The sequence below is a fragment of the Chiloscyllium plagiosum genome, unplaced genomic scaffold (genome assembly GCF_037043375.1).
Source record: "Chiloscyllium plagiosum isolate Xiang-an unplaced genomic scaffold, Cpla_swu_hap1 HiC_scaffold_15, whole genome shotgun sequence".
Taxonomy (NCBI): domain Eukaryota; kingdom Metazoa; phylum Chordata; class Chondrichthyes; order Orectolobiformes; family Hemiscylliidae; genus Chiloscyllium; species Chiloscyllium plagiosum.
The window spans coordinates 43524392-43790151 of NW_028270153.1; the positions used below are offsets into that span (position 1 = coordinate 43524392).

The window sequence follows — 265760 nt, forward strand, 5'->3', positions numbered from 1 at the left end:
TTTAGCTATTATCTTTGAAAAGTTATTGATTTTTACTCCATGGATTAATATATTAATGCAATTTATGAATATGGTAAATCTAATGCAAAAATGGATTTGGTATTCCAGATGATAGGTTGAGATTAACCTTGTTCTGTAATATAGTGTATTGTTCAACTTCCTGAAAACTCTTCTATTCCTTTGTTCAACTTTTCAGTGATAACATATTTCAACCTTTCTTTGCTAATCTTTATTAAGAAGTATTAATTATTTAAGGGCTTTTTGTGGATTTCTCCATGGTAATCATCAAAAAACATTATCTGGTGACAGTAACTGGGCCTTCCTTCTAACCTGAGTGTCATTTTTAAAAGATTTTATTTACTCTGATTAATAAAGGAATTAGTTTTAATATAACGATTCCACACTGTCATATTACTTGGAAAAAAAAGACAATTTAACAAACAAGCTCCCAGAAATAAAAAAACAGAAATTGTTGTAACATTTGGCAGCAACTGTGGAGAGAAAGCATAGTTACCATTTTGGAGAAAATGAGGACTGCAGATGCTGGAGATCAGAGCTGAAAAATGTATTGCTGGAAAAGCGCAGCAGGTCAGGCAGCAGCCAAGGAGCAGGAGAATCAACGTTTCAGGCATAAGCCCTTCTTCAGGCTTATGCCTGAAATGTCGCTTCTCCTACTCCTTGGATGCTGCCTGACCTGCTACGCTTTTCCAGCAACACATTTTTCAGTTACCATTTTGGGTCTAATAAGCCTTTTTCAGAACTTTAGCACAAGATGCTGCCAGACTTGCTGAGTTTTTCCAGCAATTTCTGTTTTTGTTTCTGATTTCCAGCATCTGCTGTTTGTTTTTTTTTGTTAAGCTAGCTCCCAGTTGGTTTCTGGTTTTGATTTTTACCTCCAGGCTACTTCTTGTAATCTGTGCATCCAACTGCACATGATAGTGCTCTGAGCCTCAAGAGAACAACATGACAAAGAGACATCCCTTGGAACCTACCAAAGAAACATTTAAAGTTTATACATATTAAATTTAACCTAGCATTGCTGTCAGAGATTTTTTCAACAAATTGACGTGTGAATTACTGTCTATTAATGTACCTTGCAATGAAAATTACGTATTAGAAGCTTTGGAATCTCATTTCAACAGGTTTCAAATTTTGTTGGATATTTTACTCAGATGAAGAGGCTTTCCTACATCTAGTGACTATAGTGGAAGTTCCATAGTATATTTTATTATCATTTTTGCAGTTTGGATATTTTTAAAAATAGAAGCCGGAGGATTTTATTAATCCTGTGAATGGCAATGTAAACATCAGAAAGTCAACTTGGACAGTGACTGAAATACATCAGTCCCAAGAAGGCATGTGATTGCAGTCGAGTGCCTGGTAGAGAGCCTGTGGTGTTAACAGATAAAATGCTTAAAAGGTTGGGTTTAATACAGTTAAAAATCAGACAACATCGGATTATAGTTCAACAGTTTTTTTTTGGAAGGGCTAGCTTTCAGAGCACTGTTTCTTCATCAGGTAACTGAAGTAGGATCATAAGGCACAGAATTTATAGCAAAAGATCACAGTGTCATGCTACTGATATGATATATTGAACAAACCTAGAGTGACTCATACCCCCCAGCACACACACACCCACATAAGTTTGTGGGTTGAATTTGTACTTGCAGAATTACATTTTATTTCGCTCAAAAACTGCATGAATCCATGTAAGATTCTGTAAATCCCTTTTTTAGATTCGAATCAGTCTGACCATTGGGAGGCAGACAGCCTCACACGGGGCAGCTCACACCTTCAATGCATTATTTGGGCCAACATGGCACCACTGCTAAAGTTCACTTGACAATATAACTTTAAAAAGTTCTAGAATTTACGCATGAAAGAATTGAAATCAACATGCCCAATCTAAAAGTTGAGAGACTTAACAAACAATCCAGGTCTATAATTTCAGTTACATCACACTGTAAACTTTTGCTATGAATTCTGTGTCCTATGATCTTATACTTCACAACCATCTGATGAAAGAGCAGTGCTTCAAAAGCTGGTTTTTCCAAATAAGCCTGTTGGACTATAAGCTTGTGTTGTGTGAGTTCCAATCTTAAATGTGCACAATCTCCATGAATCATGGATGCATGGAAATTGTCCCTCCTCATGTCTCCACATGAAAATGGAGGGTGCTGAATTTGGGATCAGAGCTTCCAAAATCAGAGCTCCAATGCAATTTTGGCTGAGGAGTGGGGTTTTTTTCTGGCTGCATGATAATTCAGACCAATAACAATGTCATACAGACATACTTAATAACAAGTAATGTAGAGGGGCATGGATAGGATAAATAGGCAAAGTCTTTTCCCTGGGGTTGAGGAGTCCAGAACTAGAGGGCATAGGTTTAGGGTGAGGGAGAAAGATATAAAAGAGACCTAAGGGGCACCTTTTTCACGCAGAGGGTGGTACATGTATGGAATGAGCGGAAGTAGTGGAGGCTGGTACAATTGCAATATTTAAGAGGCATTTGGATGTGTATATGAATAGGAAGGGTTTGGAGAGATATGGGCTGGGTGCTGGCAGGTGGGACTAGATTGGGTTGGGATATCTGGTCAGCATGGACTGGTTGGACCGAAGGGTCTGTTTCCATGCTGTACATCTCTATGACTCTATGACTCTAGTTGTTATCAAAATACATGACATAAAATTATTTTATTATTCTGTATTACAATTTATTGTTATAAGAGGATATGGGAGGGTTTATTTAGTACTCCATATCTAATCAAAGGCATAATCTTAAAAGTATATAAATAAATTTCTTCATCTACTGAATGTAACGTTCTTGTTTGTGCTTCAATAAGCATTCTCTCAAATGTTTGAAAATTGAACTATGAATAGTGAAACAAAACTATTGGAACACCTTGTACTTTGAAAAATATGTAAATAAGCATCACAGTTTTTTGAAGAAGTGTCGGATGACAGTGGTGCTTGAAAAGCACAACAGGTCAGGCAGCATCCAGGAAGAAGAATGAGGGGCTCATTCCTGATGAAGGGTTTTTGCCCGAAACATCAATTTTCCTTCTTCCCAGATGCTGCCTGACCTACTGTGCTTTACCAGCACCACCCTAATCTTGGCGCTGATCTCCAGCATCTGCAGTACTTATTTCTGCTTTCTGGAGAAGTGTGTCTATTTTCTACCATTTTTATGTCATAAAGTTAAACAAGACTTAAAGGCCAAATCTTATGTTTTTGTTGGCCAAGTCCAAGTTGCGAGTTTTCTGGAGGGATTTCTGCCACAAGACATAACTAATTTTCTCACCATAATTTACCAAACTTGTCTCATTAGTTACTTACTCTGCCTCTGTGACATCCGTCATGACCAATTCTTATCCCATCTTGCCATGTGCTGTTCCTAGAACAACTCAACATTAAGCAGAATTCATTGTCATTCCTTATGTTCACACCAGCCTTAAAAGTCCATGTGCAGCCAGACAATGCTGTCAATACAGAGCAGCCTGCATGGTTCCTGACCTTTGCCTTGCAATCAGAAAGAAATCAGCACTTTGCTTTGTGGGCAGGGGCCTGCAGATTTTGTTGGACAAGTGGTTGCAGAAGATGCCTTTTCTATCTCCCACAACCAGCAGTGGAAACCAAGACACCAAACCATGCCAGCCTGGTCTGGAGTTGCCACGTCGGTTAAAACAGTCTCAGCTGTCTGATGCTATGGTCTTACAGTTAATGGCCTAAATTTCTCTTATAGGCAATGTTTGTTATGCTTCAATCTGTAGACCTACACCGCTCTAGTTTCTCTTTCTCCAGAGAATGATAGAATGTATAAGACTAATGTTTGACCCCTTCCTTCAATACCATGTGATACGAATTACCTGTCTATGTCAAATTGCTCAACATTACCTTGTGTATATCATAATCTGAAACAAATGTATTTTTCTGTACTGTTGCATTCATGGTTACTAAATGTTTGACATGTGTCCGTATTACATTCTAGTTCTATGGTCTAGTTCTATGTTCATAATATGTGTACAAATATTTGTGGATCTTGTGGAAATAATATAGTGTGATTTTGCATGGTTTAACTTTTAAAATATGCATTTCAGTTGAATAACATTCACTTCTTTCAGTTCATTATGTGAACACCACAATTATTCAAAGGGAAAAAAATTGGTCTACTTGCTTCACTGAAATGAACCCTTTATGAAGAGACTGACAAAGGATAGACATTTCTTGAAAAGATTCTGTCATTTCACAAAGGAGGTCATTTGAGTGAAATTAATGTAAACTTAATTGCTTTTTTTCTGTTACCCCCTCCTTCTTCTTTAACAGAAAATCTTCAATTCATGTTCTTATTATTGGAGGGCAATAAAGCATAAAATACTCCAAATGTGAATTGATTTTAATCAAGCAATTGTACACATATCTTGAACAAAAAGATCAATCAAAAATCATTTTACAAGGCCTAACATATGTTTATTTTTAGATTATCTATAGAAAGTAGAATTAATTGTATTGAAACAATGTAGCTGATTTTTATTTTCAATTTGCTCATGCCAGTTTTATGCCAAAGGAAAATTGAGCATATTATGAGACTCAGACCTAGCAAAGAATAAGGGACTGCATAATATCGCTGTCTGTTGATGCAATGTCTTTGTCATTTCCAGAAGAACAATTAGTTATGTACATTTTACAGCTGTATCTACAGAAGGACATCTCGTAAAACTGGCAAATGAGACATACTGGTCCAACACATCTTGTATACTTTCTGTAACCAGTCTGTTCTTTTCCAAGCATCATCTTATTTTCCTCGATGTTCCAGACAGTGCGGTTTCAGCTGCAAAAATAGGATTTGCACTCAGAAAATTAGAGGAAAAGTTTCATGAGCCAAAAAAGGCCTCTAAGCCATTTTTGTAGCCATGACCAAAGCAGTCAACAGTAAGTGGAGATAGAATTTCAAAAAACTTGAATGTCTACCCAGCTTTGACCCTTGTGAAGCAGCTTCATCAAGTCACACACATTAATGACTTTTCAAAACCCTTCTGAATCTCCAGTGACAGGATACAGCATGACCTTAAGCACTATCTTCTTCAACCTGATACTGCCACAGTCTGATGCTACACCTTCAGGCTCACAAAAAAGATGTAGGAAAATCACGTCATGGGATCACTGATAACTGTACTCTCCAGGCCCGCTATGTATAAGGTCACATTTTTCAGAGAGGGCAGTGCTGTTCAGACTGAAAATCAGTTTAAAGTGAAACAAAGCCCTACACCAGCCTGAACCCCAAGAAGAATGGCATCCACCAAAAATTGGCACCATGGGAATGAGTTGAAAGCCATCAAGCAACTTTACCTATTTAGAGTAGCATCATCTCAATTGATGCCACCATAGACAAGAAAATAGCCCATAGACTTTCAAAAGCAAAACAAAGCATTTGGCTGTCTCTATAAATGAGTGTGGAGTATTCATAGTCTCAGAATACATGTAAGGAATGTACTTTTTTTTATTTCTGAGTCTTCAAAAACTGGAGATCAAGGAGAAAGAACATTTTGTTAGGAAAAGACTTACTAAGATTACTGCAAAATTTCATGGCAAAGAATTCAACAGCTATTGTGAACTGTTTTCTTTGTGGCTAGAAGTTCCTGCAATGTATAGACAATCAGGAGCTGAGGAGTTGTTTAGAAGGGAAATTGATTAGTTCTCAGCTACAGCAAGTTGGAGCTAGAAACAAATTGCGGAGATACAGACATCTTACATCTCAACTTGAGCCAGCTTGCTGCCTGGTCAAATTTCAGTTGATGGGTTGCTGCTGAACTATTCTCAGTGATAGACATCATTGTGCCCCACCTAAAGGCACCCTCTGCCTTTGCTACCCTCAATTTTCTGTGGAAATGGTATCCAATAAGTAGGAATATGATCCATCAACTAAGGGATGGGGTTTGTGGTAATCAGGAGAAGATGTCCTTACCATTATTTAATGTGATTCCATGAGAACTCTCCGAGGGGAACTCTCTGCTCACTATCTACTACTGTGCTGACATCTCACATTGGTCTATCCTGCCATTGGGACACGATACAGAGAAGGATGATGATGGTGATGGTAATGGTGATGAATAAATAATGGTGATGAATCTAGGCTGTTGACTACAAGATAGAACTCTGTGACTTTGACTTTCTTATGTTGCTGCTTCACTAGACTGTGGAACAACTGTCTCAAATTTAATATAAGTTTCCAGATGTTAGGAAGGAAGATTTTGTAGAATTGACTTGGTTGGGTATGTCATTGTTGTACTGCCTAGGGTGATACAAGGTAAGTCGTTCCAGTTTCATTCTTATTGTAACTGTACTTCACCTTTGATTTATTCAGCCAATTCAGAAGAAAGTTTCAGTTAACTGTTGGATTGGGATAGCAGATTTGTTTTCTTTCTAAAGTGTATTAGATGGTCATTGTTACTTAAAGTAGCTTTTAATTTCAAGTTAATTATTTAAGTTTAAATAGCCTCAGTTGTTGTGAATGGAATTGAATTCATGTCTATAGCATTAACCTGGGCCTCTGCATTGATCCCATAAGTAATATTATGACTATGCCACTGTTCTCAGGACCATTACCTCCTTACTGCATACTGCTGAGCCTTCGATTCTGGTATCAATATTTGATCTTTTGATTTACTACTCCCAATAGATGTGGATCAGCAAATATGTGGTAGCAACATCAGCTATTTTATTCCCTATTGTTTCCAATGTTGGATAGTGCCGCAAAGAATTTCAATTCTGATCAAACAAGTGTGTGGGAAGGGATATATTTTTGCACTTTTAAAAAAACTATTTGCTTGTGACAGTTTTGCTGAATTTCTGTTTAAAGATTTTTTTAAACCAAATTATTAAACATGTTAAGTACAAATGTAAATCTCAGCATTGAGGTCAGATTAGGTTACTGGTAACTTCAGTTAATCACTGGCTACAATTAGCTTCCACATTGCTCAATGTTAAATAGTATCTCAGGACATGATTCAAGTGCTCTGTCCATATGCACCCCTCAACCACAGATATCAAGGTCTGATAACTGCCAACTTTCCAGGGTCCTTATGGCACATCACCAATCTGTTTGCAGAATAGTTAGGAAGCGCAATCTGCACTGCAGGGTGCACTAGTGACTAGCATTAAGAGTCTGCTACAAGGACAAGAGTGTGGTGCTGGAAAAGAACAGTAGTTCAGACAGCATCCGAGGAGCAGGAGAATTGATGTTTCAGGCATAAGCCCTTCATCAGGAATTCCAGCACCACACTCTCGACTCTGATTGCCAGCATCTGCAGTCCTCACTTCCTCCTCTGCTACAAGGAAGCTTTGTACACAGGATAAGACGCCTGTTCATGGGCTGGACGAGGCTGCATCTCAGGACTGCTTGCTTGCTTGCAGAGTGCTCACTCACTTGGTGTCTGCTGCATACTTTCCTTGCTGTATCATGCCTGTTGGTGTTTGTTATGTTATCCAGACCCTAAATGCTATCAGTACCGCTATTTTGAAGTGCTCTTTTGTGCAGAGATACAGACAATCTACAGATTGCTTTTTTAAAGTTGATCAGAAGTTTGAAATGAAAACCTTCCTCGGGTCTATGCATTGGTCATTGAGGATAGTGCAAGGAGAAGCTATAGGGCAAAAGAAACATCACTTCCAAAAGGGGTGAAGCAGTCAAGGCTATATATAAAAGGATGTGTTGAACTGGGAACAAGGGCAGAGGAAGAACTCAAGGCATAAGGGGGTATAAGCTATAATGTATTAGGCACAGTGGGCTACAGGAGTGGGTTATTGGCAGTGACCACTATTGCAGTCTCCATAGGAAAAACTTAGAGGACAGCAGTTAGCGTGATCAAAGTGTAATGTCAGGGCTCAGGGAACATGGAGGACAGCTGAAGGATGTGAAAGAAACTGGTTGTGACTGACTAAAAGCAGTGGAGTAATGTGATGTTGTTAAAAGGCTGATGGTGTTTTCTCATAATGGGATGGCTTAATTTATTGGGAAAATATAGTTAAAACTGTAACACCATGCAGTCTAATTTGTTAATTGCGGATTTAGATTGTGGAATGTGAGGTAGTGATATCTGTGATGAGGAACTACAGACAGATGTCAGAGACTATTACAATTTCAAGCACGCATGAACAGTTACACCCCTGCAGAAGATTATAACTGTCAACACCACAAGATACACAAATAGCAGACAATGCCAGAGTTATCTGGTCAATCAATGAAAATATGAAAATATCTTATTCAGTGGACCAGCTACCTGAGAACAATCTCTTGTCATGTGGAGTTACAAACTATCATTATGGAAATGTATCTGCAGTTTAGTAGGACAAAAATAAACTACCTTGTGAGATAGTAGGGCAAAATACAACAAAGTTTGAAATAACCCAGAGAAGATGGGTGACTGGATTACAAGTGTCCATAAGATGAATATGATTCAATGTTAAGTACCCTGCTTTCATATCTGTACTGTATAATTTCTCTGCAAAATTTGTGTCATAGTTTATTTATATGTTAATATATGTTGATGAGATGTAAGCACCCAGCACTTATTGTCCCTCTCTAATTGCCCTGGATTTGGTGGTGATGAACTGCCTTCTTGAACTGTTACATTCCTTGGGGTGCAGGAACACCCATAATGTTGTTAGTGAGAAGTTCCAAGATTTTGTGACAGTGAAAGAACAGCGATGTAGTTCCAAGTCAAGCTGATACATGGCTTGGAGTGAACTTGCAGGTGGTACTGCTCCCATTCAACTCCTACCTTTGTCCTTCTGGGAGTAGAGGTTGCTATTTTGGAAGGATGAAAGAAGACATCTTACTGATATTCCTGCTGTACACACTGAATGTTGTGATTTGTTTTCCTTCTGATGTTAGGAAGTTCTAACTGGTGAAAATTTGCAAGTGAATAAAAAGTGAATTAAAATTGGAACAAAGTTAGCAATATGTGCGATGTCAGAACAGAAATTTGACAATGATAAAGAACTAAAAGCAACATTATTTACAGTGCGAGTAATTAGGATCTGGAATGCACTTCTTGAGACTGTACTGAAGGCTGATTCAATGATGGCTTTCAAAAGGGAATTGGAGAAGCACCTAAAGAAAACAGTAATTGCAGGAATACAGAGAAAGGGCTGAGGAGCGGGACTAGCATTAACATGTACACAATGGACCAAGTTGATCTTTTCTGTGCTGTAACAGTTGTAATTCTAATGGTACTATCTCTTATTGCAGAAATAAGTTAAATGTTCTTTAACCTGTGAAAGTGTCCTCGGGTGCCACTTCATCTGGGCAGTGGGAAGCCAGATTTCCCAGTCAATTGACTCCAAGTAAACTTACTTGCACTAAAATGTATTTGACTATTGTAACCAGGTATTACATGGATGCACTACATGAAATGCTATAACCTTAATGGTTGTAGGAATTATGCTACAGCATTCTATGCACAAACTCTTCCTATATTTATCAGATGGGGATTTAGAGTGATGTTAACATAAAAAGACGAATATTTCTACATTAAATGATTGTTGTGTGGATATTTATACAGAAGTTAAACTTCATGCCATCAATTGACTTTGAGATTTATATTAATTACAGATAAAGCATTGGACATTCAGTACCATTTCCCCGAATCTTATCGTTTAAACTAAATCTGCATGGATTTTGTTTTGCTCTACATAGTCCTCCCAACAAGTATTTTTTTTACAACTTTCATCTTATGCAAAAGTAAGGTAATATTTGCCATGTCATGTAAATATTGGAATTTGATGAGAATATTTTCTTTCTATAACATATGTTTATTTCTGGATATATAACCTATATTATTTGCCACTCCCTCAAATTTATGGATTTCTGTGAACTTAATAGTCAAACTTAATGTTGAATATTTAGGGAACAGCAACAAGACTTGGGAAATAACGAACTGAAATATACAAGCCTGTTGCTTTATAATTGGGCAGATGAATAAGCAGCATCCACCTGTAATTCTGGTCAAAACCAGCTTCAGAAATGTCACTGACTACTAAAGAAAAAAAAGTAATGCACAAGAACAGACTGTCATTCCAACCTTCACTTAGGAGTTGGAGATTAAGAACTAGTATCAAAACGATAATAGAGAGCCAACATTAATGGGTTAGCAGATGGGACGTGAAAAAGCCAGATCTCTGGAAATGACCATTGGCAAATTCTAGCTGGGGAATGGCAGGTAAAATTCCTACTTTCCAAATTATGCTCTGATGTTGAAAGAGAAGCATGTTGGTGCAGAAATCTCAGGTTGCTATGAGAATTAGGGTGGAGATAGCAGATGAGGTTACCATATTTTCCCACCTTACTTAGGTACAGGGGACATACCAGAGAAAAGGCAAGTGATAAATATGACGTACAGGTTTGAAAATGTATGGGGACCTTCTACAGGCTGGACAGTTTGGCATAAGTACTGGGAAAGGTTTTGGAAAGAATGCTCAGTAAAGTGATTAATATGCACTTGGAAAGACTGGAGTAAACTGAGGACAACAAACATGGATTTGTTAAAGGTGGATAATGTTTGACTAATCAAATTGGAGTTTTTGATGATATAGTAGAGAAGTTTAATGAAAGGAATGCTTGGAATTTGGCTAAATTGATTTTTCAAAAAATGGCCTAAAAGATTGGTCATAACCGAGCCTCATGGAAAGGTGGTCTCTGGCAATGTCAAAAAATGATAGCAAATAGAAAATCATGGTAGATCGTCGCTTTTCAAACTAGAGAATGGTAAACAGTGATGTTCCCCAAGGGTCAGTGGCATAGAAACTTTTTGTTATAGCTAAATGATTTGACTGTTGAAATACAAAATAAAGTATTAAAGTTTGGCAATTGTACATATTTGGAAGAGGGACAAACAGTGAGGACGATACCAATTTGCTGCAAAAGGACATGGATGAGTTTTCTGAATATGGGGAGAGAACTGATAGATGGAATTGAATGTAGAGAAATCTGAGGTGATGCCAAAAAGGACACAGAAGCAACAAAGACTTAATGGCACAGATCTAAAGAGTGAGCTGGGACAGTGGGATCTGCTAGTTAATGTATATAAATCTTTGAAGGTGGCAGGCCACATAGAGAGAATAGTTGGCAAAGCATATGGGATTTTAGGGTTCAAAGCTAGATATGTTGAAGACAAAAGCAGGAAATCTTTTATAAAGTTATGGTTAGGACCCAACCAGGATAATGCATCCATTTCTTGCCAGTACACTTTGGGGAGAATGTGAAAAGGTTTAACAAGTTGGCCATACATCCATTGCGTCTGTAACCTTCATGAATTGGTTTCCTGGAATGGAATACCTTAACATAAACTCATGATATTTCCAGTTGCTGACATGCAACAGTGCAGATGGTACAAGGCAACTTATCGACTTGGCTAATCACTTCGGCATTGCAATCAAGTCGTATCTTCATTATTTTCCATGCACAAGATCACAGCAAGAGTAACTGTCTTTTGAACCTTTTGAACAAGTGACTATGTATTGGTGTAATTCTGATCTAGAGGTTAGGAGACCATTCATGTGCATCGCAGCTTATACTCACAAAGAAGGGATTGGAATCACATGAAGGAGCATTTTCAAAAATGAAGCACATATGGCTAAACTAAACTAGTTTTCTCAAATGTAATTTCTTTGTTGGATTCCTTTTTCTGAATACCATAACAATAAGATTAAAATTCATCACTAAACACTCCATACAACTGTCTGAAACTGTAAGCTGTTTCACAGGTATTAAAACACATGCTCAAATTTTCCTGTGAAATCAAAAGTAGTTTGATATATTAAATTCTGTGAACTGCAGGGGCATTATGTGGAGCTCTTAGAACTCAACAACATAATTGATAACTGTTAAATGTCAAATATTAATTTCCTATATTCACAACTCTTGTGGATCAAAGGTGCTTTCGGTTAGTGATCAGAAAAAGCAACAATGCATCTGATATCCTCTGGATCATTTTGAAATAATAGTTTTGATGGAAAGCTCTAACTGAGGTGAAGAATAGAATTAGGTTTCTGAAAGGTATAAGACCTCGATTTTCCGTAATCCATTTGATGAACAGCGGAAGATCAGGGAGTGGCTGGCTGTGGTTCTTCAGTTCAGTAACTTGCACCACAATAAATAATCAGTCTCAGCCTGAGTCTGAGGCTGTCAGTGATTTGAGAGTAATTAAAGGTTTCATTGTAGCAAATGAGCATGTGAAAAGTAAGCAACCATTTTTAAGCATAGTTTTACCGTGTGAATTAATGTAAAGAGGTAAGCCTATGTTGCTTTTGGCATAAATGACAGAAAATTGTATATATTACTGTAAATGTAATAATCCTGAAAATCTATAAATCCACTTTATTTCCATAACCACAGCACAGTAGGAAGGTGTCTATTATTTCTGTATGAGTATATACAGGTGGTTGGTAATAATTGGGGTTTCACTGCAGCACATAAAGAGAGACAAACTGAAATTCTGATGTGTGGTGCTTGTTATGTTTCCCTCTGTAAATAATTGTGAGACTGAGTAAAGATTGGCTGCAGCATCATCCTTCACTAAATCGACTTCCAGAACAGAATCCTATAAATAATACTCATGATCTGGCCAGAGTATTTGGAGCTACAATGGGATCTTGCTACATAATTAATTCCACAATGTTCCTGCATCTGGCACAACGTCTTTCTATTAAAGAAAAATAATCAACCCACAGTAAAAAAAAAATCAGGTTGTGTGTCCTTATGTGGTGCACATTTGCTGATGGCTAAAGTGGCAATGCTTGAGAGGCAGTTTCTGCTAGATGTGCCAAAGATGAAGTGACCAAGTGTCATTGTGGGCCATTGTTTTTCTCATTAGTGTGTGCTATGAAGCCCCTGTAGACTCAGCCAACAGGAAGTAGCAGCTTTTCCATGTTACCAAACACGTGACTCCCAATTGATGTCAAGGTCTTTCATTTCGTGCTTGGAGGCATGTATCAAGTGGAATTTTAGGAATCTTGACTCATCATTTGCTCTATTAACTTCACCTTACAGAAAGTCCTTTGGTCGTCCAGCTGACTTGCCTGAGTAAGGAGAATTTGATGAGTGCTAACAGACCTGGGAGCTTTACTTATGCATTTTGCATTTGTGTTTTTTATTGCTAACAGCATATAGTCAGTAAACACAATAGCTAGGAAAAATAGAGATTGTTGGGCTTCTTTTCTGATAGCTGTAAGTCATCTATTTTTCACAGCCATACATAGTTGCATCAGTTTGGGTACATCTCCGGTGACACCAAGAGTGGGCTAAATGAAAGATATAAAATGCAATACATGGATACTGCATTGGCATAAACCCACAAGCTTGGTGCATTGGGTACTCATTGCACGTTTTCTGATTCCGATGCAAGTATGATAGGTCTATAAATCCTTCTGAGGCCCACTTTCCTAATCTTTTGACATTGATGTTTTGCTGTTTTCCAGTGTATTTAGTACAAAAAAAGATGGAGGCAGTGTCATTGCAGCACAGCACAGCCGAGTTAGCCCATTAAATTATGCTGGCTCTATGTGAATCAATTCAGTTATTCGATTTCCCAAAATATCCATGCAGCCCTGAAAATTTGCTTCTGTCAAATTCTGCCCACTCAGTTTCTTTTGAAGTGTTTTTCTTATCTCAACTTCCATCATACTTGTGGGTGGCATGTTCCAGATCATTGCCACTTGCTGTGTGTAAAAGTTCATTTTCACAATCCTTCTTTATGTCTCCCCTCACAACCTTAAATCTGTGCTGTATGGTCCTGGAGCAACTGCTAATGGGAGCAGTTTTTCTTTATCTGCCTTATCTAAACCTGTCAAATTCTTGTACACCACTTCCAGATCTTCTCTCAAGCTCCTTTGTTCCTGACAGACCAACCTTAATTTTTTTTATTTCAACTTGTAGCCAAACCTCCTTGTCCCTGGAACTATTCTGATAAATCTCCTCTGCATCCTCTTAAAGACATAGAAGCATTGGATTTAAGAGAATCAGTAGAGTATTTGATATTCCAAATCTGTTCTATTCAAATAAGATCAAGGCTGATTGGGTTGTGGTCTCAGCTACTCTTTGCCTTTTGCACTCCATAAGCATTGACTCATTTCCTTATCAAAAATCTATTTTATTCAAACCTTGAGCAAATCTTAAATCACACTCTTCTCTTCAGGGGAGGAGAATTCCACATTCAAATGACTCTGAGAGAAAAGAATTCTCCTAATCCTTGTCTAAAAAGCGAGTTCCCTCAATCTTAAACTGTCCTCTCGTATTAATCTCCCTCACAGGTGGAAACATCCTCTCGGTATTCATGCTACCCAGTCCATGAAGAGTGAAATCCATTTCAATAAGATCACCTCTCATTCTTCTAAACTTCAATGGATGTATGGCCAACTTGTTCAACCTTTTCACATTCTCCCCAAAGTGTACTGGCAAGAAATGGATGCAATATCCTAGTTGGTAAAAAACATTTCAGACCTGGTAAGAGATGAGCTGCATGAACTAAAAACTTCACATATCTGGAATAATAGTCACATCTAGGTGGTTACAGATTATATCAGGAGCCAATAGTCTGTACAAACATTCCCAGATCAAGATTCAGCCAGACAACAAATGGTTATTGGAAGATCTGTGAGAAAAGCCTAAATCCCTGGTTGGCAATGGAAAAAGATTTTTTAAAAGGACTCAATCCTCTATGAGAATGCTAGAAATAAGCAAAGTTTTATTGCTTTCAGATTTAGTATCACTACATAGTGAATGGACATGTTAAAGCATAGTTACAGTAAGAAACATTTAGGGTTTCAAAAGTAATTTCAAACAAGGTTTCAGATCAAGAATGTTGCAAAGCCAGAATTAAAGTTGTAAAGTCAAATTAGAAGCAAAATCAGACAAAGTCTAATGGAAGAAAGTTTTGAGGTTACTAAAAGTTGGTTGCTCCATTACTTAAAACCGTAGTAAAAGTTGGAAGAATTTATTTAAACTGCAGACAGTGAGATTCATTCAGAAAAAGATCAGAAAAGGGGACTATTAGTAGCACCTCAGGTAGCACAAATTATTTAGGGAAAGTAATTAAAGGAATGGTATTCATTGAACAGAGCCTTGAAGAGAGGAATTCATTCAGTAAGGTGATTAAGAGAATGATAATTGTTTACTAAAGCCACAGGCAACAGGATTCATTCATTGACATTGTTACAACAACATTTATTAATGATGCAAATAATGGCATTTATCTAGAAAAAAACTGGGAATCATCCATTTTTACTTGCAAAAGATAGAAATCCTCAATTTTTGCTGCAGGAAGTGGGTGTCTTCCATTTTGACTGCAAAAGCATAAGTAAACCTGAAAATGTAGCATTGCTATTCCACAGTATTAAAACTGTTTTAAGCAAGGAGAATAATTATTTACATTAGAAAGTAATGTCTGGAAAAATAATATGATCATGATGATTTATTTATTTTATAGAACACAGAATGTGGCATCTTGAAGAAAACAATTCTTAAGATTCAGATTTGCTTCCAAATCAGCAGCAGAGCAAAGAAATACACTTTTGTGTTTAACTTGAAATATAAATGACAATGTTTAAGATATTAAAAAAAGCAAGAGATAATTTTGATCAACTTCTGTGAAGTTTTGACCATCACTTTAACCTCAGAAGAAATTAACTTCCTGAAAGAGCAAGATTTAATAGAAGAGTTCAACATGTAGGAGAATCCATAGATAATTCAATTAGTAACCTCCAGAGATTAGTGATGACTTTTAACTCTTAAAATCAGAATTCTTAAGACACAGAATATTGTAGCAATTTCTTTTAATAGAATCCCGACAGTGTGGAAACAGGCCCTTCAGCCCAACACTGACCCATCAAGATCCACTCCCCTACCCTATTATTCTATATTTACCCCTGACTTATGCACCTAACCTTCATATCCCTGAACATTATGGGCAATTTATGCACATCTTTGGACTGTAGGAAGAAACCGAAGCACCCAGAGGAAACCCACATAGACAAGGGGAGAATGTGTAAATTCCACACAGACAGTTGCCCAAGGGTGGAATTGAATCCAGGTCCCTTGCACTGTGAGGCAGCAGTGCTAACCATACTGCCACCCCCCCCCCCCCCCCCCCCCCCCTCCCCTGCCCCATGAGTCTTTGTTCGATTTATTACAGTCAAAAGATAATTTGACTAGAGAGAAAAGCTTTCAAATGGTGATTGAAGCAATAGTTTAAAAATAACAGAGGTCAACCCAAAGAAGAGAAGATTAACAGGAAATGAGCAGAATTCATTCAATTTTTAAAGTACAAAAACTCTAAAGACCAATGTGAGAAACCAGGGTGAAGAGTAAGCCAGATAGCAAATAGAGAGAGACAGTGTCAGATCTATGGAGCGAGGAAGCCTCATAGGTGCAAGCAATGCCCAGTTATTAAAAAGAAGTGATTTATTGAGAAAATAATTGGTAATGTTTCAAATAGATAGCAAAGTAGGACATAGTCACATAGCAGCAAGAAATCAAATAGCTAATCAGATAAAGAAGGTAATGATGTTGAGCAGGCTTCTCTTCAATAGAAGAGGGGAAATAGGTTACCCACGACTAGCTTCTTTATATTATTGGACATCTTGATAATTTTAATCCTGATACAGAGCAGGTGTCATTACGTTATCAGATAGTATTTAATGAATGAAGGAAGTCTAGAACATCGATCAAGAGGTACACTACTTAAGGTAGAAGTAGGGCATATGCAACTCTGCATCTCAAGCAGCATCAACTCACATATATGCTGCTTTCTGCTGGAACCATAATGATACCGTGGGTGGATTCACTACTATCATTTTGTCTTGTTGGCATTAGTGCAACTCGTGATAGCATTTGAGGAAGGATACCCACGAGACATCAATCTTTACAAAAGGTAAATAGGTTTGTAACATATTTATTAATATCCATTTACATTACATCTAAGATTTTTTTTGTTAGACATTATGTTCAACTTACGAGTAAAGCTCACATAGTAGCTATTAAAACACTCTCATACAGCTTGGTAAAAAGCACAGAACTCTTTAGAAACTCTAATTACCTCCTCCATGAATAATCCTTTATATTCAGTTGGGCAGAACCTATATCTTGATTTTAGTTTTGACTTTCAGGTCCTAACTGCCTTGTACAACATGCGACGGTGGAGAACATGTGTGTACTTCACCATCAAGAACTCTCACTCTTCAAATGAATTCCTGTCTTGACCTCATTAAAACCAAGGCACAATTGGTTGAACAGCCAGTCATGAAATTATAGGTCAAAGACATTTCAGTTAAGGAACAGCTGGTCAAGGTACACCCAAAAGAAGATTTCATAGGACATCTGGGACTCATAGAAGAATCCAAACAGAAGGTAAAATCCATTGCAATGAACTTCATTGGCATTAAATAATTATTTCATACTGACAACAGGCAAGAAAGCAGCAGCTATGTAGAGTCAGCAGTAATGTTTTCTACCTTAATCATCCCAGTGAAAGGTCAGAAGAATCAGCAGGGTTTGAAGGAAATACAAAAGCTGAGAGGGTTAATGAGCAATACATCTCAAGTTAATTTATTGAAGAATCTTCAACTGATGTAATTCAGAATGAAATACACCTTGTGAACAGATTGCAATGTAAGCTTCAAGTCTGGTTTCGGATGCTGAGAGAATGCAAGTTCAAGCAGAATGTTTTTTTTCTTAATTCCCAAGGGGGAATCAACAGTTCCATTGACAGATATCATGCGAAGACACAAGTAATTCTCATGTATATGACTGAGGAAATGAAAATGCTACTTTCACTAACACTACTATCACTGAGAGCAAATGAAAGTGTCCACACTATCCAATAATTTGAAGTAAAGAGTCTTTAGTACAGATTTATTGGCAGATTGAAAATAAAAAACCTCCTGACACAAATTGAAGGTATAGTGCATGCAGCTCCTTGGAAGCTACCAGCTAGATGGGATGACTAATGTCCCCAGATTTAGGACATGGTTAAAATGAAATTAACTGGTCCAGAGATTCAGGAAAATGGAAAAAAAAGAATCAGCTTCAACAGATGGCCATCCTCTGCAAGGTAAACTTATGACATTAAGACAGGTCCTTCAGAGATTGTAATGTAGCAATGTTCAGCAGGAAAGGCATCCTTACTGAAGAAACTTTAAGGGATAACATTGTCCTCCAGATTAAAAGAACTGACTGACCTCACACTGTCAAGAACAGAATCAACGTTAACAGCCTTCAAATCAGAGGCCTACCAGTCTGCCAGATCCAAAGAGATTGCAATCTTGCAGAACAGTGAAATGTTCAGAGTGCCTGGAGTTTTAAATTCAGAGATCCAGGGTACAGATAACAGTAAATGCAATTCTATACACAAATATAGAAAGTAAATAATGGAATTCAACCATTGCAGGGAGGGGGAGTAATGAATAAGAGAATATGAGTCTGAAAGGGTTAATGCTAAAGAGTTTATTAATTGCTGCTTTCACATTATGCTGTCAGATGGGCTTGGGGTGGGAGAATAACTGCACCTCAAAGGGAATAAAATATAACATTGAAATTCCCCTATAGTAACAACAACAGTCTTGTAGCAATATTTGTTACATTGTATCACAATGTAACTAGTGCATAGTTGCTATCATGCAATAAATCACATTTGTTTAAGGTAAGCATTTCTTCTCCATTAGGCTAGCTATTCTCCTCTATTACATTAAACTAATCAGGCTTTGTAAATCTCTACCAGAAAAGACAATGATAGCAACGCATCATTCAGATATCCCTTTTATCAAGTTGAGCTGTGGTGAGGGTCCATCATCTATAAATGTTTATGAGTTGTCACTGGAAGGCTCGTTGTATTCAAGGTAGAATCCATATTAACTGTATACTCTTCCGAGGTGGTCAAAGCACCCACTAGAATTTGGCAGAAACCTTGTGAAGACATGTATCCATTTGCTGTGACAGATTATGATGCTGAATCTATTTTAACACAAAGCTGAGGGAATCACACCCATTACAAAAACCTGCCAAGGTTTGGATTATCAGAGCAATTTTAAAAGACACTCATCTTCAGGTAAGTGGATTGTCGGGAGGAATTTTATCAGGGTCTCAGAAGACCCAGGCAACAGCAAAATGTATGGGAGAATTGGGCAAGATATTTGGCAAGGCACAACCCAATGTTGAAATCCTCTCACTGTATCTTATATACTTTTCTTATGTGGTAAAATTCTCACCACGCAGCAGTGAGTTCCCAATCGACACTCAATATTGTTTCTTGGTAACAGTTTGTTAACAGTTCAACTCACCACAGGTTGCAAACTTACCAAACTTGACAGACAAACTAGTCAACACAAAAGCTCTTAATGGTGGGTTCTGGGTGCTGCTTGTTCCAAAAGATCTCAATGTTGGACACTGGGCACCAATATCTTGGGCACAATCCAAGGGAATTGATGGACTATAGTAGGAACGGTTCTGAGGAAGTTTCACCGGACCCGAAACATTAACTTTGATTTCTCTTTATAGATGCTGTCATACCTGCTGAGCTTTTCCAGCAACTTCTGTTTTTGTTTCTGAGTTACAGCATCCACTGTTCTTTCGGCAATAGTAGTTTGTTCCATGTTCCAATTTATTTCACTTGGACCTCCAGCAAGGCAACAGAAAACCAGAGGACAGTCCCAGGCTCATTAGTCTTATGTAAATTTATTTTGGAATACATGTCTAAAAGCAGTGAATAAAATCTTATTTTAAGAAGTCCATTCCTAATTTAATTGAACCTCAGGAGATTTTCCAGACATTGCATAGAAAAAGAAAGAGCTACTGTTTATTTCCCAAAAAATGATCATGAAAGCAACATTGACAAACATATTACAATGAGGACTTAAAATGAATTAGGTTAGCCTGTGCGATGTTGAAGGATTCTATATATTTTATTATGAATTTGATAATAATCATAGGAAAGAGACGATTCAGGCCATAGCTTTCAAGTGTGTCAAGACTTTCATTGTTTCAAAGAAAACATAAATAGAGTTGATGCCAATAAATGGAAAGTAAAATAACATAGATCAGCAGGGTTACATGAAGGTCTTTGGTCATTGTCCAGGATGTTTTGGGTAAGAATCGTATGTGTCAACAGAATAAGTCCATTTTCATAAGCTAAATACTGAGTAACTAAGAAACAGTGATGACAATTGCACAGATAATAAACAAATGAGATCCTTCAATGTTTATATCACTTAAAGTGATCAAACACTGTATTCTGAAAATATTTTCAGAAGAAACACTTTTGACTTTTCAGACAAGATGACTGAGGAGAGATGATTTGAAGGTGCCAGTGTTGGACTGGGATGTACAAAGTTGAAAATCACATAACACCAGGTTATAGTTCCAACAGGTTTATTTGGAAACACTAGCTTTCGGAGTGCTGCTTCCTTAGCAGGTGGTTGATACTCCACCTGATAAGCTAGGTGGCTAATGCTCCACAATTACCTGATGAAGTAACAGTGATCCGAAAGCCAGTGCTTCCAAATAAACCTGTTGGACTATAACCTGATGTTGTGTGATTTTTAATGGAGGAGAGAAATCCCCTTGTCTCCCAGGATAAAGAAAGTAGTACATATTTGGTCCTGAATTATGCTCACTGGAAAAAGTAATTTAGTAAAATGTTAAACAACAACAAAAAAAAACTGCAGATGCTGGAAATCAGAACCAAAAATAGAAATTGTTGGAAAAACTCAGCCAATCTGACAGCATCCCTGGAGAGAAAGCAGAGCTAATGTTTCAGGTCCAGTACCCTTTCTTCAGAATGCTTCAGTGTGGGGGAAATAGAGAGGGGTAGAATATTATTGGCCTTGTTTGGTAGTGTGGACTGCTGTGAGAGTAAAATGTATGACAACTGAAATGGTTCATTCTATTCTGTAAGGTCCTGTGTAGGGACGCAGTTTAGAAGATGTTGAAAAACGTTATCCACCCCTTCACAGACCACATGTATAGCATAAAACAAGGTTGTTAATAAATCCTAATAAGGAAGGGAATTCAGCAATACTGTATCAAAGAAAAAATAAAATGAAGCTTTTATCATACTAAAACAATACTGTCTGGTGATATATCATACTAGAATATTTAAGATGTTTTGGACAAGGCATATTTCTAATAGGAGTGAACTTGTAATATTTCACTATAAGTCAGGAGAAAGCGTGTTTGGAGACTATTAACAACAAGAGAATAGACATATTATCTGGCCCAGTTTCCTCTTTTCCATGATCTGGTTTGGACTAACCTTGCTTCAACATTTTTCTTTCTGACACTTTTATTATGCTGCAGTTATACTACAGATGCTGGTCTCAGATTAGAAGGAAAGTATTTTGTGCAGTTGGCACATCCAAACTATTTTGCCAACTGGTCATGTTGTGTGCTTGCCAACAATGGATGGTTGGTGGATAATGTTCAATTTTGAGAGACCATTGGTTGCAGTATCAGATTTCTACTTTCAAAGTAAAATAGAATGATAAATGTCTCATTATCTCTAAGAGGTTCTGTGGCCGCCTGAAGTCAATATCGAAATTTCAATAACAATTATCACATTTTTCTTCGAGGAACCCTGAATGATCTAGTCTGAAAATTGACATTGTTCACTTTGGACTTTAACCAGCCAATCATTTTCATACCTGTCTTCTGTTTAATTCCTGACCCCCAGCACTTTTATCTCTTGCTGCCTCCTATTTTCTTGTCTATTTATTCATCCTGTATTTCATTGATGTCTGAATCAACCACATTCTACTTCAGCATGTACAGTGTTTGTCATTAGTTAGACTTGCCTTTGGACCCTTCAGCTAAAAATAATGCTTTGTATGTAAAGTTTCTGAAAGTACTAGCTGATAATAATGCAGTGAAGTAAGCAAAATATCTCAAACTGAAATGAACAACCAACAGGATATTTCCTTAATCTATATGATTTACAAAATGGGAAATAAACAGTAAAGAGACTGCAAGAGGTTTGAAATAAAGGGTGAGTTATTTTCAAATGTGTACAGAATGACAAATAAAGCAGGACTATAAATATTTAATTGAAAGAGCTAGAAAATGAGCAGAAAATGTAATAGAAAGTGTTTATTTTAAATTTTCAATATCAATTCAAAATCTGAAGGAATGTCACTCTACACCTGCACAATAGTTTATCTTTGGTGCCAGAAGGTTGAGTGGCAGTCAGCAATGCATGTAACATTGTTAACATGACCCTGATACTTATAATTAGGTGGTCATGCAATTCACTGTGTAAGTATAGCAACCTCACAACATTCAATGAGCGCCCTGGGTGAGAATGAGAGGGAAATGAAGTTTTGTTTTATGATGTGAATGGGAGAATGGAGTCACAAGAAGTGTGTGAATATTCACATACAACTGGACATTTGTCCAATGCCCAGAGTTTCTGTATCAGTATGTGTAAATAATGACAACATCATTAGACACACTATTAGTTCAACAACAATATCTCAATCAAGACATCAGCACCATAAATATGTGGTTTTAATATGACATAATTTGCGAAGAAAGCGAATCTGTCCTTAAACAGACATAAAGAGATTTTCAGAAGTCACATGACAACCCTTATGGCTGGGGCTGATATTGGAACCAAATGTTGCTTCTCTCAAGCAGAAATCATAATAAGCCTTTTGAAAGACTGAAACACCTTATCCATTGATCTAGAGTTGTGAATACCTCTCAGGAGTGTGGTGCTGGAAAAGCACAGCAGGTCAGGCAGCATCTGAGGAGCAGGAGAACTGATGTTTCGGGTATAAGCCCCTCATCAGGAATGAGGATGATTCCTGATGAAGGACTTATGCCGGAAATGTCGATTCTCCTGTTCCTGGGATGCTGCCTGACCTGCTGTGCTTTTCCAGCGCCACACTCTCGACTCTAATCTGCAGCATCTGCAGTTCTCACTTTCTCCTTGTGAATAATTCTGTCTATCTTAGCAAACCCTGACAGAATGAGAACCATCCAAGCTAACAGATAAGATATTTAAAATGGTACTTCTCTTAAATAAAAGACAAAGGATGGATATGACTCCCAGAGCTAGGCAAGGCCAAACCTTTATATGGACACATGATTCAATAGTTTTGGATAGCAGTCATTTTAAATTTTGCCCTGTGTAAAATTCTGGTTGTGAGAAGCTGGGACTTGAGCAAAACATGTCGATGCACTCACTTTTTGTCAACAGGGAGGCAACTAGGCCTATTATAGTGAACCAGACATTGCTCCTTTTGGGAAGCCTCCACATGTTCAGTGCCAATCAGTTATTTCAGTGATCAGCAGTGGTTGTTTCCCAGAATCAAGGATATCCAAGGGGAATATCCAAGAAGGTAGAATTCTCACCAAACCCTCCGACCCTGAAAGCTGTGGTGTCTGTGCTTTGGATACTTTGTCCAGTCTATGTATTAAAGGCTCTCTACCCAAATGCTCTTGTTGGTGAGGCAGATAAAGGGATACAGAATTCTGTTTATGGTTCAACTCAATTTTATTAACAAAATATTCCTTTTTAAAGCACAATGGGAGCTCTCCTAAATTTCCACAATATTTACTATCTATCTAGCTCTATCTGTCTGGAGAAAGGATATTACCTCCAAGGATCCATGTAATTGAACTGGGCAGATGGAATCTCCTTCCTGTCTGACATAGGGCTGGCTCTCTTCCACAAAGTTGGGTCTCTCAGGGGTCATGGCAGGTTTTCTCCTCAGTCTTCTTGGGTTGCCGCACAATCTTCTGGCATGAGTCTCGCTGCAAAATTTCGTGCAAGTCTTTGCTGAGACTTCACTGGGTCTTCACTGAGGGGGTGGAGTACCTTCTAATGCCCAATTGCTGGCGTCATGAGCTGAGTTTAAATTTCCAATGGGATCATGGCAAAACCTTTCACTGGTTGCATGTGGAGAGATGAAACATACTCAGACTGTCAAGATGCCAGAAAATCTGATCAATGCTTCTCCAATACATAACCCTCAGGTGTATTTTGACTGGTCCCCCAAACTTGTGTAACCTCTTTGATGTTGGTTTCCACTGTTCTCTCTAAGTTGCCGATAGCTGCAGATTGCTGTTTAAATTAGCTTGGCCAATTTCCTATCAGGCCTGATTTCTCTGGCTGTGGGTCCACATTTTGGGTCTGTGGTCACTTGATCACAGCTGCTAGTCACTCAGAGGCTAGTTGCTTTTTATTTCAAATGGCAGCACCAGGGAACCAGTGGTAAAGCATCCTTCAGAGGTCCAGGATCATTGAGCGAGCTAATAGACAATCAGTGCAGTATTGGATCATTTCGCCCTTCAAGCCAGCACCACCATTTATTATGATCATGGCTGATCATCCACAATCAGTATCCTGTTCCTGCCTTATCCCCATAACCCTTGATTCCACTATCTTTAAGAGCTCTATCCGTCTCTATCTTGAAAGTATCCAGAGACTTGGCCTCCACTGCCTTCTGAGGCAGAGCATTCCAAATATCCATCACTCCCTGGGTGAAGAAGTTTCTTCTCAACTCTGTTCTAAATGGCCTACCCCTTATTTTTTAATTGTGTCCTCTGGTTCTGGACTCACTCATCAGCGGAAACATGCTTCCTGCCTCCAGAGTGTCCGATTCTTTAATAATCTTATACGTCTCAATCATAACCCCTCTCATTCTTCTAAACTCAAGGGTATACAAGCCCAGTCGCTCCAATCTTCCAACATACGATAGTCCCGCCATTCCGGGAATTGACCTTGTGAACCTACGCTGCACTCCCTCAATAGCCAGAATGTCCTTCCTCAAATTTGGAGACAAAACTGCACACAATACTCCATGTGCGGTCTCACCAGGGCCCTACGCAGCTGCAGAAGGACCTCTTTGCTCCTATACTCAATTCCTCTTATTATGAAGGCCAGCATGCCATTAGCTTTCTTCACTACCTGCTATACCTACATGCTTGCTTTTATTAACTGATGTACAAGAGCACCTAGACCTCATTGTACTTCCCTTTTACATAACTTGATTCCATTTAGATAACAATCTGACTTCCTGTTATTGCCAAAGTGAATAACCACACATTTATCCACATTAAACTGCATCTGCCATGCATCCGTCTACTCACCTAGCCTGTCCAAGACACCCTGTATTCTCCTCACACCCTCCTCACATTTCACCCTGCCACCCAGCTTTATGTCATCAACAAATTTGCTAATATTACTTTTAATCCTACTTCATCGATAATTACTTCATTGATATCATTAATGTATATTGTAAACTGCTGCGATTCCAGCACCGAACCATGTGGTACCCCACTGGTCACCGCCTGCCATTCAGAAAGGGACGTGTCTATCACACTCTTTGCTTCCTGTCAGCCAGTCAATTTTCAATTCAAGTCAATATTTTGCCCCCAATACCATGTGCCCTAATGTTGCTCGCTAATTTCCTATGTGAGACTTTATCAAAGGCTTTCTGAAAGTCCAAATACATTACATCCACTGGTTTTCCCTCGTCCATCTTCATAGTTAAAACCTGAAAAAGTTCCAGAAGATTAGTCAAGCACGATTTCCCCTTCGTAAATCTATGCTGACTCTGACCTATCCTGTTACTGCTATCCAAATGAGTCGTAATTTCATCTTTTATGATTGGCTCCAGCATCTTTCCCACCACTGACGTCAGGTTAACCGGTCTATGATTAGATTAGATTAGATTACTTACAGTGTGGAAACAAGCCCTTCGGCCCAACAAGTCCACACCAACCCTCCGAAGATCAACCCACCCAGGCCCATTCCCCTACATTTACCCCTTCACCTAACATTACGGGCAATTTAGCATGGCCAATTCACCTAAACATCTTTGGACTGTGGGAGGAAACCGGAGCACCCGGAGGAAACCCATGCAGACACGGAGAGAATGTGCAAACTCCACAAGACAGTTGCCTGAGATGGGAATTGAATCCGGGTCCTTGGCTCTGTGAAGCAGCAGTAATAACCACTGTGCCACCGTGCTATTATTCCCTGTTTTCTCTCTCCCTCCTTTCTTGAAAAGTGGGACAGCATTAGCCACCCTCCAATCTGCAGGAACGGATGCTGATTCTATAGAACGTTGGAAAATGATTACCAAATCGTCCACAATTTCTAGAGCCACCTCCTTAAGTATCCTGGGATACAGACCATCAGTCCCAGGGACTTAGCAGCCTTCAGACTATCCAACAACATTTCCTGCCTAATATTAATTCCCTTCAGTTCATTCATTACCCTAGGTCCTTCAGTCACTATTATATCTGGGTGATTGCTTGTGTCTTCCCCAATGAAGACAGGTCCAAAGTACCTATTCAACTCTTCTGCCATTTCCTTGTTCCCCATAATAAATTCACCCGTTTTTGTCTTCAAGGGGCCAATTTTAGTCTTAACCATTTTTTTTCTTTTCACATACCTAAAAAAGCTTTACTATCCTCCTTTATATTTTTGGCCAGTTTGCCTCATAACTCATTTTTTCTTTCTCCGTGTATTGCTTTTTTAGTTATCCCCTGTTGTTCTTTAAAAATTTCCCAGTCCTCCAGTTTCCCAATCATCTTTGTTATGTTATACTTCTTCTCTTTTATTTTTATTTAGTCCTTAACTTCCCTCATCAGCCACAGCCGCCCCTGCCTCCCCTTAGGATCTTTCTTCCTCTTTGGAATGAACTGGTCTTGCACCTTCTGCATTATATCCAAAAATATCTGCCATTGTTGTTTCACTGCCATCCCTGCTAGGGCTTTGAACCATTGAACTTTGGTCAGCTCCTCCCTCATAGCTCCGTAGTTCCCTTTGTTCAACTGCAATACTGATACTTCCGATTCTCCCTTCTCCCTCTCAAATTGCAGATTAAAACTTATCATATTATGGTCACTACCTCCTAATGGCTCCTTATGGCTCCAGTGAGAGTGGGTTGAGGGTCACAGGGTGAAGGTCACAGAAGAAGTGAGGGTCAGAGGCAAGGACAGGATGATGGTTCTCAGCAGGCTAGTGTTTGCTTTTCGAGTTCTCCACATCATGATGTTGGTTGAATACTGCAGAAAAAGAATGAGGCCCTCAGTTGGGCATTATAGCCATTGCTTCCAGAATTTATTCAGAACAGAATTCAAAAGGAAACAGATACTCTCTGATTTAACTTAGTACCCCCATCTTCACGCTTAACTCAAGGGAGAAAACTAAATTCCGATCCGTTAACTGAATCTTACTCCTTTTGGCTGGGCACAAATTGTGTGAAGTTTTTTTGAGGGGTTTTCACTCTGAGGCCGAACACGTTTTCTTGTTGTGTCTTATCCTTTGCCTCATTGATGGCCTCTCTCATCCCTATGATGCCCCTTATGTCTGATTCCAGCCTCATCCATGCCAATCATGGAAGAACTCTCCACTGCTAGGATGTCTTGGAATCAAACTGTACCCCTGGTGCTGACAGCATCTTTAAAAAGCTGTTGCGCACTCAGACAAGCACAGTCTGAAGCTGCCCTGCACAGTTCCTGATATTTGCCCCAATGTAGCTGACAGGGGAAATTGGTGCCATACTTTTTGCACAGGATGCTGGAAGTCCTATTGGATGATGTGTTGCATACATGGGATTGTATCTACTCCCCAGGACTAGCAATGGATGCCAGAAAACTAGAACAGGACAGTCTGATCCAAGGGTTAATGTAGTCTCAGCCATTTGGTGGAAAGCTTTCTCCACGACACCAACATCTTCTCTCTAATATCTCACCATATCCTGAGGGAAGGAAACTGCCATCCTTATCCAGTCTGGCCTGTATGTTACTCCAAACCCAAGCAATGGGATTGACTCTTAACTGCCCTCTGGGATGGGCAATAAATGCTAGGCTTGGTATTCAATACCCTCATCCCTTGAATTTTTTTAAAAAATTGATTAAAATTAAAATTACCTATTTCTCTGCTACTATGCCCATGTCCCACCAAGGCTCATGCTCTGCCACTTTCACGATTGCCCACAACATCTTCTCTCATTTGTTGTCAACCATTCCAAACCCCGGAATCACTAACAATACATGCCCTCTGTACTGCCTTCTCACTCGCTTGGAACAACTCCCCATCAACTCTGAGATGTCGGTGACCAGTGACCAACATGAAAGTCCTTCTGAGCAAATATGAACTGACGTTACCAGGTACCTGTTCTGATTTCCTCATCCACATCTCTCTTGTTTAGCATCTTTGTAAGATAAAAAGCTGAATATTAATGAGGTGAATTGTGTAGTTAACCAGGTGTTTAACAAGCAATAATCTCCTTAATTGGCAGATCACCGCTGCCTCGTGAGAAATTCACTTTGCAACTTGTCAAAAGCATAAAAGATGGAGCAAGATGCTCCTGATGTCAAGATAGGCATTGCTGCATTCTCACCCAAATATGCCACAAATATTGCCTTAGCTCATGTCACTCAAACTCCACAAAGGTATGGAACGATATGCTTTGTTTTGATATTCTTTTCTCTCTCTCTCTTTCTACTTGGATTAAAATTCCTGTCTGTCTCTTCTGTTTCAGTTCTGAAGAGTAGTCTAGTTCAGCTTAAACATGTGTTGCTCGAAAGATACTGTCTGACCTGCCATGTATTCCAAGTATGTTTCGACAGTGTAGCATAAAACAAAATCACTAGCAAGGTTCAAGCTACTGAGGATGAACATTAAAGCAGGATACTGTGAATTCAGGTAATTGAAACAAACCACAAAATGCTTGAAATAATTAGAAAGGTTAGTATCTATAGAGGGAGAAAACCAAAGTTGGCAGGCACAATGTCAATTCTTATAGTGGGTGGGTATGTGTACAGATAGGGAGGGGGAGATAAAGTCCTGAAAAACCAGTTAGATCCCACCTACCTTTGCTTCTTCCAATGTGGTCCCTTGTAGGGCAGTTGAATCAGGCATTTTAGCCTTTAAATAATCAATGAATTATTGTCATAGTCATAGAGATGTACAGCACAGAAACAGACCCTTCGGTCCAACCTGTCCATGCTGACCAGATATCCCAACCCAATCTAGCCTGCCAGCACCCGGCCCATATCCCTCCAAACCCTTCCTATTCATATACCCATCCAAAGGTCTTTTAAATGTTGCAATTGAACCAGCCTCCACCACTTCCTCTTTGAGTTTTAATAGCCATTGCATGAGTTGGTAAAGATCTGGAACTTGTCAGAGTGAACAAGGTGGAAGCACAGAGGGGAATCATTAAACAATGAAACTGACAATTTTAAAAGTTTAAATACTGAAACTAAACAGTTCATAGTCTACTTATGGGCAATGCTTCTGCACTTGGTCTGGCAGTCTGAGTTTACTGTTTCACTGGTGATTTCTAATTTCTTGAAGTAATTTTATGTACCTTAGATTTTGACTCCCAAAATCTAAACTTTCCTGCTGCCGGCTTTCACTGCAGCATTGGAGCAGCTTCTGCGAGTGTAGCATGGATGAGAAGAGCAAGAGCAACCATAAACCCATACCAACTATACAAGGAGCAGCTACAACAGCAACTGTCTTCTCCGTACGCCTGCAACTCAGAAGGGATGGACACAGAGTTCCAGCTTGATCAATTTCCTTGATATGGCATAGCAACATTGAGTCCCTCCCCAACTTAATTTCAAAGACGGGTGACGTGTGATCAGGCAGGGGAATGAAAAATGGGAACTGACCCCCTTCTATCTTCCCAGTTCCCTCAGTCAAAATCTAGGCAGCAAGAGATTCTGCTGAAAGGCTGATTGAGACAATTAAATGGCCATTTAAGAAGCTTATTCTACCACCACTTGCAGTCAATCATCAGCAGGGAGGGTCTTCACATCCTGAGAGGCTGCCTGTGCCTTACTGGAATGGGTGTCTCATTTATAGACAATATATATCCAGAAGGAGAGGTGGGATCACAAAATGAAGGGGAGGGTGGCTGTTACCCATGAAAGCCTTTGTTTTCAATCTCTTTCCACCTCCTTGACAGTGCCCCCTCCCTGAATTCCCCCATCAGGTTTTCACTCATTCTACCTAGCGATCCTTTCTTAACCCCTCTGCAGATTTGAGTGTAATACTGGTGGTTACTGCTTGCAGTGATATTGCTGGTATTGGGTGGTTTACTGGCAGCTCTAGGGCAGGAATAATTGAATGGGCAACCAGACACTGCCCAGCTAAATGTCTCACTATCTGATAATTACATCTGGCTTCCTACAAAGAAACAACAGATAGCTCCCACCAGTTCTCCACATGAGTTGGAGAGTTCTATTAAATGCCACCCTGAGCTGTCAAGCTGGATTTCTGTGTCTATTCAAGCTGCCCTGTAAAGAGACCAGCAGTTAAGCTGTTGCTAGAGATACTGGCAGTGATACAGCCCTGGGTTATTGACCCTCAACATATGTGAAAAGTAGAGCTGTTTAGCTGCTTCCAAACTGTTGTGAAGGCTGGCATTAGGGGACTGACTAAAGTACTGGCCAAGAACTACCTACCAAGAATTTGGCAATGACCTATCAAGCAATAAATGCAATCTCCGCAAGAATAGCAATCTCTCAGTTGCCATGGTTAGAGCTTTACAGTGAAAACTGATCAGAGCCTTCACAGTTTGTCAGTTTAATCAAAACAGAAGATGTGCTGGAATGTGCAAGAGGGACTATAGAAAGGAGATTATGAGAGTTAAAAGTGAACATGATATGATATTGGCAGATAAAATAAAGGAAGATCCCAAACTTTTTTGCAGGTACATTAAAGGTAAAAGCATAGTAAGAGAAAGCTAGATAGAAAGTAAACATTGAAGAAATTTGAGAAGTGCTTACATTTTTAATAAGGAATAATTTGTTGATAAAATTAAATTCTCTGTCCATTTGTCCATCTCATCAGCAATAACACTTTGATTAAATATTTTTAATACATAAAGTATTCAAAGTATGGACAATATTCCTGTGAAACTGTTGCATTTGCTCATTAGTTTCCCTTTTAACCTATCACAAAATAAAATTGAGTACTTCACAGAATAAGTATCTTACTAACAGTGGAAATATGGCTGTTAGAAGGGATTCAGTAATTAGGGGATAGAAATCAGCCTTTATAAGCAGAATCAAAGTTCACATTATACGTTGACTATCTCATGCCAGGAAATCTCAAACTGATTTGAAAGGTTATTGAGCAGAATGGAATGCAGTATGTTCCATGTTGGGACTAAAAGGATGAGATGGGCAAGAGATCCTTAATGGAGCTTAGCAGAAACTCAGAGCTAAAGAAGAGGATTTTAAAGGCTGTATTCTCAGCATTATAAACCAAGCGCTGTTGAAATTAGTATGTGAATATTCAGATCATAGAATATGTAGATAAGGGAAGAGGAGGATTAAGGGGTCGAATGAAATGTTCCATCTCATGGGATAGAGGTAGCAATACTGGTACAGGAAAGAGCTGTACTCTTAGGAAAAATTGCATCGGAAACAAAATACAACAAGGTTCATAACAGAAAAGATGAAAAGAGTGGTCAACGCTGATAAATAGGTGTGGCAATATTTACTTTGAGCACTCGACCCCAAAGGTGTTTTCAGCGTGAAAACAACATATAATTGGACTGTGAACTAAAATGGGAGAAGATGTTGCTTTAACCCAGTGAAACTATATGAGAAGATGATGATAGCTATAAAAAGCAAATTACTCGAGCACATTCAGTCATATTTACAATGTTGCCTATTCAACCAGGGAGGGAGAATTCCAGACAAATTGACACTGCTTCAGTGTACAAGACCATTTTGCCGAGAAACAGTCTTTTATAGAGTCATAGGGTCATAGAGGTGCACAGCTCAGAACAGACCCTTTGGTCTAATTTGTCGATGCCAACTAGATATCCCAACCCAATCTAGTCCCACCTGCCAGCACCCAGCCCATATGCCTCCAAACCCTTCCTATTCATATACCCATCCAGATGCCTTTTAAATGTTGCAATTGTACTAGCCTCTACCACTTCCTCTGGCAGCCCATTCCACACACACACGCACCACCCTCTGCATGAAAAAGTTGTCCCTTAGGTCTCTTATATCTTTCCCCTCAGGTCTCTTTTATATCTAGTTCTGGACTCCCCCACCCGGGGGGGGGACTTTGTCCATTTATCCTATCCATGGCCCTCATGATTTTATAAATCACTATAAGGTCACCCAACTGACTTTTCAATTGCCACCAGTTGTTATGAGTTCAGGAAGGCTCAGCATTATAGCAGCCACTTAATGATTCCTGGATAGGTGTTATAACCCTGTATAAGGACAGCAGAAAAACACTCAGCCTGTGAGGAGAAAAATGGAATCTCTCTTTCTACCCTTGTTTGGGGAAATAAAACAAAATCCCCAATAGCTGGCTACTCTCCTTCACCTTTCTCTGTAAGCTGCTCTCTCTGCAAATCCCCTCTTAAACGAAAAAGGGAAAACCCACCTTCGGATGCACTAAAAGGGTAAATCCTCAAGCAGTGAATGAAAGACTGAGAATCAGAACGTTCACAATTTTGTGTCACCAGCAAAAATTCAAAAGCAATCTAAAAAAAAGGAAATAACTCATCAATATCTGTGATACAGACTAGTGCCAGAACTGTGTTTCTATGACATTTTTCCTTCTGCATACATAATATTTGTTTGTTGTCATCTCTTTTTCTGTCTGTATGTGAATGGGAAATTTAAGAAGGGACAACATTTTAAATTATGGAATTTAGGTTAGTAATTTAACTGGTCTACATTTTGCCATGGTTAAAAACAGTTTGATTCCAATAAATAGTCATTTTCCTGTTAATGATAAGATCTGCTGTACACATTTTTTTTACCCTGAATTAGATTGTCAATTAAAATTGGACAATTTGGTGGTTTAATATAATTCTTATGCCATCTGCAAATTTAGCTATAAGTCATTAAGATATATTGTAAACAGCACTGACTCAGTGTTACAATAGGACAGACAAAGACATATAGAAGGCAGGCACTAAGGAATGTATAAAACAATTTAGTTTAAATTTGTATGAAATAGATTTGGTTTGATTGTAAATCTAGGCATTCTTTTGCCTTACCAACAAGAACTTTTCCCCACGTGATGTCAAGCTTATGCAGCATGTATCACATTACCTCAAATTTTCATACACACTCTGTGGAGTTTTGCACAGCTCTTCCAGAGTGATCCAGCCAGCAAAAGCATTATTTATATACCACAATGGTCTCCTCTCAGTTTGAGAGATATGACAGATGGGTTTTGTTACATGCTTGCTGCCAATGTGTTATTGGCAGAGTCCTGAGTCTTGTTATCTAATGAAAGCTCTATTTTCTCATTGTTACCTCTAGTTTGTCTTGGTGGTCCAAATATAGAAAGTTTTAATTATAACAACCTGCCTTTATGAGGTATCTTCATAAAATCATAGAATGACAGCACACAGAAGTAGGCCATTTGGTCCATCAAATCTGTGTTTTTTGGTAAAGCTGATCAATTGATCAACTGTTCTACTCTTTCTCTCCAACCTTACAAATGTTTTCCATTTTTTTTAAAGAGTTATTCTTGAACCTACTTGCACCATCTTTCAAACAATTCATTACAGGCTGTAAATCAGTGTGCAAAATGCTTCCTCATGTTGTTTCTGCTTCCTTCAACAATTACTTAAAAGTAGGTCATCAACATAGAAAAGGATTCTTAATCTTAGTATAGAAAATGTCCCAACTGATTCACAAAGTTATAATCAAACAAAGGGTGTTTGGACAGAAAGAAAGCATTAGAGCTTTTTATTTACTATTTTTCTAAGCAACCTTTAAGACTACTAAATGCTATGAAAGCAAGTAACCTAACACTACAGGCAATTCCCCATACCTGCACACCTTTGGACTGTGGGAGAAAACCCACACAGACAGTGGCCCGAGGCTGGAATTGATCCCAAGTCCCTAATGCTGTGAGGCAGCAGTGCTAACCACTGAGCCACCATGCCACCCTTTGTTCAGAGATGTTATGACACACATCTGGAGCAGGTGGGATGTGAACTCAAGCTTCCCAGTCTAGGGGGTAGGGATATTACCACTGCACCACAAGCAGTTCCAAGAAGATATTAGGGAGAGGTGACCAAAAATCATCCACAAATGTGTTTTTTAAGGAGAACCAAAAAGCAGGTGGAGATTATTCAGATTGTCAAAGATTCCAGAGAGGTGGAGGAAGACAAGGAGGTACTTGGAGGAATTTAGTTTCCATTATCTGTTATTACCTGAATTATCTCTGCACAGTGTTACTGCATGGAACATTAGCAGTGATTAAAGTATCAGAGGAAGTGTGACCCAAACCAGAAGTAAATATATTAACTATGATAAACTCTGCTGATGTTTCAGGGCAAAGTGTTTGCAGTAATAGGTTACTGGTGAACCTTTCTTTAATTCCTCTTGAATTGCGATTGGTTGTACAGCAAGATGATTAAACAGTTGCTATGGGAACCATCTGGCAGATGAATTCCTTTCAGTTTCAGCTTGTCTGGATGACACTTTTAAGTAGTTGACTTGGTTGAGAATAAGCTTAATTATATATTTTGACAAATGATTTTAATCCTTTGGTTAATCATAAATGACATGTCAGGTAACATCAGATTTAAAAAGGGAGAAATACATTCAGGAGTTGAGAGATTAAACATTGCTGTAAAGAAATAATGAACATTTAGCAAATGGAGTAATGAAGTTATATTCCTTTATTAACTGTGAAGCAAAACTACTCTTCATCAAAATTTCACTTTAAACAAACGGTTAATTGTAACTTAATTTGCAGATCAGAAAATAAGGCGAAAATGAGGACTGCAAATGCTGGAGATTAGAGTCGAGAGTGTGGTGCTGGAAAAGCACAGCAGATCAGGCAGCATCCGAAAAGCAGGACAGTCAACATTTCAGGCAAAAGCGAGATCAGAAAATAAGGCAATCAGATCAACTGCCCATCTCACATACTGCCTGCCTGATTTTAGATTTGGATGAGGTATGAAATGAGCATACAATCTTGCGTCTCCCATTTTATTAAGATGAAATCAATTCTTTATTTTATTTTCAAAAACTGAACTCCCTGTTCATAAACATTAAAAAAAACACAGTTATGAAGCAAGTTAGGTGACTGATAAATGGGATGAATTCTTTATTTATGACAACAATTTCACAACAGAGACTTCCTCTGAGATGGGATATAAAACCCAGCATTACTGCAGTGATTACCCATAATTAAAAGTATTTTGTTGTCTATGAAGATCTCTGAAATGTCCAAAAGTTCATTCTTTCTTCATTTGAATAATGACACAAAGGAACAGTGGTTCTAATTTCTTATGAAAAGTTCATAACTCAATACGTTGAACTCTGCCAGTCATGGAAAGATGGAGATTCCAAACAATGGCAGTGCTATTAGATGGATCCAGTGTCCTTGGTTAACAGGGATTATGGCTGTATATAGATGCTGCTTGCATGATGTTTATTGTTAGTATTATTGGCAATTTCTGTGTCTATAAGGCAGGTCACATTAAAATGGTGGCAGAGTAGAATTCTCCAGCCAGAACTCACTCGTTCTGCCCCACTTCTTCTTCTTTTCCTTCTCCTTTTCTTCCTCTTAATGCTTTTTCTTTCTCCTTCGCCTTTTTTTTTCTTTTTGACTTCCATCCTCCAGCAATGATTCCTGGCTTCCGGGAGCGACTCCTGCCCTCTGACAATGATTCCTGGCCTGGTGCAGTGCCCTCCTCCTGTAGGGGCCTCCTGCCGTAGCATCCTCCTGTCTTGGCACAGTGACCTCCTGGCATGGCATATTGCTGGTGCAGTGTAGAGCCAGGGCCTGACACAGACTGGAAGCTGGGTACCAGCATGGTCTGTTATACTGAACTTCTATTTCTGTAATGCTGGACATTTTATTTCTCTATTGTCTAAGAACTTGTAATTTAAAAAGACTGTGCATAAGTTCTTTTGTATATAAATTGGTGCTATAATTGGTGACGTGTAAATTTTTCACTATACTCATTGAATATATGTGACAATAAAGGCTATTCTAATTTAATTATCAGATATCAAGCATGCCAGCCTCTGTTTGCACCTATCAGTGCCTTCCAAACTAATCTGTTAGGAAAACAATTAGGCATTTGATCAGGGAATTGATTTTCTTGGATCTGTAATCCTAGGTTGTAGTTGAGGAACAAAGCTTTTTGAGCTTGCTATGATTGTTTTGGCTCCTGAGGATAGAACCTTCAAAATAATTATGTTGCAGTATGTTCCTTGTCATAGGAATGTTGTTTTCTTTCCAGAATCATTAAAAATAGTTATATATTGAAAATAATAAACCTGGATTTTACTGTATGTGGTGAAATGATGACTTTTCAGCATTTACCTGATATACAGTTTCCTATACATTTATTGCATTGTTGTTGGCTCAAATTCTATGACTGCGGTTTTAAACCAAATGTTCTGAAGAGTCTATGAGCAGGAAACACAACTGCAAAACACTTTACTCAATGATTATAGGATCATCCCTGACATCCTTATTCAAAGCAAGGAAATCTGGAAATATAAATGACATGTAAATCACAGAACAGCAAGCCATTAAAACTTGGCTAGACGTCTGGAATGAAAAGAAAGCCACAGTCAGTGAACGTGAAATGGTAACTTTGTTTTCTGTCCACAGATGCTGCCAGACCTGTTGAATTTCACCAGTAATTTCTGTTTTTGTTTCAGACCTTCACCGTCCACTATTCTTTGTTTTATTGTATACATAACTCTGCAGCATTAATTTTCCTTAAAATTAGAGTACACATTTTCGTTATGATTTTTCAGAACTAGACGTTGTTAATCTGTAATTATTGATGATTGTACAGATAAAATCATACTTACTTGTTAGTTATACTTAGCCATATTTAGTCTCACTAACTCTAACCTCTTTAGTCTATCTTTAGTTGGAGACTGTTAGTAAATAAATAATCATAGGTTCATGCCATTGCAGTGATTTCTGTGCAGATTCCATTAGCAAAAGCTGCAAGAGCACACTGTGTTGGAATAGACTATTACTTATGTAGTTAAATCTGGAAATCTAGGTGTTGATAGATATGTAGAGGCCAGAAGTTGCTGTCAGTTTTGCCTTGCAATAACAACAAACACTGACAGGCTTGCTCTGATGAACATAACAAAATCAAGATCTGTGACGTATTTTTGCACTAGATGTTACACTAGAAATTAAGTGGTTGAACTGCATGATGTATATCTTGAAGGTCAACATCGCATGTTAGTTAATCGATAGATATACACCAATACTTTGTAATGAAACCATTACAATTTACAATAGAAGGAACTTTTATGTAGCACCTTGCCATGTTCTGAGGATGCCCCAAAATGTTTCATACCGAATGAAGTACAACCACTAACATTGTGATTGCATCAGTCTGAAGGGTTAAATATTTCTTGGCAAAATGATATGCTTAGATATCACTTCAATTAATATTGTTTCTCTTGATTAACATATATGTTCACATGCTTATCTTTTTGACATTACCACCAAGCCAATTTCAGAATTTAAAAACCATCTGTTTTAAAGTACCATCACTGACTGTAATTCCACATACAACATATTGAAAATACCGCTGGAATAAAGCACATCATTGAGCATCCTGCTTATACAGCATTGAGAGAGGAAGTCATTTATTATGTATACACTGCCCATGGGTACAGGCATCGGTGAATGTGCTTAGCACATTCAGAAGTAGAACCTGAGAACTGTAATGTTGTTGGAAATGTAAAGCCATCTGTTGTCAGGTTAACAATGTTAGCAAGAATGTTTATAGCTGAACTATATCATCATTTTGATAGGACCAAGGACTAAAAATATAAAGTACAATTCTGTCCCCTCAGTTCAAAGACTCAATTTTATTGGAGGGATCCTTCAGAAGTTAAATTGAACTCAGTAGCACCCATGTTAAATGTCCAGTAAGTCGTCTTCAGGTCCAAAATGATGTCTTCAGCACATAATTTGGTATGGGAGTAAAATGGTATTGTTACTGGACATACCCAGAGGACTGTGTTATAGCTAAGAGGAAAGAGCCAAACTGAATTATTTTGTCTTTCTTCTCTCTCTCCTTAATTTCATTCCATTTGGAAGTGTGCTGTGGTATGTTTCTCCAAAACCCTCTGTTTGTGAAGTCCAATATCAAAAACAGCTCACAGAATATGTTGTAGAGCTACAAGAAGTATGCTTTATTCATGCATGCAAGTTTGAGGATAACTGTTGCAACACAAAGATACAAAAACGTACAAGGATGAAAGGAAAAAAGGAGGAAAGGAATGAGGTTACAATTTAATAATAACTTTAAAATATTTAGGATGTGACATTAATTTATGTGATTTTTTTTTGGCAGAGTTGAGAAGATCATTGTCCAATGAACGCTCCTGCAGTAGGCTGAACTTGCAGAATCTATTTTTGCAATGTTGAGGACATAACAATATAAGGTTCATTTAAGATTTATGTTAGAAACTAAGTTTCCAAGTCTTGAGGTTGTTTTAGCTCATCTGGCTGTGGTGTTAGTAGGTGGTAGGGTCTTAGCAGAGTCATGTTAACAGTAAAATAAGATTCTTAGCAGAAGGAAGTATAGAGTTGAGAAAATGTATAATTCAACAAATGTTTTCAAAAAAGGGAGGAATTTTGATTGTCTGACAGTTTCCAGATGAATCCATTTTGACTCAGCAAAGTAGTTTCTATATGGCAATTGATTTTGATCTCTCTGACCAGAACCATTGTTTGTTTTGTGATATGAATACTGAGCTGTTAGTGCCACTTCAGGCACTGTGAATTTCAACAGTTACCTTTTGCTCAGAATTGAATGGGGATATATCTTGTCTGCTGGTCTATTTGACTGCAAGTTTCACACAATGCAAGGGAGGATGATGTCTAAATTCTGATCTGGTCACTGATGGTTGGAATATTTTCAGAAATTGTGATCAAGCTGCATCATGTGAATTGTGACAGCCATGCTTTAATCTAGCAAGGTTGATTTTAAACAAGGAAGTATAATTTTCTAACAATTCATGCTCTCTCTTCAGGCCTTACGGACATGACTCCTGAATGAATGCTTCAGAAATAAGTGTTCTAATTTCACAATGGCAGTTCAATTCCATAAATATGAAGTGCTAATCTCATTGATAATGATTGTGAACCTCCAAATGGCCAGTTAAACACTTATGGTTCACACATGTCCTTCAGGCTAGAAAATCTACCATCCTTACCCAGTATGAATTACATATGACTTCAGATCCACTGCAATTTTTTGACTCTTAACAGGTTTTTTGAAGTGACCATACAAGTCTCTCAGTCATATGTATCTCACCACCTGATGCTCCATGCCAATAATGGATGGATAATAAATGCTGATCCTACCACTAATGCTCACAACCCAACAATATATCAAAACAAAATGTACAGTTTTGACATCTTGATAAATTGTTTAATGCACATAAACTTGTCGAGATTATTAAGGAAACTGAACCAATTTATTTAATCTGCTTTACTTTTTGTTAACATGAGGAAATATGACCATCCAGAGCAGGAAAATCTGTTGGAAGAGGAGTAGTAATCAACCCAGGGTATTAAAGGACAAAATAACCAACTTGTTTGAATTGCTGCACATCACTAAATAAGACTGTCACAAAGTTTAAACTGAAACTGCTGCAGCCAGAACTCCAATTTCAGCACACTGAAAAGGTTATTTTGCTAGCAAGTGTGAAGGTGACCAGCTATGAAATAGAAACAACTCCCCACTTCCTGCACAGTGATAGAGATATTAGCTATTGAGTTATATGCCAAATCTTCAAGGCACATATTCGTTATATCACCATAGCATACGTCCTGAGAGTATGAAGGTCTCATGCACCTTCAATGGGGTCACTTGAAACATAACACACAGATGAAAGTAGCTTATTGTTTGTAACCAAATAGCTCACCTTTAGCCCAAATATTAGCACAATGAAATGCCCGTGATTGCAATATTTGTATGTACTAGAAGCTGTATTAAATGTCTGTTGAATCTTTTAGTAACATACACCCAAATCTGAATATTATGTACGAGAGCCAACAACCATTTCTATTTCCAACCATTTCCCGGTACAAAAACCCTGGTGGAGGCAAAGCCCCCACAATGGTGGCAGTCATTAATGGTATTTTGTGATTTGGAGTCTAGTATTATACTGTTTAAACAATTCATTGTGTTCACTTCTTTTTCAGAATGTAACAATTAGTGTTTAAGGACTTTTAAGGTTTTTCAAGGTTTCCCATGTGCAGGATGCCACTGACTGTACCATATTTCTTTTTCTGTATTCTATTCTGAAACAATGTGCCATGTGTGACCATAGACAATGAATTATGTCAGAAAAGATATTGGCAGTGGCCATGATCCCTTCATGTGGGAATGGCTACTTAATGACAAGACGATTCTTGACTTCAGTTCACAACCTAGCAACCCATGCATGTGTGCATGGAAATCATGCTGCCAAAGGAAATATAATATAGTAAACCATTGTCATGCTTAAGTAAAAACAGGAATCCTGCTTGGATTTCTCTGCAAGAGTCCTGATTAACTAATAAACATTGTTATTAGCCCTGGCCACAGATAACAACCATACATAATAAGCAAGCAGCACAAAAGTGGCATGATGCTTTCATCGCATTGAATGAAAGTGTAGTATTGGCAAATCTGTTTTCAGGGACTATCCAATTTATCCTCCTTTTATAAAAAGAGGGCTCTTTTTGTGCTGTGGTAGTGTCCCTAATTCTGAGCCAGAGACCAAAGTTCAAATCTTATCTGCTGTAGAAATGTACTTTAATATCTCTGAATGAGGTTAATTAGAAAATAACAATAAATTAGTTCGGAATGTCAGATACAGCAAAGAGCACTTTGACTACATGAATCAAATAATTGCAAAAGAATATAGACTTCTGTTTTTTGGTATGCAACATTCCAGCAGTTTTAACTAGCATTGAGTAACTCAAGGGATGGACCCTCCAACAAAGAAGTTAATATTCAGGAACAAACAGAAAAACAGCATTATTATTCTTAATTGTGCAGAAACCTAGTCAAAGCGGTGGCAGAGAGCCTGCTTTAAATCAAAAGACAGCAAAGAGTTCTATTTAACAGGTGGCAGATCCAGTTCAAAGATAATTATTCTAACTAATCTTTTACTAAATATGTGGCCGGGGGGTACTTTAAAGATCAATTCCTAGCTATGTTTAAGGAGCCTAGTTATTTGCTAAGGGGAATTGTGTGTTCTACTGAATTGCTGACTGCTAAATGTTATAAATGAAAGTATCAATACAATTATCAATGTCTCTTAATTGTCCTTGGGTACTCTCAGTCTGTGTCTAACATTTTATCATGCAGTGGAAGTCTTGCTGTTGTGACAGCATGTAACTCCACTTTACTGATATTATAGACTATGAATACTTCTCAGAATATTTTTTGTTATGTTTGCACTGAATTGAATTGTGGATCCCCAAATTATTTTATTTAGGATCTTTTATCATCAATTCAAGTGATAAGATCTTCAGTTATTTATTTGGCATGGTGTTGAACAGAAATCCTAAATTAAAAATTATATTTGACTTCACTGTAATATTTAATCTTCTGATGTTTAAAGTCTCTATACAGCTGTCATATAAAATAAATTCTTCATAAGGAGCTCATTGCCTTGGGTTGCTTAATTGTTGCCACTTAAGTTACCTTGGAATAACTTATTTTCATTTTTTATTATCTATGATGACCCCAAAGACAAAACTTATCTTATGAGCTTCAGATCCAAACCTTTCCATGGATTTTCACCTTGCTGTGCTGAAGAGGCTTGAGCATTCCATTGATCTCGAGAGTGATGCTGTCAGGAATTCTCAATTCCTGGCATGGATAACCGTAATGACCCAGAAAACAGGAGGTCTCTCCCTTCATTGGGAAGAAATCCTCCCAAATGTGGAATGTTTCCGCTGCCTGGCAAGGCACCTCTCATCTAAGGTTGGTATCAACATAGAGATCCAACACTGCACCAATCCAATAGTGTTACTATTTATGCCTAAGGGTGAGAGTCTTTGATGACTGCCATATCTGCACTGATCCAAACATCCTTATGTATAATGCAGCCATGCTTCCAACTCTTCTATATGGCTCAGAAAATAGAAGCAACGTCAAGGCCCTGAAGATGTACCATCAATGCTATTTGAGATGAATTCTCTACATCAGCTGGGAGGACAGAAGTACTAACAACAGCATCCTTGAAGAAGCTATCAGCACCAGCATCAAGGTCATGATCATTCAAATCAACTTCATTGGGCCCACCATGTGCTTAGGATACAAATCTTCTTCACTCATGTAAAGGAAGACGCATGAATGAAAGGATGATTAAGGAAGCACTTTAAAGACTTCTTGAAAGCTTACCTCAAGAAATGTAATGTAGATGTAAATGCCTGAGACACTCCCACTCAGAAGAAACCAACTTGGAACAACCTCTAGTCTGAGGTGCACAATTCTTTGAGAAAACTCATTGGCAAGAGGAGGTATGGAAAGGAAGGAATATGAGCGATCAATACTTCGCAAAATAGTATATACATGAACCACTGCTAATTAACTGTTCCAGTATAGTAACATCCCATAAACACACCCTCGGCAAAGGCAAATACAGTAAAGCAGGTTGTCCGTCTCACATGCAATTCTAGCAACAGGAAGCGAGCCCCAGCTTTTAGCTGTAGCAGAGAGAGGGATAAGACCTTCCATATCCAGTATCAAGACCCCAACAACTGTAGAATGCTAAAACTAAAAGTCCTAGTTCAGCGGGAGCTTGATCCCACCCATTCAGGCTACTTCTATTCTTCCAACTTTTAAAACAAAAGCACCAAGGTCTGACAAGCTGTTTACTTTATGGCTTTAAGCAGACTGCTTGCTATCTCTGTCTCAACCTTTCCTTAGAAAATAAAATCAGGATAAAATACGCCTCTTAAAGCCATAGTATTATCACAACAGACACCTTCATCGTGATTTACCTCAAATTATATAACGGATTGCTAGAGCAGAAAATGTCATCAATTATGAATGATGGTCAGGCTCTAGAAGTTGGGGATGAAGTAAACCCAGTAGCATTGAAAAGTAGGAGATGATGTTTTCATGTAAGAGTCAGACTGTGTGTGCATGTACATGTGTGTGCGCGTGCGCATGTGCCTGTGTGTGTGTGTGAGAAAGACCCAAGGTGGAAGCACCTTAACTCCAACTTTATTAACTTTAACTTCTTCACTGGGAGGTCTGAAGAGAGGGCCTCAAATTGAGTCTTGAGTGCCTTTCAGTAAGCTTCAGGGATGGCCTTCAGGCAGTCACCCGCTCCTCCACACCTTCAGGGTCTGGATGTTGACTGGAAAATTCCACTTGGCTTCTGACAATAGAATTTAATTGGCTTTTACATGTGGCTTGCTGTCCCCATTCTGCCTCCAGAAAAGTGGCCTGGAGCAAGATGATTCTACACAATAAGTGGCTGATTTTCTGGATTTTAATATTGTCTACAAAGTAGTGGCAATGGTTCTCTATATTCAGTACCAAGAGGTGAACCACCACAAAGTGAAACAGCCACCCTGACCTGTACTTCAGAGAATTACAGCATTATTAAGTTGCAAGATGTCCATCATGCTGCTTCAGTTCCCTGAAGTATCAGCTCACTTTCTTATCACTATTCTCCTGTTTTCTGTGACCTTGCATATTTTTGTTTTTCAGATAACTGTTTAATTTCTTTTTGAATGCTTTGATTAAACCTCTCGGGCAGCACAATCCAGTGCCTAGCAATTTGCTGCATAAGGAACATATTCCTCCTGTCACTTCTGTTTCTTTTACCAATTGCTTCAAATCTGTCTCTTCTCATTCTCAATGTTTTCATGAGCGGGAACAGCTTCTCTCTGTCTCGAGCTTCATAATTTTGAATTCCTCTATCAGATCTTGCACCCTTACCTTCTTTAAAGAAAACAATCCTAACTTGACCAATCTATCTTCATAACTGAAGTTCCTAATTGCTGGAATCATTCAAGTGATTTTTTTTTGGCACTCTCTGCAATCTTGCCTCAGCCTCATCTTTAACTACTGTCATAAACTGAGGACATTTGTGCAGCTTATCCAAGTCTAATTCAGCTATGGCAACTCCCTCTTATCATTGTGATGTGTATAGTTTAGACAAATTCATTTTGACAGGCAATAGTTCATAGTTGATCTTTAACCAAAAAAACATACTGTTCCTGTTTTAAAGGGTCACTGTATCATTGCCAGTGATCTCTAGGAAATGTAATACTTTAAATATTCACATTGTTGTGATGCATTTTGTCACATTACTAAGACACTATGTGGCAATGATTTTGCTGTGCTCAAAGGCATGATGACAAGATGCAACTGAAGCAGATTAATAGTAATTTGCTGTACAATAAAACAATTAGAGGGTCCATATTACTACTTCAAGAAGCAATGTATGATCCACAACTGCCATCTGCTGGATGAGGTTTGTTACAGATTCACTACTGCTCATGTTAGTTAGGTTCAAGAGTTCATATGGATGCATTGTAAATTGGTTTCTCATTTGGTGAAGTCAGCTATCCTATAGAGAAAATCCTATGCACTGCATGTGTTCAAAAGGGTAACAGGAAGAACTAGCAATTGTATGTCATTTGTGATTATTTATATGCAGGTGAACAATGTTAACAGGGGCTGTACTCACACATACTTACTGAAATTGTGGTGTGGTTGAATTAGTATGCATATGCTTGTAATGTATGACTCTGGCCTCAGTTCTAATCTTCACCAACTGGAAATGAGATAATATATGGTGACAGAAAATTGTCAGTTTGCAATTGCGGATGGAAGCATAGGAAAATATCAGGCAGAAAGCGACATTCCTGATTCCTGATAATAAATGATGAAAGTAAACAAATTATTTGATTTTAATTGCTCTCTGATAATGTTGGAGGCTGAATATTATCATCGGTAAAAGAATGAAGTGCGTATGTGGAAGGTGAGCTATGTCGCTACCAAAGAGGCACCATAGGATGGCCTAAATTGACATTGTCACAGTCAGAAGTGAAATCAGAAAGAAAGGCCCAGATCTCCTGGTCTCCAATTGGTTACCCAGGAAGATGCCATCGGGCCCATGAATGGAAGGACTTTGTGGGAATTACGCAGCAAATTTGAACTACCATTAGGCAGTTCCCCTAATCACTAGGATCCTGTGAAAACACCTCTAACTCTGAGTTACATTTGGAAGCTGACAGTTTTGCTTACTTACATGGATAGTTAACTGGCAAATATTCAATAAAATAAGTCATAATCTAACTCTGATAAAATAAAAATGTTAAAACTCATCTAACCCACTACTTTGAACACCCCCAACCCAGGCTCCTGACCATTTCCCTAATTTCCCCCAAATAAAACCCTTAATGTCCACAACCACTCCCAACTATCCTGACTATCGCTGAACCCATTCCAATCTGAAGTTCCAAGCCAAATATTTTGTCATGTATTTTGCTGGACCATGACATCTGGCTTTTCACCCTCCTCTTCGAGAGGGTTCAACAGCTGCTTGTTGATTTCCTTAATACTGGCGCAAGGGAGGCAATGTAATATTCTAGAATCATATTGGTTATCAGAGAAACCCCAGTATGTTGCCTTAGATATGGAATCATCTATAGCCAACATATCTCTTGATCTTTTACCTCTCTCTCAGCACAGCTGAACAATTCATCGTGCAATAATTCTTGGTTCTGTCTGCAGCAAAGGAACTGTCTCCCCCATCGTTCTTCAGAACCAAAACACTAATTAGACAGCAAGATGCTCTCAGGAGTCTTCTGAACTACCTGCCTTGGTTAGTGTTTTCTGTTAATTGTGCATATCTTTTGTTTTGCAGAATTTAGCTGGTTTAGTTCATTTTCTTAAAAAAAATTACAGAAGATCCAAAAGGTATTCAACCAGATGAAACAAACTACTTCAAAAAATTCAATAAAATACAATCTCCCTGGATGCCATTAAACATGCTTCATTAGAATATGTATTTGCAATTATATAATTTCCATTTACATGGAACATAATTTAACTAGCCCACCATCTGGAAGCTGATAGCATCAATCTTGATCAATGTGTGACAAATAGTATTTGGGCTTTATTTTGGCTGACACTTGACCATGATCAGCAACTAAAATTTGTCATTTAATTGCTCCCCATGAATATACATAACTCATAAAGAACAATATTGTAATAATATTCAAAACTAGATGGAAATGTTATTGTAGTGAAAGTATTAGGTAAAATCATTTAAAAGCAAAATTTGTGCAAGGACTTTGTATACTACCTCATGCCAGCATTGAAATAGCCCATATAAAAGATTAGTCCACCACCTGTTTCTAAAGGCATTCCATTGATTTGCCATTTTACAGAAATTATTGCCATGGATCTAAAGATTTGAAAGAACAACAGAAATATTTTTGTTCTACAGTTTGTTGAGCTGACAACCACCTTTATTCTTTTTACATTGTTCTTTTCATCTCTATATCTCATAGAGATGAAAAGAACAATGATACAAAAGAGTGTAAAAATGGGATTAAGCTTCCTCCGAGAAAGAGCAAAACTTCCACAAGGGTGTTTCTGCACCCTGAACCTACCCCAGGGTGGGTTGAGACAGTTACCCTTTGACATTTTGACTGAGGAATTCTCTTCCTTTCCATGCAGATATGTCTGCTACCTAATGAAAGGCAGCAAGTGGAATATTGTAGCCAGGGAGTCAATCCAGTTTCAATAGCCCTCTACAGTTGATATAGAGATGTAGAGGAACAGACAGCTGAAATAAATGGCAGATAACTGGGAGGGTGATTCAAAATGAAAGTGCCCACTTAGTGACTTTTTAAAAAAAAAAGATTACAAAATTAGAGCAGACCATCACAGCTATTTGTTATATTGGTATCCAAACAGATTAGGTGATCTTAGGCTTGCGTGGAATATTGGCACCTAGAATTAATGCTGAGTACCTACCCCAGGCAATGGAACTACCCCTCCCCCCACTGTGACCCCTACCCCTATTGTAAAGAGAACTATAGCCAGCCTCCGTTATGAGTCCTGAGCAATCTTCAATATATGTCAGGCGTGTTCCCGACAACAGTGGCACCTGAAATTACTGCCAATGGATAGGGACCAGATTTGAGACATCAGTTTGTCTGATACCGGAGAGTAGTTTGCCAATGCCAAGTTCAGACATGTGTGATAATGTGAACATTATGCTCATGAATACCACAGTTGAAAGTCCTTTCAATGGTAATTGATTAAATGCTGCATAAACCTTTAACTGATCAACCAAACAGCACAGTGAACCAGCCTCGAATGGCTGATTTATGTGAATACTTCACTTCTGATGGCTCAGAGTACAGTCATATCAATTAGTCCATGGGAAAAATTCATGGCCCAACTTGGTCAGAGTCCTCTATGTCCCACTTTTTGGATGATTGTGCTAAACCATCATTTGTAAGTGATGCGAATGCTGTTTCCCCAAATTCCACAAATGGACAAGTCACCTGTGATTTTGCAAACCACATCCTCGAAGTCTACATTAGCTGGCCAGCAAACTGCCATGATGCCTATATTCTTGATTTCAATGTTCCTGCTTCAATTCAAAGTCTCATACTTTAAAAGGATGGTTACAAGAAGGCAATGACTACCCTCTTTAAGCTTGGCTAATGATTCATTGTACAACCACCTGATTAAGGCTGATCATTATATAATATGGACCATTTTCAACCAGGACCATCATGGAGCAAATAATGGACCTACTTACCTCAGATTACAACAGGATCTGGACCAGATGGGCCAATGGGCTGAGAAGTGGCAGATAGAGTTTAATTCAGATAAATGCGAGGTGCTGCATTTTGGGAAAGCAAATCTTAGCAGGACTTATACACTTAATGGTAAGGTCCTAGGGAGTGTTACTGAACAAAGAGACCTTGGAGTGCAGATTCATAGGTCCTTGAAAGTGGAGTCGCAGGTAGATAGGATAGTGAAGAAGGCTTTTGGAATGCTTTCCTTTATTGGTCAGAGTATTGAGTACAGGAGTTGGGATGTCATGTTGCGGCTATACAGGACATTGGTTAGACCACTGTTGGAATATTGCATGCAATTCTGGTCTCCTTCCTATTGGAAAGATGTTGTGAAACTTGAAAGGGTTCAGAAAATATTTACAAGGATGCTGCCAGGATTGGAGGATCTGAGCTACAGGGAGAGGTTGAACAAGCTGGGGCTGTTTTCCCTGGAGCGTCAGATTCACGCAGAGGGTGGTACGTGTATGGAATGAGCTGCCAGAGGATGTGGTGGAGGCTGGTACAATTGCAACATTTAAGAGGCATTTGGATGGGTATATGAATAGGAGGGATATGGGCCGGGTGCTGGTAGGTTGGACTAGATTGGGTTGGGATATCTGGTCGGCATGGATAGGTTGGACCGAAGGGTCTGTTTCCATGCTGTACATCTCTATGACTCTACTGAAGAGAAGTTGCCAGTGCTTGGATCAGTCTGGGTGGTGCCCTGAAGTATAGCCCAGGCAGTTGATGCCACATAATGCTGTAATTGTTCTTTGTGTAAATAAAGATGCCAAAAGAGGGGAATTGATGGGTGCTGAAGAGTTTGAAGGGCAGCAGTAGACTTTCAAAAATGAAGATGAGACTATAATGCAGAAAGAACATTGCCTTCTGACAGGACAGAATGAAGCAGCATTGGGCACAACATGCCAGGCAGGATTTAATTGATATCCAGTCCAATAGATGTGAGCTGGGTGTGATGATCTTTCAGTCTTTCATTCTAAATCTATTGCTACTCAAAAGAAAAGTGATCCCTGTTGGTTCCCTGAGGAAAATGCAGCAGTTAATTTGTTTTCTTTTCCTGTTGTTTAATAAAAGATAACATTTTCATCTCTTTGAAGGCTTTGTGATGAGGAATACCTCACATTGTTTATTCACGTGATCTTATGCTATGTTGGGCATTAAGGAAAGAGTAGGACTCCCTGAGACAGGGATCTAAGGTGACATGGTGTGAAGTACTAATAACCTGTGTAGTTTGATTCTTGTAACTGCAATTGCATAAAATTCGATCAGATAGGTAATGCTGTAAAGAGGCAATAGGTTTATGAAAGTAAGGATGAATTTCAAATGAGGTATCACCCATGCCAACCTTTACTCTTAGAAGCCTTTTTCTTTTGTTTCCCTTCTACTACATGCACTGTGAAGGGCTATTCATGCTCTTTGACCTGGTGTGATTTAAAGATGGCACCAGAAATCCTGGAATATCCCAGCCTTGGCAAAAATTCCCACCACTGCTGACTGTATGATAGAATGAGTGCTATGCTATAGAGGCGTGGTGCGTACATAATGTGATTGGTGTAAAATTATATGAGTGCACTTGTTGAACTCCTCTAAACCCCTGGAAACTCCTCAAACTTGACCTCTTTTGGTAAACGTTAGCACCATGAGTCCCTGTTGTAGGCTCCCATTTCAGACAGAGATAAGGAGAAATTTATTTTCACAGAGGGCTATGAGTCTTTCCATCTCTCTTTCTCAAAAGATGGTACAAACGGAATCTTTAATGTTTTTTTAGGCAGAGGTAGATATACTCTTGATGAGTTAAGGAGAGAAAGGTTATCCAGTCTTAGAACATGAAGTAATGAGTTTAGCCGTGATCTCATTGAGAAGCCTCAAACGATAAGCAGCTGCAAGCACTTGAACAAATAAGCAGTCAGCAGAAACTCACATAAGGACAAATCAGGGAGAAATAGGACTCCATGACAAAGTTTTTAATTCCGACCTGGTGAGAAGCACAGCAGAAGTAGTAAGTACACAATATGTTCTAATCACTTGTTCAGAGATGTTATTATACGCCTCTGGAGCAGAATGAGACTTGAACCCAGGCATCCCAATTCAAAACTAGGGACATTACCACTGCACCACAAGAGCCCTAGTCTGGTTTTAAGAGCTTAAAAGAGCTTAAAGACCTAGTTACACTTGACAGTTATAGATTTCCTTATAGCATGGCATGGTGACTCAGTGGTTAGCACTGCTTCCTCCCAGGACTAGGGACCCAGGTTCAATCCCAGCCTTGGGTAACTGTATGTATGCAGTTTGCACATTCTCCCTGCTTCTACGTGGGTTTTCTTCGGGTACTCAGGTTTCTTCCCAGAATCCAAAGATGTGCAGTTTGGGTGAACTGGTCATGCTATATTGCCCCATAGTGTCCAGGGATGTGCAGGTTAGGTGGATTAGCTATGGGGAACACAGGGTTACATGGATAGGGTAGGGGGTGGGTTTGGGTTGAGTGCCCTTTGGAGGGTTGGTTTGGTCTCAATGGTCTGAATGGCCTGCTTCCACACTGTAGGGATTCCATGATTTGTCACGTATCAGGGTCTATAGGAGAATTTTGGGAAGCAAACATAATGAAGCTTATTGAATTGTTATGAAGCAGTTGTTGTTCATAACATGTGATGGCTATTTGGCCCATCATATTTGCACTGACTCTCCAAATGAGCTTTCTTACGTAGCACTATTCTGCTGCATTGTTCTAGTAACCCTGCACAATTTTACTATTCAAATACTTGTCTAATGTCCTCTTCGATGCCTCAATTGAACCTGCCTTCACCATAATTCAATGTAGTACATTTCAGACCTAAACTAAAAAACAGTGAAGTTGTCATAGTCTTGCCAGACCATGGGGCTGCCTTTTCATTAAAGAGAGATGACAGGTGGTAGTTTAACTTGAGGATCATCATGCCTCAGGTTCGGGGAGAGGTTGAGAAGGAACCTCAGCTAGTGTGGGAATTGAAGCCACTATCACTGCGCATTGTAAACCAGTTATCCAGCCATCAGAGCCTAACCAACCCCAAATCGAAACAAATTGCTGTTTGAAAGGGGTTTTTTTCTCTCTCATGACATTTGCTTCAAAAATAATCTGTGCCCTTTCATTCTCAATCCTCTTATGAGCTCTGAGAATACAGTTAAAAATTGCTGTTAGACAAGGAGAGAAACTTTAAATTAATGATACAAAGTAAAGACTGAGAATGCCAGAATGTAATAAAAAGGATGATGCACAATGAACATTGACTCAGGGTACAGACACCTCAAGGATGACTACAGCAAGAAAATCAAGGGCCATAGACAGATATTATACAAAAGTCCCAGCACTGAACATGTCACAAAAAAATTACGTGACAGTTTACAGACCACGTAAGTTTAGGATCAGATTCATGGTCAATGTAAAAGACTAACAATGTTCCAAGTCTTAAGATAATTGTGAAATCTCGAGACTACCTGGATTTTGGATGGTAAATGTAACCATAGATGTGAATGGACAAACATTAACTGTGTTAAAATTAGAGGAGGGAGGGGAAATATTCCAGATGGTAATGATTTTGAAATATTAATTCTTGTATTATGACATGAATTCCAGGCCAGATTGGTCTGTATCTTTAAAACAACTGACATGACATTACAACATGTAACACAGAGGTAAAAGGACACCCACTGTCATAATAATGCCTGTGGCATCTGTACATGTGTGTAACATACAATATCAGTTAAATACAGGATCCGAGCTATTTGTGTAAGTCTGTCATATTGGGCTGTATCTTATATCTTCTTTTGGCTAAGTTCCACCTATGTTGAGTTTCTTTTAATTCTCGGCATGAAGCCCAGCAAGATTTCTCACCATATCTTAGTGAACATTTCTCATTAACTACAGTTCTGATGAAGGGTCGCCAGATCCAAAACATTAACTGTAATTTCTGTGCACAGATGCTGCCAGATCTGCTGAGCTTTTCCAGCAACTTCTGTTTTTGTTTCTGATTTACAGCATCTGCAGTTCTTTCAGTTTTTATTTTGTATTCAACTAAAGCAAATGCTGTAGTGTTTTATTGGTCTCATGGAAAACTTTCAAGCGCCTTCATGGTGCAAGCTGATAATTTCTTAAGGAGTGGTTCTGCAGAAATTGAGAAGTCTTATTTTTAAAATGAGACTTAAAATTGGAGTCAGCCTTGAGGAGTTTTAAAATATTGTTTTGGAAGTAAACAGAGTTGAATTCACCAAATCAACAATCCAATTTCAAGAATGTTACTGCCATCCTGGCTAATCATGTTACTTAGTCACAGAAAGATGATGTTATATCTAAAGAACACATGGGGCAATTTTAATGCATATTCAGTTGAATTAGGCACACAGTGTCGGCCAATTCTAGTTTTCGGATGTTGGAGTAAAATACAATGATAAAAAATACAAAGCTGCAAATTGTTTTAAGGGCAAACAACAGATTTTTAAAAATCTGTTGACATGTGTTTTACAGTTCTGATTCACAGGTGACACTTTGGGCATAAATATTTATATTTATGAACAATCACTCTAGTAATCCTCTGTGATCCCTTCTAAACCAATTATGCCTTTCTGTTAATAAAATATTTGAAATGTAGGCTCAACCATGCTTTGTATAACTGAAGCATAACGTTCTTACTTTTATCTTGAATTCATTTTGTAATAAAGGGTAACATTTTATTAGCCTTCCAAAATACTCGATGTACCTGTAAACTCACGTTTTGTGATTTATGTACTCAAATACCCAAATACCTCTGCACTTCGGAATTGTGTAGCCATTCTGCATTTAATAATACTTATCAGCCAAAGTGATAAGTATTCACATCTTTCCACTTTGTATTCCATCTTCATCACTCACTCAGCCTATCTATATCATATATCATTAGCAAGTTTGTTTTTCTTCACAATGTACTTTCCTAGCTGTCTTAGTGTCAGCTGCAAATTTAGCTGTCATGCCTTCTTTCCCCTTGCCCAAATCATTGATAGAGTTAAATTGGCAGAAATTGAGACACCACACAAATCTCTGCAAAATTCTGCTTATCACATCCTGCCAATCAGCAACACTCCCAATTATGCATACTTTCTGTTTTCGGTCAGACAGCCAATCTTCTTTCCATGCTAATATGTGACCACAAGTTCCTATTTCATACCTTTTATATGGAACCTTGTTAAATGTCTTCTAGAAATCCAAGACTGCAGGTTCCACTTTATCAACGTCACATGTTACTTCTTCAAAGAACTCTTCTAACTTGGATAAACATGATTTCCTTTCATAAATCATGCTGACTCTTCCCAGATATCTTGAGTTATTCTAATTACAAACAGGTCTATATTTTGCTTTTATCTGCATGCTTCCTTTCTTTGAATCATATTTGTTACTGGCCAATCTGACAGAGCCTTTCTAAAATCTGGCGAGTTTTGGAAAATTAACACAAATAACTTTACTACTTCATTATCAACCGCTTTTAAGATCCTAGGATGAAGTCCATAAGGACCAAGGAACTTGTCAGCCCACAACTTCAGTTTGCTCAGCACTGCTGCTCTTCCACCTCCAGGTTTACATCTATTTCAGAATTTTTTTTGTATCCTCTACACTGAAGACAAAACAGTTGCTTATTTCATCTGATATTTCCTTGACATCCACCATTAAGTCCCCACTCTAATTACCTAAAAGACCAACACTTACTTTCCATGCACTTTCCTTTTTAAGTATCTGTATCATTCCTTGCTATCTAGGAGTAGGCTATTCAGCCTCTCAAGCCTACGCTGCCATTCAATAAAATCATGGCTGATCCAACTGTACCCTCAAATCAACATTACCCCTGGTAACCTTTCACCTCCTTGATTCCTTAGAATCTATTCACCTCTGCCTTAAAGATATTCATGTGTTGTGATTTTACCTCTTTTGAGGAAGTGTGTTCCAAAGACTGAAGATCTTCAGAAAAAAAAATGTTCAATTCCTGTACTGGCTGAGGTCACCATGAATGACTTACCTCCTCAACTGTGCATCCTGCCTGAGGTGTGGTAACCCTCAGGTTAAACTCACTATCAATTGTCTTTCTAATGGCAGAGCAACTTTATGGTTCTCTCAGAATATGGTGACTTTGATAGATTGCATTAATCACACCACATCATTAACAATCTGAGCTTTGGATCTATCACTTTTGGTCCCATATTAATGTAGCTCATGAAATAGCACTGACTATTAAATGATATAAAACTTCCTAGACCATCTCCTGTCAATTCAGGATGTGAGAAGTGTCATAATATATTCTTGACATTGGAAATGATGGTTGTGAGATGATAGGCAAATGCATTACAATGACATGGAAGTCGAAGAAATAAGTCAAATATAATCTTCATTTTCCGTTTTCGGAATATCTGTGAATCCATTGCATTCAATATTAGTAGGGCTTTGGGGAATTTGTACAAGGCAATACCATTTTTAAAGTATTCGTCTGCAAGCAACACGTTGCAATGTAATTAATACCCACTTCCACATGAAGATTGGCAAGTTAAAATGTGTAAATTAGTCTTATCTAGGGATTGTAGAGAGTTTCAGGATCATTTACCAAGGATGAGCATAACAGTATTTTGAAATAATGTTCAATAATATTCTGAAATAAATATCATGTGCCTCAACTCATGGCCCTTCACTGTTGTTGGGCCAAATTCCTGGAGATTCTTTCCCAATAGCCTTGTGGTTTACCCACAACACATGGACTGCACTGGTTCAAGAAGGCAACTCACCAACACCTTCTCAAGGGCAACTAGGGATGGGCAATAACTGCTGGCCCAGCTAGAGATGCTCATATCCCAAGAGTGAATCTTTAAAAAAAAACTAATAAGTGCAAACCATAGCTAGAGTTGATGTTTGTGCTGAATAATACTAAATTATAGATGTGAATTCATTTTGATTTATTTTTTCATGGAACATCAGTGTTGCTGGTTGGGCCAGCATTTATTGCCCATCCCTAACTGCCTTGTGAAAGTGGTGCCTTTTGAATCACTGCACTCCACATGGCCTTGATGCATTCATTGTTTTGTTAGGAAGGGATCTCAACTGATTGGCAGTGCAGGAATGGCGATATAGTTCTATGTCAGGTTAGTGAGTGGTTTGAAACAGATCTTGCAGGAGATTGTGTCCCCATATATCTGCTCCCTTGTCCTTTTAAGTGGTGGAGGTCATGGCTTTGAAAGGGGTGTGATGTCAAAGAAGAGTTGATGAGTTCTGAAAAATAAGCAGCATGGTGCTGATGGTACACATTGCTGCCATTGAGAGTTGGTGGTGGGGAAAGTGAATGTTAAATGTGGTAGATGGTTGTTAATCAAGTACGCTACTTCGTTTTGAATTGGGTTGAGCTCTTTGAGTGTTGTTAGAGATGTATTCTTCCAGATAAGAGGAGAGTATTCTATGACTCTCCTGACGTGTGCCTTTTAGATGATGGACAGTGTTTGCAAAGTTTGGAAGTGAGTTACTTGATGCAGTATTCCCAGCCTCCAATGTAATTGGTTCAGTTTAGTTTCTGGTCAACATGCCCATCCCCTCCCCGCACCTCCCTACACTAGGATGTTCATTGTGGGGAATTGCAGGTGATCTGGGAAAATCAGGTTGGTAGCAGATCTCAAGAAAAGGAATTTGTGAAATGCATATAAGATTTTTTTGGAGCAGCCTATGGTAGGGCCCATGAGGGAACAGGCAATTATGGATTTGGCACTGTGTAATGAGACAGACTTGAAGGTGAAGGAAGCCTTAGGAGATAATGACCATAATATGAGAGAATTTACCCTGCAGTTTGAGTGGGAGAAGCTGAGAATTAGATGTAATGGTATTACAATTGAGTATTGGTAATACAATGATATAGGGAGGAGCTGACCAGAGTTGCTTAGAAAGGGAGCCTTGCTGGCAGGCGTTCCTGAGAGTAATTCAGGAGGCAGAGCAGAAATTTACCTCAAGGAAGAAGAAACATATTAAGGGGAGGATGAGGCAACCATCGTTGACAAGGAACATCAAGGACAGCATAAAAACAAAAGAAAAAGAATAGAATGTGGTGAAGATGAATGGGAAGCCAAAGGATTGGGAAGACTTTAAAAACCAGCAGAGGATAACTAAAGTAAACAAGGGGGGTGAAGACAAAATATAAGGGTAAGCTAGCTAGTAATAAAAAGGAAAATTGCAAGAGGTGTTTGTTAGATATATTAAAAGTAAGAGAGAGGCAAGAGTGGACATTGGACTGCTGGAGAAGTAATAATGGGGAACAAAACAATGATGGAGGAGCTGAATAGGTACTTTGTGTCAGTTTTTACAGTGGAAGACACTAGCAGCATACCAGAACTTCAAGAAAGTCATGGGACAGAAGTGACCATCACTCAGGAGAAGAGGCTGGGGAAGCTGAAAGATCTGAAGGTGGATAAAACACACATACCAGATTATTACACACCAGAGTTCTGAAGGACGTAGCTAAGGAGATTGTAGAGGCATTGGTGGTGATCTTTTATATATCACTGGAGTCAGGGACGGTCCCAGAGGAGAGGAAAATGGCTACCTTAACACCCCTATTTCAAAAGGGCAGGAGTCAGAAGACAGGAAACTATAGGCCGGTTAGCCTGACCTCGGTCTTTGGTAAGATTTTCGAGTCCACTATTAAGAATGAGATTGTGGAACACTTTGAAGTGCATGGTAAAATAGGGTTGAGTCAGCATGGCATCATCAAAGGGAGGTCATGTCTGACCAATCTGTTAAATTATTTGAGGAGGAAATGAACAAATAGATCTCTTTTGATTTCCAGAAGACCTTTGACAAGGTGCTGCACAGGAGGCTGCTAAATAAGGTAACAGCCCATGGTCACAGGGTTAGGGTTAGGGTTAGAGTTTGGGTTATCAACGAGAATGTTATTGAATGTCAAGAGGAGATGGTTAGATTTCTTTTTATGGAGATGGTCATTTTTGTTAAATTAGCCAGGGTTGGAGGATTTGAGCTATAGGGAGAGGCTGAAGAGACTGGGGCTGGTTTCCATGGAGCATCGGAGGCTGAGGGGTGACCTTATAGAGGTTTACAAAATTATGAGGGGCATAGATAGGATAAATAGGCAAAGTCTTTTCCCTGGGGTTGGGGAGTCCAGAACTAGAGGGCATAGATTTAGGGTGAGAGGGGAAAGATATAAAAGAGACCTAAGGGGCAACTTTTTCATGCAGAGGGTGGCACGTATGGAATGAGCTGCCAGAGGATGTGGTGGAGGCTGGTACAATTGCAGCATTTAAGACGCATTTGGATGGGTATATTAATAGGAAGGGTTTCGAGGGATATGGGCTGGATGCTGGCAGGTGGTACTAGATTGGGTTGGGATATCTTGTCGGCATGGATAGGTTGGACTGAAGTGTTTGTTTCCATGCTGTACATCTCAATGACTCTATGACTCTAGTGTAACTTGCTGCTTATTTTTTTCACTGATATTCTGGGCAGCTCATCATTAAAGATTCAGTAATTTGTGCAGCCTCATATTCCTTCAATTAATTATTTAATTGTTCACCACCATTCACAAATCTCCCAAATTTCAACCATACAAGACCAGAGCATGTTGCTGCATATGAAGTATCACCAGATAACCACTTCAACCCATTCATGAGTAAAAACATGCAATTCTTTCAAAGCTGGAAAATAAAACTAACACTCAAAATAAATGATGTCTTCCTGAGCACAAATTCTCAAATATGATAAAAGTGATGAAATGTTTTAATTTTCTTAGTAAATGTATCTTTTATCTATGTAAAGTAAATGGTTAAAGTCAGTTTAGTCCTACCAGACCATAGGGCTGCTCTCTCATCAAAAAGAGACAGCTGGTGGTGGTTTAACTTTAGCGTCATCACACCTCAGGCAAGGGGAGAGGTTGGGAATGTGTCCTTCATAGTAACTTTAATCAGCGTAGGAATTGAACCACTTTGTTAACATCACTCCGCTTCTCAATTCAGACATCCCTTTTATGTATAAATCATGATTTTCCATTCTTCTGCTTTATTCAGGAACATTAATGGCACTTAGAGCTGGATAAGATTTATTAAATTTGTTAATTTAGTTACGTTTGGGACCTCCCTGTTTCTGCTACTGAATTGCACAGTGAAACTTAGATAGCCTTTGGAAGAGCCTGGCTAATGTCCAGTTCTGAATCTTAAACTGCAAAATGAAGTAATTTGGTCAATTGAGCCTTTGCTGATTCTTTGAAGGAGATTCGAAAATCATGCAACTTTCCTCCTCTTTCCATATTGACTTGCAATTTCTCCCTTTCAAAAATTAAAGGAATTCCCTTTGAAAGTTGCTTTTAAATTTGCTTCCACTACTATCTCAGATAGTATTCCAAATCATGATTAATTTGCTGCTTCAAAGTAATTCTCATCTCTCATATTTAGCAATTACTATAAACCTGTATCATCTAGTTCTGAACAGATACTCGAATAATTTTCGAAACTATTATGACAGCTGCTTAATTACAGTTGGTATTTGACATTTCCTTTGCAGTTTAGAATATTCTTAACAGTGATCAGTTGTTTAATCATTTCCTGTCATGAGTATTATTGATGAGAACTCTACAGTAATTATGGTGCTTTCATTCAGGTTTTAAGAAGTCAGTTTATAAGAATTTTATTTTTGTAGATAAATAAACAAATTATTTACCATGAACAAAAAAATGTAGTCACCAGGGTCTTATACGACCATAGGGCTGCTCTCTTGTTAAAGAGAGAAATAACCTGAGGTTGACAAGGAGCGTCCTTCACGATAACCTCAGCTGATCTAGGAATTAAACCTATGCTGTTGGCATCACTCTGCAATTGCAAACCAGTTGTCCAGCCAACTGAGCTAGCCAACCACCACAGTGAAGAATAACAAAGGACCACGTGAAACACTATCTTTACCTCATCCCACATTTTTTTGAAAGAATAAGATAGAAAGCCGTGATTTAATTGTTGAGGTGTCTGTCAGCTACTTTTACGTCAGTTATAGAAAACAAAAAAAATGACAAAAGTCATATATGCAAAAATAATGGACTGTTTGTTTTCTGTGAGTGTGAAATAGCCTACAACAGTGGGACGTACCAAAACTAAAACCTGGTATGCCTTTGCTGGGCTGTAATTGCATTTGCTCAAAGTGAGAGGGGGAAAAAAAGCTTCATTAGCAATTGTAATTGCGTCTTCTTATCTCAAAAATGTCTGTCAGAATTATTTTTCACAAGGCTAGTACTATTTCACACGAAGTCTTCTAAGTTGATAATAAATCTGTCATTTTAACCAGTGCATTCAAATAATGCCTTGAAGGTCCAGCTGACAATGATGAATAGTAGTGCAACATTTGTTGCCTATTCCAGCTATTTTATGCAAATATTGCCTTTTTCAGTTCAGTCCTGATAAACATGTTCCTGGTTTTGCAAAGCAGTTCAATCTTGCACCATGACTTCTGAAATTTGTAGATAAGCACACTTTATTTGTGAATTCTTGCATTCCAGCTCACTTAATCCTCCATTCAACATTTCAATCTAATCAAACATTGCAACAAATTTGAAAAAAGGAACACAAATTTTAAACAATGGTGACTTCTGAAATATGCTGCTGTTCCTGTATCAGATGTGTTACATACAGTTACTTAGAATTTACAGCATAAGAAACAGTCCAACTCTATTCTATCATGCTGTTTATGCTCTACATGAACTTCTTCCCACTTTCCTTCATCATCGTATTAGCATACTCTTCCCTGTTAAGTGTGGCTTCAAAAATTAACTTGCAAATTCCATCAAAAATATAATACTTACACCTCCCAAACTGTAGGCATTTCCAGCTATTTTGTGAATTTATTGCACAGTTGACTTTCTTTTCAATATGGCAAATCTCCAGCTTAGTATTCACGTGAGTGATAGAAGACACTGCCTGTGACCTTGAACTTGCCCCCAATTCTTAACATTCTCTCATGTTGTGGTGGCCCGTGGCTCCGATAACCTTTCAGCCTCCTCCCATTTTGATTGAGCTTCAATACATAACCAGTAGTGTGCCTGCTTTATCTCCAGAGCCTATCACTTTGGAGGTTATCTATATCCTTGATGACCCTCTGCTCATTCCATGTGGAGGTCAGCATAACCATGACCTGCAAACCCCCCCATTTCAAGTGCTCCCAGCAGTCTTTCATTAACTATCAAGGCCAACCCTACTATCTCCAATTGGCTTCTATAAATATTACTATTTTCTCAGTGCAATAAGGCCGATACCAATAAGATCATGAACTTCCTCCTGATAAGCCCCCTGGATAGTAGCAACAAATCCAAATGTGAATTTTGCCTCCAGAGGCAATGCTTATGTTATCCCTTGTAATATCCAATAGACATTTATTACAATGAGACATCTATCTGACATGTTGGCAATGATTGCAAGTGTAAAAAAAGAAAACATTCAGGTGGCATAGTAGCACGGTGGTGCTGGAAAAACACAGCAGGTGAGGCAGCATCTGAGGAGCAGGAAAATTGACGTTTCAAGCAAAAGCCCTTCATCAGGAACCAGCCTGATGAAGAGCTTTTGCCTGAAATGTCGATTTTCCTGCTCCTCGGATGATGCCTGACCTGCTGTGCTTTTCCAGCACCACTCAAATCTTGACTCTGATCTCCAGCATCTACAGTCCTCACTTTTGCACAGTAGCACAGTGGTTCACACTGTTGTTTCATAGCACCAAAGACCCAGGTTCAATTCCAGCCCTAGGTGATTGGTGTTTACAGATTCTCCACTGTGACTGTGGGTTTCCACTGGGTGTTCTGGTTTCTTTCCACGGTCCAAAGATGTGCACGTTAGGTGAATTGGTCATGTTAAATTGCCCCATAGGCAAGGCGGATCATCCTTGGAAAATGCAGGGTTACAGGGTTAGGCTGGGAAGCTGGGTCTGTGTGCAATGCTCTTTGAAGGGTTGGTACAGACTCAATAGGCTGAATGGCCTGATTGCAATGTAGAGATTATATGTAATTTTGAGGTTGGTGGCCTTTGTTTTAATGTTTTATATGCGTCCTCCTGGGATTTTGGCATTCACTTTGCAGACCAGGAGCAGCTTCAATCTGTCCTGACACAATCAAAATACTCCAACATCTGACCCATCACTCACTCCCATCCTAAACACCAGGAATCGTGAATCATCTATTTTTCATAATTGCAACCCCTCAATTTCATCCATTAGGATTGGAAAACCACACTAAGATTGGATCTTTTGGATTGAACATTGAGTCATGGATTGGACCCCACCAAATAAGGTGGTCAGTTGGGTCATCCAGTTTTCCTTGCTATCTGACTAGAAGCCACACCTGTCCATTAGCCTGACGTCCAGAATCCATAGAGCTAAATCTCCACAAGGTGCAAAGAAACTTGATTCCAGGCTTCATTCTGAAATACCAGCTCTGTTTTGTTTTCACCTGTCCTTGTTAATATCCAGGCCATTGTTTGTTTATTTTGAAAATCTAATGCTATTTAACATACAGTATACAGCAAACAGTTGGTAAATATAAAATTTAAAACCTGGATATGAGGCTTGCCTGAATAGAAAGCATCAAAAGTAAAGCGAGAATAATGGTCACTAGCTCCATTCATGACAATGAAGTGATAAAGTACAATGCGGAGATTTGCACAGCAGCTTGCATTTTATTGACACTGGCACTGCTTTAATCCCAAGAGAATGCAGTGAAAATCCATTGGAAATGTTTCAAAATAATGTCAGTTGATTTCTGCTGTACTCTGCCAGAACTGAGGTGGTAACAATGTCAGTTATCAAAGCTGGATGCTATTGAATTATTGATACCTGGTTGTACAGGACACATGCAATTATAATGTACTTTTTGGATAACAAATATAATTCTATTCAAGTTAAACCCATTGCCCTTGATATTCTTCAGTTGGAAGTCTCAGCATTTATTGCCAGAATGGCATTTTCAGAAGTTTGTGGCGACAGTAAAAGAGCTTGTCAATGACATTGACAGGTAACTGCAAGTATGACTAGATCTATCCTTTGGGCCAATTTGCCTACATTAGTTAGAAACTCTGATTCCTGCCCACCATTGGAGCTGACAAAGTCAGTCATTTGAGCATGATTATTATCGCTATGCGGAGGAGTTTAAAACTACCAAATAATTTTTTTCCTGCTCTTTGGGGGATAAAAGCTGTTTGCCTTGAATCCCACTGGTCGTGCCCATGACTGCCCTTATCACTCTTCTACCCAAATGATATAAATTGGAACGTTTGTTCAATATATAAAAATCTGAGGAAGAGTTTGTTTAATTGCCATAAACAAAGCCAAAAGAAAACTCTCAGCAAAAGAAGAGCAATAAAAAAACGGGAGGGAGAGAACTAACAAATATGCCAAAGAAAAAGTGATTAGCAGACAGATGATACAAAACATGTTCAGTGAGATAATGCAAAAGCACAAAAGGGCAAAGAACGTGCAAGAAGAGTTATGCTGCAATCAGGACCATTGTAGACTATCACGGCTGCAATACTAATGCTTAAAGGAACTTGTAATATCTCACTGCAGTCCAGAAACCTGTATACCTCCAGACAACAAATATTTTTATTTATTCTTCTAATGGGTGTTGCTGGCAGATTTTGCTCAACCCTTATTGCCCTTGTAGCTTGATAGCCATTTCAGAGGGCACTCACGTCAATCACACTTCAGTGGCTCTGGAGTCAAATATAGTCAAGGTAATGTAAGAATGGCAGATTTCCTTTCCATTGCAAATAGACATTAATGAAAGTCCAAAATGAGTGCCAATCACTATGTGATGCCCAAACCTTCTGTCCTCTCTGAGGGATGACACATCCCTATTCACTGCTGCCTCTCCTTCAGTGCTCTGCTGTTGTCTATTAGCCAGGTCAGCAAAACTATTAATGCCTATGTCAAGGTGCTGCAATGCAAAGCCAGGCCCTTATGGCCCAAAACTACTTGATGCCATCTTGGCAAGACATCAGCAGCACACTGAAATCCACCAGCTTTCCACTAGCAATGTTGCAGCCTCTGAGATAGCAGCATTTTGGAATACCAGGCCAGACACAGGCACGTAGAATGCAGGAGTGCGCAAAGGTAATTATTTGATTATTGCAGATGGTATTGGACATTGGATAAAATGCAGCATGAATTTTTTTTTTTGCTGTCTTTTATTTCAGGGTGCGCACGGACAACCAACTGAAAACGACAATATCCTGGTAGTTTGTATTTTCACTTCACAGAAGCCAAGTAGCCTGTTACATATTTCTAGCAATATCTGTTTAAATTATATAAGTAACTAGTTAATTTCCTTTGATTGAGAAATACGTTGGTCAGTTAGCCCACTAAAATACATCTGATTTATATGCTGAGTTTAAATAGAATTATGTCACTAAATTAATTTTTGAAGCATCAACAAAGCTTCAGTAGCAGAAGCTCCAATAATTTTAATTTGGACCATAAATACAATATGTGGACCAAGGTGTGCAAGGAACTCACATTGGTGTCACCATAAGACATTATTATTCCCAGGTCATTCATGTTGGAGTACCAATTCCTGTTCAATCTCAGAGACGGTCATGATATAGCCATTGGGCATGAGCAGCATTTCACATGTGAGAGAGAAGGGGTGATATGTCATGCGCCCCTTTGACTTCCCTCGCCCCATAATAGTCAAAAGTCTGAATTTACAGATTAGTCTTGCCTATTCTCTTTGCACTGCTGCTTGCTGACAGCTTGACTGGCAGGTGGGTCACTGTGTATAATTTGCATGATCTGGGATTAAATTGATGTTGGGTTTTTAGTTGTCACATGGGTTATGAATAAGGCTCAACCTATGAGTGGCAGGTGACTTTCTTGACATTAAAATGAGTGCTATTAAAATATCAGCTGGTATGAACACTTTGAAAACACAATGGGAAGGACTTGGCAACCATATACCTGATCTGATCCCCCAGAAGGGCAGAACTGAAAGTGACCACATCTAAGAGTATTTATTGATTCAAAATTCATTTAATCAATCATGTATCATTCATTAAGCAAACTCAGTATTATTTGAAGACTCCAAAGGAGCAAAACTTCTAAATCTTTCTTGAACACATGTATCACTTGTTTTGGTCTGTTATGAGAGTGGGCCTACAGAAATTATGCAAAGGCGACAATGGTTCATTCCTACTTAATATAGTCCAGGGACTCAATATCTTGCAGTAGATATGGTGCACCCGTCAATTATCTTCTAAGTATTGATATTTCATTCACTATATGGTTAAAACAATATTAAACTTCGATTTTGGAGCTAATAATACTTCCAGCAGGGATTTTGTTAATCACTTATTGCAACATTATTAGATTAGATTCCCTAGAGTGTGGAAACAGGCCATTCAGTCAAAAGTCCACCCAACCCTCCAAAGAGTAACCCACCCAGACCCATTTTCCTCTGACTAATGCATCTAACACTATGGATAATTTAGCATGGCCAATTCACCTAACCTGCACATCTTTGGATTGTGGGAGGAAACCAGAGCACCCAGAGGAAACCCACACAGACACAGGAAGATGTGCAAACTCCACACAGACAGTCACCTGAGGCAGGATTCAAAGCCAGATCCCTGGCACTGTGAGGCAGCAGTGCTAATCACTGAGCCACCGTACCACCCCCTTAGATCCTTAATAAATATTTTGTATTGCTATCCAAGATGCTGTGTTAATAAATTACATTTTGTAGTGAATATCCTATTATCAAATGATTGGATTCAATATTGATGGCTGACCCAAAAAGCCATGTTAAATATTTTTGTACAAATTTTTACTTGCTGTAGTTGAAACAGATGAAGCTGTCTCATTCCATTACTTTATTGCTATTCACCACTGTTTCATTATCTCAGATCAGAGTTATGAAATAAATCAATGATGATTTTGATCATTAATATTGTTCAATGATATTTATAAGTCTGAAGTAATTCATTTATATTAATGACAGACCTTTACAACAAATATTCTGACTTAATTTCTGAGCTTTGACAATTTTTCAAAGGTGATGAATTTATTATTTCAGAATTTAATATTTTTGCAAACAACTTCTAGTTTTATTTCAACCCCATTATTTTGATAGCTTTGAAAGAACATATTTAGGAAGTTATATTAGTTTTAGTATGTCAACTTGAGGCTAAACTTTATCACAGATTATGTGATGGAGCTCATTAAAAAAACTTGTTGCAGTGATAATTATTCTTATGATAGAAACATAACTGTATTGTTGAAAGCAGAGTCCCATGTTGAGACCATAATTAAACTTTTAAGATCTTTAATCAATAAAACAATAGAGAGAAAACCTTCTTGTGATTGCTAGCTTCTCAATATTTAGTCATATTCTGGCCACTCATCCAAAGCAAACAAAAAACTAATATAAATGTTATTTCCAAAAAGTAAAAGTTTATTTTGAAAAGGTACTCCATCACGGCAAAATCTCATTCTCAGACACAACAGTACTCTACAGTACTGATCTTTTATGATTGTTATGTAGATTTTAATTTTAATCAAATTATTGGTTAGTTTCATTTGAGAAAGTTCAGAGAATGGCTGTTTCTGCTGATTGATCATCTCTCTGCACTTTGTGTTCTATATCTCATAACTTGGATAGCTGCTCAAATGCAACAAAGAAAATGGCTCCAATATGCTAACTATGCTTTGCTAAAGCTAATGGTTATTGGACTCTTACAAATGTTGTCAATTATATTGCACTGTATACTGGATTGTATTAGGTAGGAAGGAACCAGTGCTCTCTCTGCACTTTATTTGTAGGCTTACCCTCATAGCAGTCCAAAACAGCATTATACCTATTAAAGTTTCACAATTTTGTTCTTTTGGAGTGTGCAGATAATATTTCATTTGTACATAATTATTTGTCACCTTATGAAGTATTGTTTCAATATGTCAGTACAATACTATCTGCTTCTTTTTCATTGTTCTCTTACCAGTAAAAGCATGGATATCAGTTGTGTGATCTCCCTTTCCTACACATCCAAATCTAATGAAATTAATCCTGAAGACTCTGGTACAACCTCACAGATATCTAGCACTTTGCCCATTACAATTCTTAGATGTTAGAGAGGTACAGTAGTCTATTATACTGCAAAGGTCAGTGTAAACATTCACTGAACAACATTGGATGATGCAATGAACAATGCACATTTAATATTGTGTAAATAAAAAGTTAGATGTTTAACTTTGTTTTAGATTCAATGCTCATAAATTTGAGCAGGGTAACGCAACATTCTGTAGCATACCATTTTGTAGTTTAAATTAGTTGTACACTGCCATGAAACCACAACCTGTGAAAAATAAACTTTATGAACCAGATTATTTTCACTTTCCAAATTACTTCTCCTTCAGCCTTCTCCTGCCCTGTTGAATTTCTATCAATGAAGGAGAACTTGAAAGTTTTGCATAAGACAGTTAGTATCTTAAAAGGTTAACCGTCATCACAAGGTAAGTTTTGCTTATCAGAATATAAAGAATAGTTCCTCAGAGGGGCTAACTAGTGTTTGAAAATAATATTCCAGTAACTATCTTAGTGCTTAGTTCCATGTACTTAACAGTAACATATATATTACTCTTAAGTTTGGTCTAACGTCTCACAAGAGACTATTGAGTAATTCAGATGTCATACAAGTAGCCACTAAGTAACATGTAATAAACCTATTTTGTTTATCAAGATCAAACCTCCCTTCATTTGGACATCTTTCATTGCTTGGCATCAGTAACTTAATCTAATACAACTAATTGAAGGATTGGTGGCAATGCATCTACTCAAGGAATTCCAGAAAGATCCAGTGATACATCCAGAAATATATGCCATGCAAAGGTGGTGCAGATTTCGACATATATATGTAAACTCTATTTTCAACAGAGGGGCACCATTGTCTCATACAATATGCTATCCTTGATGACCTTCTGAGCAAATCTTCATTTCTATAACACTGTAGCCATTTGGAGGAAATGAAGATAAAATTCCAATCTGAAAAGTGTATCTTTAAATATTTAGTAGCTAAAAGCACACAGGGCCAATCAGTGTCTATGAAACCAACAGCCAGCAGATTAAAAAGGCAGTGAAGCAGTGGTCGTAAGCCAGTCTCTGAAAGTTCAAAACAATTGGAGATAATGAAGAAATATTGAAAGATCTTGTGAAGACCACACAGAGTCTCACCAGGTCCAAGAGGAAAATTTGAATCAAAAACCTATGATATAGTGGTTGATATTTGATATCTTCTCTTGTTAGAACCTTAATATTATGGAAAATTACAAACTAAGTAGCTAAAAAAGGTTTGAATGAATATAATTAGCAATGAGTGTCATTGTAGTCATTTAAAATTACTTGGAAAACCTGCAAAAACAAAATTGAGCAAAAGGATAATCATTAGGAAAATTGTTAACTATATAATTCAACTAATTCGAGAATAAGAATTAATGGCAGAATTAAACTTCATTAAAAATCACCTTTTGTTGAGTTATTTTATGCAACTGAAAGTAGTTTTAAAGATAGGCAAAGAGCACAAAGCCATTTTTCTAAGTTTATGAACTGTCTTTTCCTCCATCTTAGAAATTTAAAAATCAGTTTCTTAATTTTAAAGCATTTTAACAAAGTTTTAATGCACTTTTTTTTATTCATAGAAGACATTTCAATAGTTTTTCAATTTGGACAGAAATTTAAGAACATTACTGAAAAGGTAAATCAGAAGACAGAAACATAGAAGATAGGAGCAGGAGTAGGTCATTTGACCCCTCAAGCCTGCTACACCATTCCCTGTGATCATAGCTGACCAGCAAGCTCAATCCACTAATCTTGACCTCTTCCATATTGCCTGATCCCGTGAGCCAAAAGAATTATAACTACCTCCTGGAAGAATAGAAGAAATCCTTCAGCAAAAAATCCTTTTAATTATAACATTTCATTGGCAATTCTTCATTATCCAATAATTACAAAGTATAATAGTTAAAAAAGGTTAGCTGAATATTCAACAATTAATAAAATTTAAGTGACTGTGTATAATTTAAAATTCCGAGCAGCAGGACCAACTCCAGAGTAATTTTTTTTAAAATTCTGCAACGACGTTCAAATAAATCATTTATATCACAGATAAAACAGTAGTTAAATACAGTGATAATGGAGAAAGATATTATAACTCAAAGCAGATTTAAGATCACATAAATGGCAGACAGGGAATTGAATTGTCGACAAAAGACAATTCATGAGGTATATAGAATTGCTTCAGAACTACAAAAGAATCCCAGAGAAAAGCAAATCTATACACTTCATTACTTTGGATCAAAAGCAGGACATGTTTTAAAATAACAGAATGTAAGAGAAAAGGCAGAAACTTTTGATAACATTTTTAGAACATTTAGCAATTACTTTATATTAAACTCCAATCATAGGATGTTGTGAAACTTGAAAGAGTTCAGAAAAGATCTACAAGGATGTTGTGTGGGTTGGAGGATTTGAGCTATAGGGAGAGGTTGAATAGGCTTGGGGCTGTTTTCCCTGGAGCGCGGAGGCTGAGGGGTGACCTTATAGAAGTTTATAAAATCATGAAGGGCATGGATAGGATAAATGGACAAAGTATCTTCCCTGGTGTGGGGGAATCCAGAACTACAGGGCATAGGTTTAGGGTGAGAGGGGAAAGATATAAAAGAGACTTAAAGGGCAACTTTTTCACACAGAAGCTGGTACGTGAATGGAATGAGCTGCCAGAGGAAGTGGTGAAGGTTAGTACAATTGCAGCATTTAAAAGGCATCTGGATGGGTATATGAATAGGAAGGGTTTGGAAGGGTATGGGCCAGGTGCTTGCAGGTGGGACTAGATTAGACAAGTTGGACCAAAGGGTCTGTTTCTGTACTGTAGAATCCAGCTTTCAGGAGAAGCTGTTGACAAATTATTAATCAATATGAGACCAAGTTTTGATGATTTTATACAGTTTATGACTGTTATCATTTCAACCATACTCATTGTGACATAATTCTCACTAGAATTTTTGTTACATTTCTTTCAGAATTTCACAATCAAATGAGCTTTTCATTCTGGAAGGAGTCTTCCAAATAGTAGTAGAAGCTACAATCCAAAAACAAGGGAATATTAGGACCAGAAGTTCAATTATCTCAAGAAGATCAGATTTCTGTCAACTTTCTAAGTTGCAAAAATATCAAAACATCACATGAAAGACCAAAATAACAAAATCAAAATCTTTGTTGCTAAAGCTCACTGTTCTAATGTAGAGTTAATAATACCTCATTTACAGTAATACCTAGCTTTATCACACCACTGTAACTCTTGTAAGAAACTGAACATTTCCAGAGAATGTGTGAGGGTCAAAAACAACCTTTGAGTTAAAGAACTAATAATGCCTATGTATACAGAACAACAAAGGTAATACTTTACAGCAAGTGTAGTTGGCTGAAACCACAAACTACCAAGACATACCTTCATTAAAAAATAAATAATTATATGATTATGTACCACTATTTGAAAATGTGAATTAGCCATTCATTGGGGTAATATATGACTCATCTGAATCAGATATGTCATAGATCATACTTTCATCTAACCAATTTCAGTACTGACATTATAACAACCTATATTCCCAAGTCCCATTTTCAGCACTGGTACTGCAGAGGTCAGCTCTCTGAGGCAAACTTTCAACCAAGTAAAGAGCTGTTGTCTCCAGTTAATTTAACTGACTGACTAAATACAATACACTGAAACAATTACAGAGAGAAAGTGACTCAAAGTGAATTAATTGCCTTTATACTGAATATAACTTGTTTTGATATCATATGATTGTCATTGAGGTACTAGCCTGCCCTGGTCAAAAATCTAGAATTGGCTATAATACAATGACTATATTTGCTGACACAATCAGAACATGCATGGTAGCAGTGAAATATCTGAATTAAATTGAAATAGAGTGGTAGAAAAATTTTAAAAACTCTAAAAAATGTAAAAAAATGAAGATGTAGATTGGTGAAGAGAAACAAACTTAAACAAAGTAGATTATTAAAAGAAAACTATTGTCTTTATATTGTGCATGCACACAGGCTATCTGAAATAAACCAGAGGTTAGCATGCACAGATTGCGCTTATCATTGTAGTGTTGGTTTTAGACACTTCATAATATAACACTCTGGTAAGGCCAGCCTCAGGGAAATGGCCTTTAAGTGATCTATAAGTGTCCTCGTAAAATCCTGACTTGTGTGACAGCAGGCAGGAGAAGCAAAGCCTTGGAAAACCCTGGAAAATTGCAAATAGATAAGGGACAGGTGAAGAGATGGTGGGAGGACCACCCTGCAAATTTACAAGCTCCCTTACTGTAAACCTGCTGGTGGGAGACCATTATATCTCCCCTTGGTCTCCTCACACACGTATCATGTACTTCCCATCTCTAAGATAATGTCTGTAATGAATCATTTCTGACTCCAAAGAAGAGTGGAAGCCAAAGTCAATGAGTACAATGAAGACAGAGATCAATAGATATTTGATAATAAGAGAATTAAGGGATGGAGAGACAGTGAAGGAAGGTGTTTATCTTGATCTGGTTCTATTTCAATCTCTTGTAATTGATGGTTCCTGTATGGTATGTTTCAATATTGTATAATGCACATTACTAATGTTTTTATAAGATTGCTGATTGTTAATACAACATTAATAAGATGTATTTTCTGTTAAACAGACCCCTATTTTTAAATTACTTAATGTAGATAGAAATATTGTAGCACTAGTTCATTTAATAAATTACTGTTTATGAACTGTTAGAAGTACAAAATGCATAAAACAAATATTGTAAATATAGCAATGTAGAATTGATGTCATATCAGCTAAGTATCTTATTTTGGTATGACACATGCATCATAATGTGATGCAACATACTATTGTTTGTCTCTCCTCATTGTTCCCACGAGATCACTAGATTTACTATTTTAGTGTTAGTCAGTGGAACTCTAGTCAGGTCTACATTGAACTATTCCTGACAACAATTTATTTTAATTGTTAGAATTAATCTCCATAAATGGAATTGAAAAGTCACATGATGCAAAATGAGAAACATAATATATCTATCTGCAGTATATTAAAATTAATGAAAGGAACTTTGGTCCAAATATTTCTACTGCAGAAAATGTAATTAACCATTTAAAATGCAACAAATATTTAGTCCACATATTTAATAGATTAAAAAAAAGTTTATTACAATCTAGCTTTATACATTAGGAAGCAAACATGATACAACAAGTCAGAATCTAACTATCTCTTGATATTCTATGGCAGTAGCATTACTCAATCCTCCACTATCAACAAACTGGAGGTTACAATTAAACAGAAAAATTGAACGATCATTTAAATACTATATGAGTATTTGCTACAAAATCAAGGACTGGAAATTCTGTTAGAAGGATTCATTTTCTGCCTTTCCAAAGCAAGTCTACATCAGTATAGCATAAGTCAGGAGTGTGATGGAATACTCTCAATTTGCCTGAATGAGGGTAGCACTAACAACACTCAAGAAGTTCAACAGCATCCAGGAAAAAGTTGCCAACATGTTTAGCATCCCATCCACAACATTCAGTCCCTCCACCATTGTGTAACATCGTGTAACTTCAGCAACTCATTAAGGTTCCTTTAAGACCATATTTCAAATGCATGAACTTTACCACTCAGAAGCATAAGAACATGGGAAATTAAGCCTATTGAAGTAGCCTCAGCATTATAGATCATTGCCAAACATTTCCTCAATGATATTTTTCTGCCTTAATTCCTTTGATATCATTACTCTCCACAAAACCACTTTGAAGGATGAGGACATCAGAAGCATGGGGACACCACCACATTCAAGTTCCCCTCCAACCCACTCACCATCCTGATTCAAAACTATATTGTCTTTGCTTCATGTTATTTTTTAACTTGAAAATATAACTTTAGTCTTCTAAAATAAAAGAAAAACGTATGAGGTGAAAGGTGGAGATTAGTTCAGTTGAATTCATTTGTTTAAGACCTACCTTATATTGTAGGTAATCGATTTTCCACAATTTATTCAAGCTTCATAAGAAGTTGGTCCCAGCGAGGATCAGCGTATAATTCAGCACAGCTAAGGGTCTTGTCGTACAGTGGTAGTATCCCTGTCTCTGAGTTAGGAAGTCTTGTTTCAAGTTTGACCTGCCTTTGCAGTGTACCACAGCATGTCTGAACAGATTGATTAAAAATGTTGATAAATCAGAGTTGATAAAATGTAGCGCTGGAAAAAGCACAGCAGGCCAGGCAGCATCCGAGGAGCAGAAGAGTCAATATTTTGGGCAGGCCATTGAAGAAGATCCTGTCTGAAACATCGACTCTCTTGCTCCTCAGAGGCTGCCTGACCTATGGTGCTTTTTCCAGTTGCACGTTTTATCAACTCTGACTCTCTAGCATCTGCAGTCCTCACTTTCTTCTCTCTATAAATCAGGAAATATTAGGGATGTGCTTAGGATTTTCTTTGTTTATAATAGCTCAAAATTATGTCACATAGTGCATTTAACATTGGGAAGCCTGCAATTAGTTTACAGTAATTTCTCTTGCAATCAGGGAATGCATAACCTTTCCATAGAATGGTAAAGGTCATAGAATAAAATCACAGAATGATACAGTGCAGAATGAAGTTACTCAGACTTTTATTACAATGACAGTTCATTCCCCATAACTCTGTAAATGTTTTTCCTTCAATACTTATCCAATTCACTTTAGAACATTATGACTAAATCTGCTTCCACTATGCTCTCATGCAGTGTTCGAGATTGCAAAAACTTGTTACTTGAAGAAAGTGTTTTCTCATGTCATGTTTGCACTTTTTCCATTTCTAATGAATACACATTTTCCATATAGCTTGTACTAGAAACCAAAAGTTGTTCATACAATTTAATTCTTAATTCCATCACATTTAGATCCTGCTGTAATCGATTGTTCAATGTGTTTTTTTTTAATTGTTAAAAACTGACATCTCTAAAATATATTCCTGTCAAGTTGATATTGTAATGAGTTAACTTAATTAGTAGAGCATTAAAATAAAGGCGTTTGACAAGGTTCCCCATAGGAGACTGGTTAGCAAGGTTAACTCTCACGCAATACAGGGAGAACTAGCCATGTGGACACAAAACTGGCTCAAAGGTAGAAGACAGAGGGTGGTGGTGGAGGGTTGTTTTTCAGACTGGAGGCCTGTGACCAGCGGAGTGCCACAAGGATTGGTGCTGGGTCCACTACTTTTGTCATTTATATAAAATGAATGGGTTGTGAGCATAACAGGTACAGTTAGTAAGTTTGCAGATTACACCAAAATTGGAGGTGCAGTGGACAGCGAAGAAGGTTACTTCAGATTACAACAGGATCTGGACCAGATGGGTCAATGGGCTGAGAAGTGGCAGATGGAGTTTAATTCAGATAAATGCAAGGTGCTGCATTTTTGGAAAGCAAATCTTAGCAGGACTTATACACGTAATGGTAAGGTCCTAGGGAGTGTTGCTGAACAAAGAGACCTTAGAGTGCAGGTTCATAGCTCCTTATAAGTGGAGTCACAGGTAGATAGGATAGTGAAGAAGGCGTTTGATATGCTTTCTTTTATTGGTCAAAGTATTGAGTACAGGAGTTGGGAGGTCATGTTGCGGCCGTACAGGACATTGGTTAGGCCACTGTTGGAATATTGCGTGCAATTCTGGACTTCTTCCTATTGGAAAGATGTTGTGAAACTTGAAAGGGTTCAGAAAAGATTTACAAGGATGTTGCCAGGTTTGGAGGATTTGAGCTATAGGGAGAGGCTGAACAGACTGGGCTGTTTTCCCTGGAGCGTCGGAGGCTGAGGGGTGACCTTATAGAGGTTTACAAAATTGAGGGGCATGGATAGGATAAATAGACAAAGACTTTTCCCTGGGGTGGTGGAGTCCAGAACTAGAGGGCATTGGTTTAGGGTGAGAGGGGAAAGATATAAAAGAGACCTAAGGGGTAACCTTGTCACGCAGAGGATGGTACTTGTATGGATTGAGCCGCCAGAGGCAGTGGTGGAAGCTGGTACAATTGCAACATTTAAAAGGCATTTGGATGGGTAGAACATAGAACATAGAACAATACAGCGCAGAACAGGCCCTTCGGCCCTTGATGTTGCACCAACCTGTGAACTATTCTCAGCTTGTCCCCCTACACTATCCCAAAATCATCCATGTGCTTACCTAAGGATTGTTTAAATCTCCCTAATGTGGCTGAGTTGACTACGTTAGCAGGTAGGGCATTTCACGCCCTTACCACTCTCTGCATAAAGAACCTGCCTCTGACATCAATCTTAGATCTATTACCCCTCAATTTGTAGTTACGCCCTCTCGTACAAGCTGATGTCATCATCCTAGGAAAATGTCGTTCTCTGTCTGCCCTATCTAATCCTCTGATCATCTTGTATGTCTCTATTAAATCCCCCCTTAGCCTTCTTCTTTCCAATGAAAAAAGACCCAAATCTCTCAGCCTTTCCTCATAAGACCTTCCCTCCTGACCAGGCAACATCCTGGTAAATCTCCTCTGCACCTTTTCCAATGCTTCCACATCCTTTCTGTAATGGGGCGACCAGAACTGTACACACCAGCGTTTTGTACACACCAGCAGTTGCAGCATGATATTGCGGTTCCGGAACTCAATCCCTCTACCGATGAAACCTAACACACCGTATGCCTTCTTAACAGCACTGTCCACCTGGGTGGCAACTTTCAGAGACCTATACACATGGACTCCAAGATCCCTCTGCACATCCACACTACCAAGAATCTTTCCATTGACCAAATACTCTGCCATCCTGTTATTCTTCCCAAAGTGCATCACCTTCACATTTAGTTGCATTGAACTCCAGTTGCCACCTCTCAGCCCAATTCTGCAGTTTATCCAAGTCCCCCTGCAACCTGTAACATTCTTCCAAACTGTCCACTGCTCCACCGACTTTAGTGTCGTCTGCAAATTTACTAATCCATCCACCTATGCCTGCGTCTAAGTCATTTATAAAAATGACAAACAGCAGTGGTCCCAAAACAGATCCTTGTGGAACACCACTAATAAATGGACTCCAGACTGAATATTTTCCATCAACCACCACTCGCTGCTTTCTTCCAGAAAGCCAGTTTCTAATCCAAACTGCTAAATCACCCTCAATTCCATGCCTCTGCATTTTCTCCATCAGCTTACCATGTGGAACCTTATCAAAGGCTTTACTGAAGTCCAAGTATACCACGTCAACTGCCCTACCCTCATCTACATGCTTGGTCACCTTCTCAAAAAACTCAATGAGGTTTGTGAGTCACGACCTGCCCTTGACGAAACCATGTTGACTATCTGAAATCAAATTGTTGCTTGAGAGATGATTATAAATCTTATCTCTCATAATCCTTTCCAAAACCTTTGCTACAACAGAAGTAAGGCTCACTGGTCTGTAATTACCTGGGTCATCTCTGCTGCCCTTCTTGAACAAGGGCACAACATTTGCAATCCTCCAGTCCTCAGGTACTAAACCCGTAGACAATGATGACTCAAATATCAAAGCCAAAGGCTCTGCTATCTCCTCCCTTGCTTCCGAAAGAATCCTTGGATAAATCCCATCCGGCCCAGGGGACTTGTCTACTTTCCCTCCTTCTAGAATTGATAACACCTGTGCGTAACTAACTTTGATCCTTTCTAGTCTAATATCTCGTCCTTCATTCTTCTCCTCTCCAATATTCTCCTTTTCCTGAGTGAACACCAATGAGAAATGTTCATTTAGCACCTCTCCGATCTCTACAGGGTCCACACTCAACTTCCCACTTCTGTCTTTGACTAGCCCTATTCCTACCCTAATCATCCTTTTATTCCTCACATACCTATAGAAAGCTTTAGGGTTCTCCTTTATTTGCTAAAGACTTCTCATGTCCTCTCTTTGCTCTTCTTAACTCTCTCTTTAAATCCTTCCTCGCTGATCTGTAACTCTCCATCGCCTCATCTGTACCATCTTGCCTCATCAACACATAAGCCTCCTCCTTCTTCTTAACAAGAGATGCAATTTCTGTAGTAAACCACAGTTCCCTTACCTTATCCCTTCCTCCCGGCCTGTCAGGGACATACCTATCAAGGACACGCAATGTCTGTTCCTTAAACCAGCTCCACATTTCCATTGTCTGCATCCCCTGCATTTTGCTACCCCATTCTATGCATCCTAATTCTTGCCTAATCGCATTATAATTGCCCTTGCCACATCGATAACTCTTGACATGTGGCATGTACCGATCCCTTTCCATCGCTAAACAAAATGTAACTGAATTATGGTCACTCTCTCCAAAGTGCTCACCTACAACTAAATCAAACACCTGGCCTGGATTATTATCAAGCACCAGATCCAGTGTGGCCTCCCCTCTTGTCGGCCCTTTGACATACTGTGTCAGGAAACCCTCTTGTACACATTGGACAAAAACTGATCCATCCGACGTACTAGAGCTATAACATTTCCAATCAATGTTGGGGAAGTTAAAGTCCCCCATAATGACCACCCTGTTCCTTTCACTCCTACCCAGGATAATGTTACTAATCCTTTCTTCCACCTCCCTGGAACTTTGCAGAGGCCTATAAAAAATTCCAAGAAGTGTGACCTCTCCTCTCCTCTTTCTAACCTCAGCCCACACTACCTCAGTAGACGAGTCCTCATCAAAAGTTCTCTCAGCCACCGTTATACTATCTTTAACTAACAAGGCCACACCTCCCCCTCTTTTACCGCCTTGCCTGTTTTTAATGAAAGATCTAAGCCCTGGAACCTGCAACATCCATTCCTCACCCGGCTCTATCCATGTCTCCGAAACGGCCACAACATCGAAGTCCCAGGTACCTATCCATGCTGCAAACTCACTTTCTTTATTTCAGATACTTCTGGCGTTGAAGTGGACACAGTTCAAACCAATTCGCTGTCTGCCAGCACATTCCTGTGATCCTGAAATCCTGTCCCTGTCCTTCCTACTCTCATCCTCCTGTGCACTGCAGCTACACTTCCAGTTCTCAACCCCCTGCTGAGCTAGTTTAAACCCACCCAAACAGCACCAGCAAATTTCCCACCCAGGATATTAGTACCCCTCTGGTTCAAGTGAAGACCGTCCTGTTTGTACAAATCTCACCTTCCCCAGAATGAGCCCAAATTATCCAAAAACCTGAAACCCTTCCTCCTGCACCATCCTTGCAGCCACATGTTTAGCTGATATCTCTCCCTATTCCTTGCCTCGCTATCACGTGGCATGGTTAACAATCCAGAGATAACAACTCTGTTTGTTTTAGCTCTCAGCTTCCACCCTAGCTCCCTGAAATCCTGCCTTACATCCTTATTCATCTTTCTACCTATGTCGTTGGTACCCACATGGACAACGACTTGAGGCTGGTCACCCTCTCCCTTCAGGACCCCAAAGATACGATCCGAGACATCACGGACGCAGGCACCTGGGAGGCATCACACCAACCGTGAGTCTCGTTTGTTCCCAACAAACCTTCTATCTGAGCCTCTAACTATTGAGTCCACAAAGACTAACACTCTCCTCCTTTCCATCCTTCCCTTCTGTGCAACATGGACAGAGCCTGTGCCAGAGATCTAGGCCCCACTGCTTGCCCCTGGTAAGCCGTCCCCCTCAATAGTATCCAAAATGGTATACATATTTTTCAGGGGAACGACCACAGGGGATCCCTCCACTGACTATTTTTTCCCCTTTTGAACAGTCATCCAGCTTTCTTCTTGCTTAGAAGTAACTACTTCCCTGTAACTCCTATCTATCACAACCTCTGCCTCCTAATGATCCGAAGTTCATCCAGCTCCTGCTCCAGTTCCCTAACACGGTCTTGGAGGAGCGAGAGTTGGGTGCACTACCTGCAGATGTACTTGGGTGATACCCTATTGGCGTCCCTGACCTCAAACATCATGCAGGAGGAACTTTGCTCTCCCTGCATTGCCATCCCTGCTAGTCCTCTAGTCACAAAGTAAAAAAGAGATGCTTACCTGATATGTCCCCGGTCTTTAAGGTTATAGGACGTGGTTGGGTGGAAGGCCCTACAAAGGTAGGGTCTTGAGTTGAGAAGACACTGACTTATATAGCAGGACGGAAATAAAAATAAGAAGTCCTTCCTTTCCCAGACACCACTGCTCTCTGACTTCAAATTTAAAGGCTCAAATCAGTGACTTACGCTCCCAGCAGGCCCCTGGTGCAAGCTCCGGCCCTTCGAGTTGCTGCTGCCGCTGCAGTTTAAAAACAGAAAATGAATATATGAATAGGAAGGCTTTGGAGGGATATGGGCCGGGTGCTGGCAGGTGGGACTAGATTGGGTTGGGACATCTAGTCAACATGGACGGATTGGACCAAAGGCTCTATTTCCATGCGGTACATCTCTATGATTCTATGACTCTATGAACAGCTAATTAGGAATCATTTTAAGTACAAATAAGAGTTCTGTATTAAATGCTGAGCTTCAATCAGGTAACTTTATGATTAGATTATATTCCCTACAGTGTGGAAACAGGCTCTTCGGCCCAACTAGTCCACACCGACCCTCCGAAGAGTAACCCACCCAGACCCATTTCCCTCTGACTGGTGCACCTAACACTATGGGCAATTTAGCATGGCCAATTCACCTGACCTGCATATCTTTGGATGGCGGGAGAAAACTGGAGCACCCGGAGGAAACCCACACAGACACAGGGAGAATGTGCAAACTCCACACACACAGTCACCCAAGGCTGTAATAGAACCTGGGACCCTGGTGCAGTGAGGCAGAAGTGCTAACCACTGAGCCACCTCGCCACTCTGTGGACGAAAACACAATGCTTAAGCTTTTCTGCCCTGATCTCATCTATTAAAAGGTTAACTTTATTGTGAGTTATCTGTTTGTATGATCAATTAAGAGTTTAATTTGTACAAATGTCGGGGTCTAATGTGGAAATAATGGCCAACACGTATTTCAAATGAAAATAGGAGAGCTATTTAATGATATCTCATCACTAAATTGATTTTGACATGAACTTTTGAACTGGAAATTACCCAGGACTGATTAGGCAAAGCTCAGCAATAAGTTCTTGACAATAGGATTCTCAGTAAATGGTTTGCACTCAGTTTTAGCCCGATTGCCTTCAAAGAAATATCACCAGCTGTTACAAAAGGGGAAAATGTAGAGCTATTTTAAAAGTTACCAATTTTCCCACGAATTCAGAACCTTTCCATATATTCTGTATTAATCATAGTGATGTTGTTGTTAGGTTATTAATTGTACCACATTTTAGCTGCCAAAGTAAATAGAGGTATGTTACCAAAGGGTATACACTGCAAGAAAGAAAATAAGATATTCTCATCTGTCTGCCACTTTGCAAATATGTAGTGTATAGGGAAAGATGAGTTTTCTTTATTCTTTCACGGGATGTGGACTTCTTTTGCATGGCCAGAATTTGTTACCCATCTGTAATTTCTCTTGAACTCAGTGGCTTACCTAGTCATTTCAAAGAATAACTAAGAGTCAGCCACATTGCTGTAGCTCTGGAATTACATGGAGGCCATAACCAGTGCAGATGGCAGATATCTTTCCAACTAGGTAGGTTTTTACAACAATCAGTTAGAGTTGTCAACATCATTGAGACTAGTTGTATCATCCAGACTTATTAACTGAAGTTCTAAATGTTTTGATTTGAACCCAGACAACTGCCTGGACTTCTGTGTTATTTATCCAGTGACTTTACCATTACATCATCAGGAGTTGATGTGGCTTTATTTTTGAAGCCTGAAGGAACATAACTATTCCTTCTGGACCTAGTAAAAAAAAGATTCAGACTTATCATAAACAATCTTGTCTTCAGAACATCTGCAGATTGGCTTCTCCTCGTGGGAAAACCCTAATGTCTTCCTCATTCAGGCTCCAATTAAAACTGCATCCAGATAATTTTGACAAGATTAATATCTGTATATTTCTGAGATCTGCTTTAGTCAAGCATACTCACTCAACTCCAAAATCCTACAGGTTGGAAATAGTCAGAATCAAAGGGATGTTGCAATTCTTTAACTGTTCATACATCCATTGGGCAGGCAAGGTTATACTGAAACTCTTGATTGTTGTTGGAAACATACGATTTTGTGAAACATTTAACAAAGTTGAGCAGATGTAGTACATTTATCGAGTCTCAAATCTAAATGGATTCCCTAAGTTCAACAACTTAGCAACACTTCCAGCAACACATTTTTCAGCTCTGATCTCCAGCATCTACAGTCCTCACTTTTTCTCTAAGTTCAACAACAAGGTAACTGATGGGGAGGATCACAATTGCTAAAGAATGATTCTTGTGTCATATATATTGTGTTCATGGGAGTTAGTATGATGAGACTCAGGGACAGAAAAATCTATGACAATCATTGATTCAGTCACATAGCCACATTTTAATCACAAACCAATTGCACTAACACAGTTAACAGAGTAGGTTTCCAGCCACAGAAACTGGAATAGTCCCAGGATTTGTTTAAGATAGTGGTTGAATAAATCTCAGCTAAACAAAAAACACAGGGCTTGATTTTTCTTACAGCAACACTGGTCTCCCTTGCTGAGTGGTAAACAATCTAGAAACCTCTATTACCTCTAAAAGGCCAGATGAAATTGAGTAGGAGAAAGTGAGGACTGCAGATGATGGAGATCAGAGTCGAAGAGTGGGGGACTGGAAAAGCACAGCCAGTCAGGCAGCATCCAAGGTGCAGGAGAATTGACATTTTGAGCATAAGCCCTTCATCAGCAATGAGGTTTGTGGCCCATAGGGGCTGAGAGATAAATGGGAGAAGGGGTGGGGGGAATGCTGGGGAAGGTAGCTGGAATGCATGAAGTAGATAAAGGTGGGGGAAAAGGTGATAGGTCAGAGGTGAAATTGAGTACCAATCAAGCACTTCATTGACCATGCAGAGGCCTTCTACCTGATTAAGGACCCTAAAGGGTAGACGTTCCACCACCAAGAGCTGCTAACAGTCAGATGACATCAGCTCTCCAACGCGGACAATGCCACTGGGAGCAGTGGCTGTGGTTGGCATTATGCAGAGGCCAAGCACTAGGTTTATCACTGGGTATTAGGTGAATATTAGCTGAATTGGGATCAGCAAGAAATTGCCTGTGTAGAAAAAATGGCAAGTCCCACCCCTTTGCAATGTCTGCTCTTGAGATTGTGTATAAAGTGTCTATCAACAGGGAATCCACCAGGAGATTTATGGAGTCTTGGATGTAGGTTTGCTCGCTGAGCTGGAAGGTTCATTTCCAGATGTTTCATCACCCTACTAGGTAATATCTTCAGTGGGCCTCAGGCTAGGCACTGCTGATAATTCCTGCTTTCTATTTATATGTTTGGGTTTCTTTGGGTTGGTGATGTAATTTCCTGTCACACCACAGGAAATGACATCACCAACCCAAAGAAACCCAAATATATAAATAGAAAGCAGGAATTATCAGCAGTGCTTAATCTGATATGAGCCTTCCAGCTCAGCGAGCAAACCTACATCCAAAACCTCAATCTGAGCTACAAATCTTCTCAAAACTCGCTAATTTATGGAGTCATTACCAATAATGATGAATTTTAATGATGAAGAAAAATTGGATGATCTGGTGATGTCCTTTGGAACAGATGTAAAATTTAATTGAGCTTGATGAAATTATAACCAAAGTAGGAATAGAATAGAAAGGTTCTGGATTAGTGGTGCTGGAAGAGCACAGCAGTTCAGGCAGCATCCGAGGAGCAGTAAAATCGACGTTTTGGGCAAAAGCCCTTTATCAGGAATAAAGGCAGAGAGCCTGAAGCGTGGAGAGATAAGCTAGAGGAGGTTGGGGGTGGGGAGAAAGTAGCATAGAGTTGCAGTGGGAGAGGGACTCCCTGAGATTCTTGTAGAGAGAGGAGGAAAACGTCTTCAAGGCAGGCATCCTTGCAGGAGGATTCGCAGTAGGGTTAAAATCAACTAGGTAAAAACAATGAATGCAGCACCACTAATCCAGAATCTGGTTTCCCGCATGTGCAGTCATTGCTTTTACCTTTTACATAGAATAGAAAGGACCCATTACCCGTAGAACCGTCAATTACCAAAAGGGCTTATATTTAAAACAATTGGCAGCAAGTTTAAAGGGAAGTTAAAAGGGAAACTCAATATCAGAATGTGAAAATACTTAAGGGGTACTTAAATATGTACGGAATTTGTCATAACTTACAGGACTTCAAGCCAATTACAGGCTAGAAAGTTGAATTAGGCTGGATAGTTATATTTCAGATAACAATCGATGTAAAGAGACAAATGCCTCCTTCGGTTCTGTACATTCTCTAAGGGCTAATTTCATGGAATCTACCAGATCAAATATAGTGATTATGAGAGCTGACATAATCAGCAGATTATCAGCATAAGATTCCTACTGTAGGCCAGAACTGTCCCTCATTTAGTTGGAAGGATCTGAGATGAGATTCTGGTCCATCTCTGACAAGAAGGCAATCGAGCAGAAGCAGCATGCAATAAACAGGGCTAAGCAATCCCACATCCAATGAATCAAATCTAAGCTATGCACTCTTGCAAATTACAGTTTTGAATGGTATGGTCTATTAAAAAGAGGAAGAACCTCCACAATATCCCTATCTACAGTAAGGCACAGCCCAGCTCACCAGTACAAATGTCAATGATGAAACTTTGTGCATTCATCTTCAGCCAGAGGGGTTAAGAAGATGAACCATTTCTGTCTTCTCCTGAGGTCCCCATTATCACAGATATCAACCTTGATTCATTCCAAATGACACTGAGGAATGGCTCGGTTAGCGGCACTGGATACTACAAAATCTTTAAGTCCTGGCAACATTCGCTCAATAGTACTGAAGCTCTTTTTTTCTCCAGATTTAGCCATGTTCCCAGCTAAGCCGTTCCAGTCAAAACACTGTCATCTACCTGACAATAGGAAAAATTTACCTAGTATGTCCTTTCCACAGAAAGTTGAACAATTTAACTTAATCAATTATTATTGTATCATTCTTCACTTGACCATCAGCACAGTTATGGAAGGGGTCATGACAATGGCACTCACAAACAACTGACATGCTCACTGCTGCTTGATTTGGATTCTGCCAAGGCAAATCATTTCCTTAATACAGATTTGACCCAAATATAGACAAAGAGCTCAATTCCAAAGTTGAGGTGAGCGTGATCGCTTGAGTTACTTAGTGATGCATCAAGTAGCCCCAGCAAAACTGCGATCAATGGCATTCAGTGGAAAACATCCTACTTTTTGGAGTTATACTTGGCACAAAAAAGGATGGCTCTGGTTATTCCAGTTCAAATATCTAAGATTCAGTATGTCGCTTAAGCAGTAGGACTCCTCACGGTTGTCATTAGTCATGTCCTCTAAGCAGCTATCTGCTAGTTCTACATGGGAATGTGAACATTTGTCAAAGATGTTATTGGTGAAAGATGAAAGCATGACACCAACTCCTTTGCACAGATATGCAATGTATTCTCTTACTGATTGTATACTAGTTGAACATTGATAGAATGAAATTCCTTTTGCTCATATGATGATCTTGCTTGCTGCATAAAAGCAGTCTATAATTAATGCAGGACTAGAACATTTGAGCACCTTCTCCTTCTCACTGGCCTCATCACTAGTCAAGTGCACATGCCAATAATAATTTGGGACTTGAACTTTCAGACAGCAGATTGTGAGATTGTACAATTATTTTCTTCAGATCACAGTTAGGAACTGGAAGCATCGCACTAAGCGTTGTCATGACAGTGACCACCAAAGACAATACATGTCCACCTAGTCCACTTCACAGGTCTTTTTCCAGAAGGTTGAAAATATTTTCAATTATCTAACTGAAATGCCTAAATTTCCTGAGGCATTTTTTAAAAGTGAGCCATTTGGCTGTATAGTCATATTGGTTACTATAAACTCAAGCTCTGTGTTCATGCCATGTCACCTGCAGATGAGTGAGGAGAAAGTTGCTTCTTCTCACGAAAATGTCAAAATTAGAGGTTCAGTTTTGGCTCTTGGGTTGCTCTGTTACCTACAAATATAGTTTACTCAAAAGTGACAGAAATCATCTCCCAAGTTTTGAGAACAGTCTCATGGCAATAACCACAGAAAGTCCTACATGCAGAATATTTTCACTGAAGGAAGGAACAGCTGCTTTATCTCAGTACCTAAAGGCTTTCTGGCCTGTCAAATGTTTGGCATTATCAATTCCTGCTGTCCTTTCACCTTGATCAAGCTGGCAAGCTTCAAGAAATCCAGGAACCCATGTGCTCAGCATTAAAGACAGGCTCCAGGATTGTAACTGCAGTTAATAACCATTTAGAACATATAAATGTTAGCTCTTCAGTGCCATGGGGATTACCAATATGCTGACAAACATTCTCAGTCTAAATGTGAATGTCAGCATGTAGCTTCTGGTCTTCCTGGCATGCCAGCATGTCAGAGTATCAACTCACTGCCCACACATGAACCAACCATCCTGGTTGATTCTATTATTAAAGGCAGGAAAACTTTCACATCTGAGAGGACAGCAACAGTGTGACTGATTTTCATACCTGCCCTCCATCCCCTTGGTGGAGGTGAAGCAGTGGCACGATGTAAATGGCAGTTCAGCATTTGCCATCAGTTCTGTGTATGTTTGGAATACTATCAGGTGGGATAATTGAAATGGATGACCCAGGTATGGTACCTGCTGGGAACTGACAAGCATATACACAAAAATATCATTTCAATAAAATCATAGTTGTGAATTTCATTAAATCATGCAAAGTTCAAATGATAGATATAATATCATTTTTATTTATAGGATTATAATTCAATTTTGAAATACCAGTGAGGAGCACATTGTATTCACTAGTACTTCGAACACAGAAACCTAACCAGCACCCAGGAATAAGACCAGAAGACATAGGAGCCGAAATTAGGTCATTCAGCCCATCAAGTCTGCTCCACAATTCAATCGTGGCTGATAAGTTTCTCAACTTCATTCTCCTGCTTTTTCCCCATGACCCTTGATCCCCTTGGTACTCAAGAATCTATCTCAGTCTTAAATATACTCAATGACCTGGCCTCAACAGCCTTCTGTGGCAATGAATTCCATAGATTCACCATTCTCTAGCTGAAGAAGTTTCTCCTTATCTTCTTTCTAAAAGGCCTTCCGTTTACTCTAAGGCCCTCGAGTCCGAGTCTCTCCTACCAATGGAAACATCATCCCAAAATCCACTCTGTCCAGGACATTCAATATTCTGTATGTTTCAACTGGATCCCCCCTCATCCTTCTCAACTCCATCTAGTATAGACCCAGAATACTATCTGTTAAGCCTTTCATTCCTGGGACCATTCTCGTGAACCTCCTTTGAACACGCTTCAAGGCCAGTACATCCTTCCTGAGACAAGGATGGTCCCAGGAAAACTGCACAAATTCTCCAAATGTGGTCTAGAACCTTGTAGAGCCTCAGAAGTATATCCCTGCTTTTATATTCAACTCCTCACAAAATAAATACCATCATTGCATTTGCCTTCCTGTGGGTTTACCTTGAGAGAATCCTGGATTAAAACTCCCAAGAATCTTTGCACTTCAGACTTCTGAATTTTATCCCTATTTAGCAAGTAGTTCATGCCTTTATTTTTCCTATCAAAGTGCATTACCCTCACACTTTCCCACATTGTACTCCATCTGCCACTTATTTGCCCACTTTCCTAACCTGTCTGACCACCTCCTCAATAGAACCTGCCCCTCTACCTATTTTTGCATCAGCTGCAAACTTAGCCAGAATGCCCTCAGTTCCTTCATCTAGATTGTTAATGTACAAAAGTGAAAAAATGTGGTCTCAAAACTAAACCTTGCGGAAGACCACTTGTCACCGGCTGCCCTCCTGAGAAGGACCCTATTATTTCCATTCTCTGCTTTCTGCCAGATAGCCAAGCTTCTATCCATGCTAGTACCTTGCTTCTAACACCAGAGGGGCTTATCTTACTCAGTAGCCTCCTGTGTTGCAACTTGTCAAAGGCCTTCTTGAAGTCCAGGTGGATAACATCCATTGGCTCTCTTTGGTCTAACCTGCTTGTTACTTCCTCAGTGAATTATAGCAGAAATGTCAGTCATGACCTCCCCTTGATGAAACCATGCTGACTTTGCCCTATTTTACCATATGATCCCAAGTATTCAGAAATCTCATCCTACACAATGGATTCCAGGATTTTACCCATGAGCGAGGTTAGGCTAATCAGTGTGTAATTTTCCACCTTTTGCCCTACTCTCTTTTTAAACAAGGGTGTTACATTAGTGATTTTCCAGTCCTCTGGGACTCCCCCTGATACTAGCGATTCCTGAAAGATAATCACTTACACCTCTGCTATCTCTTCAGCTAACTCCCTTAGAACTCTAGAATAAACAACTGTAGACTGTCCCAAAATCATTCTAATTTTTTTTGAAAAAAAAACCATTCACCCGTGCTCATTTCTCCATTGCCTTCTCCCACGATAGCTTCCCCACTCCAATTTTACTTTACATGAATTGTGCAGTTCTATAATGGATCTATCTTCCTGCAAGCGAGGAGCCGCAGCACCAATATGAACAATTCACTGATGGAGTTGAAATGAGGTCTGAGTTTTGCCCTGTGAAAACTGTCATTTCAAAATTGACTGCCTCATGACTGAGTTTTTTTCTTGTCAGGGAAACTAGAGGCAGCTTCATTTAATTATACCATTCAAACCTGAATCATCAGGTGACTACATAGTGAAATTATTCAATGAACTATCGAGAAATCTGTCCATTTCTTATTTGTCTTTATGGGGATAACTTTAATCTAAGCTGTCCAGCAGGAAACTGATGAGATTAGATCCACCATCAATTTAGATACCACCTGACGTTACTTGAAATAGAAATGAGGTAAGAATCTAAGAAAGGCAAATAGGATTCAAAGCGGATACATTCCAGGGACAAATATTTTATTTTCGATTGTTGAGACATAATAGAGATTTCTGAAGTACTGATAATCATGGGGAGTTAATATACAGGAAAACCAGAAGGATTTTAAAATAGTACCCACAATCAAAAATGGTCACAAAATACCCAAGACAACTCCAGATCGATTCTTTGGATTTGAGTGGGATAATCCATAAGATATAAACTTGAGAAGTACTGCCATAATAATAACTTGGCAAAGTACAGTCAATATAGGCTAACAAAAATGAAAGCAAAATATTGTAATTGCTGGGAACCTGAAACAAACAGAGAACGCTGAAGAAACTCAGCAGATCTGGCACATTGGCGGAAAGACAAACAGTTAATATTTTGAGTCCAGTATAACTCTACTCAAGAGTATCATTCAGTTGATTCACATTCACAATTGCTTAGCTCTGTAACTTACTGCTTACACTAAACTACATTAAACTTTTGTAGCTTCACCAGGTTGCCATGTCATTGTTAGATATGCCTAATGCTGCTCCCAGCATGCTCTCTTGCACTCTGCATTGAGCCAGGGTTGATTCCCTGGCTTGATGATAACATTGGCATGGGGAATACGCTAGGACATGAGGTTGCAAATTGTGTTGGAATACAATCCTGCTGCTGTTGATGACCCACAGCACATCATGGATGCACAATCTTGAGTTGTTAGATCTTTTTCAAGTCTATTCTGTTTACAATGTGACAGCTCACACAACACGATATAGGATATTCTCAAAGTGAAGATGAAACTTTGTTTCCACAAGGACTGTGAGATAGTCATCCTTACCAATACTGTAATGGACAGATACAACTGTGGCAAATGGATTGGTGAGGATGACATCCGGTATATTTTTGCTTCTTGTTGGTTCCTACACCTCATTCTGAACTCCCATTCGAGCAGCAACGTCCTTTCAGCTCAGTTTGTGTCGTGCTGTTGTGCCACTCTTGGTGATGAATATTGAAGACCCTGCCTAGAGTAGATTCAGTGCCCTTGCCACTCTCAGTGCTTCCTCCAAGTACTGTTCAAAATGGCTGAACACTAACTCATCAATAGAGGGGGCACAGTATCAACAGGAGGTTTCTTTGCCCATGTCTGACCTGATGCCAGGAAACCTCATGGGGTCTATTGTTAATGTTGAGAATTCCAAGAGCAACTCGCTTCCAACTGTATAGCACTGTGTTGCTGTCTGTCTTGAGTCTGTCTTGCCAGTGGGGCAGCACACACTGAGATGATGCTGCTGATGATGGTGATGTCTGAGACACTGTGTATAATGTTCAGTTCTGTATAGTACAGTGTGACTATATCAGACTGTTAGTTGACTAATTTATGAGACAGCTGTCTCAATCTGAGCACTCGTGCCCAGACATGATGAAGGTGGACTCAGCAGGATTGCAGGGATCTGTTTGCTATTGTTGTTTCCAATACCTTAGTTGACACAAGGGGGATCTGTCCATTGTCATTTTTTTTCAGCAGTTAATACAAATGAGTAGCTGGGTTAGCCATTTTAGAGAGCAGTTAAGAGTCAACCACATTACAGTGGATCTGGAGTCATATATAAGCCAAATCAGGTATGCACTGCTGTTCTCCTTCCCTAAAGGGAAGCAGACTTTTTTATATGACAATCAGCAATAGTTTCATGCTCATTGTTAGGCTATTCATTTCAGGCAGCATCCGACGAGCAGCAAAATCTCATCGGATGCTGCCTGAAATGCTGTGCTCTTCCAGCACCACTAATCCAGAATCTGGTTTCCAGCATCTGCAGTTATTGTTTTTACCTAATTCATTTCAGATATCTATTGAATTCGCCAGGTTGGATAGAATTATTTTTACGTTGCAGACACAGAGAACGTTGGAGAAATTCAGCAGGTCAGGTCACACAGAAAAGAAAGAATGAACAATGAATGGATCAGATTTACAATTGTGCCACAAACAGTTGTGAATGGTGATGAACAATTAAACAACTCACTGGAGGAGGAGACTCTGGAAAGACTCAATAATGGAAAAGCCCAGCAGATTGGTGTGAAATGTAAAACTGAAGGAACATTCTTCAGCTAGCAGTGCTGAGTGGATGGCCATCTCAGCATCCTCCAGTCATCCCCAGCATTAAAAATGCCAATATCCAGCTAATTCAATTCACTCCACATGACATCAGAAAATGGCTGGAGGCACGGTACACTGCAAAGGCTATGGACCCTACCAGCAATAGTACCGAAGACTTGTGCTCCAGAACTTGCCACACCCCAGTACAGCTTTAATATGGGCCTCTACCTCCCACGTGGTTGAAGATGCCCTCCAACGCATCTCATCCATGTCGCGCACCTCCATCTTCAAACCCCACCCCTCCAACCGCAACAAGGACAGAGCTCCCTGGTCCACACCTTCCACCCCACCAACCTCTGCATAAATCACATCATCTGCCGACATTTTCTCCAGCTTCAAACGGATCCCACCACCAGGGATATATTTCACTCCCCACCCTTATCTGCATTCCGCAAAGATTGTTCCCACCACGACTACCTGGTCAGGTCCACGCCCCCTAACAAGCCACCCTCCCCAGCTGGCATTTCCCCTGCCGCCACAGGAATTGCAAAACCTGCACCCATACCTCCCCCTTCACCTCCGTCCAAGGCACCAAAGGAGCCTTCTACATCCATCGTTTCACCTGCACTTCACACATCACTTATTGTATTCATTGCCCTTGATGTGGTCTCCTCTACATTGGGGACACTGGACGCCTTCTCACAGAGTGCTTTAGAGAACATCTCTGGGACACCCGCACCAATCAACCCCACCACCCTGTGGCCAAACATTTCAAATCCCCCTCCCACTCTGCCGAGGACATGCAGGTCCTGGGCCTCCTCCACCGCCGCTCCCTCACCACCCGACTCCTGGAGGAAGAACGCCTCATCTTCCGCCTCACGACCCTTCAACCCCACGGCATCATTGTGGACTTCACCAGTTTCCTCATTTCCCCTCCCCCCACCTTACCTCAGTTCCAACCTTCCAGCTCAGCACCGTCCTCATGACCTGTCCTACCTGTCAATCTTCCTTCCTAACTATCCGCTCCACCCTCCTCTCCGACCTATCATCTTTATCCCCACCTCCATCCACCTATTGCACTCTTTGCTACTTTCTCCCCAGCTCCGTCCTGCTTCCATTTATCTCTCCACCCCTGAGGCGCCCAGCCTCATTCCTGATGAAGGGCTCCAGCCCGAAACACTGATTTTCCTGCTCCTCGGATGCTGCCTGAGCTACTGTGCTTTTCCAGCACCACACTCTTGACTCTAATCTCCAGCACTTGCAGACCTTACTTTCTCTAAAGTAGAAAATTGCCTACGAATATCCTGTACAGAAAAAAAATCAGGGCAAATCCAAACTGGCAAATTACCACCCTAACACTGCTTGGATCACCAGTAAAGTGATGGAAAGTGTCATGAGGCAGCGCTTGCTTATCAATAACCTGTTTACTGAGACACCTGTTTTGATTATACCAGCACAACTCAGCTTCTGACTTCATTACAGCCTTGGTTCAAATATAGACAAATGCGCTGAATTCCAGGGGGGATGTGAGAGTGACTGGTCTTGGCATCAAGGCCACTTCTGATTTGGAGTCCAAGCAAAACTAATGTCTTTGGGAATCGGGGGGAAGTGCTCTGCTGGTTGGAGTCATATCTGACACATGGGAGGATGGTTGTGGATGTTGGAGGTCAGAAGGACCTCCTTGGAGGTCAGCTCCAAGGAGTTCCTTAGGGTAGTGTCCTCAGCTCAACCATCTTCAGCCGATTTATCAATGCCCTTCCCTCCATCATAAGATAAGAAATGGAATTGTTCGCACAATGTTCAGCAGCATTTACGACTCCTTGGATACTGAAGCAGTCCATGTTCAAAAGAAGCTGGACTTTAATTGTCTGTCTGATTGACCCTTTTTAATGGTAGTAGGAAAACATTTTTTTCTAAAAGGTCTATAAATGGGTGTTTGTTTTAAACAGGTCACTATATTGCCATTGCTACTGTATGACTCAAAGTTTTGCACAAAGTATGTATTGGGTGAAATATTCACAAGTTGCCATGATGGACATGAGGAGGGTTGGAAGTTTGGTGGGAGAGGTAAGTTGGCATGGAGTCCATACAAGGACATGAGTTGGCACTGCAATGGATTGGAGGAGCCAGGGGATGCATAATACGGGCACGAGATCAATTTACTTTTCAAAAGGTTCCCATATACTGATGGTGGTTTGTGACTTGGCTGAGAGGCTGTGAACCACAGTCGTCCAAAACTTTGCCTTTATTCCTGATGAAGGGCTTTTGCCCGAACCGTCGATTTTACTGCTCCTCGGATGCTGCCTGAACTGCTGTGCTCTTCCAGCACCACTAGATTAGATTACATTACAGTGTGGAAACAGGCCCTTCGGCCCAACAAGTCCATACCGACCCGACCTCATTCTGAACTCCCATTCGAGCAGCAACGTCCTTTCAGCTCAGTTTGTGTCGTGCTGTTGTGCCACTCTTGGTGATGAATATTGAAGACCCTGCCTAGAGTAGATTCAGTGCCCTTGCCACTCTCAGTGCTTCCTCCAAGTACTGTTCAAAATGGCTGAACACTAACTCATCAATAGAGGGGGCACAGTATCAACAGGAGGTTTCTTTGCCCATGTCTGACCTGATGCCAGGAAACCTCATGGGGTCTATTGTTAATGTTGAGAATTCCAAGAGCAACTCGCTTCCAACTGTATAGCACTGTGTTGCTGTCTGTCTTGAGTCTGTCTTGCCAGTGGGGCAGCACACACTGAGATGATGCTGCTGATGATGGTGATGTCTGAGACACTGTGTATAATGTTCAGTTCTGTATAGTACAGTGTGACTATATCAGACTGTTAGTTGACTAATTTATGAGACAGCTGTCTCAATCTGAGCACTCGTGCCCAGACATGATGAAGGTGGACTCAGCAGGATTGCAGGGATCTGTTTGCTATTGTTGTTTCCAATACCTTAGTTGACACAAGGGGGATCTGTCCATTGTCATTTTTTTTCAGCAGTTAATACAAATGAGTAGCTGGGTTAGCCATTTTAGAGAGCAGTTAAGAGTCAACCACATTACAGTGGATCTGGAGTCATATATAAGCCAAATCAGGTATGCACTGCTGTTCTCCTTCCCTAAAGGGAAGCAGACTTTTTTATATGACAATCAGCAATAGTTTCATGCTCATTGTTAGGCTATTCATTTCAGGCAGCATCCGACGAGCAGCAAAATCTCATCGGATGCTGCCTGAAATGCTGTGCTCTTCCAGCACCACTAATCCAGAATCTGGTTTCCAGCATCTGCAGTTATTGTTTTTACCTAATTCATTTCAGATATCTATTGAATTCGCCAGGTTGGATAGAATTATTTTTACGTTGCAGACACAGAGAACGTTGGAGAAATTCAGCAGGTCAGGTCACACAGAAAAGAAAGAATGAACAATGAATGGATCAGATTTACAATTGTGCCACAAACAGTTGTGAATGGTGATGAACAATTAAACAACTCACTGGAGGAGGAGACTCTGGAAAGACTCAATAATGGAAAAGCCCAGCAGATTGGTGTGAAATGTAAAACTGAAGGAACATTCTTCAGCTAGCAGTGCTGAGTGGATGGCCATCTCAGCATCCTCCAGTCATCCCCAGCATTAAAAATGCCAATATCCAGCTAATTCAATTCACTCCACATGACATCAGAAAATGGCTGGAGGCACGGTACACTGCAAAGGCTATGGACCCTACCAGCAATAGTACCGAAGACTTGTGCTCCAGAACTTGCCACACCCCAGTACAGCTTTAATATGGGCCTCTACCTCCCACGTGGTTGAAGATGCCCTCCAACGCATCTCATCCATGTCGCGCACCTCCATCTTCAAACCCCACCCCTCCAACCGCAACAAGGACAGAGCTCCCTGGTCCACACCTTCCACCCCACCAACCTCTGCATAAATCACATCATCTGCCGACATTTTCTCCAGCTTCAAACGGATCCCACCACCAGGGATATATTTCACTCCCCACCCTTATCTGCATTCCGCAAAGATTGTTCCCACCACGACTACCTGGTCAGGTCCACGCCCCCTAACAAGCCACCCTCCCCAGCTGGCATTTCCCCTGCCGCCACAGGAATTGCAAAACCTGCACCCATACCTCCCCCTTCACCTCCGTCCAAGGCACCAAAGGAGCCTTCTACATCCATCGTTTCACCTGCACTTCACACATCACTTATTGTATTCATTGCCCTTGATGTGGTCTCCTCTACATTGGGGACACTGGACGCCTTCTCACAGAGTGCTTTAGAGAACATCTCTGGGACACCCGCACCAATCAACCCCACCACCCTGTGGCCAAACATTTCAAATCCCCCTCCCACTCTGCCGAGGACATGCAGGTCCTGGGCCTCCTCCACCGCCGCTCCCTCACCACCCGACTCCTGGAGGAAGAACGCCTCATCTTCCGCCTCACGACCCTTCAACCCCACGGCATCATTGTGGACTTCACCAGTTTCCTCATTTCCCCTCCCCCCACCTTACCTCAGTTCCAACCTTCCAGCTCAGCACCGTCCTCATGACCTGTCCTACCTGTCAATCTTCCTTCCTAACTATCCGCTCCACCCTCCTCTCCGACCTATCATCTTTATCCCCACCTCCATCCACCTATTGCACTCTTTGCTACTTTCTCCCCAGCTCCGTCCTGCTTCCATTTATCTCTCCACCCCTGAGGCGCCCAGCCTCATTCCTGATGAAGGGCTCCAGCCCGAAACACTGATTTTCCTGCTCCTCGGATGCTGCCTGAGCTACTGTGCTTTTCCAGCACCACACTCTTGACTCTAATCTCCAGCACTTGCAGACCTTACTTTCTCTAAAGTAGAAAATTGCCTACGAATATCCTGTACAGAAAAAAAATCAGGGCAAATCCAAACTGGCAAATTACCACCCTAACACTGCTTGGATCACCAGTAAAGTGATGGAAAGTGTCATGAGGCAGCGCTTGCTTATCAATAACCTGTTTACTGAGACACCTGTTTTGATTATACCAGCACAACTCAGCTTCTGACTTCATTACAGCCTTGGTTCAAATATAGACAAATGCGCTGAATTCCAGGGGGGATGTGAGAGTGACTGGTCTTGGCATCAAGGCCACTTCTGATTTGGAGTCCAAGCAAAACTAATGTCTTTGGGAATCGGGGGGAAGTGCTCTGCTGGTTGGAGTCATATCTGACACATGGGAGGATGGTTGTGGATGTTGGAGGTCAGAAGGACCTCCTTGGAGGTCAGCTCCAAGGAGTTCCTTAGGGTAGTGTCCTCAGCTCAACCATCTTCAGCCGATTTATCAATGCCCTTCCCTCCATCATAAGATAAGAAATGGAATTGTTCGCACAATGTTCAGCAGCATTTACGACTCCTTGGATACTGAAGCAGTCCATGTTCAAAAGAAGCTGGACTTTAATTGTCTGTCTGATTGACCCTTTTTAATGGTAGTAGGAAAACATTTTTTTCTAAAAGGTCTATAAATGGGTGTTTGTTTTAAACAGGTCACTATATTGCCATTGCTACTGTATGACTCAAAGTTTTGCACAAAGTATGTATTGGGTGAAATATTCACAAGTTGCCATGATGGACATGAGGAGGGTTGGAAGTTTGGTGGGAGAGGTAAGTTGGCATGGAGTCCATACAAGGACATGAGTTGGCACTGCAATGGATTGGAGGAGCCAGGGGATGCATAATACGGGCACGAGATCAATTTACTTTTCAAAAGGTTCCCATATACTGATGGTGGTTTGTGACTTGGCTGAGAGGCTGTGAACCACAGTCGTCCAAAACTTTGCCTTTATTCCTGATGAAGGGCTTTTGCCCGAACCGTCGATTTTACTGCTCCTCGGATGCTGCCTGAACTGCTGTGCTCTTCCAGCACCACTAGATTAGATTACATTACAGTGTGGAAACAGGCCCTTCGGCCCAACAAGTCCATACCGACCCGCCGAAGCGCATTCCCCTACATTTACCCCTTACCTAACACTACGGGCAATTTAGCATGGCCAATTCACCGTACCTGCACATCTTTGGACTGTGGGAGGAAACCCACGCAGACACGGGGAGAACGTGCAAACTCCACACAGTCAGTCGCCTGAGGCGGGAATTGAACCCGGGTCTCTGGCGCTGTGAAGCAGCAGTGCTAACCACCGTGCCACCGTGCCGCCCATGTGGAAACAGGCCCTTCGGCCTAACAAGTCCACACCGCCCCGCCGAAGCGCAACCCACCCATACCCCTACATCTACCCCTTAACTAACACTACGGGCAATTTATCATGGCCAATTCACCTGACCTGCACATCTTTAGGACTGTGGGAGGAAACCGGAGCACCCGGAGGAAACCCACGCAGACTCAGGGAGAACGTGCAAACTCCACACAGTCAGTCGCCTGAGGCGGGAATTGAACCTGGGTCTCTGGCGCTGTGAGGCAGCAGTGCTAACCACTGTGCCACCGTGCCACTTAAGAGGCAGCACTGCTAACCACTGAGCCACTGTGCTGGCCCTGTCTACACCGACCCTCCAAAGAGCAACCCATCCAGACCCATTCCCCTCACCTAACACTACGGGCAATTTAGCACAGCCAATTCACCGTACCTGCACATCTTTGGACTGTGGGAGGAAACCGGAGCACCCGGAGGAAACCCACGCAGACACGGGGAGAACGTGCAAACTCCACACAGACAGTTGCCTGAGACGGGAATTGAACCTGGGTCTCTGGCACTGTGAGGCAGCAGTGCTACCCACTGTGCCACTGTGCTGGCCCTGTCTACACCGACCCTCCAAAGAGCAACCCATCCAGACCCATTCCCCTCACCTAACACTACGGGCAATTTAGCACAGCCAATTCACCTAACCTGCACATCTTTGGACTGTGGGAGGAAACCGGAGCACCCGGAGGAAACCCACGCAGACACGGGGAGAACGTGCAAACTCCACACAGACAGTTGCCTGAGACGGGAATTGAACCTGGGTCTCTGGCACTGTGAGGCAGCAGTGCTTGCCACTGTGTGCCACTAATCCAGAAGACAATTGTCAGAGACTATTACATAGACTGAAATTCGACCATAACTGCTGAGGAGACCCACTGCAGAACTCCTTTCTCCATTCGGATAGATTAGAGCACAACTTTATCCCAAAAGAGTGCAACAAAAACATGCTCTCCTTTTCGGCCCAAGTTGTCAATTTGCCTTGGCTGATTTGGCAAATATTCATTGTAACTTCTTACCTCTTTCTGCATTATTTCCCCACCCGATTTCCTCCGATCTTTGTAATCTGCGATGCTCCACAATGAGCTGGGCGGGATCGGAGTCAGTTAAGGGGCAAAAGAAAGAGCAGAGGAGAGAGCACTGGATAGGAAAGGAAGCGAATAAACACGACAACAAAAATACAAGCACATCAAACACTATAGGGGCAAGTCTTTATTCCTCGACTTGACTGGAAAGAGAATTAGACTGTGTGCAGTAACAAACTTTATATGTGACTTTATATAACAATGACTTTAGAACTATGAATACATAAAATAGTAACAAAAGGATGTTTTAATATTTATCTTTAAATGCTGGATAAAACTGAAAATGGACAACTTCAGCTGGCGGTTTAAATAATCTAAAAATGCTGCTGACGTAGCAGTTAAACGGCTGTTTGACCGAACGCGTTGTGACAACAGAGGAAGCTGCCGACCTCTGCTCACACAATTTCACCTTCCCCTATCAGATTTAGGCTTTCGTTCGAGTTCTGTAAGTTTGAAAGTTGGACTGTACCCCAAGCTTAACCCCTTCTCCAAATCTCTATTCGTTCAGGAAAAGCCTCCTCAGGGAAACTCATTCCACCGCCCAGTTTAACCTGAGCACTGGGAAACCTCCCACTGAAACATCAAGACAATGTTCGAGAAGTTGTTCTCAATTATTTCACGCCGCATGCGGTTGATATATCCAGAAAATGGAGTATGTATTTTTTTTTATTTCAAAACCTTAAGGAATCGTGGATGCTCATAAATACGACCCGGTTAGCTGATGCTGAAATTAGTATTCCGAGTAATTACAGATTATTATTCAGAATTAAGACCATCAATCTGAAACGGTTACTGTGTTTCATCCATGTTTAGATGCTGTCTGAGTGTTTTCAGCACTTTCTGTTTTCTTTTAGTTTTACATATATCAGGATGTGGTTAGTTTGATTTTTTTAGTGTCCGGAAGAGGACAGTACCTTTTATTGTCCTTGTGCGCCAGCAATCCTCTTGCGTGGTTTGCAATGTGGAGCACTGGAACTGAGTGAGATTTTTTGTTAGGAGTATTGAAGTCAGAAATTTATTGTAAATGCAAATTCGTGAAAGAGAGTTTTTTTTAATTCTCTTTTGTCTCCAGTAAACTTTAAACATCCTAGTTATTAAATTAGTAACTTAAACCTGTATTTTTTTAGTTGGTTTGTTACTAAATTTTATGATCGTAGTGAAAGCGGACTACCAATATTCAACTTGCATTACTCAATTAACGCGTCCTGGAGAAACACAGCAGGTCTGGCAGCATCAGTGGAGAGAGAAACAAGGTTAATGTTTTGAGCTCTGTTAATTCTGCTTCTCTCTCCACGGAAGCTGCTAGAACTCAGTTAATCCAGTCTTATCTGTCGTTTTATAAAAGGATTCATTTGATTTTGTAACTGAGACTTTCACGGACTAAAGCAGTATTTTTAAAATACACTACTGCCCTTAAAGTGTCTGCTGTGATTACCTGGCAAGCCCAGGCAACTCACATGGAATATGTGCCCTTTATATGAACACATGTGACTAGTTCTATTGGATGTGCGCGGGAAGAGGAAGAAAGCCAATCAGCATGTAGACACATTAACTTCCAGCACTGAAAGTAACTTTTGCACAAAAACCTTGGAAGTCCGCGCTGCAATGGGGAAAAATAGAGGAATGTAGGTCATGGCTGACCGGCTACTTCAATGCCTTTTCCCCCACACTATCCTCATATCATAGAATCCTGACAGTGCAGACAGAAGTCATTTGGCCCATTTAGTCTGCACTGATTATTCAAAGAGTATTTCATCCCTAACCAACTCCCCCAACCTATCCCATATTTACCATGATTAATCCACCCACCCTAATCTTTGGACAGTGGAAGGAAACTGGAGCCCACACAGACATGGGGAGAACATGCAAACTCCACGTGAATAGTCATAGAGTCAGACAGCATGGACATAGACCCTTCAGCCCAACTTGTCTGCATCCTGTTCATATACCCATCCAGATGCTTCTAAATGTAGTAATTGTACCAGCCTCCACCACTTCCTCTGGTGGCTTGTTCCCTACACCTCTGCAGGGAAATGTTAACCATCAAGTCCTTTTTAAATCTTTCCCCTCTCACCTTAAACCTATGTCCACTACTTTTGCACTCCCCAACCTACTCACCCTATCCAGGTCCCTCATGATTTTATAGACCTCTAAAAGGTCATGCCTCAGCCTCTGACACTCCAGTGAAAAAAGTCCCAGCCTATTCATTCCCTTCCTAGAACCCAAATTCTCCAGTCCTGGCAATATCCTTGTAAATTTTGGCTGAGCTCTCACAATTTGAACAACATCATTTCTATTGAGAGGTGACCAGAGTTGTTCACCGTATTGTAAAAGTGCCCTCACCAATGTCCTGTACAACTGCAATATGACCTCGCAATTCCTATACTCAGTATGCTGATCAATGAAGGCAAGTGTGCCAGACTCTGTTGGGCTGAGGTTATACTGAAATATAGACAGCTTGTACACTGTGGAATGTAATTGAGGATACCCATGTCAAGGAAATCCTTAAAGTGCTCCTTCCAACAAACACTAACCAATTCTCTGTCCCATAATGGCTACCATCACCAAAAAATGTGGCACAAACTGAGATTAAACTTGCAACATTCTTTGTTTGTCAACTCAGCAAACCAGCAAGTCACTGGGAGAATCACTCAAGTAGTTAAAAGATGGCACTTGTCTATAGGCAAGAAAGATATTATTTTGGAAATTATTGAGGTCATCGTGTTTAAACTCAAGTATGACTTGTTAAAACATCCAAACGGTCTGTCTCTGGATTGATAATCAAGGAGAATTGAGTCATTATCTTGATGGTGCTTTGGGTACTAATGTAGTGCTACATCATGCAGCTGATATCACAATAGAAGTCCTGTTCCCAATTTTGACTAAACTAGCTGATCTTAGCCATTGTAGCAAATGATGGGTGGTGCAATTGGCTGCAGCAATATTGGTTTGAAAGAAGCAGATTAAAGTATAGGCAGGACTCCAGCTTCTATCTAACCACCATTATTTGATTCAGTACTTTATAGGCTTCCAGATTCAACACTGCTCTCAACAATTTTATATTAACCACTGCCCTACTTTACTTTGAACAGAAGTTGTTGATAATTTTATTATTCCCATCTCTTGTAGATCCCATTTATTTTCTCTACTTGTACCACTGTCATATCTTTCTGCCTCACACTGTTGTCTTTTCTGTAGGTTTAGAAACTGAACTGTAATCTTTTAACTTGTATCATTTTTAGGACCAACATCTCATTTCTAGTCTGTGTGTATGTGTGTGGTGTTATTATTTCTTCTCAACATGGCATGGTGGCAAAATGGGGAGTTCAATTCCCGCCTCAGGCGACTGACTGACTATGTGGAGTTTACACATTCTCCCTGTGTCTATGTGGGTTTCCTCCGGGTGCTCCGGTTTCCTGCCACAGTCTAAAAATGTGCAGGTTAGGTGAATTGGCCATGCTAAATTGCCCGTAGTGTTAGGTGAAGGGGTAAATGTAGGGGAATGGGTCTGGGTGGGTTGCGCTTCAGCAGGTCGGTGTGGACTTGTTGGGCCGAAGGGCCTGTTTCCACACTGTAAGTAATCTAATTAGTAACTAGTAAACCCACTATTTTGTTTACATAAGACAGCCTGTTTAAATTGCCTACTTTTAAAACATAGGAGAAAGTGAGGACTGCAGATGCTGGAGATCAGAGCTGAAAATGTGTTGCTGGAAAAGCGCAGCAGGTCAGGCAGCATCCAAGAAGCAGGAAAATCGACGTTTCGGGCATGAGCCCTTCTTCAGGAAGCCCTACTTTTAAAAATAAACTTATATGTTCTGGGAGGAAGGTATTTCAAGGGAATGGATCCTTTATAAATTAACCTTGTTATGACCAACCAAGGGAGCAAGTCAATAAAGAAGGAGATCCAATTCATTGTCCCTTATCTGGGAGCTTGAAATTTTGGAGTATCCCATCTACAACTGTAATAACATGGGAACCTCTTCCTGGTATCTGGTCGTAATACTACCCACCTTAGCATCATTAACAAAACTAGATTTGGTCTCAACATCTTTCTCCAATTCAGAGACAAAGATAGTACTGAGCAATGGATCTAATGCGGATCCATGTAGAACCACAGTTGAGTCGGTATAACATGAATACTTGCTTCCTTTCTTTGAACAGAGAAAGGAGCTTTGTAAATCTTTGCCCAATAAAATTGAAGAATCATTACTGAGATACAGAGTGAGAACCTGGAAATGTGTTTTAAAGCAGTTAATTCAATGGCAAATAATGTTTAGAAAACTAAATAAAAAGAAGGGTAAAATAGAACATAGACAACAGGCATACATTTCAAGTTCATGTTCTAAGTATATTTGAGGTCTTTGGTTGTTTATCAACCCCTTAAGGGTCTCATTTAAAGGTGTAGTATGGCCTGTACCAACAATTGGAAAAATGGCTGGATCTTAGGCCATTTAAGTGATCACATGGTGGAATTTCCAGCAAGATTACTTCCTGGGATAGTGATATCCTGACCAGCCAATCAGAGGCCAGCAGCCACTGTGAACCACAGCTACGAATGACCCAGCAACTGAAGTCAAGGAGCATCGTAAACAGCAAATATTTTTGCAAGAGAGATTGTGGATTGGCTCTTGCCAGGAGATGGGAGTCAAAGCGAGGGCAAGGGGTGGCTTTCAGTGGCCACTCCTGCTCTCCGCTCATTCCCTAGTCATCTTTAGATTGATGCCAACATTAACCTGGCAAGTTTACTGGCTGAGAATATAGCCTGCCGGGAATAGAGCTAATTATGATAGTGGCATGAAGATGTCCTTAAGTGGTTATATATTAACTCTTTAAGGGCCATTTAGTGGTGCTGTCTAGAATCTAATTCCTGTGGTGACAGAAAGAAATGGAGATGTCCTTGATGCCAGCACTCCTAATTATCTTTCACCCCTGTTCTTTTGGCAGGAAAGACTCTGGAGCTATAACATTTTTTCAGAATGGGTATCCTTTGTTTTGGAAATTCTATGAGCAACTAAAATAAAAGAATGAACATTGTACACATCAAAATTCATTATCAGGCCTGTAGAAGTTGTTTGAAATAATTGAAACTAAACATATCTACAACAGAATTTAGAAATCACACAAATACTACAGCTTCATACCTTCTTATTTTAAAGCAGAATTTCTTCAGATGATACTACAATAACAAAACTTCTGAAAGAGAACTTCCTGCTTTCATGTTTAACTGTGCATATGCAGTTGCCAGAATAGTTTTTCAATGTATTCTGTTATGGGCTAGGCCAGACCTCCTCAAAACATTTCAAGAAAGTAGTCCAGACCCTAACTTTGCTAGTTGTTTTAATCAGGTGTACAATGGATATTCTAGGAGAGATGCAGCTGGTCAAACCACTTAGTTTTAAACAAAACAGAATTTATTTACAAGATTACCAAATGAAACGCAAACAAAAGAGTGAGCTGCCAGAAAACTGGAGGTTGGCGAACATGGTACCACTATTTAAGAAAGATGGTAAGGAAAAGCCAGGGAACTATAGATCAATGAGCCTGATGCAGATGGAGGGAATCCTGAGGGATAGAATTTACATGTATTTGGAAAGGCAAGGACTGATTAGGATAATCAGTATGGCTTTGTGTGTGAGAACTTATGAACTTGATTGAGTTTTTTGAAGAAGTAACAAAGAGGATTGCTAAGGGCAGAGCCATGGACGTGATCTAAATGGACTTCAGTAAGGCGTTCAACAAGGTTGCCTATGGGAGACTGGTTAGCAAGACTAGATCTCATGGAATACAGGGAGAACGAGCCATTTGGATACAGAACTGGCTCAAAGGTGGAAGACAGAGGGTGGTGTTGGAGGATTGCTTTTCAGACTGGAGGCCTGTGACCAGTGGAGTGCCACAAGGATCGGTGCGGGGTCCTCCACTTTTTGTAATTTACATAAATGATTTGGATGTGAACAAAGAAGGTATAGTTAGTAAGTTTGCAGATGACATCAAGATTGGAGGTGTATTGGACAGCAAAGAAGGTTACCTCAGATTAGAATGGGATGTAGATCAGATGGGCCAATGAACTGAGGAGTGGCAGATGGAGTTTAATTTAGATAAATGCGAGGTGCTGCATTTTGGAAAAGCAAATCTTGGCAGGACTTATGCACTTATTGGTAAGGTCCTAGGGAGTTTTGCTGAACAAAGAGACCTTGGAGTGCAGGTTCATAGCTCCTTGAAAATAGAGTCGCAGATAGATGGGATAATGAAGAAGGCGTTTGGTCTGCATTTCTTTATTGGTCAGAGTATTGAGTATAGGAGTTGGGAGTTAATGTTCCAGCTGTTCTGGTCTCCTTCTTATCAGAAGGATGTTGTGAAACTTGAAAGGGTTCAGAAAAGATTTACAAAGATGTTGCCAGAGTTGGAGGATTTGAGCAATAAGGAGAAGTTGAATCATCTGGGGGTGTTTTCCCTGGAGCATCAGAGGCTAAGGAATGACTTTATAGAGGTTTATAAAATCATGAGTGGCATGGTTCGGATAAATAGACAAGGTCTTTTCCCTGGGGTGGGTGAGTCCAGAACTAGAGGGCATAGGTTTGGGATAAGAGTGGAAAGATATAAAAGAGATGTAAGGGGCAACTTTTTCACGCAGAGGGTTGTACATGTACGGAATAAGCTTGTAGAGGAAGTGGTGGAGGCTGGTACAATTGCAGCATTTAAAAGGCATCTGGATGGGTATACAAGTAGGAAGGGTTTAGAGCGATATCGGCCAAATGCTGACAAATGGAACTAGATTAGTTTAGGATATCTGGTCAGCATGGACAATTTCTACCAAAGAGTCTGTGTCCATGCAATACATCTCTATGACTCCATGACTAAAAGAGATCAGAATATCAAATAACTTAATCAACCTGAAAATCCAATAGATTATCCCAACTTAATGATGCTGTTCCAAGTGCTATCAACAATCCCCATAAAGACCCCTTGGCACAAAAGGAATAATCAAACACAAGGTCTTACAGGATAGGGAGATATGGCAGCATAGAACCTTAGTATTAGCACTGCACATATTGTCTGTACTTTTTTTTCTATTCCTTGAACGTTCTCAGTGGCTTAGTTGAATATTGTAGTTAAGTGCAGGTATTCAATATGATGTTGCTCCCTTTGGAGTAAATAGATTGGTCCTGGGGCTTCCAGAATATGGAATTTCCTTAAAAGGGTACATGAAGGCTTAACAAAATAGAATACCTCAACTTTGGAAACATTAGATTAGAACAGAAAATGCTGACAACACTGTGCAATTCTGACAGCATCTGTGGAGCAAGAAATTGATTTAACAGTTCCAGTTATGACTTTCATTAGAATGGTATTAATTGTTTTGAGATATTTTGTAGGAAAGCCGAATGGGGTAACCTGATCAGTTTTCTTTTTCACACTTTCTTCAGAGTTCCAGTGAGTCATCTGCGCTTAATCCATCTGAAGGCATGTTACGAGATGTCTGGACCTCTCAAACTGACTACTTACTGTCAATGATAGGTTATGCTGTGGGACTGGGGAACATCTGGCGATTCCCTTATCTAGCTTTCAAGAATGGAGGAGGTGCTGTAATGAAACTGATGTACAAAAAGGATCGTAGACAATTATGTTCAAATTAAATTGATTTATAAAGTATTAAGCCTATAGTAAAACACTGTCATAATCTTACTTCAGCTCCATCACTTTCTTCCTATCTTTCTGAGTCTGTCCAAGTACTAATGAACCTTTTTGAATCATGTATCTTCATGCTAAGATAACTCAAAAACAGCTTTAAATTTTTGAATGCCTCTAAGTGTATAATTTAATGCTGGAGGTATAGGGGATAAAATTGATAGCATTTCTGTTAATTTTCTCACTAATATTAAACAGTGTTACATTTTTAACTTTCTGTTGTACTGTGCAGATTATCTGGCTTATGAATATTTCCTGATAACTGAAATAATAGTGATTTTTATTATGAAAGAAAGTGTTATTATAAACCTTGAACTGACATACTTAAAGCTCATTGGAATTGCTTTCAGCTTTAAAACAATGTTTAATGCCATTTCCGAGTTTTTTTTTAATTCTTTAACACAACCACATACTTAATATAATGTGGATCACTTCATCCATTTAATAAGGTAGGCCATTTTTATGGATGGTGGTTGTTCTTTGAAAAACATTTCAGTACAAAGATGTCATCCAAAAATCAGACTGTTAAAATTTAAAAACCCATAATGATACTGGACAAAATTACTTGCATTTGTCTTTCTGTGACGAGACATTGTATGAGGCAGCAAGTTGATGTTACATTCATACTGTTGTATTGACAGGAATATATTTATGTTTCACACAGAAATTATATTTCGAATTTATATTTTAAAGTAAAATAGTAAACCTATTCAGACTATCTGTCTGATTTAGTCCATCTTTTTTTAATTGATTGTATAGGTGCCTTTGTTCTTCCTTATATAGCCGTGCTGGCATTTGCAGGATTGCCAGTCTTTTTCTTGGAATGTTCCCTTGGACAGTTCTCTAGCTTGGGACCAGTTTTCGTATGGAAAGCTGTGCCAATCCTACAAGGTTGGTCTTATGTAGCAACATTACATACTTTATCATTTTAGAACGTATGTTTATTTTTATTATTTTAAAGTTACTTCAATGGGAATGATTGGAAGTACTAAGTAGATTTCCTGCTGAATACATATAAAATTTCTTCATTAGATTTTTTTGCAAATACAATTAGTCTGAAGTAGTTTTCATTGCATATGTTCAATTGGATTAACGATTTCAGCACTAGGTAAGTACAGGGATCTGGCTCTGTATTGCAGGAATCTGAAGGAAATTTAAATTCAGCAAAGAATTTGTGCAACCGTATTTAAAACTGTGATCGTTTCTTGATTTTTGAAAGGTTTAATTATGGATTCATGAAAATAAAACAGAAATTTTTGCCCTTGCATGCCTGATGAATGTCTTAGTTTTTAAATCAATAAAATAATAAATCAGAAGTACATTTTATGTTAACATACCTTTAATTTTCAGTACACTGTATCTTTTACTTTGTTAGCTGTTTGTGGTGATTTATTTAGACCATGCAACTAGAAGCTTTTTTTTCCCTAAGCATGAGGATTTTTAAATAATTTACTGCTTAATTATTTGAGATGCTCCTCAGGGAAGTACAATTAACTGACTAAACTGCTGCTGAATGCAGAGCCATAGTCCTATCCAAAATTAAATGATGGTTGGTAGGCTGATTGCTTTGTCCAATAAAATCACTGAAAAAAGAATGGATTTAAATTGCTTAATGTAACCGTTGCACTAAAATACTAAGAGTTTAATTCCTCTAAACTTCTGTTAACTTCAGTTCTGGCCTGTGTTAATTATCTGTGATAATTTTGAGTCCATTCATTGGAAAACTGTTCAGCTTTCTGCCTCACAGCGCCACAGACCCGGGTTCAATTCCTGTCTCAGGCGACTGACTGTGTGGAGTTTGCACATTCTCCCCGTGTCTGCGTGGGTTTCCTCCGGGTGCTCCGGTTTCCTCCCACAGTCCAAAAATGTGCAGGTTAGGTGAATTGGCCATGCTAAATTGCCCGTAGTGTTAGGTGTAGGGGCAAAATGTAGGGGAATGGGTCTGGGTGGGTTGCGCTTCGGCGGGTCGGTGTGGAATTATTGGGCTGAAGGGCCTGTTTCCACCCTGTAAGTAATCTAATCTAATCTAATCTAATCTCTAATCATATCTTCAACAAAGTCTAAAAAAAAGCAATTCTATTAAGTGATCGCTTTTTGGAGAAGGAGTGATTTGAAGGATGCTTAACAATGCAGAAAGGGAAACCTGGTGGCTTCAATTTGTCTTAAAAATTCAACCTTTTGTTTTACTAATATTGTCCACAAACTGAAATACAAAAGAGCAGCAAATGTATAATTTCTGTGAATATTCGTAGTTCAGTTGTAGCAGTAATTTTATCAGAGCTTCTTGTTAATCTAAATTGTGTTACTGCTTTTTTAAGTATATATTCTGTATGAAGTCAATTGGATATTATTAGATTCTTGCTGTGCAAGCAGGATCTGTAAATAGTTCTGTGCTTTGCAATCCATCTATTGAACCTCTGTCAGATCTCTTCCCTTGTTGAAAGATCAGAAAATGGATGATTTTGTGTGTTATGTCCTACGTTTTTAAATGTCCTATAAATTAAACAGAAGACCAGACAAAATAGTATTGCTAGTGGAAGGATTGTTTGCTAGTTATCACACACTTCACATTGATCAAGTGGTTTGCTGCAAAATTACTTAAAATATAGTCCTATATACACATATTTATTTTTGTTTCAGCTCTCTAGTCTTAAATTAGTCTTAATTCTTCATCAAATTCTGTAATTCCTATTTTTCAAATAATATACTACTTTCTGTCCTTCTTACCAAAGTAGACAAGTTCTCATTTTCCCACATTATACTCCACCTGCCAAATTTGAGCAATAATCTAAAGAGTTGAGGCCTCCAGACTGAATATCTGTGGCACCTGAAAAAATCTGAAGAAGACCCATTTATCCCTACTTTGTGTTTTCTGTTGGCCAACCAATACTTTATCCAAGCTAATATGTCAGCCCCTATATCATGTTCTCTTATCTTGTGAGGCAATCCTGGTGTTGTGCCAATTGCCACGAAATCCAAGTACTTTCTCAAAGAACTCCAATAAATTAGTTAAGCACAGACTTCCTTTTGCAAAGGAAAAGAAAAAGCACAGGCTTCCTTTTGCAACCCTTTCTCTGAGCAATATCATTTACAGACACTCAACTGTCGTGAAGTATCACTCCAAATAGCACCTTTCTTTGTTCAGCTGACCCAAGGCCACAAGCATTTCCTTGCAATATATTCCCCCAGAGAGATACTTTCTATTACTTCATGAAGCATGCAAGCTTCACCTTTCATGACTACATTTTCTCACAAGGAGGAAGTGAGGACTGCAGATGCTGGAGGTCAGAGTCAAAAAGTGTGGCACTGGAAACGCACAGCAGGTTAGTAAGTATCTAACGAGTGGGAGAGTGAACATTTCGGACATAAACCCTTCATCAGGAATATGGGGAGAGGGACGAGCGCTGGCAGATAAATAAGAAATTGGGGATGGGGCTGGGAGTGGGGGGGTGGGTAGCTAGAAGGTGATAGATGCAGATGGGGTTGATAGTGATAGGTCGAAGGGAAGGGTGGAGCGGAGAGGTGGGAAGGAAGATGGACTGGTGGGACAGTTCAAAGGGCAGTGCTGAGTTAGAGGGTTGGATCTGGGATAAGATGGGGTATGGGGAGAGCTCTGGAAACCAGTGAAGTCGATGTTGATGCCATGTGGTTGAAGAGTACCAAGGCAGAAGATGAGGCATTCTTCCTCCAGTCATCGGGTGGCTTGGATTTGGCAATGGAGGAGGCCCAGAACTTGCATGTCTTTGGCAGAGTGGGGGATGGAGTTGAAGTGTTCGGCTACAGGATGGTGGGGTTGTTTGGTGCGTGTGTCCCAAAGATGTTCTCTGAAATGTTTTGCAAGTTGGCGTCCTGTCTCCTCAATGTAGAGGAGACCACATCGAGAGCAACGGACACAGTAGATGAAGTATTTGAGATGCAGGAAAATCTCTGCTAGACGTGAAAAGATCCTTGGGGCCATGGTCGGAGGTCGGGGGCGAGGGGGTGGTGTGGGCACAGGTTTTACACCTCTTGCAGTGGCAAGGGATGGATCCAGGTGTGGAGGGTGAGTGGGTGGGGAGTGGTGGGGGGGGTGGACCTAACAAAGGAACCATGGGAGGAATGGTATCTGTGGAACACGGGTAGGGATGGGGAGGGAAATATATCTCTGGTGGTGAGTTCTGATTGTAGATGGTGGAAGTAGTGGAGGATAATGCGCTGTATCCAAAATTTGTGGGGTGGAAGGTGAGGACCAGGGGGCTTTATCCTTGTTGCGATTGGAGGGATGGGGTTCAAGGGCGGAGGTGCGGGAGGTGGAGAAGATGCACTGGAGGGCATTGATTTTTCAGACCATAGCAATATATTGCTAACAGTGTTCACTCGATGCTGCATGACTGCACATGTGCTCAGCCATTCCGTGCATGGTGATTGGCGGCAGCACACTGATTGTGACACTGACTTCTGGTTCTGGAAATCTGCCATGGATGGACCTCAGAGGCCCATATGCCTTGTAAGAAAATTAGAGGGATTGCTGGTTACTAAATGTTAAAACAGAAGCTATGCCAATTTGGCATGGAAACAGCAAATATTTACTTGGCAGACATGAACATACCAGAAGTTGCAGTGTTATCAGTGTGTATGGCTCTTGACATTGTCACTATTCACCAGATCTCCAAGGTATCCATGGCAGCAGAAGAGAGCAAGAATGTTTGCATAGAGTTAATTCAGCATTTACAGCAGTTAGACTCTGACAGGTTTGATGCCATATGAAATTTCAAGGTTGATGCCATATTGCACCTCTGAGAATATGCAGTTCTGTCAGTTTACTATTAAGTGCAGTGTCCACATGCAAACTAAGTTTGCGAATTATTTTGAATGTGAGGTGAATGTGTGGAATGCTACATTACCAGATGGCATCACTACACAGACACCTTAGATACACAGACCTGGTTGCCAACCAAGAACAATGATGCAAATGTTCCATTGGATCTAATGTAATTGGAAGGGGTGCTCAAAATTGTTCTATTGCACAGTGATCAGTATGACTGTGACTAGCTTCAGTCAGAAACAGGTAACGACCTGCAACAGAAGGCACTACGGACAGGTTTTATTGAAGTGTGGCCTAATGTGATAAAAGGGGTGCCAGACACTTTTGCCCTGCAAGGATGGATTTGGTATCTCAAGAAGGGGTTAGTTTTAAAGGAAAACAAGTACCTCTGCTGTTCAGTCAGTATTGGATGACTGGCATGCGTTATGATCTGAGACCAAGGATCAGTGGTGATATTGGAAAGTTAGGGATGGTTTGCAATCCATGCCAGACCAACCAGTCATCATGATGTACAGAATGCCAACACCATCATGAAAATCATTCAGTATCCTGATTTATTACTACAAATGAAGATAAATTTACTTTAGTCACAGATTTGTTTCTGCAAGGCCTGAATTTTCTTGACTGACGAAGAACCTGACTCACCATATTTCCTCTCGATGGACTAATGATTGCTTCTTCTGAACTTGCAGACTATTTGGTTGAAAGATGTGCAGTATGTTTGCCTAACCTGCTGGTATGTACTGTAGGTGTGACATTGACATTGAGCCATTCCAGATACCAACATGTCCATTTTCTTGAGTGTTTCTTGTTAGCAAACATGATAGATTTTCTGGCTTTTTGTCTATCCAAAAATGCAAGGAAAGGCAGCAGTGCTATGAGCATTGAAGCAGCGTAAATTAGCTGAGTACTAGCAAAACAAGCTAAGAGGCCTGATATGCACCCTGATCTGATGCATGAGATGAGCGCCCGTTTCCATACACAAAACAACCTGGCAACAGCTTCGCAATGTAAGGGATCAATGAGTTCCAGAGTGCACTACTAAACTGCTGGACTATGTTATCAATGAGTGTGGCATGTGCCCTGATAATGTAAAGAGGCTGGCATTTTGTTGATACTTTTGTCTGTGGACAGTGGTTGCAAGTCGTAATTGCCTGTGGAGCATGCGCTGAGATGTTGGGAAGTGCTGGCAAAGATGGATACAAAGAGAAATTGCTGGTGGGTTGCTTTTAAACTAGCAAGATGGTATTTATCTTTACCTTCTTAGCTTCTGTACTTATAAATGTAATAATCATTATCATTATTATTAGCATTATGTCCAATCCTGGTTGCCCAGTTATAGGAAGGATATCATTAAGCTGGAGAGAGTTCAGAAGAGATTTACCAGGATGTATGAGTTATAAAGAAAGGCTGGATGGGTTGGACTTCTTTCGCTGGAGTATAGGAGGTTGAGAGGCGACCTTATAGAAGTTTATAAAACAATGAGGGGTATAGATAGAGTTAATGATAGTTTCCCTAGGATGGGGCATTTCAAGACTGAGAGGCACAATTTTAAGGTTAGAGAAGAAATATTTTAAATCGACATGAGGAACAAACATTTTACGCAGAGTGTAGTTCATGTATGGAATGAACTTCCTGAGCAAGTGGTGAATGTGGGCACTGTTACGATGTTTAAATGACATTTGGATAAGTACATGGATAAGAAGGATTTAAAGAGATATGAGTCAGGAACAGGCAGATGGGACTAGTTTATTTTGGGATTATGGTCAGCATGGACTGGCTGGACTACAAGGTCTGTTTCAGTGTTGTATGATTCTATGATTCTATGATCTCTGTACTTACTAATTTATATCACTATCTCGATCTCTATATAAATATTGTTGCAATCACCCAATGTTTATGTAATTCCACTTGTAAGTTGCAAGATCTGTTTTTGGGGAAAAAGGGGAGTAAGTGTGTTCTCACTGTGAGAGTGATATTCTTTTAAGAAGCTCAACATGCAGATAAGCCAAGTAATTAGATGTCATCATACAGCCAGAGCATGCAGCCTTTCTCCACGGTAGCACCATAGACAAGCAATGTGTCATGACATTACTCTTTATGAGTTTAGCAATAAGTAAGCACACTAGAAGTCTTCAAGTAACCCAAATCTATTTTTTTTTATAAAGTTTAGATAGTAAAGGAACATTCATTCCTGCATCTATTTTCTTTCTCCAATTCTCCTCTTGTCCTCCGTATTCAGCTTGATTCTCTTCTAAATCAAGTTTATGACATTTAATATAAGTCATAATTCTAATTGATTTTAACCTCTAAATACTTAATTATCCAGAAAACACTTTTTTTTGGACTTCGTCTCTTATGGTATCTAGACTATAATAAACCATGACTTTGAAGATCTCCCATTGTTCTTTATTTATTCACTCAATAATTGACACAATATCTAGGAAGGCAACATCTGATTTCCATCCTGCATTGCACTGCAAACGTGGTACTGAACTGTCTTATTGCTGTTCTTTTTCAGGGAGCAGTTGAGTGATGCATTGATGCGATTCTGGCACCATATGTAGCCAAACAAGTTAATTATTTTTTCTTCTTTAAAGCACATTAATAAACCATTTGGATTTTTACACCAAGGTGATAATTTCATGGTGTCCAAGAACAGCATATTCTTAATTGCAAATTTATTTAATTAACTGAATTCAATTTTTAGTCTGCTACGTGAGTTGAAATCCAACAATCTCAAGATTATTCACCCTGGAGTCTGGATTACTAGTCCAGTACCACAACCACTCTGATACTTTATCTGCTGTAACTGCACAACTAATACATGCCTATCTATTTTTATTTCAAACTACCTGAATCAGATCCCTTTTGGATTTGCAAAAATTGACATTAACCATTCTCTAATTAAATACACTCACAATTGAATATTCCTTCTCCTTTTTCAGAACTATTCTAAACCTGATTTTGACTGCTTTTATCTAATTGTTTTCCCGCTGAAAAATACACCACTTCATTCCCAGACCTATATCAAGCACTGCTTCCTTTTTGGTCTTCCACACTTTTATTTTCAAAGTCTATGCACTTGCATCTTTCTGCAATTAACCAGAACATGTATTTCATTCCAGTATTTGATTTTCACTTTTGGAGACATTCATCTTTTCTCTTCTTAATTTTAACCAAACAGATTCTTTTAAATCATTTATTTCCATGTACTGATATCTTTGATTAATACTGTCAACACCATACCCTCACTCACCTTGTATTATTTTCCTCATCTTACAGAATATATTATAACTAGGTATCGTAAGAGACCTTTTCTCCCCTATTTGAATCAGGTCTTTACTGTTGACAGAGTTCCTTGTGACTATCTGTATCTGCAGCTCATCAAGCTAATTTGTCACATACAAGAATAATGGAAATATATTTCAGTAGAAGTTACTTATTGAAACCCCAGTTAGAATTAATATAGTTTTGCTGTCCAAATAAAACTACCTTGTAATTATTTGTTCATAAGATAATTAGTTGGATAAACTGACAAAAAGGTACTGTGCAAGCAAAAACTAAGTAACAGTAATTCCATTGAACTGAGTAATTGATTTTTCCAGCTAAGTAAATGTGTGTGAAAAGATTTGGTGCAAACAAATAAATTACTTCTAACCTAAGTTTCTTTTTTCTCTGTGCATTTTAAGGTGTGGGTATCACTATGGTCTTTGTGTCAGCATTTGTGGCCCTCTACTACAACTGCATCATAGGCTACACTGTGTACTATCTCTTTGCTTCCTTCCAATATCCCTTGCCATGGTCAAACTGCTTTGATTGGTGGGGTGCTGATGAAAGCTGCAGGAATGACGTGAAAGGTATTCTGACGGCTTTTGTTTTTGATTGAATAAAATATTTACTAATTGAATATTTTCCCAATCCATTTTCCCAGTTTGAGTGAAGAAGATGTAGTATTCTAATGGCCATAACTTGAATAAGTAAACAAGAAAAAAGAACAGTACAGCATAGGAACGGGCCCTTCGACCCACCAAGACTTTCTAAATCAAAAATCCTTTTGCCTCCACATAGTCCATGCCCCTCTATTCCCTGCTCATTCATGCATCCATCAAGATTTCTCTAAAACGTTGCTATTGCATCCACCTCCACCACCTTGTCTGGAAGTGCATTCCAGGCACTTACTATCCTTTGTGTAAAAACTTGCCTCTCACATCTCTTTTAAACTTACCCCAACTTATCTTAAACCTATGTCCCCTATTAATTGAGGTCTCTACCATGGATAGACTCGAACTATCCATTCTATTCACGCCTCTCATAATTTTATAAACTTCTATCAGGTTGCCCCTCAGCCTTTGACATTTAAGTGAAAACAAACCAAGTTTGTCCAATCTCTCCTCAGAGCTCTTGCCCTCCAAACCAGGCAATATCCTTGTAAACCATTTCTGTACACTCACCAAAATGTCCACATCTTTCTCGGAGTGTGATGACCAGAACTGAACACAGCATTCCAAATGTGGCCTGACTAAACTTCTATACAGCTGAAACATAATTTGCCAATTTTTATACTCCAAGACTGACTGATGAAGGTGAGCATGCTATATGCTTTCTTGACCACCTTATTCACTTGTGTTGCCATTTTCAGAGAACTGTGGACCTGAACACTTAGATTCCCCTGACGTTGATGCTACTATTAATTATTACTATTAATTGATTATTTATTAAAGTCAAAAGGAAACAAATTAAGTCAATAGATTTTGGATAGGAGGCTAAGAATTTCTTCTGGGGGAATAATGGCAGGTAAAATGAGTTGGAATTTGTTGATAAAATGCATGAGTAATTAGCTTTTAGATATATGTACATTTCTAATGATTCAATATAAAAATAAAATGTAGTGTCATTTGGACCTCCCTGTAATGTTTACAGTGAACTACTTGAAGAACTAACCTGAAATCTCTTTTAGCCTTTTACACTCTGCTATGTGCTTCATGGTTTTAATTACTGTGTCCCAGTTGAAGGACTTAATGCTTAAATGCATTAACCATATCATTGGTAGTATTGCACCATCTAATAAATGATTAACATATAGATGCATAATTCATTAGGTAGTGATATTTATTTTTTTAACTGGCTTTAACAGACCCAAAGATGTATTTCATGGTACTTACCAAACAAAAAGCATTTCTTGCCTTACTACATTAAAAACCATGGAGAAATTGTAATCATGGCCTAAGGAGGAAGCTAATTGGAAAGAGGTTGAAGACAAAGGAACTTCACATCTTGTATTGGTAGAACAGTCAGTATATCTGATGATTATGGGCATGTGAAATTAACATTTTGTTTTTGGAGAAACTAAGCATATTTGGCAGCATCTGTAGAGAAAGAAGCAGAATTAACATTTTGAATCTGATATGATTTTTTTCTCCAGCAACCCCAGCGATTTGCTTTTATTTTTTTTCCTTTGCTTTATCCAAAGTGAAATGTTTGTCTCTCAAGTGGATTCATGCTGGTACTTGAGATACATAAATAATAGTTGATGTTCTATGTTTGCAAGGCAACAATCTGGTCAGAATGGAGTCTTTACTGAAGTGCCTGTAAGATGGGTTGCAAGATGTGTACCTCATGGTAGAGATCACAAAACTATGGCATTTATAAATGTTTTCATTTCAATCTAAATGTTCCTCATTTTTATACCAAAAAATGCATTGTCATGGACATTTGATTTAGCCAATTTATCCTGTATCGACATGACCGTCCTCATGGATTAGTAGTTCATTATTCTCATCAGTCACTGCATGTGTAGTCTTTGAATCTTAATGATATCTGAGCAGTTGTTGGCTGTTCAGCTATGTAATATCCCTACTCTGGAAGAGTGTTATTCCCATGTCATTTGATGTTGTATGGACCCTGCTGAAGTTCATTTTCTGTTGTTGGGTTGCTGTGGATCCTCTTGATGTGGTTGATTTATGGGTCGTGCAGAGTGGTGAGTTCATATTTTCCTGATTTAGCCACCTGTGGTTGAGGAATAGCTTCTCCAGTTGTGTATATATGCTGCAGTTGTGACGGTACATCTGGTCACTCATTCCTGTTGTGTATATTTGAAGTAACAACTACTTCATGTAAGGGCCTAAGTTGCCACTTGGGTGGACATTTGTTGAAAGCATGTAAGGGTTTTTGTCTCTCCACTGAGTCTTGTCAAAATTATATTTGGTTTTTTGTCACAGCACCTTGATAATGTCACTCTCACCTGTTTCGACTTCTGTCTTCAGCATTTGGATGAGATAGTGTAGTTGTTGTGTGACACTAGTCTTTGTACTGGACTACTTTCCATGCCTTTTATATCTGTGTCTTTGCACTTAAGGATTGCCTTGTACACATTGTACTGGATTCACTTGACTTATATGTGATCCCTTTGGCCATATTTGCGGCTGCCTCAGCCTTTCCATTTGACTGGAGATATTTTGGAGAGGTGGTGTTTCGTGTTCAATTTCCAAAATCTTTATGAAGCAACTTAGTTATTTACTTGTGAATTCAGGGCCATTGTCACTAACCACAATGTTAGGTTTGCCAGTATGTCTGAAGTGTGTTTTCAGTCATTCCACAATCCCATCGGTATTCATTAAAGTCAGTGGGTCCATCACTCAATAGTGAGAGTACTAGACTACGTTGACACAATAATCAAATCTGTCAGTGTGAAGAGATCTACTCATACCTTCATCCATGGTCTGTCTCAGATGTCATGTATCATCAGCAGCTCTCTAGCTTGCGCAGCTTGAACCTCATTAGAAGCCCTGCACTGGCTGAAGTGGTGCTTGATTTCATTCTTCATGTTTAGTTAGGAGACTACATCTTTGATTAGATTAGATTACTTACAGTGCGGAAACAGGCCCTTCGGCCCAAAAAGTCCACACCGACCCTCTGAAGAACAACCCACTCAGACCCATTTCCCGACATTTAGCCCGTCACCTAACACTACGGGCAATTTAGAAATGTCCAATTCACCTGACCTGCACATCGTTTTGGACTGTGGGAGGAAACCGAGCACCCGGAGGAAACCCACGCAGACACGGGGAGAATGTGCAAACTCCACACAGTCAGTTGCCTGAGGCAGAACTTGAACCTGGGTCTCTGGCGCTGTGAGGCAGCAGTGCTAATGACTGAGCCACCGTGCTGCCCGGTGATCTTTGTAGACTTGGTTCAGTTCCTTGTAGCTTGTAATATATACAGTTTACCATCTCTCCTGTTAACTCCTTAGGTATATAAATCCTATTTTCCTTGTACAATATGTCACCTTGTGCTGACAATTCATCTTTTTATCAAATATGCTTTTCTAGCAGAGGTGAGACTTTGATGCTTTTGGACCATCCTTTCATCACTACTTCTTGCACCACTTCAATGATTGCATCCTGTTGGGTAGTTTACTTGATTTGAGCAAATTGTTTATCTATTGCATCCTGGATTGACCCCTTCCAAAGTATGGTAAGCTGCTGCTTCTTGTTAGATTTGGAAGATTTTGCACTCTATTGTTACACTCTCTACATTTGTCATTGGGAAGTCTGCTTTTGACAGTATATCAGAGGAACAAAAGCTAACCTTCCTTCCCATCCCCCAACTCCCTCCCCAGCTGCTACCCCTCCCTTCCACTCCTCCCTGCTACCAACCAGATTCATTCCTCCTATTGACCAACCAAGTCGCACCCTCTACCTGTCTTCATCTATCCCCACTGCACCACCCTGTCGCTGCCACCCCCTTTATCTGCAGCTCCCCCTACATCCACCTCCAGTCCTGAAGAAGGGTTCCACCCAAAACATCAACTTCTCCACCTCCTGATGCTGCCTGGCTTGCTGTGTTCTTCCAGCCTCCTGCCTGTCTACTTTGACAGTATATCAGCAATGTACATCTCATTCTCTTGCTTGTGTGTCACATTCAAATGGTCTCCACAACTGGAGTAACATTCTTTGATGACTCATTAGTACAGGTAACCATTTGAGGAAAATGCTTTGAGGCAGCTTGGGATCAGACTCAACTGTCACATTGTCTTTTCCAAATAAGCATTGATGAAAATGTTCATAACCAGAATCAATGGCCAGGCACTCTTTTGCAATCTGAGTGTAGCTTAATCTTGTTTGTGTTAATGCTTTGGATGTAAATGCTGCATTAGGGTTGACTAAGGTAGACAAGGTAGGGTCATTTGTACATGATTGCATGTCAATCCAAACAGTTAATACGATGTAAGTGAGATTCAGAGAAGGTGGAGTAGAATTGATATTATTTTCAATTGATTGGAATATTCTGAAAATTCATATTGCATAAGGAAAGTTTGTCCAACATAGGCTGATTTTCAACAGGCTCATTGCAACGTAATACCTGGAAATGATAATGAATTGGATTACATGTAGAAAAGCAGCAAAGGAAGTAGCAAACCTACAATATGATACATATTACAAATGTGGAAAATGTAATCTTTCCATGTTTAAAAAGCCACATTTTTCATTCTAGTGGCAAAACAATCATGATTCATAATAAATCATCACCATTGAGATCTTCCCTGATGGTGAAGGCCATCATGTCAATGGACAAAGCAAGTTTAAAATGTCTGTAAAAGCAGAAAAAACTGTAGATGCTGGAAATCAGAAACAAAAACAGAAATTGCTGGTAAAGCTCAGCAGGGGTCTGGCAGCATCTGTAGGGAGAAAGCAGTGTTAATATTTTGGGTCCAGTGACCCTTCTTCAGTATGAAATATTTGTACCTATTTGCTGTTCAGTCTAGACCCACTCCTGAAGTCCCACCAGACACCAGTCATCAATTGGATTCACTATAGCTCAAAGTGAACAGCAAAAAGAATGAACCCAGACAATATCCTGGCTGTAGTGCTGAAGACCTGGATGTCAGAATAAAACACACTCAAAAATCTATTAAGAGAAGTGTCATTTAATTCAAATAAGAAAAAAAATACTAACATAAAAGTCTTTTTAATTGTTTATTTGTATAAATCATTCAACAGATGTTGCAATTCTACCATCAAAATGAGATTAAGGCATTTGAACATAAATTTCTTTAAGCAAATCATGATGATTAACAATTCTAATTCTAATAATCCAGTAAACTATGGAATATTCAGTTGATCTGTCAGTAATTCACTAGACGCACCATTAGTAATGGTTCATAAGATATATTTTATATCCTGTTGTACTGGTGACTGGCATAGTATTCACCCAAGAGAGTGAGTGAATTTGAATTGAAATGATAACCAAAGGTGCATTGAGCTGAATGATATTCAGATTGTTTTAGTTTTGGCTGACCTGTTACTCCATGAATTCTTACAAGTCTAGCACATATATGCAACACAGAAATAATCAAGCCATTTGCTCATTGCTTAAATGTAGTGTTTAGGTTTCCATTTATTCTTATTGGATCACATGATTGGATAGACAAAGTTAAACACTATTACACAAGTTTAATTAAAATGAATCCATATAGTTATATTTTAAAAATAAAGTAGAAAATAATTGGAATATACTCTTAGTGAAACAGATCTTTATTGTATATCAATCTGCTATGTTGTTTGCTCCTTTAATTGAAACAGAATTCTTGATTTTTTGGGTAAGTGTTTTTAATGTTTAAGTTTCATACTTCCTATAATAGTGTGTTAAGTACAAATATGGATCATTCAGAATGAGATTATACTGCCTTCTGATGGTGCAGTTTGGCACTGGACGCCCACAAATCATGCAACATGCCTTATAATTTTGATACACTATTTTTTCTCAGCATTAAAGCTTCTAATGCTGTAAGTAAAGATGTGAACAAATTGTTTAAAGACATTAATTTAATTTATTTTCTATATTGACTTCTGTCCTTTGCCTTCATTTAAAATGTTGCCTGATGGATGAAACTTTTCCCATGCACATGTCTGCACATAATTGAAGAGGAAAGTTTCCATAGATTTCCTTTCTGTAGAATTTGATAAAGAAACCAAGATAATCAGTGTAAAATTACTTCCGTTGTCTTGATATTCATTACAAGATTTGGTTTGAGTGGGCGAATTTTAAAAGCTGTAAATTTTACATAAGAATCATATCCACCTCAAATCTGCCCATTTCCAATTAAAATGCAAAAAGATTGTAACCATCTGAATGGAAATCCCTTTAAAATAATAAATTTCCATCAGATAAAATTTCTAATGAGTTGGGTTTATAGGGCCCTGTAATTCCAACCCTCTCCAAGCAACGTCGGTAGCTGCCTTGAACTCTGGCTGGCATACAGAGATATTTCATAGGTCGAGGCCTTCTTTGTTTCAGAGTGAAATTTAAATCTCTACTTGGATGGTAGTCCCATGCTAGAGAGCTGCTGGACAATTTGATTGGTGTCAGCTCTGTTATTCCAATAGCCCTAGTGAAAATGCTGGGACTATAGATAGTCCCCAAGAAAAAAACTGATGGAACCCGGAATCAAAGCTAAGTCTGGATTTTTGACGAGCTTGGCTGGCAGACCTTGGGAGAGTGGCAGTGCTTGGGAAACCGCTGGTGGAGATTTAAAGGGATATGACCTTGTGGGGAGGGTGTTGTTTCTAATGGGCACAGGTGAACCCTTCTCCACTAGCTGCAAAAGTACCCTTCCCACCTGTTCTAAAATCTACATATGGAACTCTTCAGGCCTTTTCACTTTGTCTCCACCTTCCCCTGCTGCATTTCAATTAGTCACACAGGCAGAATGAGGTCTTTAAAACCGAAGGCTTCGATCAACTTAAGTCTAGATTAGAGTAGTGTTAGAAAAGCACAGCAGGTCAGGCAGCATCCGAGGTGTAGGAAAATCATCAGCCAGAGCAGCCTTGACATCTTTTTCAGTTCACCATATTACAGAACACAGACAAGAAGATGGGGTGAAGGCCATTCACATTATTTTTATGAGTCCTCCAATTTCGGAAATATTAGCAAGTGACTACAAAATCAAGTCCATGGTATTTTTCATGAAAGGTTGACTGACAATAGCTCTGTTGTAGCTTCTGAGTTGAAAAAAGCTTAGGAACATGCATTCAATTGCAAGGAAATTTGTTTCTCATTGTAGTCAATTCCATGTTTCACAGAAGTAAACAGCCCTCTGCTTTTCTTGATTAGTAATTGTTATGTTGCCAGATGGAAAATTAGACCTACATTTTTATCAATTATATCAGCCTTAATGCTTTTAATATTCTCATAATTTAAACTGGAGGACCTTTTATGTAAAGTAATTTCAGAGTCCTGAGCATATAATTCAGACTGTTAGTTCAATGCTGTACTGACAGCATGCTACACTATCAGAGGTGCAAAGTGCAAATAGGGTATAAAATAAGATTGTTCCTTCCATCTTGGGTGACTATAAAATATTCCAATGTGATATTCAAAGTTAGGTGAAGTACTGGTTGGGAATTAAGGACGAGGAAGAATTAATTGATGGAAGTTTGATAACATTAAACCTAATTTTACCATTGGCTAATCTTCGTATAAATTAAAACTGTATTAAGATAATTGATAAAAAAAGAACTTGAGTATTGATGAAAGAAAGATACATTTTATCAAAGCCTTTCATTTTCCACTCAAGTCAAGACACAAGAATACCAATAAAAGGGAATGCCAGCATTCTATACAGTAAGAGAGGAGATTGCTGATTGGTTACCTGATTATTAGAGGTGCTGCCATGGTGAGTGCAGCAGATAATGATGACTGGGGTCGAGAGTGTGGTGCTGGAAAAGCACAGCCAGTCAGGCAGCATCCGAGGAGCAGGATTGCCAGTTAATGGCCAGGATTTATTTAATTTTCAAACCAGGAGGGTTAATTTTAATTGGTTAGAAACTTTTCCAGAGAAATTAAGTAAGTTGCTGCTAACTTTTAGTTGAGTTGAACTGGGCACAACATGTGCACACAGAACAAGAAATTTGTATCAATATCTATAGCTTCTAGTACACACATTTTTTTTCCTTTTAATGGTATTCTCGAGAATTCTCCCTAAGGTGAAAAGCTTTGAAAACATATGGAATAATCAAGCAAAATTAAACATTTTAACTGAAGGCTCATTTTAAATTTTTTTGACTAATTATAACATAAAATAAAATTTGTTTATAATACCTACTACAGATCTTCCCTGCAATTTTACACGGGCTGGTATATGCACAAATGACACTGAAATCCACGTTACTCAAAGTTCGAGTGAACAATACTGGGTGTAAGTAAAATGGCTCAATAACTACATTGTAAGATTTCATTTGTTGTGAACTTAATCAAAGTAATATGCTGTTTAATCATTTTTAAGGTGTATTTTAAGTATGTAGAACAAAATGACTAAATGTAATGAAACTTCCATTGTAAAAGTGGAGGCAACAGCCTAGTGATATTATCACTGGGCTGTTAATCTAGTGGCTTGGGGAATGCTCTCGGGACCTAGGTTCAAATTCTGCTGTAGCAGATCAAGTCATAGAGATGTACAGCATGGAAACAGACCTTTGGTGCAACTCATCCATGCCAACCAGGTATCCTAATCTAGTCCCATTTGCCAGCACCTGGCCCATGTCCCTCTAAACCCTTGTTATTCATATGCCCATCCAGATGCCTTTTAAATGCTGCAATTGTACCAGCCTCCACCACATCCTCTGGCAGCTCATTCCATACATGCACCAGCCTCGTGTGAAAAAGTTGCCCCTTAAGTCCCTTTTATATCTTTCCCCTCTCACCATAAACCTATGGCCTCTAGTTCTGGACTCTCCCAGCCTAGGGAAAAGTATTTGTCTATTTATCCTATCCATGCCCCTCATGAATTTATAAACCTCCATAAGGTCACCCCTCAGCCTCCGATGCTCCAGGGAAAACGGCCCCCGCCCATTCAGCCTCTCCCTATAGCTCAAATCCTCCAACCTGGCAATATCCTTGTCAATCTTTTCTGAACCTTTCAAGTTTCACAACATCCTTCTTTTAAGAAGGAGACCAGAACTGGTGCGCAATATTCCAAATGTGGCCTAACCAATGTCATGTACAGCCACAACCTTAGCCTCCTAAGTTCTATACTTAATGCTCTGACTAATAAAGGAAAGCATACCAAACGCCTTCTTCACTATCCTATCTCACTGCAACTCTACTTTCAAGAAACTATAAACCACCACTCCAAAGTCTCTTTGTTCAGCAACACTGCCTAGGACCTCATCATTAAGTGTATAAGTCCTGCCCTGATTCGCTTTTCCAAAATGCAGCACCTCGCATTTTTGTAAATTAAACTCCACCTGCCACTCCTCAGCCCATTGGCCCATCTGATCAAGATCCCGTTGTAATCTGAGGTAACCTTCTTTGCTGTCCACTACACCTCAAATTTTGGTGTCATTTGCGAACTTACTAACTATATCTCATATGTTAACATCCAAATCATTTATATAAATGATGAAAAACAGTCGACCCAGCACCGATCCTTGTGGCACAAACTAGTCACAGGTCTCGAGTCTGAAAAGCAACCCTCCACCATCACCATCTGTCTTCTACCTTTGAGCCAATTCTATATCCAAATCGCTAGTTCTCCCTGTATTCCATGAGATCTAACCTTGCTAACCGGTCTCCCATGAGGAACCTTGTTGAACGCCTTACTGAAATCCATATAGATCACATCTATCGCTCTGCCTCATCAATCCTGGTGGAATTAAGAATCTAATGATGACCATGAATATATTATCAATTGTTGGAAAAATCCACCTGGTTTACTAATGTCCTTTAGGGAAGGAAACTGCCAACCTTATATGATCTGCCCTGCATGTGAACTCCAGACACACAACATTGTAGTTGACTCTTGAACTATCCCATAGGAAATTAGAGATGGACAATAAATGCTGGTCTAAAGCAATGCCCTCAGCCCAGGAATGAATTAAAATAGTGAGTGATTTTGAACAAATATTTGAATTTAAAAAATTGTATTCATACAGCAAAGCTCTTGACGAGTAAGGTCCTGTTTGCTTGTCCATGTTTTGTGAATTTGCTGATGTTACTGTATATCATTTCATCCATAAGTCCAATCATTTTTCATCTGTGGTTTTAAAAATGGAAAGAAAGGAAATATTCCTTTAAGTAGAAACTATGAACACTGTACATGTATCACAGGGTACAAATTTGCATTCTGCCTTTTGCAGAAATAATTATTGAGTTTTTTGAAAAACATAACCCCTATGAATATTGAAACTTGCCTGTATATTTCAAATGTTTTTCTTGTTTTAAAGAGGTCTCATTATTAGTGCTTTTGAAAATCAAAACAGTAAATTGAACATCTGCTTCATTTCTTTCTTTCTATTTCAATATATTGTACTGATGGAAGAGTCATAGATTCACAGAGATGTACAGCATGGAAACAGACCCTTCAGTCTAACCCGTCCATGCCGACCAGATATCTCAACCCAATCTAGTCCCACTTGCCAGCACCAGGCCCATATCCCTCCAAACCCTTCCCATTCATATACCCATCCAAATGCTTCTTAAATGTTGCAATTGTACCAGAATGAATTGGACAGAATTGTATTGTCCATCAATTTGACAGATGTAAATTAGCAAATAGATCATGATTTCTACCATTAACAATACTTGATAACTCCACCTAAAAAAAAGCTCCTCAAAGAAACATTTTCAAAATAAATCACCAGCATTACCAGATTTCATCAGCGTTAAGAGAGAAAGTGCCAAACTTTAGACTAATTAAAACCTTCATAAGGAATTAACCAAAGTTTGCTAAGGAAGAAGGTTAGGAATCTACTTGTTTTACTTAGAGGTTGGTGAATGATTTATTAATTTTTTTTTAGATTAGAGAAAGGAAGGATGGGTTTGAATGATGAAGCTTTCATATTCAGGCATGTTTTATAGAAGTAGCAGTACTAATGTGTTAAATGTAAGATTTAAAAAAAATAACAAGAATCAAATTAATAGTAAATTCAATTTAGATTTTGTAACAACTACATCACATTTGAGGGGAAATTTTGACATACTTGAAATAACAGAAGTCTGGTAATCCAGTGGCCTAGACTAATGCTCTAGCAGCAACAGTTCAGATGCTGTACCTCTCATTCTGAACTGATGACAAATGATGAAGTGGAAATTTAATTCGTAAATTGTGATTATAAATGTGTCTGTAATGGTGAACATGAAACAATAAGTAATTGTTGCAATAGTCCAGCTCACATACTCATTTCCTATAGGAAATGAAATTTGCCATCCTTACCCAGTCTATTCTAATGTGACTGCAGACACATAGTAACGTGGTTAACTTTTAACTGTCCTCTGAAATTGTATAGCATGCTACTCAGTTTAATTGTAATTATGAGTGGTCAGCATCACCCAAATACCATGAAAGAGGAAAGAACACAAATTCTAAAAAAAGTAGCAATTATCTTTCAAACACAATTGAGCAAAATCTTTATACTATATAATGAGTGTTTTTACTAGAAAATGTGTGATGGGTAATATCCTTACAGTTGGATATTTGTCATTTTACTTAGTAAAGCAGTTTTGCAACGTACAAATTCCATTGACGAGACTGGTGAAATAGTCTGGTATTTAGCCCTTTCCTTGCTTCTGGCATGGCTGATAACTGGGTTGGCGCTCTGTCAAGGAATCAGATCTTCAGGAAAGGTAAACGTGTTTAGCAAAACAGAATTAGAATTTTGCTAAGAAGGTGTGGATTCTTGTGCCAGTACGTCTAGTTTATTGACAAAACAGTTCCCTTTCTTTCTGTACCTTTTAGGTTTCTTGTCTCGCTGTACCTCTCATTCTCCAATCCTTTGCTTTCCTTCCTGAGTTCTTGTACTATTCTGTCCAGCTAGTGTTTGTTACCTCTGAATGTTCACAAATCTCTTCTTAATATATGTCCATATGTTTTCCTATAAATCTCTCATTTCTTGATGTTTTGTTGTTAGACCCCTAGCCACTCAGTCAAATGCTTAGTGTGATCCAACTTAAGGAATCTGTATTCATGAGTCTGGAAGAACACCTAGCCAGTCACCCCATGAATGAATATATTTGAAAGGAAGCAGCTACTGGCAACTGTCAGATGCAGTGGATTCTACATTGATCATTTCCTCTGTCTATGGTGTGTATGAGACAATGATGAAGAAAGACAAAACTAATTGTTTTGTTGAATCTTGATTCTTTTCTCTTTCTTGTGACCAGATCATTGGCCTGTTTTGTGTTATAGTTTGTGGCTTTTAGATAACATGCTAAAAGACATAGCTGTTTCATGGCTGGGAGTGCTTTTTTTTAGGAGATTCATGTTCACATTTACCTAATGTAGGCAGTCAAAGTTTTGTAGCAAATTTCTAATGGTTTATTGAGTTTGTTAAGAAGCAGCAGTTTAAATACAATATATTAGTTCATTGGATAAAGAAAGTATACAACCATGAAAATTGAGAATGTCTCACTGATCCCAAAGTCATTCTGTAGAATAGAAGAGTAGAGGTAGTATTCTCGCATGTCCCAGGTGTCTTGCAGTCTTTTGGTGAGAGCCATCATTGTTCATCACTTGGACTGATGTAGGGGACCTACTGGTCTTCCCTCATGAAGGTGATGGCTCATAAATTTCTTTCCTCATCTATCTCTTTTAATAGACTTTACTTTGAGCACTGTCCATCTCTGCTGTGTCAGTCTCCTCTGGGCCAGTGACCTTGGGCAGCTGCTGTTGATGCCAAGATGATCTCTGTCTCCTTGAAAGTTAGTCTTCATTCCTTCTAAAAACAAAACCTTCTTCTTTTCAAAAATACTGCACTCATAAATGTGTAGCATGATGCTCAATAAATCTTTGTTTACAAGAACAGAGAATACTGGAGAATCAGCCAATCTGGCAGCATATATGGAGAGAAATAGAGGTAATGTTTTGAGTTTGATATGACTCTTCTTTAGAACTGCAGAAGTACAGAACTTTTGTTTATGCTGATAGAGGTTAGGTACTACTCAAACACCATTAGATGAAGTCTCATACTGCACAGGTATTACCAGTAGGGAATAATGAGTTAACATAGGTTTAAGGAGATATGAAAATCCAACAGGAATAATGAGCCATATTGGCATGACCTCATGATGTTGGGTAAAACACCTACCTGTATATGATTTTCATGGACTAATAAAAGTGACAGGAGCTCCATATGAAATTTATCCCTAACCTTATGCCATTGATTTAAAGACTAGAAATATTATTATTATACTTGGCCCACTATAACTATTTTGTCAGTTTTGAAATAGTCTTTTGAATATGTGCATAAATTAGCCTAATGTTTCATTTTTTTGTTCTAAATTGTTATGAAGATGTCAGTGAGCTATACCTTTTAAGAGTTAAAAGTTAGCAGTGACAGCACCAAGTGTTCTCAAAAAGACACAACGTAACATGTGCTCCAGCTACTGGGGTAGCTGGTTGTCTGGAAATGACAAAAAACAGATTCAAAATATACAAGATGGAGGATGGGAAAAATTTCTGGCTGGAACAGGCTGCTCCTTTTTTGAGGTATTTTAGGTGTTGGAGATGATTTCCTAAAATTCCAGGAGCAGCAATTACTGTTTTATGTGTTGTCGCATTGTTTTGGAGCTGGGGAGAAAAAAAGCAGTCAGAACAACAGCACTTTTAAAAGGGAGAGGAACAGACAAAGGCAGCACATGATGTGTGCAGGGAAGAGAGAGAGAAAGAAACCCACACTGCTAACAGACACAGCAGTGAACCTACGCAGTTACTGCCTTTGCTGTTTGAATTCATGTATCGCTGGACATCGGAGTGTGTCTGGGAAAATTAACAAACAGTGAAATTCACAACTGATCTTGGAGGAACCTGTTTAGGAGAGGTCACAGCACAGAAACAGATAAATAAATAGTTTTAAGTGTAGCCTTGCTATAAGTCTGCAGTGGTGAGTAGAGTGGGTTCTTTCTTGCTTATATGTTTTATGTGAGATATGTCTCTAGATTAAACCTAAAAATATAAGCCATAAGTATCAAGTTAGCCTGGAGTAGTGTTTTGTAGAGGAATAAGACAGTGCTATTTTCTGGGACTGCAGATTGGAAGAAGCAAAAATGGCCCTTAGTAGAGTGATATGTTCTTCTTGTCAGATGTAGGAGATTAGAGAGAGTTTATTGCAGAATTATATCTGCAATGAATGCCATTGGTTGCGAATCCTGTCAGATTCGCCCCCTTCTCACCATACTTGATTAAAGCCTCCCGAGCAGCTCTAGCAAATCTCCCTTACAGTATAATAGTCCCCTTCCAATTCAGTTGCAATACGTCCTTCTTGTACAGGTCACTTCTACCCCATTCACCAGCTCCTCAGCCATGCATTCATCTGCTTTATCCTCCTATTCCTGCCCTCACTAGCTCACAGCATTGGGAGTAATCCAGATATTACTACTCTCGAGGACCTCCTTTTTAAATTCCTGCCTAACTCTCTATATTGTCCCTCCAGAATGTCATCCTTTTCCCTTCCTATGCTGTTGGTTACAATGTGTACAATGACCTCCTGCTGGTCCCTCTCCCCATTGAGAACATTCTCACCCTCTCTGAGACATCTTTAATCCTGGCACCAGGGAAGCAACACACCATTCTGATTTTTCACTGCTGGGCACAGAAATATCTGCCGTGAATCAGACTAGAAAGTTTTGTTTCATAAATCTTAATTGGGAGTTTTATCGGACTAGTATTATAGAAGGGAAGGTAACAGATAGGTTAGCATATGGAATTGTAAATAGTTGTTAGTTGATTATACACATGAGCAAAACTAATGTAGTGTACAAAATCCCATGCAAGGACTGCACAAAACACTACATAGGACAAACAGGAAGACAGCTAACGATCCGCATCCATGAACACCAACTAGCCACGAAACGACATGACCAGCTATCCTTAGTAGCCACACACTCAGATGACAAGCAACAGAAGTTCGACTGGGACAACACTACTATTATAGGACAAGCCGAACAGGGAACAGCCAGGGAATTGCTAGAGGCATGGCACTCATCCACTCATTCAATCAACAAGCACATCCACTTGGACCCAATATACCGGCCACTGCAGTGGACAGCTGGAACTGACAACCGGAAGCGGCAGATACAAATCACTATAAATGCCGGAGGAAAGATCACAGAAGCGCTTCACAGGAGGCTCCCAAGCACTGAGGATGTCACCTAGACAGGGGACGAAACGTTTGCAACACAAATTCCCAGCTCGGCAAACAGAACCACAATATTGATTATACTCTGTTCTACTTTCAGAAATAATGTTAATTTTTATTTTTAATAGTCTTTGGCCATACGATTTTTTACAGATTAGCTCACAGGATGAATCTTTTCTGTGTTACTGGTTATAAATTAAGCAGGAGGGTTTATCCCATGTCGTAACAGCTTGGGGGCTCTGGAATCCACCGAGTCCTAAGAATTGAAGCATCTCTTTCTTCAAGGTTGGTCATGGAAATTCCTCGATAGCCTTCATCTTTTTGTTCCATGGAGTCAACCTTCAACGTGTTACGTCCCAAGAATGTCATCTCTGCTTTCACGAATTCTGTTTTATTTAGTTTATCACCAATTTTGTTTCTTGTAGTCATTCAAAGCGCTCTGCCAACTGTACCATGTGATCTTTCCAGGATTTATTAAAGATCACTACATCGTCCAAACAGACTGCAGAGTTTGTTAACCCAGCGACAACTCGTGAGTCTTTGTAATGTGGTGGGTGCTTTCTTCATTCCAAAGGTCATCACTTTAAACTGATATAGCCCATTTGGGGTTACAAACGCAGAAATTTCTTTTGCCAACTCTGATAAAGGTACCTGCCAATAACCACGCATTAAGTCCAGCTTGGTGATGTAACTGGCTTGTCTGACTTGCTTGATACAGTCCTCCAATCTAAGAATTGGATGAGAGTCCGATTTTGTAACGGCGTTGACCTTCCTTTAATCCATGCAGAATCATTGAGTCCTGTCTGGTTAGGGAACTAAGATGATCGGCGAACTCCACTCGCTCTGGCTTGGCTCGATGATGTCCTCATCGAGCATGGGCTCCACCTCCATCTGGACTTGTCTGGCTTTGAAAGGATCAAGCCGATAGGACTGTTGCTTTATTAGAGCAGTATTCCCTATGTATCCATCATGTATAATAGCATTAGTCCTCCCTATCTGATTCTTACATCTGTCCTTGTACTGCAGTAACAAATCTTTCAACTGTGTTCTATGCCCCTGGGAAAGATAGCTTACTAACCTATCTCACGCCTCAAGGACGTCTTCATTTTTTAATATATTTTGAGGCACATCAAAATCCACATCATCTGGATTTGATTCCTCGCTCTACAGGGCAGTAACTAACACCTGTTTCTCCAGTTCTTTCTCTCTAGTATAATATGGTTTCAGCATGTTCACATGACAAACTCGATATCTCTTTTTTCTATCTGGCATCTTTACTAGATAAGTCACCTGACTCAACTTTGTCTCAATTTGATCAGGACCACTAAACCTGGCTTTGAAAGGATCTTCTTTCACTGGTAAAAGTATAAACATGTTATCCCCGCGGGAAAACATCAGAGTCTAACAGCTTTTGTCTGCCACCTGCTTCACTCTACACTGTGCCCTCTTTAGATGCTGTTTAGCTAACTCACCTATCGATTTAGTCTCTCCCTCACCTCTGATACACAATCTAAGTGTGAGATCTCTGACTTTGGTTCTGTCAAATTTTCTTTAATTAATTTCAAAGGGCCTCTCACTTCATGACTGAATATTAACTCAAAAGGAGTAAACTGAATAGGTTCATTTGGGGCATCTCTAATGGCAACCAATACGAATGGGATACCATTATCCCAATCATTTGGGTAATCCTGACAGTACTCTCAACATGGTCTTCAAGGTCTGATGCCATCTTTCTAAAGCTACGTGGGATTCAGGATGATGCACACTGGATTTAAAGTGCTGTATACCAAAGCAATCCATAACCTCCATAAACAGCCTAGCAGTAAAATTTGACCCTTGGTCCGACTGAATCTCTCTGGGTAGCCCATACCCTGTGAAGAAAGCTACTAACACCTCTACTACCCTTTTTGCTTTAATACTCCATAATGGAATTGCCTCCGGAAATCTGGTAGACACAATCATTATGGTTAACAAGTACTGGTTCCCACTTTTAGTTCTCAGGAGGGGACCTACACAATCAATTATAACTCGTATAAAAGGTTCTTCAAATGCGTGAATCGGCAACAAAGGTGCTGGTTTTATTACGCCTATGGTTTACGTACCATTTGGCATGTTTGACATGTAAGGCAAAAGTTAACCACATCCTCGTGCATTCCAGGCCAATAAAAATGTTTTTGTACCTTAGCCTGAGTCTTTCGTACCCCTAAGTGACCTCCTACTGGTAATCCATCTGCTACCCATTACACTTCCTGTCTGTATGCTACCAGCAACACAATCTGGTGCACTTCAGCCCATTTCTCCTCTGCACTAACCTCTCCACTTCCACCTTAGGATTCTACCTTTCAGATAATAACCCTCCGGAATATTCTCTGCCTCCTTCACAGAGTACGCACCCACATATATATTTTTTATCGTCCTGTCTTGCTGTTGACAAGCCTTTCAGGACTAAACACTTCTGTCTGACCCTCTGCCTGTTCAGATTTTTCCTGCACCATTACTTCAAACAGGGTATCAGCTAACTGAACCTCATCTCCTTCATCTTTCTCTTTACTTTTAGCTTTGTGCTGTGACTTGTGATAGTGGGATCTGGTTACCACACAGTTTAGGAGAATACCGAGGATATTTCTGTTTTTAATTCCTCAGTTTTTGGTCTTCCTTGGGCTTCTCCACAACAAGGGATGTCACTCCCACCTTGGATCCTGCCATATCATTCCCAAGATCAAACTGAATTCCTGGAACTGACACTCTGTCAATCACTCCCACTGTAATTTCCCTGGTCTTAAACTGGCATTCCAACCTGATCTTACATAGGGGAAGCCAAATTTCTGTCCATCTATCCCATAAATTACCACACTCTCTGGTAGCAAATCAGAAAGAGTGCATATTCGCTCATCCTTTACTATCAGTGATTGGTTAGATCCTGTATCTCTCAAAATTATGACTTCTTGTCCTTCTCCCACTGTTTTTTCTGCATAAACTTTACCCACAGAGGCGAATTATTTATTGAGATCAGGTACTAACTCCATACCCAGCCCTGCCTAGGCTGTGCATTCTCCTGCAGCTCCTCAGCTCTTCACTAATGCCATTGACTTAGCTTCTTTTACCACATCGTTTCCCACAGTGCCTTTCTTTAACAACCAGCACTGTGTCTTTATATGTCCCACTTCACTACAGTGGAAACACCTGAGGCCTTCCACCTCTTTTCCACCTTCCTGGGCTTCTTTTTTTATTCTGTGGTAAATTATTACCAGTATTCTCTACTCTTGGTTTCATAACATTGGATAACCCCTTCTCCCAACTTCTATCCCTCATAGCTGGAAGCTACACCAACATGTACTCATCTGCTAATTCTGCTGCCCCTTCTCACTTACTAAACTTTCTGTTCCTCCACGCGAATTCTTACCATCTCTGCAAGTGAGTTTTTAAACTCCTCCAGCAGAATAATGTCTCTTACAGCCTCAAGAGATTTTATCTATTTAGAAGTACGTATCCATCAATCAAAATGACTGTTTAATTCTTTTAAACTCAACATAAGTCTGACTTGGTTCCACCTTTGTGTTTTTGAACAGCTGCCTATATGCTTTTGGTGCCAATTCAGTAGCACTTAAAATAGCCTGTTTAACCTCTTCATAATCTCTTGACCACTCATCTGACAGTGCAGCAAATACCTATCAGTATAATTCTGCCTATCAGTACAGTCTGAACTAGCATTACCGATAAATCCTCGGACCACTCCATCTGCCAGCCAATTTTTCAACTGAATTCAAGAAGGGTTCAACATCTTTCTCATCAAAATGTGGCAGAGTTTTGACATATTTATCACTACCTTCTCTTTTAAACTCCACCCTGCTAACTTGACTTTGCTGACTAAGCCACAGCTTCTCAGGTTCAAATTCTCTCTCTGTTTCTCTCTCTTCTCGCTCTCTTTCTCTCTCCCTTTCTTCGCTCTCCCTTTGCTCAGCTAATAACCTCCTCCTCTCTCTCTCTTTGTTTATCTTCTAACTCCATTTTCCTTAATTGTAATTTACATTTTTCTACCTCCATTACACTTCTCTATTTCTCTGACACACTTAAGTGTTTGGGTAACCCCTTTACAATTTCAACTTTACCTTTGTCCTTGGTTAAACCCAAATCTAACTTATTTGCTAATTCTAAATTTATGGCCTTTTTCTTTCCTTCTAAACTTTCTTGGCAAATTTGAGAATCATCTTCAAATCCCAGAACCTCTTTTGCAATTTTAAGAGCCATTTCTCTCACTTTTAATTTAATCAACCAGAAGTCACCGAAAATAAACAAATTGCCTCACCTATGTTGAAGATCTAGGACACTAACATGCAAGTGTTTAAATCTGCAGGGATACCCAAAGCTACTCAAATCTCTCTAAACCAGTTCGAATCATGGACCCAAGCCCCCAAACTGTTACAACATGGGGTAAACCCTCCTGCTTAATTTAAAACCAGCAACACAGAAAAGATTTATCCTGTGCAGTAATTTGTAAAACTTTGAGTGGCCAAGGACTATTTAAAGGAAAAATTAACAGCTTTATTTCTTAAAGTATAACAGAATAATTGACTAACAACTATGTATAAGTCCTTACCCTAACCTATCTTTTACCTTCCCTTCTATAATATTAGTCTGATAAAACTCCCAATTAAGATTTACAAAACAACATTTCTTATCTCAAAACCAGGCAGCTTTTGATTCTTCTGTTTGGATCTTCCTGTGTCTTTTCTTTTTCTTAGGGATTCCTGCATCACAGGTTACTGATCAGTAAAGGTACTTTTAAGAGAGCTATTTTTTAATGCAGTTTTTACATGTTGGTAGCTGGGCAGTTCTCTCCTAATTGTTCAATTTTCCCCGGTCTTCTATACCAGAGCATCAGATTGTGCATTGGCTTTTAAGATTGTCAATACACTCAGTTCAAACTTGATTGGAAATTGGTATTTTTTCAGGGTATAATTTAAACTGATTGGCCTAATTCAAATCTGTTTTTTGTCATTTCCTAGCAACCAGCTACCCCAGTAGCTGGAGCACATGTTACATTGTGTCTTATTGAGAACACTTGGTGCTGTCACTGCTAGCTTTTAACTCTCTTAATAACAAAGCATTAATGCTATGTAAACATTGCAACTCTATAAATGTGTTCTATTTAACCTCTGTGCATTATTACAATTATATTGGCTTGAAATATAATTTGATTCACTTTTCAAAACTGTAAATATTATACAACTTATTAGATCAACAGGATGGTAAGGAAGCTTAAGAGTTTATTTTTCTGGTTAGGTAGTTTATTTCACTGCAACATGTCCTTACCTGCTTATACTTATGCTAATGATTCGAGGAGCTACGCTGGAAGGAGCCAGGAATGGAATTGAGTACTATATTGGAAGACAATCAGACTTCTCAAAATTGACTGAAGCTGAGGTCAGCATATCAAAATCATCTGTAGATTTCATCTATACTTTTGAAACACTTATATGTTTTGTATTATTTTTCTGTGCTATTTTTGCACATATAACTTGTAAACTTCACATTTCAGTCAATCTAATTTACCTTAGTTACATATAGTATACCTTTTGTCTCAGTTACTTGTCACCTTTCTTTGTGAGCTCTTCTCTACATTAGCCTGGATTTGTTGCTCATGGTTTTATTCCCTATTATGCAATACTTCATACGTAGTGTTACATTTGATGTTACTAATTGTTTGACCCCAAAGACTGGGGACTGGAGTTTGAAGTTTGATATAGCTTGTGTGTTCAAGTTTGGAAATTTTCAGGGAAAATTACAGGAACAAAAACTAAGGTATAAAAAAAAACAAGCAGTTGGAAGAAAGAAATCTGAAGAGGGTCAGCGGACTGAAAGTAAATGGCGCACATGTCTGACTTTACTCATCTATCAGATATTTTCTAATCAACCTGCTCAGGGATGTTATGACACACCTCTGCAGCAGGTGGAACTTGAACCCAGGTCTCTCTGATTATAAGGTAGGGACATTCACTTTACACTACAAGACTCCTTTTATTTCCCTGCTGGATATTTGTAATCAAGCTGCTCAAAAGTAATAGTGCATACATCTCAAACAGGTGGGACCTGAACCCAGGCTTTCTGGCTTAGTGGTAGAGATGCTACTGCTGCACCACAACAGCCCTTTTATTTCTCTGCCATCCATTATATTAAAATCCCATGCAATCACTTCAGTTAAGCAAGTGAGAAATCAATATTGAAAGCAGAAAGTATCCAGGTTTTGTGTCTTGTGTTTAATACACTGAAAGGCTAAGATGAAGTATCTTACAATTTGCAAAGGCAGTAATGATTAGAAATAGTCCATTCAGAATGAATAAATCCCGCTATTAATCTATTTCTTAATTATGAATTAAAATAATTTGTCCTGATAAACAGGAAAGAGCATGTCTAGGTTGTTTCAATTCTAATTTATCGTATCTTGCATTCATCAGGTTTGGAAAGATGCCGCAACACAAATATTCTATTCTACTGCGGTGGCGCTGGGGGCTATAACTGCACTATCATCTTACAACAGATTCAACAATGATTGTTACAAAGATGCAGTCATTATCTCTTTTGTTAATTGTAGCACAAGTCTGTTTGCTGGATTTGCCATCTTTGCTATCCTTGGGCACATGGCTTATGTTCAGGATAAGTCTGTTCAAGAAATTGTGGAATCAGGTAACTTTTTTGGAATCAATATACTGGATTGGGGTGGGGCAAGGTTTCTGCAAGAATTCCCTAACTGGACCACCATAACTACAGCACAAAAGCTGTGGAAGATATTCAACAGTCTCACACAGAATTTTTGCCAGCCAACCACTGAAGTTACACGTGTATTTGTGTTTGTAACAGTTTTGAAAAAGAATTACATTTAGTAATGAAGGGCTAAAAATACATGGTGTTTCAAGGTTTCAGCCTACAGAAGCCACCTTTCAAATTTATTTGCAGATCCAAACAAGCCAGGGAGCAGGGACTGTTACAATTTGATATCATTCTGATAGCTCATGAACAATCTGTTGCATAACCAGATAAAAGTTTTCTTTGGTTTACATGTCGATTGAGCTTTATTGGAATGTAAACCCTTTTGGTTTGAAAGCAACCACTGCAGATGCCAAACATACTCAGTGGGTTCAGTAGTACCAGTTGACAATAAAGAGAAATAAAGTTCTAACACAAAATCTTATGTTGAAATGTTAACTTTGTTTCTCTGTTCATGGATGCCAGTTGGATTTCTGTCTTTTTCCAGCATTTTTTTGTTTTACCCTGGTCTGTAATTACCACTGGGAGGGGAACTGATGGGGTAGTGATGTTCCCATTCATATTTTGCCTTGTTATTTTGAGTGATAAAGACTGTGGTTTTGGAAATTGTTGTCAAAAGAGGCTTGGCAAGTTGTTACAGTGCATTGTACTTCCTGGTCTCTGACATGTTCTAGTAGCCAGTTTTTAAAGGCTGATTTAGTTAACTTGCTGGTGAGAATCAACCCCCAGGATATGGACAGTAGGAGACTCAATGATGGTAATGACCCACATTCCTGATGAAGGGCTTATGCCCGAAACAGGGACTCCCCTGCCCCTTGGATACTGCCTGACCTGCTGTGCTTTTCTAGCACCACACTGTTTGACTCTGATCTCAAACATCCACAGTGCTCACATTCTCCTCCTCAATGGTGGTAATGTCTGTAAATGTCAAGGGAGGTGTCTAATTTCTCATATATTGGAAATGGTCTCTGGCTGTTGAGTGTTGCAAATGTGACTTATCAACTCAAGACTGAATATTGTCCAGAAGAGCTGATTTCTGTTTTAAATAAATAATTGTTTACACCTTTCTGTCTCTTAAGCATTGTTAATGATGCCATATCACTTGTTTATGGTTTAGGTTTTGGTTTAGTTTTTATTGCCTACCCAGATGCACTTGGACTCCTGCCAGTATCATCATTCTGGTCTATAATATTTTTCTTAATGCTTCTTACGCTGGGAATAGACAGTCAGTTTGCAATGATGGGTAAGAAAAATAACATTTCATTTTCGTCTACTCCTTTCAATCTTTATGAAAGGAAACTATATAATCCGGTTTTGTGACATTTTTTAAACTTAAATTATCTTTTCGCTGCATGTCTTGTCTTTATTTGTCTTCACATGTTAAAATGTATTTTCCACCTATTAAAATTGTCAGGCTAAGTTTTATGCAAATGGAAATAGATTGTCTCAGTATTGAACATTATTAGATCTTAAAATCTAAAAGAACAATTGCATAGCGTATACTGGGAAATTGGTCAATTTCAGAGACAATTCTGTAAACATATCAATCATAGAAAGATATCTTAAAGCACTTCATATTTATGGGAAACATAACGGCCGTGAGAAGAAGCAACAGGGAGTAGAGAATGGGGAAGATTATATTTGAGCAATAAATGCATGGTGAAGAGAAAGTAGAGATTCTTGAAATAAAAGGGAGAAAGAGAACACAACAGAGGAATCAGGTAATACATTTCCAGTGAACATGAGCTATAAGCATAAATGTCAACATCTTGGAGCACGGGGATTTACATGTAGATGGTGGGGGTCAAAAGCAGAGGAGTTCAACATTGAACACACCAACTGCTAAATTCTATTTCAGTGCTTTAATCTGCAAGCATATACTTTCCATTCTGACTTGGAAATATATCACTGTTGCTGGGTCAAAATCCTGGAAATTCCTCCCTAAGGGCATGATGAATCAACCTACAGCACATGTTTAAAAATCACACAACACCAGGTTATAAACCAACAGGTTTATTTGGAAGTGCAAGCTTTCAGAACGCTGCTCCTTCATCAGGTAACTAGTAGGGCAGGATCATAAGGTAGAATTTATAGCAAAAGATCACAGTGTCATGCAATGAAAACAATATATTGAACAAACCTAGATTGCTGTTAAATCTTTTATCTTTTAGAATGGGTTGCAGGTTTCGGTTCATTAATATGTAAATCCCAGAACTTCTTTTAAGTCACACACTCGAGGTAACTTAAGGTTTTATTAAAAAAAGCGTGACAACTCAGCTCAGATAATGTATTAAAGGTGTGAAGTTAGAGTCTGTCCATATCCTAAACTTGAGTCAGACTGGTTCTACTTCTAAAGTATGAATTTATGAAATGTTATATGGATTGACTGTCTGCATTGACTACCTGCAGTTTGTGTGGCTTTTTGAGCAAAAGTAGAATATATCTGCAAATACAATTCTGCAAATGCCAATTTCCCCCATAGACGTGTGTGTGTGTGTGTGTGTGTGTGTGTGTGTAGTGGGGTCACCTGCCATGTGACATGAGACCTTCCTCATGGCTACTGAATTTGGCTATGAGCCCCTGCTCAGCCACTCTGTTGTTGTGAAACCCGAAGTCCGCTTGGAGGATGGTCACCCGAAGATCCGAGGCCCAATGTCCCTGACCGCTGAAGTGTTCCCTGACTGGGAGGGAAGACTCCTGCCTGGTGATTGTTGTGCGGTGTCCATTTATCTGTTGTCGTAGTGCCTGCTTGGTCTCGCCAATGTACCATGCCTCAGGCATCCTTGCCTGCAGTATATGAGATAGACAATGTTGGCCAAGTCACATGAGTACCTGCTGTGTACATGGTGTGTGGTGTCCACATGCGTAATGATGGTTTCCATGTCGGCACTCTGACCCATCTTGCAGAGGTTGCCATGACAGGGTTGTACAGTGTTGTGGTCGATGTTGTCCTGAAGGCTGGGCAGTTTGCTGCAACAATGGTCTGTTTAAGGTTTGGCGGTTGTTTAAAGGCAAGAAGTGGAGGTGTAGGGAAGGTCTTGGCGAGGTGCTCACCCTCACTGATAATGTGTTGTAGGCTGTGAAGAACATGGCGTAGCTTCTCCGCTCCCAGGAAGTACTGGACAACAAAGAGTACTCTATCAGTTGCATCCTGTATCTGTCTCCTGAGGAGGTCATTACAGTTTCTAGCTGTGGCACGTCAGAAATGGTGATTGATGAGTTGACCATCGAACCTTATTCTTATGAGGGTATCCTTCAGCACCTCCAGTTGTCCGTCATGTTTCTCCTTGTCTGGCAGATCCTGTGTGTGTGTGTAGGGCTTGTCCATAGGGGATGGCTGTCTTAATATGTTTTGGGTGGAAGCTAAAGAAGAGTAACATTGTGAAGTTACTTGTGGGTTTGCGATAGAGTGAGTTGCTAAGGAGATGGAGATGCATGTGCCTGAGACAGATACTAAAGTGTAGTCCATGGTAAGTGTGATGGTGGGACGTAACTCATTGGTATCACTGCGCAGTTGTTTTAGTGACTCCATGCCATGGATCTAGAGGAAGAAAATGTCATCAATATACCATAGAATCCCTGAAGTGTGGAAAGAGGCCCTTCAATCCAACAAGTCCATACCGACCCTCCGAACAGTAACCCACCCAGACCCATTCCCTAACCCTATTATCCTCTACTTACCCCTGACTAATGCATCTAACCTACACATCCCTGAACACTGTGGACAATTTAACATGATCAATTCACCTAACCTGCACATCTTTGGATTGTGGGAGGAAACCGAAGCACCCAGAGGAAACCCACACAGACACGGGGAGAAAGTACAAACTCCAAATAGACAGTCACTCGAGGGTGGAATCAAACCTGGGTCCCTGGCACTGTGAGGCAGCAGTGCTAACCACTGAACCTCCGTGGCCACCCTGATTTCAGGATATCTGGTGTATAGTGTTGGTGGAAGTCCTGTGCAGTAAAGAAGTCTTGTTCGATCTTGTTCGATCTTCTGCATGAAAATGTTGGCATATTGGGGTGCAAATTTGGTTCCCATGGCTGTTCCGTGTGTCTGGATGAAGAACTGGTTGTCAAAGGTGAAAACGTTGTTGTCGAGGATGAAGCAGATGAGTTGTAGGATGGTGCTCGGAGATTGGTAGTTGTTGATATTGAGCACTGAGGCTGTTGCAGTGATGTCAGCCTCATGGGGGATGCTGGTGTAGAGTGCTGAAACATCCATTGTGACGACGAATGTTCCTGGGTCGACTGGTCCATGGGTGCTGAATTTCTGTAAGCAATCTGTACAACAAAGAACAATACAGTGCAGAACAGGCCCTTTGGCCCTCAATGTTACGCCAGCCTGTGAACTAAGCTAAGCCCATCCTTCTACACTATTCTATCATCATCCATGTGCTTATTCAAGGATTATTTAAATCTCCCTAATGTGGCTGAGTTAACTACATTGACAGGCAGGACATTCCACACCCTTACAACTCTTTGAGTAAAGAACCTGTCTCTGACATCTGTCTTAAATCTATCACCCCTCAATTTGTAGCTATGCCCCCTTGTACAAGCTGATGTCATCCAAGGAAACAGACTTTCACTGTCTACCCTACAAAACATAGAAATGTACAGTACAGAATAGGCCCTTCAACCCTTGATGTTGTGCCGAGGATTAATCCTAATGTAACAAAAAACCTAACATACACACCCCACAATTCACTGCTATCCATGTGCATGTCCAGCAGTCACTTAAATGTCCCTAATGACTCTGCTTCCACCACCACTGCTGGCAAAGCATTCCATGCATTCACAACTCTCTGTGTAAAGAACCTATCTCTGACTTCTCCTCCATACCTTCCTCCTAATATCTTAAAACAATGACCCCTTGTGCCAGTCAGTCCTGCCCTGGGGAAAATTCTCTGGCTATTAACTCTGTCCATGCCTCTCATTATCTTGTATACCTCGATCAGGTCACCTCTCTTCTTCCTTCTCTCCAGAGAGAAAAGTCCGAGCTTAGTCAACCTATCTTCATAAGACAAGTCGTCCAGTCCAGGCAGCATCCTGGTACCCTATCTAATCTTCTGATCATCTTGTATGTCTCTATTAAATCCCCTCTTTCCAATGAAAACAGACCCAAGTCTCTCAGCCTTTCTTCATAAGACCTTCCCTCCAGACCAGGCAACATCTTGGTAAATCTCCTCTGCATCTTTTCCAATGCTTCCACATCCTTCCTGTAATGGAGTAACCAAGACTCTACACAATATTCCAAGTGCGGCTGCACTTGCATTTTGTATAGTTGCCATATGACATTACAGCTCTGGAACTCAATCCCTCTACCAATAGAACCTAACACACCGTACGCCTTCTTAACAGCACTATCAATCTGGATGGCAACTTTTAGGGATCTATGTATGTGGACACCAAGATTCCTCTGCACGTCCACACTGTCAAGAATCTTTCCATCGACCCAGTACTCTGCCTTCCTGTTATTCTTCGCAAAGTGAAGAATACATTTATCTGCATTGAACTCCATTTGCCACCTCTCAGCCCAATTCTGCAGTTTATCCTTGTCCCCCTGCAACCTGCAACATTCTTCCACACTGTCCGCTTCTCCATCGACATCAGTGTCATCTGCAAACTTACGTATCCACCTATGCCTGTGTCTAATGTAATTTATAAAAATGACAAACAGCAGTGGTCCCAAAATAGATCCTTGTAACACACCACTAGTAACTGGACTCCAGGCCGAATATTTTTCATCAGCCACCACTCGCTGCCTTCTTACAGAAAGCCAGTTTCTCATGCAAACTGCTAAATCACCCTCAATCCCATGCCTTTCCATTTTCTCCAACAGCCTACCATGTGGAACCTTATCAAAGGCTTTACTGAAGTCCATGTACACCACATCAACTGCCCTACCCTCATCCACATGCTTGGTTACCTTCTCAAAAAACTCAATGAGGTTTGTGAGACATTATCTGCCCTTGACGAAGCCATGTTGACTATCTGCAATCAAGTTGTTGCTTGCTAGATGATTATAAATCCTATCTTTTGTAATCCTTTCCAAAATGTTTCCTACAATAGAAGTAAGGCTCACTGGTCTATTACCTGGGTCATCTCTACTGCCCTTCTTGAACAAGGGCACAACATTTGCAATCTCCAGTCCTCTAGTACAAACCTGTAGATAATGACTACTCGAAGATCAAAGCCAAAAGCTCTGACACCTCCGCTTTAGCTTCCCAGACAATCTCAGATAAATCCCATCTGGCCCAGGGGGCTTGTCTACTTTCACTCCTTCTAGAATTGATAATACCTCTTCCTTACTAGTCTAATATCACCTGTCTCATTCTTCTCCTCTACAATATTCTTCTTTTCCTGAGTAAAAATCGATGAGAAATATTCATTTAGCACCTCTCTGATCTCCACAGGGTCCACACACAACTTCTCACTTTTGTCTTTGAACTGGCCCTATTCCAACCCTAGACATCCTTTTATTCCTCACATACCTATTGAAAGCTTTAGGGTTCTCCTGTATTTTACTTGCTAAAGAGTGCTCATGTCCTCACTTTACTCTTCTTAACTCTCTCTTTAAATCCTTCTAGCTAATCTGTAACTCTCCATCGCCTCAACTGAACCATCTCGTCTCATTGTCACATAAGCCTCCTTCTTCCATTTAACAAGAGTTGCAATTTCTGAGTGCAACTTTGAATGTTTGCAAGAAGCTCAACACCATCCAGGACACAACAGCCAGTTAGCTATCACTGTCCAAGCAGCCATGGGCCCAAAATTGGAAAGAAACACACATCTGGATGCCACCTCTCAGTGAAGCCTCAGCAAAGACTTGCAGGGGAGACTCGCAACAAGACTCATGCCTTAAGACAATGCAGCAACCCAAAAAGACCCAGGAGAAGACCTCCCCTGACCCACCTTTGTGGAAGAGAAACAACCCTTCATTGGAGAGGAAGGAGATTCCAGTGGGCAGCTCAGACATGTGGATTATTATAGGTAATATTGTTTCTCAGGTGAGTAGAATTAAATAGAGAGTAAATATTGTGGGAATATGGAAAATGCTCACATAGTGTTTTAATAAGGAATATTTTACTAATAAAATCAAGTTGAACTGCAAATAGAATTCTGTATCCCTTTCTCTCCCTCACCAATAAGAGCACATGGGTAAAATATTTTTAATACATAAACTGAAGTAAGTGTCTGAAGCGTGGACAACATCACTTACTCCACCAACTTAGTCATTCACTGCCTTCACTTTTGATGCCAGTACAGCAGTGTGTACATCCACAAAATCTATTGCAACAAATCACCAAAGTTCCTTCAACAACACTTTCCAGACCTCAAATACCTAGAAGGGAATGGACAGCAGATGTGTGGAAGCACCAACCAAGTTCTTCTCCAAGTTGCAACCATCCTGATTGGCTGATTAATATCTAATTTTAAAAACGATTCTTCCACGGGTCGGAGTGTTACTGTCAAACTAGCGTTTGTTGTCTATCCCTAGTTGCTGTTGAGAAGGTGATGATGAGCTGCTTTTTTAAAATGTCTGCAGTCCAAATGAAGTAGATAAATCCACAGTGCTGTGAAGTCAAAGTGAAAACTGTTTGTTTAGCAGTCTCCAAAAAAAATACCAGAGTTTGGGAAAATGTCATGACTGGTTTTGAAGAAAACACCAGAAACAGAAAACTGCTAGAATGGAAAAAAAAAAGCTACTGGACAGCAAGTAACATACACAACATGCAAGTGCCAGGTAATGACCATCTCTTACAAGAGAGAATCTAACTATAACCCCTTGATGTTCATTAATGAGCAGTGATCATTGAATCCCCACTGTCAACATCCAGGTTGCCATTGACCAGAAACTGAATTGAATTAATCATATTACAGTGGCAGGCGTGAAGAATGTTCTGCCGAATAACTTGGCTCCTGACGAACCAATGCCTATCTCCATTTACAAGGTACAAGTCATGAATGTGACTGAATAATCTCCACTTACTTGAAAGAATTTTTGAGACTTTGCACCACATAGGGTAAAGCAGCCCATTTGATTGGCTCCGTACAGACAAACCCCCATTCCCTCTCTGACCAACACACAGTGTCTGTACTATCCACAAGTCATACCTGACACATAGGAGGATGGTCGTGGCTGTTGGAGGTCATTCATCACAGCTCCAGGACATCTCCACAAAAGTTGCTCAGGGTAGTATCCGAGGCCCAACCATCTTCAGCTGCTTCATCAATGACCTTCCCTCCATCATAAGATCAGAAGTGGGGATGTTCACCGATGATTGCACAATGTTCAGACAATTCACGACTCTTCAGACACTGAAGCAGTCTGTGTCCAAATGCAACAAGATCTAGACAATATCCAGGCTTGGGCTGACAAGTGGCAAGTAACATTTGTGCCACACAAATGCTGGGCTATGCACATCTCCAATAAGAGACAATCTAAACACCGCCCTTTGTGTTACCATACTGAATCCCCCACTAAAAACATCGTGGGAGTTATCATTGATCAGAAACTTAACTGGACTCACCACATAAATGCAGTGGCTACAAGAACAGGTCAAAGACTAGGAATACTGTAAAGAGTAACTCACTTGCTGTCTCGCAAAAGCCTGTCCACCATCTACAAGCCACAAGTCAGGAGTGCGATGGAATACTCCCCACTTGTCTGGATGAGTACAGCCCCAACAACAGTCAAGAAGCTCAAAACCAACCAGGACAAAGCAGCCCGCTTGATTGATACTGCATCCATAAGCATCGACTCCATCCACCACCGATGCTCAGTAGCAGCAGTGTGTATCATCTACAAGATGCACTGCAGAGATTTACCAATGATCCTCAGATAGCACCTTCCAAACCCAAGATCACTTCTATCTAGAAGGACAAGGAAAGCACAAACCGTGGGAACACCACCACCTTCCCCTCCAAGCCACTCACCGTCCTGACTTGGAAATATATCTTGGAATTCCCTCCCTAATGATATTGTGGATCAACCCAAAGTAAATGGTTCAAGAAGGCAGCTCACCACCACTTTCTCAAGGGCAACTAGGGATGGGCAATAAATCTTGGCCCAGCTAGTAACACCCACATCCCACAACATGAATTTAAAAATAAAGATGCGCTATAATCATTAATTAAGAGTCCTCAGACAGCGAACCCACGACCACTACTATCTGGAAGAACACAGGAAGCAGGTACATGGGAGTACTAACACCTCAAGGTCCCCCTAAGCCATTCACCATTCTAACTTGGAAAAATATCACTGTTCCTTCAATGTCGCTGGATCAAAATCCTGGAACTCCCTCCCTAATGGCATTGTACGTCAACCTATAGCACATAGACTGCAGCAGTTCAAGAAGGCACTCACCACGACTTCTCAAGGGCAACTTGGAGAAGACAATAAATTCTGGGCTAGCTAGTGATGCCCACAGCTCATGAATGAGTAAAAGAAACCCTTGTGCTTGCTCCGAAAATGTTTAGAAGTTAGAAAAAGTAAAATTCCTGAAACCAAATGAGCCACACAGGCTGAACAAGAAAGTTTTAAGTGTAACAGGATGACCCTTCACTGAGATTTGAATACTTGTAAGGTTGATGCTGAGGGTAAAAGGGTTGAAATTTCATTTCTGATATTTTTACCAAGACCATTTCATGGTGAAAAATAATTAGTTGGTTTTCCTTTTGTGTGTGATGAGCATTGATGTTATCTTGTTGAACGTATATCAGCAACTACTTGTGAAAATGTTCAATGATCGACCATCATGGTTGAACACAGCAAAAAGGAAACTTATGGTCTTTCAAGCCAGGCCTCAGTCTTGGACCTGGCTTATCCCAGTATTGTTATTAGCTGGGACCAGAACACAACTGGGCAAACTGAAGGCAGCTGATAAGAAATCACAATATGTTAACACAGGCAGAAGAGGCAGCCTCTAGAGACCAAGTGATACAACTCATGCTTGAGTAAGAAAGAAGGAAAAGGAAGTAGCAAAAATATAAATAAAAGTGAAAAGAGCTTGGGGACCCCAACCCATGAAGCTGAAACAAACATCTGAGAGACGATGTGAAGCTTGGAAACTGCTGGTTTATGTGACTCGAATAGACACACTCAATCATTTACTCACTCTGATCTTCTTGTGCCCTGACCTCTTTCCCCTGCTCAACACACCAACCTTATGCATCACAAATTCAGCTTCTTTTGATCATTCTGCTACATTGGCATCCCTTTCAGTCAATCCCAGGAGGTATGTGAAATGTACTTTTACCTGTCAAACTCATACTTGAAAGGAAAGTGCCTTTTCAATCCTTCACACTATGAGCTGGAAGCATGACATCAAAAAATGTCAAAAATCTAAAACAGCAAATGTAATTTGAAATGACAAGTTGTACAATGACCACAGTCTGCACATTAGTTATTTTCTGGCAGAGTCCAGGAAACCTTCCCTTGTTGAGAACCCTTATTGTAAAGAAATGAAAACTGACTACTCTTTATGTTTTGGGGAATGAATTCTGCATTTTGGCGAAGCCATTCATTCTGTGTTCCAGTTTGCATTGTTTTAGATCATATAGAAAAAGCAGGGAATATAAACACAATCTAGAATATAAATCAACTACTGATATTTGATATTTTGTTTTACCAGAAACAATTACAACAAGTATAACAGATGCGCTGCCTAATTTTATGCAATCAAGATACCTTTCTATGATAATCGTCCTTTGCGTATCATTCTATTTTCTTGGTCTCATATTTGCAACACAGGTATGGGCATCCAATCATTTTAAAATAATGTCATTCTTAAAACCAAAAATGTAATGATCATAAATAATATGTATTAGAACATAATATTTTTATAAAAGTGAGCTTATTATTCTCCTATTATTGAAACTGTAAGAAATAGGTGGCCTTGACATGTACAATTCTTGAGATTTCACTTGCTGAAATTAAAATAAGTGCAACTAATCAAGGTCTACCTGCAAAAATAAATGCTTTCTTTAGTACTGTTCCATGGCTGATAAACTGTGTAGCTGATACAGAGCTATAACACAAACTGCTCCATTGTACCTACTGGCCTGGGATGTGAGAAAAACAATCACAGAGGGATAAGATTCTTAATGGCCATTAATTAGCAAATTGTTCATGCAATTATAACATTCATATTATTTGTTCAAGCTAATTGATGACAAGTTAAAGCTGGTTAATAAACAACAAACAAGTGCTGAGACCCTATCTGGTGATATGATGCATTGTAGTGGGGAAAAGCAACTAAGAAAGCTTATCACTGACAAGGGCAGGTTTACATTAGACGGAAACATATTAGAATCTGAGGCCGAATGTACCTGACCTCTGAAGTGTTCCCCAACTGGGAGGGAACATCCCTGTCTGGTGATTGTTGCGCCATATCCATTTATCCATTGTCGTAGCGTCTGGTTGATCTCACCAATGTATCATGCCTCGGGGCATCCTTATGTGCAGCATATGAGATAGACAACATTGGCCGAGTCACATGAGTATCTGCCACGCACATGATGGGTGATGTCCCCATGTGTAATGGTGGTATCCATGTCGACACTCGGACACTTCTTGCAGCAGCTGCTATGATAGGGTTGCACGGTGTTATGGTCTATGTTGTCCTGAAGGCTGGGCAGTTTGCTGCAAACAATTGTCTGTTTAAGATTTGGCGGTTGTTTAAAGGCAAAAAATAGAAGCATAGGAAAGGTCTTAGTGAGGTGCTCATCCTCATCAATAATGTGTTGCAGGCCACGAAGAACATAGCGTAGTTTCTCCACAAAACACAGGCAAAGGATAAGTGGCAAAGAAGACAGCACATACTGTGAGCATCAATTATATGTTCAGAACGAAGACAAACATCTGCTGTCCCAACAAGGCAAAGGTTTTTTTTTTTCACAAACAAAATTAGAAATTACTGGAAAAACTCAGCAGTTCTGGCAGCTTCTGTGGAGAGAAATCAGAGTTAATGTTTCGGGTCAAGTGATCCTCCTCAGAGCTGATGGTAGCTGGGGATTATTCAGTTGTGAGCCATTTCAAAATGTTTTGGAACTGATGTGGATTCTGCCATTATAATGTTCTTCTAATAGTGATCAAATTTTGAGTTTGACTTTATTGACATGCTAATTTGCAACTACACTGGGAAAGTTAGATTGATTCTGGAAAGTTGTAATGAGGGTTTGCTCTCTGCTTCTCTCAGGCATAATCTTCAGCAATTTAATGTAAAACTGAAATTAAGTGGAGGCTGGTGTAATTGCAGTTTGCCTAGCCACTGACTGTGCCTCGTGTATTTTGGCAATGAGTAACATAGATTAAAATCTGGTTTTGCAGATGGAGAACCTGTGAATAAACTTTATATTCATGGAACAATGCTTGTCAGATGTTTGGTGTTATTTTTCATGATATGTTAATCAGAATCTTCAGGCTAATGACCAGCTTGATATGTCTTCAAAACAAACCTTGGATATCTAGCACCTTCAATGTATAGAAATGTCTCAAGTTGTATCACAAAATAAGAAACCAAATCAAATGGTGGCATATTAGGTCAGAGAATCAAATGCTTGGTCAAAGAGATGTCTTAATGGAGGAAAATGAAATAAAGAGGCAGAGAATTGTACAGAGCAAAATCCAAAGCTTGGGGTTCAGGTAATTGAAGGCAGAAGCATCAAAGTTGAGTAATTAAACTTGAGATGTGCAAGAGACCAGAATTGGAAGAGCACAGATATTATGAAAGATTGTGGGCCTAAAGGAGGTTACAGGGATAGGGAGGTGAGACTCTGGAGGTGTTTGAAAATAAGGAGGAAAATTTGAAAATAATCATATTGCCTGTTGGGAAGTGAATGAAGGTCAAAAAGCAGATCGAACGTAAAATAACTAGACCTGCTTTGAATTAAGATAGGGACAAGAGAGACTTAGATGCTCTCTGATTTATTATTCATTGTGAAACACCAGCAAGAAACTAGTTGGAATTGTCAAATCCAGAGGTAACATAGCATGAAAGAGGACTTCAGCTGCAAATGTGCTGAGGCAGGGATAAAGTTGGGTTATTTAATGAATTAGAAATGAGCAGTCTCAGCGTGGCACCAACATTAGATCAGAAATTTATGATCAAGGCTGTGAACAGAATAGATTAATTTCACATTGTTAACAAACAGATGGATACACTGGAAGAAAATGGAGTTTGGACCAGAAACCAAATGTTTTCAATTTTCCCAACGTTTAATTGAAGGAAATTGCTGTTGATTGAGTACTGGATATCAGATAAGTAGTCTGATAATTTAGCAACAGTGGAGGAGTTGACAAAGATAGTGGTGAAAAAGTGTGGGGTGTCATCTACGTGCATGTAAAAATGTCGGTGCCATTCGACAATACATCTGAGGAACACCACAGTCTTTTCTCCCCCCCCTCCACCCATACACACAGGGGATATGTTCCAGGGCCTACCGCTGAAACCCGAGACTGCAGATTGGAGCGAACCCATTCATTTAAATAGGAGATATACCTTCCCAGCAGCCTCCTGGTCCCTGGTTCCGGAATGTTCCCTATAATATATTCCAGCCTTGGTAAACCATGGGTAACTGAAACTGCAGAAAACAATTGCGCGGATATGAGGTGGGGGGGGAGGGATTGCCCTTTATGTAGATGAAACACAAGAGGCCGCTAAAGATAGGTCCTTAGATGTTCCTTTTGAAGCTCCTCCATGATGCAAACTTGGCCCCTTCTCTTTCTCAATCTATGTATTACATCATGCTAATAAACTTCAGGGTCTACATACTGCACCCCCCCCCCCCCCCCCAATTCACTAAGGTTTTGATGGGTGAGGGGACACTGGTGAAATGTAGCCTAGCTGCTATCTAACCAGCTGCCCCACCCTGCCACTTAAGCATCTTATCTCTCTGTCACCATTTTTCCCACGGACGATACCAGCAGGATACTGTAGCAGCCTTTACTGGAGAACTTGATATTGGGCAATGGGGGACCTCTGTGAGAATTTACCTGTGACCATCAGAAGCATCTCCCCCACTACAAGCTCCCAACAGTACATAATTCTATCACCCAACTTCCCTTACTCCTCCTCTCCCTCCTCCAGCCTCAGTCTCAGTCACCAATTCAACTCTCCTCATAAACACCCAACTTGCCGTCCCAGTGACACCCAGACTTACCCTGATGCTTGTATGAGAGTATATTTAACTATTAGATGTAACAAGATTTTCTATAAGTGCTGGTTCCATTCTTCTAAAATGTTTCTGTTGCTGTGTAAGCTAATCTGTATCAATTTGCTTTCTACCTATTTGCTTATATGACTAATGTGTGGCAGTGCCCCTTTACTAGGCAACATTTACAGGGATCACTTCCAAATCCATACATGGAATGTTCCCCTGAGGTTAGCTGAAAGAAATGGGCAATTAGAAATTGTTAAATATGCATCCGATATATGAACAGAAAGTTTTGTTATTGTAGATGGCCTAATGTGCTTTCTTCAATTTTTAATGCTAATTTACTGGGGTTAATTATTTATCCAACAACAACATCAGCAATGATTTCTACCCTGGAGTGTTTGTGGGCATGTTTACTTGAAGAGAATGAAAAATATTGATTAAGAGCAGCAACTTGCTCATAGAAAATCAATGAATAATTCCTGCATATTTAAAAGTGGTATGCCAATTCTGTCCATGTCAGACATGTGGCATTTATAGCTGTTGCAACTGAGTAAAGAAGGTGGGTGTCAGTGCCAGTTCCTCTTTATGCAAGTTGTAGCAAATTCCATGTCAGTAAATATTACAGTAAATATAAATTCAGAATAAATTTAAAGTAGAAATGATCTGTAATATGGATAGCTGCTATTATTTTTGAATGATTACCACGGAATGGTTACAGCATTAAGCAGGTCATTTCACCCACTGAGGCCAAGAGCAATTTCGATAGTCCAACTCCCCTTCCTTTTCCTCATAAGTGGTTCTCGTCTCTTTTGAAAATCATGGTTGAATCTGCCTCCAGAGTTGAGAGTGCAGTGATGGAAAAGCACAGCAGGTTAGGCAGCATCCGAGGAGCAGGAGAAACAACATTTCGGACATAAGCCCTTCATCAGGAATCTGCCTCCAACACAATTTAAGGCAATGCATTCCCAATCCTAAGATCTGACTGTATAAAATAATTAAGTTGACATTACTTTGGGTTTTTTGCCAGTCACCTTAATACTCCATTTTCTGGTTCTCAGCCACATCATCAGTAAGAAGCATTTCTCTCCAACTATTCTGGCTAAAGTCTGCAAATGTGTTTCAGTATATTTTTCCCATTTGTTGGTGTTATGGACCAAGCCAGAACCCTCAAAACCTTTCAAGAAAGTAGCTTAGACCCTAACTTGTCAAGTTGTTTTAAGTAGGTATACAGAGGATATTCCACTGGTCAAACCACTTAGTTTTAAACAAAACAGATTTTTTTTTCTCTGAGGCAGTATCTGTTAGCTATCATCAAATTGGCACTAAAACCCACCAGGCCAGACTTTTTGGAACCTGTTTCTTTTACGACCTCTCTGAAAAAAAGGCCAAGGACAATATAACCTTGTTAAAGGAACAGCAACATCAATTTCCCCCACCCCCCGTTAAAAAAATCTTAAATTATTAGTACACTACAATGCCCATATTCATTACATTGACTATAAACATGCAAACATGGACTATTACATTCTGTTTCAGTCTGTTTCACTCCTGCCACCAAACACCTCCATTTCTCAGTGAGTGGAGTAGACACACTGCTAAACTTTGGGAAGAAATGTTGATAAAATCCATTCAATCCCAGGAAGCTTAGTACTGATCTTTTCGTCAATGGTATGGTAAACACCTCTATTACCTTGAATTTTGCATTCTGTGGGGCCGTTTACCTATGTCCAATAACATGGCCTAGGAAAGTGACTTGGGCTTTGGCAAGTTCACTTTTATCCAGTTTATCACCAAGCCTGCATCCTGAAGTCGATCGAACATGTCTAATAAATGTTGCAAATGTTCCTTCCATGTATGTCTAAAAATCATCAGGTCAGCAATATAAACTACACAATGGGTAATGCAGCAATGACCTTCTGGTTAGTCTCTGAAATGTGGCTGGTGCATTTTTCATACCAAATGGCATGACTTTAAATTGATACAATCCGTTCGGTGTTATGAAAGCCAAAATTGTCATCTATTTTTCGGATAAAGGTACCTGGCAGTATCCTCTGAACAAGTCCAAATAAGAAATAAAAGTTGCTTGTCCTACCTTCACAACTCATTCTTCCAAATGCAGAATCCGATTTGTATCAGTGTTTATAACTGCATTTACAATAGTCCATACAGAACCGTTGGATACCATCTAGCTTTGGCACCATTACTATGGGTGAGCTCCAGTCACTGTAACTCACTTTGATTATATCATCTTAGAGTATGTGTTCAGTCTCCTTTTGATCCTGTGTTAACTTGAGAGGGTTATGCCTATAAGGATGTCGCTTAATCGAAACAGTATCTCCAATATCTACATCATGCACAATTAGGTTAGTACTTCCCAGCTTTTTTCCAAATATCTCCCCATGTGATAGTAATAACTGTTTCAGGTCATTTTGGTTTTCCTCTGGAAGGTAACTCAATAACTTATCCCAATTTTTGACAACTTCCCCATTGTCCAATTTAATTTGAGGAATGTCCAATTCAGAATCCTCTGAACTACGTTCTTCCCTCTGTATTCTAATCAATAACACAGTCTTCTTTGGCTTTCCTTCACTGTCAAAATACCTTTTGAGCATATTCATGTAACACACTCTGTGAGAATTATTTCTGTCTGGAGCCCTTATCAATGAGTTTACCTCACTGAATTTCCTTTCGACTTAATAAGGTCCACTAAACTTTGCTTTTAAAAATTCACTAATCACTGGAAGTAACGCTAAATCCTTATCCCCGAAAGCAAAATTGTGAGTTTTTGATTTCTTATCTGCTTCCTGGTTAATTGTATGCTGTAATACTTTTAAATGCTGGTTAGCCAACTCTCCTGCTTCATTTAATTGTTCCGGAAAATTTGACACATAGTCCAAATATGTGGTCTCTGAATTCTGATTTGCCAATTTCTTCTTAATCATTTTTAGCAGTCCTCTCACTTCATGCCCAAAACCTAATTCAAATCGACTGGATTTGGTTGATTCATTTGGTGCATCTCTGATCGCAAAAAAGCACAAATGGAATTCCCTTTTCCCAATCATCTGGGTAGTCTTGACTATAAGCCCTCGACATGGTCTTTAATTTCTGATACCATGTTTCTAGGGCTCCCTGCAACTCTGGATGGTACACAGTGGATTGGATTGTTTTATTCCTAAATTGTCTCTAACTTCCTTGAATAATTTTGATATAAAGTTTGACCCTTGATTTGATTGTATCTCTGTGGGTAGTCCATATCTAGTAAAACGTTTGAGTAGTTTCACTACAATCTGTTTAGCTGTACTATTGCATAATGGAATGGCCTCTGGAAATTGAGTAGACACATCCATTATTGTGTAAAAATACTGATTCCCACTTTTTGTTTTAGGCAGAGGTCCTACACGATGGATTAAGACTCTCGTAAAAGATTCCTCAAATGCAGGAATAGGTATTAACGGTGCAGGTTTTATTACTGCCTGTAGTTTTCCAATTACTTGACATGTATGAAATGTCTGGCAAAATTTAACTACATCCTTGTGCAGTCCGAACTAGTAAAAATGTTGCGTGTTTTAGCTTGCATTTTTCTCACTCCTAAATGACTACATAGTGATAGCTTTTGCACCACTCGCAACACATCCTTTCTATAACCCACTGGGAATACGACTTGATGAATTTCTGCCCATTTCCCATCTGCCTAAATATGTGACAATTCCTCATTAAGACATAATTTTTAAGATAATAACATTTAGGGATACATTCACATTCTTTTTCTGTGTATGCCTTTTGATATACTTGCTTTAAATTTTCCACTGTCTGCTGTAACTCAGTTAATTTATCTGAATTAAAGATGTCTGCTTTGTCATCCATCTGCTCTTCGTTTGACTCAACTATTTGATCAAACAGGATCTCTGCTAATTCCACTTCAATTCTTTGATCTCTTCTGTTCAACTGGTGACTTTGTGACCTCGAAACTACACGGTCAGGAAAAATCCCAGGATATGTGTCCTGCAATATTCAGTTGCCTGAGTTTCCACTGGCTTTTCAACCACAGTAGGCCGCACACCTACCTGTGAACCACCTTTATCATTAGCAAGGACAGATTGCATTCCTGGAGCTGAGAGTTTGTCCAGGATTCCTACCATGACGTCTCCAGTTTTCATTGGACACTCTAACCTCACTTTACATAATTGAGCACTGTGAATTCCCATGACTAGCACTTTTTCTGGCAATAGTCCTTCAGAAGTACATATTTTCTCATCTTTCAACATCACAGATTGAGACGATCCTGTGTCTCTTAATATTGTAGCCTCTTCACCTGCTGCTCCTCCCTAGGCAATTAAACTTTTCCTTTGCAGGTATATGGTTTAAGAATGTCTGGCATTTGCTCCTTAACCGACCTCTGACCAGGTTGTACATTCTGGTGCAGCTTTCTAGCCTCACTGTGCTTTTCATTACCACTCCAATAAATGTCACTGGCTTATCCTGTTTTCCTAAATCTGGCTTCCCAGTACTTTTCCTAACCAACCAACACTGTGATTTCATGTGGCCTACATTATGGCAGTGAAAACACTGGAGCTTTTTAACTTCTCTTTCCCCTTCAAGGGTTTCCTTTTTACTCTGTGGTAAGTTATCCTTATGATGTTCACCGAGATCTATCTTTCCTTTTCCACATGAGGATTTCTCTTGTAAATAGTACACATAGCTGCTACTGAGCATTAGTAGTGCAGGGAGTGCTAATCAAGTGGCTGCTTTGTTCTGCATGGTGGAAAGCTTCTTGAGTGTTATTGGAGCTGCACTCATCCACACTCCTGATTTGTGCTTTGAAGATGATGAACAGGCTTTGGGAAGTTGAGTTACTCATCGCCTCTGACCTGCTCTTGTAGCCACTGTTTTTATGTGGCAAGTCCAGGTGAGTTTCAGGTTAATGGTAAACCCCTGGATGCTGATACTGGGGGATTCAATGATGGTAACACCATTTAATGTCAAGCAGATTGTCTCTTAATGGTGATGGTCATATCCTGGCATTTATGGGCTACAAATGTCATTTGCCACTTATCAGCCCAAATCTGGATATTGTACAGATCTTGTTGCACTTGGTCATGGGCTGCTTCATCTGGGGAGTTGTAAATGGTGTTGAACATTGTGCCATCATCAGTAAACATCCCTACTTCTGACCTCATGATGGAGGGAAGGTCATCGATGAAGCAGGTGAAGATGTTTGGGCTGAGGACAGTGACCTGAGGAACTCCTACAGAGATATCCTGGAACTGCAATGACTGACCTCCAACAACCAAGACCATCTTTCAATGTGTCAGGTAACCACCGGGGAGTTTGTCCTCTGATCCCTATTAATTTCAGTTTTGTTAGGACTCTTTGATGCTACACTTGGTCAAAGGCGACATTGATGTCAACGGCTGTCACTCTCACCTCACCTCTGGAAATAAGCTGTTTTGTCCATGTTTGAATCAAGGTTATAATGAGGTCAGCAGCTGAGTGGTCCTGGTGGAACTCACACTGAGCATCACTGAGGAGGTTATTGGTGAGCAGGTACTGCTTGATAGCATTGTTGATGACACCTTTCATCAATTTAACGATGATCGAGAGTAGACTGATGGGGCAGTAATTGAGTGGGTTGGATTTGTCCTGCTTTTTATGTAAAGACATACCTGGGCAATTTCCACATTGTCAGATAGCTGGCAGTATTGTGACTGTACTGGAAGAGCTTAACTTAGGGATTGGCAAGTTCTGGAGCACAAGTCTTCAATAATCTTGCTGGAATGTTGTCAAGCCCTATGGCTTTGCATTATCCATTGACTGCAAGCATTTCTTGATATTACGAGTGAACTGAATTGGCTTAAGACTGGTATTTGCAATGCTGGGCACTACTGGAAAACGTTGAAACGAATCCTTCAGCCTCATCTTTTACATTGATGGGCTGGCTCTTCCATCATTCAGGATGGGAATTTGTTGACCCTCCTCCTCCAGTGAGTTATTTAATCGTTGACCACTATTCATAAGTGGCTGTGATAGGACTGCAGAGCTTAGATCTGATCCACTTAGCTCTATCTGTCACTTGCTGCTTATGCTGTTTGGCATCCAAACTGTTTGGATAGTCCTGTTTAGTAGCTTCATCAGGTTGACACCTTATTTTCAGGTTTGCCTGGTGCTGTTCCTGGCATGCCCTCCCACACTCTCCATTGATTTAGTATTGATGCCCTGGCTTGATGGTAATGGTTGAATGCAGATATGCTGGGCCATGAGGTTGCACACTGTGTTGGAATACAATTCTGCTGCTGTTATGGTTCATAGTGTCTCATGGATACCCAATCTTGAGTTGCGAGATCTGTTTGAAGTCAATCCTGTTTTGCATGGTGACAGTGCCACACAACATGATGGAGATTATTCTCAGTGTGAAGGTAGGACTTTCTCTCCACAAGGACTGTCCGGTCATCACTCTCAGCAATACTGTAATGGACAGATTGGTAAGAATTAGGTTGTGTTTTTCCCTCTTGTTGGTTCTGTCACTGCCTGCTGTAGACCCAGTCTAGCCACTATGTTTTTTAGCGCTTGACCAGCTCAATCAGTAAGAGGTTTCCTTGCCCATGTTTAACTTGAAGCCATGAGACTTCATGGAGTCCAGAGTCAATATTGAGGATTCCCAGGGCAACTTCCTCCCAACTGTATATCACTGTGCCAACACCTCTGCTGAGTCTGTCTTGCTGGTGGGACAGAACATATCCAGGGATGGTGATAGTGGAGTCTGGGACATTGTCTGTAAAGTTTGATTCCATGAGTATGAGTATGTCAGGCTATTGTTGACTAGTCTGTGAGACAGCTCTCCCAATTTTTGCACTAGCCTCCAGATGTTAGTGAGAAGAGTTGACAGCTGTGTCTATTGTTATTTTCCTGGTGCCCACGTCGATGCCAGGTAATCCATCCAGTTGCATTTCTTTGAGATTTTGTTGTGATTGATACAACTGAATGGTTTGCTAGGGCAATTGAGAGTCAACCACATTACAGTGAATCTGGAGTCACATGTAGGCTAGGCCAGGTGAGGATGGCAGTTTCCTTCCCTGAAGGACATTAATGAACCAGATGGGTTTTTCCGACAATCAACAAAGCTTTCATGGTCATCAGCAGATTCTTAATTCCACACTTCTTTTTTACTGAATTTAAATTCCACCATCTGCCGTCGCAGCATTTGAACCTGGATCCCCAGAATATTATCTGAGTTTCTGGATTAATAGCCTCAGCCATCACCTCCCCTTGTAAATCATTGATTCTTCCATATTTATTGAATGCATTACTTACTCAAATATTAACAGCTTTCCAGCAGTTTCTGACAAATTGACAACTTTTCTGCATACTTTTATGTATCACCTCTATGGGTAGTCGAGTATCATGGCAGAATTTGACATTCGTGGAAGTGTTTCATGATGTTGACAAGAATTGACTTGAACCAATCAAGCCAAGTATTTTCACTTTTCTAATTGCTGTGTTGTCTGTCAGAAGAGTAATACAGTAAATAATTTGAAACTCTAATGAAGATATTAGAATACTGATAAATATGTGCCAGTGGTTCTCCAGTCTAGCCCAAAGCAGCTGTGTTTTTTAGTTAGTAAAGTACAATGTATACAGTCTTATGAGTAGTGTGACTTTCTTAATATTTTTGCCAATATTACCTTTTCAGGCTGGTATTTACTGGGTGCAGTTACTTGATCATTTCTCTACTGGTTTGACACTACTTATAACGGCTATATTGGAACTTGTTGGTATAATCTTCATCTATGGTAAGTATGATGCAGTACCATTAATAAATACAAAGATTCCTTTTTACCTCTTCAGGTAAAAAGATAGGTAACTGCTAAATGTAAATTTACATGTTTCATTTTAGCACTGCTGCCTCACAGTACCAGAGACCTGAGTTCAGTTACACCCATGGGCGACTGTCTGTGTAGAGTTTGCATATTCTCCACATGTCTGCATGTGTTTCATCCAGGTGCTCCAGTTCCTTCCCACAGTCTAAGGGGTTAGGTGGATTAGACATGTTAAATTACCCATAGTGTCCAGGGATGAGTACGTTAGGTAGATTAGCCATGAGAAATGCAGGGTTACAAGGTTAGGTTAGGGGCATGGTTCTGGGATGCTTTTCAGAGAGTCAGTGTAGACTTTATAGGCTGAATAGTCTGCTTCCACAGTATAGGAATTCTATGACAAAACAATCTGAAATGTTTCCCAGAAGTTGATGGAACATACTATCTCTCTGGACGGCCCCATTAGACTTGCTCATGCACAACTGAGGTTTAAAAAACAGAAAATATCTGCAGAGTTGCTGTTAGCACATATTAAAAGCAACACCTTGTATCAATATAATGCTTTTAACATAGCAAAATATCTCAATCTTCTTCAAAAATACTGAGCCAGAGATCTTGCGAAGGATAACCAGAAGCTTAACAAAAGAAATAGGTTATAGGAATGCCTTGAAGGAACAAAGAGAAAAAGAGAAGTTTAAGGTGAATTTAACGTGGGATCGTTCCGGGGTGATTAAAATTAGAAACTCAAAAGACTAGAATTGGAGGAGTATATATATCTCAGAATATTGTCGGGTCTGGAAAATATTATAGAAATACAGAAGTGAAAGCTATTGAAGAATTTGAAATTTATGATGAGAGTTTTGAAGTTAAGGTGGTACTAATCATGAACCAATGTAAATCAATGACCACAGAGATGATAGGGGAATTAAATTTGGTGAGAGTTAGGATATGTGGAGGACAGTGTTTTAGGTTTCCTCAGGTTTAAACTTTGGAATTTGGCCAGGAGTACATTGCTCCCTCTAGATGTGAGCATTCCGAAGGCATAGATAAGGGTATTAGCAACAGATGATTTGAGGCAGCAGTAGAGTGAGGCTATGCTATGAAGGTTCAAAGAAGTGATTTTAATATTGGCATGGATATATGCTTGAAAGGTGATTCTATGGTTATTGAACAGTTTGGTTCAGTGTTAGACAATTGCCTGGGAGAGAGATTGTTTGGTAGCTAGTGAGTAGAATTTGTGGTCAAGTCTGACTTTGGCATTTCCAATATTTAGAGGAAATTTTAGCTCACCAAGGCCTCAATATTGCTGTGGAGTTTAGCGAGAAGTGATGGTATATTAGAGTTAGCCTTCATTAGTGTGTATCTGGAATCTTGCCATAGTATCAAAGGTTTCATATCAACACACATAAATGATGCCACATGTGATAATGACAAAGACCAACTGACTCCTCAGTCTTGACAAACTATCTGCAGCCACTGACACCACTGTCCACATCTTACCCCTCCTATACCTCCCCATCATAATTTACCTGGATACGTATGTTCCCATATCATCTATCCAGTTGGGAGTCAGAACATCACTACCAATGATTTCTATTTCTGATTATACCATTCTAGTTCTCATGTCAACCAAAGGTGCATTTTTATGTGCTTCCTATTTCTCATCTACAGTCAGTTCCCAGAGATATCCAAACATATGGAGAAAGTGAGGTTTACAAATGCTGGATATCAGAGTCAAAGAGTGTGGTATGGAAAAGGACAGCTGGTCAGGCAGCATCCGAGGAACAGGAGTGTCGACGTTTCATGCATAAGTTCTTCCTAATGAAGAGCTGATGCTCAAAATGTCGACACTCCTGTTCCTCGGATGCTGCCTGACCAGCTGTCCTTTTCCAGGGAACATACGTATCCAGGTAAATTATGATGGGGAGGTATTGGAGGGGTAAGATATGGACAGTGGTGTCAGTGCCTGCAGATAGTTTGCCAAGACTGAGGAGAGTTAGTTTGTCTTTGTCATTATCACATGTGGTATAATTTGTGTGTGTAATATGAAACATTTGATACTATGGCAAGGGCAGAAGCCTGAACAACAGAACAAGCTGTGTATTTCCTTAATCAAATGTGATTAAATGTTGGAGAAATAAACAGGAACATCTGATAAGAAAGATCAATAGAAGTTGGCAAATTTAATGTCAAATCAGGTGCAGAGAGAGAATTAAAATTGAGTTAAGAGCAAGGTAAATTTAAAAAGATAAAAGTCAGAGAGAAACAATAAAATTTGATGTTTATCACATTTCTCAAAATTACTCGTAATGTAAAGAAATGAGGTTCCCATAGTTAATTGTTTAATTTCTGGATATGGCATTCTTTGGTAGTCAATAGCAATTTTATTGTTAAAACGTTACTTATGTCTAAACTAACCGTGCCATAGAGAATTACATTTTTGTCAATGCGTACAAGCAAAAACTTTGTGAAACTCACACAGTGGTTAAGCCTAACATGTCAGCTTCACAAAGTTAATTAAGCAATGCATATCAGCCAGAACTTAAGGAAAATCATAACTTTTGGAAATTTACATGGTATCTCTACCTCAGCACAGGTTGCTGGTTGATTCATGCGTTGTGAACAGTATTCACTTCAGGTACACTGTAACTTTTCCAGCAGTATTGATTAACTGTTTTCTTGCATGTATATTTGCGTTACTCAGAGAGGTCACACAACGAGAATGAGCAGTCACCTGAAAAAGAATGATGGTGATTATCTTTTCCTTCTTATCTTTCACAGGGGGAAACAGATTCATTGAGGACATTGAAATGATGATTGGTAAAAAGAGATGGTACTTCTGGCTGTGGTGGAGAATATGTTGGTTTTTAATTTCTCCTTGCCTGATAACAGTAAGAAAGGTTATGTCTTTTAGTGATTTAAAATTCAGTAAAGAATAATTGTATCTGTAGTGGTTGGAACGAGGTCAGCCAAGTGGCTCTCATAGAAAATGAGTTTCCTGATTGGGGCTGCTAACTTGGCTCAATCAGGGGAGCCCAGGCTGACAGATATAAACAAGAGTGTCAGGAGTTCTGCTCATTCTAGGAGCTGGCTCTGAGCTAGCTGGGTCAGAGTCATGTACTATGCACATGTAAGTAAAGGGTGAGTTGGCGACAGGATACGGGTCCTTGTGAAATTATTTCAGTGCACATGCTGTCTTATTCTACATCTAATCTTTGTGGAATCATTTCAAACAGGGAATCTTAATCTGGTCGACTGTCACATTTCACCCACCGCAATATGGATCATTTGAGTACCCAATGTGGGCAATACTATTTGGCTGGTGTGTATTTCTCTTCTGTGTTATTTGGATTCCAATTCTGGCAATTGTGAAAATTACCCAAGCTAAGGGCTCCAACTTATATGAGGTAACTTTATAACTGCCTTTGAAACTTGAAACAATTTTTATATATTGAATCTTAGAAATGAATGACACTGAAGAAGAAACCCTTTAGCCCATTGTACTGTGCCAGTTTAAAAAAGTGCTAGCAGGCATAATTCCACTTTACAACTCTCAATTTATTTGATTATTGGATTTGAGTGTTGCTGGCAAAACATTTATTGCCCATTCCTAATTGTCCTTGAGAGCTCATGGTGAGCTGCCCTTTTGAATTTCTGCCACCCATGGTGAGGTACATATAGTCCAGATTAGAGTGGTGCTGAAAAAGCACAGCAGGTCAGGCAGCATCTGAGGAGCAGGAAAATCGATGTTTCGGGCAAAAGCCCTTCATCAGAAATACAGGCAGAGAGCCTGAAGGGTGGAGAGATAAGTGAGAGGAGGGTGGGGGTGGGGAGAAAGTAGCATAGAGTACAATAGGTGAGTGGGGGAGGGGATGAAGATGATAGGTCAGGGGGGAGGGGGGAGTGGATAGGTGGAAAAGAAGATAGGCAGGTAGGACAAGTCATGGGGACAGTGCTGAGCTGGAAGTTTGGAACTGGGGTGAGGTGGGGGAAGGGGAAATGAGGAAACTGTTGAAGTCCACATTGATGCCCTGGGGTTGAAGTGTTCTGAGGCAGAAGATGAGGCGTTCTTCCTCCAGGCGTCTGGTGGTGAGGGAGCAGCGGTGAAGGAGGCCCAGGACCTCCATGTCCTCGGCAGAGTGGGAGGGGGAGTTGAAATGTTGGGCCACAGGGCGGTGTAGTTGATTGGTGCAGGTGTCCCAGAGATGTTCCCTAAAGCACTCTGCTAGGAGGCATCCAGTCTCCCCAATGTAGAGGAGACTGCATCGGGAGCAACGGATACAATAAATGATATTGGTGGATATGCAGGTAAAACTTTGATGGATGTGGAAGGCTCCTTTAGGGCCTTGGATGGAGGTGAGGGAGGAGGTGTGGGTGCAAGTTTTGCAATTCCTGCGGTGGCAGGGGAAGGTGGCAGAATGGGAGGGTAGGTTGTAGAGGGGCGTGGCCCTGACCAGGTAGTCACGGAGGGAACGGTCTTTGCGGAAGGCGGAAAGGGTGGGGAGGGAAATATATCCCTGATGGTGGAGTCCGTTTGGAGGTGGCGGAAATGTCGGCGGATGATTTGGTTTATGCAAAGGTTGGTAGCGTGGAAGGTGAGCACCAGGGGCGGTTCTGTCTTTGTTACAGTTGGAGGGGTGGGGTCTGAAGGCGGAGGTGTAGGATGTGGACGAGATGCGTTGGAGGGCATCTTTAACCACGTGGGAAGGGAAATTGCGGTCTGTAAAGAAGGAGGACATCTGGTGTGTTCTGTGGTGGAACTGGTCCTCCTGGGAGCAGATACGGCGGAGGCGGAGGAATTGGGAATCCGGGATGGCATTTTTGCAGGAGGTAAGATGGGAAGAGGTGTAATCCAGGTAGCTGTGGGAGTCGGTGGGTTTGTAAAACATGTCGGTCGTCATTAATGGAGATGGAGAGGTCCAGGAAGGGGAGGAAGGTGTCAGAGATGGTCCAGGTAAATTTAAGGTCAGGGTGGTACATATAGACCACAGCCTAGATTGACCTGATAAATGATATTCCTCTCACAAACTTTTGTTGACACTGCATGAATATCTTTAATTTTCCGAAGTGCTTTGCTGGAATGTTTTTTATACTAACACCTAAGAGTTTTCTTATGGCAGCGGTTAACCGAACTGCCCTGTAGTTTCTTGCTTTCTCATTTTTTTAAGTAAAGGAGATTTGTTCACTAATGGACTATATAATGAAACCTTTCCTGAATATAGTGAACTTTCAAAAATTAAAATCAGTATGTCAACTATTTCATTGTTAAGAATCACACTACACCAGGTTATAGTCCAACAGCTTTATTTGGAAGCACTAGCTTTCGGCCCTCTGCTCCTTCATCAGGGGGTTGTCAGGTCAAACACCCGATGAAGAAGCAGCGCTCCAAAAGCTAGTGCTTCCCAATAAACCTGTTGGACTATAACCTGGCGTTGTGTGTGATTCTTAACTTTTTCCAACCCAGTCCAACACCGGTACCTCCAAATCATAGCTATTTCATTAGCTGCTTCTTTCATGACCCTAGAATGAAATCATCAGAGCTCAATGACACGTCATCCCATAGCTTTTACTGACTACCATTTTTTTGATTATAATTTTGTTGAGGTCTTCCTTTCCTTCCAATTCCAGATTTATTACTATTTCTAGTAACATTTATATTCTCTACAGTAAAAAGTGATGCAAAATACTTGTTCATTTTATCTGCCAGCTGTTTATTTTTCATTTTGATTCTCCAGTCTCATACTCAATAGGACCAATGCCCATTTTCTTAATGCTCTTTCAAAAATATCTATAGAACTCTGAAAATATATTTTTATACTTCTAGCTAGCTTTCTTATACTCTAAATTTCCCTTCGTATTTATTTTTTGTCATTCATTATTCTTTATTTATATTCTTTCCAATCTGCTCTCTCACTACTAATCTTTGCACAATTAAATGCTTTTTCAAAAAGTTTAGTACTATCTTTACCTTTTTTAATTAACGTTAGATGGCTGTTTTCTTGGAATTGTTCATTAGACTGTATTCACTCTGTGTATTCTAAAATATCCTTGTAAACATCCACCACTGTATTACTATAGACCTATCCTTTAAATTAATTTTCCAATTAGCTTGTACTAGTTCCTGGCCTTCAAAGTTACTCTTTATTAATTTTAAAATGTTAGTTTTGGGCACACTGTTCTCTCTTATTAATGTCTATCTAGGAGTGATATCATTCTGATGTTGTTTATTAATCCTGTTCAATACATGACACTGTCTGGTTAGCTCCCGAATGTTTTCTAAGCACCTATCCTGAAAATATTTTCTAATAATTTCTAATAAAACAGCCTTTGCCCTTTTTTTCCCAATGTATATAAGTATATTCATATCTCCCATGATTATTACCGTACAATAAGACCATAATGGGCGGCACGGTGGCACTGCTGCCTCACAGTGCCACAGACCCGGGTTCAATTCCCACCTCAGGCGACTGACTGTGTGAAGTTTGCACATTCTCCCCGTGTTTGCGTGGGTTTCCTCCAAGTGCTCCGGTTTCCTCCCACAGGCCAAACATGTGTAGGTTAGTTAAATTGGCCATGCAAAATTGCCCGTAGTGTTAGGTGCAGGGGTAAACGTAGGGGAATGGGTCTGCGTGGGTGTGCTTCGGTGGGTCGGTGTGGACTTGTTGGGCCAAAGGGCCTGTTTCCACACTGTAAGTAATCTAATCTAAAAAAAAAAGTAGACCATTCAGCCCATCACATCTGCCCCACCCATTTGAGTGTGGCTGATATATTTCTCAATCCATTGACTTGCCTTCTTCCAATGATCCTTGATCCCCTTACTATCTGTCTTAAGTACACTCAATGACTTGGCCACCACAGACCTCTGCGGTAATGAGTTCCACCGATTCCCCACCCTCTGGCTAAAGAAAGTCCTCCATTTCTCAGTTCTAAGGGGTTGTCCCTGTGCTCTGACATTGTGCCCTTGGGCTCTAGTCTCTTGTTTGGGGAATCATCTTCTCCACTTGCAGTCAATCCAGGCCTCACAGTAATCTGTAAGTTTTATTGCGAGCCTCCTCATCCTTTTAAACTCTATCAAGTACAGACCCAAAGTCTTCAACCACTTCTCATATGACAAGCTCTCCATCCTTGGAATCATTCCTGTGAAATGCCTCTGTACACCCTCCCCAGCTAGAGCACAGCTTTCTTTAGATATGATGTCCAAAACTACCCCAATACTCCAAATGAGGTCTGATCAGAGTCTTGTACCTATTTTGTAATCTAGCCCTATTGAAATGAATGCTAACATTGCATTTGCCTTCCTATCTGCTAACTGAACCTACATGTGAACCTTTAGAAAATCCTTAAATAGAATTCTTGAGTGCCTTTGTTCTTCAGATTTCCAAAACCTTTACCCCATTTCAAAAATAGTCTCGGACTCTATTCTTCCCACCAAACTACATGACCTTACACTTCCCACATTGTATTCCACTTGCTACTTCTATGCCCACTCTCCTAGCCTGTCCGAGTTTTCTTCAGCCTCCCCGCTACCGCAACACCCTTTGTTCCTCCATCTAACTTTGTGTCATCTGCAATCTATTCAAATGCTCTCTGTTCCTTCATCCAGATTGTTAAAGTATAACATGAATAGCTGTGGTCTCAACACTGACCGCTGAGGAATTCCACTGGTCACCAGCTGCCATCTTGAAAAAGACCTCTTTTTCCCCACTGTCTGCCATCTGCTAGACAGCCAATCCTCTATCCATGCCAGCACCTTGTCCCTAACACCATGTACTTTTACCTTATTTAGCAGCCTCCTGTGAAATACCTTGTCAAAGGCATTCTGGAAATCCAAGTAGATCATGCCCATTGGTTCTAGCCTGCTCATTACCTCCTCAAAGAATCCTAAGAGATTTTAGCAGGCATGAACACCACTTGATGAAGCAGTACTGACTCACCCCTACTTTACCATACCTTTCTAATAAACTCCCATAATTTCTTAATTTATTCTCTGTCCTACTGTGTGGTTGGCAATGTACTGAAAGGAGCCCTATGAATCATTATCACTAATCCCGAGATTGTTACCTAGCACTTTGACAGGAACAGTCAAGCTACTTGTGAAGATAGAGAAAGCCTTTATGGATATTTGATCGTTGAAATGCCGTTGAGAAATCAGTTTGAATAAATTAAAGTGTGACCTGATTAGGATTTTTTTTGTTTGGTTAGGTGCTAAAATGGATGAAAATTATGCACTAATTATCAAGCATTTTCTTATCCTTTGCACAGAAATTTATTGCATCATGCAAACCTGCTCCTGACTGGGGTCCACTCTTGAAATTGAACAGAGGGGAGAGGTACAAACATCAGACTGACCATGTATGAAAACTACATTCTTCTATTAACTGTGTAATAAAAATCAAAATTTCAGGATTTTATGTTTACTATGCATCAATTTTGTAATCAATTATATTGAGGGCTGAGAATTTGTAAAGAAAAAAGTATTATAAAACAAATTACCTCAAAAGACTAACTATAATGCTGTTGTTTAATGATATAGTTCAAAATCAACATTGTCGCTACTTAAAATCATTTTTCCTGATGCAATTAGAGAGGCAGAATTTTGAATGTCAATGAAAAACAGATTGTTTCAATGAATTGTTTATTTGATTCAGATGACTTGATCGTCAATGTGGTTTATAGTTCTTTCATACTAGCTCGACACTAAGGCACAATTTGTACTTGTCACATCAAAACAAGAGCTCTTCTTGCAGAATAAAGCATCAACAATTCTTGGTTGATTAAAAAGTCAGATACTTACTCTAATGTAACTAAAAATGGATTCTGGTACTGATAATGAAACAATCCTAAATCTGCACTTACAAGACAATAAATGTGCCTATCTATGTGATGATTGCATGCATTGATCTGTTTTTCTTTGTTAGTCAATGACACTACAAATATTCAGCAACACTTTAATCCTGTATTTTGCATCTGTGCTTTTGTTTGCCATCTTAGATTTTTGTTCTCAATTCAAGTAAAGTGAAAGCGTTTAATTCATGAAACCACATACTTGTATGTAATTACAGAGTCAGCATGAGCACTGTTGTTTTGAGATAATCAACTTCACTATTTACAACAAACTTAATGATTAACGTAATGAGAAATGTTTCTACCTAACTGCATGATTTTTAAAAACTCCTGTGCATTGAATACATATAATTTACAAATGTACAGTATTAAAATCTCTTTATTTTAAAGATCCGATCAGCAGGATTATTTTGCACCCATTCTAGTAGAATCCCTACAGATTGGAAGCAGGCTACTCATTCTGGATTAGTGATGCTGGAAGAGCACAGCAGTTCAGGCAGCATCCGAGGAGCAGTAAAATCGACGTTTCAGGCAAAAGCTGATGAAGGGCTTCTGCCCGAAACGTCAATTTTACTGCTCCTCGGATGCTGCCTGAACTGCTGTGCTCTTCCAGCACCACTAAGCCAGAATCTGGTTTTCAGCATCTGCAGTCATTGTTTTTACCTAGCAGGCTACTCATGTTCACACTGACCCTCCAAAGAGCATCCCACCCAGACCCACCCCCATCCCTGCATTTCCCGCAGCTAATCCACCTAACCTGCACATCTTTGGATTGTGGAAGGAAACCCACACAGACATGGGGAACTCCACACAGATAGTCATCCGAGGGCAGAATTTAACCCAGATCCCTGGCATTGTGAGGCAGCATTACCACCCACTGAGCCTTAATTCAGGTAGAAGGGGCAGGCCGATGGACTTTTGGCCAGAAGCTGTTCTGCCAGCTTCTGACTAATTGCACTTCCTCTTGTAATTTTGGGCTGAAAATTGAACTTTGAACATTTCTGCCTAAATGTGGGAATATGTATTTAAACTAGATAATACTATTGAAGTTAAAATAATAGCAATATGTAGACCAGCTTGTTATAATGAAAACAAACTGGGTTTAGTAGTTCCCTTTAAAGGATGATAAATGTGTCATTGCTGCCATCCCATGTTGTATATGCCTCTCTGTGTCACTGAATCAAAAATTTCAATTAAGTTATTGCGAATTGATTTATCTTTAGAATTCTATACTGGCTTTCCTTTAATGACTCAAGCCTCTCCAAACAATAATTAATTTTCTTGGCAATGATCTTATCACAAATGTTGGCCTGATTCACTTGTAATTATGAAGTTTATCTCCCTGATTTTTTGAACGGGGTTTAAACAAAATTCAGAAATAAATAATCTTATTATGGGAATGGTTTTAGAGTAATAACTAAGATACATCAGCCTGCTCACAGAACAGCTTGCTGCTTGCAATGCTTACTAGTTTTGTACTCATTGTGACAGATTCAGAATGGATTATGATTTGCATTCATTACTTTTTGAGTTTAGCTTTTAATTGCTCACAACTGGAATTTAAATCCTATTAGAAATAATCTTAAAATCATTTGACTGTTCTGAACATTTCAATCCAGAATACCTGAAGTACTAATAAATGTGATTTTTATGAAGGTTATTTTATGGAACATGAACTCACTGCCTCTGACCTCTGTGCTTGCAGACTGAGCCTGTGATACTAAACCTGGGCTCAGTATACTCTCCATGATATTTAAATAAAAAGAGAGATGAGATGCTGAAATAATGTGAGTCAGCAATTTGGACAGTGATATTCAGAGTGGGATAGGAAGTGACAGACTGTATGAGCTCAGCAAAACAGTATTATATAGGGTCAAAGTGGGGAAGACATGAGAAGGCAGGAAAATGTAGGTGAGGATCATCAGATCAGCCGTGATTTTGTTGAAAGGTGAAGCAGACTCAATGGACTGAATGGCCTGCTTCTGCTCCTTTGTCGGATGGTTGTATTGAGAGAGAATAAAATTGAGATAAAGAACGGAAGCATACCTCAGTGACAACATGTTTTCAGACTCTTCCTTCCCAATTATTTCAACAGTTTCCTGGCAGAACTTAGTACCTCAGATGTGAATAGTCCTTGTCCACACTGGAAGATGTCCTGCCAAGTGGTCTCACTCTGTGTCATATGCAAAAGATAGCCACAACTTATGAATTATGCCTCACAAAAAAACATTTGTTATTCAGTCATTTGGCTAAAAAGGGATGTGTGCAAAAGGCAAGAATGGTTGATGCATTTCTTCAAGCAGAACCTCTAAGATATCATCAATAAAACAGGAAAGCTTTGCCCCGTTCCTCTTTTCCACCACTTCAATAGGCCTTGATGTCTGTCACCTTATAATGTGATTTGTTGGTTCTCAATGCCAGTTACATTTTTAAAGAATAGAGCAACAGTGCTTAAAATGGTCTTATTTCGAGGATTACCAGGGTTTACTTTATAAATAAAATCAGAAAATGCTGAAGAACTCAGTAGGTCTGGCAGCCCCTATGGAGAGAGAAGTATATTTAATATTTTGAGGAAACCTGAGATCCTCCAGCGTTTTCTGCTTTTATTTCAGTTTCACAGCATCTGCAGTATTTGGTCTTTATTTAGATTTTAAATGCTGCTTTCTGATGCTAAGTGCAATAGAACAGAATATTGCAGTGATAAATACCAGGCCTGGATTGAGCTCAGTCTGAGATGTAGCAACGGCAGTGGAGCTGAATCCAGAGGTGTAGCTCTGCAGGTGATGTCCATGACTCAAAAAAACGATATAGGCTTGGCTGCTCAGGAACCAGCTGTAGAGACTGAATGAGTCATATCTGGAGATCGATAGGGCACAAAGTGCTGATTTTTGTGGTTTACAATTTTTAGGAATAGAGAACGAGAGTGCGAAATCAGACTGTGGTGAGAGATGGGTACAGTTGAGTAGTTGTTTCCCAGATTATTGTCTGTATTTGATAAGATTCGAAAAGGCAGGAGAACCCAGCCCTATAGAATGCTCTTCCTAAGCTATGTGGGAAATCAGGGACAGTTCCGGTGTCCATGATGACCACTTATAAAGGAAATATGTTCAGCTGCAGCTCCTGATTGGCTGCATGGAGTATCTGGACCCGCGATGGACTTACTATGGAGCATCTATGATGTTGAGCATGTCATGCACAGCATGTTTAGTGAGCTGGTCATACCACTAGTAAGAGCTACACAGAAAGAGAAATGTTGGGTGACCACCAGGAAGACGGGTAAGCATGGGCAAGCAGAGCAGGAGTTCCCTGTGGCCATTCCCTCTCAAACAGATGGATACTGCTTTGGATACTGTTGGTGGGGGGAGAGCTTCTCAGGGGAAAGCAGCCAGATCAGTGGCACCATGACTGGCACTGTTGTACAGCAGGGAGGGTCAAAGTATAGGCAAGCAGTAGTGATAGGGGCACAGTTAGGCATTTCTGTGGCCATGAGTGGGATTCCAGGATGGTGTGTTGACTCCCAAGTGTCAGGTCAAAGATGTCTCTGAGCAGATGCAGGATATTCTGAAGGGGGAAGGTAAGTAGCCAGACATCACGGTATACATTGGCATTCGACATGGGCAGAAAGAGAGATGAGGTCCGACAAAATTAATTCAGGGACTTAAGTAGGAAGTTGAAAAGCAGGACCACTAGATTTGTAGCCTCAGGATTACTCCATGTGCCACATGTTAGTGAGGCTAGAAATAGGAAATAAAATGCAGTTGAATGTGTGGCTAAAGACCTGGTGCAGGAGGGAGGAATTTGGATATCTGGATCATTAGGATCTCTTCCAGGGAAGGTGGGACCTGCACAAGGAAGACAGATTGCACTAAACTGGAAAGGCACCAATGTCCCACTAGGGAGGTTTATTAGGGAGGGTTTAATGTGACAGGAGGGTGGGTACCTGAGCAATAGGTCAGCATGTGGAGTGTTTGAAGAGAAGAGAGCAACTACATCAAATAAGTGTAAGAACATGCAGGGCCAGGTTAATGAACACGGCAGGGCTAGTTGTCTGAAGAGTATTTATTTTAATGCAAGGAATATAACATGTAAGGCTGATGAGCTTGGAACCTGGATTAGTACATGGGATTATGATGTAGCCATTACAGAAACTTGTTTGAGAGAAGGGCAGGACTGTTTAAGAAGGGTGGTAAGGACAAGCCAGGGAACTATAGACCAGTGAGTTTGACGTCGATGGTGGGCAAGTTGTTGGAGGGAATCCTGAGGGACAGGATGTATATGTATTGGGAAAGGCAAAGACTGATTAGAGATAGTCAACATGGCTTTCTGTGTGGGAAATCATGTCTCACAAACGTGATTGAGTTTTTGAGGAAGTAACAAAGAGGATTGATGACGGCAGAGCAGTAGATGTGATCTATATGGACTTCAGTAAGGCGTTCAAAAAGGTTCCCCATGGGAGACTGATTAGCAAGGTTAGATCTCATGGAATACAGGGAGAACTAGCTGGATACAGAACTGGCTCAAAGGTAGAGGGTGGTGGTGGAGGATTGTTTTTTAGACTGGAGGCCTGTGACCAGTGAAGTGCCTCAAGGATTGGTGCTGGGTCCTCTACTTTTTGTCATTTATACAAATGATTTGGATGCGAACATAATAGGTATGGTTTGTAAATTTGCAGATGACACCAAAATTGGAGATGTGGTGGACATGTGAAGAAGGTTACCTCAGATTACAACAGAATCTTGACCAATGGGCTGAGAAGTGGTAGATGGAGTTTAATTCAGATAAATGCATTTTGGGAAAGTAAATCTTAGCAGGACTTATACACTTAATGGTAAGGTCCTAGGGAGTGTTGCTGAACAAAGAGACCTTGGACTGCAGGTTCATAGCTCCTTGAAAGTGGAGTCGCAGGTAGATAGGATAGTGAAGAAGGCACTTGGTATGCTTTCCTTCATTAGTCAGAATATTGAGTACAGGAGTTGGGAGGTCATGTTGCAGCTGTACAGGACATTGGTTAGGCCACTGTTGGAATATTGCGTGCAATTCTGGTCTCCTTCTTATCAGAAAGGGGTCAGAAAAGATTTACAAGGATATTGCCAGGGTTGGAGGATTTGAGCTATAGGAGAGGCGGAACAGGCTGGGGCTGTTTTCCCTGGAGCACCGGAGGCTGAGGGGTGACTTTATAGAGGTTTACAAAATTATGAGGGGCATGGATAGGATAAATAGACAAAGTCTTTTCCCTAGGGTAGAAGGGTCCAGAACTAGAGGGCATAGGTTTAAAGTGAGAGGGTAACGATATAAAAGAGACCTAAGGGACAACTTTTTCACACAGTGGGTGGTACGTGTATAGAATGAGCTGTTAGAGGAAGTGGTGGAGGCTGGTACAATTGAAACATTTAAAAGGCATTTGGATGGGTATATGAATAGGAAGGGTTTGGAGGGATATGGGCCAGGTGCTGGCAGGTGGGACTAGATTAGGTTGGGATATCTGGTCAGCATGGGCAAGTTGGACCGAAGGGCCTGTTTCATGCTCTACATCTCTATGACTCAGAGCTCAACATTTCAGGATTTAGATGTTCCAGGCATGATGGAGAAGGGTATAAAAGGGATGGAGGAGTTGCTTTTATTAATTGAGAATATCACAGATGTATTAAGAGAGGACATCTTGGAGAGCTCATCTGGTGAGAACTTAGGAATAATACAGTTGCAATCATTATGATGGGTTACTCTATAGGCCTCCCAATAGTCAGTGGGAAATAGAGGAACAGATTTGTAAGTAGATCATGGCAAATGTAAAAATAACAAGGATGTTGAACTGGATGGTTTTCACTTCCTGCTATTCACAGGGACTCCATTAGTGCCAGGGTTTAGATAGGAGAGAAGTTGTTAAGTGCATCCAGAAGGGTTTCCTGAAACAAAAGTAGAATAGATTCCCTTCAGTGTGGAAACAGGCCCTTTGGCCCAACCAGTCCACACTGACGAGTAACCCACCCAGACCCATTTACCTCTGACTAACACACCTAACACTAAGGACAATTTAGCATGGCCAATTCACCTGACCTGCACAGCTTTGGACTGTGGGAGGAAGCTGGAGCACTCCGAGGAACCCATGCAGACACAGGGAGAATATGCAAACTCCACACAGACAACTACCCAAGGCTGGAATTGAACCTGGGACCCTGGTGCTGTGAGGTAGCAGTGCTAGCCACCATGCCACCCCATAGTTTAACTATGGAAAGGGGCCATTTTAGACATTGTATTGAGGAATGAACGTGGCCAGGCGATTGAAGTTCCAATGCGGAGGCAGTTTGCAAACAGTGATTTGTATGTTTTAAGATTGTTATGGGAAAGGATAAGACTGATCCTTGTGTGAAAGTGCTAAATTGGAGAAAAGCTAAGTTCAATTATATGAGGCAGGAACTGGAAAAATTGGATTGGGGACAGCTGTTTAAAGATAAAGTAGGAGTCTTTTAAAGACCAGTTGATCAGAGTTCGGGACCAGCATGTTCCTGTGATGATGAAGGATAAGAATGGCAAGATATACGAACCTTGATGAGTAGAGAAATGTGACTGGAAAAGACTTTATACACCCTTCCAACCTCAATTGTAGCAGTGCCTGCTGAAAGACAACTCAACAGGCAATGTTAATGGAGGAAAAGAAATCCCTTTTCAAGTTGTTCATAAGACACATTAGCTTATCCATCATAATGGCACAGAAAATAAAGCAGAATCCATGAAACCTGGCCTCAACTGCTTTTGCTCATGATGCATGTTCTTGGTCGGTTGCAAGGGGATGCAGGGAGTTCTATTCAATATTAGAGTAGATATGAAAGAGTTGCAGCTACATCTTCAATGTTTTCCTGAGTATGATATTGCTGTTCATTCATCTGTCAAAAAAAAGTGTCTGGGCTACAGATTTCTCCATATTTATTGCGAGTGCTGATCATTACCACACTGGCTAAATTACAGAAACTAATACATTCACTAGGAAAATGAGTTGCAAAACCTCTTTGATTAAACTCTTTTTTTCAACTTACTATTATCTCCTTACGTAGCTTAGTATCAAATGTTGTTTGATTGCATGCTACAAAGTGTCTTTTAATATCTTGCCCCATTGAAGGTGCAATATAAATGCAGATCTTTGTTATTTTTCTATCATGCTGCCTTTTGTACCTTCTCTCATGGGATGTTGGTGTCACTAACTGGGCCAGCTGTTATTGTTCATCTCTAGCTCGCCTTGAGAAGGTGGTGGTGTGCTGCCTTCTTGAAAATCCCAGTTAGATCCTTTTCTGTACCTGCTATTCATCAACTCTACTCCTATGAGTCATCATCTGAAAGTAGACCTGCATTCTGCCCTAAACCCCTCCCTTCACCCACAACCTTCTGACCTATACTGCACATATGTGCTCTTTAGTAGGCACTCTTCACCTTTGACTGAAAGGCGTGGACTACTTCCTTTTCTAACATGATGCATAATACATGAATTCATACTTAACAATAAATAAAACTGAATAAAACAAGAAGACAAAGAGGGGAGAAATTAGAGAAGAGAAAAAGAAAAAAATGTGGAGAAGCAGGGATAAAACAAAAGTGAGTGAACAGCAGAAGAAAGTCATAGATGCTCCCACAGAAGGATTTCAGGAAATGAAGAGAACCAAATATTCTGACTTGCTGTGTGCAAGATCCCGAGGGATCCTCTACTGAGCATGAATTTGAAGCTGGATTCTCTCACCAGTGGTGTTCTTGTCTTTTTCCAAGGCTTTGTTGCAAAAGCAAACATTTCTGGAAAAACTCAGCAAGTCTAGTAGCATCTGTGGAGAGAAAACAGAGTTAACGCTTTCACTCCAGCGATTCTTCTTCAGGCCTTTTACCAGCAATTTCCTGTTTTTGTTTCTGAGTTCCAACATCCGTTGTTTTTTTGTTCTCTTCAAGGTTTTGTTGCTTTTCTATGACAGTTAAAAGAAAATCCTGGTGGAAAATCACTCCAAGTACTAAATTTAAAATCACAATCAGCTTATAAATGCAGATGAAAGCTAGCTCGTGTTAAAATGTACAAACGTTTGGTGCATAGTTCCATCAGGAGATGGCACTGTCACACAAAGCAGAAAGGTTTGTCAAATCCATCTGGTAAGGTCATTAGTGGAGTGTGTTTAACTTTTGTTTCATTGTTGTGTTTCATTATTTGATATGACTCAGGATTTATCATAAATACTAGGCAAATTGTGAACCAAAAAGAAAATAACATTAATGCTGCATATCAAGCAGAAAATACTATAACAACTCAGCAAGTTAGACTTCTGTGGAGTCAAATAAAGCTAACTTTCTAGCTTATCAATTTTTCTCTCCTTACAGTTGGGAAAGCAATGGCATAATGGTAATATTACTGGACTAGTAATCCAAAACTCCATGCTATCCCTTGGCAAATTGAAACTTCCACTACAATCCTTTGCGGAACCTGCAATTGGACATACATTGAATCCCTACAATGTGGAAGTAGGCCATTCAGCAAGTCCAGCAGCATCTGTGGAGAGAAAGCAGAGTTAGCATTTCCATTCTAGTGAATCTTCTTCAGAGCTTGCAAACTTCAGAGAATGTGCAAATTCCACACAAAAAGTCACCCAAGAGTGGAATTGAACCTGGGTCTTGGCACCATGAGGCAGCATGCCACTGCACTTGAAGACCAGAAAATATTTCTACATCAGTTTAGTGCCATTAAGAGGGAAGAATATTTTACCAGACCTCAACTTCAAGGCATTTCATGGAGGCCTCCTCTTGATGAACTCTATTGTTGTGAGTTTCCTCATGCCATTTTCTGCAGCTTGCCTCATTGTCTAATTATCATGCTGTTATGGTGCTCCAATTGTGCTATCGGCATAGGCATCATTTTTAAAGTTCAGTCATACACCACATCACATACTGTCAGCAGGAAGTTACCTTTCACAGTACACCTAATGGATGGGGATAATAAACAGTTGCTTCTGAGAGTCCATTAGTGGCACAGCTGACACTTCATTGCAAATTTATAAATGGATTGCTGTTTAAGAACCGTATAACACAGGTTGCCCTTCCCTAGCATCATCTCATCTTAGAACCCTACCAAAAGGAGTGCTACTCTTTTGCTATTATCCACTGCTATCTAAAATCTTTGCATTGTTCAATGTGGGATCATCACATGCTGCAGAGCCTTCAAATGGTTGAAATATTCACTTTTATTCAGCAACAGCAAGCAAACAAAAACTGCAAAAGAAGCAGACACACCTGCCTTTCAAGCAGCAACAAAATTTACAGTCAATGAGTGATCATTGCACCCAACTCAAAACTATTAGAACTGGGTATCAATTAAGTCTTGCCTTGCTTGTTCTGCCTGAGCCTGCAGTGCATTTTCAAGCAGCAAGTCCTGTTTAATGTCTTCATCTTCCTCCTCAAAAGACTGGCTGTTCTCCCAGCTCTTCAGAGTCCACCAGATCTCTTTTTCCTGCTGAAGATGTGCAGAGCATACCATGTTGGGATTACACAGCATACTTTAGGATGTACCACTGCCTACTGCCTTGGCTGCAACACTGAACTCATCACTGGGAAACAAGTTGAAGTTGTGTGATCTGATATAAATTGCACCGGTAACAGTCTGGATCCATTGGTAGGTTGAGGAAAATGAGGTCCCACACAGGTCCCCAGCAGATCCTTGGATGTTGCCAATGGCACAAAAGCACAATACAACTATCATCTGTGATAGGATGGCCACTAAATCCATTAGCAGCTGACATAATTTATTGGCAGAGTCCTGGGATATTCACAGTCATTGATGATGCTGTGCCTCTCTGATTTGAAAACAACAGCATCCAGGACTATAGACTCTGAACCTTAGCACATCCTGAAATAACCTTCAGCTGTAACCTCTTCTGGTCCTAGGTTTGCAAGGACATCTGTTTCTCTTCAATTTCTCAGCACCTTTGTTGCACCATAGCAACAGCAATGATGACCTCTGCTGTGTCTGGATCTATTAATCATAGTTTGAATAAACCTGTGTGGAGAATGTCAGGAACAGAGAAGATCCTCCCTAATGTGAGACGTCAGCATTTGCATCATACGCAAATGGACGATCATATTCCACTATAGTGTGGGATGTGGAGGATCAATAAAGAGGGCCATGAAATGCCTCCAGGAAATGAGCCTTTGCCATAGGGACCTTATTCTGAAGAATGCAGCACAAGCCATGTCACAGAATTACAATAGGAGATGGTAAGTGCTGTATGATTACTGATACCTTATATCCCACCCATAGCCCCATTCCTCACAGCACCCAGGAAGGAAGCACTACATGTTGGTGAATAATTACAGCTCAGGGTGAGAGACAATCAGCTCCATGCCCTTGTCTTTGTGCAGCCTATGAGATCTTGAATTGTCTCCATGAATTCTCTTTGTGAATAGTGACGTGCAAATGACACTTTTGATGTTGTGTGTGATTACTTCTGCTTCACAAAGATGATTATGATCTGTCTGGACTAACCAATATCATGGTCAAGTGACCAAGATTTGTATCGAAAACTGCAGGCATTTCATATACTACGTACATGACTGTACATAGGGTACTATAGCTACAGATAACTTCAGCACATACTATGTAAGCGCCTGATTAATGCTATTACCCCTTGTTGGGTGTCACAATGCTCACCAGTAACATTTGCATGCTTAGACAGAAAAAAAATCCGCTTCACTCACTGAGTCTGCAGCGCCACAGTCATTTCCCATCTCTATTGTACACTCACAGTTTACATGAGTATGGAAGGCAAGGGAGGTCACATTTGGCCTCCTGAATGCAACCCCATGCTGATAAACAATGGACCCCATCAAACTCCATGCTCCTATCTTCCTTAGACAGCTGCAGTACTGAGCATCCACATGTTGCCATGCATTATTTGAATTACTGTTTCATCTCCAAACATCAGCCCCAGGGCTACACCTTACTCCTAACAATCTTTGTGCTGCACTGTTTCTTTATGGGATGTGGGCATCACTGGGCCAGCAGTTATTACCCATCCCTGGTTGCCCTTGAGAAGGTGGTGGTTATGAACATTTTTCTTGAGCCCCTGCAGTCAATTTGGTGTTGCTGGACACATGATTTTGTCCCAATGATACTGAAGGAAATGCTATTTTTCTAAGTGAGAATGGGAAGTGGCTTAGAGGGAAACTTGCAGGTGGTAGTGTTCCCATACTTTTACTGACTTTGTCCTTCCAAATCTAAGTGTGTGGTTTGGAAGGTACTGTATCAGGACCCTTGGGAATTATTCCCCTCCCACCATTGACAAGGTGTTTGTGACCATCTATGATACTCTATTGAAGTATCCCATATCCTACACTGCACTATGTTTTCCGCCAATGTGCTGAGTTGCTGCCATTCAATTATTATCTTCTGCATCCAGATGTTACATCTAATCCCCAATTCTTTGATTTCCCTGCCACACAGTACCCACTGATAACACTCCTTGACTTTCACCGAGTGTGGTGCTGGAAAAAAACAGCAGGTCAGGCAGCTCATGAAGGGCTTTTGCCCAAAACGTTGATTCTCCTGTTCCTCGGATGCTTCCTGACCTGCTGTGCTTTTCCAGCACAACACTCTCGACTCTAATCTCCAGGATCTGCAGTCGTCACTTGCACCTAGTTGACTTTCACTGAACTGACTGACAGGACTGACCAGGCTGCGCATGCTGACTGATTTGTGTAAAGTTCCCTGAATGACTTACTGTGACTCCTCTGATAAGTTGCACCACACCTCCTGGACATCCTGTGGTCCACTCTCTGGGCTGTAATGATCTGATCCTAACCACAGCTAGACATTGATTGAACATGCCCAAGTCCCTGGACTGAAATCAGACAACCTGCTTGGCTTACTATGCTGGGACCCCTGGCTGATGGCTGTCTCCTTTGGCCTGACTGAGAACTGAACTTCTTAGACTTTGAGACATGGTTATTTGGTTGCAGCACATACAGTGTATTTGCCATGTATATTGCTGGTACATTGTGTACGTACAATGTTGATTTAACACAATGCATACAGCAAGTTCACCTCTCTGACTAATTACTGCTGACAGGTTTGGAAAGCTGCCTGGATATGGGTTTGTGCTAAATGGCAAGGCAACACTGAAGTACTTTAAATGTTTTAATTCTGAGTGAAGTGGCAAAGCAAGAAAGAAGCTGTGAGCATAAAAAGGTGCATAGTGAGTGAGTGCTAAGAAAGCAAGCAAAGAGTCCTTGGATGCGTCCTGGTCAAATCCATGAGTTGTGTGCTTGTCCCTGTGCTCAAAGTGACCTGACAGCATCATTGTAATGGAAGGTGCAGCAGTGAGGAGCAGAGCTGTAATTTAAATGAATCAGAGATGTGCCATGAGGGTGTGGAAAGGCAGGTATGTGTCAGATGCCATCCCCATTGGATTGGGAATGCAGGTAGTCATTGCTCATGGAGCATGACCTAAGATGTCAATGACTGCTATCCCAGAGAAGAAGCCACCAGATACCCGCTCTGACATTCATGGTGGGAATAATCGCAACAAAGTTTCTATCTGATGGGAGAATAGGAAACTGCATATCAAAAACATGAAATTAGGAAACAATGGAAACAGACCTCTTGCTGCTTCCAAGTGAGATTCTCATCTTTAACCATCGAATCAGACAGTTTTTTTTCTCAACATTGTGAGGTCTCATTTCTGCCAACCTCATTGTATTTTCTCAGGATTCAGCAATGCCTACAAGATTGAGGGGCTTGGAAAATTCCACCCATCATTTTGGCACAACCTTTGCAATTACAGAGAGTTAAAGGGCCACAACATTTTCTTGCAACATGACAGAAGCCTTGGGGATGAGAGCAACTGAAAGTGTACTCAATGGTTGATCCTTCAGTCAAAACTGGGGAAGACTTTTTTTTAATTTGTTGCTGAACAAACATTCACTGCCCATCCCTATTTTCCCAGAAGGTAGTTAAGAGATTGTTTTAAAAATCTGTGTTTTGGTAGCTCTTTTTGGCCCTTATTACTCGCTGGTTGTTCTCTATGTTGATTAATTCTCTCTCAATGAACAAATTAGGTGATGGTTGTGCTGATAGCAAACCCTTTACAAACAGACCTCAAACAAGCTTTCAGCTCTTATTTGCATATGTAAAGAGCTTAACGCTTGTTTCAGACACTATCCCGAGCTGGACACTTTTTGTTCTACCTTTCAGAATATAACAGACAGAAGGCTTCAATTGTGTGCTATCTATTCATTGTATTAGCTGCCTAAGGGCCCATTCATTTACTTTGAGGGAGAAATTGTTCCACTATTGTGATATAGAATTCTGTTGATTCACGAGGGCATGCAGTGCCTCTGCATATTACCACAATGATATTAATGACAAATGCCATGCAAGAGCTGTCCATGTACTGCCTGGTTTGGTCAGCCAGCATTAGTCTGCGTAGTAGCAGCTAATTATGTTGGACTCAATTTATCTACACAGCTGAATGATCTCCTTGGACTTTATGAAGGAACGGAGGGTTTTCCTGATCTAGGTTCCTTCCTCAATTAACTTCACTATAAATAGATTATCTTAGTTATCCTTTGTCTTGTTGTATGTGGAATGATATTCTTGATAAATAGGCTGCTGCGTTCACCAATAAATCAACAGAAATAACTCATTTGTTGTACTCATGGCAGCCGATCCTAAAGATGTGATCAGTCACTGCACGAGGTTTCTGTTTCCTGCTGAAGACCTGTACCTCAGCTTCCATGAAAGATCTTAGTGGAAAGAGGGAATGAAAGATTAGTTTTCCACAGAAGATGGGAGTTGGACATAAAGGTCTGATCTCAGAAAGGCTGCCATAACGCATTCTGCTTTCATTTTAGTTATTTTAAAATTTTACTCCACATTCAACAGGACAGAGGAGAAGTGTGGAGTCAGCTATGTTCACGCTTGGTCATTGATTTCAATTTTGCTGACATGAAAAGTTATTTGCTTTTTCCCACTAACTGAAACAAATAATAAGCAATAATTGCAACACATGCTTCATGCACAATATTTGCAGACACACAAAGGGCTGCAAGTCTGTGCATTTGGTCAGCTCAGCACTTGTATTTTCTGTTGAAACTATGAGCAGGCACATAGGATAGCCTTGGAAGTTTCCCAACCCTACCTCCTGACAACAGACCAGTTAATGGTAGAGCCACCCACAGTTGCCTCTGGAATTTCTGAGCCTCCACTCCAAGCGCTGCAATGCTTGGTATTTAAATTTTAAGAAGTTATGACCTTCTGTAGAATGTTGCACATATTTAGTTAAATATAGCTTTTGGGTGCATGTGTGGCTTTGCCACATTCATGTTGGTGCATAGCTGCTTTTATTCACAAGAAAGGTTTCAGATGTAAAATGAATCAGAAAAATTGAATGAGCAGCCAGTGGAATAAAAACTTGTGTGAACTTTTAAAAATTACATTAATTATTTTGAATAATAAAAATCTATGCTTTCTTACAACAAATCAGGCAGCTATGTTTCAAAATTAATTTAGTTAACATTTAAGATGTTTAAATTGTCCGTTGGCTTATCCACTGTAACTTTAGCAGAAAATTAATAGAAGCTCCACAAAATAGCATGGATATTATTTGTGATATCTTGCTGTAGTTGTGATGTAAAAATTCTGTTGAATTAGATTTGTGAAAATTCATCTTGTGAATGTTTGATGGCAAAGGCGAAGACATGTTGGAATCAAAGCTGTTGCAGAGTCTAATTTTAATTAGATCAATCTTAGGCACCCTGGCTACCTTCAGTTTTAATATCTATTTGAATTCATCAATCATGGTACTGAAAAGTTAATTTAAAAAGTCAACATTTTGAGTTTGAACTCCTTTTTAGAACTCTCACAATGAACTTGAAATATTAACTCTATTTCTCTCTCTACACATACTGCCAGACCCATTGAGTTTCTCCAACACTTACTGTGTTTCTTTGTGATTTCAAGGCTTATTGATGAGCAAATGATAACAGATGAGTTGGGCAACGACGTTACACATTAGAATTGTAAATAAGCTTGGAGATCCTGATTAGTCATGTCATTCACAAGATGATTTCCTATTAAGAAATATCAGAGGATTCGCATTTGGGGCTGTATCAGGAAGACCTCAAATATATTTAATAAAAGAACTGCTGAATAGTTAAAGCCCTGGTCACCCTCTTCCCTCCGTTACAGACCCCTCTCTCCCTTTATTTGGCTAAAGCATTACAAAATCATTCATGTGCTATACCATTTACTTCGTCAAAAGCATTTTGTTCAATTCAGTTCAAGCCTTTTTAAGAGAGAGGTGACCACTATAAGGAGGTGAGCCAGTTGGACATCAGAATGTGAGTTCCCTGACTGGGACAGTTAATACGGTCCAATCAGGAAGCCTTGGCTGACAGATAAGAACAGGAGTGTCAGACTTCCTGCTCACTCTGAGCGCTAGCTCTGAGAGAGCTGGATAAGTGTCACGGACTCTCCACATGTAAATAAAGGGTGATTTGGTGACAGGATACTGGCTTCTGTGGAGTTATTTCAACAATAATGAAGATGGGTGAAGTACTCAAGAAAAGAGGTGCAAGAACTTGAAAGTGAGACTTGATAATAAGAGTCACACTGTGATTGTAGGGGCTTAGATGGGAAAGTGTAGTGGAAATGGCACATTCAGCCAGTGGGACAGTGTCATCATCTGTGCACAATGGTCATGCAGTAAATGTTAAGAATGTGTAGGGGGTAAAGTTCTTGTTCAACAGTGGAAACAAACACTCTGTTGGGAGCTGCAGGGAAAGGCAGAGATACAATTGACAGAAAATGTGTTAAAATATTGTAAATTCCAGCATAAAAGGTTTGCTCTTCATTTGTTGTCTGTTTTAGATAACTCTTGGGCATATTTTCTTAATGATAATTTAACTGTCAGGTTTCAAGATATATAGTGGATTGAATTGTTTTAGTTATGTGGGGTAACATGATCACCACCAGAAACCTGTTGGTCTAACAGCTACATGTTAGTGCTTCAGGTAGGTTGATGGCTTGTGAAAATATGATTCCCCAATGATTTCACACTCTGTGATCATAGTGGTCAATTGTCCTGTAAAACAGGAGGTAAGATGTTTGGAAGGGGAGGCAATCATCACACATTCTGTCTTAAACTCCCTTTTGCATCATTCCCACGAATCATTGGGGGGTAAAATGCCCCTGTTACTCCTGTCTTTTTCTACATTTCCAGTATTTAGTGATAGCTAAATGTGGATCCTTTGCTTTTAGCAACTTTTTTTAGTGTTTTGACAATACCTGCTTTCTAAAATAAACTATCAATTAGTATAGGAGTTTCATTGTATTCCAGTTGTTGTTATTTTCCAAAATGATATTAATAGTTACACATTAATCTCGTCTCTCAGACATCTTCATTCAAAGGCCTATGTGTGATGAATGTAACTAAATAATAAGGTGTACACAGCAGCCACATTACTGCTTAGGTCCTGTGGGCGTGGCTTCAGGGACAGACCAACACAATGGATACCCCATTAAAAACCATAAGACCATAAGATGGAGGAACAGAATTAGACCATTCAACCCATTGATGGCAGAATAAACTCAATCAAAACTGATAAGTTTTTAAATCCCATTCTCTTTCCTTACGTAGAGACCAAACCTGCTCACAATATTCCAAATGCAGTCTGACCAGAGCCTTACACATCCTCAGCAGTACATTCATGCTCAGTACATTCTAGTCCTCTTAAGATTAATGCTAACATTGCATTTGCCTTCCTAACTGACAATTGAACCTATTTGTTAACATTAAAAGAATCCTGAACCATGACTGCCAAGTCCCTTTGTGCTTCAGATTTCCAAAGTCTTTGCCAATTTAGAAAATACTCTCTGCCTCTTTTCTTTCTACCGAAGTGTGTAACCTCACACTTTCCCACATTGTATTCAATCTGCCACTTCTTTGCACACTCTCGTAGCCTGACCAATTCCTTCTGCAGCCTCCCACTTCCTCAACACTACCTGCCATTCCTCCTATCTTTGTTAGCTGCAAACTTTAAAATGCCCTCAGTTCCTTCATCAAGGTTATTAATGTATAATGTGAATAGTTGTGGTCCTAACATTGACCCCTGCAGAATTCCACTAGTCACCAGCTGCCATTCTGAAAAATACCCCTTTATCCCTACTCTCTGCCAGTAGGTCAGTCCTCTATCTATGCCAGTATCTTGCCCCTAACACTATGGTTTCTTATAATATTTAGCAGCCTCCTGGGTGACACCTTTCAAAGACCTTCTGGAAATCCAAATAGATCATGCTCATTGGCTCTCCTTTGTCTAACGTACTCATTACTACCTCAAAGAATTCTAATAGATTTGTCAGACATGACTTCCCCTTGACGAAGTCATACTGACTCAGCCTTATTTTACCATACACTTCCAAGTACTCCAATACCTCATTCTTAATAATGGGTCTAAAATGTTACCAGTGACCAAGTTCAGGTGAACCAGCCTATAGTTTCTTGTCTTCTGCCTCCCTGCCTTCATAAACAGAGGTGTTACATTAACTATTTTCCAATCTTCTCAAACCTTCCCTGACTCCAGTGATTCCTGAAAGATCACCACTAATGCCTCTACAATCTCCTCAGCTATCTCCTTCAGAACGCTGGGGATGTAGTCCATCTTGTCTGGATGGTCTATCAACCTTCTTACTTTTCAACTTCCCCAGCACCCTCTTAGCGATGGCCGCTACACTGACCTCTGCCCCCTGACTCTCTTAAAGTTTTTGTATGCTATTGGTGTCTTCCACTGTGAAAACTGATGCAGAGTACCTATTCAGTTCCTGTGCCATTTCTTTATTCTTTTATTACTAATTTTCCAGGTTCACTTTCTTCTCACTTACCTGTTAGATATCTAAAAACACTCTTGGAAATTTATTTCATATTACAAGCTAGCTAAAACTCATATTTTTCTTTTCTTGCCTTATTGTTTCTTTTTAGTTATCCTCTGGTGATTTTTAAAGGCTTCCCAATTGTCTGGCTTCCCAGTAACCTTCACCACATTGTCAGTCATGGTTGTCTTGTCTTCCTCTTTGGATGTTTCTTCTTCCTTGGGATGAATTTCTGCTGTGCCTCCCAACTTACCCCAGAAACTCCTCCCATTGCTGCTCCACCATTGCAGATCTGCTTCCAATCTATTCTGGTCATCCCTTCAGTCATACCATTGTAGTTACCTTTACTCAATTATAATACCAATGTGTACAGCTTCTACCTCTCAAATTACAGGGTGAATTCGACATGGTCACTCCTTAGGGGTTCCTTCACCATCAGCTCCCTAATCAAGTCTGTCTCAATACACATCACCAAATCCAGAGTTGCCTGTTGTGTAGTGGGTTCTAACACAAGCTGCACCAATAAACCATCTCGTAGACATTCTATGAATTCCTTTTCTTGAAATCTGCTGACCAACCCAAATTTTTTAGTCCAACTATATATTGAAGTCCCCTTTAATTATTGCAATAGTGCCTTTTTCATATATCTTTTCTGTCTCCCGATCTGTTTTCTTCTCTACATTCTGACTACTGCTAGGAGGCCTGTACATAACTCCAATCAGAGTCATTTTTTTCCTTTGTGATTCCTCAACTCTACCATATTAATTCCATACCATCTGAATCTATATCACTTGTTGGTATTAATTTCATTTCTTACCAACAAAGTAACCCAACCCCCTGATCATCTGCCTGTCCTCTTGTTAAGATGCATATTCTTGGATATTTAGTTCCCAGCCCTGATCCCCTTGCAGACACATCTCTGTGACACCAACAACATCATACCTATCAAGTTCAATCTGCAGTACAAGTGCATTTACTTTATTTTGTGTACTGTATGCATTTCAGTACAACACCCTCAATCCCCTTTTACCTGCCCCCTTTTTCATAGTTGTGCCCATATCTGCTATGTTTGAAGTTAGATTCATGAGCCCTTCCATACTTTCTATCCTATTGCTTGTTCTGGAAACTTTAATGACGTCTGCTGAGTCCTCTCCCCCTTTAACTTTTTTGATAAGTTTCTATGTAACTGAACCTACCTCCCATTATCTAGTTTAAAGGGACATTTAGTTACTTAGAAATATTCGACTGGCTTTTCCAAGGAATAGCAATCTTTCTATATCTCATCTCTGGGTCTTGAGGTTGGCAGATGGGAGATGTATTAGTTCCCAGAGGGAGTGATCCCATGGGCTCCAGGGCAGGGACATCAGGTTAGGAGAATGTCTGGAGAATGAGAATTATGTCCAGAGCAGAGGAAGGGGATTTGGAAGGATTGGGTCTAGAGGAGAGTGGGGTGGGATTGCAAATGTTATTGGGCTAGACCAGTGGGGTTTGGGGGGATTGAGGGGATGCAGGTCAGGTCTGACAGCAGGAATGTGGTTGAGGTCAAAATAGGAGAAGGGGCTTGGGTCTGGCAACAGTGAAGGGTGTGTCAAATCTCAGAAGTGAGGGTATCAAATCGAGCCATACTTTACCATGATGGTTGTTACTGTCAGTGCATCCTCCTATTATCAACAGGCTGATTTCTGATGCCAATGACCAGATGTCACTACTGGCTGTATACTGATTTTGCCTCTTTCTCTGTTTAACCTTATTACTGGGGAGCTCACCTGTATCTTTCAGACTGGCAGCACCGAGCTGAATTAAACAATCTGCTATGTCTTATTTGTCAGAGGCTTTCCCATGGGTGACAACAGTCAAAATGAGGGACTTTGGGATTTGGAGCAGATGTTGGCTGTCTTCCTGTCCAGGTTATTTAAGAACAACACTCATGTAGCTATTAAGGCACCAAAATCCAAATTAGGAGCATTTGTCAACACAAAAAGCTATCACTTCATTAATATATAGCTGGTGGGTGATTACAGCAAATGGAACACTCAAACCTGTTCTTATTTCACAGACAGCTTCCTTAATACCTTCACCCTGCGATACTTATGCTTCTCACAGCTATACCACAATGTTAAGGTAGCTCACCAACACCTTCTCAAGGAATTAGGGATGGGCAATAAATACTGGCCCAGCCAGCAATGCCAACATTCTATGTGTGAATATTTTCATAGAATCATAGAATCATCTACAGCGTGGAAACAGGCTCTTTGGCACAACAAGTCCACACCGACCCTCCAAAGAACAACCCACCCAGACTCATATCCCTACCCTATTATCCTACATTTACCCCTGACTAATGCACCTAACTTACACATTCCTGAACACTATGGGCAATTTAGCATGGCTAATTCACCTAACCTGCACAACTTTGGATTGTGGGACGAAACCCACGCAGGCGTGGGGTGAACTCCACACAGACAGTCGCCAAGGCTGGAATCAAACCTGAGTCCCTGGCACTGTGAGGCAGCAGTACTAACCACCAAGCCACCGTGCTGCCCCATTTTTTGAAAATGACTCCCAATGGACAAAGATACTTGGGCAATGGCACCTCAATAATTCAGTTGTTGCCAATGCAATTTGGAAATGCTGTCTTTTTGATGTCATGGAGGCTATTTGTTGAAACATTTGACAGAGTAGATATGCTGACATACAAACAATTGTATTGTCTTAATCCCACTCCTTATGCCTGAGATTCAATAGTCCAAGATTATTAACTGCAAGAGATGAAGTCTTGAAAATCCATTGCTATTTGCTGTACTGGTCTCGCCACAGCAGAGCCTATAGTTTGAGTGTCAGCTATTAGAACTTTTACTGAACCTGCAAAGACAACAGAAAAAGAACATACCTTCTTGCTATGGGATCCCAGCCAAACTGTTCCTAGAGTTGACCACATTCTCCAAGTTAGACCACACAAGCTGAGGCAGATTCAAAATATTTTAAGTTATGAGAATAAAAGTACCTGGCAAGCATTCCAATGTCTTGCATCCTACGAGCCAAGCACATTTCTTTTCATAGTTGTGCCTCTGAAGTTTAGATCTCTATCCTATTCATGCTGATGGAAAAAACCCAAGATGGCACTGGACCATGGTGACCCCTTGCAAGCCATTTACAGCTGATCTTATTCTTACATATCTTATAATAATTCCTCTGTTGAACCATCATCTGAGTTGTTTCTGTCTGCTGCAGCTTGTTTGTGCCAGGAATATCACCAATGCAGCATTTTCTATTCTCCGAACTCATTATAAACCAATTCTAAAAATCAATCTAAGTCCCAGCATAGAAATTTATTGTATCATGCTGAGGTGTGTTTGACCTCTACTGCAAGATAATTAAAGATCAAAATATCTATCCATTATAATCACAAGTATATAAAATTGAAAGCAATGGTTCATGTTCCAGCAGTTGCAAAGTAAACAGTTTAATATTGTATAAGCAACAAAAAAGCAACATTTTTTTGGAAACTGTCCCAAAAACATGCCCATACATTTGAAAGCAAACCCCAGTAAACAATTCACCATAGTATCATCATAAAATATTTAGCTAGAATAACCCATAACACTTTGTGATTTTGCAGCTTCCAACATTTTAAGGAACTGGAAAAATCCTTGTATTTTATTAAGACAAAGCTGTCTCATCATGCAAATGAAGTACATTAAAAAGTATAATTTTAAAATGACATGGCATGACATCCGAGTGAAATACTCTATAAACTAAACACCAAAACGATCATTGCTTAACGTACGCTTTTAAAAAGCAAAATAAAATGCAAATATGTCACAAGAAAAATTAATAATCTAAGCCACTAAGTCCTCTCTTTATCCAAAAATACTCACCACATTTTAAAATTAAGATTAATATCACCTAACCATTATTTCATTACTACTTTGTTTTTTTAAAGTTTTCAACCCTGATGGTACTTCTTTTAATTGACCCTTCACCTGTGTTCCAAACTAAGAAAGTAAGTAAAAACCTTTATGATTTTGATGTTTGCCAATTATAGTTACGAAATGAGTAGATATTTTGTAAAATTCAAATCATGAAATTCTAACTTGGAAATAGAATCAGGCATTCAAAGCACCCTTCAAAATGGTGTGCACAGACAGGGTGGACATAGTATTGATCTGTCAGCATTACTTCACACAGTATGTTATATTCCTGATTGATATTCAGACATACAGCCAATACTACTAAACCTCTCATAAAACGGTCAATAACACACCCTTTTTTTCTTAAAAGAATTATAAATACAAATAGGAAGCTGCCACCTGAAGCTGTTACTAACCACCTATATATGAAGAGTTACTGGGCATATATGTGCGATGATCCACATCAGAATTTTGCAATCTCCAGCAAGACCCTGAAACTGCTGAAGTTTATCTTTCTTAGGCAACTCAATATTTGGTGAGTCAAGTGTAGGGTCAGAAGAACACCATCACCAACTAAGTAACGTATTTGTGAACTTAAATCCTTTTGCTGTGAGCTTTTGATGCTAATGGTGTAATTTGGTGGTATCGTGGGTAATGCATTTCTGTTCTGTGTTTTGCCATTTTAGATGTTTAGGAGTTGGTTTAGCTCTTGAAAAATAGATATGTGTGATCAAATTTCTAGACCTTTTCCAAAACCTGTGAATAAGTTGAAACTTGCTTTTAATTTGGGACTTAGAGCATGTTTGTCATCTGCACAAAGTTCTAATGATTACATTGGATATTTTTGATAGGTTTCACTGACAAATTTCACTGCTGCTTACAAACTTTGGTTCCAGTTTGGTCAAGATAATTGAAGTCATCTCTTTTCTCAGTATTAATGAGACTGTCAAGCGATATTATACTTGTAGCTCTTCCCTCATGCATATAAACATGGGGTGCGCAATGGTCTTGGAGGTCTTCCCTGTCATTGTAGAATTGCACTCTCTGAAACAAATATTAGACAATAGCTGTTTTTAAAAAAATAACACTGTTAAACAAACATACAAGGCCTGTAAGAAAGATGACAATTTATTTTTTGTTGCGTTCATATACTGAACCACAACTAAACAATGAAAATACCTATATTCAGAAATACAAATAATGCCAGGGAAAAATATTATCTTCCTCATCTATAAATTTCTTTAATTCACATTTACGTTGGAAAATGCTCAACAATACAATTTTGAAAATCTAGCACTGAACAACTTTTGCTCATATGAAGCTTATTTGGAAGATAGCCCTAGGGTTCAGCTTGTTTCTAGAATAGCAACTTCATTTCACCATCCACATAGTAATGGCAAAGGGACATTGGAGCATACACTCAGTGCATTTATGTTATAAAAAGCCTTCAACATTAGTGGACGTTGTATTGCTCTGCCAACTAAGCAATTAATTATATTGTGTCTAATCACTATACCTGTACCTGGTAGATAAGATCATCTAGATTACTTCTCATGACTTGTCTGGATCCAGTTTGGTGTATAGTTGGAGACATAGTTGACTCAGAGAAATGTATTCTACCCTGAGGATTTAGATGCACAAATTAGACAACAATGAATAAATTATTACATTTTTAATCAAAATTCCTAGTGGTTTGAACAGATAATCTAATGACATATACAACTTCACACCAGCAATCTAGAACTAAAAATATATTAAAAGACATAATCAAGACAAATTATTTTCTTTTGCAGTTTTTTAAACTAATTTTTGACAGATGTTAATTTTCACTTTAAAACTATGATTATCAATACATTTTAGCATATTGATTACATTAGATTGGGGTAGCAATGCAATCTGAATTTCTAAGTATCTGATCAAGATGGAAACTAGTAACTTTGCAATTGGCATACAAAGTTGATAGAGTTTGCCTCTACATTAAAAATATATGTTTTCACAATTTTAAAATGTATTAGGTGTGGTATAATGGCAGTAATTGTAATAAGGTATGATACTAATGAATGAATATCAGAGAAATTTCCTATGTTCTAGCCAACATTTATCCCTCAATCTACATACATATTATCTGGTCATTATCTCATTGTTGTTGATGGTTCCTTACTATATGAAAATTAGCTGTTACATTTGCCTATATTCAAACAGTGACAACATTCAAAAAACGATTCTCTAACTGTGAAGTACTCTGGATATCCTGGCAATATGAATAAGGTTATATAATAGTATGTTCTTTCTCCTTTCTATCATGTGTTGCTGGAATATTTCCTCTGATACGGTTTCCATTATTTCTAGCACATTATTAGCATCTCATAAAATGTCAACCATGGCTCACTTTGTCATAGTTTCACTTCTGAGTTACAAGTTCTGGGTATGAGTCCCTTTCCAGGATTTGTGTATAAATATCAAGATTGACACTCTAATGTTTTACTAAGGGAGGGCTACACTGTTAGAGCTGACATCCTTTGAATAAAATGTTAAGTCAAAGTCTCACTACCTGCTCAGTTTGGTGTGTAAGATTTCACGGGTGGAGTCCTATCGGGGTCTGAGTTGCATGGGCTATGGCAAGATCTGTGACAGAATCAGGTGAGGAATTTGGTGAGTAAGGTCAAAATTGACAACAGGAGCATTTCACTCCATCTTTTTGCTTTTGACAATTGGCACAGCCAGCTTCTTGTTAAGCAATGGCAAGTTGCCAATTATTTGGGATTATTGATAATGGCCTAACTTGCCTCATTAATATTTAGCTTCCTAATTTACCAAATATTCTATACATTGAGAAAATGTGAAATGGAAGTCAGGGCAGGTCCCTGGCAAATTCAATATGCCACTTGCTGTGAAGGACCTCCATGCTGGACAGTGAACATCAACATCTCTGGGAACACTCCACGGACAGCTACCACATGCACCACACGTCCACAGACATTGGTATCCAACAGTCTCTGTGCCACCCCCTAAGAGCCCTCATGACACCCTCGGATCCATTTATATCATGCTTCTGCATTTCATTGTAGTCCCCCCAAAAAACTCAGTGCAATTCAGACTTAGCGAAAAACATAAGATTTGGTCCAATGACATTATTTTGAAGAGAAGCAAAGAGCTTTTCCTATGACCTAGCCTCTGAATCAATATCACAAAAACAGATTAATAGGTCATCATATTGCTGTTTGTTGCTGCACATTTTGTAAATTAGAACAATGGCTATATTTCACAATACTTCACTGGCCCTGAAAAGCTTTATACAAATGCCACTTTCTTCTATAAGAAAATCAAACAGAATAGTATACTGTATATTGAAAATGTCTTGAACTAACATGAGATATGATCCTAAAGATATGTTCATATGCTATGTTTGGGTATAATTTTTTTTTTTTAAGTAGAAATAATTGAACAAATTTGGTCTAGTATTATCTGTATCAAACAACTGCAGCTGAAGTCAAAGGAAATATTTGGCATGGGGATGCTTCATCAATAAATAATAAATGCATTCTTACTGCAGTCTCCAGGCCATTATGATTATTGAAGTCATAGCTAGGTGAAGAGTTCACTGGGGTCAGATTTTCTGCTGAAGGTTGGAAGAATCCCTGAAGTAAAAAAAAAATCTTTAATTGTACCATAATTGAATCGCATTGAAGAATAAGAAAGCCATATACTCCCTGGAAATTAACATTCTAGATGGGATAGAAAAACACACCGATCAGGGCATAGATTCACAAGCCATTGAAGTTTGTGATGCAAGTAAATAAGTTCATTAAAAGAGCAAACACAACTCGAAGGTCCATTTCAAGGGGCTAGAGTTGAAGAATCGGCAAGTTACATTTAATCTGTACAGAATCATAGCCAAGCAGCAGCAGAATATATATTAAGTCCATAATTGGATGAGCTTGGGCAGATATACCACAGCTGGGATCATCCAGATGGTGGCTGAGACCAGATCCTATCATTTAACTGAAGGTGGTCTCTTGGCAGCAGTCCAGGGAAGTGAGGAGGTGAACTAATGATGTCTTTGATCAACCATCTTCTTATGTATCAACTTGGAATCAACAGCAACAGTCTTTCATTCTGTGGAGGACCTCCTTCACCACATGAATAGTCCTAGTGCCTGTAGTCAGGAGGGAGTTTTGACATTTTACAGTCCTGCAGGGTGGGCTTTCTTGTTGAGATTCCATTGTATTTCATCTCTGCCTCAGTGGCTCCATTAGTACTGTTGGCTGGACATCACTGTGAGCTCTCTTACTCAGCCTCCTGATTGACTGGTCCACCAGATGTTCATGGTGGATGGGTGTCCTGGGTTGGCTTTTTTAAATTGGCTATATCCAGAAAGATCATAAGTAATCATGCCACTTCTGGGTTCCTTATCTGGATTGAGCACACACTTGGATTGTGGCTCAATCTGGAAGATTGACAGAAATGTAAATTTAAAATTCCCACATGGATTAAAACATAGATTTTTATTGCTCTTCAATCTATTAAAGTATGAATGTATGCTACACATGGAATAAAAAAGTTTTATGCATATTATCCTATATGTGTTTCAGTAACTGTGAGTGCAATGTTCCCCTCCCTAGAAGTGGTGAGACAAGTGGCAATAATTAATGGGTTAGCCCTGGACAGAATTATATTCTTCCTGCTTGCTCAACCTAGTTCTGATGGAGAGTCAAACTGGAATGTTAACTCTTTTGTTTTCTCTCTACAAATGCTGAGTTTCTCGAGCATGCTTTGTCTTTCCTTCAGCTTTCCAGCTTCTGCACTATTTTATGTTTATTGGATTGTAAGCTCTCTCACCAAATGGTAGACTATTAATGTTGTGTGTCAATATGATTAGATTACAGATGTGCAGCTGATCCTATTCCATAGTTAAAATGGCAATAATGGGAGTGAGGTGTAGCATTGTCTGAAGTTTTTTTTATATTCACCTTTCATAGGATATAATCCCTACAGTGCAGAAGGAGGCTATTCAGCCTATCACCAATCATCCCACCCAGACCCTCACTGTGTTCTTAGTCCTAAATTTGCCATGGCTAACCCACTTAGCCTAACCTGAACACTGCAGACAATTTCAACAAGGTCAACCCACTTAACTTGCACATCTTTGGATGTAGCAGAAAACTGGAGCAAACCTGCACAGACATAGGGAGAATGTGAAAACTCCACATAGTCACCCAAGGCTGGGATCAAACCCAAGTCCCTGGCGTTGTGAGGTAGCAGTGTTAATCACTGAGCCAGCGTGCCATTCTTTCCTTTGCATGTTCATTTGGCATGTTATTGAAATAATATTGAAAATGTCATGGACAGGAAGTAAAGAAAGGTACTTATTGAAATGTTTAAAAAACTATTCAGACTGAACCAAATCTTGAGATCTTGTGCAACTTTATGTGGAACTCCATTATTGTTACATCAAGGAATTAGAATTTGTGAGTCTATTTTAATTATGTTTTTGTAAAGTAAATAACTTCTACTAAGGATTCACACTTGGGAAAACAGTTGTTTACTTTATGTTTGAGCAGATTCTCATTCTCTATTTGCAAAGTGCCTGAAGTTTCAAAGCCATGGAGTAAAAAGTGACCATTTTCTTCTGGCAAGAATCGTGAAATAAAGTCAGCCTGCAGAAGAAGAAAATAAATAAATCAGCTCAAATTTGCAATATACATTGCTTTTCTTATGCTTGTATAGTTTACAAGGAAATATTTTCTTTCATAGCCTTGAATCTATGGAATAGTTACACTATAATCCAAATGTTCTATATCCTTGGTTAAATTGCCAACTTATCTCTCATCATGCACCATTCCCAGAATAATGCGCTGCTTAACTGGATGGCTGGCATCCCTTGTGTCCATGCCATCTTTCAAAGTTCACTAGTTGGACGTGTGTTGCAATCCGGTGTTGACCTTTACTGGCCGAGTAATAGCATAGCTGGCAAAAAAACCACACTGACCATGGCTGATACTTCCTTCCATTTGCTACCCCAATATCTCATTTTAGTTACTGTTTAACAACCAGGTCACACTCTTTACCTTTCCTTAGCTACATCCCACCTAAGATCCTCTCTGAATCTTCACGACTTTCCCTAATGTCCAGTGGTCACCCGCATCTTGTCATTGTTTAGGAAGAGAATATAACACACAGGCAAGCATTGGACAAAATCAAACATGATCTTTTATTAGCAGCCAACCAAAGGGACCACAAAATAAATAAATAGAGGTTGCAGTTTGCACCCACAGTTAGAACCAGATGCACGCATCTTGACCTTGAAAGTCCATAATGCTCTTCAGCTCCCAGCTAGCAGCTACTGGAACTGCGTATCAATCAAACTCTGTCTGACTTGTAGCGCCAAATACTTCTGAGCTCTGACATCCCTAAGGAGAACTTTGTGCAGCTGAATATCCTCATCCTTCTCCGAACTCCCAACTCAACATCTATCACATTGCCTCTTTGCCTGATCCAGTTCTGCAGAACACAACATTCTAGGATAACGTGGCACATTCTGTCTGGACTATACTGGAGGACTACCCCAGACTATTCTTGAATGCTGAAGTATACATAAGGAGAAGCTAGAGCTAGAATTTGTTTTAATGTATGGAGATAACATAAATGGAAATCATTGTATGGCAGAGATATCAGGAAAATCCCCATTATTTATGGAACAATAAATTATTTGAAATGAATGCAGATAATGCTGAAATAAAAGCTGAGAATTCAAAATATAGTCAGACAGTGTTGTGGAGAGAACATAATAGATAATGCCGTCTTTACATTTCCTAAACAAATGACACCTACTATTCATCTGTATTTTCACTGTGGATTGCCATCCCCACACTTACACAGTGCACACCTATACTGAGCAGACAGTGCTCACATTTACCACGGCCATAGCTGTCAATTGCAAAGGCACTGTTCATAATATTTTAAGCATGCTAGTTATTTGGGGACATTCAATATGTTCTTTCCAGTTTGTCAGCATACTTGTACTTAACTCACTCAGCAGATAATTCTGCATTTATTTTGAGCACCCTCATTGTTTCCTTGTTCTGAACTGGAATTCAATCCATAGCTCTGCACCTTAACACCTCCAAATTCTTCTGTCAGCAAATCTTTATTTAAATCCCAAAGAAATCATATATCAAACTCTTTCTATATTAAATTTTACTACATGAAGTACAGAAAAGAAATCCAATCAGCTCCCTCTCTGCTCATTTTCTCTCTTTCTCCTTCTACCCCTCTGTCTCTTAGTCAGGGGTAAATATAGGGTAAGGGAATAAATCTGGTTGGGTTACTTTTTTAAGGGTCGGTGTGGACTTGTTGAGTCTAAGGGCCTGTTTCCACACTGTAGGGTATCTAATCTCTCTCTATAATAAAGAAGACACACTCTCCAAAGCTAATCATGTTAAGATTACCTTGCCAACTAAAGGGATGAAAATTGTAAATCATCCACAAAACCTTTCTATAAAATTATCTTTACACATCATAACTCAGATTAAGACAAGGATAACAAGAGGAGCTGGGAAAATAAGTAAATTTTGATCACTTACTGAACATGGTGCACCACCTCCTTCTTCATTGTACTTTATTAATGACCCATTAGGTTCATCAGGGACTAAATTAGTCCGCATCTTGTTGGTGAAATTACAAAACAAAAATGAACATGGAACAACTGTAAGAAGGAAAAGGACAATACAATGAGTGCTAATGCATAATACATACGTGATCCAAGTATTACAGTTTGACTCCATATATTTTAAGAAAGCCAGGAGTAAATGTTTGTTGAGTAGCAAGAGCTGAATCACACAAATTACTGTACACAGAGAGGCCATTTAACCTATTACACTTGCATATCTGGCAACTGTCATACATCTGCAGAATCAAGACCACTACCAGCAATGGTGAGAGTAGAATGCTGCCATCATTCCTCTTTTCTATTCTCAATTAACATTCTATTAAGTTAACATTTTTCCTTTTTATACTGGGTCTGAACTGTTGCTCAGTTAACAGTGGTAAAAAATGAAACACTCTTGAGTCTTAAAGAAAGAGACACTTGATTTAACCACAAGATGAAGTCTATTGCATACTAGCAAGTTGTGTTAACCAGTTAGATATAATTTTTAAATCTATCAGGAGCCAGGGATGACATATCTGACCCCATCAGGATCTTGATTTGGACTTTGTCTTGCTGAGATGGTTAAATGTTTGAGAACTAAGGGAATCAAGGGATATAGGGACAGAGTGGGAGATTGGAGTTGATATAGAAATACAATAATGATCCTATTGAATGAGAGAGCAAAACTGGATGGGATTGTTTGGCCTGCTCCTGCTTTAATTCCTCATGTGTTTATGTACTATATTAATTGCTGCTACGTGTACAATCCAAAATCTTACTTGACTGAAAACAAAAAAAATGCTGGAAATCACAGCAGGTCAGGCAGCATCTGTGGAGAGAGAGCAAACTAATTTTTCAAGCCTAGATGAATCATCAGAGCTCCTCCAGAATCTTACTTGCTTTTTTTTGTATGTCTTTTTGATCTATACTTTGTATGTTTTGCTGTCACTTTGTTCAGCTGCTTTGTTAAATGTCTTAACATGTATTACAACACGGGGTAAACTCTCCTGCTTAAATTAAACCAGCAACACAGAAAAGATTTATCCCATGCAGTAATCTGTGAAAATTCGAGAGGCCAAGAAGTATTTAAAGTAAAAATTAAAAACTTTATTTCTTAAAGTGTAACAGAGAATAATGAACAAACAATTATTTACAAGTCCTTCCTCTCACTTATCTTTTACCTTCCCCTTCTACAATACTAGTCCAATAAAACTCCTATGTAAGATTTACAAAACAAAACTTCTTATCTCAAAACCAGGCAGATTTCGGTACTTCTATTTGGATCTTCCTGTGTCTTCTTTTCCTTTTCTTAGGGATTCTGCTTCACAGGTTACTGATCAATAAAGGTACTTTTAAGAGATCTATTTTTCAGGCAGTCTTCTTGCATGCTGGTAGCTTGGCAGTCCTCCGCTCAACTGTTCAATTTTCCCTAATCTTTTACCCCCAAAGCATCGGGTTGTTTTATTGACTTTTAAGATTGTCAATATAGTAAGTTCAAACTGGATTGGAGTTTGATATTTTTCAGGGTATAATTTAAATTAATTGGCCTCATTCAAATCTATTTTGTCATTTCCAGGCAACCAGCTACCCCAGCTACCCCAGTAGCGAGAGCACCTATTACATTGTATCTTATTGAGAACACTTGGTGCTTTAGGTAGCTCTATCAGCTTTTAACTCTCTTAAAGGTACAGTACACCCACATCTTCATAACACATGTGGGTATATTTCCTTTTGCTGCCCTTCTACTCCAAATTTATTACTTTACATTTAAGCCATTGAAATGAATCAAACATTTCTTTTACCTTGTGTTAATGTTAGTACATGAATGATTGTTTAAAAATAAAGGAACTAATTGGATTGTTTAATTTTCTTTCTTCATCAATATATTTTCTTTACTTCTCTTATAGGGATGGTGGAATATCTCAACGATCAACGACAGGAAATGAAGCTTAAATTATTTGGAATTTATATTTGAACTGACTGTAAATGAGAGATCCAGGATATTTGTATACTTACGAAGCAGTAATAACAATGAGGCAAACACAACACCAATGGCTGTGCCAACGCCAATGGATCTATGGATTTCCAGGCTTTCACATTCAACCTCATCTGGGCAGTGACAAACACGCAAATTCAATACATTCACATTACTAATTCCTTGTCGATCATGGATCTTGAAAGGCACTGCATAAACTCCTGGTAAGGGATCCTGCAGACTCATAAGCTGTGAAGATGTGCCTGAACACAGAGCACAGTCAATGAATAAAACTGAACTTTATACATTATACCACAACACCAATTTGTAAATTGAATGTGCCTTTTTCAATAATAAAGCATCTCAAAGCACTTTATAGTGGAGCTATCAATCAAGCCTCATAAGGAGGTATTAGGTCAGGTGACCAAACATTTGATTGAAGAGGTAGGTTTTGAGGAGTCTTAAAGTGAAGAGGGATAGAGACATTTAGTGAGGGATTCAAAAGATTGACAATTGAAAAACATGGTCATAAATTGGGAATGCTCAAGAGGCTGGAAATGGAGAAGTGCAGACTTTTTATGCAACAGGGATTTGAATGAGCTTAAAGTTCCACTGATTAGAATATGCCTAGAAGTGGTAAAATGGTCAAGTCTAGAGATAAGAAAAGAGAGATGAAGATTTCAGAAGCAGACGAACGGAAACTGCGAAGAGTCAGGCATGTTATGAAGGTCCTAAGAGGTCCCCCTTCTATCCTTATTGATAGAAGATGTGATTCAAAACTTATCACGGTGTTAAATACCACACCAAGGTTCTGGTCCTACCTCAAACAGTTGTCATGGAGAGGAATGGAGTTGATGGATAGGTAGTTTGCCTTGGGACTGAACACAATGGCTTCAAAATTCCCTTTATTTAATTGGAATAAGTTTATGCTCAGCCAGTGCTGATTTCCAGTGAATGTAGCAACAATTCAGAGATTGTTGAGAGAGATGATAGGGCTGGGAATCATAATTGTATAAACATAAGATGTAGATTCAGCCTTTCTTGGAGTATCCTCCATCAGTTACTATGATCATCATGGATTTATATCTCAGCTCCATTTTCCAACACAATTCCATATTCTTTCATTCCCTTTGTATCCAAAATTCTATTGTTCCGTTTTAAATACACAACAACAGAGTGGCCACAGCCCTCTTTGGGATGCTGCATGTAAATTCCACAACCCACTGAGTGACAAAAGCTCTGCCCACCTCTAAGTCCCAAATGGCCAACCTCTTACTCTGAGACTGTGACACTGATTCTCAGTGCTCCAGGTTTGGGAAATATTCCTCAGTATCCGTACTACCAAGGGACTTAAGAATCTTATGTTTCAATGAATTCACTTCTCATTATGATAAATTACATTGAGTAAAGGTTTTGTTTGCTCATGGTCTCTTCACAATATCCACCATCTAAACCACCTATGGCAGCTACCTGTCAAACCCTGGGACTCATGCATAATTACAATCCCTAAAGTGTGGAAACCGGCCCTTTGGCCCAACAAGTCCACACCGACCCTCCGAAGAGTAACCCACCCAGACCCATTCCCTTACACATTTACCCCTGGACTAATAACCTACACTATTGGCAATTTAGCATGGCCAATTCACCTAACCTCCACATCTTTGGATTGTGGGAGGAAACCAGAGCACCTGGAAGAAACCCACGCAGACACAGGGAGAATGTGCAAACTCCATACAGACAGTCGCCTGAGGCTGGAATTGAACCTGGGTCCCTGGCGCTGTGAGGCAGCACTGAGCCACCATGCCACCAAAAGGATGTGTAGGCTCTACCAAATAACACTGCCCATTCTCTCATCATTAAAAATTTCCTACTCCTCGATTTCCCTCCACAAAGAGAATAACCTCATGTCTGTTGACATTATAGCCCATTCACCTCACCATAAACCAGCCACTCTGTTAATTAAAGTAGGGTGTATTAGGTTGGAGGAGAAAGTGAGGACTGCAGATGCTGGAGATCAGAGCTGAAAATGTGTTGCTGGAAAAGCACAGCAGGTCAGGCAGCATCCAGGGAGCAGGAGAATCGACGTTTCGGGCATGAGCCCTTCTTCATGTATAAGGTTGGAGTTTGTCACTACTTGGACAATGACTTGTTTACCTATGAATGGAACACTGGTAATGGGTTGTTGAGTTATGAGCCATACACTTGTGATATCTCACTTCATGAGTAATTCTAAAGCGGAGTAAAATTTGAAGTCTGGTCTCTTCTTTCGCCAAGCAACTGAAAGATGTTTAACATGTCGCCTGCAGCCTCAATTTATTTTCTCCACAGACCAGCACCACTCCCCCCATCCAGTCCTACATTGCCCATAGGTCTGGACACACCACACTCAGTGTCCTGTCCACATAACCGCATAAATTGTAAATTGCTGAGGGCTCAAACATTGCTCCTAACTAGCCACAGCCTGAAGCGATCTATTCACTCCTATCCTCTGCCACACATCTGCCAACCAATCCTCGAACAATGCAAAGATATTGTCTCCAAACCATGGCCCTTGACGTCATTCATGACCTCCTGCATCCTGAAAATTATTCAATTGTCAACCCTGGCACCCCGCCTCTAGTATAACCAAATAGCCTTACTCCCAAAACCTGTTCAGGTGGAAACTCATGATATATTCTGGAACAGTATTACTAAGGAAGCATTTAGCTGAGAAATAGGAAGGGACCAAGAATCAATCTTCACAGTATATCAGAGGTAAAAGGTGCAAGAGCAAGATGAGTAGTCATTAAAGGGAATTCTCTGGCTGACGCTAAAAGAATAAGAAATTCAAGGGTAGATGGCGATGGAGTAGTAATTTACAATGATGAAAGGATTGTTTTGCAAAAGAGGAGAAATACTATTATCAAAACAATATACACTTATACCAGTTGAATGTCTTCTGAGCATACAACACAAGGATTTCAATACATTAATTACTATCAATAAGTAAACTGAGGAACAATGATGGGAATATAAGTGAAAATTTCAAGTTCTGCTTCACTATCAACTCTTATCTTTAAAAATCACACAACACCAGGTTATAGTCCAACAGGTTTAATTGGAAGCACACTAGCTTTCGGAGCGACACTCCTTCATCAGGTGATTGATGAAGGAGCATCGCTCCGAAAGCTAGTGTGCTTCCAATTAAACCTGTTGGACTATAACCTGGTGTTGTGTGATTTTTAACTTTGTACACCCCAGTCCAACACCGGCATCTCTGAATCATAACTCTCATCTTGAAAGCTTTAAGAACACTCACCATATGCTGTTGATAATTTCCACATCTTCTTTCCAAATACTTTGGTATCCATTAGTTCAAATGTGAATGGACCACTGAATGGATTTTCATCATCATCTGCTGCCATAATATTGATGGATCGCGCATTGCCATTAGTGCACATATGTTGATTGTTGTTCACTATATATGGTGCATTGTCATTAACATCTGACAAGTGTAAGTGCAGAGTGGCTGTTCCAGTCAAAGGTGGCACACCTAAAATGAAGAGAAATTTACACAAATATATCCATATTAATTCCCTTTTTTTAAAGAGATTGCAAGTATCACAGTTACTAAATGCATTTTATAAGAATAACTTCAATTATTGATTGACAAGTTCCTGTTTTCAGTTTCCAAACAAAAATGTTCCATCAGTTTTGTGTACAATGTCTTATTACGATAAATGGATCAGAAAACTTAATGTGCTTAGTGGAAAAATGCATGAAATTACAGTATTCACTCACTTCCAATATTCAACCCGTGAGACACTTAATGGGAAAGTGCTAACCCATTTTACTATGGTATTTCTTCTTTGAGATGACAGCAAAAATTGTACAGTTCTATTACAGTTGAATGAACTTATCTTACTTTTAATTGGGAAACTGCTCCCTTGCAATAATCTTCTCTTCCTCTGTATAAATATTTTTTTCAAACATTTTTAAAACCAATAATAAATCAAATAGGGAAAGAATAAAGACTGGTCATGCTTATAGAAGGTGTTCCTCGGTATGAATACTATTACAATTAATAGAATAGCTTTCTCATGCCTATAAAAAGCTTGTTTCAATTACTAGCACTATAAAAACATATATCATGGTCCAGTTTGTTGCCATATCACCATCTATCCCACACCGCTATTTATCAGCATTGACAATTAGGTACTGAAATTTGGCTATGCAATCACAGATATCAATACATGCATTGCAAAAGCTGTATGTCCAACTAAATAACAGAGTATAGAGCATCAGTACCTTCACTGAGTACACCAAACTGTGAGCCTACCAAGCTTGCATCTTTAATCAATTCCTCTACAATACCAAGACATGGGCCACACATGCCAAGCATGGCAAAAGACTAAATTATTTCCACCATTGTTGTGACAGACGTCCTCAATAACTGTTGAAAGTAACCAATTCAGAGATCCTGGAACATGCTAATTCCATCCGCATGCGCACAATGCTAAGACAATGATGTCTGCACTGTCTTGGCTATGTTCATCAAATGGATGATGACCCCATACCCAAAGACCTTCTGCATAGTGAACTGGCCACTGGGTCATAACCTCACCCTAATTGTTCATATCTCAGCCAAAGGGTTGCCTGCATATGCACTGCCAACTGGACACAGTCATTGATAGCTATGATCTTTGGAGGTTAACTGTTTGTAAGGCATGAAAGGAGGTGAGCAGAAAATGAAAACTCAGTATATTGAGAAGAGCACCCAGAGGAAATAGACACCATTGCATTAGGCACCTTCCCTGTCTGCTGTCCTCATCAGGAGCAAATGTAGCAGAGACTGCAATGGCAGTCTCCTGAACCATAACAGGTGATGCTTTGCACAGAGTTGACTACTGCTGTGCAAACTATTGTCCTAAGAGAGAAGAAGCTGTGGGAACACCGAAACCACTGATGTTTATTGTCAGCTATTTTAACCAGTAAAGCAGTATTTGAAACCATAGATTAAAGATACTCTATGCATTATAATGACAAATATTCATCTTGAATCAGAGATTTGGATATCTCACCAAAACAGTTGAAAAGCATCATTAAAACATCTGAATTATTAAAGTCATTTTAAATATCACTTGCCATCATCAACTGCATGAATAATAATATCATAAACACTTCCATTCATATAGGGTGCTTCTCGATCCAATTCTTTCAACGTTGTGACAATACCAGTCACTTTATCCACAGAAACTAGTTCACCAGGATCATATGCTTTTACATACCTTGAAAAGAAAATGTAATAAAGGAAGAACATTTGATTTTACCGTCTTAGCTAAATGTAATGTATTAACTTATACAGTGACGTCTCTGTAGAATGAAGAGGATTATGATTAATTTTATGCATCATTGAATCCACTCTGACCACCTCACTCCCAACCTCTTCACACAACACAGGCAGTTTATGTTAAGGCATTGGATTTTAGTTTACAATTTATTATCTTTGAGCTTAATATTTTTGAGGGATTTTGTGCCCACTCTTCAACCATCCACATGCTATTGTCAAATTCCTCAGAGTTCCACTGTTCCCTGTGCACTGCTAAGAATATGGGTAATGGCCATAGCGATGAAATTAGCCATCATCTCCTGACCGCCATAACACATTGTTATCCTTTGGGCAGGAAACCAGGAATGCCAATCAGGACATCATTCCACACCCTCATCTCATTCATTTGCCTGGAATTGTGATCAATGGCACAGCAGTGACTCTCACCACTAACTGAACACATGTCTGCACAATCCTATTCCCATCCCAGTGAAGAAACTTCCAGCTGCTCTAAGGAAGGTTCCTGGCTTGATGTAGTTTGCATGCATGTGGTGGAGTTCCATTTGTCTGCTGCCCTTGACCTTCAAGGTGATGGAGGTCACAGGTTTGGAAAGTGCTGTCTAAGGAGCCTAGTTAAGTTGTTGCAGTGCATTTTGTAGGTGGTACACACTGCTGCCATTGTATATCAGTGGTGGAGGGAGAAAATCTTGATAATGTTAGACATCTGCTTTGTTTGGATGGTGTCAAAGTTTCATGAGTTGAAACTACACTTATCCAGGTATGAAGAGTATTCCATCATGTTCCTGACTCGTGCCTCGTCATAGTGGACAAGCAATGAGAAGTCAAAAGGTGAGTTACTCACCACAGAACCCCCAATCTCAGGCCTGCGCTATAGCCGCAGTGTATATATGGCTGGTCTATAGATTAGTTTCAGGTAAATCACTCAAAGATGTTGATAATGGAGAATTTAGCAATGCTAATGCCATTGACTGTTAAAGGACAATGGCTACATTCTTTTTTGTTGGAAATAGTCCTTCACTGGTATTTATTTGACATGAATGTTATTTACCATTTAGCAACCCAAGCCTGGATGTTGTCCAGTTGTCTATTACATGCTGATTATCTCTTTGACCTGCAAGTAGTTCTGTACTGAAACTTCACCAGGCTGACACCTCATCTTTAGGTAAACCAGTTGCTGCTCCTCGCATTGATATAGATATAACCAGGGATAGTGATGGTGGTATCTAAGTATTCATCTGTAAGACATAATTCCATGGAAACCTCTACTACATGCATTGCTTATCTAATCTAGGGGACGGCTCTCCCAGTTTTGGCACAAGGCCCAGATGCAGTAAAAAGATCTTTGCCGGGTTGACAGGTGTGCTGTTGTTGTTTTTCGTATCTTGGCTGGTGCCAGGCTGTCTAGTTTCATTCTTTTTATAAGGCTCTGTAAAGGTGAGTACAACTGCATTGCCATGGACCTGAGTCACAGAGTATTGTGTAAAAGGAAAACAATCCATTTTAGTTTTGAAAGATGGGTGTCCTCATTGAATATTCACAAATTGAGAGGAAGTCACTTATGAGGTAAAAACAATGACTGCAGATGTTGGAAACCAGATTCTGGATTAGTGGTGCTGGAAGAGCACAGCAGTTCAGGCAGCATCCAAGGAGCAGCGAAATCAACGTTTTGGGCAAAAGCCCTTCATCAGGAATAAAGGCAGAGAGCCTGAAGCGTGGAGAGATAAGCTAGAGGAGGGAAGGGGGAGGGAAGAAAGTAGCATTGGGTATAATAGGTGAGTGGGGGAGGGGATGAAGGTGATAGGTCAGGGAGGAGTGGGTGGAGTGGATAGGTGGAAAAGGAGATAGGCAGGTAGGACAAATCCAGACAAGTCATGGGGACAGTGCTGAGCTGGAAGTTAGGAACTAGGGTGAGGTGGGGGAAGGGAAAATAAGGAAACTGTTGAAGTCCACCTTGATGCCCTGGGATTGAAGTGTTCTGAGGTGGAAGATGAGGCGTTCTTCCTCCAGGCATCTGGTGGTGAGGGAGCGGTGGTGAAGGAGGCCCAGGACCTCCATGTAAGGGCAGAGTGCTTTAGGGAACATCTCCAGGACACCCGCACCAATCAACCACACCGTCCCGTGAAAACATCTCAAACATCAAAAACTGTAAGTATGACAAACTTTTATCTACCCACCTCCATAACCAGCGCTCCTCAAACATTCCTGAAGATTCCCCTGGCCTTGGAAACTACTCGGATGCCATTAGCCATGCGGCTGCCACCCCCACGCTGATTGATGTCACTTCCGCCCCCATCAGGGCCACTCCCACAACTACTTCCACTCTTCACAATTCATCATGCATCACACGTGACATCACTTCCACCCCTCACATCATCGATGATGCCGCATGCTCAGTGACTTCCGCCACCCCTACTGCCGTGGTCACCACCACTTCCGCCCCCACCAGCGCCACTCACCTGCATTCTGCTGACACGTCCCCTACAGACCTCACTGTCACGATCCCCACCCCCCAGAACCCTGAGGGGAACACTACCCCTGCTCATGACTCCACCCCCATTTCCCCCACCACCACACCCACTCCAGTTACAGGTTCCGCCCCCACTCCCAGCTCCACACCCACACCAGATCCCAGCTCCCAGCCCTGCCGGGTTTTCACCATCCCTCCAGACCTCCCCCTCACTGAGGAAGAACGATCAGTCCTCAGCAAAGGACTCACCTGCATTCCCCTCTGTCCACGCATCAATTAATTTAATACACGCCGTGACGTCAAACAATCCTTCCGTCGCCTCCAAGCTTACTTTCACAATCAGGACTCCCGCCCACCTTCCGAGGACCCCTTCGCCCACCTCCAACACACTGCATCCACCTGGACACCCCGCACTGGCCTATTACCTGCCCTCGACCTCTTCATTTCCAACTGCCGCTGGGACATTAACCGCCTCAACCTGTCTACACCCCTCCCCCACTCCAACCTCTCACCCTCACAATGCGCAGCCCTCCAATTCCTCTGCTCCAATCCCAACCTCACCATCAAGCCAGCGGATAATGGGGGCACAGTGGTAGTCTGGCGCACTGACCTCTACACCGCTGAAGCCAAACGTCAACTCGAGGACACCTCTTCCTACTGCCCCCCTCGACCATGAGCCCATGCCCCATCACCAAACCATCATCTCCCAGACCGTACAGAACCTCATCACCTCAGATCTCCCACCCACAGCTACCAACCTCATAGTCCAGGAACCCCGCACTGCCTGGTTCTACCTCCTTCCCAAGATCCACAAGCCTGACCACCCAGACCGACCTATTGTCTCAGCATGCTCCTACCCCACTGAACTCATCTCTACCTACCTCGACACTGTCCTATCCCCCCTAGTCCAGGAACTCCCCACATACATTCGAGACACCATCCACACCCTCCACCTCCTCCAAGACTTCCGTTTCCCCGGCCCCCAACACCTCATCTTCACCATGGATATCCAATCCCTCTACACCTCCATCCGCCATGACCAGGGCCTCCAAGCCCTCCGTTCTTTCCTCTCCAGACGTCCCCAACAGTACCCTTCCACCGACATTCTCATTCATTTGGCCGAACTGGTCCTCACCCTTAACAATTTCTCCTTCGAATCCTCCCACTTCCTCCAGACCAAAGGGGTAGCCATGGGCACACGTATAGGCCCCAGCTATGCCTGTCTCTTTGTTGGCTACGTAGAACAGTTGATCTTCCGTAATTACACCAGCACCACTCCCCACCTCTTCCTCCGCTACATTGATGACTGCATTGGCGCCACCTCGTGCTCCCGCGAGGAGGTTGAACAATTCATCAACTTCACCAACACATTCCACCCTGACCTTAAATTTACCTGGACCATCTCTGATACCTCCCTCCCCTTCCTGGACCTCTCCATCTCCATTAATGACGACCGACTTGACATTGACATTTTTTACAAACCCACCGACTCCCACAGCTACCTAGATTACACCTCTTCACACCCTACCTCTTGCAAAAATGCTATTCCGTATTCCCAATTCCTCCGCCTCCGCCATATCTGCTCCCAGGAGGACCAGTTTCACCACAGAACACACCAGATGGCCTCTTTCTTTCGAGACCGCAATTTCCCTTCCCATGTGGTTAAAGATGCCCTCCAACACATCTCGTCCACATCTCGCACCTCCGCCCTCAGACCCCACCCCTCCAACCACAACAAGGATAGAACGCCCCTGGTGCTCACCTTTCACCCTACCAACCTTTGCATAAACCAAATCATCCGCCGAAATTTCCACCACCTCCAAAAAGACCCCACCACCAGGGATATATTTCCCTCCACACCCCTTTCCGCCTTCCGCAAAGACCGTTCCCTCCATGACTACCTGGTCAGTTCCACGCCCCCCTACAACCCACCCTCCCATCCTGGCACCTTCCCCGCCACCGCAGGAACTGTAAAACCTGCGCCCACACCTCCTCCCTCACCTCTATCCAAGGCCCTAAAGGAGCCTTCCACATCCACCAAAGTTTTACCTGCACATCCACTAATATCATTTATTGTGTCCGTTGCTCCCGATGCGGTCTCCTCTACATTGGGGAGACTGGGCACCTCCTTGCAGAGTGCTTTAGAGAACATCTCCGGGTCACCAATCAACCACACCGCCCTGTGGCCCAACATTTCAACTCCCCCTCCCACTCTGCCGAGGACATGGAGATCCTGGGCCTCCTTCACCGCTGCTCCCTCACCACCAGACGCCTGGAGAAAGAACGCCTCATCTTCCGCCTCGGAACACTTCAACCCCAGGGCATCAAGGTGGACTTCAACAGTTTCCTCGTTTCCCCTTCCCCCACCTCACCCTAGTTCCTAACTTCCAGCTTAGCACTGTCCCCATGACTTGTCTGGATTTGTCCTACCTGCCTATTTCCTTTTCCACCTATCCACTCCACACTCCTCCCTGACCTATCACCTTCATCCCCTCCCCCACTCACCTATTGTACTCTATGCTACTTTCTCCCCACCCCCACCCTCCTCTAGCTTATCTCTCCACACTTCAGGCTCTCTGCCTTTATTCCTGATGAAGGGCTTTTGCCCAAAACGTTGATTTCGCTGCTCCTTGGATGCTGCCTGAACTGCTGTGCTCTTCCAGCACCACTAATCCAGAAGGAAGTCCCTTATCCAAGGCAGGACAGGTGTAAGATTTATAGTGCACTGTAATTCATTTGGAATGTGGGCAATTAGTCAAATCTACATTGGTTCCTTCTTGCTCTTATGAAGGACTAAGCCAATTGGAGTAGTGTTGTTTGAACTATCATAGCTTTCAGATTGACCCTGCTACTTACTTGAGAAATCCAGCACATCTGCACATTACAGCAGTTAGTGCATGAGGATGCAGAAAGTCTGACAAGTAGCTCAAATTATGAATGATTACTCTTGGTTGTAGATGAGTAGTTGCATCTAGATCAAAATATTTGGATTAATTTTGTAATCCCTTGCTAATATCTAGATGTTTATACAAAATTAACCTACTATAAAATGAATTGAACTCCATGCACGATTTGAAATTCATTGATTTTCACGAATTCCCAGCTTAAACTTTCTATGGATGACTAGCCTAGTGAATTCCAGCACAGCTGAAACTAAAAAGCAATGGTTATATTGCAGGTAAAATATTCTTATAGACTTTAAAGTAGTTCAAAATATATTTCATACATTTCAGTGATTTTGACAGGGCTGAATGAGAAAGTGGAAGGCTTTGACAAAAACTGAAAAGAAACCAGAAGAGTCTGTGAGGAAGTGTTGGTGTAGTGTGGCAACTGATCCCTCTGTTCCATACTTAGTGACTTGCAAGCATGTGCATGTAGTACATACAGAAAAATTGATAACAGTTAAATCGTCTGACCTTTTGGCTAGTTTTTCACAAAGAGATAGTCATTCACAGAACAAATTATTGTCAGAACTACATTACTTGGTTCATCATATGCATTAATTATCCATCCTTTCAAATACTGTGCTAATATTCAGTGGTCCCTATATCAGATCGGTAATGTTTCCATTGCTAACTGATGACTAGTATTTCATTGTAAATGGGAACCAGTCCTTAAACTTCACTTGTGCATAAGCTTGATATCGATGTTGTCTATACAACTCTTCATTGCATAGTGAGGTAAGATTGCAAGAGGGTGAATTCATGACTCCATGACTACATTCTGTAAGCAGGAGACATAAATCCACAAAACCTATTCAAATCTCCAATAGGTTTACAGAACCTTGAACATTGTATTTCTAATAAAATGGGAGTTGTATTTTCACCTTCACCTACCTGATATGGTTTTTAAATATATTATCAGGATCTGTGGCATTCATTCTCCCCAGCACAACTTCAGGTAGAAGACCTTCTTTAAGTTTGACTAATATTTCAGCAGGGTCAAAAAGCGGTGGATCATTTTCATCCAATACATTGATATTTACTGTCATTATCTGTGATTCTGAAGTACGCAAATCAATATTCGTGCCAGGACAGGTAAATAATGGTTCTTCATTTTCAACAGCAATCTGAAGTATTCTTTCTCGACCATGCTCATAATCTAAATGCTGAAGAATTAATGCAGTGAAGCAGTTTGGTGCAATTTTCATAGCTTTGTACATACATTAGAGGCTAAGTAAAGGATGAACACGCTGTGGAGTCAAGAGATCTCTCATTACTGAGAAGACTATTGAAGCACTGACAGTAGCACAGCAGAGCGTGAAGAGTCAGATGGTGACTCTTAGTGGGGGTATTCCTTCCAACAATGCCTCTTGCCTTAAAAAGTATTTACAATTAATATAACTTCCAATAATTTATAAAGAATAGTCCTGATACAATGGCAATTTGCTTTCATATTGTGGCTTAAATGTAACAAATGTCTCAAGGCACTTCATGGCAACATAATGAAGCAACACCTGACTCAGCGCTACAAAAGGAGGTAGAGTCATAGAGTCATACAGCACGGAAATAGACCCCTCAGCCCAACTCATCCATGCTGACCAGTTTCCTAAACTGAACTAGTCCAATTTTCCTGCATTTGGCCCATAGCCCCCTAAACCTTTCCTTTCCATGCACCTGTCCAAAGGTTTTTTAAATGTTGTAATTGTATCAGCCTCTATCACTTCCTCTGCCAGCTCATTCCATATATAAAACACCTTCTGTGTGAAAACATTGCCCCTCAGGTCCCTTTTAAGTCTTTACCTTCTCACCCTAAACTTTTGCCCTCTAGTTTTGAACTCTCACAGCCTTAGGAAAAGACCTTGTTTATTTACCCTATCCATGCTCCTCTTGATTTTATAAACTTAATTCACCCCTCAGCCTCCTACGCTCCAGGGAAATAAATCCCAACCTATCCAGCCTCTCCTTATAACACAAACCAGAGATCATAGGAAAAGTGACAAAAAGCTTCATTTTGAAGAAGCATTATACAAGAGGAAAGAGAGGTGGAAAAGCAGAGATATTTAGGAAGTGAATTCCAGAGTTTTGTGTCTCATCAGCTGAAAGTACAGTCCTGATTTTCTCTATCAAAATTGCTAATTACTCCCGGATTATTTTGGACTGTAAAGATTTTAGATTTAGATTAGATTACAGTGTGGAAACAGGCCCTTCGGCCCAACAAGTCCACACCGACCCGCCGAAGCGAAACCCACCCATACCCCTACATTTACCCCTTATCTAACACTACGGGCAATTTAGTATGGCCAATTCACCTGGCCCTGCACATCTTTGGACTGTGGGAGGAAACCGGAGCACCCGGAGGAAACCCACGCAGACACGGGGAGAACGTGCAAACTCCACACAGTCAGTCGCCTGAGTCGGGAATTGAACCCGGGTCTCTGGCGCTGCGAGGCAGCAGTGCTAACCACTGTGCCACCGTGCCGCCCACTAAAGATCTTCCCTATCTTATTTTCCTTACTGAAAACCTTTATCTTTTCTCTGGTACTTCAACCACTGTCACCTCTAAGAACTGCCAGAGACACTAAAACATCCTTATTGCTAAGAATAAGACTATCTGCACAAATATGAGACATCTAATGCTGGAGGGTAGTATACAGTAAATGGCAGAACTCTTAGTAGCACCAACAGTATAAAAATCAGCAAGTCGTGTTGCAGCTGTTTAGAACTTTAATAAGAGCACATTTGGAATATTGCATATAGCTCTGATCACCACACCACCAGAAGGAGGTGGAGGCTTTGGGAAAGGTACGGAAATGGTTTACGAGGATGCTATCTGGTTTGGGGAGTAGTAGCTATGAGGACAGATTGGACAAACTTGGTTTGTTTTCATTTGAATGTCAAAAGATAATGGCCGACCTGATAGAAGTTTGCAAAATAATGTGAGACATAGATATATTGGATAGTCAGAGTCTTTTACCCAAGATAGCAATGTCAGTGACATTAGTTTATGGTAAAAGGGTATACATTTAAAGGAGGTGTGAGAAGCAAGTTTTTTGTACAGAGGGTGGTAAGTGCTTGGAATGTGCTGCCAGAGGAGGTGGTGCAGTAGATACAATCGCAATATTTAAGAGGCATCTTGACAGATATATGAATACACAGATAATAAAGGGATACAGACAGTGTACAGGCAAAAGGCTTTAGTGTAGAAAGACATCATGTGTCAGTGCAGTCTCGGTGGGCCAAAGGGCCTCTTCCTGCGGTGCACTGCTCTTTGTTCTTTGTTCTATTCAGCTCCCCCTGTTGTCTTTCTACTTTCTCCACAGGAGCAAGCATCCTGCAGAGTTCCATCTGTTTTGGCCCTGAATTTGCTTTTTTTTCTCTCATTTCTCTCTCATCTCAACTCAAGCCATCTCCGAGTTCTTCCTATTTACAAGACCCAACACCTGCTACCTTGACCCTATGGCCAGTAAACTGCTACCTTATTTCCTTTCCTGTCCTTTATAATAGCTTGCATTGATAATGGCGCTCTCTTCTGAGGCATTTTACACCTTCCTTTCAAATCTGTTGCTACTAATGTTATGATGAAACAAAAGCCCTAATGACTCTGTCTCTGCAAACCTTCACCTCTTACCTCTTTTTCCACTCCAAACTACTTGAACTTGGTGTCACTTCTAAAATCCATATCCATGTTTACTGGACCACAGTGTTTGAATCCCTCAAATTAGACTTCTCCCTATGTCATTGTACCAATGTAGCTTTTATTAAAAAGGACAACCAATTTGACCCTTACTGAGCCCTTGGCTCAGCTGAGATAGATAAAGAAGTTGTGAGAGAGACAAATTTGACTGTAGCAGCTGATGAGGAAATACTCTCATGGAGTATTCTCAGGGAGAAACTCACTCATGAAACTGAGATGAGAGGGAGAGATGAGGGTAATGCTTAGGAAGTACAATGTTTTCAAAGTGTCTATTTATTCTGAATAAGGAAGAGAGCTTAATTACAATGCATACCTTTATCAGCAACAGAATTCCATTGTTTGTATCTGGTTCAGTATCAATCTTGTAATTCTCCTTTTCGTTCCCATGTATAATGGTATATTTTGCTTTCCAACCTGGGGTATTAGGTTGGTCTCCATCACTTACCTTTACTTTCAGTATAACTGCCATAACATTATTTTCAGACACAGTTGCTGAGGCCTGAAAATTAAAGATGTGACATTGCTTGATTTTAGTGAAACTGAAATAAATGTATACAAATTGCAGTGATTTTAATTAAATTGACAATATCCACACAAAAAAATTACCTCTGTGGTTTCAACTTGAGATTTAAAACTCTGCACAGAAAGCACCAATTCCATTTCTGTACAGAGCTTTCAAGATCATTCTGACGTATTTCTAAAGTACTTGTATCATTGCAATACTCAACAGTTTTATTTCATGACTTGTTAATCCCTGTTAAGTTACAAGTACATTGCGGAAATCTGTTTACATAGAACATAGAACAACACAGCGCAGAACAGGCCCTTCAGCCTTTGATGCTGCGCTGACCTGTGAACTAGCCTAAGCTCATCTCCATACACTTTCCCATCATCATCCATGTGCTTATCCAAGAATTGTTTAAATCTCACTAATGTGGCTGAGTTAACTACATTAGCAGGCAAGGCATTCCACGCCCAAATTCCATGAAAGCTATATCGCATCTTAGAAACATAGAATCATACAATACAGAAGAGACCCTTCAGCCCATCAAGTCTGCATGGACATCGACATTGCATCATGAAAATAACTGATTGACAAAAGTTAATATGCCCAAAATGTCCTTAACCATCAGTACTTACAGTGTGACTGATAAAGGTAGGAGGGTTATTGTTTCTGTCATTCACATTAACAATTACTGTGGCTGTGGAAGAATGTTGAATTTGAGGACCATTGTCCCGAGCTCGAATGAGAAGTTTGTATGAGGTGATTTTCTAAAATCAAACATCAGTAAAAATGTAGTCAATTAAACTGTTTTATATCTCACTGAATTTAGCAAGAAGAAATTTCTAATTTTCAGATCAATCAAGCTAAAGTAATTTCTAACAGTTTTGTTTTCAATCTTTCAGCAGTGTTGAACAAATCTACTCTAAATATGCTTAACACTTTTGCATGGAAATTTAAGCGTTGTCTATAATTGCCACATTAACATTGACTGGATGATATTTAACAGACAAATGCTTGTCAAAGAAGTCACAGCATAGCTACTCAAGCATTGACCCTCAAGATTTCATCATGTTTCAAAGACCAGTTATGTTTTGCATAATATCACTGCTCACAATTCCTTGTCAGAAGGTATATTTTTCATGACTCTGAAGGGAGATTATACATGACAGCCCACATATTCAAAATAAATCCAACCAATATTTGCCACACCTGATAATCTAAGCAATTTTTAAGAGTAATTGTTCCATTTTCTTGGTCAATAGCAAACATCCTTCCAGTTGGTGATTCCGGTTCAGAAACAAGATAGTATGAAATAATTGAGTTAGGATGCTTTATCTCATCTTTATCCGTGGCTTCAACTTTAAAAATACTTTGACCTAAATGAAAGACAAAGTATATCCAAATCTGATATACTGTCGGTTACTAAACAATAATTACATTTCTTAAAACAAATTAAGATTTATTTAACTTACTTCATAGCAAAATAAACAAATCATTAAATTTTACAAATCACATTAGTGACTCGAACCTTTTGCGCTCTGAATGGACATTGGGAATTTAGGCAGAGTGAAACATATCTCCAGGATTTTACATCTATTGATTTAAATTGGCAAAACATCAGTTTGAAATTTGTAGGAATCTAAAATGAGCTGATGAGATGCCATCATGCAGCTAACATTACCACACAAGGACAGAATTTACTTTTTGGTGTAAAAACATCTGCTCCTCTAAGAAGTGTAAATTTTTTTTTTAGATTAGATTAGATTACAGTGTGGAAACAGGCCCTTCGGCCCAACAAGTCCACACCGACCCGCCGAAGCGAAACCCACCCATACCCCTACATTTACCCCTTATCTAACACTACGGGCAATTTAGTATGGCCAATTCACCTGACCCTGCACATCTTTGGACTGTGGGAGGAAACCGGAGCACCCGGAGGAAACCCACGCAGACACGGGGAGAACGTGCAAACTCCACACAGTCAGTCGCCTGAGGCGGGAATTAAACCCGGGTCTCTGGCGCTGTGAGGCAGCAGTGCTAACCACTGTGCCACCGTGCCACCCACAAATTTGTGGGGAAATGTCTTAGAAAAAGCTTGGTGCCAGGAAAATGTGACAGAGGTATAGTCAAATTACACTCTCCAGGCAGTAGCCATAGCAAAGTTTCCATCCACTATTCTAACTGCGTAATGAATTAGAAAAGTGATATTACAATAAAGAAAATAAGAAAACAAATTCAAGTGCAGAAAGTAGTTTAGCAAACTTTAATAAAATAGCAATATTACACAAAAAATATTTTCAAATTCTTTTTATTTATATTTATATTGGAAACTGATCAACAATTCAAAGTTTTCCAATCCCCTGAAATATGTAGGAAGTACTGAGTTAGTTGGAAAAATATGGCAAGATTGGAAAAATTAGATTTTTGACATTGACAGAAAACATTCTAATTCTTCAACTAAACTTTGAACAATGAGACCTGGATTTCACTCAGGAGTAGTAAAATGTCTATTTGCATACACTTATTTGCATACACTATTTACATGCTTATGTATCTAATCTTGATTAATTTATATTCAGGGCTGAAACATTTTTGGCTAGGTTTTTCTGGCTAAGTGCGAGTTGCATGGTTTTTTTTTTGATGGACAGTGGCCACTAGTTCCAGTGAGATTGCTTGCTAGGCATGCCTGCTTATTTGGGTATCCTGGCCCCGTGGCATACCTCAAATCCAATTCCAATCCAAACTTATCAGATATCATTCGCAGAACAACTTGCCACTCACCAGATATCTACTGAAAGACCAGCATCCCTAGCATCCATGCAATATTTGACAGGCTGCTGTATGCCGCGACAAGCAGTGGCATTCTGAAACCACTTTACTCAGTCAAGGGAAGAGTCAGAAGATGTCAGATAAGGGGATGTTCACCCCATGATTCCCCAACAGCAACCTGGAGGTCCTGGGCATGGGGATGGTACAAAGAAAGGCAGTCAACTTCCCAGAGATCCAACAGAGGAGAATGTGCCACAGATCCTGGCAGCTTGGTTGCCACTTGGGTCAGTACCATCTCAACTGTGCAGAACAATGACAAGCAGCACCCTAGAAAGGTTAATGACCACCACTTCCACCAGGATAAATGCCACACTCCTTCCTTCTGCTACTTCATGCTCATTCTATCCTTGCAACTGCACCTACTTGTCAAAACTCATGCTGTACCACTATTGCCTACATCTTCCTTCACCCACTTGCCAAGACCTCATGTCACTAACCAAGTAATGTCTCTGTACTACCTCTCACTCCCTCAGTACATCGCACTATCTTCCCACCACCTACACCAGCACTAACAATGGAGCAACTCACTTTCACCTCACACAATCCCTCCTTTCTCTCATTCCAGGAGAAGACAGCCCACAATGGGCAGAAAGGGCCTGGAGGAGTGGAGCTATGCCTGATATGACACTACTCAGCCTCTGCAAGGACATAATCTTTGATCTCACAGCAGAAGACTGGAACTGCTCTTGCAGAGATGTTGAGACATCCATGTCCCACAATCAAAACACACCATTCTGTATTCTACTGCAGCACTCATAGTAAACCTGCTATTAATCTCATTCATTGCATACCACTTGTAACCATTGACTGCAACATCCTCTCTCTCATTGTACAGATGCCTCTTGCATGTCTATCACCTCTCCAGAGAAAGAGATGGCTCCCCTAAAAGCCACTTCACTGACCTTTGAGGCCTTGAGTACAGATCAGACATCAACGAGGCTGCTTTCCGCACACAGCATAGGCTTAGGTACTGATATCTCGTAGGAACGTTAGCCTCAAGAACACAAACTGGTGAGTACCTCACTGCACAGCTCTGTGGCTGGCAGAGGAAGAAACACCCAGGTTACTGAACCATCCTCTGACAGCCTGCATGGACAGGTTGGTGGCTGCAGTAGATAGTCAGCTCCGGCATTCTCAGAGTCAGCAGAAGAGGAGTAGACATCTGCATACCATTACCCAAACACTCAATGCCCTCATGACCAAAGGCATGGCGACAGGGAATCAGGTGAGTAGCCATTGACTAATCAGCCTACAGACCCTAATCACTATAAATAGGTTGCTCAGTAATCCTGCCACTTATATCCCCCAATCCCAAATCTCTTTCCTATTAGTTTCTGTGGACAGACCCAATAGATTGACCTTGTCACCTCACTGTGACAGTCGAAACCAGATGAGAAGTGAGCTGTCCGCTCATCGATGGTTCACCCACTGTATTAGTCCTTACCCTCAGGCTGGTCATTAGATTAGATTAGATTACTTAGAGTGTGGAAACAGGCCCTTCGGCCCAACAAGTCCACACTGACCTACCGAAACATAACCCACCCAGACCCATTCTCCTACATTTACCCCTTCACCTAACACTATGGGCAATTTAGCATGGCCAATTCACCCATTATGGAGCTACAGTTCTGACCATTATATTCTCCCTTGAATGTAGACAAATGGAGCCCGAACAGACCTCACCCAACCCAGCACTTGACCGTGGTCAATTCCTTGGACTGGTATTGGAAGTTGCCCTTGACTTACTATGCCAGAACCCCTGATTAATGAATGTCCCATGCATTTCATTGAGGACTACTTCTCCAGAGGAGTTTGATACATGGCTCCTGTTTGCTGCACATGCAGTGTGTTTGCAGCATAAGCTGTTGGCTCATGCTGCAGGTGTGAGATTGACATAGCACATTGCCATACAGCAAGATGCCTACCTCCTTGACTGAGGACTGCTGACCAGCAAGGCAAGCTGCCTGCTTGTGTGACTGTGCTCATTGGCACAGTATGGCACAACAGGGATGCTGTGAGGTGCAGGCAGGCAATTATGTGAATGAATACTTACACACTCAGCGAACTGCCCTAAGATGCAGCCTGGTCCAATCCATGAGCCAGATTCCTGCCCTTACACACCAAGTGTCCTTGCTGCAGTCTTTTGATGCTAATTGCCAGTGTACCCTGCAGTGCAGGTCCACGCTGCCTAAGTGGCCTGTGTGTTGATTGGAGAATTGTAATAATGGTTGTGTGTGGCTGGTAAATGCCAGATGCCATAGTTTGGGATTGAGGGGTCCACGTGACTGGTGCCCATAAATTGTGCCCTGATAATGTTAAGGCTTTCTGCAGTCAGCAGTGTGCTGACATCACTAGGTGACTGTTTGGATATCTGTGTTGAGATTTCTCAATGTCTAACTTATTCAGCAAATTTAGTAAGAGAAAAAGCTGAATGTTAACAAGGTGAGTTGTGCCAAAATAAAACATTTTAATTAGTTTTAATCCCTTAATTAACAACCTGTTGAGTGAGAAACTTGGCTCCTCTCTTGGCAAAAGCACAAGGACAGTGTGAGAGGCTCCTGCTGTTGAGATAGGTCTCGCGTGACTCTGATTTTGCTATAAAATCTTGCAAAACCCCATGTCGATCAGACACCTATGAAATTCTGTCTGCAGGCACTGGGGAGAAGTTAGATGGCACAATTCCAATCTGAATATCACAGCAGTTACCTGGCAGCTCCAGCTCACTGATTGCACCTCAGGGCATCCAGCTTGGACAGTAGTTCCCAACCTTGTAGGGCACACTCCATGGGCAGCAACCACCTACACTCCCTGTCCATGGATTGACATTGCACCCTTACTGTTCCTCAAAGCTCCACTCTGACTCTTTTAAACCACAGTTCTCCATTTCATTGTTGCACTTTGGAGTGCACCAACACCTTTTATTGGAATGCTGACGTCAAGACACTTTGCACACAAGCACAGTCACCCATCTCGTGGGTTTGACTAGGGTGCATCAGTGGGCCCCTCACCTGTCATTCTTCCTTCCCACCTATCCACTCCACCCTCCTCTCCTACCTATCACCTTCATCCCCACTTCCAGGCACCTATTGTACTCTTGGCTACCTTCTCACCAGCCCCACACCCCTCCCATTTATCTCTCCACCCTGGAGGCTCCCTGTCTTATTCCTGATGAAGGACTTTTGCCCGAAATGTTGATTTTCCTGCTCCTCGGATGCTGCTTGGCCTGCTGTGCCTTTCCAGTGCCACTTTAATCTGGACTCTGATTTCCAGCATCTGCAGTCCTCACTTTTGCCTATATTATTAAAACAGATGACTTTGTCAACAGGAAGAAGTGTCATTTCATCAGTAGTGGAGTGGAGGGCACAGATAACATGCCAGTAATTGACAAAGAGAGATGAAGGTAGGTGAGGGCCTGGAAACAATCAGTATCACAAAGGAGGTACTGTTGGGTAAGCTAATGGAGCTAAGGGTTGACAAATCTCCTGGCCCTGATGGAATGCATCCTAGGGTACTAAAAGAGATGATGGGACAAATAGCAAATGCACTTATGGGAATTTTCCAAAATTCACTGGACTCTGGGGCAGTTCCAGCAGACTGGAAAACAGCAAATGTGATACCACTGTTTAAAAAAAGAGGTAGCTAAGAGATGGGAAATCGTAGACTGGTTAGCTTAAGTTGGGTAGTGGGGAAAATGCTTGAGGCTATTATCAAGGAAGAAATAGCAAGGAATCTAGATAGAAATTGTCCCGTTGGGCAGATGCAGCATGGGTTCATCAAGAGCAGGTCATGCTTAACTAACCTACTGGAATTCTATGAAGACATTATGAGCACAGTAAACAAAGGGCATCCAAGCAGATGTGGTATATCTAGAGTCATCAAAAGGCATTCAACAAGGTACCACACAAAAGGCTGCTATATAAGATAAAGATGTAAGCTGTTACAGGCAATGTATTTACATGGATCGAGGATTAGTTAACTTACAGGAAGCAAAGAATGGAGATAAATGAGTGTTTTTCTGGTTGGCAATCAGTGATTAGTGGGGAACCACAATTATTCACAATCTACAGTGATGATTTGGGGTTGGGGACCATGTACAGTGTGCCAAAGTTTGCAGATGACACTAAGATGAGTAGTAGAGCAAAGTGTACAGTGGGCTGTGAAACTTTGCAAAGGGACATAGATAGTGAGTGGGCAAAGGCCTGGCAGTTGGAATACAATGTTAATAAACGTGAAGTAATCCATTTTGGTAGGAATAAAAGTAAAAAGGACTATTATGTGAATGGTAAAAATTGTAGCATGCTGCTATGCAGAGGGACCTGCGTGTCCTTGTACATGAATCACAGAAGGTTGGTCTGCAGGTATAACAGGTAATTAAGAAGGCAAATGGAATCTTCTCCTTCATTGCTCAAGGGATTGAGTTTAAAAGCAGGGAATATTGCAGCTAAATAGGATGAGGCTGCACTTGGAATACTGCATGCAGTTTTCGTCTCCTTACTTGACAAAGGATGTACTGGCACTGAAGGAGGTGCAGAGGAGGTTCACCAAGTTGATTCCAGAGTTGAGGGGGTTGGCTTATGAGGAGAGACTAAATAGACTGGGATTACATTCATTGGAGTTTAGAATAATGAGGGAGGATCTTATATGAACATATAAAATTATGAAAGGAGTAGAGAAAATAGAAGTAGAGAGGATGTTTCCACTGGTGGGTGAAATTAGGACAAGATGGCATAGCCTCAAAATTAGGGAATGCAGATTTAGGACGGAATTGAGGAAGACCTTCTTCAGCAAGAGGGTTGTGAATCTATGGAACTGCCTGCCCAGTAAAGTAGTTGAGGTTTCCTCAGTAAATGCTTTCAAAATTAAGGTAGATAATTTTTTGAACAGTAAAGGAATAAAGGGTTAGAGTGAGAGGATGGGCAAGTGAGGCTGAGGCCACAAAAAGATCAGCCATGATATTATTGAATGGCAGAGCAGGCTTGAAAGGCCAGATGGCCTACTCCTGCTTTATGTTATTAACACCCAAGTCATCTGTAATTATCTTAACATCTTAAACATTTGCACCAGTTATCCTCAGAGCTGCACTGATGCTGGTAATCTTGAGAACTCTCATGTTCCTGCTTTGTTTCAAGGGCTAGATGCCTTACAAGGATGGCTGCTGGTAGACGATGACTACCTTATGCGATCATGGCAGATGACTCCATTATGTTACCCCTGACTGAGGCCAAGTATAGATACCATGTAGCCCATTCTTCTACGAGGGCCATTATGAAGCAGGCAATAAGTCTGCTGAAGATGACTTTCTGATGTTTGGGTAGGGTAGAGTGAAGTCTGTGCATAAAGTATATCCACACAGAGTGTGCTGCATAATCCAGCATGATGTGTTCTGCATAATTTGAGTAGCTGTTAAAGGAGACATGACTGACACTGGAGAACTCAGAAAATGGCATCCATCTTCCAAGGAGGAGGATGCTGACATTACTGAAGGAGATGTACCTCTTGCTCAAAGTGTTGGGCACAAGACAGGACATAACTAATACCTAGCTCCAAGAGATGTGAGCTGGATACAGGGATCATTCTCTGACTCTAAATTTGTTGACATTTGAAAGGCAAAGTGCTCTTCTGTTCCCAGAAGCTAATGCACCTTTATTTTGTTGGATTTTTCGTTCCTCACTTTTGCAGTTGTTGACTAGAAGTCAACCATTTCAATCCTTTGAAAGTTTTCCATCATGTGAAGTGCCCAAATTGAACAATGAATAATATCATGCAGTGCTGGGTGTTAGGAAAGAGTAGCTCTCATTCTTGATGAAGGGCTTTGCCCGAAACATCAATTTTCCTGCTCCTCAGATGCTGCCTGAGCTGCAGGGTTTTTCCAGCACCGCACTCTTGACCCTAATCTCCAGCAACTGCAGTCCTCACTTTAGCCTAGCTCTTTCTTAGACGGGCTCCAATTTACTATGGTGCAAAGGTCTGGTAACCTGTGTAGCTTAATTCTTGCAGCTGCAGTTGCAATGAGTGTCACTCAGACTGGGGATGATATACAATACCAATACACTCAGAATGTGAGCTGGTATTTGCAATGAAGTGCCACCTTTGCCATCTATTTGCCCTCAGATACTTTTTTTTTGCCCCTCTCCCATAATGTACAATGTGAAAGGCAGTTCCTGGCTGGCAGCACTTGATCTGGTGCATGCCGAGGTTTTAAATTTGGGACCAAAGATGGGAATTCTGAGTCTCCCCAGCTGTGCTTCCGTCATTAGTCAGCACACAATAGTGTGAGTGTGGTGGATACATGACAAGGTGAGTTTTGGATAATTATGTGAGAAAACTCATGAGGATTCCTGGAGAGAAACCGTGAATGAAACTGCCCATATTTGATACTTAGTCAATTTTTGGTAAAACTCAATCTTTGAGTCAGAATATTGTCATTAACACAGACCTTATTCTATTGCAATCAACATAACTGAAATCCACAAATGTTCCAAAAATAGAAATTGCTGGAAAATCTCAGCAGGTTTAGTGTAGGATAGATAGGCTTGAGATTGGTTTCACAGGTCGGCGCAACAATGAGGGCCGAAAGGCTGTACTGTCAGCACAGTGGCTCAGTGGTTAGCACTGCTGCCTCATAGCATCATGGACCCAGGTTTGATTCTAGCCTCAGGCGACTGTCTGTGTGGAGTTTGCACGTTCTCCCCATGTCTGCGTGGGTTTCCTTCGGGTGCTCTGATTTCCTCCCGTAGCCCAAAGATGTGCAGGTCAGGTAAATTGGCCATGCTAAATTGCCCATAGCGATAGGTGCATTAGTCAGAGGGAAATGGGTCTGGTTATGTTACTCTTCGGAGGGTCGGTGTGGACTTGTTGGCTGAAGGGCCTATTTCCACACTGTAAGGGAATCTAATCTTATGTTCTATGACTTGCAGCACTGCTGAGAGAAATCAGAACATTTCAGGTCAAGTGACCCTTCCTCAGACCTGTCCCTGCAAGGTACTGAATTTTGGGAAAACAAATTTTAGCAGGACTTATACACTTAATGATAAGGTACTAGAGAGTGTTGCTGAACAAAGAGACCTTGGAGTGCAGGTTCATAGCTCCTTGAAAGTAGAGTCGCAGGTAGATAGGATAGTGAAGGCGGCGTTTGGTATGCTTTCCTTTATTGGTCAGAGCATTGAGTATCAGAGTTGGGAGGTCATGTTGCGGCTGTACAGGATATTGGTTAGGCCACTGTTGGAATATTGCATGCAATTCTGGTCTCCTTCCTATCAGAAGGATATTGTGAAACTTGAAAGGTTTCAGAAAAGATATACAAGGATGTTGCCAGGGTTGGAGGATTTGAGGTATAGGGAGAGACTGAATAAGCTGGGGCTGTTTTCCCTGGAGCATCAGAGGCTGAGGGGTGACCTCATAGAAGTTTATAAAATCATGAGGGGCATGGATAGGATAAATAGACTAAGTCTTTTTTCCAGAGATGGGGAGTCCAGAACTAGATGGCATAGGTTTAGGGTGAGAGTGGAAAGGTATAAAAGGGACCTAAGGGACAACTTTATCACACAGACCTTGGTGCATGTATGGAATAAGCTGCCAGAGGAAGTGGTGGAGACTAGTACAATTGCAACATTTAAAAGGCATCTGGATGGGTATATGAATAGGAAGGGTTTAGAGGGATATGGGTTAAGTGCTAGCAAATGGGGTATCTGGTCGGCATGGATGGGTTGGACCAAAGGGTTTGTTTCAGTGCTGTATATTCTATGACTTTATGACTATGTGACTCAGAACTCGAAAAATGTTCCATTAAACCCTCTTTAAATTCTCTCTAAACTGTAGGGCAAGTACATTTCTTTCTTATTAGTGGAAATCTTTGAACTGTAAATAACTTATGAAGGAAACTGATTGTATGATTCAAAATGATTGTATGTGTCAAAATGTTGCTCTTACAGCTAAGGTATTTCCATATGTGAGTATTTTAGTTTATGTAATCATGGTACAGCTTCCACTTAGGTTACTGATCCATTTCTCATAATTATTCTTCACCTCAATAATCCTGAATTTAAATAAAAACAGTTTAGAGGAAGTATTTACCTGGAGCAGTGGACTCCGAAACCTGGACATGGTAAATATCTTTGGAGAATACGGGGGGATTGTCATTGATATCTTTTACTTTGATCTGATAAATCAGTGATGAGTCCAAAATATTTCCAGTGCGTTTTTGCAAAGCATCAACTGTTAACTGAATGTAAGCATATAAATATTGACATTAGAATGCAATCATTCAAAACAACGTGGCAGAATTAATAGACTTATTAGACAATATTACAAAATTACAACCATATTACAAAACCTCTCTTTATCTAAAAAGTTGGAAAAAGCGTGCCTTCAAATTGCAAAATGCTCTTTCGTACAAGTTTGTAATATTAGACAGACCTTTATTCATGTTTTATAGTGTTATGCCTAGACACCCATAAGATATCTATTCATTCAACTAATTTTCTTGAAGATGTTTGAAGCTGATTGGAATTGGCTAACATATTGTATAAAAATGCCTACGCTGCTGAAATTCTATAGCTTGTCAGTAAGTTTTGAGATGATCTGGGGTCAGACATGAAAAATGTCAATTTCATCGGGTGCCGAAAAGCTCCCATAACCAATGAAATATAAATCATTAATTATTGATTCAGTGAACCACCTTGGGATATGCTCTGAAGGTAATGGTACTATACAAATACAAGTTGGTGATTACACTTTCTAGGCTGGAGTTCCCACTATATGCAACAATCTTAAAAATGAACATATGAATAGTGCTATTGTTGTTATAAATAGAGCACATAGGAAACTGTTGCCTATATTCTGACTAAAGAGAGTTGCAACTGCTACAACATAACAAGAAGTTGTCATTTCCCAAATGTATTAAAATGTGAATCAAACTTTTTTTTAAATGAGTTATTTACAATCAGTAGTTCCAAAATGTAACTAATTGAGGTAATAAATACAACTGAGAAAATAGCAATTCATGGATTTGGGATTAAAAATGTATTCATTTTTGCTGAGGTTTGGTTTGATCTTTTAAAGTTCTGGTATTATTCAGGAAATCAAACCAAATCCTGGGTTTTTGCTTTGTTCACAATTGTTTTTGTCTTCTATTTGTTGGAAAATGGGCTTGAGAGGGAAACTAACTTACAAATTTCCTGTGTATAGAGACTGATAATTTGTGCTGTGATTTGTGCCTCAGAGATGTTCTAAGATGGCACATCATGTTGTATATGTTCAACAACTTTATTGACAATGCCTTTTAAAATGTCTGCCCTTATGCTTACAGATATTTTACTCAAGTTTAGTTCATATTTCTCTGTAGCTATTGCTATTTGTGATTTACTATATGTTAGCTGATACAAGATGCTCAGATGCTGTTAAGTTAGTTATTTTGAAGTTCAATTATAATGCTAACTATTTACAAGTTAACATCATTATGGACTTACACACATAGTCCGGGTTCTGTCCTAACTGATGTTACTGCACATTATAATCATCTGACTAAAAACAAAAAATTCTGGAGACAACTGTGGGTCAGGCAGCATCAATGGAGAAAGAGAACAAGCTAACTTTTTGAGTCGAGATGACTTTTCATCAGAGCTACTCGTACACATCTAACTACCGTGACTCCATTATGTGGAGACAGTGACTGAAGGTAAGGCAAGTACCTTTAAGCTGCAATGTCACATTCTGCGGCATCATGTGACGAGCTTAAAGGTACATTGATTGTATAGCCTGGAAACTGTGATACCATGAAATAATAACCACACCCACAGATTTGACCAACAGCAGACAACACAGAGCATAGTCAACAGAAAGACTTACTCAAACACCAACCAATTAAATATCTACAATTACAAGAAAGGGGATGGGGAATGGGGACAGAATAGGAAGAACATTCCAGGCCATGTTGGTGAGACCAGAGGTAGAAATAACCCTTTTTCAGGCACCCTTTGCGAAACAGACACCACTCCTCAACAATGTTGCCCCGATCCTGTTCCACCGACACTTTTCATTGCATCCTTGTTCAGTACTGGCCCCAGCAACCCTGTTTTATTCAGTTGCATTGCTCCTCATTTTACATTCTCAGCAGTGACTGCTGCTCCCACCTTGGACTAGACGCTGTTGGTCATCAGCTCTCAGAGGTGAGCCTTCCTCCCTGATGAAGGTGCAGAAGTTTTTCCCCAATCCATTAAACAGTTTATTAAAATATTCAGCTCAATCCAAGCAAGGGGAGATAGTCTAGCCCCCAAATTTCAAAATGGCAGCGCTCACACCTCCAAATAAAATTCAGCCCTGAAACCCTGTTGCAGTAGTGTAAATGTGATCAATATCTCCATGCTCACAAATGATCCACCACAAAGTTTATAATAATGAGGATACATTAGTAGGCCTATTTAGTCCATTAAAAGGACCATTCAGGAGAAAAAAAGTGCTCGAGGGGAAGTGGTGACCTGCATAAAAGAGGTAATCAAATATCTTTGGCAGCATTTGTACATCTTTACTATGGAGTTAATCCATCAGTTTTTTTTTTCCACTCTTTTGACACTCTTTTAACTGTAGAAAAATGTAATGTGGTTCTAACATAATGACAAAAAATGTAAGAACTTGTGGCAACTATTTCCACAAGCGAATTTGGGCCATGTGTTGATCTGCAACAATGTAACTTCAATGGAAAGTCTGTGGAAACCATAAGTAATTGTTTTAAAAAAAACATCTTTTTACACCATTTCCCTGGGGATTAAAATACTTCTTGCTAACATTATAATTAACAATGATGACAAACTCTGTGGAAATTTAATCCCTTAAATGACACTCCTAAAATACTGCACATACTGACCTGGAAGCATGCAAACAAGTTGTGGTCGACAGCCACGGGTGGCTTTAAAAAGATTACCCTTGAAGTTATAATTAAGGGGAAAAACAGCTTTTGCCAGCTTGGGCACTGTAGGTATAGTGAAAAAGCTCAATATTTCTTGTATGGTCAAGAGTGTCACTGAATTAACCAAGCTCATACATTTTTAAACTTCGTTACAACAAATAATTAGGTAAGCTAATGGAATGTTTCACTTTTGCATAGGAAATTGTAAACAAAAAAAGGAAGAATTTGTTTCATTTATACAGGATATTAGTGAGACTACATCTGGAGTTCTGAATTCAGTAATGGTCTTGTCTAAGGAAGGATAGAAATGCATTGGAAGCAGTTCCAAGAAGATCAACTATACTCATTCCTGAAATTGGTGATATCTCTTATGAAAAAAAAAGGTTGGACAAACTATGTTTATATCCACGAGAGTTCAGAAGAGTAAGAGGTAACATTAAGTCAAGGTGGGAATGGAAATGTTGTTTCCTTTTGTGGGTGAGTCCCAAACTAGGAGCACTGGCTAAAAAAGATATGGGTTACTCTCATATGACAGGGATGAGGAAGATTTTTTTCTCTTCAAATGTTGTGTGACTTTTTAGATTAGGCAGGAGTGGTGGAAAAGCCATTGAATATTTTCAAGACAAAAATGAATAGATTTCTGTAAGACAAGAAAATCAAAGATTATTGGAAGTCGATGGGAATGTGGTATTTGAAATAGAGTCAGATGAACCACAAACTTATCAAATGGTGGACCAGGTTCAAGAGGTGAAATAGGCAAAAGTGAGGACTGCAGATGCTGGAAACCAGAGTTTACATCAGAGTGGTGCTGGAAAAGCACAGCAGGTAAGACAGCATCTGAGGAGCAGGAAAATCGATATTTCAGGCAAAAGCCCTTCATCAGGAATAGAGAATTTGCTCTTCGGATGCTGCCTGACCTGCTGTGCTTTTCCAGCACCGCTCTGATCTAAACTCAAGGGGTGAAATAGGCTACATCATCTCCTATGTTCATATTTTTGGAGGATGCTTATTCTTGTGGAAGAGTTGAGAACAAGGGATCATAGTTTAATAACAATGGGCCACCCATTTAAGACGGGACAAGGCAAAGCATTTTCTTTCAGGGGGTGATGAGTCTTTGGAATTCTCTTCCTTAAATGGTGAGGTGGAGAAGAATCTTTGATGATTTTTAAAGCAGATGTAAATAGACTCCTGAAATTCCATGAAAGGTTGTTGGTGTAGTTGAGTGTGTTGAGATTACAATCAGATCAGTCATGGTCTTAGCGAATGACAAGGGTACAGGGGATTGGGTGACGTATTCCTGCTCCTAATTTGTATGTATGTATTTGAAATTGTTTCCTATTTCAATAGTTTCTCCCTTCAAAACGATAACGAACAGCTACAGAACTATACAGAAATTCCAAGTGCTTAGTGAGAACCAATTTTACAGAAATGTTAAATAAATGTAAGCATAAAGTAGGAAACAAAAATACTTACCTTAAATATTGAAGTTGTTTCCCGATCAACTTTACGATTAATATATAAATTTCCATTGTTCTTGTTTATTTCAAATAAGCCATGTTCCGGATCTTGATCAACTCCAGGACCCATAATTTTATACCACAATGAATAATTTTGTGTTTTGTCATTTTGAAGCTAGAAAATGAATCAAGTGTATAGTAACCTGATAATGTATAGCCCCTGAAAATTGGGAGGAATCTGAGTGGTTGGGGGTGTGGTGTCAGCAATGACAACTTCTGCACAGATAACTGCATGTATTCTAATGCTTGATAGTAAGCGTTAATGCTGTACATAGACATTTCACTAACATTGTACCCATGTATATTTAATAAAGCAGTATAATCTGATAATAATTTAAGCATTAACTTTAACCAGTTATTTTTAAATACAAATAATAGGGTTATCCAATTTGTAATTTCTGCATTGCACTCGAATCACACAAAGATTGTTTGAAATTTGTTGTGGTAATTTGATAGTTATATAAGTATTCCTAAGTATTGCTCTGAAAAAAGATATGCTGTTGAAGCTATTTGTCTTACCTTCATTAAGTCAATTTTTAAAATTTGTTTAGCCAATGTGGGCATTACTAGAATGGGGCAATATTTATTGCCCATCTCTAATCGCACCAAGGGCAGTTAGGAATCAACCACATTGCTGTGGATCTAAAGTTAAATGTGGGCCAGACCAAATAAGGATGGCAGATTTCCCTTCCTTGAGGACGTGAGCAAACCAGATAGATTTTTAAGACAAGCAATAGTAAGTACATGGTCACCATTAGGTCAGCTCTGTATTTCACATTTATTTTAAATTACATTTCACCAGCTGCCTACAGTGGAATTTGAACCCACATCCCCATAAAGAATAACCTGGCATTCTAGATTTCCAGCACACTGACACTACCAGTGCACCACCACCCCCTCAGATAAAAGAATGATACATTTCAAAGGGAAAAATAATTTCAATTGCATGAGAAGAGGATACAGTTCTGTAGGCAAGTAGATTTTGTTTGATCAAGTTCCATTAAAGTAATTGGAATTATTAGACAGAAAATCCCATGATACTGTTTGCATTTCCTATTGGGAACACACGATTGGATAAATAACTTTTGTGTTAGAAATTGTAAGTTAAAACACAATTTCAAGACTATGTTGATTTTTGTTAGTTTTAATGGTGCATGCTTTCAAATATTTTCTGAATTCTTGTTCTCTTTAACACTCAATCTTGATTGTAAGGCTGGTGAGATGTTTTCTCACTACCTCACAATGGAATATTCAGTCAGATCTGAGAATAATATATCATTGATTCTATTTCCTATTGTATTACTTACCTGGGCAACAAATTTAGGGAAAGGACCTTCATCTTCTTCAGTAATTTCAAATGTAGCTAGAACCCATGCTCGTTTGCAACGTCGCAGTTGATGTGGTTTCAATTCCTTTGAATTTCCTGATCTCGGGTCCTGAAATTCATTTTTAATGATTACCTTTTTTTTTAACCATGTGTTTTTCCTTTTGCATTATGCAGCTGCTATACTCTATTAGAAATATCCCTTTTGTAGAGAGCAAGGCAATATTTGATGGTCATCAGAGCTGCTCACTCACATGCTGGACTAATCTCACTTCTGACAGATGTGATGAACTCTGACATCTAGCATTGATCACTTCATTCACATTGGTTTCTTTGCACCTACTAATGAAACTTGAACACTTCACACAAAATAAAAGCTAAATGATGATCAAAATGGGGAATTAAGTTCTGACTGTGTGGTTGGTAGCCTATTTCTATAATGTCAATGACAGTTACAAACACAAGATAACATGGAGTTATGCCAAAGAAAATTTACTGTCGTTGAGTATGATTATGAATGAGCTCTGAATTTTGAAAGTCCAATTTTTAAATAGTACATCAGTAATCCTATGAATTGAATTAAAACATTATAATGTGTTGGGGGATAATTATCCGATACAAAAGAACATTAGAAATTGTTTTCAGACTGTGCTGCCCATCAGTGATTTACCAATCAATGTATTAAAACGTCTCTGGAGTTTTCCGGTACATAGAGGGAAGACTTTATTGCACGTCCCTTAGCACTAACCATTCCTTTCCTAACAGCCTGAAAGCTGTTCCTTTTGTAACTCCTTCATCTGCAGTTGCAACATGATTGTTCCTAATTCCAAATCCACTTTGGGAGTTAGTGTGTAGACACATAGGCTTGACTCGCCCTTGCTCTGACCTCTCTATTCTGTTAGTAAGAAAAGATTGACGAAAGCTAGAAGCTAAATTTGATGAACACTTACCATCAACTCAATCTACTTACATCTTGTGAGGAGGTAGCCCAATTCCTCCTCAGTGGGAAGGACAGGAAAAAAGCAGGATGGTGTGTCCTGCTGGATGCCATTGTTCTGAAATATAGACCCTAAACCCTAAGGTATTTAAGGCTCAGCAATTACAGGGTCCTAAGCTCTCTACAGTCAGCCCTACCTCAGCTGAGGGCCACACTCTCTCAGAATTGCAAAGGACCCACTCTGTACTACATCCTCAGGAGAATTCATACTCTCAACAAACAGTATTTCAATTCCATCTCGAACATCAAAAACTGTAAGTACAACAAACTTTTATCCACCCACCTCCATAACCAGCGCTCCTCAAACATTCCAGAAGATTCCCCTGGCCTCGGAATCTATTCTGCCATTAGCCATGCGGCTGATGCAGCTGCCACCCCCACGCTGATTGATGATGTCACTTCCATCCCCATCATGGCCACTCCCACAACCACTTCCACCCCTCACAATTCCTCATGCATCACACGTGACATCACTTCCGCCCCTCACATCATCGCTGATGCCACATGCTCAGTGACTTCTGCCACCCCTACTGCTGTGGTCACCACAACTTCTGCCCCCACCTGCGCCACTCATCTGCTTTCTGCTGACATGTCCCCCACAGACCCCACTGTCACTACTCCCACTCCCCAGAACCCTGAGGGAAACACTACCCCTGCTCATGACTCCACCCCATTCCCCCCACCATCACACCCACTCCAGTTACAGGTTCCGCACCCACTCCCAGCTCCACACCCACACCAGATCCCAGCTCCCAGCCCTGCCGAGTTTTCACCATCCCCGCAGACCTCCCCCTCACAGAGGACGAACGATCAGTCCTCAGCAAAGGACTCACCTTCATCCCCCTCCGTCCACGCATCAATTAATTTAATACATGCCGTGACGTCAAACAATTCTTCCGTCGCCTCCGCCACCGAGCTTACTTTCACAATCAGGACTCCTGTCCACCTTCCGAGGACACCTTCGCCCACCTCCAACACACTGCATCCACCTGGACACCCCGCACTGGCCTATTACCTGCCCTCGACCTCTTCATTTCCAACTGCCGCCGGGACATTAACCGCCTCAACCTGTCTACACCCCTCCCCCACTCCAACCTCTCACCCTCACAACGCACAGCCCTCCAATCCCTCTGCTCCAATCCCAACCTCACCATCAAGCCAGCGGATAATGGGAGCACAGTGGTAGTCTGGCGCACTGACCTCTAAACCGCTGAAGCCAAACGTCAACTCGAGGACACCTCTTCCTACTGCCCCCTCGACCATGACCCCACCCCCATCACCAAACCATTATCTCCCAGACCATACAGAACCTCATCACTTCAGGAGATCTCCCACTCACAGCTTCCAACCTCATAGTCCGGGAACCCCGCACTGCCCGGTTCTACCTCCTTTCCAAGATCAACAAGCCTGACCACCCTGGCTGACCCATTGTCTCAGCATGCTCCTACCCCACTGAACTCATCTCTACCTACCTCAACACTGTCCTATTCCCCCTAGTCCAGGAACTCCCCACATATGTTCAAGACACCACCCATTCCCTCCACCTCCTCCAAGACTTCCGTTTCCCCGGCCCCCAACACCTCATCTTCACCATGGATATCCAATCCCTCTACACCTCCATCCGCCATGACCAGGGCCTCCAAGCCCTCCGTTTTTTTCCTCTCCAGAACGTCCCCAACAGTACCCTTCCACCGACACTTTCATTCATTTGGCCGAACTGGTCCTCACCCTTAACGATTTCTCCTTTGAATCCTCCCACTTCCTCCAGACGAAAGGGGTAGCCATGGGCACAGGTATGGGCCCCAGCTATGCCTGTCTCTTTGTTGGCTACGTAGAACAGTTGATCTTCCGTAATTACACCAGCACCACTCCCCACCTCTTCCTCTGCTACATTGATGACTGCATTGGCGCCACCTCGTGCTCCCGCGAGAAGGTTGAACAATTCATCAACTTCACCAACACATTCCACCCTGACCTTAAATTTACCTGGACCATCTCTGACACCTCCCTCCCCTTCCTGGACCTCTCCATCTCCATTAATGACAACCGACTTGACACTAACATTTTTTACAAACCCACCGACTCCCACACCTACCTGGATTACACCTCTTCCCACCCTACCTCTTGCAAAAATGCCATCCCGTATTCCCAATTCCTCCGCCTCCGCCGGATCTGCTCCCAGGAGGACCAGTTCCACCACAGAACACACCAGATGGCCTCCTTCTTTAGAGACCGCAATTTCCCTTCCCACGTGGTTAAAGATGCCCTCCAACACATCTCATCCACATCCGCACCTCCGCCCTCAGACCCCACCCCTCCAACCGTAACAAGGACAGAACGCCCCTGGTGCTCACCTTCCACCCTACCAACCTTCGCATAAACCAAATCATCCGCCAACATTTCTGCCACCTCCAAACAGACCCCACCACCAGGGATATATTTCCCTCCCCACCCCGTTCTGCCTTCCGCAAAGACCGTTCCCTCCGTGACTACCTGGTTAGGTTCACGCCACCCCCCACAATCCACACTCCCATCCTGGCACTTTCCCCTGCCACCGCAGGAACTGTAAAACCTGTGCCCACACCTCCTCCCTCACCTCTATCCAAGGCCCTAAAGGAGCCTTCCACATCCATCAAAGTTTTACCTGCACATCCATCAATATCATTTATTGTATCCGTTGCTCCCGATGCAGTCTCCTCTACATTGGGGAGACTGGGCGCCTCCTAGCAGAGCGCTTTAGGGAACATCTCCGGGACACCTGCACCAATCAACCACACCGCCCCGTGGCCCAACATTTCAACTCCCCCTCCCAGTCTGCCGAGGACATGGAGGACCTGGGCCTCCTTCACCACCGCTCCCTCACCACCAGATGCCTGGAGGAAGAACACCTCATCTTCCACCTCGGAATACTTCAATCCCAGCGCATCAATGTGGACTTCAACAGTTTCCTCATTTCCCCTTTCCCCCACCTCACCCTAGTTCTAAACTTCCAGCTCAGCACTGTCCCCATGACTTGTCTGGACTTGTCCTACCTGCCTATCTCCTTTTCCACCTATCCACTCCACCCTCTCCTCCCTGACCTATCACCTTCATCCCCTCCCCCACTCACCCATTGTACTCTATGCTACTTTCTCCCCACCCCCACCCTCCTCTAGCTTATCTCTCCACACTCCAGGCTCACTGCCTTTATTCCTGATGAAGGGCTTTTGCCCGAAATGTCGTTTTCGAAGTTCCTTGGATGCTGCCTTAACTGCTGTGCTCTTCCAGCACCACTAATCCAGAATCTGGTTTCCAACATCTGCAGTCATTGTTTTTACCCAATTACAGGGCATGTACTTTTAACTTACTTTTACTGATGCTGAGGTTGTGGGTAGCACTGTTCTAGAATTTTGGCATCTGGTGGTGTCAGCAAAGGAGGGGGCAGATGAATAACTGACTGATGTACAAAGTCAGTTGTTGCAATGCAACAAAAGCAGAAGATGCCAGAAAAGCTCAGCATCTGTGAAGAGAGATCAGAGTTAACATTTCGGGTCTGGTGACCCTTCCTTAGAACTCAATGTACCTGAGTTCCTGGGTAATTCTATTTTTTTTAAATCATTAATTTAATCAGGATGTGAGCATCTTTGGCAGGCCAGCATTTATTGCTTGTACTGAATGTCCTTGAGAAAATAATCAGGAACTGCTCATTTGGAACTTCAGCTATCCATCTGCAGTGAGCTAATCCTCACTGCTGTTAGGAAGGAGTGTCCAGGTTTTCCCCCAACAAGGACAGTGCTGCCATGATGATATAGGGCTGTCCAAGAAAACATGATGATAGTTTGCTGATAATCGATTCATCTATTCAAATGCTGAAACAGTTGCAACCCAGAAAAAAGAACATTGCTTGATTAAAGCTCTTCCATTCTATCATTACATAATATTTATGTAGAAAAGTTAAAGAAGTTTCAAATACTTTCAGTTTCTGCAATTGATATTTCAAAGGATTTGAATGATGGGCACATCTGCTAAACTGAGTTAAAAGCATTCTGTGGTGAATCAATGACTTTTTTTTAACATATATTTTATTGTCAATAGAAGGTTTATTGGAAACAGTGTATCATCTCTGAATGGGCATGGAAGTATCTTAGTTTGACCTGGATGAAATGAAAGATAATGAATGTCAATGAAAAGATGCAGTTTGGGATGAGACACATTTCAACACAACTTATCTTTCAAAAGGCTCCTTCATCAGGATGATGATTCCTGACATCTCTCAGGTGCCATGAACCAGGTTTTTGAAAAGCCGACCCAACACCATAAAAATTGCAGAGAACTAAGATATGCCAATCCCTACATTGGAACCGACCAGGGCAATAGCATCACCTATGGGTTTGGAACCCAAACCATCCTTCAAGTACACTGTTGAAAATCAGAGACTCCAGGAATGAGGTTGGAAATCCCAGATTTGGGTCTGTACCTCTATTTTCACCTCTACATAGAATCTCCAGGCTCCCATGAAAATCTAGACCATATACTTTCAAGTCAATATGGTGTGTGGCTAAGAGGAAAACCTGCAGGTAATCATGTTCTCAGGTTTCCACTGTCCTTATATTTGAAAGTGGCAGAGTTCACTGTTTCAGGAGGGACTGTTAAAGGATGGATAAAGGTAAGTTGCTACAGTGAATCTTGTAGGTGGTGCACTCTACACCAGCAACAAAGGCAGGCAACAGCTAACTTGAGCCTGCTACTGGCTGCCAAACAGTACAACAATCCCAATGACACTAGAAGAGGTCACAAGCGTAAAATGAAAGTCCAACATTCCAATGGGCACAATTAAGTCCCAGCAAAAAAATAACAAGAACATGAAGATTCTTGGACTTCAAGACAACAAAGGACCTTGGAGATTATGACCAGCCAGCCAAAGAAAAAAAATCCACAAAGCTCATGCTTTTTGAGAGACAAAAATTGGTGCCTTATTAACCTGTAATTGATTACTAAAATAGCTGCACAAGGGCCAGTATCCTATCACCAAACCACCCTTTACTTACACATGAACTAAACATGGACTCTGACCAGCAAGCCTAGTGCCAGTTCTACGTGAGTAGACTCTCAGAGACTCCTGTTTATGTCTATCAGCCAGGGGTCCCTGATTGGTCTTGGTTAACAGAACCAAATGAGAGATCTCATACTCAAAATGATCCACATGACCATGCATGTTCCAATCACCACAGATACCTATTAAAAGTTAACTATGTGCCTTTATCTGGAGTAGACAAATTGGATTTATTCCATGGTTTAATAAACAAAATAAAAATTATTGAAATACTGTAAGATTATGAAAATAGTACATACCCTTGTGGTCTGAATGATTGATTGGACTACTGGACGTATCCCCCTCTTTGCCTCATTCAGCTTTTCTTGATTATGTGACAAACAGTTCATGACAGCAAGCTTGCAAAAATCATAATTGAACAGGTCACTAATAAAGTTGCTTTATTTAATTTACTACTGGACATTATAGTGTACATTTTCAATGCATTATCAATATTAAAATGTATTAGCAATTGTTGAAATATGTTTACCTTTACACTTTATCTGTGTGAAAGGGTAGCAAGGCTATGTAATGCCGAACATATTTGTCCTTTTAAAGGTGATAATGAACTTTTCCTTTGAAAGCTGAATTCATATGATAATAGTACCTACACATTGTTTTAAATATGAAATTGGAGTTTTGTTGTTCAACAGCAGTGAAGGGACAGATATATATGACCAAGTCCATAGTATCCTGATCTCACATGTTATAGTTATAGCTGTTCTATTTCAACTTATGATCAAAGAGGATAGTACAACATCTTTCAAGTTAGGATGTGTAGTAGTCTTGTTTTTTTGAAGAACAAGGAGCCTGATTCTGACCAGACACTGATATGATATAAACATCATTCGTCAGTTGTCAGCTCAGGTTTGGATGTTCCTTAGCTACTTCATTGAACAATGGAGTTGTGGGAATCATTAGTGAATAGCTGCATCCTTAGACTTTATGGAGAGAAATTTATTAATGAAGTAGTTGAAGATGGTGAGGACAAGGCAGATTCATAGAGAAATTCCATTTGAGATTTCTTGTTAATTGTGGTGTCTGGCGTCTGACATACATGGCCATCTTTATTTGAGTCAGTATTATAGAATTGCAGAAGTGTTGCAGCACAAAAGAAGGCTATTCTGCCCATCATAGCTGCACCAGCTCTTCAAATAGACATCATGGCTAAATTTCACTCTCCTGCTTTTTCCCCATCCTCTTGCACATTGGTCCTACTTTAATAATTATCCATTGCCCTTTTCAAAGCCTCAATGGAACCTGCCTCCACTATATTTCCAAACAGTGCATTCCAGACCAGAACCACTCGGTATTTTATTTTCTTCTAAAGCCACATTTACAGCTTTTACAAATACTTTAAATCCAAGCCCTCTCATTCCTGAACTTTTTATGTATGTAAACAGTTTATCCTGACTTACTCTATTTAGACCCCTCATGATTTTGGAATTTGTCTGAGCCTCCTTCTCTCAAAGGATGACTATTCCAACCTCTCAAATCTCATCCCTGGCATCATAATTATAAGTTTCTTCTGCACTCAGTCCAATGTGTTCATATCTTTCATATACTGTTGCACCCAGACTTTACACAATGCTCCACCTGATGTTGAACAAGGATCTTATGCAAGTTCAGCATCCCTGCCTTGCTCATGCAGTCTATGTGCCTATTGGATTAGGTTCCCTAAATTGGAAACAGGCCCTTTGGCCCAAAAAGTTCACTCCGACCCTCCGAAGAGTAACCCACCCAGGCCCATTTCCCTCTGACTAATGCACCTAACACTATGGGCAATTAAGCATGGCCAATTCACCTGACCTACACATCTTTAGACTATGGGAGGAAACCAGAGCATCCCCACGCAGACACGGGGAGAATGTGCAAACTCCACACAATCAGTCGCCTGAGGCGGGAATTGAACCCGGGTCTCTGGCGCTGTGAGGCAGCAGTGCTAACCACTGTGGCACGGTGCCGGCACGGTGGCACAGTGGTTAGCACTGCTGCCTCACAGCGCCAGAGACCCGGGTTCAGTTCCCGCCTCAGGCGACTGACTGTGTGGAGTTTGCACGTTCTCCCCGTGTCTGCGTGGGTTTCCTCCGGGTGCTCCGGTTTCCTCCCACAGTCCAAAGATGTGCAGGTCAGGTGAATTGGCCATGCTAAATTGTCCGTAGTGTTAGGTAAGGGGTAAATGTAGGGGTATGGGTGGGTTGCGCTTCGGCGGGGCGGTGTGGACTTGTTGGGCCGAAGGGCCTGTTTCCACACTGTAAGTAATCTAATCTAATCTAATCTAATAAAGTCCAGAATATTCTAAAGATTATTAACAGCACTCTCCATCTGTCCTGCCACCTATAATGATCTGTGTATTTATACACCCATGTTTCTCTACTTCTCTTCTCCATTTAGAATTTTACTCCTTATTTTATATTGTTTGTCAAGGTTCTTCTTACCAAAGCACATCACCTCAAAATTCTCTGTATTAAACATGATTTGTCACCTAACTTCCACTCCACCAATATGTCTATGTCCAGTTGAAATTCTACATTGTCCTCTTCACAATTTACAATACTTCTATGTTTCATATCCATTTGTAAACTTTCAAATGGAGCTCTGCTCACCAAGATTTAGATCATTAATACATATCAAGAAAAGCAAGGACCCCAACGCTGACTGCTGAGGAACTCTATTACAAATCTTCCTCCATTCCAAAAATAATTTATTGACTATTATTTGCTGTTTTCAGTGAATTTTTTTCCAAATTGCTCCTGTTCTTTTTATTCCATTAGACATGACTTTTCTGACAAGTGTGTTATGTGGCACTGTGTCTAATGACTCTGAAAGTCTCTGTACAGTACTCTGAATATCCTTTATTGCTACATGCATTCCTTATGAAACACAGTGAATAGTGCATACTATCACTCATATATAAGTGCCATTCACATTAACGACATCAACACCAACAACACTACCAACATGAACTCTTTCTGTTTACTTCTTCAAAAAATTCTAGCAAATTAGTTAAGTATGATTTTCCCCTAATCAATCTATCTTTTTCCATGTCTCTACTAATTCTACCTCCCAGTCCGAAAACACTTTAGCAGTCCGGGTCATTCGGCCTTGGACCTTTGGGTGACCATCCTCCAAGGTAGACTTTGGGACAAGCAATAAACCAGAGTGGCTGAGCAAAAGCTGACAGTAAAGTTTGGTACCCATGGAGATGGCCTCAACCAGGATCTTGGGTTCATGTTACGCTACAGATGACCCTCCTGCACGATACACACACACCCCTACATACTCACAAACCCACGCAGATCCTCCCTCATACACAAGTTTTCTTTCATATGCACACACATACACCCTCTCACCGACACATGCACCCTCCGACACATACTCCATCACACTCGCACACACACACATAGGGGCATATACACACGCACACTCTATCACGTACACTCACAACCCACATTCACGCACTCATATGCACACTCAATCTGTCGCTCCGACATGCACATACATATAAGCTTATAGGATGAATTTGTTTTTGCAGACTTACATTTTATTTTGCTCAAAAACTGCATGAATCCATGTAAAACTACAAAACTATACTGAGGGTTTGTCAGTCTGAAATAGCATTGGGACACAGACAGACTTCACACCTATTGTTTAAAAAGTTGAGCTATCTTGAGAATTAAATTCAAAAGAAGTTCTGGGGTTTACATATCAAAGAACAGAAACCAGCATATCCCATTATAAAAGATGGAAGTTTTAATCTAAAATTGTTTACTGCATCACATCTCCATGACATTAGACTCCTTTGGTTATAAATTCTGTGAGCATGATCTTAACCTCCACAACCACCTGATGAAGGAGCGGTGGTCCGAAAGCTAGTGCTTCCAAATAAACCTGTTGGACTATAACCTGGTGTTGTGTGATTTTTAACTTTACCTTAAATAATTGTTTCTAAAAGCTTCCCCACCATTGATATTAAAACTGTTATTGGTGTGATTATTTTTACAATCTTTCTTGAACAAAAGCATAGTGTTTGAAATTCTTCAATCTTTTGTCACCTTCCCATGTCAAGGGAAGACTTAAAGGTGATCAGTACAGCTTCAATTTCCAGTCTTACTTATGTCAGTATATATCTCACCTAGTATTGTGCTTCTTCAACTTTAAATATCAACGTTTTGTCAGCTTCCTTATTGATTTGAACCATTCCAGTGATAGAGGCTCCTCATCTAGTATTCATTTAATACCACAGTCATACACTGACTCAATTTGTAAATCCCCTTTTAGGTTCCTAATTGACTCTGCTGTTACCATTTTTTTATTACTCATGTTGCCAAAGAAGATTTTGGGACACCCTTTTATTTTGGCTGCCAGTCTTTTCTCATAATTCTTGTTTGATTCACTAACATATTTTACTTTACCTCCTCTCTGAACCTCTCTTTTTCTTTTGATTCTCAATTGTGTTTTCTGCGTGATATCTGTCGTAAGATCATTTTTTCTCCTTTATCTTAATTTTGATTTTCTTTGTCACCCAGGAAGCTCTGAATATGTTTGTCCTACTTTTTCTCTATTGAAGGAATATATCTTAAGAGTATTGAATCATCTCTGCTTTGAAGATAGACTATCATTTAGTTGCAGTTGTTCTCACCAACCTTTCATTCATTCATTCTGGTGAATTTCTGCTCTTATTCCACTGAAGTTGGCTCTCCGCTGATTTATTTTTTCTTACTCCGGATTGACCATTGTCATTCTCCGCCATCATTTTGAACCTTACTATATAATGATCACTACTTCCTAAATGTTCCCCCACTGACACTTGACCTATATGGCCTACCTCTTTTTCAAGAACCATGTCTAACTGTGAATTATTTCTTATTCTTGAAACATTTGCAACTCACTGGCGCTTACTGTGTCCTTGTCTATATTTAGATAGTTAAAGTCCCTTATTATAACTATTCCAAAATATTGGCATAGCTCGGTACTTTTCCTGCAGACTTGTTCCTCCACATCTTTCCCATTATTTATTTGACTATAGAGTACACTGGGCAATGCAATCGTACCCTTTCTGTTCCAGACAAATTGATTCTGTTCTTGAATCCTCTAAGACAGCCTCTTTCTCCAATACTGCAATGCATTCCTTAACTAAGACTGCCATGCTTTCTTCTCTCCTTCTCTTGCTATCTTTTCTGAATACCTTTTACCCAGGAATATTTAACACACAGTCTTACCCTTCCTTGAGCCAAGTCCCTTACCACCACAACATCATATTTCCACACAGCAACCTGAATCTGTAATTGCCCAATCTTGTTTGCTATATTTCATGTATTTACAGACATGTACAGCATCCATGATTAAGACATCATTACTTTCTCCCATATTCTGAATTTGCTGATTAATTTACTTTTATCTGTGCTGTCATCTGTCATCTGTTTTTCTAATTATTTTGTAAACACTGGCGTTATTTTCTAAAGTTCTCTCTTAGCTATCCCACCCCAGCCAAGTTAGTTTAACACCTTTGCAATAGCACTAGCAAAATGCCTACAGCGTTCAGTCCCAGCTGTACAATCTATCCAAACCTGAATAAAAAGATATGGAGGGTAGTTAAGAAAATGAACTTTGTTGTATCAAATGGCAGAACAAACATGAGAAGCTGAAAGGGGAAAACTGAGGACAACGATGCTGGAGATCAGAGCCAATACGTGTGATGCTGGAAAAGCACAGCTGGTCAGTCAGCATCTGAGGAGCAGAAGAGTCGACATTTCAAGCATATTCCTGATGAAGTGCTCATGCTCAAAACACTGACTCTCCTGCTCCTCAGATGGTGCATGAGAGGCCTAAGGTCAATGACTGTTCCTTTTTATTTGTTTTATGGTTTATATCAACATGACTGCATTGCACTGTCCCCATATCAAAACATGAAGATTAAAAATAGGAGCTTGATGGGTTATTTGATTCTTTGAGCATGATCCACATTCAACAAGATAATAACTCATCTTCCAGTTCAACTCCAGTATCTTGCATTATTCCTGTGTCCATTAATTCCCTTATTGTTCAAAATCAATGGGCCTCTGTCTAGAATATACTCAATTGCTCAGATAGGAAAATAATCATTGTGATAGTATGGACTGGAGATGTACATCGAGGCAACATGGAAGTTCTGACTTATCTAACTGGGAATAAGCTGGGAAGTTAAACCTTCTCATGAGCAATTACCTAGCATTTGAAACAATCCAAAAGGTCCCTACAACAGGCGATCATCCTACAACCTAGGACATTACATAGCCACCACCCTGCTCGCCTAACTGGCTAGCACCCTACCATGCTGCCATTCCACCTACCCTTTAACTACATGCCATCCTACCAAGAGGTCTGTCTTCTACCCTGTTACCCACTAAGTTCATCTCCTATCCCTTACACATTTACCTCATCCTTCCCCCAGGTCCTTATCCATTTCTCTCCCTAATCCATGCTCCCTTACCATGAATTACTAAATAATTTATTTTAATCATTGAATATTAAGGAAAACTAATTACACTAATAATTATTAAATAATATTACTGTTAAATGTTAATCAAAAGCTATGCAATACCTGAAAAATACAGCAGACGCTTCATTCAACTTACCTTGCAGTTCAATTTCCTGTACTGCCTGCTGCTGCTTTGAAAGGTCATTTGACACTCCTGTGCCATATTGTGGAGGGAGTGGCTTTATTTCTGCTGTGCAGCATCAAGGCCTCCCCGCTTTTCTACCACAGAAACTCCAGTGAGTGGCCAATATTGGAAGACTGGCCATAATAAACACAGGCAGCTAAGTTGGTCATTTTTTTATACAGTTCCAACTCCAGTCTGACATTCTGAATCATTTATTGACTATCTACAGCTGTCTGAGGTAGGGAATTTGCAATATTCATGGCTCTACAAGTGAAGGAACTTGTTCTCATCTCCTTATGGACAGCTCCTTATTCTGAATCTGTGACAAAGTGTTCTAGATTCTGTAGTCATTGGAATTATTCTTTTTCATCATGTATCCTGTCAAGTCCCTTATGAGCTTTGTACATATCTATTATATCTCCTCTGATCCTCTAAGCTTATTTCAGACTCTCCTCAAAGGGTAGTCATCATATGCCAGGAACTAGTGTCATATATATTTAACTTACTTCCTGTAGGGAAAGTGCTGTACATGTTGATCTATACATCAGCCTTTGAAGCCTCCAAAAATTATTCCAGAAACAGGAGTTGACATTTTCATCAAGTATAAGATGTTAACTGCTGGTTTACTTGCAGGCAGTTGTCATTTGGAAATGTTACCAAAAGATAGCACAAAACCAGTAATTCATTTAAATTGCTGTGCCACAGTTTATTGAATAAGGTAATTGCTCAGTGATATGTCCCATGGCTCCCTCATGTATTTGTAGTTATCTTTACCCAATCGTAACACTGTTACGCCTGATTCCAGCTTCTGCCTCTCGAACTGCAGGATAGATTCTATTATGGTCACTGCCCCATAGGATTTCATTCACCTTAATCTCCCTAATTTAGTCAGATTCATTTACATCATCAAATGCAGAATTGCTTGATCTCTACTGGACTGATCCATGAACTGCTCTAAAAGACTAACCTGTAGACATTCCACGAATTTCTTGAGATCCGCCACCAACTTGGTTTTCCCAGTACACCTGCATATTGAAATCCCCCATGATTATTGTAATAGTGGCTTTCTTACATGCCTTTTCTATCGCCTGATTTATTTTCTGCCCCGCATCCCAGGAGGAATGTATATAACTGCCAACAAGATCTTTTCTCCTTTGCGGTTCTTCAACACAGACTCTACATGTTCCAACTCCAAATAACGTCTTGCTAACAATTCAATTTCATTTCTTACTAACAAGGTAACCCTGCCCCCTCTGTCCATCCTCATGTCCTTTTGGTTGGACGTGTATCCTTCAATATTTAGCTCCCAGCCCTGATCCTCTTGTAGCCGCAACTCTGTGATGTCCACAGCATTGTACCTGCCAATTTCAATCTGCTATACAGGCTCATTAACCTTATTTCATATATTGCATCCATTTAAGTACAACACCCTTAATCCTGTTGTTGACTGTCCCCTTCTCATAGTTGTCCCTCTGTCTGCTGTGCCTGAAGTTAGATTCCTCAGCCTTTCCATTACTCTGTCCTATTACTTGTTCTGAAAACTTTAAATACTTCTGCTGAGTCTTCCCTACTTTAACATTTTCCATGCAACTGAGTTCACCCCCACATTCACTATTTTGTTTAAAGCCCTATCCAAAGCCTTAGTTATGCAAGACCCTGTTCCCAGCATGATTCAGGTGGTGCCTATTCCATTGGAACAGCTGCCTCCTTCCCCAGCATTGGTGCCAAAGTCCCATGAATTCAAATGCATTTCTCCCACACGAATTTTTGAGCCAAATGTTACAAAATCATGAGAGGCGTGGATAGGATAAATAGACAAGGTCTTTTCCCTGAGGTGGGGGAGTCCAGAACTAGATGGCATAGCTTTAGGGTGAGAGGAGAAAAATTTAAAAGAGACCTAAGGGGCAACATTTTCAAGTAGAGGGTGATGCATGTATGGAATGGGCTCCTAGGGATAATGGTAGAGGCTGGTACAACAGATAAAAGGAATTTGGATGGGTATATGAATAGGAAGGGATTAGAAGCCAAGTGCTGGCAATTGGGACTAGATTAGGTTAGGATATCTAGTCAGCATGGACAAGCTGGACCAAAAGGTCTGTTTCCACGATGTACATCTCTATGACTCTATGACTCTCTAACCTTACTGACCCTGTGCCAATTAGTTTGTGGCTCAAATAGTAATCTTTTTGGTTCTGCTTTTTAATTTAACCCCTAACCACTCATACACCTTCAGCATAATCTCTTTCCTCTTTCTATATATCTTGTTGCAACCTACATGGACATGACAACTGGAGCCTCTGCTCCAAGTACCTCTGCAGCCAAGATGATATACCCTGAACCAGGACACAAAGAAGGCAGCACAGTTGTTGGGGCCCTCAAACCTGGCTACACAGAACAATGTCTATTCCCCTCACCAGTTTTCAATTTCAATTCCATCAGCAGTTTTTATTTACTCATTCACAGAATGAGGGCGTCGCTGACCTTAGCAGCATGTGTTGCCCATCCTTAATTGCCCGGAGGGCATTTAAGAGTCAACCATATTGTGGTGGCCCTTTAGTCACATGTAGTCCAGACTTAATAATGACAGCAGTTTCCTTCGCTAAAGAACATTAGTAAACCAGGTGGGGTGTCCCAACAATCAGTACATGGTCATCATTAGGCTGTTTATCCCAGATATTTGTTGAATTCAAATTCCATCATCTGCCATAGCGGGATTTGATCTCAGGTCTCCAGACATTATCTGGGTCTCTGGATTAACTGTCCAGTAATAATGCCACTAGGCTATCACCTCGCCTTATTGTGGAACTTGAATCTATGTTCTCAGAACATTAGCCTGAACCTATGGATGATGAGATGAGTAACATTGTTGTGACCATCTCTCCTTAGTGCCTGCTTTTGGTGTTAGGACAATTAGATGCAAGTTTCTCATCTTTTATTTTCTTTCTTTTATTTTGAGGATAGTTGGCCTATGTTTGCTCCCTTCTTAGACATAAAAGAATTTGGAAAATCAATATTGTCTTTGCATCTACTTCACTTCATGTGCAGGTTCTGGGGTCCACTAGATTTGTTGCTGTTTAGTCCCATATAGTACTAATTTTTCAATTAGATTGATTTCTTTAAGCTCCTCATTCTCACTCGAATTTTGGTTCCCATTCCTTTCATTATGTACCTTGATTACCTCAAAAATCTGTCACTCTTGATATTGAATCTATACATTGACTGAATGTCCACAGCTCTCTCACATAGAAAGTTCCCAGGAATCACAGTACTTTGAAGAAATCACTCCACATGCATCACATTTTTAAATGACTGAACCCTTATCCAAAAACCACAATACGTATGTCTCGACTCTCCAGCCAAGGAATGGTGGTCCAGGAGACAAGCCAACAGAAAATATGCCCACAAAGGAAGCAGCAGTGAAAATCACAGTGAAACACAGTAAACTCCAAAACATGAACCTTGTCCCAAAAGGTATATATGTTTACTTGGGAGCAGACACCAGTCACAGAGTAAAACTGAGAATCCACCTTTTTTGCTATAGTAACCTATTTTTCTAATCAAGCTGCTCAGAGATATTATACGCAGGGGAGAAAGAATCCGTCTCTCACGTAGTCATATAATTTTATTCAGGTATACAATACTTTGCCAGTTTAATTACATTTTTCTGAAATACATCTATTTTCTGTAACATGGATTCTTTCTATCAATATTATTCACTCACTATCCCTTTGTTTATAGCTGGAATACAACTGAGACCCTTAAGAACCAAAAATCAGAATCCAACATATATAGTTCCGCCAACATAAACTGATATTATTTTGATATCAATTAGCATTAGTAATAATTGAACAATTAATTAGTGTTAAAAGTAAAGAAATCACAAAGGTTCAAGATATACAATACTTACTGCTGAAAAGCATAGTAATACATTGTGAATTCTCATGTTTTGTGGTAACGCAAGGAACTTGTAACAAGGACGAAACAGCAGAACCAGTGAGTTTACAAAGTGAATCGGACAATTACTGTCCTTATCCCTGAGAAAGCAAGGTGAGTATATGTGTGTAATTACGTTGCCTGTATCATAAAAATTTAACAGACAGCTAAATGACAAACGTTACCACACCTACCATTTTAAATGCCATAAATTCACACATTTTATTGCTAGTTAGGTGTCTGATACTTCTGCGAACACATCACGATGTTCAAAAATCTCCAAAACAAGCTACTTTAAGCAATTTGTATCCGATGTGTCGTGTCTTTTTACCTAGTATAGAATGCGTGACAGAAAGGCAAAATAACTATAAGGCTGGTCAGTTTGATTTCACCAGTGGACAACAAACTAGAATAAATCCTGAGAGACAGCATAAAGCATTACTTAGGTACAGGTTAATCAGGGAATGTTGACATGTTTTTTTCAGTAAGGGAATGTCATGTCTTATTAATTTAATTAAATTTTTGAGGAAGTATCAAGGAGGATGATTAGGCTGGTGCAGTGGATGCCATCTACATGAATTTCCATGACATTCGACTATGTCCCATATGGCAGACTGTTCAGAAATGCAAAGTCTCATGGGATACAGGGGAATGAGGTGAATTAGATCCAAAATTGACTAAGCAACAGGAAAACAAAGGTAATGGTTGATGGATACTTTTGTACGTGAAAAACTGGTTCTGTGGCATTCCAAAAAGGATCACTACTGGGGTTCTTGTTGTTTGATGCATATATAAATTATACGGACATAAATGTGGGTGGCATAATTGAAAAAAGACGCAAAAATAGATTGTGCAGTTGATATTGAGCAAGATAGTTGTTAAATCCAGAATAGTATCAATGGTTTGATTGAGTGGATGGAAGAGTGGCAAAGGAAATTCAACTTGGAGATGTTTGAAATAATGCATTTTGAAAGGCAAATAAAGTTAGGGAAGATGCAACAAGAGGAAGGATATCACGGGGAGTAGAATAAGCAACAAGCCTTGAAGTGCATGTCTACAAGTCCTTGAAGGTGGCAGAACAAGTTGATATGGTGGTAAAGAAAGAATATAGAAGGCTGTCCTTTATGGATGAAGTATTGAATACAAAAGCGAGGATGTTATGCTGGAACTATCTAAATGCTAATTAGGTCACAGACAGAATTTGTGAGCAGATCTGGTAACAACGTATTAGGTAGGATGCAATTATTCTGGAGAAAGAAAAGAGAGGGTTTACAAAAATATTGTCAAAACTTGTAAATTGAAATTATGAGAAATGCTCGAAAGGCTAGGATTGTTTTCCTTAAAAGAGAGAAGAATGAGGAGTGACTTAATTGAACTGTACAAAATTACAAGGGCCAAGAAAGAATAGACAGGAGAGATCTATTTCTTCAGTGGAGAAATCAATTACCAGGAGCACACATTTAAATTGATAGGTAAAAGGATTAGACAGGACATGAGTACGTCTTTTCCATTCTGACAGAGTTCAATATCTGGAATTCATCAAAATAAAACAAAGAACAGCATGTCCTGGAAGTCTGAAAATAAAACAGAAATTGCTGGAGAAATCCAGGAGGTCTGGCAATATATGTGAACCTTAACCCAAAACATTTACTCTGCTTTCTCTCCACAGACATGCTAAGTTTCTCTAGCAATTTCTGTTTCTTTATCTGGAATTCACTATCTGGTTTGGTGTGGAGGCAGAATTCTTTAGCTCATCTAAAATATACCTCAATGTGCACCTGAGGTGCTGTAACTTACAAGGCGATGGAACATTTGCTGGATGATGGAATTTGAATTGACAGTTTTTATTTTCAGCTAGGCCCCACACAATGGGCTGACCAACCTCTTTCAGTCCCATAATTTTTCAATATTTCTAAAATCTTCCCTTTATCTGCCTAGCTAAGACCATTGTATCCACTTGTTTACTGGTGAGTCAAGCTAGCTGGTCCAATACTGGGTCTGAATTATTTGATTTTATTTGATTTCATCTCTTTCCATTTCATTTATTATTGTCACATGTCCGAGATACAGTGAAAGTATAGTTTTGCTATCTCATATCCCCTTTTTGCCCTCCTGATTTCCCTTTTAAGAATGCCCTTACACCCTTAATACTCTTCAAGAAATTAATTTAATCCAAGTTGTCTATACCTCATGTGAGCCTCATTATCTTTATTCAACCATTGTTCCCTACTCTTACCAGCCTTAGCTTCACTCTTGCAGGAACATAATGTCTCTGACTTTCATGATCTCACTTTTGAAAGCCTGCCACTTGCCAACCATCTCCTTACCTGTGAACAGATTATCCTAACCAAATTTTGAAAGTTCTTGTTTCATACTATCAAAATTTGCCTTACTCCAGTTAAGAAATTTACCTTTTATACATGGCTTATCCTTCTCTGTAACTATTTTAAAACTAATAGAATTATGATCGCTAGTCTCCGATTAACACTTCCATCACTTGCCCTGTCTTATTTCCCAAAAGAAGGAGACATTTTACTCTTTCAGTAGAAAGTATATCTACATATTGATAAAGAAACTTTTCTTGAACATACTTAACAAATTTCTCACCATCCAAGCCCTTCACACTATATCAGCATAAGCTTATGTTTGGAAAGTTACAATCCCCGACTATTACATTCTTATTATTCTCACATATATCTGAGAACTCTCTACATATTTGTTTCTCAGTTTCCTGCTGACTATAGTACAATCCCATCAAGGTGATCATCTCCTTCGTATTTCTGAGTTCCATCCATATATCTTCACTGGACAATCTCTCAGAAATATCCTCTCTTAGCACAGCAGCATGTTTTCCCTAATCAAAATCACCAGGCCCCCTCCTGTCTTGCCTCCCTTTCTAATCTTCTTATAATATCTGAACCCAGGGACATTGAGCTGTCATGCCTGTCCCTCCCTCAGCCACGTTTTTGTAATAGTTACGATTTCTCAGTTATGTTCCTATACATGCCTTGAGTTCATCTGCCTTATCTGTAAGACCCTTGCATTGAAATAATCGTAGTTTAATTCTTCAGAGCTACCTTGTTCTCTGACTTGCTCTTGCCTCCCTTTTCCAATTAATTTGCTCTCTTTAACTTCAGAACCATCCTCATGTGTCTCCCTTCTAAATTCTAGTGAATTCAAGTATAGCCTTTCCTCAAAAGATAAACTATTAATTCCAGATATCAATACAGTAAAATACCTCAGAATCAACTTCAAAGCATTTTTGTTGGTTGTATGAAAGCTCCGAGAGTGATTTATTCATGGTGACATGGAGCTACATATCACTGAAGACAAATGTGGGTGAGGTTGGAACACACAAGAAGAATACACCAGACTAGACACTATACTAGACAAAAATGTACATCAGCGATGGAGGGACAGTATGTAGAAGGTGGTGGATAGTGTGTCAGTCAAGTGGGCTGCTTGACCCAGATGGGATCAAATTTTGTCAATGTTGTTGGAACTGGATTCATCAAGACAACTAGAGAGTATTCAATCACACTGCTGACTTGGGTCTTACAGATAGGGTCCAGATTTGAAACTTTATTGCTGGAACAGCACAGCAGGTCAGGCAGCATCCAGGGAACAGGAGATTCGACGTTTCGGGCACAGGCCCTTGTGCCCGAAACGTCGAATCTCCTGTTCCCTGGATGCTGCCTGACCTGCTGTGCTGTTCCAGCAATAAAGTTTCAACTTTGATCTCCAGCATCTGCAGACCTCACTTTCTCCTCGAAGATAGGGTCCAGACCTTGGGGAGTTTGGTGGTGAGTTACACAGTAATAAGATTACCAGTCTCTGATTTGTTGTTGCAACTTTTATGGCTGGTCCAGTTCTGTTTCTGATCATCACCTGGATTCAATAATGGGGGATTTAGAGATAGTAATGCCTTTGAATATTATGGGGAGGTGCTTACATTTTCTCCCATTGGAGATAGTCCAAACATTCTCTCTCTCATTGGGTTCAAAAATGCAATAGTTTTATTCCACCCATGAATTGGGTGATTGCATGACTCCATCTGAGCTCCTCTTCCTCGCAGATGCAACAATGTTGCTGTCTCTTAGTCTTTCTCTTAGTCAAGCATTCTTAGTCAAAAGTTCAAGATACATGCTTACATGGGTTACATAATCCTTTAATAATTAATATTTGAATCACATCAATTTGGGGTTGAACGTGAATAGACACATGGAAAGGTGAAACATGAAAGCTGGATACTTTTGAAAGTTGCATGGATGTTTGGAGTGATGTGATAAAGAAGGCTTCTCAAGACAGAATGAAAAGGGGGTGAGTTTTTTAAGGTCATGTACTTTAACTTTCCTGATCCAATAGGTTATTAAATTGCTTCTTAAAAAAAAAATGGAATATTGGAGCAGGAGCAAATAATTTGGCCCATTGATCCCACTCAGACATTCATCATGATCATGACTGGTCCTCTATCTTAACACCATACCTACATGGTGACCCTATACCTCTTGACACTCTAGCGTCTAGAAATGTATGTATTTATTTCTTAAACAACTTCAGTGAAACCTACGATGTGAACATTAAGGTGTTGCTGTTCACCTTATCGGTTACTTGCTACCAAACCATATTGGTGAGTGCAGCAGGTTTCTTCAATTCCTGGGAAAAATCTGTCCTTCTGTCTCCTGACTACATGCCATAGTAATTTTGAGAAGACATCAATAAAATAGATAGTAGATTTACTATCTTCACCATAAATCCAACACCTACAACTCACATTTGAGACAGAGCTGAGATTGCATGTGATTTTGCATTAATCCTGCTGTTTGCCTTCCCAAAGCTCCAGTTGCTGAAGGATTTGCATAATGATCCATGCTCACACCAACTCAAAATTCTGCAAAGCAAACATTTCCAGGACACTAACAAAAGAAGAAGTTTAAACTAGTTTCTTTTCAAAGATGATAGATTTAATGCCCCATAAAAACAACACTAAAACGTAAGTCTCCATTTAACCTGTTACCACAAAAATCTCCCTAATTCTGTTAAAATTACACTTCAGGCATACAGGTTGTTGATGACTCAGCTAGTCAAAGGATTAAGTAATGGCATCACACAAATTAGAAGGTCACAAGTATTGTTACTTGTATTTACAGATAGGAACAATGACAAGTTTCCCACTTCTGATCATTAGCCAGTGGCCTGTACTGAATTAACATGTATGAGATAGAGCTCAGTTGTGATCTTGTGTGCGGTTAAGTACTATGGTCTGTTGACACTAGTTGTTTAGGTTCTTCCACAGGCAAGTGAGACTTGAGTGAAACAGCAGAACTGCCTTGGATTGACCCATAGCACAACAGGGAGGAATAACATGAAAAGGTGAACTGGGGGATATATTAAGGATAAACTAGGAAGGATTTGACTTGCTTTATCACCCCAAGTGAGATATTTCCTGAGTTATTACAGCCAACAGAAACAGGGGTCATAATGCTACAGGAAACACATACTGTATACCCAAAGAAAAAATGCAGGAAATCTATCTGCAACAAGTAGGAACATTCTATATAAGACCCCAATTTGTAGAAAATGCTGTTATAACTTGCCTGCAATGTTTTGCAGTCTGCATCCTCAAGAACACATTCAGCTCTATTCCTTTTATTTCCTTTCCAGGGCTGGTATCAAGAGCTTAACATGGACAACTGAAATAGCTCATTTATAATGTTTGACTTAATGCCCATAGTTTGTTCTCTGCTCCTCAACTTTAAAAGACTTTAATAGAATCTGGGAAAAAAGGAATCTGCAGGAGGAAAAAAATAACTAAAGTAAGAAATGAAAGATTTATGTTGGAGTTAGAATTATATACAGATTAAATAACTCACATTTATTCTCTAATTCAGTTTTATTATGATTTTCTCTTTGATTCAAAAAGTTGTTAGAGGTCGAGTTTCAACTGGCATAAGACATTGGTTCAGGGTGGCTGAGGCCTACTTTTCAGATGATTCAATGTTGTGATGGGTTTTTTTTTAACTTCTCTTTGGGTAGAGTAATGGGCACAGTGGCTCAGGAGGCTTGGAGGCAAGATCAATGTTGTGGCTTTCAGAGGCTACCCCTTTGCCCCCATCCATGCCTTTCAACTTCCTCCAGAGTAGGCAGTTTGGCCTGGTTACCCAGTTGGGAAAGCAATTTCTTTTCATGTCTGCTGGGAAGCCAGTGTTTATAGTGAAAAATTAGTAAATGTATCCTTGACTAGTTTGCAGCTATCCTTTTTAACTCAGACATGTTACCCAGTGAGATAACAAGGGGACAGGAGTCAAGGGACGTGTGATATAACTTTATTAAACACTTTATCAAGGAAAAATAATATTTATCAGACTCTACTGTTTTACTTTAAATAAACTCTATCAAGCTCTATTAATCTCTTCACAGGACTCTTCAGTAAAGGATATTAAATCTCTGTGTAAACACTCTCAAATCTACACTGGCTATCTACTTCTGACATGCTCTTCCAATGATTCACTACAACTGATCCACAGCTCTCTACCACTGTGCTTGAAATGTTTGTCTGAAAGGAATGGTAATACCCATCAGTAAAGCTGCGACAGGGTGTTCCTTGGTTTTTGAAGGTTGACTGATGTTTCATAATCTGCAGTCATCAATTTCAGCTTCTGTTCTGTCAAGGCTGGTTCTGACCTCCGGCCAGTCTCACTGAGGTGGTGTCTCTGGTTCTGTTCAGTCTGATGATACTCACCACGAGGTACAAATGGCTGGAGATTCTGTGCAACTTGGCTGCCTTTTGAAGATGTTTCCTGGAGATGCCATTGAAGAAGATGAAAAAATGCAGCCACCTGGGATTCCAGGTTGATCTTTTAATCCCCCTCTTCACCCCCTTCTCGAAGATTCTGTGCCCTATGTCCAACACTAGCATCAAGCAGGGACATGAAGATCCAATGGTATGACTATTTTCCACATTTGTAGGTCAAAGAATATGCTCTTGAATCTTCAACTGTCAAGTCTTATCCATACCATGCATGTGCCTCCGGCCTCCTACTGAGTTGGGTGCCATTAGGTCTGTGTAGCATTCTTCTAACAAAGCAGGTTCACTGGCGAAGTGAACAACGTTTCAGTCTGAAACAATGTGGTCACTAGCAGCTGGCCAGATAGTTCAAGGTCTGTCTGTTTGCAAACTGGAGAGTTTAAACGAGCTTTAAACTTAGCTCCCACATTTCAAATTTTTATCATGCTCTTGACAAAAAAACAATATTTCTGTAACAATCCTAAAGGCCATGGGTCATTTGACCACACCAGCTGGTGAGTTGAGACCCTCAAATGACCTTTAATTGATCAGTTAAAGACTTTAATTGGTGGCTGGTTGAGAAAGTCCTCAATAGGCATTCATGCCCAGAACATAACTGATGTTGTGGCAAGAAGTGGCAAGTATCTCCTTGAGCCAAACTTGCACAATTATTTCCCCTTCTCACTAACTCTTTTCCACCTTCAGGGAGGGGATAATTCTTCCCATATGTTTATAACTTCTTTGCCACTGGGAGAGAGCTAATGGTCACTTGTGGTATGGTTTTGGAGGTATTGAATCTCAAGATCAGTTTGCCTGCTAGATTGGACCTAGAATGATAAGTAAGGAAACCATCAGCAGCAACAAAATCCTGCACTGGGAAGACTAGATGGTACACAGAGAGGATAGCACCAGCTCAACAGTCTACTATGGAGATATGTGCCAATGAATAGAGAAGACACCAGCAAAGAGGTTGAGCTCTTCAGCAAGTACTAGGCATATAAAAAACATGCAGAGGCAAACACTGAGCTTCCTTGACCTCTCAGTTGATGTCCTTCAGTACTTGCTAGCCAAGATATCCAGAATGACAGGGGTTGCTGCATTCTGCACAGCAAGAGGGCTGAGACTACAGAAGTAATTGGGTGTTGAGCACATTTCCCACCTCAGGCGACTGACTGTGTGGAGTTTGCACATTCTCCCCGTGTCTGCGTGGGTTTCCTCCGGGTGCTCCAGTTTCCTCCCACAATCCAAAGATGTGCAGGTCAGGTGAATTGGCCATGCTAAATTGCCCATAGTGTTAGGTAATGGGTAAATGTAGGGGTGTGGGTGGGTTGCGCTTCGGCGGGTCGGTGTGGACTTGTTGGGCTGAAGGGCCTGTTTCCACACTGTAATGTAATGTAATGTAATGTAATGTAATGTAATGTAATCTAATCTAATCTAATCTAATCTAATCTAATCTAATCTAACCTTAATCTTTTTTTCATCACGGCTAGCCTTTCCCAAAACATTGACAACAAAAATCCCTATTGTGAAATATAGGTCCTGATGTTTCTCAAGAAAATTCAAGCCAGTCTGTTTTCACAAGAGGTGTAGTCACGCATAAAGCTTCAATGGAAAGTGTTTGTCTAATGCTACAGGTAGCCAGAGACTGCACCCACTATTTAATGACCTATAAAGTACAACTTCTGGGACTGCAATTATTACCTTAACTCCATTATTGCTGCAGGCAGTTGATTCATGCTCGACTGGTATGTCTAGTTATGCACAGCTTTTGTTCAGACACTTTCTGGGAGACAATTATAACTTCAAGCTTACTTGTAAATGGTGAACACACTATTCAGGCTGAAAATTCAACATAGTTACAAGGGGGTGCTGAATTTTAGATGAGATATTAAACTACAACCCTTTTTATTTCCCCAGCCAGAATATCCCAGAGTTCTATTTGCAGAAGCACCATAAAACCATAGAACAATACACACAGAAAGAGGCCAGTGAGTCCATTGTATGTGCACAGGCTGAATAAATAAGATGTCTTCAAATTCCACTTACCATTACTTGTCTCATAGCCTCGCAGATTACAGAACTTTGGGTATAATCCAAGTTAAATTTAAATAAATTGAGGGTTTCCACCTTAACCATAAGGAGAAAATGAGGACTGAAGATGCTGGAGACCAGAGTTAAAAAATCTGAGCTGGAAAAACACAGCAGGCCAGGCATCATCCGAGGAGCAGGAGAATCGACGTTTCGGGCATAAGACGTTTCAGATTCCTGAAGAAGGGCTTATGCCCGAAACATCGATTCTCCTGCTCCTCAGATGCTGCCTTTCCTGCTATGTTTTTCCAGCATCACATTTTTCAACCTCAAACATAATACCAAATACCAGGCACACGGTAAACTCTGGGTGAGAAACAGTTTCCTCATTTCCCTTCTGATCCTTCTACCAATTAACTGAAATTTGCACTCACTAAAATTGTCCTGTCAGCTATGAGAAACAGATCTTCCCTATTCACTGTATCCAAGCCCTTCATGATTTTGTATTCCTCAACGAAGTCACCTCTCAGCCTCCACTGTTCTAAGGAAAACAACCCTGACCTATCTCTCGATCAACTCTCTCTAGGTCAAATATGTGCTTCCTCTAATGTGGTGATCAGACCTGTGTACAAACTCCAGTTGTGACGTAACCAGTCTCTTATACTGTTTCAGCACTACTCAATGAAAGAAGAATCACTTTGCCCTTCTTTACCACCTTATCCAGCTCCCCTGACACCATCAGAGACCGATGCACATGCATCGCCTCTCATTTCCTCTACTTCTAATACTCTCCCATTTACTACAAATTTCCTAGTGATCTATCCACCTTGAAGGAAGTGAATGGGAGAGTCCTTATGGTGTCTCTGTAAATGTATCCCTGAACAAATATCACTAAAACAGATTATTTGTACATTTATGTCATTTCTACTTGCGGCAGTTGGTTGTTTCTAAATTGCCAATATTATTTCCTTAGATTATGGAAGTTGAAAGAGTTCTTTCATGAGCTGTAAGTCTGTTTGGGATGGCGCCACAATTGTGAAACATATTTGACATGAATTGAGCTGTCTTGTTGTTAATGCAATTGTTGCTAATCTGAGGAACCTAGTAAACATTTGTTTCTAACATATCATGGCAGACATGGCAAAGGAGAAGCAGTATTATTTATGTATTGAGATAGTTATGCTTTGTAGATTTCTGCAGTGTCTCACCTTGCAAGAAATTCTTGAAAGATTAATACCTCCTGAGAGCCAAGCATAAAGTCCTTGATTTTGATTATATGAAGGTAAATAGTCAGCTTTATACTAACTGCAACATATAGCTCAAATTTCCCAGCAAAGCTGGGCAATTGCTGCTCACTGTGATGTTTTTGCATCCTTTTTGCAATGCTTTATTTAAGCTATGCACATGGATAATAGTGAAGAGGAGCAGTGCTGTGTAAATGCCACCTTTTCACAATGATACTTTATTAAGCACTTAAAGATTTCTGAGGACTGTCATTGAGTGAGTAGTTGAGGAGGGGAGTGGGTGAAAAGGGCTAATGGGCAAATAGGTAGATGGATCAGCAGATGAGTGAATAGTTGAGTCAGTGAATGAGTGAGTTGGTAGATGTGAGTGGATGAGTATATATTCAGGTAGGGTAGATAGTCAGCTCATGATGTGTGTAGTCACATCGGTTCATGGTCAGGATGGTGTGCAGTCACGTTGGTAATGAATTGGTCAGATCAGTGAGAGTGTATGCAATCAGGTTGAGGTCTGCTCAGTTTATTTGCACTGAATACAGTTCCATATTAAATATATTATCTGTTGGCTTCAACTCTAGTTCTCAATCTTCTTCTTCTGCTTTCAGCTTCTCACATTTTACTTGGAGTCTCAGCCATGCCATTTGGTGACCTTTCACTATCTCCCCACTGTCAGATACCCTTACATCTTCCACTCCACCATGCCCCTTCTGGCCCTGTTGCATTAAATTCTGTCACACCATGTCTTTCCATATTGGTGTGTGCCTTTCACTTCTTCTGTTTCCTGGCAGTCCCAAACTTCTTTTCTCACCACATTTCTACTCTAACTCCACAAGTGAGGAGAATCACGTAGCAGGACCTGAAATGTTCCAATAAGTCTGCTTACATTGGTTAAGATACTGTGTTCATTCCAAAAAACCTCCCAGTTACTTCCCTGGCTATTGGGTGGATCAATACGCAGTTTTCAGAATGGTTGGTGATACTTAATAAAAGCAGAATTTCTAGTACAACACCTAAAATGATTAACAGTTAATTTGTAAACAAACAGAAACAAACTACATGGATCAATGATTTGGAGATGCCGTTGTTGGACTGGGGTGTACAAAGTTAAAAATGAAACAACACCAGGTTATAGTCCAACAGGTTTATTTGGAAGCACTAGCTTTCTGAGCGCTGCTCCTTTATCAGGTGATTATGGAATAACTGGGGTATCCAGGGAAGTAATGGAGAGGTTTGGAGAATGAACAGAGTTTCTTAGCCAATGTAAGCTAACTTATTGGAACATTTCAGGTCGGCTACATGATTCTCCTCATTTGTACAGATAGAGTAGAAATGTGGTGAGTAATGAAGATTGGGACTTAACAAATAACCCAGGTCTTTTCCAATATATAATTTCAGTTACATCACACTGTAAACTTTTGCTATAAATTCTGTGTCTTATGATCTTTTATTCCACAACCACCTGATGAAGGAGCAATGCTCTGAAAGCTAGTGCTTCCAACTAAACTTACAATCATAGCGTCATAGAGATGTACAGCATGGAAACAGACCCTTCGGTCCAACTCGTCCACGCCAAACAGCCACCCCAAGCCAAATCTAGTCCCACCTGCCAGCACACGGCCCATATCCCTCCAAACCCTTCCCATTCATGTACCCATCCAGATGCCTTTTAAATGTAGCAATTGTATTAGCTTCCACCACTACGTCTGGCAGCTCATTCCATACACATACCAACTTTGCTGTGTGAAAAAGTTGTCCCTTAGGTCTCTTTTATACCTTTCCCCTCTCATCCTAAACCTATGCCCTCTAGTTCTGGACTCCACCACCCCAGGGAAAGAACTTGGTCTATTTATCCTATCCATGCTCCTCATGATTTTATAAACCTCTATAAGGTCACCCCTTAGCCTCCGACGCTACAGGGAAAACATCCCTAGCCTATTCAACCTCTCCCTCTAGCTCAAATCCTCCAACCCGCGCAACATCCTTGAAAATCTTTTCAGAACCCTTTCATGTTTTGCAATATCTTTTCAATAGGAAGGAGACCAGAATTGTGCGCAATATTCCAACAGTGGTCTAACCAATGTCCTGTACAGCCACAACATGATCTTCCAACTCCTGTACTCAATACTCTGACCAATAAAGGAAAGCATACCAAACACCTATCCTATCCTATCTACCTGCAACTCCACTTTCAAGGAGCTATGAACCTGCACTCCAAGGTCTCTTTGTTCAACAAAAGTCCCTCAGAGCTTACCATTAAGTGTATAAGTCCTGCTAAGATTTGCTTTCCCAAAATGCAGCACTTCACATTTATCTAAATTAAACTCCATCTGCCACTTCTCAGTCCATTGGCCCATCTGATCAAGATCCTGTTGTAATCTGAGGTAACCTTCATCGCTGTCCACTACACCTCCAATTTTGGTGTCATCTGCAAACTTACTAACTATACCGCTTATGCTCACATTCAAATAATTTATATAAATGATGAAAAGTAGTGGACTCACCACCGATCCTTGTGGCACTCCACTGGTCACAGCCTCTAGTCTGAAAAACATCCCTCTACCATCACCCTCTGTCTTCTACCTTTGAGCCAGTTCTGTATCCAAATGGCGAGTTCTCCCTATATTCCATGAGATCTGACCTTGCTCACAAGTCTCCCATAGGGAACCTTGTCGAACGCCTTATTGAAGTCCATGTAGATCACATCTACCACTCTGCCCTCATCAATCCTCTTTGTTACTTCTGTGAGACATGATTTCCCATGCATAAAGCCATGTTGATTATCCCTAATCAATTCTTGCCTTCTAAACCTGTTGGACTAAACCTGGTGTTGCGTGATTTTTAACTTTGTACATTCATTTCTATCAAGTGAACCTGGGAGCAACTGTGAAAGAACATTTTCTGCTATTAGAACAGCTGAAGGATATGTAAACACAATTGTATACTTGAACATTTTTATTCAAATTGTCTGGGGCATTCTCAGGGAGATTTTCTCTAAAATGTGCACACATCAAAATGTATTTGCTCCAGAAATGCAGCTGTTGTGGGGAAAATCACTTGCCTCGGAGTCAGAGTCAGGGTTCAATGACAGAGTTTATTGTACAAGGAAACACTGAAGCTCGGAGAAGGGAAAGACACAAACAGCACAGTGGTCAACTGCAATTCTTCTCTCAACCCAGAGCACATGTCATGATACGTTGATACATTTTGTAATATAATAGGTCAGTGTTGAGGTTATTGTCTCTGTAACATAGTTTGTTTGTTGCAAACATTGCTGAATCGTTGATAGTTTCGGTGTAGTCATTGTCAGTTCCAATGCTGCCTTTGTTAATTTCAGCGCGGTCGTTGTCAGTTTCAGCACAGACATTGTCAATTTCGGTGTCTGCGTGGAAGTACTATGTGTGCTATTCGCTCTTCCTGAGAAGGATAATTACAGCAGCCCTGGCTATGAGCACTTTGTATTGAGTCTGTCTCAAGCAGTTAGCATTTCTATTAAAGGTGTTGGCTGGAACTATACTTCAGTAGGCAGTATATGCTTCTCATGTGTATTGTCTATCCCACTCACTTTAAACTAATCAACTAGGTTATGGGTGCATTGTGCTGGCATTCTGGTGGCCCCAGGCAGTATCTGTATTTGCTCTGCTGTCTCTCTCCATATTGTGGTCCTGCAACCATCTTATGGTTCAGTAGCCATCTTGTGTTCTGTGTGCCTAGTATCACCCTGCCTGGTGCCATCTCCCACTTCACAGCATCACACCTTCAGTGCTGGACAGCATTGCTAAACACTTGGCTCTCCAAAGTACTGTATTATTGTAGAATCTGCAAGTGATGAGAATGTAACTGATAATGTTACTCTGACATCAGAGTAGAGTGATGGGGAGAAGCGTGTAAAGAGCGATGTCTTCGACACTACATTTATTCTGTAGCCTGCCATATATAAATGTAAATAAAGGATTTGGCTTTACTGAAGAGAGTGTGAGAGTCTTTATTTAAATAAGGACATACTGTGAATGCTAAACACCATAAAAGTTGTAACCTCATAAAAGAGAGCAGTCTCTAAGACCATTGGTGTAGACATTCACAAGCCCAGGATTTCAGAATGCTACAGTGGGATTTACATGACGCAGTTCCATGAACTCAACACTTCACAATGGATAGTGGTCTTTTCACATCACCTTCAAGAATTTACTGGCAGAAAAACACTCTGTAAGATCACATGGGAAGATTTGTTAAAGAGAAGAAGGTAGTCATGCATTTTATAAGAACTTATATAAACATGTGCTTCTGATTAGAGCTGAAAAATGTGTTGCTGGAAAAGCGCAGCAGGTCAGGCAGCATCCAAGGAGCAGGAGAATTGATGTTTCGGGTATAAGCCCTTCTTCAGGAATAAGGAAGGTGTGCCAAGCAGGCTATGATAAAAGGTAGGGAGGAGGGACTTGGGGAGGGGCGTTGGAAATGCGATAGGTGGAAGGAGGTTAAGGTGAGGATGATAGGCCAGAGAGGGAGTGGGGGCGGAGAGGTCGGGAAGAAGATTGCAGGTCAAGAAGGCGGTGCTGAGTCCGAGGGTTGGGACTGAGATAAGGTGGGAGGAGGGGAAATGAGGAAGCTGGAGAAATCTGCATTCATCCCTTGTGGTTGGAGAGTTCCTAGGCGGAAGATGAGGCTCTCTTCCTCCAGGCGTCGTGTTGCCATGGTCTGGCGATGGAGGAGGCCAAGGACCTGCATGTCCTTGGCGGAGTGGGAGGGGGAGTTAAAATATTCAGCCACGGGGCGGTTGGGTTGGTTGGTGCGGGTGACCCAGAGGTGTTCTCTGAAACGTTCTGCAAGTAGGCAGCCTGTCTCCCCAATGTAGAGGAGGCCACATTGGGTGCAGCGGATGCAGTAAATGATGTGTGTGGAGGTGCAGGTGAATTTGTGATGGATATGGAAGGATCCCTTGGGGCCTTGGAGGGAAGTGAGGGGGGAGGTGTGGGCACAAGTTTTACATTTCTTGCGGTTGCAGGGGAAAGTGCCGGGAGTGGAGGTTGGGTTGGTGGGGGGTATGGACCTGACGAGGGAGTCACGGAGGGAGTGGTCTTTCCGGAACGCTGACAGGGGAGGGGAGGGAAATATATCCCGGGTGGCAGGGTCCATTTGGAGGTGGCGGAAATGACGGAGGATGATACGATGTATCTGGAGGTTGGTGGGGAGGTAGGTGAGGACCAGTAGGGTTCTGTCCTGGTGGCAATTGGAGGGGCGGGGTTCAAGGGTGGAGGAGCGGCAAGTGGAGGAGATGCGTGGAGAGTGTCATTAACCACGTCTGAGGGGAAATTGCAGTCTTTGAAGAAGGAGGCCATCTGGGTTGTTCGGTATTGGAATTGGTCCTCCTGGGAGCAGATGCGGCGGAGGCGATGGAATTGGGACCTGGACCGTCTCCGACTCCTCCCTCCCCTTCCTAGACTTCTCCATTTCTATCTCGGGTGACCAACTCAACACGGACATTTATTATAAACCGACCGACTCCCACAGGTACCTAGATTACACCTCCTCCCACCCTGCCCCCTGTAAAAACACCATCCCATATTCCCAATTCATTCGCCTCTGCCACATCTGCTCCCAGCTAGCACAGCAAACACAGATCTGCTAATTTTGTGAACTTTGAATGCAGTGAATATGTACTTGATTAGGATTGAGAGTAAAGAAATGAAAACTGATATATCAAACCTCAGCTGGAACACTCCTGGTTTTGTTTACATGGTTAAGGTTTTTCCCTGGACCTGGAAAGTTCTTGAGTGGATTAGAAAACACAATGTGGCTGGGCATCCTCCCACGCTCATCCTCACTTTGTTGCAATTTGCCTACTTCTGCTGCTAAAGCATTAAATTGCCATGGTCAACTGACAGTAACACAAGTGTCAGGATGATCTCCACCAGATCATAAATGTGCGATATGCAGTTGGTGTTCCTGGAAGGAGATAATGGTTAAGTTGAAGGTCTTTCGAAGAAATAGTAAGATTCAACAAGATCCATTGAGACAGTGACACACTCGCTTTTAAAACAAAAAGATGTGGTGGAAGCAGGGTCAATTAAAGCTTTCGCAGAGAAATAACTTTGAAAAGGAACAATGCACAGTTTATGGATAGGAGACAGGAGAATAACATTAAATTATAACACTCAGTGGAGAGCTAGTGCAGATTGGACAAGTAGAATGGTTACCTTCAACTTTCTTTCAAATAAAATATTGATGAGGTTAGACTGTCCCTGATGGGGTATTGCGGAGCGTTTCAGGGAACACCTCTGGGACACCCGGACCAACCAACCCAACCACCCTGGAGCTCAACATTTCAATTCCCCCTCCCACTCCACCAAGGATATGCAGGTCTTTGGACTCCTCCATCGTCAGACCACAGCGAAACGATGGTTGGAGGAAGAACGCCTCATCTTCCGGCTAGGAACCCTCCAACCACAAGGGATGAACTCGGATTTCACCAGTTTCCTCATTTCCCCTCCCCCCACCCTGTCTCAGTCAAATCCATCAAATTCAGCACCGCCTTCCTAACCTGCAATCTTCTTCCCGACCTCTCCGCCCCCACCCCAGTCTGACCTATCACCCTCACCTTGACCTCTTTCCACCTATCACATTTCCGACACCCCTCCCCCAAGTCCCTCCTCCCTATCTTTTATCTTAGCCTGCTGGACCAACTTTCCTCATTCCTGAAGAAGGGCTAATGCCCGAAACGTCGATTCTCCTGTTCCCTAGATGCTGCCTGACCTGCTGCGCTTTTCCAACAACACATTTCCATCTCTATTGTAACAGAAGTCATATTATGACACCACTGACTTCCATCTACTCTGTAATTGTCCTGTGATTCTGTAATATTTGGTGCGTGACTTCTCTCATAAGCAGGATATCATCTGACATCAGGTTTGGTTTTAATTAACTCATATTATTCATCTGAGATAACAATTTCAATATTGGATTCAATACTTATAAATGGTGTTTCCAATGCTTTCACAATAATGTGTTCCATGTGATAATTTGTGAATCTTATTTCACAGTAATCATTGATCATGCTCTGGTCAACAAACAACATAAGGATAAGTTTGTTTATCATCATGATCAACATATTTCACACGCTCTTTATCTCCTGTTTCTGGTGTGTAACTCTAATATTGAGATTTTGGTTTGCATTCAATCCTTTTGTTCTTGTTTGTAGTTGCACGTATGTTGATCTTTAGCTCTGCCAGATAGCTTAAGAATACATGTGAAAAAGGATATTCAAAGAGTTTAGCTGGAGGCTTTTCAGTAGTCAAGTAAGGATCACTTTCAAATTGCAGAGAAAGTTATGCAATTTTTGTTTCCTTGGAACCAAACAGATCACATTTTCAAGCTATGCATAAATTTCACAACTTCTCCAGTAACCCTTGATCATCAGGGTGTGATTTTTCAATGTCATAATGGTGAGGGATTTCCTATACTATACCCAAAAGAGGCTCTTGCATCATTTTGGTGTGTTGCTTACTGAATAACCTCATTTATACAAGGGTCTGCATTTGAAGGAGTCAGAGGTGCAATAGCTGTCCTCCAGATAAAGCAGGAGAGAAGAAGAAGCTTGCAAACATTGTGGAGTTACATCAGCAATTCTGTTGAGCTGTTCATATCCTACCACTGAGAAGTTCCATGAGCCTACCTGTTTAAAATTTTTATTAGCTCTTTCATTCTGTATTGAAGAACATTGAAATGATTGGGGTATCTTCCATATCAATGACATTTTGGCAATGCTGACTCAGAAGCTCTCCTTTAAAAAGACTGTAGGCCATAGTGGCAAAGGTGACAAAGTTTATTATTACCAAACATAATAATTGCCCAACAAGTAGACAACCCATATGCTTTTAATTAGAAACTGTTAAAACCGTGACAGGATACTGCCCTAATATATTGAACAAAGCTGAGTATGTTTTAGTTACATGAGTGTAAGATGAGTTGAACATTAAGGATTTTTTTTGTTAAACAGTGGGGGCGGGGGGGGGGGGGGGAGCTAGAGGAAGCTGATGGTGTCAAAGGTAAGCAATGTTAATTAGAATAGCGGTCAGGATTAAATTACAGAACAGAAAAGATTATGTAAACTAGAGTTTTACCTGGGTTGATTGAAGTTTTCAAAGTATTCAGGGGAACAGATAAGGCAGAAGAAATAAATTATTTTCTGTTGAATCTTGCTCTGCGGATATAGTCAAAAAATTATAGCCAGATCTTGTAGAGATTAAATTAGGAAACATCACGAAACTTTTTTCAGCTATAGCAATTGGAGCTTGATCAAATAATTTTAAAACTCAGATTGATAGATTTTGCCCTAACCACAGGTACCAAAGAAACGAAACAAAGCTTGGTGTATGCAGTTAGGCCACAAATCAGCTATGATCTCACGGAATAGTCAAACAGATTGGGTGGGGGATGTGGGATCCTAAACAGCTGACCCCTGTTCCTACAAATTCATGGGTGAAATTGAAAGCTTTTTTTGCATGAATTACTGAGGATTTATTTGGGTACATCTTACCATGATTGCCTCCACTATGCAGTCCTGGCTCCAATGGCACTCGACCTTTCTTGTCGGCAATCTCAGAGTCCAGATCTTTGATGTGAAATTTTTGCTACAATTGTACTTAACACATTAATTGCAACACACTGCAGAACTCCTCCCAAAATTAGATTACTTACAGTGTGGAAACAGGCCCTTCGGCCCAACAAGTCCACACCGACGCGCAACCCACCCAGACCCATTCCCCTACATTTACCCCTGCACCTCACACTACGGGCAATTTAGCATGGCCAATTCACCTGACCTGCACATTTTTGGACTGTGGGAGGAAACCGGAGCACCCGGAGGAAACCAACGCAGACACGGGGAGAACGTGCAAACTCCACACAGTTAGTCGCCTGAGGCGGGAATTGAACCCGGATCTCTGGCGCTGTGAGGCAACAGTGCTAACCATTGTGCCACCGTGCCGCCCATATCTGCGGCAAAATGTCCAGGCAACATAAACATTTTGATATTCCTCTCAGTCTCCAAGCTTTGTTGAGGCACACTGTGCTCCTCTGCTGCTATTTATATGACACTTACCATTACCCATGGAAGCGGGAAGATGGTTAGTCATTCAGGGGCCCTTTTGTGATTCAGTTTGCAGATGAAATCTTAAGAAAATGCGGTAATTTGCTGCCTATCAAGTATTGGTGATTGCACACACCTGCTGAATTATTTTATGGGCGATGTAAGAAGCAACACAGGCATTATATATTGCACTTGGGATTTGGAGAAATGTTCAACCCTGTAAGAGTGATGATAAATATTGTTGCCGTCTTTTTGGGGTGCTACAGGTCATGAGTTCAACATCTGGTCCCAAAAAGGATGTCAGTCATGTGCTAAGGACCCATATTGCAATTTTACTGATGTTACAAAATTGTTCATGGCTGCCTGAAATGAATCTGTAAATTAAACATTGTGCAGGTCATTCACAAACACAAAAGGTGCCGTGAAGACAGATAACTACAGCTGCATGCTCCCATGCAGTGAGTGGCAGTGCTGCATCTTTTTGCCCTAATAATGAAACACACTCTGCATGTGCACATCTCCTGAGTACGATCTGTACTGCTTATGTTTTTGAACTATGATCCAAGCTTATTAACAGGAATTGTTGCTCATTATCACACTCATTACACCCCATTCCCACACCAGCAGTACACGGTTCCATTCTACCACCCACTGGGTAGAAATACATGTCAAGAGTTTCAAACATGGAAGTCAAAGCAGGGACCTATGAGTTCAGCTCACCACATGCTTCAATAGATCAGTTTTCACAGTAGAAGATACCAGCAGCATATCACAACTTTGAGAGTCAGGAGCCAGGAATGAGTGCAGTGGTCATCACTAAGGAGAAGGTGCTGGTGAAGCTGAAAGATTTAAAGATGGATAAATCATTCAGAGTTCTGAGGGAGTTAGCTGGTGAGATTGTGGAGGCATTCATGGTGATCTTTCAGGAATCACTGGAGTCAGGGAGACTCCCAGAGATCTGGAAAATGGCTAATGTAACACCTTGTTTAAGAAGCGAGGGAGTCAGTAGATGAGAAAATATTGACCAATGAACCTAACCTTGGTTGTTGGTAAGATTTTAGAGTCCATTATTAAGGATGGGATTGCAGAGTTCTTGGAAGTGTATGGTAAAAATAAGGTTGAGTCAGGAAGGCTTCATCAAAAGAAAGTCATGCCTGAGAAATCTGTCTGAATTCTTTAAGGAAATAATGAGCAAGTTAGACAGAGCCAGTAGATGGCATCTAATTGGCTTTTGACTATATGCTGCACAGGAGGCTCTGTTAGGGGCAAGGCACTGGCATCAATAATGCATTGACTTGCAAAAGGCAGCTAATGTGGATGAAGGAGTCTTTTTCAGGATGGCAGCCATTGACTAGTGGAGTTCTGCAGGAGTCAGTGTTTTAACCGCACCATTCAAGTTTTACATTATCGATCTGGATGAAGGAACTGAGGACATTATTGCTTGGTTTGTAGATGACACATAGATAGGTGGACAGACAGGTAATGTTGAGGAAGCCAGGAGGCTGCAGCAGAACTAGGACATGTCAGGAGAGTGGGCAAACATGTGGCAGGAAATACAATCTGGGAAAATGTGAGGTTTTGCACTTTTGCATACAACCTGAAGGTAATGAATCTGTGGAAATCATTGCT

At 40.2% G+C, this 265760-nt stretch overlaps 2 protein-coding genes across 2 annotated transcripts; one reads left to right on the forward strand and one right to left on the reverse strand.

Moving 5' to 3' along the window:
- Positions 1–109641: 109641 nt before the first annotated feature.
- On the forward strand, positions 109642–183434 carry LOC122559955 (sodium- and chloride-dependent neutral and basic amino acid transporter B(0+)-like). Its single transcript, XM_087994600.1, has 12 exons — positions 109642–109714; positions 112397–112564; positions 120816–120903; positions 124196–124328; positions 133121–133261; positions 134293–134521; positions 135720–135845; positions 145243–145361; positions 156456–156555; positions 159361–159470; positions 159816–159986; positions 183414–183434. The coding sequence occupies exons 1-12, from the start codon at positions 109642–109644 to the stop codon at positions 183432–183434; spliced, it is 1479 nt and encodes a 492-aa protein (XP_087850726.1).
- A 3357-nt stretch (positions 183435–186791) lies between these two features.
- LOC122559908 (cadherin-like protein 26) lies at positions 186792–234766 on the reverse strand. Its single transcript, XM_087994614.1, is given in 17 exon segments — positions 186792–188111; positions 188113–188259; positions 188738–188836; positions 190764–190853; positions 192762–192872; positions 194799–194920; positions 196880–197101; positions 200137–200370; positions 201963–202105; positions 208471–208742; positions 211584–211769; positions 212411–212542; positions 212985–213151; positions 222678–222825; positions 226981–227139; positions 228332–228460; positions 234677–234766. Coding segments are annotated over 17 exon segments (2493 nt in total). The 3' UTR covers positions 186792–188069.
- Between the last annotated feature and the right edge of the window lie 30994 nt (positions 234767–265760).

Coding starts and splice junctions, on each gene's coding strand:
- LOC122559955 (XM_087994600.1), top strand. CDS start 109,642: ATGCACCCTGATCTGATGCATGAGATGAGCGCCCGTTTCCATACACAA. Junction 145,362..156,455: donor GTCTCATATTTGCAACACAG/GTATGGGCATCC, acceptor TTACCTTTTCAG/GCTGGTATTTACTGGGTGCA. Junction 156,556..159,360: donor TGGTATAATCTTCATCTATG/GTAAGTATGATG, acceptor TATCTTTCACAG/GGGGAAACAGATTCATTGAG.